The sequence below is a fragment of the Hibiscus syriacus genome, unplaced genomic scaffold, assembly GCF_006381635.1.
Source record: "Hibiscus syriacus cultivar Baekdansim isolate YM2019G1 unplaced genomic scaffold, ASM638163v2 tig00110332_pilon, whole genome shotgun sequence".
In the NCBI taxonomy this organism is placed as follows: Eukaryota; Viridiplantae; Streptophyta; class Magnoliopsida; order Malvales; family Malvaceae; genus Hibiscus; species Hibiscus syriacus.
The window spans coordinates 5,163,990-5,407,782 of NW_024062688.1; the positions used below are offsets into that span (position 1 = coordinate 5,163,990).

Consider the following 243,793-nt stretch of genomic DNA (forward strand, 5'->3'; position numbering starts at 1 on the left):
CAACAATTCTTCTTCAAGTGACCCTTCTTTCCACAGTGGTAGCACTTTAAATTCTTCTTGCTCCTCGACTTCGATCTACCATGTTTATGACTGCTGCTTTGGCCACATTCTGTTGATCTCCCTCTCATCGTTGTCAACGCTTCTGCTTGTTGCAGATTTACTTGTCTGTCTTCCTTGTTCTTGCGCCGATTTTCTTCTTGTAGAACAACATCTGCAACGTCATCGAAGACTAGACTGGTGACATTACTGTTTTTCAAGTTGATGATGAGTTGATCGTACGAATCCGGTAGACTTTGAAGTAGAAGTTCAACACGTTCTTGTTCTCCTATTTTACAGCTTAAGGATGTAAGCTGAGAAAATAAGGTGTTCAGTGTATTTAAGTGTACCGTCACTGAAGTAGATTCTGGCATACGGAGAGTGTACAATTTCCTCTTAAGGAAAATTTTATTGTGCAACGATGTGGCCTCGTACAATTTGATGAGATGATCCCATATCTCCTTAGCTGTCTTCTTCTCCTCGATGCTTGACAATACTTCATCTGCTAATGCTAGATGAAAGTTTGCCATAACATTCCCGTCCATCTCGTTCCATTTGATGTCATCTGCGAAATCCACCGGCCTTTCATTGATAGCCGCTAGACACCCGTCTTTCCTTAGGATGGCCTTCATCTTCAATTTTCACAATGAGAAATTTCTCCCATTGGATTTTTCAATATCAAATTTCGTTGCCATAGCTTCTTCTACGGATAGCTCCCACTATTTCACTATCGTGAATAGTTCTCTGGAACCTTTAAATAATGGGTAATAACTTCTTATTTTCTTATGTTGGAGGATCTACCTTTTGGTGGCAACCACAAAGACAATAAGCATATATTACACACTCTAATCTAGCTCGGATACCAATTGTTGCGGAAGACGGCTATCGGATAAAGCAAAATCGTAATTAATAATTTGAGAAAATAAAAATGAAGATAAAAAGAGACACAAAATTTACGTGGAAAACCCCTAAATAAAATAGGGTAAAAACCACGGGCAACGGTAGAAGAATTTCACTATGAGAAAATAGTAATTACAACCTCTCTCGATCTACCAAGGAGAAAACAATAATAATTCTCTCTCGATAAAAAGGAGAAAACAACTCTCAAGAAACTCTCTAAATTCTCTGTAGTATTGGAAGAAAACTATAATGCTTTGGGATGGTTTTGAAGCTAAATGAACTAGGGTATTTATAGTTTAAGCTTAAGGACTAATTTGTAAATATCTTAAATTACAATGACTAAAATTAAGATTTTACCATTGTTGATTTTCAACAAATAGCCAACCCTTTTTAACAAAATTGGTGACTGCCACCGAAAGTGGCTTGGCCACTTGTTTATTTTTCAACATTTCCTACCCGATTCCTTATATCTTTTCTCTATTCATTTTCATCCCTACATGTTTTCCTTTTTTAACCTTAAATATTTTCTATTTTTTAGAACTTAATCCAAAGTCATCAGCAGCCAATGAAAATTTCTTTTCATAAAATTTAGTACGTCAAGCCCTTTTTCTTATTTATTTGTTACTTTCGCATTTTCTTCCATTAAATTTCAAATTTTTGCAAACCCCCATGGCTTGTTAATTATCAGTACGCACAAAGGCAGCCTTATTGAAAGGTAATGAAGCTAGAAGAACACGAATAAAAGCAATGCCTAAGCCTGACAATCACTGTTATTCAAACTATCACTATCACTTCAAATACATATATAATCAACCATACATATAATGTAATAGCAATGCAAAATATTTCTCCATCTCGAAATATTCCCCTCCCTTCTCCGATGCGACGGATATAATAGTAGAAGAAGAAACACGGCTGAAGTTGGGGACATCCAAAGTATCTGTGTAAGCCGTTTCGGATAAAAGGTCGGTGATCCAATGAGAAAAAGCGTATCACCTAAGAGGCTCCATATCCATCACGATGCGCCTTTTGCCATCTCCATGCGGTCTTCAAACTCTCCTTGAGATCAGTATGTTGAGCCGTCCAGTTCAGCTCACGGTAGATCTTAGTTGGGTTGCTGAATACTTCTGCGTAATCTCCAGGTCGGCGGGAAAGATAGTCGACTTTTATCTCTACCCCTGTTGCTTTCTTACAGGCCTCCACAAACTCCTTCACCGATCTATCTCTCCCGGTGCCAACGTTGTAGATTCCTACGTTTTGGGGTTTTGCCTTTTGAAGAGCTTTAACATGAGCATCGACCAAGTCGGTAACATCGATATAATCTCGTATGCAGGTGCCATCATGTGTGTTATAGTCTGTTCCCTTGACCTACATGAAACCCGAAAAGGTGATGATGTGAACATGTGGATCAACAGGTGTGATGACAGTTTATAATGGTTACAAACATGGAACAGCTCATACAGATCTGCCTCAAAAGCACAGTTTTGACAAAAAGTTGACAGTGCAAATGAAAATTACCCAAAGCCGGAGAGGAAAACAAAGTAATTAACCCAAAGCACCCATGAAAACAAGAAATGAAAATTACCCATCAACGGAATTCGATCGTTCTCAAAAAGAGCAAGGGAATTCAAAGTCATCATAAACGATAAATTAAAAAAACAGCTTTAATGGAAGAATAAAAAAGAAAAAGAAAATAAATTTACCTGAAAATAGAAACCAAAGAACATAAACATGGGTTGAAGGTGGCCAAAAAAACCAAATGAAGAAATTGAGAAATGATCTAATATCATATAGTATACAATATTAAATACATGCAAATGTACAATGCAAGAAAATTTGTAATTAAAATAAAATAAAAGTAAACGCAGAACAAATTAAACTAAAAGGAACCCACCAACGATGATTGAAGACGTGAGAGCGTAACAGAGGAGTCATACGCGTACGTTTGAATATTAAGAGAAGAAGAGTTCCAAAAACTGAAAAGAAAAAATTCTAAAAATTAAAAAGCAAAATTGTAGTAACGTGGTAAGAATAGGCTGAATTTTCTCCCTGTCCAGTGGTGATGAGAGGTGCCAACAGGGTGAAGCGATGAAGTCTTTGTGAGTAGTGTCTATGTATGTAGGTGTACTTTTATACGTTAAAAAATATTGGTCAAATTCTTCAGAAGGTCCATCTGTTACGTATTTTTGCCATACGTAACATTGTTATTGTAATTTGCTCCTTTCTAAATTCTAATATTTTGTTTCTCAAAATATGTACGGTACTAAGATTTTTTTTTATAAAATTCGATCTAAATATGTATATTAGTACCATCTCTAAGGTTCTTACATAGAGAAAATAATTTGATTTTGAACCAGAAAGCTTTTGATCGGCTTTATCTCATAGAATCAGATTCTTTTAAGTCTAAAGTCGAGTTAAATTGAATTTTTTGAAAGATGAGATCAAGTTCAAATTTATAATAATAAATATTAGACCCAACATAAAATAAAAATGTACTTTTTTATATATTTATGAATAATTATTATAATATATTTTCTTTATTTTTTTAATCAAGTTATTATTTCACCGGAAAAAAATGAGATTTTTATATTCAAATTGTGTGGGGTATATGTTTTTACCTTATATTTTAGGTTGATTTCAAATGTGATATATTTTTCTAAATTCGATTCGAATCAAATGTTGAATGAATAATATAATATTCAAATCTGATTCAAATTGATTCAAATGGGTTCAGATATGTGCCGAATATAGATATATATCGAACATATTAATATATATTAAGATAATATCTTTAATTTTATGTATCGAATAATTCAAGAAAAATGGAGAGCTTATACAACATATCTTTTTCCATCCAAACTTAAAAGGTTGTTGACTTTCACACGGCAACACAAAAGGGGGGAAACTCGGGTGTCCATTGTTAGTGTTAGTGTTTACTTGTGCAAACTGCAATTTGTTGATCCACTAAAACTACTATATTTTATACCCTTTTTCTGATGTATCTAAATGCCCTCTTTTGCACATAATGAAGTTGGAACTAGAATTGAATACAGGTTGATCTTCAGCTTTTAAGAAATAGTTTAATGATCTTCGGCTCTCAAGAAATGGATCCATCCATTTGGTTGTTTCTGCTATGTTTTTTAGTTCAAATGTGTGTCACAGCGGCTACTACTGATAGTGGTGATTGTAAGTTTCTTAATTTACTGCATATATTATTTGCACTTGAAGACTGCTTATATGTATGTGATCAAGGGAAACTGTTGTCCAATTCTCCTGCAGCTGCTGCTCTAAGATCACTAGCTGATGAGTGGAAAAATTTGCCTCCCGGACGGCTACGAGGCGACCCTTGTCGCGATGAATGGGTCGGAATCGAGTGCAGTGGTTCTCGAGTGACCTCGATGTAAGTTGTTGGTTCCTTGTACCGCTTGAAGCATTGTTTGATTCTGTTGTCACAGGTAACAGTTTTTTCTGGTTCAGTACATTGCCAAACATGAACTTGGAGGGAGAGTTGTCGGGAGACCTTTCGATCTTATCGGAATTGCAGCAATTGTAAATCCTTTATATCCACTGTCTGCCTCCATTCTTCATACTTGGATGCAGTAGTTTCCATGGTTTGAGATTTTGCTTCATTTTTTCAGGGATTTATCGTATAACCGCTACCTTACCGGACCTCTTCCATCGACAATAGGGAACTTAAAGAAGCTAACGAACTTGTAAGGAGAATATTAATTGTTCTTTTGAAGTTCTTAATTGGCCTCTCTTATCATATAAATTTTGCAGAATCCTGGTTAGCTGTGGTTTCACTGGTCAAATTCCTGATACAATAGGATCTTTGCCGCTACTGAAATTCCTGTAAGAATTTGACCTTAACCGAAGGGCGTTATGTGACTACATGAATGTGTGATGTTTAATGACCTATATTTCCTGCAGATCACTGAATTCTAATGCCTTCACCGGCACTATTCCACCAACTATCGGTAATCTATCTACTCTTTATTGGTTAGACCTAGCCGATCACCAGCTTGAAGGACCGATTCCGGTTTCAGATGGATCTACGCCGGGGCTGGACATGTTGGCTCATACCAAACACTTGTATGCTTAATTTCTTTGTACATTCTTTTTCTTGCCATGGTGGTTCTATTTCCCTTACAGTTATGCTGTTCTCTGCAATCTACAGCCATTTCGGGAAGAATAAACTCTCCGGACAAATTCCGTCTAAACTTTTCAGTTCAAATATGAGTCTGATACATGTGTTAGTTCCATACAGTTTTCTATCAAGTAGGATTTGCAACGTATAACATTCTGTTTATGGTGTATCGTTTCGTTTTCGTCTCTCTTTGCAGGCTATTCGAAAACAACAGGCTGACTGGAATTCTTCCTCCTACTCTAGGGCTCGTGCAAATGCTGGAGGTGGTGTGAGTATCCCGACCGAGTACTCGGGTAAGTTCATATTGGTGTTTTCGATTCTTTTTTAAATAATGAAGACAATTTTGTGTTGTCTGCAGACGCTTTGATAACAATTCACTAAATGGGAAGCTTCCATCTAATCTCAACAATCTTACAAATGTTCATGAACTTGTAAGCTATGGAGATACAAAGGCTCATAGTCTTCTACACTTGTTTATCTTCGACGAAATGGAGCTATTACCCTCTCTTCATTAACTGCATTCGATGTCGATTTTCAGGTTTTTGTCGAACAATAGGCTGATTGGCCCTCTGCCTAACCTTACTGGCATGAGCACTTTGAATACCTTGTAAGTAACAAATGCTATAGTAACTTTAGCCATAATATATTTGCCATCACTAATATTTTCTTCTTCCTTTTCTATTTCATGATTTTGCAGATACTCGAGCAATAATACTTTCGAGTCATCAGATTTTCCTTCGTGGTTTCAATCCCTGTTGTCCTGTCTTTTATTTCCCCTCTCCCTCAGCTGTTTTAATTGTACAAACAAGATCAACCATTCGACTTAGTATAGTACCATGCATTCTCTTGTTAACTACGAACAGTCTGCGATTCTCAACATGGACATCTCTGCATAAGTACTGTCTGTACATCTTTATCACGTGTTTTTTATGTAGTAGGGGAGAATAATCTATTCATTTTCATGGCAGAATGATGGAAGATATCAAACTTCAAGGTCAAGTTCCTGCCACATTCTTTGAGCTTCCACATTTGCACTGTGTGAGTATGCCTGATCATATATGGCACCAATTGTGTTACATAGTTTCCGGAATATCGAAATAAACAGTTGGTTTTCCCCCTTTTTCTGTTATATTGTCGACAGGGTACTAAAAAGGAACCGACTTAATGGTACATTGATCATTAATCCAAGCTCTAGCAACCAACTGCAAATCATAGATTTTCAGAACAATGAGATTTCCGATGTCAACTATGCCGGAACATGCAACTTTGAAATAGTGTAAGCCATTGCCTGTTGATATATATTCTTGATGTTAAAGATTATTAATGCCTTTTAAAATCACTAAATTTCTTTCTACTGATCTCCACAGGCTTGTAGGTAACCCAGTGTGTGAGGAGACAGGAAAAACCGACATTTATAGCAAACCACCCCCGTCGACTTCCTTGTATTCGACCCCTCAAAAGAACCGTCAGCCGATTTCATGTCAGTCGGGCCAAATCTTGAGCCCCACATGCAGATGTGCACATCCATATACCGGAACACTAGAGTTCCGAAGCTTTAAATTCCTTGACATGGGAAACTCAGTTCCATATGAAACTCTTGAGCAAGATTTGAATAAGTTCTTTCAGTCCCATCAAGTTCCGGTGGAAACCATTTCACTAAGCGATCCGAGGATGGATTCATCTCAATATCTTCTCTTGAACCTTGGTGTATTTCCATATGGCCAAGAGAGTTTCAAAGAAATGCAATATCTATGCTTGCATATGTATTTATCAACCAGACTTACAAGCCTCCTCCAAAGTACTTTGGACCGTATGTTTTCCATGGTGACAAATACAAACAGTTTTCGGGTAATTCTCGTACTATAGAACTAAACTAATGGTTTTCTAAAATGCTTCAGATTCATTGTTTTCCTTGTATCTGTTTATCATATAGATGATCCTGGAAAATCGAAGAATGCAAGTCTTGCCGTCAAAATAGGAGCTGCAGTTGGTGCTTCGGTGTAGTTTATGCTATTAATGCTTGCCGGGGTTTATGTTTATCGACAGAAGAAGAAAGCACATAGAGCAACCAAGCGGAGTAATCCGTTCAGTAAGATAAATATTTCATTTGTTCAGCTTTTTCCAGTTGATTTTAGGTAATATCTTTGGTTTATGACTTATTTTTTTTTCTGTAAAAACATAGCACACTGGGATTCTAAGAAGAGCAGTGGTAGCATTCCTCAGTTAAAATACACAAACAATTTTTCAGAAGTCTGCGATATCGGATCAGGGGGTTATGGAAAGGTTAATTTCGACTCTCGTTCTCTCGCTATGTCGAATATGTTTTTCATGTATGCTTACCCGAAACATGCTAATACATGCATCCTTATAGCACCTTGGCTCCATCAAGGTGATCTCATGCTAATACATGTATCCTTATAGCACCTCGGTTCCATCGAGGTGGTCTCGTGCTCCATGTTGTATCAGTGATTTGGCGTGTTGTATCGCTGCAAGACATCGAAATTCATAACTTGTTGCTGTTTCGTGGTGGTCAAGGCAGCAGACGTTGTGTTTTCTTTCTCTATAGAAAGGTCATGGTGATAGTTACAATGATTTCCTTTTTCCAGATAATTCTGAATTTCTTTTGTTACAGGTTTACAGAGGAACTTTACCAACCAGGGAACTTATTGCCATCAAACGTGCTCAGCAAGTGTCTATGCAGGGTGGCCTCGAATTCAAAACCGAAATCGAGATTCTATCTAGAGTTCATCATAAAAATGTCATCAGTCTATTTTCTTTCGACCGTGACGAACAAATACTAATATATGAGTATGTCACCAATGGTTCTCTTGCTGATAGTCTGAAGGTACCCTTTCTCTGTTTCCCCCGCTTTTTCTTCCGAAATTGAGTTACATCATCGACAATAAAACGGAGTTTTATCGTGCAGACAGGCTTGCGTTCTTTACTACTTGAACACATACTTAAAAAGGCATCTTATGCTGTATCAACAGCTCTTTCTTCACCCATTTTGTCCTTATTCGGAACATACTAAAATGCAGGGAAGTCTGGAATCAAATTGGACTGGCCTAGACGGCTAAAAGTAGCCGTCGGTTCAGCTAGAGGTCTTGCATATCTTCATGAGCTTGCAAATACTCCGATTATTCACAGGGACATCAAGTCGAGTAACATCATACTAGATGAGCGGTTAAAATGCTAATGTCTCCGATTTCGGTCTGTCCAAACCTATGGGCGACAGTGAAAAGGGTCATGTTACTACTCAAGTCAAGGGTACAATGGTGAGTTGCAGAGTTCTTCCAATTTTGTATAATGCTGCAGTATTTACCATCGTTACCCTCATAGGGTTATTTGGATCCCGAATATTACACGACCCAACAATTGACCGAGAAAAGCAACGGTGTATAGCTTCGGAGTGGTGATGTTAGAAATAATAACTTCGAGAAAACCGACAGAGCACGGGAAATATATCGTACGAGAGGTGTCAACGTTGATGGACAAAACGAAAAGTTTATATAATCTCCGAGAGATTCCTGATCCAACCGTAGGTTGGGATTCTATTACTCTCAATGGCTTGAAAAAGTTTGTGGACGTAGCATTGAGTTGTGTTGAAGAAACAAGAGTTGATAGGCCTGCAAGAATCCGAATGCAGAATCGGCTTCGAGTTCATCGACTTATGAAGGTTCAAGTAAGGGACTTTCTCATCCATACTGTGATAAGACCTAACGGTGTACACGGTCTGAGCCGGATCAGATTTAGGTCGGGTTTAAGTGTGGCATCAATACTGTACACACTGAATTTTCTCAGCATGGTGAGGGAGAGCAGATTAAGGCCTTATGGTCATCGACTTTGAATGCCTTATCTCATTCAACTGGAGTCTCTTTTTTTTCATTCAAAATTCATAAACATGGCTATCTATCTGTTCGACGTAAAATTAATTATACAACAATCATGCATTTACATACATTTCGAATGTCGTCCGAATAATATCAGATGTAATAATACATCTGCACGTTGATAAACAGTCGAAGACACCGATGAAGTAGGAACCATATGTTCATCTATTAAAACCCAAACATCGAAGCGATACGGTAAACATAAGACAATAGTAGAAAACAATTTCTCTGATGAAGATTCCTATGAACTCGAATCAGTCAAGCATGCAGGCAGACAGGGCAGAGATATTTTCTCTCCTAAATTCAAAGCCCTATGAACTCAAACCATGGACCAGAAAGCAAAAAAGGAATTTTAAGTGATAAAAATGTATCTTACCAATATGATCAGCTTTATCTTCTGAACTTTGAAGTTCTCGAAACCTTCTGTCACCATCGATACAAGAAACTCTTTCTGCTTGATATGAATGTCGTCAAAAGAGAATGACGTCGTAAAGGCTTCACCATAGAAGCTAATGAATTCTCAAAACGTAGCAAAAATATATTTGCGAAAGAAGAAATTTGAAAAGCTGTTTTCTATGGAAGCCAAAAACTTCTTTATTGTCTTCTTTGTAGTAAAACAACTGTTATACAGAAGGTGCAAAGCCCTCTCACTATTTAACTTGACTCAATTGTCTGTTTCGAACTAGAAACGCTATCACTCAAGTCCCGACCCATAGTCTCTACCGGGAACAGAAGTACGCATATCCCTGCCGCAAAAATTATAACCTCAAACAACAAAATGGCAGCGGTTTGATGACATCCATGCACTAGACCCACCGCAACGAGCGGACATACCATCCCGCCAATTCTACTCATCGAGCTTGCAATTCCAACACCGGTTGATCTAAGGGATGTTGGGTATATCTACGGGATAAAAACAAATGAATCATTACTTCACACAAAATGTTAATGAACGTGTTAAAATATCAAAATATCAGAACTATCTTCTTATACATAATCCCAATGCAATCCAATGCTATACTAATGATTTGTCAATAAATTTTAATGCTCGATTTATTTTTCCAAACTTTTTAAAGGGATAAAAAGGAACTTGCATTACCTCCGGTGCATATATATACATAACCGTGAAGCTTGCCGTAACGCATATTCGAGCACCGAAGAGGAGGCCTGTTGTCAGTCTCCGAGGCTGATGGACTACCAGTGGGAGCAGGAAAATGCAAGACAGGAAGAACATAACTGCCATTGAAAACTTACGCCCGTATCTATCGACAGTGAAAGCAGAAATGAGGAGGCCGGGGAACTCTAGAAAATACATCAAAGCTAGATGTCAGTGAGGTGCCTTCCGGGATTGTCAAAATTAAACTTTTACGATCGGATGAAATAATTAATGGGACAAGCAGAGAAAATTACCGGCAAAAGTAGTAATGAAAACATCTTTGTAGCTGACGCCATTGAGCTTTTCTGATTGCAGTGCTTCTGGACGACAAGTATTACGTCCATTGTGCAACTCCGTTGTCAGTAATACGAGTCCATAGTATGAAAATGCATTTCCAAAGAAAACCATCCATAAGAGTGTGGTTGACCGAACTAATTCTGGTGAAAGAAGGTGCAACAGCGATGAGATGCCTCCTGCTTTAGGATTAATTTGCATAGGAGTTTCGTATCCGTTCTCTTCTGCTTGAAGCAACTGTGTATCTTCTGTTGGAGCACTCTTGTCAGCTAACTCGATTTCATTCTCAGAAACAAGAATTCCAGAAGGCAATTTCGCTCCATTCATTCTAGCTATTTTCTCCAAAACAACAAGTGCTTCCTCTTTTCTACCTTCCAGACATAGATACCGGGGGTGATTCGGGTGCAAACACATAGAATACAAGGAGAACAGATGAAGGGATAGCCGACAGAACAAGTAGCCATCTCCAACCCAATCTAGGCATGACAAACTGAAAGAAAAAACAATATTGTAGGTCAAAATCAATATGATTGAGCTCTGAATATGACCTAGAAAATCGAAGATGATGCAGCCTTAATGGTACGACACCAATGGACACCATTTCCATCACAATCAAATTTGAATTGAAAAGAATGCGAAAAGGAAGAAGAAGCAAATGAAAGATGACAAAAACATTAAATACATACCCATGCAAGTGAGGCCTCAGAAATGGTCCCAAAAGTCCAGAACGCTTGGAAAATAACCATCCAAGTGCCTCTGCTTGGGGCAGGAATAAATTCTAGAAACCAGGAGCAAAGAACGGGGCCACCACCCAGACCAAGACCAACCAAACAACGAAAAATAATCAATGAAATGTAATTTGGAGACAAGGCGCTCAAAAAGCCAGCTCCAGAAGTAACTACTGCGGTGATGAGGAACCCTTTCCTGAACGACAGAAGTAAACCGATAAAAACAAAATATTATAAGGCATAAGAATAAGCAACACGGAACTGCATCAAATTCATTTCTGCTTTCATTATGGTAGTTCTAAAACTCGCTTCAATTCTTCTAAGTTTTACTTCTCAAGTAAAGCTATAAATTCTATGTTCAAATGACTAACAATAATATTTCCCAAAGCAGGAAGATCAATGAAAAATCCAACTCTATAGAGCTTCAATCGGTCATATTTTATTGAATGGACTCGAAATCATTATTCCACAGCTCAAAGGTAATTTCAATTAGAAAGACTCAAGACTTTTCGACTAAAAGCGTGCAGAAAGACCAAAAAAGGAAGACAAGAAGCTTAACCAAATTGCAGGATTCCAAAGACAGACGAGTCAAGCAATAATTCGACATGATAATCACACCAAAATAAAACACTAACTTGTCATTTTTTTTCTGGAACGAAAAAGAAAGCACTAGATGCCACACACTTATGAGTGCGTTAAATTGGAGGTAAAATTAGATACTACTAATATCAAGCATACTCATCTAAAGAAAATACGGGTCATTAAAGCAGGGATTGAGTACAACGGGAAAAAACCATGAATATGAAAAATGTTCCCACCTTCTTCCATATTTATCTGAGACAACACCCCATGAATACGCTCCAACAAGCATCCCGACGAAAACCACACTGGTTATTAGGCCCTCTTGATGGGAAGTGAGACCCCATAAAGCTTGAACTGCCGGACCAATAAAAGAGAGAAGCATCATTTCCATAGCTTCTGAAACCCAACCCATTCCGGCATAAACAAGCACGAGAATTTGGAATTTTCCAAACCCCATGTGCAAAAGGGCATCATCCACAGTAAAGGTGGAGGCTCCATCCTCTCCCATTAATCACTATTGAAAGAGAAACAAATAAGCAAATTCGGGTTAAAATATTGCATAAATCATATGATTCTATGTTCAATAGCTTTATAAGAATATCTAAACATAAACTTCAACATTTCTTTGCTTCAGCTACTCAATAATATTAGCAAACCTACAATCACATTAATATAAAATTTTCGATTCGCGATAAAATATAGGATAAACAAACTCAAAATTTCAATCCTACTTGCAGAATTTGAAAGTAATGTTGATAAAAAAAACAACAAACTACATTCAACAAATATTTGTAACACTTTTTTCCATTACTATTTATCAGAATCATACCAGGAAGAAAGTTATATCCGGATCAGATCATCTAAAATCTAGGGAGTAAACAAAAACAGGTGAACATTGTGATCTTTGAATGCTCATTCATTAATAAAGAAAAGTTCTTTTTTCTTTTTTTTTACTTAGACAATACGTATTCAATTTTTGATATGTCGGCAATATGAATTCCATCCATTTAAGAACTCCACATACACACACAAAATCAATGAAAACAAAACATATATGAATCAATTAATTAACAGTGACAAGAATGCAATAATCAATCACACAACAAGCCTTGATTAGATTTCAGGATGAGAACAAAAAAAAACCCACAATGGAAAAAAAAGATCTTTACAATCTTTCAAAGACCATGAATTCGAAAAAGAAAAAAAGAACCTGATTGAAGCTTGACAAAAAAATTTGGGTATGGTGAATCTTCTTCCCCTCCACACAACAATTTTTTCTTTTTGATTGTTGACTGATTCAACAGCCGCTCGAGTTTGGAAATCTTTTGTTTGAAATCAAAAGGAAAAAGGAATGTTTTTTGTTCTAGGAGCTTTGTTTTCTTTGATTGAACTTCTGGTTTTCTTTTTGTTTTCCCAGAAAACTTGGATTGGAACGTACTGTGATTAGATTAGATTAGATATACCAATTAGGTGGGTTAAAGATGACGTTTTGATAGATCTTTAGATCTATTTGACTTTGGGCTTTAGTTGAAATTCAATAAAAAGAAAAGGTAGCGAAAGGAAAGCGTCGGCCATTGCCTTCTTTCCAACTAGGCACGTAAATAAACTGAACGTTCAGCGAATCGTTCATAAATCGTACGGTGGAAAGTTCGTTTATGTACGTTTATTTATTAAATGAACGAACATGAACAAGATTTTGTGTTCATTTAATTAAATAAATGAACATGAACATAGGTCTCGTTCGTTCATTTACGTTCGTGAACGTTCGGTTATGTTCGTTTATGTTCGTTCGGTTATGTTCGTTTATGTTCATTCATTTATGTTTAACACAATCTTCTTAAATCAATTTTGGTGACCAATTTGTAAGTATCTTAAAAATATTAATTAATATGATATTCTGATGATCAAGTCCATAATTAACCCAATTTTATTTGGAGATTAAATCTAATATGTTAACCCGTGAGGCACCTCACACCTATATTCATTTCTCCCTTTTTTTTTTCCCTAAACCCTAGTGTTCACTAGAGAGTAGAGACGATCGCTGAAAGCTTCAAAACAAGTTATATTATAGTGCAATCTGAAGTTTGACAGGTTTGTTTTCATCTCTTTCTCTGTTTTATTTGGCTTAATAGTTAATAAGTAAAGTTATTGCGGGTATCTTCATATCTAAAACTCAAGAAAACATTATACTTCTTTCTAGAAATATATGGGAAGATAAAGGTAACAACCAAACGTATATGAGCATCAGTAAAGAGAAAAATATATAGAATTTGCCAGAAAACAAAACAAAGGTTTCTATGCAATTTCTGAAAAAGAGTATAATAGCAGAAGTAATGGGTTTTTCAGGAAGAACCCATTAATAAGTAGAAAATACACTTTGACAATGAACTTTTGTTTTCATAGTTCTTGACCTTTAGTTGTAGAGTAGACTTTAGGTACGTTAAAATTTTGAATGGTGGTTTAGCAATAATATCAGTTACGATATGTAGCATTGAAGGGATTTCAGATCTATGTTATTGCCTTGTAGTCCAATTTGTACCATTCGAAATCTTCATGCTGTTAAAATTTATACTCTGCCAACGGAAATGACCATTATTAACAAACCTCACTAAAGTCTGACATTGATGTCACAAAACTTTTAGCCGGCGAATTTATTAGAATAACGTAGTGGAAAATGATTGTTCATATGTAATCATGTACCACTAAGATAAATGTTATAGCGTTAAATTAAAGTCGTGTGAATAATTTAATATCTTTAAAAGATCGATCGAAATATTTGATATCTTCAAACATTTCATCACTGTTAATAAGTTCTTACGCTATTTATCATGTAGATTTGGTTGATTTGCGTTGTCGACTATTTTTCATGAAAGAACAATGGAAGGTAGAGTCTCCAACGTTTATGTTCGTGTTCGTTTATGTTCGTTTATTTATTAAATGAACGAACATGAACAAGTTATATTCCTTAATAAACGAACATGAACAAAAAAAATTTGTTCGTTTATGTTCGTGTTCGTTTAAGTTCGTTTATTTATTAAATGAACGAACATGAACATACCTCCGTTCATGTGCGTTCGGTTCATTTACAAGCCTATTTCCAACTCAATATTTTCACTCGCATTTCGTTTTCAGCGTGAGGCTTTAATATTGGAGTTGGAACATTTTTTTTAGAGACTATTTTTTTATTAATCTAAAGGGATAATTTACAAATTTGGTAACTAAATTTTATTCAATCTCATATTTCATTCATTGTATTTTAATTTTTTAATTTTTGAACTTAATAAATTGGATTTTTTTGTCACGTAGTCGTTTTCTCACTAACTGTGTTATAAATGGACTTTTATATAGATGTAAAATGATGTTTTGATGAAAATTTTATTTTTTAAAACAGCGTTGGTTTAATATCATTAACTATTCAACGACAGAGTAATCAAAAAAGCCCAATGTATTAAGTTCAGTGAGGAAATTGAAAACTTTTAAAGTTCAGTGAGCAAAATAGGATAGAGTAAAGTTTAGTGATGAAATTTGTAATTCACCCTAATCTAATGTGATTATAAGTGGTAGTATATATTCTAGAGACTCTTAACCATTTAACAATGAATGTTCATATACAATGCAATTATTGGTGCTCGAGTTCAGGACCTCTATAAATAATAATCATTCCTTTAATCACTTAGGTAGCTTTAGCTCGTGCTTTTAAAGATTATTTATATTTTATAAGATAAAGTACACAAATGACCCCTACTATAAAGTTCTACTTTGTTGAATACTTAAACTATTAAAAGTTACAAAATAATAACTCGATTGTTCATATGTTATAAAAAAATTAATATAAAGATTAAGTATATATCAAACGAACAATTGACATCAATGGTTATGGAAAGTATTTTTCTAGAAGAGTATGAATTTCGATCAATTGCATTTGTAGGGTATGCATACGTTGTTAATAGTTAAAAAAATATTTTAAATAAATATTAATTTTTAAATGCATTAGATTATTAAAAGAAAGTTTGCGCCAAAGGTTTCCACCTATATCATGCTATTGGCTAAAGAGTTGTTTTGTTATAAAAGGAATTGGTTGTGTATGCCAAAATATGGGTAACTGTCCAACAACAATGAAACAAGAAAAAATTAAATTTAACGTTACATCATTGTGTCATTATAATTTAAAGGGTTGAATGAAAAAAAAATTACATTGGAAGAATAAAAAGTTTCATGGTGAAGTTGATAATATCATTTAGAAAGATACATACGTTAATTTTTAATAGTCGTAAAATTTAATAAAATAATATTTTATAATCAAAAAATTATTCGTATATTTTACTCAACACGTAAAATCTTCTATTGAAATAACAAAATTATTGAAGAGTCAAATGACTACCGAATTATAAATGAGTGGATTTGCAGCAAGTACTGAAATACAAACTACACTGTTCCTTTTCTTTCCCTCCTCTCAAGTCATCTTTGAGTTTGTCCTTTTAAAGCATTACAAGCCGTGTTTTGAAATCGGATCGACCGACCGGTTCAACCGGTTTAATCAGAAATTGCTGTTTAGTTCGGTTCAAATTACACCGGTTGAACCGTTATTAGTGAACCGGTTAAAATTGTTAAACCGTTCGAATTGAATCGGCTGAAACCCAAAAAAACCGCCAATTTTATTTTTTTTTTAAAATTAAACCAAACGACGTCGTTTGTTAAACGAGCCAAGTCGAACTCGAGTATTGCTGAGCTCGACCAAATTTTAAAAGTAAGCTCAACTCACTCAAACTCACGAACTAAAAATTAGCAAGTTAAACTCGAACTCGAAATATAATATTGAAACTTAAACTCGAAAAGGCTTGAACTCAAAAAAATTAGAAGCTTAATTGAAGCCTAAAATTCGAGCTTGATTGAAGTGAAAGAATAGTTCACTCTATGCTCACCAAAAGGCTCCATGATTTTGAATACTAAATTACCTCTATTATTTATAGAAGTTAGTAGGGATGCTCTTCTATGTTTCTTAGCCATGTGAGATTGTTTTGTTCTCATATTTTTACTCTTTAGACTTTTGGATGTTCTTCTATGTTTCTTAGTCATGTGGGATTGTTTAAAAAAAATAAACCAAACAATATCATTTTGTTATGATTTTTTTAGCCCCAAATTTATTTTTTTAATTATAGTTATATAATTATATTTAATATTTAATATGTTTTACCTTAAATATTATGTTGTAGTTAATTTGAATTATTTTGTTTCACTTATTTTATGGTTTTTAACTTATATATGTTATGACTTGTTTTGAATATGACTTGTGATATACAAAATTATTTTTTATTAATATTTTTTATGTTTTTATTTAATTTTTAATAATTATGACGTCGTCCGATTCTTCTGACGATCAGACCGATTCGACCGATTAAACCAATAAACCGATAACATAACCGATTCACTAACCGGTCCGATTCTGAAAACCATGACTACAAGAATTAATGCCATTGAGGTTTTATTATCAGCATTACCTAATAAAATGGCGCATACTTAAATCTTTTAAATGCGTCACGTCAACTTTTTTTCATTAAAAATTAACAAATAATTTGATTGAACGCCAACCCTTTAATTAAAAATTAATAAATAATTTAATTGAACCATTTAAATAATTAAATAATCTGATTAATAGAATTTTAAAATTGATAATCAATAAAAAGAGACAATAATTAAATGATCATATAAATAATTTATCAATTTTTAATAACATTTTCAAAAAACTATAAACATATTTTGTGACATTTTGAGTGGTGGTCGAATTTTCTTAACAATCGTAACAAAATTAACCTTATAGTAAGTTAAACACATACTTTGATATATATATATATATATAACTTTAAACATCTAAAAGTAAACAAGAGATAATTTAAACTCAATCAAACTTAAATCCTATGATGAAATTTATTATTACACAAGGTAATACTTAAATCATTTAAACTTAGACGAACTACTCATGACCATGTTCCATTTTCATAGACCACACAATATCATTGAAATGATACTCCTTAATCGAGATATGATTTCATAACTACAAATCTTATATACAAGGCACATAGCCATCATATCAACCATCAGCTTACTATCTTGAGACACATTGGTTCTTAATATATCAAAACATACATCGTTCTGTATTTACCCGGGGCTAAATAAATATATTCTAAATGTCACAAATGAATTTAATCTATAAATAAATAACGATTTTACTTGGTATTAAGTTTGATCTCTTCGAAAAAAAATTATCCCAAGAATAATATCACGAGACTGTAAAAATATTTGAATTTTTTTTGAAAGATCCTAAAACGTGAGAAAGTGATGTTGACAAAATATACTAGAAGGTAAATGATATGACGTGGATGTCATTGTAAATGACAAAGAAAGAATAACTAATAAATCAAAATATGTACTAAAACATGCAGTGCTTTCACCTTCACTTTGCTTTCTGCTTACTAACGTAACATTAATATTCAGTGTATCTTTCCAACTGCATTCATTTTTTTTGGTTGAACCACACAACATCAAGAAAGATCATACTACACAACTCATCAATCAACAATCAAGTGGTCTCAATGGTTAAGGAGAGTTATTCTCCTTATAGGTCCTGGATTCAAGCAGTTGAGTCTACAAGTGTGTGCATTGTCAACGGCTAAAAAAAATTCTGAATAAATATTACCTTATTATCACCCTAAGACTATTAAAATAAAATACAGTACTACAAAACACATCCTCAGTTGAAACATATATAATATATATATACACACACACATACATAATAATTTCATAGTATTTATTAAGAATGAATGGATGCAATTTCATCTCTATTTCTACTTATTGTTCCATTTTTTAATTAAATGACCATACTACAAAAAGGGGAGGGAGGGTCAATGTTCTAAAGGGGGAAAACATAGAAAGAGAACAAAAAGAATCGAGGGAAAACTTAAAAGATTTTGAACTAACCTCCCACATTCCTCTGTAAGAAAGCAATTTTGACAGATTAAATAGATTATAGTACACTCCCACCAAAGGCAGAACACATCGGTATTCGAAGTCATCCAAACGGAAGAGTTGACAGCAGTTGCAGGTAGATATTGAAACCACATTAACCTTCTTCATAGGGGATTCAGTCATGGTTTACGAATGAAAGTATTGTTCCCTTATCATTCCGTTTTTATTAATGTATGCACAACCCCTTCTGACACTCTAGATTGGCGATTTCTTTTCGTCACTGTCTAGTTCCAAGCAGTGGACAACTTTATCCATGTCGCTATATAACGGAGCATTTTTCATCAAAGCACCAAAATGTATGTTAAAACACTTTAGTTTTACCCAGAATTATCAGCAACCTCTGCAGCTCTCTGTCTCATCATCTCCATCACAGCAGCCCTGCGCCGAGAATCAGATTGTTGTTGAAGCCTCCTTAAATGTTCCTTTAGGTCCCTGTATTAGCAAGTTCAAATCTATTAGCTTTAACTTGAACACGAGCACAAACAGAGAATGGCAGTTTAGCAGGGATAATGTACCTGCAACGTGGTACGTGGCATTGAGATTCTTTACATGCTCTAGCATGAAGTTGCAGCAAATACCACATTTTTTTGCATAGTACACAGCCACCAGAAGCACGGATTCTGCATTGAATTCCATGGCGGAAGAGACCCTTCACTTTCCGACAATTTGGGTATTGGCAATGTGATGAACGACATTGTGATGCATGCACCAAAAGGTCAAGCATTTTCCTCAGCTGAAAATTTCAAGAATCAATCCAGTCAGAGGAACACATCAAGAATCTCATGTTTGTAGTCATAAACTCATTTTTCCCACAATCTACTTGCCAAATAAGAAGGAAACTAACTATTCCGGGAATATAAGCATTTTACACTTTAGGATATTTCAATTTTCAATTGCAAAGTGCTAATAGCATCTTAGAAACATCTAACTATAAAGTTCCTTAGACATTTTCAATGTTGTCAAGCCCATTACTCATAACCCCATCCCCTCCCCCGATAAAAAAGCATAAGTCCATAGAAAAGCCACCCTCAGATGTTCATCAGCTAGGGGATGAAATTCTGTGTCCTTTTTGTAAGGAACAAGTGGAATCAGTGCAACATTTATTTATTTCGTGTGTTGTAGTTTGGGAACTATGGTATAAGATAGTAAGCTTTTGGGATATAGCTTTGGTACTTCCAAAGGACCCACCTTCTTTGATCAGCTCTTGGGGTGAACTGAGGGGGGAAATCGTTGATTTGGAAATTTATTCCGGGAGTAGTATTTTGGTCGATTTGGAAAGCTAGGAACGCAATGGTGTTCGAAGGTGCTCCCCTTGATAGGATGTCTCTGTTTTTTATTGCTAGATTCAGGTTATCTAAATGGTTTCTAGCCAAGTACCCTAAGTTTCCTATTCAGGAGGATGTGCTGATTGGTGATCCATCTCTTGCAGATGGTATTAAGGCTCTTAATCCTAAGAATGTTCAGGTGATTCGCTGGTTCCCACCCCCTGTTGATTTTTTGAAGATGAATGTTGATGGAGCTGTTAGACTTGATGGCACAAATGGAGGTATAGGAGGTATTTTGAGAGACTGGAACAGCAACTTTCTTCTGACTTTTTCAGAAAATATAGGTCAAGGTCCCCCCCAGGTTGCGGAGTTAAAGGCTATTAAGAGAGGAATTGAAATCTATTTGTCTTCTTGTTGGGTTACTGTTGGAAGGTTGATTGTGGAAAGTGACTGCAAGTCGGCTGTGGAATGGATATTGACCCCAACTTTGGCCCCTGTTTTTATCTTACCTTTAGTTAAGGAGATTTCATCACTCTTCTCGGATAGGGTGCACTCAGTTAGATGGATTCCAAGGGCGTGTAATGGGGAGGCTGATAGTTTAGCAAAGATGGGAATTGGTTGATTGTTAGGCATTATCAGTGGGTTTTATTGTTTGAGCTTTAGGTTTTTGGTTGCTACTTGAGTGGTTAAATTAAGGAGCTGATTATCAGACTCCGTTAATCAAGGAGGAGGTTTGTGATGAGGCCTGTTATTCCTATCAAAAAAAATGTACTCTTCTCCTCCTTTCAATGGCTGTCGTGAGGTACATTCATCCCTAGTAAGGTACATTCAGTGAGGTGAATTCCAAGAGCGTGCAATGGGGAGGCAGACAATCTAGCTAAGAGTGGGATAGGTTGATTGTTAGGAGTCAACTATGGTTTTCTCTTCTACTGTGAAGGTTTTTATGGCAGGGGGTGTTTTTAAGTTTTATGTACTGTAAAGGCTTTTATGCCAGGGGATGTTTTTAAGTTTTATGTACTGTTATTGGTGTAATGGTTGTATCTTATGTAATTTTTCCATTAGTAATAAAATTAAAGGCACTCTTTTCCTCCTTCTGCTGATTAAGGAGCTTATTATCAAGCTCCTTAATCAAGAAGGGGGTTTTAAACGAGGCCTTTCATTCCTATCAAAAAAAAATACTTTACTTAATTATAGGGCCTACAGTAGGTAGCTTGATTTAGGATCTGGCTAGATTTAATTTGATTACGTTCCGTGTATATCATTAACTGTACTAAAGATAATGAATAAAAAGAAACCTTTCTTCTTTTTAAACATATATGACTTGACAAGATTTAGCCAAAACAGTTATTTATTAGAAAAATACCTGAAGAACCCGTAGTTGCCTAGCCTCTTTATTTTGTGCATCACGCTCCGCAATGGATGGATGGTTTGTTAACTTATGAGGATGATCAATGCCCCCATCCTTTTGGTAACAGGCATTGCACACATCATAATCAGGGCAAACTTCGCAGCGCCAACCTTGGCCGGTTTCAATGTCCAGATGACATACATTACATGTAGTGACAAATGCAGGAGCAGTTGGATTGTGAAGATGGTAGAGTACCATCATAGAGGAATGTTTAGCCCTTCTTAGGGTATCATATTGATAATGGTTCCCTTGACACAGACTCAAAAAGGCCTGCCTAGTATCAAAGAATTCACTCTCGAGAATTTCATCTTTATCCTTCGTATCAGTAGGTACATCGGTTATTTCAATCTGCATGATGACAATTTGTCCACAAAATTCAATTAGAAAAGAAAAGAAAAATCTGCCTACAGAAGCAGCAATAGACACATGCTAGAAATAAATTATTGTAATACTATGACAAACTTACGGGATAAAGAACATGTTTTTCCCTCAGATGTGTGGGATGTCTCTCTCTTTCTTCACGTTTCATTTCTGCTTCGTGGCACCTGCGAAGATACAAAGATGCAACTATAAGATCCATTTATCTACCGACAAAATCCTCACGTACTAGAGTACCATCACCCATCCAACACCAAGCCACCCCACTCCCCAACCAAAAAAATAAAAAAAAGAAAGAAAAGCACAAACACACACAGAGCTCAACTATACAAGATGTTGATGATACAAAGCTAAACAGAGGAAAGCTTACTTATCACAAATCTGAAATTTCTTGCACTGGTTGCAGACCCAGCGGTTTCCAGATACCATTAGGATACAACAATGAGTGCAACAGTGCTGCAAGTGGACCATGATAAAATCCTCCTTCATTGGGGAAATGGTCTCACCTAACTGCAGTGAAGAAGAAAGGAGGGAAACAAGTAATCAGTAAAATCCCCTGGTTCGTGATATTAAAAATGCCAAAACTAAGATAGCAAGATTGTAATTTCCACATCTACTGGCTTTACACAGAACAACATCATACAGAAAAATATGCTGAAAGATTAGGAAGAAAAGAAACTACCTTATGCATCAGCAGGAGATCCTTAGTTTCATTAGCAGAGAGATCAGACTGACCCGATGCTGCTTTTAAAGCCCTTTTTGATATAATCTTTTTGAATGTTGTTTTTTTGTTCAGCTTTCTGCCATCTTCTTCCTGACGAAGCTGGTTAATTAGATCTTCGGCAGCCCCAGGCCAGTAATCACCATCAAAATATGGCAGCCTAGCAGCCGTCACTTTCGTCTTACATTCACCAGTAGTTGTAAAGAAGTGATCGTATAAATTAGTAAGATCAACTACAATGTTTTCCTTGGAAGCCTTCCTTAACATTGCTAAGTACCTGAAACAGCATGCATTCATATAAGGGCAATTCGTAATAATGGATAAATAAAAACATAACATGAGATGCAAAGTAAAGAATTAAAGTAAAAAAGATATGCTTGACAACTATTTGCCTCACCATTCTCGCAGTTTATCTGATTTAGGTGTTTTCTGAATTTCCGGATGGCAATATAAGATATAATCTTCCCCCTTAAGAGGAGGGCAAGCCCATATATAGCAACTTGTAAAGCCACGCATCTTGCAATATTCAAGGTATCCAATCTGAAAATTTAAGATTTAAAGTCCAATATGTTAGACAATGATCACAACTTAGTAGAAGTCTAGAAGTATACTATATGTGAAACTAAAATCATAACATAATTGTCCCTTAGCAGAATTCAATAAGAGCTTGGACTTACAAGAATTTCATGGTAAACAAATGTACGGAGAGCCTCTCCAGTAACTGCTTTAACCTCAGGCCGGAAATACTTGACTGAATCTAGGTATGACAGATAAACACGGCGCTGATTTGGAAATGCACATTCTGCTCCAAATTCTTGAACATACATACCAAATAAGCATACTTCTACCCCTTCTATCTTCTGAAACAATAAAATAACCTAAAAGAGAAAAGTATGTAGCCATAAGTATTTCAAAACTACAATCAAATTACACCCCATAAGTATTTCATCATATAAGTATGTATTACACTTAATCTATCAAACATATATACATATATCGAGAGAGGGAGGGAGGGAGAGAACACAAGTTACACTTAATCTATATCCTCCACACCTTTGATTTATAGGGAAATTCATGTGGATAATTCTGTTCCTGGAAGATTTCAAGAAACCTCTGCTTCACTTCCAGCTTTTTGTCAACTGATGAAACAACTCTAATTACAAGTGCCTCAGCCCCCGGCACCTGGAAATATCAAGGAAAAGGGAATCAAATATATTTTTCCTTTTGTGTCTCTATACATGTGAATTGGTTTTGAACATCTTTAAGCAATATCAAAGTAGCAAAACAATGCCATGAACAATATAGAATTAACCGTCATTGGGGGAATATTGATCACCTCGTCATAACTTTTTCCTTGAACCCTTGCTCTTTCTTGTCTTTCCTGTTTCAGTCTCCTGAATAATCGCTGCTCTATTTGGTCACTAAGAATTGTTCTTGGCAAATCTTTGGCCCCAAGGACAGCACTTTGAGGTAGGGGCTTCCGCTCACCTCTTTCAACCTCAGCAATATAGCAATTGGGGCATGTATATTCAGCTTGTCCACCATCATTCCTTCTACCATTGAATAAAGCACAAATTTGATGTTGCCAGGCCTCACACATGTCACATTGAACCCACTGGAAGATTTTATTGAAGAAAAAAAAAACATGTAAGAGCAACTTTAGGGATGACCATAATACAAAAAATATAAGTATTGCACATACCCATTCTTCAATCTCCTCATCGTTCTTCTTCTTCTCAAGCCTTGCCTTAGGAATGGCAGTTCCGTCAACAACAATGCTATCTCCACGAGCCTCATTATGGCAATGAATACAAAAGTAGTGGCGCGTATCACCAGCTCCCATTGTGTAGTACAATGCATTTCGCTTAATGCGAGCACCACAAGGACTGCAGTATATAGGTGGTGGTTCAAAAGTAAGTTTCTCAACTGCACATAACTGACAGGAGTTCTCACTCATTGAGTGCTCCATTGCTTGATTCCTTTCAGCCTTTGCTTTACTCTGTAAAGGAAAGAAAAAATAACTATCATAAGTATACCTAGTTCTGTCTCAAATTCCAGTTTTTCAGTACCTCGAGTAGTAAGCAAGCACATATATATCGACCTAAGACAACTTGTGAATGATCTACTACATACAATCACAAAGAACAGTGTCTGAAACAAATCGCAACACTACAATAAAGATACCTGGCCAACCCATCGTCTGAGACCTGTAATATGCTCCCGTACTTGCTCAGGGGGTGAACAGTTCAGTCAGTGATACCCCCTTTATTGTTGGTTTCCCAGACTTAGTTCCAGCTGTAGTTTCGGAAGACTGTGCCACATTTTCTTGTTTAATGGATTCAGGCTCCCTTTCGATCTTAGCATTTCCTTGCTTAGGAAGACCACCAAAATCATCAATTGTAACACCCTCATCATCAGTCTTCTGTTTGCTAATGTCATCTACAGAATTCTTCAACTCAATAATAACTGGAATATCTTTAGTACAACTCGTGGGGACTTCAGTCTTGACTTCCATAAGCTGAGGTTTAACTGGCATACAGTGGCTAACTTGTTTATAATCTTGGTGCTGGATATCCTGAGATATAGTCTTCACTTCCATAGGCTGAGGTTTAATTGGCATACGCTGGTTAACATGTTGGTAATCTTGGTGCTGGATATCCTGAGATATGTGAGGTTCAGCAATAGAACCTGATAACACAGAACCTTCACTTTCAGCAATAACAAACTGAGAAGACTGCTCTATCTTCATGCGTTTTTGTAAAGGTTGTATGCCTACGGAAGTATCATTTGACACAGTTGTAGAAGTCATTCTAACTGAAATGTCTCCAGCATCATTTGTTTTAGCAGATCCACAATCAGACAATGGCAAAACAGAAGCAGAGTTTTGACAGGCTCGTGCCATCTGAGCCTGTAGATAATTTTTTACAGGAACACAAACAGGGCATGTTGAATTCGCACAAGTCTTGTAGTGACGAATCAATATCTTAGAGGGGTAGCATCGTGGATGTGAGCATTTAGATGATTCACATTTATCCATATGACTCAACAACTTTCGCGCCGTGAAACAATAAGCATTACACCTACCCTCAGAGGCTTTACAACTACGAGCATGGCGTAGAAACAAAAGCCACTTCACTTGATTTCTAAACTGCTGACCATGGCTCCCATTTTCAGATTTGGAGATGCTGCCCCTAGAATTTAAAGGGTCTGATGAGCTTCTAGCAACAACCATTGGACTGATGGTGGATCCATCTGCAGATAAATTGTGACACTGAGCTTCATCCTGCCCAGATGTCCTCTGGCAGAAATCTTCTTGGAAAGGCTGCTCATGTGATAGGTTCCCTGGAATTTGAGCCCAATCTTGCGAGTGAGGGTGCCACTGGCTATGCACGGATGATTCCAACTGTGCACCAACTGAAAGTTTATAATCATTTCGAGGCTCTGGAATCAATTGGTCTTCCTGCAACATCTGTTGCATTTGTTGGGAATTTTGTGCCAGTGATGAGAACATACCCTGCTGCCTAGGGAGCTCTGCACCATTGTTCTGCAGAAACTGATTCTGAAACTCATGGCGCTGAAATTGTTCAGGGGCTTGTTGACATAGTACCTCACCATAGTGTTGTAGTCCAGGTTCACACTTTACTTGATTACCTATATCAGAGGCCAATGGAGACTGACTATAACCACTATTTCCCAGCAGATTTTGGTGCTGCTGATTTTGCTGCTTCTGTTGGCGTTGCTGTTGTTGGAACTGAAGAGACTGGTGCTGGTATCGTTGCTGTTGATTAACTTGAAGAATATCATCTCTTGAAGTTAAAGCAGGTTGCAAATTCATCTTTTCAAACTGATCCACGGACTGGAGCTTCATAAGGCCAGCAGATTGCACGGCATGTAAATTTGATTGACTACTTGTTAAAGAAGAGTTCGTTCTGGATATAGACTGTAAATTAACAGGACTCAAATTCTGAGTGTGTGTCACTGATCCAACAGATGTTGCAGCACCGTACAAGTTTCCAGACCCAAAAGAATCAGCATTGGTCAGCCAATATCTATCAGCTGATACAGAGAATTGCTTTCTTGAGACAACTCATACATCTCAATAATAATTATTAAGATTCACTATTACTAAATCAAATAGAAATAGAGAAAGACAAATGAAACCAGGATGTTACCTTGCATTACGGGAAGCTGATGCTGATCAATTTTTTGTTGCAAAGGTGCGGTAGTCTGATATCCCACAGATGCCCCAGGTTCACTAACAATATTCATATTATTGCTCACCATACCCAATGCACCATCTAGGGACCCATTAAGTAATCCAAAAGCTTTCTGATGCAAGCCTGACCTGATGTCACTACCCATTTGGCTTCCAAGGGTGTGCAAAATACGACTGTTTTGACCACCATGTGGCTTTTGGTGCTGTGGTTGCGATACCATTGTTGATTCAACTGTTGAAAGTCCAACATTATTGGAAGAGTGATTATTACTGCTACTGCTATTGTTAAAACTATTAAATCCAGGAGTGGGAATCATTTGGCTCGTCATTCTTTGCACACCAATTGATGACATTCCACCAGAAGCAAGAGGAAAATTGGCAGGTGACTGTTGATGCCTATTAGATATATTTCCTATAGAAGTACCATTTTGTTACTTTTGGTATAAAATGCAATTTAAATTATATTAAAAAAAGATTGTGAAGCTCAAATTTACCTTCAGATCCAGTGAAGGAAGCACTAAGCATGCCACTAGTAGGCAACAAGCCCCCTGTATTGATATTTGTAGGAGCTATGCTTGCATTGGTAGCACTCGTAGATTTATCTATAGAAGATGAAACCACAATGCTAGGATCGCCACTGTGTGATATACCGGGGGTAGGAATCATAGTACTAGCTGGTGCTGATGCCGAATTAACAAGCTGTGGATGTCTTTGGTTGTGCATATTTCGGCTCCCCCTTAATAGAATATGTAAACGGTGCTCTAGAGTACTCAAATTTGTATAGTCCTCCTAGAAAACGAATTTCAAGGATTAAATACCAAGGGAAATAAATGAAAGTTCTAGCACAAAGAATTAAAAGTGATAAGAAGAAAGCAAAAGAAATGTGCTTCTACAGTACATAGGGAAAAAGGTGAAAAATATACAAATAAATGCACAGAAACATCAGCCAATAAATAGATTTGCGAACATAGTAATTTAACAAAATAACTAACCTTTGTATGAGCAATCTTAAATAGACCTTCTTCCAATCGTCTTGCAAAATCCCGATACTTTATCATTGATGCCTCAGTCATAGGATGCTGGTTCCGCAATTTTAAGACATCAATGCTGAGAAGAGATTAAAAGCTGCATTAGTTTTTTTTTAATGTACACTAGGTTTCATTATATTATGAAAAGAAGTTCTAAGATGGAAATGCCTAATCTCGTTGATGTCTCATCAAAGCTATATAGAAATAATGATTATATGAAATTAATGACAGGAAAATAAATTTCCACGGCACATGATTTAAATATACATCTCCATAACAAATTATTACAAGGATCATCACATACATCTCCAACATACATCTCCCACATACATGGATTCTTAAAAGAATCCACAAATTTAAATGGCCAGTGTCTAATGTAATAAGGAATGCACAAACTTGAGCTTGAATGGAATATAGACATCTAAGTCCTACAGTGATTTTGCGGCCAAGTCACTTTTATATGCTAAACCCTATGCACATATCTGTAGAAGTAGAGAAACAAAAACAAATATCATACAAACAGACAGCTGTGATTATCAGTGGTAAAAAAAATTATAAATCCTAGTTGTATTTCAACTTGAACCAAAAGCCTTCCTAATTGCACTAGACATAGGCCACATAAGTTTGTTGAAACAATCTTTCAATGATGCATACGTCAATGTAAATCTCATGAAGAGTTAACATTATCTGCAGGCTCGTAAAATCCTGCACAAACAGACACATAAGTATTTATATGCAAATATCTTTTTCATTGTTTCCTTTGCACTAAAATCCTAGCAATTACACTTAATATAACATAGATCACTGACTTCAAGTGAAATATAGACACTTCAATCCAACAATAATTTTACAAGTTTTCGATGCCAACTTCTATGCACATTTTGTGCAAGTAGAGGAACATATAAATATTATCTCAACCGAAGGGGGTAATTTATAGATGTTTAAAACCAAAAAAAAAAATCTATAACAAAAGAATGTTACTAGCATACAATTGAGCATCCAGAAGCACATGCATTAACGAACATGCTTCACACTTGGACCAAAAAAAACAATAAAACAAAAATAATAACAAGCTTCTATCAAATAGCATTCAGACAGAAAAAACTCAAAGTTAAATGCAGCTTTTATTTCAAATTTCTCCCTAATTTAAGCTAAAATCAATCATAGATACAAACATTTCATACATTCAGCAACACCTAAACATGCATCTTTAAACAATGCTACTTTTAATATAAGATCTTACATCTTTCCTCGCATATATTCGCGTGTCCTGAGTAGGTCAGGGTCCATATTTAACATATTATGCGGAGGACCTCCAGCACCGACAACTCCAGCAGCAGTCACACCTCCAGCAACACCTGAATTCTGCATCTGGGCAGGCTGAAGAAGGTTCCCATTTTGTTGAGGTAATCCCCCTTGGTTAGCTACCTGTCTTGATATATGTCCACTCATATGCGCCTGAACATTCATTTCTATCCTTATTCCTACTTCCCTTTTGTCTCGTCTCAGTAACTATCACAACCAGCACAAGCAGCATAACTTATTCAACACTCCGGCTTTACAATCACAAAATCGACTACTCTCATGCTTCCTTCCTTTTTCCCTCCTTTAGTTGTCACTTCAAATGCACTGCTTTCATTGCATTTCTGCATTTCATGCACTACGCTTATAGATATTTGGGAAATTGAATAAATTAACTCAAATTTCAGTACTTCAATCTCAAATTCAAAATTTTCACGTTGTTAAGCAATATTTGAAACTGAAATTTTCCAAAATGGATTAAATTATTGGGGGAATTTCGGTCGATGAAAGAAGAAAACCTCCAATTTGGGATCCCAATATAAACACGGTCCAATTAGTGAAATTAAACACTAAACAATAACAAACCCTAGTTTAACAATAAAAAAACATTATTTTCCTTAAACGATCAAGAAGAAAATAAAAACCCTAAAAAAGAACCTGGGGAAAATGCGAATTCGAAAGCAGAAGACACTGGAGATCGGAGCTTCGAGAAATCCAATGGTAAGAAAGACAAATCCCGACGGCGAAATGATCGGAAAACGAAACCGGCGAAACAGAAATGGGTCGGCGAAACACAGCCTGAATCGCACGTGCGAAGGGGGAATCGACACGAGCCAACACGATGGCAACAGAAAAAGAGAAGGAGATGAGAAAAAGGAGGTAGAAGATCGACGAAGAGAAAAGCGAAATAGTAGAATTAATTTTTATTACAAATAGATAAATAAATAATTCAAGGGTACACAACTCCAATGGTCATTAATGATTGGATAAGTTTACATTATCACTACTGATGTTTTAAAAGTCATAAATCAGCCAATAATATTATTGTTCGTTATAAATTGGTCACTCGCCATTAACAGACGTGACTGAAAAACATACGTGGACTGTTAAAAGCCATTAACAGGCTTAGTTGGATGATATAATTACATAAATAGTCCATGTAATTCATATTTTTTTTCAATTTGATCCTGAAAGTAATTGGTTATAAACATGTCATGACAGATATTATTATTTAATTAGAATACTAAATTTATTTTAATTTATTTTTAATTTAATATATTTATTTTTACCAATAAGAGGGTAACTGGTTGGAAGAAAATAAAGCAATAAAAAAGCAAGTGGAAGGATTTAAACATAGGACCCTTGAATGAAATAATGCAAACCAAATCATTAAGCCAAGGCAACCATTTAATATAATTAGGACAACAAATGATATATATATTTATCTTAGTATGTAAATGATTTACTCAAAATTAATAATATGTTGTATATCTTAAATTTTAAAATTATTTCTTTATTTTTGTTTTAACTTATTAAATATTTTTTTTTTTTTTCTTAATTTATTAAATATATTTTATTTTTATTTTTATATAAAAATATATATTATCTTTATCATCACTTAAAAATATAATTTTTAAATATCTTAACTTGAAATATATTTAAATATTTTACTATTAATTTAATATAAAATATATTTTTTATTTTTATTTTTTATTTAAAAAATATATAATTTTTTAATATATTTTTAAAAGTTAAGATAATAATAAATTATATTTTTAATTTAAAATAAGAATTCAATTATTTTTAAGTAAAGATAAGAATAAAATATTATATATTTTTAATTTAAAATAAGAGTAAAATATATATTTTTATATTAAATTAATAATAAAATATTTAAATATATTTCAAGTTAAGATATTTAAATATATATATATATATATATATATTTAAGTAATTATAAAGATAAAATATATAATTTTACATTAAAATAAAAACAAAATATATTTAATAAATTAAGACAAAAATAAAAATATTTAATAAGTTAAAACAAAAATAAAGAGATAATTTTAAATCTTAAGATATATAACATATTATTAATTTTGAATAAAACATTTACGTACTAAAATACAATATATATAGCATTTGTTGTCCAAAATTTATCAAATGATTGATTTGGCTCAATGATCTGGCTTGCATTACTTCACTTAACGGCCCTATGTTTGAATCCCTCACTTGCTTCTTTGTTGCTTTATTTTCTTCCAACCAGAGGATGACACATGTCACCCTTTGATTGTCACTCTCTGATTGGTAGAAATAAATATATTAAATTAAAAATGAATTAAAATAAATTTAGTCTTCCAATCAAATGATAACATGTGTCATGACAGATGTGTAACCAATGACACATAACACATCTTGATTCGTAGGTAAATTTATTTTAATTTATTAAAATTAGGATCAAATTGAAAGAATATATAAATAACATATACTATTTGTGTAATTTTACCATCCAGGTAAGCCTGCTAACCGTTTTAACAATCCACGTGTGTTTTCTGTCACGCCTGTTAACGGCGAGTGACCAATTTGTAACAAACGATAACGTTAGTGATCGATTTGTGAATTTTGAAACAGCAGTGGGGAAAACTAAAATTACCCAAACATTAGTGACCATTGGAGTAATTTACTCATAATTCAATTGCTATTTTATTTTATTTGAAATTAGGAAACAAAGTCGATATTTTGTGTTTTTTAATGTTTTAGTAAAAAAATATTATGATTAAGTTTTACTTCCTATTATATTATTGTAGGATTTGAGATATTGTGACAGTGATTTTGAACGGTGTAATTTTTTTTATTTTAAGGGTTTTTTTAATTTAAATCTTAATGAGAGTTGTTGAAGTGTAAAAATTTTCTAATCTTAATTTTTGAATTTATTATAATTTAATGGTGAATAATAGTCTATTTAATTTTAAAAGGTATACTTGATTTTTAAATTAATCCAATCAAATTATTTTAATTATTTATTTGATTTCAAATTTTAAACTCAATATTTTAAGTTATTTTTTAAAATTTTTATATACTTTAAAGTGTTTAATATTTTATCATTAGATTTTAAAAATCATAATTATGATTTAATTATTTAAAATAAGATAGTGTATACTAAATTTTATTACATATTTTGGACGAATGAATATATTTTTTATAAAAAAATTCAACAAACAATTATAGGTTGATTGATAAATAGTTTGTATCTAGATTCATTAATTATTTTAATTAAATATCGTATAATTGTTTTAGGTATAATCATCGGTATCCAATCTATCGGTCGACTAATTTAGATTATATAAAATTATTTTAATTAAATATTGTATAAAATTATGAAAAGATAAAAAAATCTTTATTACATATCTATATATATAAAGATTTAAATGGATATAAATCTCGATGAGTTATTTTGTCTATTATTTTTAATTAAAAAATATTTTTTCTCTAAACTGTAAAAAAATTTAGCCACTTATTTTTCTTTATTTCTTTGGTTGGTATGTATTGCGACCGCATTAATGTTGATGTTCATCGTCGGCATTTTTGTTTTTCCTTTATTTTTATATATCACAACTTTACTTGGTTTAAGTTTTCAATAACTCAGTTTTTATGATACACTTTTTCATGCCTTTTGTCGTTAATCTTAATCTCTCTTTTTGGTTAATTTTCTCTATGATTAAATTTAATATCACATCAACTGATAAGATAACATTTATTTATTAAAATAAACTTCAAAAACTTATTACAATACTTGAAAACCTCAAAAAGAGGTGGAAAGTAAATTTTTTAAAATAAATTTGAGGATTTTAATGAATGTTTTTATTTTTAGGGTTTATCATTTTTTTTAGTTTAATATTAATATTATTTATGTCTATAAACCTTAGAAATACAAAAAAAAAAACCATGAAAAAGTTTAAAATTGATGCATAGACTTCACTTAATGTTGTTTAACATCATAAAACATGCGATATATTCATTGTAAATCATAGAAAATAGAACATGGAGAAAAAATCAAATATTAATCCCTCAATTTTACATATTTGTAGCTCAAACAATTAATAAAATTATGAATAGGAAACAGAAAAATAGGAAAAGAAATTAATGTTAAGAATTTCCTTGTCATTGGAAAACAAGAGCAGTAAGTTAATATGAACATATGATCCTAATTTGGCTGACCACATGGAGTTCTGTTCCAAGACAAGTAGGATGGATCACCAAGAGGTCTGCCAATTATTCAACACACAAATTATTTATTTATTTAGAATGCATATATGTATGTATGTATGTATGTATGTATGTATGTATGCATGTAAGAAAAAGAAACTTGCCTTGGCTTGATAACATAAAGAAGTATGAAGAAGACTGCCAAAAACAAGCATATCCCTCCTAAAATGATACATGTATGCATGCATGCGTGTATGTATGTAAAAAACTTGCTTTGGTTTGATAACATAAAGAAGTATGAATAAGACTGTCAAAAACAAGCATAGACTTACTACAATGATATATGTATGCACGTATGTAAAGAAAAAGAAACTTGCCTTGGCTTGATAACATAAAGAAGTATGAAGAAGACAGCCAAAAACAAGCATAGCCCTCCTACAATGATATATGCAATTCCCAGAAAATCATTTTTCCCACCTATCCAGCTTGTGGTTGAAAGTACCAACATCTTCTTCCCCCCAAAACTGTAGGTGTTGTAATTGTTTTGAATTTCGACCTGTATTTTCTTGTTCGCCGGTAGGTCCTCCTCTATCTTCCCGTACAGTTTCCTGAAAGCCGGCAGAGCCGCTGTCCGCATCCATACCATCAGATCCTCTTGTTTACTTAACTGCATCCACAAAACACACATTCTATCTCTTCTCCCTCCGAACCAAACATGAACACAACAAGCATTCGCTTTATATACTTACAGGTAAGGAGGAGTTCAGTTTTGCACCTCCGATCAACCCTCCGGTCTGGAAATTTTTAGGATATACATCCTTTCCAAATTTATGATCTTTGTCGCTCTTCCACGCTATGTCGTGTTTGTTTACTTGTATCGCCTTATTATCCAGTGAAAACCAATATGTATCGTTGAACAAACTCCATGCAACCAGGCCACAAGGAATGATTGGACCGTCCTTCGTTTTGTCTTCAGGGGTACAATCACTCACGTCATTGGCAGCTGACTTTCTCCTCAATTGTTTATCACTCCTACTGTTTACGTAACTGCAACCATTTTTTTCAAATTTATAAATAATTTGAAAGATGAAAACTAAAAGTATTGAAAGGTTATCTACATCAAGCACCATAGAAGGAAATGCATAAGAAATACTACTAAATCTTTCATGAAACAGTTAAATAATTCATGTAAACTTAAACACGGTATTCGAATATGATTTCACACACCGGCGATGGTTTTGGTAGTAGTTATCAAGCTGATAATAGATATAAATAGGCTTTTTCATCAGCTTAGGAACCTGGAAAAAGGAGGAAGAAAAGAAGAAAAAGTATAGCTTAATGCTCGTTAGCGGAACCGACATGTTAATATGATAAAATGTTGAGGAATACGTAAAATAGACATGAGACAGAAATTCCTTGAAAAAACCATAAATAAAAAGAGTAGAATACAGAGAAAGCATTGGACTAACTGGCAAAATCCTAACGCAAGACTTGTCAGTATCAGCGCTTTGGATAAACTTAAGCTTATTATTGGAATAATCAGAAGGAACACAACTGTCATCATAGCGATCCACAATTTCGACCACCTATATGAACATCAGGAACAACAAAGATTTCAAAGTCCAGTATGAATCAAATAGCAACAAACGAACACATTTAGAGGCGATAAAGAGAGAAGAATTCACTACATGCTCCGATGCGGCCAATGATACAAGTCCCAATGGGATGAAGACGATTCCGATGATGGTAAATGTTGCAATGACCTGAAAATCGCCCCCCCCAAAAAAATGGAAGCTTGCGTTAAAATAAACGTGAAAGAAAAATCATAGCTTTCTCCTTCCTAAGAATCTAAGGCATAACCTAATACACGTATTCAGGTACTTCATGTAACAAAAATTCCATGCATGCATACCCCACACACACATACACATAAATAAATGCATACATACATTTATCCAGAAAGAAGAAGAGAATTTTTGACATACCAATCCAGGTGTAATAGAATCTCAGGCATAACCTAATATATGCGTTCACAGTGATGGACCGAGGGGGCAGGTGTTGCCCCCGGAAAATTTAAGGTTATCCTATATTTTAGAATTTTTCTATGTATTTTCTAATGAAAATCTGTTTTCGCCCAATAAATTTTTACAAGTTCAAGTCCGTCCCACCCTAGAATTTTACCACAACATACAATCCTGCGTCCTGTGTGTTTAGGTACTTCATGTAATGAAAGTTCCACACATGGATGCATGCAATACACACACACATATACATGCATGCATACATGTATCCAGAAAGAAAAAGAAAGAGAATTGGAGACATACCAATCCAGGCGTAAGAACAGGTTTGCAAGCAGGAAGCTCTTGCTGGGTGAATTTAGAATCTGCAGCCCCAACAAAACAAAAGACGATAATTAACCATAACCCCAATTCTTGATTCGCAAAACTACACTAAAATCTTCAACAAATTATCAATATATCAGCACATCAAAACTATATAATCAACAATTACAACCAAAACCCAGAGTTTATTTTCTCTTGTTGTTCTTCTCGTTGGGTATTATAAGCCTCATTGCATCCAATTTCAACATAGTGATAAAAAAAAGGGAATTAAATTAAACAAAAAGAAAGAAAGAAAACCCCAATCCAGGAAAGAAAGGGAACATACATTTGGGTTTTCTTGAATGTTTTTGGTGGAAGATTTTGAATTCGAACCACCGGCAGCGGCGGAGTTCGTGGCGTCTCCGTTAGTATCCATCTCGTGTAATTTGTCGGGAAAATCCCAATTTTTTTCTTTCGCCGGAATCCCTATACGAACCCCTCTACAACCTTTTCATTTTAGTATGTTGGTATCAAAGAGGAAAAAAATAAACAAATGATAATCAAGAAAGTACGAAAATAAAAAATATTGGAAAAGAGAGAGAACCGGACAGTGTGTGTACTTACAATAACCCACCCAGCCTATAAATACATGTTCGGACCGTTTGGATAAAAGGAAAATTATTTCATTTTATGGTTTATGTTCTGAATTATTATAAATATTTTTGGGATGTTAATGATTTATTTAAAACTAAGAGCTCTGGGGACGAACAAAAATCATGACACTTTAAACATAAATTCAGTGTGTCGAATAGTGAAAAATTCTAACTTTATGCATAAAAAATAATGTAAAACTTCCAGATTCAAATATACGAACACAAACTGAAAACACTTTGAAGTTGAAACTAAAATTAAAAATATATATATTCACAAGAAGCTGATGCTTAAACAGATTCCCAATTAGTTTCTTTTTCTCCCTTCTTTTGCATTGTTGTACTATTTGAAAACATCTACTTATATAGCTCATAGAATAATAGAATAGAACATATTTTCATATACATATATGTGTGTGTGTATATATCCGATTCATCTTTCATTTGGAATTTGTTGAATACAATCTTCCAGAAATGGCAGCTGCAAGTGCCATAGTGAAATTGGGGTCTTTTGTTAAAGAAGATGCCATATGTTCCACCAAATATTGCTTGATTTCGGGTGATTCTATTTTCGGTTTCGAGTGATTCCTAGCTTCATCATCGCCGGACTTTGATTTCGTGAGGTCTAGAGTAATGGTTGATCCCGCCGACTTGACCAAGGCCGAACTGGCAGGGACCGAACTGAGGCTCACGCAACGGCTGGAACCCGATGTTGCTTCCATTTGAGATGGGAGAAGGTGATTATGCTCGCCTTCATATGTTGCAACTACAACACACTGGTCATCGACGCTTCTTTGTACCTGAAGAAACGTCAAACATATATAAAAATGCTCAAAACTCGGATTATCCAAATTACTTCTTAAGTTCATACGTATGTTATAGATAGATGGATAAACCAACCTTCTTTTTAACGGGGCAGCTAGGTGCGAAGGAGCACTTGAAGTAGGCTCTTGGGGAAGGATTATCCCTGGTGACCTTTTGGCCATATTTCCTCCATTGATATCCATCTTTTACGACCTGAATTACGAATCGAAATCGGATAAATAATGAAAACCCTTTCGTAACAGTATGTATAACATACTATTATACGATATATGCGTATATGTATGTATTTGTGCATGCATGTAAAGGAAGATTTTATAGACTTACAAGACTGGTATCAGAAGCATCAGTTCTCACATAAGCTCTTGAAACTTTGGCCTTGATGATTTCTTCTCTAGGTTTCTTACATGATTCTTCATCGGTTGAGCTGCTCTCAGAGTTTCCGACGATGTTCTTCTTGTTGTCGTCGTCGCCGTTGCTCTCGGATTTCCGTTTCTTCGTCGGAATAAGCTCAAATTTTTCCGGCTTGTTCTTGCTCCTTAAATCCACCAACTGGCTTTGTAATGCATTGTAACTCTCACACATTGCTGTTAGCATCTGCGTCAGCTTCTTGTTCTCTTCGTTCACACGGTTCAATTCATCCACTAAAGCATCCGTCTGCATAATTCACATACAATGAGACTCGAATTCGAAAACTCGAAAATCCGGAATTAACATAAAATAACCATTAACAACAACTCAGTTACTCACCTCTTCTTTCACTGAAAGTTTTCTTCCAAATACAACTAAGTTGCTGCCATTCGTGTCCTTCTGCAACACAAAAGCTTCTCAGCTCATCAAATCGGTTCCGATACCGGCCATATACATGCCGGTACCATAACAAAAACAATAAACCGATCGATAGGTACGATACAGATAGAAAATACTGACTTACCGGAGTAGTAGTTTCCAGTTGAAGGGACCTAGCTGAAGCATTAAGATCCAAGGCATCCACAGATGAAGAAGAATTCATATCTATTTTCTTTTAATCTTCAAGCAAAAACCCAGATCAAATATTTTCACCAATTAAGAAGAAGAAGAAGAAGTTCCAAAAACCAGTTGTTCCAATTGAATCAAATGAACTCAATGATGGAGCATAAATAGAAAGCAAAAGGCTATGGAAACTTGGTGGAAGAAGGGCAATAAATGGGTCAGAGGAGGCTGGTTTTAGTCCTTGTTTGTTTATATAGGAGGGTAAGTATGTAGAATGTGCTCCATATATAATATAAACAAAAAGAAAACGCCTAATTCTGGTTTTAGTCCTTTTACTATGTTGAAATTTAGAATTTAATCACTCTACTTTGATTTTGGGTGTACAAATTGATTTGAGTTGTACTCATACGAAATATTGAGTGTAATTCTATTTTTTTCAATTATTGGTTGAACATAATTGATTGAAATTACATGACCTTAACTACGTGATCGAATTATAGTAAAGAAATCAACATTATTAATTTATTGACATTACTTAACTGATTATTAATTTGACTTACTAATAACATTGTAAAAGTAGATGAATCATATTATGTTTAATTAAAGTAGATGGATTAAACTCTAAAAAATAGCAAAACAAAGGGACTGGGATCAAATTAGACCCAATAGTAAATGGGATGAGATGGTGGAATTCTGTCGGGTTGGTTTGGTTTGAAAATCTTAATAATTTATTGTGGTTTTGTCAAAGTCATGAAACGCACCATAAAAGTAACGAAAACCTTGGGTGGGTGCTGTTTGGTTTTTATGTTTCTAGTTAGAGAAGTTTGTTGACCAATCTTTGTCATAAAAAAATATTAAACATAAACATTAATATATATTTGTCTTTGACTTTCAAATATTTTATTTTAAGAAAAACTATATATCCCGCTAAAATTTATTGATGACTCGTTTATATAATTAAACTTGTAATTTTATCAATTATAACATTGAACGTTTAATTTATATTCAATTATGATACCTTGTCGTTAAGTCACTAACGAAACAATAACATGGTTAACGGTTGCTGGCGTTGTATGTCACACCAAAAAAATATTGTTTGGTATTGTTGTTATGATACCTAAAACGACGTTCTGTTAGACATTTTAACTTTAGGAGTGTATCGATTTTGTCACTTAAATTTAAACAATATACTTTTTTGACACTGCATTTTCTGGCCGCCGTTAATAATCAATCACCGCCCGTCAATAATTGTCTTTCACAGTAAAATCAGTATTAAAATGTTCACATTTCACTCTTCATTCTTATCATGTAATTAATTTTTCATAAACTCACTTAAAATCGTTTTTTTTAATTTATTAAATATTTGATAATAAACTCTTTAATTTTTTATCAAATATAGTATAAAGACATAATTAAGAATTTATACATAATATAAATATTAATAACACTAAAAATGGTATGCATGAGTTTGAAATTTATTTTTCTTATTGACCCTTTGTGTAAAATCCAGAATTTAGGTTTAGGCATTGCTTATTGCTTATATATCAACCAATGTGGACTTTATTGTACACATTATTCCTTTCACACTTTATTAATTTTTTAATAAATTTTGTAATTTTATTAAATAAAAGTAATATATTTATTAAAAAATATTAATTTTATTAAATAAAATAATATATTTATTAAAAAAATTATTTTTATTTAATAAAAATAGGGATTTAATTGAAAGAAAATAATATATAAAGGGGTATTATAGAAATTATCCATAAATATATAAGATAAAATTATATTTTTTTGGTCGGGTATTTGTCATCCTAAACTCAAACCTGACTTGAACCCATTTTCTTTAAAAATCTGACCCGATCGGGTTGGGTTGGGTCTAGTCGAAACCCGTCAGGTTCAGGTCCCATGCCCACCCTTGTCAAGTATCGTGAAGAAATTACCTCTGAATACAAATCGCATATCCAAAGGGTTCAAAACAATAATGATCAATATGATTACAAGTAAACGCTATCTTAATAAGTTGAAACCACGTCAAATTTAATTCTAAGAAAGTTGAATAAAAAACAACAAAATTGGCCAAATGAAGAAAAATAACCTAGATTTACATTTTCTATTACATTTTCTAAAAGGCATAATACTAAAATTAACTCCAACGTTTATCCAAATAATCATTTTGACATCTATTCTTTTTTTTAAAGCATTTTTGCCGCAACAGTTCATTCTGGGCAACAAAAAGTTAATATAAATAAATAAATAAATATATATATATATATATGTGTGTGTGTGTGTGTGAAAATTATTAGTTAACAAATGTTTAACGCTCTAAAATATGAGTTTTTTACACTAAAATAAAACATTAAGGGTCAAAATACTCAAAAAAAAAATGAGAATCAAAATGTCTATTCCGTCAAATGTTAGGGACTTTCTGGCCTAAAAAAATTAGGTCCAAAATATTAAAAGAAAGACTAGAGGGTGAAATGATCATTTCATTAAACATTGGGGGTAATTTTGGTATTATGGCTTTCCAAAAATATGTATGTATTCTTGGTGTTTGGTCAATTCATTGAACCTGTAAAAGTAATGTGAAAACATTGGTTTGATGGTTCAAGTTGTGTGATAGGGTTGGAGAAATGTCCGGGTCCAATTCATTAGATGACCAAATGTGAATAGCGAAGACCCACTTAATTTGGATTGGGATATTTTATGTCCCCCTTCTTTTAATTCATTTGACAACATTAAGGGTTGCCACGACCAATTGACCACATCACATGTACAATAAGTCGGTCAATCATCTATTAGTAAATAAAATATAGGTATTATATTAGCCTTCAATGAAATTGGCATAATATTAAAAAATCTTTCTTTATTTTTTTTATTAAACAGAATATATACGAAGACAGATTAAAATAAATTTGAAAAGAACTTATGTATAATATAATTTTAAATTAAAAACAAAAACAAAAAAACCTGCATATTATCGACATGAAATGGTAACAAAGTAAGAATACTCGTAGATCTAGACCATAACTTTTACCGAAGACTTGCGAACATTTATACATATAACGTTCAGGTTTCATAATAAATCCAAAAAGAAATAAGAAAAAAGATAGACAAGATTTGAGACAATAATCCTTAAAGTGACGAAAATTTAAGGACCTTTACTCTTGTTTAAGGCTCGATATATATTTAAGTGTCTAAATGATATCTCAAATTGATTTTTAATGCATAAAAATAGTTCGTTAAAAATAAGTATTAAATATTTTATTTGTTATATTTTTAGTGTTTATTGTTATTTTTAATAATAAAAATATTATTTAAAAAATTTAAAAAAAACCATACCCTCTCGCATCGGTCCCTTTTCTTCCCATCCCCCCACCGACGACGACGATGATGGGTCACCACCAACTGAGTTTTGTTCGGAGCAGGGCGAAGAACTCAATAGTGACGGTTGTGTAATGTATGACCAGCTATAGCCGTCGAAATTGTTGAAAAATAACGAAGAAAAACTTAGAAAATCGATGACTCTTTGCAACGCTTTTCACGATGATCGACGCAGTTCACGGTTGGTGGGGGATTGAGTTTTGATCGCGGCGACGAAAATATTCTGATGGTGTTAACAGTGACGATCACAAACCAACGATGACCGATCAATAATGAAATTTCGGGGTTTGTTTTTTAAATTATAAAATTAAATCTTGTTTTAAATAAAAAAAATGTATATGTGTGGCATGTGTCAGATAACAACCAAATTTAATAACTGTTACGATCCATACACCTAAAATGTAACATAGAAAATGTTAGACACATATTTTTAGCAAAAAAATTAGGCACTAAAAATCTATTTGAAGTATAATTAGGCACATAAAAATGTATTATTATTTTTTAATTAAGGACCTTTCTATTATTAGACTTTATAGAAAATATTAATTATTGATTTAAAGATATGAGATGTTAGGTTTTTAAAGTAAGAATAAGAGTATGAATTTTAATGTCATGAATCAAAAAATGAGCCGGAAAGTTCGTCCTCATAATGACAATGTAAATATTTTTTTATAATAGCCATTCATTTTATTAAAAATAAAAAAGGATAAACTACATGATTGATCACTTTCATTTAAGTTTTGTAATTTCTTATCCACAAAATTCAAAAATATAATATTTGATTAATTCTATTTTTATTTAATTAAGATGTGGTCAATGATGTTTAGTTATTGTTAGACCTTTAACAGATTATTGATTTACACAATGAATTTATATAATTAAAAAGGGTAAAAATGTACAAATGGTCATTAATATTTGAGTAAATTTTTGTGTTTCCCATTAAAGTTTCAAAAATAACAAACTGGTCACTAAAACATCAAATAGGTTCTTGAACAATGGTTTTACATCTAATTTATTCCAAAAGCTTTATACTTTTTTTGTTTATCATTAAATATCCGATTGTTTAATGTCTAAAAAAGTTAATTTCTAAGTTTTTTTAAAATTAAAAAGTATATAGATATAAATTGGAAAATTTGGAGAAAAATAGAAAGCTTTTGAAGTAAATTAGATATAAAATAATTGTTCAATGACCTATTTGCAATTTTAGTGACCAATTTATTACTTTTAAAACTTTTGTGGGAAAAAGAAAACTTACTCAAGTATTAGTGATTATTTGTGTAGTTTATCCTTTTTAAATTTATATATGCATTGTGTCATGTCAGCAATTCGTTAAACGAAAGTTAACACTTAGTGACTGCATCTTAACTAAATAAAAACGAAAGTTATAAAATCTTATATTTTTAAATTATGTGGAAAAATATACAAAATTTAAACGAAAATGATCAATCATGTAGTTTACACAAATAGAAAATATTCAATATTACAATTAATGTTTACAATCATAAACGTAAATTAAACACATAATTAGGATATTCTTCTATAATCATTAACGCAAAAGATTAACCACTTGAGATCATACACAGGGCCGACCCTGGGCATAGGCCAGGGGCCGACCGCCTAGGACTCTAAGTTTGGAGGGGCCCTAAGTTTAGAGGAGCCCATTTTTAAAATTATTTTTAAGTTTAATAATTAAAAATTATTTTTAAACATGTTTTTTTATTTCAAATATTCAAAAATATGGTAATTTAGTGGGTCCCAATAATTAAAAAATATTTTTAAACATCATTTTTTATTTAAAAAACTCGAAAATATGGTTATTTAGTGGGCCCCATTTTAATGATGGGAGAAATCTAGGTATGAGCCCCCACCTGTCTTCTAATCATCACCTTCTGGCCTAGGGCCCTTAAAATGTCAGGACCGGGCCTCATCATACAATGACCATATAAGAAAAATATTAAAAACTCAACCGAAAACTAGAACAAAAGGTAGACACAAATAAATTTGATTGAATTGACAAAGCAGCGAAAATCAATAGGATAACAAATAAGTGTCATATTGATCAGTTGAGGCAATGCAAAATCTATACTTAAAAAAAAGATAAACAAAAAAAATAATCGATAAAGAAGACCCAAAGCATGTTAAGGAAAACGTGAAGTAAAGACAGAGGAAATCGTTTCGAAAATGTGGAGTTATAAAAAATTTAAAAACAAAGGAGAATAAAAAATACAATAAAAAAAGAAAATAAAAATTATTAACGTTCGACGATAACATAAAGACTGATGTCACCATTTGCTAAATCAAAAAGGAAAAAAACGAAAGAGCAATTGACTGTGGGAAAAAAACTAGGCAAAACCCTAAATTTTACTCTATAATTCTATATAAATTAAGTAATAAATCAAATATTGATATTTCTAAAAAATTTATAAAAGAAGTATGGGTGATAATGAATCAACATGGAACATAATTATAGAGTTATTATTTGATACATAGTGTAAAATTTATCTTTTATATAATTGTTTATTTTAATTTTAAATATTAAAATCTAAAACCCTAAATTTTAATAGTAAAATTCTAAAATCTAAATTATAAATCTTATAACATAGACTGTTAAATCTTAAATAAAATACATATTATTAAAATAAACATATTTATAAAAATTAAAATCTATATATTAAATATTTTTTATAAATATAAATATTATATATGTATAATAGAAAAAATTACACCGGTCATTGGATGAGAAGAAATCAAATGTTAAAACTAACAACAAAAAATGAGAAGATATTCACTAAAAAATAAGAAATTTGTAACACCCTCAGATCGATACGAGTGACCCGATCCGATCCGAGGTGTCACATTAGGGCCACCGGAGCGACCCACAGTTAAAATCCAGGAGAAATTATTATTTTTTTGTTAAAACTTATAAATTCATAAAATAATTTACAATTAAAATACAAGTTCAAAAAACCATTCATATATTACAAACATAATTAAAATCATACAAATTCCAGACTCAGTATAAAAAAATCAAATATGACCTATATGCCCCATAATTATACTTGTATCGTACTCTGCAAACAAAGTTGAAGGAACTCCCATTACTGATGTCGATAAATGCTCTGAATTTATTCTTTTAACCTGAAATGGTGAGTAAAAGAGTGAGCTTTGAGAAGCCCAATAATGCAGAACTACAAAAAGATGCTGAAAGACATATAGATAAATAGCAAGCATTTAAAATTTTCTTATTGGTTTAGACATCTACAGGTTTTCGTGATAAGATGAGGTTCCGCTGATATTTTTTCGGATAACAGACATGTAACTTATAGCTCAGAAGAAACGTTCAGAAGACCAGGTTCATGATATTGAAACAATATTTAGTGTGTTCCTTCAAAACCATAATAAAATGTAATCATAGTTTAAAAACAGTAGTAGTTATTTCAGTAAAATAAGTTTTTAAAATCAATGTAGTACCCTCCATCCGAATACTTCATGTGAAATTCCCCAGGACATCATCCATGAGGACCTACCCTAGACCTTTAGGATCTAGGAGTCCAATATGAATTATCAGAACATAAAGGATTTACCAATTATTTGAACCTCGGAGACTTTAGAATCCTACCCAATCAATACCCCAATAAAACAGATTCAAATAGAACCAGTAATATCAGAAAACAGAAATCAGAAGTTGGGTTTTTATTTAAAATAAAGAGTTTCCCTCTAATCGTACACCAATTAAAAGGGTCCAGAGCGATTCCATTATTTAGGCCATCAAGGGTATTTCGGACACTCTGATTTTTAGTGGATTCTTAGCAACTTAATCCAATAAGGGTGAAATGATGATTTATGGTATTCAAGATTTATGTTGATTTATCATGATGTCGGGTCAACTCATACTAAACAAATCCTAACACTGCGATACCTATCAACCACTCAAATCGATACACTTCAAGAATATTCACACTTTAATACTAACATCACTAGTCGAAGTGACCATCTTCAAAACCATCGTTGAATGGATATTGAGGAACTGTACGTATTCCGATGGTATTTGTTTTATTTATGCATTGGAGCAGTCTCCAAGATGATCGACGTGCTTGTGTTGTCTCCATAACTTTCAGGGGTCGTTAAATTATTTAACGCTTCACTCGTACTTTCAAAACTTGTCTACAAACATTTCCTTAAACCTAATCATTAAGGTATTAGGTCATTTCAGTACTCAGGTTATTATACTCATTCTCTTTCAATTCAGTCTTATTATATAATTCAGCCATTTAGACGTAATTGATACCTTGATTGGTGTAGTCTTCAGGCGTTTGCTTAGGAACATAACTCTAAGTATGCTTTCCAGGGTTATTTTTCCACTTTGGGCACAATTCTCGCATTTTTACACCATGAGTGTATTTTTGTAATTCTACCTAGCATGAGTATTTCATAATTTCTTTTCCGAGTATTTTTGGCATTTAACCTTTTTATAGAATAAATCAAAGTTTACAGATTCTTAGGTTACTTGAATTATCAATTAACCACTGAACTTGAATTTATTTCTCATTAATATTCTAGTCCCTTATACGAGTCCATCGAGTCTTATTCAATTTACCGTCTTATACCGTATTCAATATTAGTTTCAAAAATCCTTAATACGCATGTGACCGATCATTTTCATTCATGGAATTATCAATTATCAACGAGTAGTATAAAGCATTCAAAAGGTAGTAAAATATTACCTCAATTTTCGAGTCATGCTAATTGACCAATTAAACTCCATTTGGTCTTCATTGAACTTAAATTCAACGTCCCAAAAAGTCTCGGATACATAACAAAATAGATTACGTCAGAAATGAAAAACAACTTACCGAGTTCAAATTTGAAAAAATGGACTACGGATTCGGGCTAAGGACGTCGAAAAACGTAAAACAATAGTTTTTAGAAAATTTAACTTTTTAAGTTAAAATCAACGGGTTGACTCGGTCAACTAGGTCAGAATTGACTTAGTTTGCACAAACTCTGCGAGAAACAACGCCCACGTGTAACGGTGGCGCATGTGAAAGGCGACGGGGACAGTGACATAGGTCGAACACTCTGAGGGCAATCAAATATAACAAACAACTAATGGAATAATTTCAATTTAGGTCCCCGAGTTTCCTATAATTATAAAAATAGACCTCAAATTTTCAAAGTTTTTTACGATTTAGTACTCATAATTAATTAAAATTCAATTTAAATCAAAACTAATGAAAATTAGAGTGTAAAAAATTAATCTCAACCTTTAATTTATATTTATTCAACTATGTTAAAAAAACGTAAAACTAAAAGTTTTATATAATAGATCTTGCAATATCTCTCTCTAATAACGATGAAAGTCTTGCAATCGTGCAATTTGAAAGTGATACATCAATGATCAAATTCATCCTAGAAGTATATAAATACTTTATAAGGCCAAAAGTTTGACACGTTTTCTCCCTCGTCGTGGATAGGGTCTCCTCCTCCTCTATCAATTACTTTAAATATTTAATATTTTTATTCTTTTTCATTACAATCAACCTGCTAGACGAGGTTTAATGCTCGGAGTGTTCTCTATTTGTTATTTATCCTTAAAATTAATTATTAAATAAATATTATTTTAACTTTTTATGATATAATATTATTTAATTTAACAATAATATATAAAACTATGTATCATAATAGTATCAAATATAAATTATGTTAAATCAATGATTAATTATGATGAACAAAATTCTTTAGAGAACGTGATGAAAAGATTTGATTCATTTAGGATGTTGAAAAATCAATTTGTTAAAATAGAATGATTGTTAAAATGTTAATAGGAAGAGCACAGTTTAACTAATGTATTTGGGAAGACACCTAAAACATTCTATATTTTTTAGATCACCACCCCAAATGAACCTCAACATATTATTTTAATTTTTTTTTGCCGATTACGAAACATGTATACAGTATAGACACGTGTTGACTTGGACTTAAAAGAGTGGGACAGAGGGTAGTCAGTGGAAGAAACTCTAAGTACGAAATTTTTAATATATGATTAAGAAATACGTTATCAGTTTTATTTTATTTTATATTTTTGATAAAAATTATCTAAAAATATTATTTTTATCGATTTTGTTATTATTAAACACTTTACTGTAAATGTTAAAAAATATTAATATTTTAATTAAAAATAATAATATTTTAAATAATTTTTATAAAAATATTAAATAAATAATAACAAAATCAATAATATATTTTTTAACTGTATATTAAACTATCACACGTTATTTCCCTAACCGGTGTGTCCTAAATTTCAACTAGAAAACTCGTGGGTCGTGAAATTTGACTCTAATTCAAACCCACAGCACAATCAATAATGGTCTATGCTTCCAAGTGGCTGCCCTAATTTCTACAACTACTTATTTTGAGAATAAATAGTTAAAGCCCCACTCGAGTGATATGACGTGACGTGGGACTTTTGGTCATTGTTCTTTGCACGTGTTTTGGAATTGGAATATTGGGCGAGTCCAAGAGTTTTCAAATTTGGATTTTTATGTTAAGTGTTATCCACGTAGAATTTATTATATTTAATTATAATATCATCCAATTTATTAAGTGATTTTAGTAATAAAAAATCATTATTCTTTATAAAATATATCGAGTGATTTTTGTGATCAAAATAATGTATTTTTCTTAAATATTTAAATTCGAGCATTTGTATTTAAAAAGTGAGTATACGATATCAATTGATCTAAGTAGTTATGAACAAATACTATATTTTTATCATAGTTTGAATAAAAAACATATAAAAAGAATAACATTTTTCTTTTACGTTATGAATTCTCCTATTTCTAGTGTATCAATCTTAGTATTAAACTGAGGTTGCATTCGCTTTGTGGTAATTTCCTTTGTTACTGTAAGAACATAATAAAAAGAATAAAAAACGCTAGTCAACGTAACACAATTTTTTATGGCTGTCCCTTTTTTCTATATGTATGTGGTAAGGGGAGGTAAGATAGTAGGTTACTACCCAACACCAATTGAGAGCAACTTCTAAAAAATCTTCGAATTATGAAATGCCCTCCGTGAAACTCGATCCCACGACCTCAAGGTTAAGAATCTTGTGCTCTACCAACTGAGCTGGATGGTCATTTCTCAACATAACACAACGTTAAACGTAAATAAGGAAATTAAATTTCGAGTACTTAAGATTTAGAATGAAAATGGTAAAGTAAATTTGAATTATCTCCAACCCAATCTCAACCAAACCAACTTCAAATAGAAGTCTTCTTATTGACCTACATGACATGATGGTATACTCCAATGCACAAACATACATGCATGGCTGCCTAAAATGAAGTTTCAAAAATATGATGACATGCATGATATCATCGCACTTTCATGAAATATATGAATGGATTGAGGGGTGGGGGTAATTATCCTCTTCAACTTTTAAATTTTCTTTATATTTAGATTTTTTTTATATTTTCTATTGATAATTTGTTTTTATCCTCTAAAATATTATAAATTCACTCGCTTACAAAATTTTATAAACTCATATCTTAACATAAAATCGTACGTCTGTTCATGATTATACACTTGATCATATATAATCATAGGAAATAAACTAATAATTTATTATATGTATTTTTGCTCTTCTTTTCTTGTTTCTCAAAGGCCCTACCTATCCCATTTTGTCAAGGTTCTTCCCTTGAAATTCTTTTAGCCTTTAGTATGAAATTGATGTGCTTTATTTTTGTTTTATTTTTTTCAAAGGCCCAAGGCAATGTTGTATTGTATAGAAACGTTATAGCCCAAATTTAAGAATGAAAAGATCCGAGTCGTTTAACGGATTTTGTATAGATTCATTTCGAATAAAATATTTGTTTTAAAAATAAATTTAAATGGAAATGTTTAAAAATTCATTCGAACACAATAACCGTGGTAAATGAATTGTCGCTATTTCTCGAGATTTCGGGTTTGAGGAATGTCAGGTCTTTAAACAGATACTGCATTGTAATTACCCATATTAATAAAAAAAATAGGGCACAACATTATTAAAATTGGGTAAAGTACACAAATAGTCCTCGATTATAAGATGTTATATTTTTTAATCATCTAACTATTAAAATTACGAAATGATACTTTGATTATAGCTAATTACTTTGTTGAGTCCTCAGCTCATGTATTATGAACTCATCATTTTATGTTAAAAAATTGGTGATAATTTGAGCTAGACGTTAACCTGCTGACTGTGATATGATAAAACATAATCCAAAAATCTCAAATGACTATCATATTTCAGTAAACATATTAACGTCCAACTTAGATCGTGATCAATTTTTTTAACAAAAAATGACGAGTTTGAAACATATGAATAGTCGAATGACTATTTTATAACTTTTAATTGTAGGAGACTGAACAAAACAATATCCAATAGTTAAAGAATCATTTTGTAACTTTTAATTATCTAAGAACTTAACAAAATAACGCCCAATTGAAGGATTATTTGTGTACTTTACCCATTAAATTAAAATTTTCACGAATAAATTTCGGATCGATATCAGACTATAAATACAATTGGAGGAAGGTTGATTGAGGATTACGCAATATTACAAATTTGCCGTTGGGATTTCGGGGTTGTCGAGCAGACGATCAATCTATGTCTCCAAGCAACCGCTAAACCCCCGAGGCCCATTTCAGAACGCACCGTTTTGGCCCTTGATATTCTTTTCAATTTTTGTATAATATTTATTTATACATATAAAATTAGAAGAAAACAAACATAAGTAAATTAAAATCCTCAAGAATAAATTTCGAAGGATTTTTTAAAAATTAATCTAAAGAAGAATTTGTTAAGCGATCGATTGGCGATTAACGATGGAGGTGCCGATCTCATGGGATGCACTACGCAAACAGGTTTTGTTGAATTTCTCTCTCCTTTTTTGGCGCTTAATTCTGTTTGACTAAGAATCGGGGTAGAAAATAACCTAGGATTTTATAATTCTATTGGATTTGGATGATTAGGTTTCGATTGCTGAGGAATTTCGTATTCTTTTGGAAGTGCTTGGTTTTGTTATCGGAATTTGTTGAAATGAAATGGAAATATGGGATCTCAATCAATTGAACCTGATTTTTCTCCGTTGAGGGTGATTCTATTGAGGGTGATTTTTCTCTGTTTATTTCCAGCATTGGATCCTTTTAAAGTAATCAGGGCCTTAAAGAAGAATTACAGCTTTGCTAATACTTGTTGCCTTTTCTGCTTGTTCATTATTTTTTTTTGAGATGTCGAGCTTTGGTTTTCCCTAAAGTAATGTGTTCAACACATATTTGGGACATGGTTATGGGGGTATAATCCTCTAAATGTATGGAAATGCTTAGGAAAAATTGAGCATATTTGTGCCTAACAGATATCTGACAAGCTCCAAGTGCGGTTAATGTTCCGTTCTATTTTTTCTCTCCTTAGTCATTGATGAAGATAAATGTTTTATTTATTTGTTATTTGTTAAAGTATTCATTTTATCTTCTGGGTTTGCTGTGTGGTTGATACTGCCAAATAAGACGAAGGGCAATTTAACCTTGTGTCAGTCTACTTGCTAACAACTGGAGTTGGAAGTCACTGAGGTCAATCTTATGATGTATAGGTGTTTTATTAGTTTGTTATCTTACCTGGTATAGATGAGAGTGATGACAGATAAGAGTTAATTGATTACCTTCCTTGAATAAGGTAAATGGAATTGCATCCAAAAAGTAAATAGAAGACTTTTCCAAGCAGGTCTGCATAGCTTATATAACTGGTATAGTCCGACAACTATAGCTTACATAACTGGTTCAACAATTGACAATACTTGAGAGAGGGTTCAATATGCATTTTCGGATAATCTTTATATGTTAAGACTGGAAAGTATGATTTCGGTCACTAATATAAAAATGTTTGGGAAAAAGGTGCTTCATAAATTTCTTTTGGGAACATTTCTCTTCGCCTTTTAATCTTTTTCTTGTTAATGCCCATATTTCATTGAGTTTTTCAAATTGTAGCTTGTAGGGACAATTAATTTGACATCCTTAAATTTGTAGCATTGGGATTCATGCTATTGAATGACCTTCTTTGGCGTTAATAACCTTTTATTTCCCCAGAAGATATTGAATATATCCTGAAATGCAATAATTGAATAATGGATAACTTTTTTTTTCACTATTATTGCAGGCAAGGAAACTCGAATCTCAGTTGGATGAGCAGATGAATTCATATCGCAAGTTGGTCTCCAATAACGTTTTGACGAAAAATGACTCAGAAGAGAATGATATTGAATCTGGTATAGACCGATTACTAAAACAGCTACAGCAAGTAAATATGAAAATGCAAGATTTGGTCTCATCTGGTGGTTCTGAAATGGTTTCTCATACCTTGACTAGGCATCAGGAAATTCTTCAAGATCTCACTCAGGTACTGTGGTTTATAAAAGATTTCTCCTTTCTTCTCTCTTTCAATTTAAAACTAAACAAAAGTGGTTTCATGTCAGTCTGTTTGGGAACCAATAATAAAAAAAAAAGGAGATTAAAGGCCTTTATAATTAATGTAAAATGTCTCATATCTTCTTATCTTGCAGTTATTCCAAGTATGCTTTGTCTCCACAACCATTTTTTTGTACCCTGCTTATTAGTTTAGTTTGACATCTTCATAAGTCCTTTCAGAACTTCCAAATATACATTCTTTTGCTATGAAAACATTAAGAGGAGTTACTATGATTGAACTGCTCAGGAACTAACCTGATATTAGACCCGTTTGAAGTGCAGGAGTTCTATCGTCTTCGCTCTAGCCTTAGAGCTAAACAAGAACATGTTTCCCTACTGGACGATTTTAGGGAATTTGATCGGACTAGATTAGACTTGGAAGAAGGTGTGGGTTCCACAGAACAGGCTCTAATAAAGGAGCGTGCAGCCATCAGCCGAAATACAGGACATGTGTCTAACATTAATAGTAAACAATATCTTGATTAAGAATGATTATATTACTTAATTCCTTCTACAGAAATTCCTTAAATTTCAGTTAATGATGGGAACTTGAGTTTAATAATCAATCAATTAGCAATGAGATCGAGGAGAGACAAATGGAGCAAACAGAACTTTGAATCACATCACGGATATAATGGTGGCTACGCATTTGTGTCATCTTTGCATTTGTTATAGCTTCATTCCTTTTACTTCATTTTTAAGGTTTAAAAGGAATGGTTTACAGCTGGGTAACAGTCTGAAAATGTTATGGTAAGGTTGATCATCATCACTGCTTGCACAAGTTTGTCAGAAAATCTTTAAGAATTTGCTATGTATTTTATATAGATAGATCTATTTTGCAGGTGTCATCTCATTCAACTAATTAGTGGATCTAATCAGTCATCACTTGGGATCTTTACATGACACGTATAAGTTATGACTTATGGAGTATTTGGTCATTCTTGTTCAAGGAAATTTAGAGTTAGAGAAGTATATCTTGACTCTTAAAAAGTCAAACATGTTTTCATATATTGAGAGGTTGAAAAGAAAAACTTAGTTCAAGTCCTTGTCATTTGTAATGAATTGAAGTCTTCTTACCTGTTTGATTTATATCTAGTATTTACATATAATTACCGGGTTCTTAACACATTGTAAAGAAGCACATTAACAGTGGTGGTAGTCTTGCTGTTACTTCTACCTATTTTTAGTACAAGTCTCTTGTGAGTGTATAGTTCTATTAGAAGTATCTTGATGAATTCCATTGCTGTTCATGTTTTTCATCTGTCAAAGAAGAAAAACCCTCATTATTGTTGGGATTTGCGGATGCATAATCTAGACAAAACTTTCAGTTTCCTGGTAACTGATCAAAACTTTGTAACTACTGTCTCCACACACCACTCTTAGTTCATATTAGGTTTCCAACTGAATTCTGGTTTTGTAGATGGATAATGTAATTTCACAAGCTCAAGCAACTCTTGGTGCGCTTGTCCTTCAACGTTCTACTTTTGGGGGGATTAATTCAAAGCTCAGCAATGTTAGCAGCCGTCTACCAACGGTATGAATATTTGCTAATGTTGCTAGTAGTGTTTCAAGTTGCATACATTTATTAAACACTAACAAAACGATGTTTAGGCGTCTTAAATGCAACATGCTCTTTCCCTATTATGATTTCCACAGAGTTTGATATATCTCTGCAAGAAATTATCATAAATGATCAAATATACTACATAGTTTATGCTATGTTTGGGAACATGAATTTGAAATTTGGATTTACATTTCATTTACTATATAATTTGTAAGAGTGAAATGTACTTCAAATTCAAAAATATCTATAGGAATTTCAAATTCACTACTAAATGCACACACACATGTATGTTTTATCGAAATTCGTTGCAAGCCTTTAACTGCTTGTGGAGTCCTAAGAATTCCACTGGAAGTAACCAAATAATTTTCTTTAACATCTCCGTGGACTGGTTTTCAACTGCTTTTTCATGACATCATCATCTTGTACTACCGTGCAGGTAAATCAGATTTTGACTTCAATAAAGAGGAAAAAATCTATGGATACCATCATTCTTTCTCTGGTAGCATCTGTATGCACATTTCTCATCTTCATCTACTGGTTGAGCAAGTGACGATGTATGTTTCCATGCATGCCAACGATTGTGGTGAAACAGGTTCCATCTTCGGTTTGATGCCATGTATCGAGCTAAGAAGGGGTGTTATCTTATGGTGGAAGTTGATATTAATGGACATTCTTTGTGGGCACTGCATGTTGCCTTCACTATGGGATTCCCGATATATAGGTAAAATTCAACTTTCACGTATGCTTAATTTCTTGTGTTTTAGGCATAATCCGTGTAAAGTGAGCAAAAGGGTACAAATAAGAAGATTATTTCATTTCATTGCTTTTGTCCGTGGCGCTACCTTTCTTATTCATGACGTTCAGCCCCCGTTTCAGAGATTTATGTGGCCTAGGATAAATCTAAAAATTAGGCCTTTAATAATGAATATATAAAAAAATAAATTTTAAGAGCGAGTAAAAATATATTAATTTATTTGTAAATTATACAATTTTGTTACACTTAATAAACTATAATAAATCCAACAAATTTTAAACGAAAAATATTTTAAAATTTTATTAAACACCTAAATAACTAGCGTGAAATAACTCTACAAACATTTTTCAATGTAAAATTATTAATAATAGCGTCTCATTAATTTGGTCTAACATAATTTTCTCAATACATCAAATGAATATATCATTCATTCTTTCTTATGACATTGAAGATTTTAAGTAGATTTTAAATAATTTTAACTTTATAAAATTTGTATCAACAAATGCGATTGTTATTGGCAAAGTTAAAAGGATTCAATAAGTAATTGAATTTGATAATAATCCACAATTTAATAAAAGTTTGACAATTTAAATACCGACATTTACTCATTCGATAAAGCAATTTGCAACTGTTTAAATTCTGAAAAAAATAATTTGTATCCATATTAGATAAATTATTATAAAAAATAACCTTAAAGTTTGTGTAATTTTTTAATTCATCATTATATTAAGATTTTAATCTTTTTGAAACAAATAAAAGTCTCAAACTATTATCAAATAATTCTAATTGTTCATGTCTATTTTGTTAAAATATTATCACATCTACTATAAAATTTTAATTAGCTAAATTATAAAATTTTAAGGGTGAACGTTTAGTATCATAACTATCATTTTTGTTTTGTTATGATGACTCAACTATTTTTTTTAAAAAAAAAAATCACATAACGTTACATTTTGGTTTCATTTGGGTCACCCATCATTAAAAAATTAACAAACTATTGATGTGATATTTTTATTTTTTAATGATGACATGATATATATTATGACGAACAACATTACCTTAATTTTTTAGCCGTTGTGACCAAAACGAAACTGAAACTAAATGTTAGACATGGTATTAAAAAATAGTTGTATGACTAAAACGGAAAAAAGTTATAATTGGAGTACTAAACATCTAGTTTACCCATTAATTGGGGCCCTGGGATGATGTGGTTCTATTATGATTTTTGCAGGGTATATTTCATGTCCATTTTAGGGTTTATGTTGTGGGTTCGGTTGTCCCTTTCCACGACCTTGTTGAATTTGAGTTTTCCCATTTGGAATGCAAAGCGCCGTGTTTTACTATTTCTTTGAATGCCGTGTTTTATGATCATCAAAATGCCTAAAACACATTAAATAGCTAGTTTAGCACACAATTCTGAAGCTCCTATGCAGTACAAGTAGTCTTTTGAAGTGTTTTTCTTGCAAGAACTAAAAGAATTAATACCTAGCTCAAAAACTTCCAACTTCCCCCCCCCCCCCGGTAATTATGTGATTTGAAGTTATACGATTTGGCAATCCAAAGTTGCATTGAACATATTTCGGAAGATATATACGTGTGTCTGGCTCTGAGTAAGTATGTCCAATTTAATGTAAAATGATGTTGCATGCTTTTACGTAAAGAATATCGTTAGGCCATGGGCCATGCATTGATTCAGATGTAGCTTTTGTGTTGAAAACAGAACACACACAATTTCACGTGTGATGTGGTGGGAGTTTTCAAATATTTCTTTCACGGTAAGCCATTGAGAAAAGCAAACAAAATAACAAGTGCGGATTTCATGTAAAAGACAAGAAATGAGAAGCTCACTTCCATCCCATTGTTACAAGGAAATGTCTTCATCCAACGTGTTGTGGGTTCTTCAAAAGGAAGAAGGTGTAATTATGTTACAAGTTTTCATATTTTTAAAATTTTGTTATCTAGACTTTAATTTTGTAACATTGAAGATTATGGTAAATTGATAATGTCACAAATCAATTGTAAATTTACTCTAAGCTTGTGTTCCTCTCGATAAATTTGGTTTGCATAAGATTGATTTAGTTCACACGGGCTAAGATTTTAAAAATAAATGATTTTTAGATTTATTTGTAAAATATATAAATTGAATATAAAAATAATTTTATTTTATTATTTTTTAAAAAATGCAATGGGTTATTTATGTAAGTTTCAATTAAATGTGAATAGATTCGAATAATGCATTCCAAACTTTTTTTCTCTGAAAATTGTGATGGGTGTAATATATTTATGGACAATTTTACTAGTCACCAATATAGTACGGTAAGGTGGTTGAAGCTCTTTGTAACGCCCTAGATCTAGGGTTAGAAGTTTTGGGCTAACCTGATATAGGCCCTGATTAAATCTCTAGCTTGTAGAAAGCCTTGGCCCAAGAATAAGTGGAATTTGGCTTCGATTGAACCCAATTGTGGATAAAAGGGTATTTTTTATCTTACAACTAAAATCAGAAGGACCAAGGAAGTAAATACACCATTATTCAAAGTAAAGGCTGAAAACCAATTAAGATTGGTGATCTCACGTCTAATTTCAGCTTCTTTTTCTTCACTTCCCTTGTCTTTTTCTCCCAAGCTATCTTTTTCTTCTTCATCATTCTCTTGATCAAAGGTGAAAGCTTTGGTTTAGTTTCAGTTTATTTCTTTAAACCAAGGAAATGAGTTAATTCAGTATCTTTAGAGCTTTCTTTTAAATCCCCAACATCACCATCTCACCATGGGAGCTAAGAACGAGTTTTGTGGGGTTTAAGAGTTTTCAAGATTTCAGCCCGTTTTCAATAATCCATAGGTTTTGGAAGTGTTCTTATTACCTTCTTAACCATTTTTTTTCCAGCTAGTAATCTATCCCTTGATGTTTGTCTAGTGAGAGAGATTGGAGAAAACTCCAAAGCTAAAAGGAAGGAGAAACTCACCCTTGGTTGAGCATTGAGTGTTTTCAGAAGTTTAGTATCAAAGGTAACTCACTCTTAACTCAACTATACCATATGTAAGTCATTTAGATGAAATGTAGTAGGTTGCATAAGCTTGAAGCACTCCCATGTTAGATTTCATGTTTTAGAGTTATGTTTAAGAAAGCTTTGGTTTAGTTTCAGTTTATTTCTTTAAACCAAGGAAATGAGTTAATTCAGTATCTTTAGAGCTTTCTTTTAAATCCCCAACTTCACCATCTCACCATGGGAGCTAAGAACGAGTTTTGTGGGGTTTAAGAGTTTTCAAGATTTCAGCCCGTTTTCAATAATCCATAGGTTTTGGAAGTGTTCTTATTACCTTCTTAACCATTTTTTTCAGCTAGTAATCTATCCCTTGATGTTTGTCTAGTGAGAGAGATTGGAGAAAACTCCAAAGCTAAAGGGAAGGAGAAACTCACCCTTGGTTGAGCATTGAGTGTTTTCAGCAGTTTAGTATCAAAGGTAACTCACTCTTAACTCAACTATACCATATGTAAGTCATTTAGATGAAATGTAGTAGGTTGCATAAGCTTGAAGCACTCCCATGTTAGATTTCATGTTTTAGAGTTATGTTTAAAGCCCTATTTATGCAGCATCTTCATAAAACATTACTAATGTTTGGAGATCTCACTAAGATCTTTGGGATAGTAGAATAGGAGTTTTTGCACCTATTTTATTCTCTCTACAGGTTGAGTTCCGATATTAGAGGGATAATATCAAAACTTGTTCTTCTTCTTGGGCAAAATCGTGAGTTTATGGGCAAGAGTATCGATACTTTGGGTCATAGTTTCGAAACTCCCAGAAAGTATCAAGACTAGGCATAACAAACTGCTTTAAAGTATCGATACTTACATAAAGTATCGAAACTTTTGTAGGAGTATCAATACTCTTGGGCTAGTATCGATACTTTCAGTTTGTTTTAGACAAAAAGGCCACAATAATTGATATCATAACAGTAGAAACACAAATAGCTAGGTTTACATAAAACTAGCCTTGTTTGACGCTCGGGAAACAATCAGGACACTAGAGTACCTTTTAGTAGAAATATGACAGTCAATGGATCCAAGTAAGTGCCACAACACTACAACAGTCGAATGGGCCTCAGATGCCCCAAGACTCGATGTAGTAAGTCGGTGGGTTTACGTTTCGATGCAGAATTCCGGATCTCACCCAGAAGTACTCGATGGTGCTTCGGTAGTGCTAGAGGGGTGCGTGAGCTCCGAGATACAAAATCCCTCAGCCCACCATGATGCCATCCACACATTATTAGTACAACATTTAACATGTTCAGACCTGTGCCACTTGTCACTTTATCTAGTAAATGCATATAGTATTGTACAATTTTTGGTGAGGCACTAAGCTCGTAAGCTCAACGTTCAAAATGTGTTTTTGTGTGTAGGTTCTTAGGGAGCATATCGTGGGGAGCTATTGTCATCAGATATTCCAGTGCAACCGATTCAGATTTCCAGATATCTTTCAGAGTACGTCTTGAGTCATCTTTAGAGGGCATGTACTGTTATGGACCTTGTTATGTATTCAGTCGTAACTCTTTTGAAACTCAATATTTTGTATTATTTTGGATATGTATTTTGGGAGCTCCCCATTATTTGTAAACCTAGTTTATTGTTATGTTTTTATATTACATTATGAATGTCTAAATTTTAGAGATTTACAAGAAGTTTTAAAAGAAAGTTTTGGGTCACTATTTCGGTAGTCCCGTGTAATATTGTTATCCAAGGATCTCCGGGTCTAACTGGATTAAGGTGTACACTCTTTGTTGGCACTGCATTGATCCATGTTTAAGCTCTATCAAGAACATTTCATCCCTTACAAATTGTATATGTAATGTAGAAAAATAGTTAAAATTTGTTATCGACCTATTTTTTTATGAAAATTGTATTTATACTGCAAACAAATAGTTAAAAGATTGGAATTTAGAAGACATAGACATTTGGATATCAAGGATGACGATGGTAACATGGTCGATGAGAGGGATGATGATCAAACATGGAGGGGGTTTTTGGACCAAATTGCTAGAATTAAATGTAGAGTGTTAAATTTATTAAATTATAGAAAATCAGGATCATATTAATCCGATTCAACCAAGATCTAAGTTTCATAAAAAAAGAATCAATCCTATCAAATCATATCAGGTTGAAATATGTCAGGCACACATTTTTCTATCGTCTCCATTTATTACTAATTTATAAGAAAAAAAAGACAATATGAGATCAATATGAAATTGATCATATACAAGACAAGACCTAATGCGACTCAACAACGGATGAGGGAAACAATGAATATAAATATATAAAATGTCATGTTTTTCATAGCCCAATTTGTATATCTCAAACCTTAATACATCTATAAACTCTTTCAATATCCTACAAAACTAATCTCTACTACATAAACCTCAATAGCCACAAAGATCACAAAAAGAATTGTCTTTTTTAAATAACTATTTTTGATAATTTAAAGGTAATAAATTTAGTCACAAAAAATTCTTACCTAATAAACATCATCACCAAGTATTCTTCAAAGGATGCAAATATATATATATATATGAAAACCCGTTATATCCTAGAAACTATTCCAATATCCTTATAAAACTATCTTTGAAACATATACCTCAATAGTTACAAAGATCACATAAAAGATTATATATTTTCAAAATAATTATCTCTTATAGTTCTAAAGGTTAAGATCAATTCTATGTATTATATTTATAGAGAAAACAAACTTAGTTACTAATAACAATAGATCCAATTTTGTTTTAGGGTGAGCACATATATATTAGTAATATAAATTTTTTTGTGTATGAGTTGAAATAAATAAGATCTCAAGGTGTGCTCAATTAATGAAATATATAACTAATAATAAAAAAAATTAGATTTCGAGGTGGCCACTTCTCCGCCCTAAACGCTTCTTGCATTCGTCACTAATGGCCAAGAATCTTCATTCCATAAAAATTCTTACACAAATAAATTTTATTATAAAATGATATTTGATCATCAAAATTATAACAAAATACATCTTTTTTTAATAGTTTAGGGCAATCATAAGGTAGTATTAGTTCATAATATTTTTAAACCATTGACAATGCACGCACACTCATAGACACGACTGTTTGAATCCAAAACCTTTAGAAAGAATAATACTTCCTTTAACCATTAAGACTATTTGATGAGTTCACAATAAAATATATATTAATAATTAAAATTTAAGTGAATATATAATACTAATTTAACTTAGCTTAATAAAAAAATAATAATACTAATTTAACTAAAGGGTTTGGCTAAGAGAGAGAGCTCAACCATCAGATGGAGTAATTAAGTATGAGAAAATCGCCTCAGTGACCAAAAATGCCTTATAATATACGATTTTAACCAACTTTTTTTGGATTTGCCAAAATGACCAACAAAATCGCAACGCGAAATAAAAATCGCAACGCGATCCCCAGAATCGCAAATCAGTTTCCAAAATCGCAACGCGATTCTGAAAATCGCAATGCGATAGTACAAATTCGCATTGCGATTTTCAAGAATCGCAACGCGAATATGAAAATCGCAACGCGAACACATAAATCGCAACGCGTATCTGTAAATCGCAACGTGTATCCGTAAATCGCAACGCGTATCCGTAAATCGCAATGCGTATCCGTATATCGCAACGCGTATCCGTAAATCGCAACGACAATACGTAAAATCGCAACGCGTATCCGTAAATCGCAACGCGTATTTTATTTTCAAATTACAAAAACGAATATTAAGACAAAATCCCGTAATCGCAACTCATAACCTAAAACCTAAAATCACAACTCAGTCCCATCTCCATCTCTCACTCTCTACGGCGAAATCCGTCCCCATCTCCGAAGATTTCCGTCCCCATCTCCGGCGAAATCCCTCACACCATTCACGGTCAGAAATCCCTCACAATATTCAGAAATAGAAAATCAACCTCCGAGGGTTTAGTTTTTTAATTATTTTTATTTTGAAATTTTTGCATTATTGTAGGTTTTTCATATTGAAACTGATGATAAGTTTACTGGTCATTTCATAATAGATTAACCATTTCACTTAGATTTCATTTCGCGTTACGATTCTCGTTGCGATTTTCATTTCGCGTTGCTATTCTCTCGTTGCGATTTCAAGTTAGTATTTGTCTTTGTCTTTGTTCTGTCTTTTGGTTGAAGTAATGCAATCCATTCAAGTTTCAATTTGCAGAAGAGTCGCAACGAGATAAATGAAAATCGCAACGTGAAAATGACTATCTGCAACGAGAAAAATGAAAATCGCAACGAGAGAATCGCAACGCGAAACCAAAATCGCATTGCGATTTTCATTTCGCGTTGCGATTCTCTCGTTGCGATTTTCATTTCACGTTGCGATCTCTCGTTGCGATTTTCATTTCTCTCGTTGCGACAGTCATTCTCTCGTTGCGATTTTCATTTCAACCAAAAGACAAAACAGTGTTGCAAATTTTAGTTTCAAGAATAAACTACTACTTTTTATGTTTATTGTTTTTGGTATATCTTCACAGTGTAGTTTTTGGTATATCTAACTTGGTATGTTTATTGTTTTTGTAGAAATTTTTTTTCGGCTTCATTGACATTAAGGAATAAAGTTAGCCTAGCCACTACAATTGCTTCGAAGCTTTCACCTGCACAAGACAATTGTTTGAGGAACCTGCTTCGGGCCATGGCTGAGAGTACAGCATCCGGGATGCTAATTTGACCCATTTGTGGCTTCAGACCATGACATCAAATCTACCCGTATACAACGTGTGAGGAAGAGATGGTTTCATTTTCCACCAGCGTATACTTGTTTTGGGGGAAGGAGTTCTGCTTAATCACTGGTCTACGATTCGGACACGATGATGTAGGCCGTACACTCGTCATATCACCCGCCCATCATGGTTATCCCGGGTTTTTCCGGATGAGTCAATGGAGAAGCCGAACCTACACGTCGACGACCTGAAGAAATTGTTTAATAAGAAAGCTGGTTTCCCTCGGATGGATGACGTCGATGTTGTCGAGTATGCCTTCTACTACTTGTGTATGCCGACTTTTTAGGCAGAGAGGCCAGACAACCTATTCCTCGGGAGCTAATAATATTGGTAGAGGACCTGAATGCATGGAATCTGTTTCCGTGGGGTTCGTATATATGGAAAGCTACCTGGACTAAGTGTGTACGCCTTTGATGACCGCAAAAGTTTGCGTGGCGATGGGTCGAATACACTTTGTCAGGCTTTGTTTGGGCTTTAAGGTAAGAATTTCTATAATGTTTCTAAAATTAAATTAATTATTTAACAATTACTAATTTTGTTATTATTGTTTGTAGATTTGGATATTCGAGGCTTTCCCCATCATGCGTACATATGCAATAAAAACGTCAAATGATATTCCAGGGCTATTTTCTGGAAGAGGAAAATCTGTTGGATTGGGAAGACTTAACCATATGCGACAACCAATAATGTAAGTTAACACAATACTTTCATATAATATAAAAAGTTATTAATAGTAGACGTTTAACTTTGTTTGAGTTTTTATATTGTTAGGAGGCCAACATTCCTTACAAACTGACACCACGGAGGAAGAGCTTGCCACTGATTGGTGGCAAGCTAGTCAGAGTTTTTTTTGATGGCACGGATGTGAGCAGCATCCACTTCCTCCAATTCGAGAGCCATCACCTCACCCAGAGCCATCACCCGATCGACCCGACTATACACCTCTAGAACGAGAGCCATCACCTATCCCGTCACATCATCGAGCCTCTTCTCCACCATCACCTCATGATAGGCGACCGGTAAAGAGGCCACGACATTTATCTCCTTGTTCTCCACCTCCACGGATGAGTTACGTGATGAGGTCAATACCTTGCGTGAGGAGATCGGTACTCTACGCGATAACGATGGGTGCATGGCGTGTGGAGGTGTCAACTTTACGTGGTGAGGTTGCCGCTCTACGTGAGACGATAGTATCGTTGCAGAATGAGTTCATACTCTCGCAACGAGGTAAGTTTAAGATTTTCCATATTTACTTAATGATAATTTACTCGTAATTTCACTTAGATTAGCCATTTCACTAGATTGCTTAGTAAATTTATTCGTTGCTGCCAATTCTGCTAAACTGTGTATTCTTTAACACTGTGAAATAGTATTTGTCTTTGTTTTGTCTTTTGGTTGAAAGTAAATTTGTTCGGTTGCTGCCAATTCTGCTAAACTGTGTATTCTTTAACACTGTGAAATAGTATTTGTCTTTGTTTTGTCTTTTGGTTGAAAGTAATTTGTTCGGTTGCTGCCAATTCTGCTAACTAATACCCTGAAGTCAGTATTTGTCTTTGTTTTGTCTATTGGTTGAAGTAATGCAATCCATTCAAGTTTCAATTTGCAGAAGAAGAAATAGTTTACTTTCGCAACACGAAACTTAAAATCGCAACGAGAAATCGCAACGCGAAATGAAAATCGCAACGACAGAATCGCAACGCGAAACCAAAATCGCAACGACAAAATCGCAACGCGAAACCAAAATCCATTGCGATTTTTCATTTCGCGTTGCGATCTCTCGTTGCGATTTTCATTTCGCATTGTGATTCTGTCGTTGCGATTTTCATTTCACGTTGCGATTTGGGTTTCGCGTTGCGATTTTGGTTTCCTCGTTGCGATTCTCATTTCGCGTTGCGATTTTAAGTTTCGTTTTGCGAAAGTAAACTATTTCTTCTTCTGCAAATTAAAACTTGAATGGATTGCATTACTTCAACCAATAGACAAAATAAAGACAAATACTAACTTCAGGGTATTGGTTTGAAACATATTTTTCTTTGTTATCTGATGCATTTTGTGAACTATGATAGAAATAATGACTTGGGTGAATACAATGCAAGTTTGAAACATATTTGTCTTTGTTTTCACTGTTTAAATATCATGTCTTTTTTACTGATTTTTGTATTTAATTATTTAGCGGCCCGATAGAGTGGATGCTTTACGTCGGGTTATGCTTGCACGACGGAGTTCACGCATCAGACAGCGTGCACGTGCTATTAAGTCTCCGTACACCCCAATAGTGCGAAGACCCGCAAGAAGAAGCCCGACTCTGTCATCCCTCAAGAGTCCACTCCTATCGTTGAAGAGGCCCCCCTATCATTCCTCGAGAGTCCCTCCCACCGTTCAAGAGGCCACTGTCATCATTGAAGAGGTCCCTCCCCCATTCAAGAGCCCATTCACATGGCGTCATATGTAGGCTTCTTGAGAAACCCTCTGACGTGCCGGACATGATGGATTCAAGTTGGCTCTCGTATGAGTTACCGGCCAGTACCATACCGGTATCTGAAGAGGAGAGGAAACAAACTACCGGACACAATTTGGATAACACCCTTTGGGCTAAGACCGCAGTTGATTTTTATCTACATGAGCGGAGCCAGGGGTGTTTCACTGACATATGCAAACTCACCGATGATATCTATTTGTTGCTTGATCGGTCTTGGTGGGGCTATTATTAGGGGTCGAAGACAATGGCTATTTCGATGGGGGGGGTAAGTCTTATATTTTTCTTATATTTCAATTTGATTAAATTTTTTTTTAAATTTATGTAAGTCACAATATAGTCTTTTTTTGTAAAACAGCATATCGATGCGTGGGTGACATGTCTTCTAATAATAAGAAAACTTAAGAAAAATAAAAATATACGATATACAATTATGACGACGTCTTTTAACGCCGTTCACTTGAAGAATGCACGAGATGAATCATTTGATTTGGGCAATGGACAAGCTAAACTTTATCCTGAATTATTACTTATGATTGCAGGTGTTTATCCCTGTTTTGGAACGTAACATTGGATTCTCGTCGAGCTTCAGCTCCCATCCCTTAAGACAATAGTGTATGACAGCATGATAATTACATATCATTGGCTGATTTAAGAGATATTATTAAGGGATGGAGCTCTCATTTGGCTAAATTCTTGGATGCGATCAATATTGGACTTGTTCTGGAACAAGAAGCCAAAGAAGCTCATATTCAGTTATTAGAGACGAGACCGCCCACAAACGGAGGAGCCAGAGGAGATTGTGGTCTTTCGTATGCTTGGCGTTGGAGCGTTGACGACGGGAAGCACCAAGTATCTACCTCCCACCGAGATAGAGCTGCAGTAGGCTTGTGGTTCGGCATTATATGGCTAAATCGATATATACGAGACGCTGCTACCTGCATCCGCGTTATAAAAATGTCCATAAACAATTTGTAAGTTTATAGACTTTTGGTTTGAAAATGTTTGGTTAAGTACCTAGAATAGAATAATTGCTGTTTGTAGGTTTTAGATGTGTAGAAAGTGTTGTTTGAGCAAATTTGGTTTTGCAGGTTAATCTCAGAAGTGAACTGCGTGAAAATGATGTATGGCTGCAAAAGTTGATTCAATAGTTAATTGATTATTTTTGATTGTTTAATTGATTTGTAAAGTTGATTCAATAGTAGATGATTGGAAATAGAATTATTGCTTATTTTTTGATTGTTTAATTGTTTGTAAAGATGATTTGTAAAAGTTGATTTGTGTAATTGATGCGAACATAATTCTTATTTGTGCTTGTTAATTGATTGAAATGTAATGGTTGATTTTGTTGATTTCATCTGCATTATGTTGAAATGAAATCGCAATGCGAAATGAAAATCGCAACGAGAATCGCAATGCGAAATGAAAATCGCAATGCGGAAATGAAATCGCAACGAGAGAATCGCAATGCGATTTTCATTTCGCATTGCGATTTTCATTTCCGCATTGCGATTCTCTCGTTGCGATTTTCATTTCGCATTGCGATTTCATTTCGCATTGCGATTCTCTCGTTGCGATTTTCATTTCGCATTGCGATTTTCATTTCCGCATTGCGATTCTCTCGTTGCGATTTTCATTTCGCATTGCGATTTTCATTTCGCATTGCGATTTTCATTTCGCATTGCGATTTCTTGTTGGGATTTTCATTTCGCATTGCGATTCTCTCGTTGCGATTGTAATTTCCGTGTTGCGATAGTCAAATGCATGCCTAATAGTGATAACAACTGATACAAGAGGTTAAGTCAAATGGTTGGCCTGAGTCATTAATTCAACTGAAATGTTAAAAGTTCACACATAAAATCCACATAAACAACGTTTTCATTTAAAAATCACCTAAGTTAACAGTCCCAAAAGTGAAGTCAATTGTGATTGGGATTTTAAAGATGATTGCCTTTTGCTTGACACCATATGAGCTTTGGATTTGATGAGGATCCATATTAGAGGAAAAGATGATTTTGATGGCATTGGTGATCCACATGTCAACCTTGTATGACCACTTTCCTTGCACCGACTACATGTCGATCTCTTCTTCTCTTCACCTTTAACGGTATACGATCGTGACTTTTTGGTCGGCCAGGTAGCCTTCTGTCCATGGCTGGTGGCAAAACTGTTTGTAAGTCATCTGGTATGTCCCACTCAGAAGGATGTGGAATAGGGTAGACAATCTCGGCATAAGTCTGTCGATAAACTTCTGTAGTGTAGCAATCCATAGCGTATGCGCTTGAATCATCTTGGTTAAATGAAGAGCAACTTTTTAACATGGCCACACGGATAACCAGATGTTTGCCATTTCATACAACTACACGTCTTTGCATTAGATCGACTAGCCCATTTAAGTATTATCCAGTACTTGAAACAAAGTGTTTGAACATGGTTCACTCTCATGACGTTGACTTCACAACACATTTCGTTATCTTTTTTTCAGTCCATGTGTAACACGATGTTCCAATGTTCCTGTAAATTTAAATAAACAATACTTAGTAAAATATAAATATGATAAGTTACGAATTCAAAGAAATAATACCTGCAGGTTTTTTTCTTGTAGTACCACTGTTGATAGAGCTCGAAAAAACTCCATTAACATAGTAATGGGTAATTTCCGAGAATGACGACTTAGAGCGTTGATTGATCTGCACTATTAGACGTCATGAAACCATATCTTGCTCCAAGTTGATGTACTCTTGACCATCTTTCAACCCGACATCTTCTAGTGTTTGAGCACACTGAGGCAAAACACGTCTTAAACAATTTATGCTTATTGAAATCCACTTCCCGATAAGCTTTACAGCCTTCCAGTCCATTTGTGCTTTTTTATACGAGCAGACCTTGATTTTAGATTCTATACAAATGAACCCACAAAGTCCATGAAAAGCATCTGGGAAACACTTCTAACAGCGTGTCAATTGAGTTGCCCTATCGGATATGATTGTCAGATTGCTAATAGACTATGCAATCCCTAAGATGCCCCATAAACCATGTCATGAATCAGAGGTTTCAGATTTGCCAACCCGTAAGCTATTGGCAATATCCCATTGTTAGCATCCATGGCTACTGCTAATAAGTTTACTCCAAGGTATCGACTTTCAATGTGCTCCGTCAACTATAATAACTGGGCGCATGCAAGTAATAAACGAACGAATCTACAAAATAATATACACAAGAAATATAATCATTTAAATGTGAAATGCATGTAACTAACAAAAATGAGTCAAAAAATTATATGATTTACTAACCGTAGCACCAATGGCGATAAACAGCAACTCAAAGTGTCCATCTCTATATGTTTTGATATGATTACCGACCCAGATTTTTCAGCTTTAATTGTGACAATAAGCCGGCAGTTGGGCAAACGATGCTTCTGGCGACCCCCTCAACAATTCCAAGGCATAAAATTTGGCTCTCCAAGCTTGAGAATATGATATACTAATCTTGAACCGAGCATTCATGTCAGTCATAATTTCATGTCCCGATATACCCTGCCATTCAAAAACATTAACTCAGCCAGAAAACCACCAACACCTTTTGTTTGCCTGTCTATGGTGAGGAAAAACATGGGTTCTTGAACATGTATGTTTATCAATAAAAGTCCTAACTTGAAACATTTCGCAATCTTTTATTCTCTTTGCAATCATACGCCACGTACAGTTTTTGTCAATCATACACCTTGTTTCGAAACGATCTTTGCTTGATTTGTTAACTTTTAGTTGATAGCCATCTTCCACACATTTCGTATACAAAGCTATCTTCAAGTCTTCTTTTGTATCAAGAAATCATCTTTCTTGATACGAATAACTTTGTGTAACAATCAACTGCTTTCTTTACCAACTCTTCTTCCGGTATCTGAAGTAATTCTGGCATATTCCAGTTATACGCCCGTGGCATTTTCTTTTCTTCGGGGACTTTTTCTTCTTCAGGATTATATGAATTACAGAATGGATGTTCAACATGTTCATTCACAGTCGTAACTTCCTCCTCATTATCATCAACAATATATTCTTCGACAACGGCTGTTTCATCATCAAAATTCGGGTATTGACCAATATCAAAATCATTACACGCAGGGTCTGTTTCTTCTTCTGAACATCATCAAAATCCGTGTATGACCAATATCAAAGTCCGGATATTGACCAAGACAAATTTCGAATACTGACTAGTACTCACAATTTTTTCTGTTGGCTCATCATCGTCTAACTGGTCAATACAAAAACCGGAATTTGGTGCTGAAAGTTGATTGGGATTTGGATTAGAGAAAGGTTGTGGGTTTTGAGAAAAACTTAGTTGATTACTACCCGCTACTGACCCAACAATACTACTTCTAGGTTCAACAACATACAATGTAACATCATCTTGTGAAACACTTATGTAAGCAATGAATCGTTCAACATCTTCATTGTCGGTTAACGAATAAACTTTACCATTTCTCTGATAAGATAGCCTAAATCCACTTAGGGGCTCTAAATTCAATTTATTTGAAACACGTAGCATTAGAGTTTCATAAGTTAACTTTTGTAAAGACAATTTTAGTTGAAGATTCATGGGTAAAGGCATATATTGTAAAACACCATGAACATTATCCCATGACCCTCCAAAACACAAATCTATCCAAACATGATCAACATTAGATGATTTCATGGTTGTAAATTAATTTACTAAACAGACGAGCTGCGAAACTAAAACCTGTTGCCGGATTGGGAAGGATGTCGTTGGATATAGGACGGATGTCGCCGGAGAGAGATAGATGGAGATGGAATGATTGCGATTTAGGGATTTAGTTATGATTTGCTGCTGTTGCGTAGTTATATACCCAAAATTTCAGTGTTGTGATTTACAGATTCTCGTTGCGATTTACGGATTATCGTTGCGATTTATAGATTCTCGTTGCGATTTACGGATTATCGTTGCGATTTACGGATACGCGTTGCGATTTACGGATACGCGTTGCTATTTACGGATACGCGTTGCTATTTACGGATACACGTTGCGGTTTACGGATACGCGTTGCGATTTATGTGTTCGCGTTGCGATTTTCATATTCGCGTTGCGATTCTTGAAAATCGCAATGCGAATTTGTACTATCGCATTGCGATTTTCAAGAATCGCGTTGCGATTTTGGAAACTGATTTGCGATTCTGGGGATCGCGTTGTGATTTTTATTTCGCGTTGCGATTTTGTTGGTCATTTTGGCAAATCCAAAAAAAGTTGGTTAAAATCGTATATTATAAGGCATTTTTGGTCACTGAGGCGATTTTCTCTTAAGTTATTGGGAGCAAAAAATTAAAGGGAGAAATAAATGCAGGAGAAGCGTTATCCTCATGCAAGAGAAGTAAATATGGGAAATGAGGCCAATAAAGCGGGCGTAGTGTCCGGTGTTTGGGGTACCCGAGCAAGTTGTGTCACGTTTCCACCAGCCATTTAATTGGCCCTCTTGTTTTGTGGGTCTTTTCTACCTGACTTGTACTATATAGCTCGGATTTTGTAAGTGAAGCAATCAACCATGGCCCATCCCTTCATCAATATCATGTACCCAACATCATCTTCCATCCATCTTTTCATCTTGTTTCTTTCATGCCATTGTCTTGGGACCATTATCCCTCAACCGCCAACCCATCATTTTTAATTCATTTCATTATTTTTATTTAGGGTTTATGGTTAAATGAATGCTTTACACGAATCAAATGATCTCACCAGTTAAGTGATGATTGTTATTTTTAGAGAATCTTAGGTTCGAGCATGACATCTTTAGGGTATTTGAACATTCGTTGTTAAATGATTGAGAATCTTTTGAACATATATTATTTTGTAATCACTATAAATTAATAAAATAATAATTTATGATTGATTTTTAAAAAAATTCCGATTGATCACTTAAAACACAATCTGGGACTTCATTGAATACTATTATAGAAATTTGAAGCTCCACTCATCGAACTATTTTGAGATGGATTTAAAGATCGCTCACATGGTTTGCATAGCTTGAGCTTATTTGGTATACACTTTTTTTTACAATTAAATAAAAAAATTCAAGGTTTGAGTTTTAAGTTTATATATATTATTAGAGTTTTATGGCCTAATTTTTTTTTTATCACATATGAGATACTTAATAAAAAATTATTTAAGATAAAGATCAAGGTAGGAATATATGATGGTTATGAATAGTCTAAACGGTATAATACTCTATTTTCTTCTTTTTTACGTTTTTTTGGTACAGTAATTTTAGGGTTTAATCAATAAGTTTATATAATTACACTCTTCCCAAAAAAATATGTCAAGTAGGACGTACAACACCATCATTTATAAACTTTAGGATCTTCTTTTTCTTTTTTGATGTGGGATTAATGTTCCATACCACTTCAGGGCACGGCATTCTCTCTTATTCAATCTTGTGATGTTATCGTCAAGGGTTATTGTCACAGTTGTTCACCTTGCCTACCCCCACTTATTAAGTCAAAAAGTCGTTTTGTTGTTATTTTTTATCGGTTTAGTATACCATTCCCGAAATAAATATTTGGTAGGATATGCCAAGGCACTACTTAAAAACTTAAGATATCTCTTTTTTCTCCGATGTTAGATTAATGTTCTCTACCTCTCCAAGACATAACGTTAAATTAAGATTAAAACAATAAAAACAAAAAAATCGATTAAACTTAAAAATTTTGCGAGTACAAATATCTCGTCTACATGTCATTATTAGATGAAACAATAAACAAAACTTACAATAACTCCGATCCCCCGGTGAAGATCAAATTGCAGAACCTGAATAAGTAGTCGTTATGTCCTTTGGATCAAATATTTGGGGCATGATGGATAGTGGTAGGTTGATGATTAATATTTGCTGGTCCGATGATTTCAATTCTCTCCATTGTTTGATGTTTACAAGATACCCTTCCGGCAAAAAAGTGGGGGGTTTGGCTTTATACTGATAAATAATGTAACATGAACATCATACATAATATGCTTTTATTGCAATTGCATCTAAAACAACCGAAAAGAAAGCAACTTAATAGCTCCCCGACCTAATATTCTGAACACCGTATGTTGGCATTAGTTGAGTTTTTTTAATAATTTATTCAAAACGTTTTTATTTTATTGATAAAGTACATACACTCTGCAAACGTCACTACTTGAATCGAGAATTTTTAAGGAGATCAACATTTTCCTTATCACTGAGATCACTCAATAAGTTCGGGTATTAGTTGAGTTAGTATCCATGTTGTCGTACACACATTTATAGGTTATGCTTTCTCCTCTTGATATTTATATTCTTTAAATTTTATTTGAAAAATAAACATGTGTAATATATATCAAAGACATATAATTACACAAAAATAAGTTAAAGAGCAGAAGTAGTAACATACGTTTATAGATTTTATCTTTAATTTTTCAATGTGTAAATGTTTAAAAAACTATATTTAAACATTTGAAAAAGCTTATATTTACGCAGTATGAGATTTGAAAATTTCATGATCAAAACATAAGATTTAAAATATTTGAGATTAAAGTATAAAAAATTATCTTTAACTGTCATACTGATATATATATATATAATTTTAAACATACACTCATTAAATGATTGAAGATAAGACTTATACACGTATGCCATTGTTATTGTTCGACACATACTCGTGCAATTACATGTCTTTGACATTTAGTTTACATGAATATATATATTTTTTTTGATAAAATTCATACTTTTTTACTTTTTAACATATTATTTTCACTTCTTTCAGTTTGATCATGAATACTGCCAACATTAAAAGTTGTACTCTGAAACGTTGCCACGTCAGTAAATAAACGTCATATAAGACACTTTAAAAAAAACATAGTTTACATGACACGCCTCGACTAAAAGGATACTACTTCCTTGAAAGATATTTTTAGAGATATTTACGGTAAAAAAAATTTATGGTATTTTTCTAATAAAATTGATTTTATTTCGACCATCGAACAAAATTATCGTCAATTAGATCACTAATATTTATTTTGACGTCAATTAAATTAAATTTTTAATAAAAATTAGAGGTCTCATTAAAATCCCTTTCATATCAAATAACATATAAGGATGTACGTCATTGCATAACGGAAGAAGAAAAAAATACCTCATAATATTAATTAAAAGACCAAAGTCCAATCAACGAGAGTTGATTCAAGTGGTAAGCAACTTGATTCCGCTTGAGTATGTCTCGAGTTTGAATCATTGTGAATGCATAAAATCCCCGTTGGAAGACTCACCAACCAAAATTAGGTGTGCGACCCGGTTCGGTTCAGATTAATTAAGACGAAGCCTTGGAAACTAGAAATACAAAAAAAAAAAAAAAAATCCAATACAACCAACACAGAAGAAACTAACAATAACAAATCAGTGCTAAACAACTAAAGCTCAAGCAATGAATCAACCTATCCCTTGTTTAGCCAACCCATAAGATAGAGTTTCCACTTCTATGGATAAAGCGCATAATAACAGCCCTTTCCTGTACCAATGACATACAAGAGCGGAGAAGACCGGCGGAAAGGAAGAAGGAATTGCAATCCAATCGACAACAGATTTACAACCGTTCTCCAAAATCAAGTGAAGTTTACCGCACCTAACTAAGGATTTGAATAGAATTAATACGAACTTCATTACCAATAGATTCGGAAAAAGAAGCCACATTTTTAATATCAGAATTTCTAAGAATTCCAACAATATCAGATTTTTAACATCGTACCATGATTGATTGATGTCAATCAAATTATTTGTTATTGAAAACTTAACTAAAATAGTAATATATTTGATATAATGACAATTTTAATCTTAAAATTCATACGTTCTTGTATCAATTTAATGATTAAATATGTAGTTTAGCCATAATTTCATCAAAACCTTTTCTCATCGTAGTTTTAGTTCGAACATTCAACTACATGTCATCAAAACCATGTTGGTTTTCATAGAATTTATGTCTGTGAGTTATTTATCCTACCGGAAAGTATATTATAACATTAATTATCATTGCCTTTCCTATTTCTCATTGTCTTTCGGTCAATAGATTTTTCTTTTCTTTTAGTTTAATAGATTAAGTGCTTTTCAAAATTATATTTTTTTAGTGGAGTTGAATAAATAATAAAGTAAACGTGTCAACTCTAGAACGACAATAAATTTAACTATGTTTATTTTTATTATCATTTTTAGCAAAAATTATGAATTATAGAACAATAATAAATTTGATAAACGGGAAACTACTTAAATTATCATTGTCTATTGTTTTTTTGGTTAATAGAATTAGGTATTATTTTTAATAAATTGTGGCAGCTATCTAGGCTTGAAGGTGTAGGATGAATTTATTAATTAAAAAGAAATGTTTATTTATTTCTTCATTTAAGTTTGATTACAGACTTGTAAAGTCGCATTTCCTGAAAAAAAGAAAAATCAGAGTTATAACTCAAGTTGTGATGTCAACTTCAGGCATTTTTATCAAAGTTTACAATTTTGTCTCACTTCACTTAATTTGGAAATATACATGCATATTTACATACCGATGGATCTAAATTAAGTTTAAAACTGAACATGTTTTATTATGAAATTTAATACTAATGGATCTAGGTTAAGTTTAAAGCTGAACACGTTTTATTATGAAATTTAAAAGTTTTATTATTTATTTATCTTATTAATTGTTCTTTCTGAAGTTATTTATATTTATTCCATACAAAAATATGTTATTAATATATACATGCATGCATGCACACGTATATTCATATATTATGGACCATTAACTAAAAATTCACCAGACTTTCTTTGTTCATTCATAGACACAGAAAGAAAAAGACATACTTAATGGGGTGTGTAGTAAATATACCAAAATGCTTGATAAAACAACACATATCTTCATTTCCCTCTTCTTCCGTCTCTCTCTTTCTCTCTTACAATATTAAGACCTTGTACCTGTATGTACAATAGACATCAATATTTCACCTGTCTCTATTTTGTTTTAAACCCCTCCTTCTCCACTAGGGACTTATATTCTCACAAAAACAAAAACATTCATATTGATAAACCTCCCATGGAGCCTCCTAGATCTTCAGGACCATCTCTCTCGGAAACTTCCACCGTTAACTCGATCTCGAACGGCCTCGGCGCCAAGCAACATGAAGATGACAACTATGATCTTGTATTGGATCTGAGTCTTTCCGGCAAAGACGACTCGAACACAGTTCAAGACTCGAAACAAACCGCACTCAATCTCATCGACTGTTTCAAGATCGTCGATCCGTGTGACGATCGGGATTCGCCGGAGACTCTGAATCAACAAGGTAACGCAACTGATCAGCCTAGAGTGTTTTCGTGTAACTATTGCCAAAGGAAGTTTTTTAGCTCACAGGCCTTGGGTGGGCACCAAAATGCTCATAAACGAGAAAGGACACTAGCCAAACGAGGGCATCAAAGAATCAGTGCCGGTGCGGCGGCATCCTTCGTGGCGTTTGGTAGATATTTGACCATGGACTCTGAATCAACAAGGTAACGCAACTGATCAGCCTAGAGTGTTTTCGTGTAACTATTGCCAAAGGAAGTTTTTTAGCTCACAGGCCTTGGGTGGGCACCAAAATGCTCATAAACGAGAAAGGACACTAGCCAAACGAGGGCATCAAAGAATCAGTGCCGGTGCGGCGGCATCCTTCGTGGCGTTTGGTAGATATTTGACCATGGCCTCGCTTCCTTTGCATGACTCATTCAATAAGTCACTTGGGATTCAACTCCACTCTATGATACACAAGCCAACTTTTCTACCATCACCACATGTTTATGGGCACCGCAAATGGTCTCGACAGCCAATTCATCAAACACTGCCGATCGGACATCTTTCGATGGAGACTTTTGCCGCTGCCGGATCATCGGTGAGTAACAGTACGGCTTCTAGGTTAGAAAGTAGTGTTCGGAAGTTCGGTCCGTCGACAGAGGGGAGGAGTAGGTATTGGTGGGATAGTAGTGTTAACCCTTTCAACACTAATCAAGATGAGTTGAAACTCGACTTGTCTTTGAAGCTCTAAGTAGCCTTAGTTTTAATCATCTAATGACATAATCTTCTAGTTAACTTGCTTTTCTAATCTCACTAGAGTTTCCTTTTGCCTTATTTTCCTTTTGAGTTGTAGTTTGATCTTCTGTAATTGCATCTTGGTTAGACAAGACTTATAGAGATGCTTCCAAATTCATTTCGTTAAGTTCTATTTGATCCACTATTATTCTTTTTTAACATGGATGATTCTTCCTTGATACATGTTATTTACGAATTTAAATGATAAAAGACTGATTATATACATATAGATAGGATTCACCTACATTTAGTGTAAAACTTTTGGTTTTATATATTTTTAAGTTCATAACATGTGAGAAATAAATGACTTCGATTATATTTTTTCTCCTCTGAATATATTCTCATATCTTATTGTTAACCTTAACTATATATTTTCAGTTTTCACTTATTAAACGATCTTAAAATTGTGTAAAACTAGAAAGTTTTATACGATGTATATATAAGGTTGGGATCCACTTACACCTAGTATTAAACATTTAGTTTTATAATTTTCTAGGATCGTTGGATAAATAGAAATAGATGACTTATATTATTTTCTTATTTTTTTCTATAAATATCTTTTTATTTCGTACGGTTAATTTCAGTCGTCTATTTTCACTCATCTAATGATCCTAAAAAGATATAAAATTAAAATAAAATATAGTGTAAGTGGATTCTAACTAACTATATATATTAATGTCAAAAAGTGACTTTAGCAGTTGAAGATTGCTTTTGTTCACACTTTGCATGACCTAAGTTTTCAGTTTCTATGGTGCATGAAGAATGAAGATGCAAATTTGTACGCACAAGTATATAATTATGGTAGCCTAGCAATATTTTCAAGGATTCCATTTTTAAATGTATTGTAAATTTGTATGTACAAATTTACACGTAGAACTTGACAGTAAGTATAAAATTATGGTATTTGTAGTGCATAAAGAATGAAGATGAAAATTTGTATTTACAAGTATATATAATATGCGTGGGATTATTTCAAATTGTTTCGTATGTAACACATACGGTCCACTACGGGTATACAAATTGGATGGTTGTGAACTTGTGATTGTCTAAGATGACAACATTTTTACCCACTTATAGTTTAAAAATAAAATAAAATTTAGCCGTGTAATCGCATCATTTAGAATATTATATTGTATAATAAAATCTTATATGTCTTAATCTCTTACCTAAGTGAAATGGGTCCAATCAAAAGTGGGTCTAGATCGTTTCAATGGGTACAATTTAGATCATGCAAATCATTATTCTATAAAACATGATTTCTATATTATGACGGGGAATCATTTCCATATTTGATATATTAAAATTTGAAATTTCACATTTCCCAAAGCTGCATGGTGAAAATCAGATGGACTGTCAGTTCCCTGTTAGTTTGTAATTAATATTATTATTTTTGAAAGAAAAAAAATACAACCTTTGATTTTGCCTCTCAATTAAGAAACACTTTAAAATTTTGAAAGCGATGTATGAAAACTATGAGGCTATTAATTTACAGGATGAGAATTAGGTGAAAAATTCAAGCAAGCAAGCAACTAGTCTTCCTTCTCAAGGTCATGCAATAATAACCAAAGATGTGTATTTTTTTACCATTTTAAACTTATTTATATTATTGAATCGAATGATAATCTAATGTTTTTAATATACCGTCTTAAAAAAAATATATAAATATTGAATAACAACATTACCAGATAGCATAATATACAGTTTTTACAAGTTAAAAATTCATTTAATATAATTTTTGAAAAATTTTATATTTTGGCAAGTTCATTTTACTATTCGTAGATTTCTGATGTAAAGGCTTTGCCTCCTCTTCACTAAAAAAAAGTGTATAACAAAATATTTTAGAATTATTATTGGTATATGTAATCACTATTTTCCGTTATTTATTATTATTATTATTATTATAAATAAGACAAATAAAAAGAAATTTTAATTAAATGTCCAAGCCCAACTACATGCAAAATAGATAAGTTACCCAAGTCCAAAGAAAAAGGCCACGTGTGCAGTAATTAGGGTTTCTAACTTTGTCTTCAGTCGCCGCACGCCTGTAGCTGTCAGATCTGGACCTCATCCAACGATCCAGATCTACTCTCGATTAAGGTTTCACCCTTTAACCCTAATGAAGGTCCGCGCCGCACGATATCCACTATCAAATCTAAACCCTATCTAATGGTCCAGATCTAATGGTGATTAGGGTTTCACCCTAAACTATCATCAGCACTGTCGCCTCCACGTGTTGGGTCATCACCATGTGCCCGATCAACGCCCACCCGTGACTCCTTATCGGTTCCCCATGCACAATCTGGTGATGTCGTCGTCGTCGAGATTTCCACCAACCACTGCAGAGAAGAATAAACAGGCTTCGGGGTAAATTTTTTTACCCCGTACATTTTTCGAGGTCACCGCCGCTTGTGAAGTTTGTCTCCCGTCGGATTCCCCTCCTCAGACAGAGCACCCAAAAGCCAAAAAGGGAAAAAACAAACAAAAAGAGATCATAAATCTCTTTTCTCCTATTTACATGCAAAACAGAGAATAAAAAAAGGGGAAGGAGTCTTGTTTTATAAAAGGGAGTTCCATCAACAATCAAAAGGGGGAGGAAGATAGAACATATAGGGAAAAAAAGGGAAAAAAAAAGAGAAAAATCCTTACCATTTGAATTCCTCGACTGTCCTCACCGGAGTAGGAAACAGCTGATGTTGAAGGTAACTCTTTGCATGTCACAGATCTAGAAAGATAGAGACCTCGGGTTCACGAAAAGAGATATTTAGGGTTATATTTTAGGATTTCGGGATGGTTAGGGGTTATTTTAGGTTAAAATGGCTTGATTTTTTAGCTTTAAGGGTTAGGGGAATGTTTTAAGATCGCCATCGTCGCCGTCACTCGCGATGGCCAATGAGGCGTTCGACTTATCTCCACAACGGAGACAGGACGAAGGAGAGGAGAGTTTGAGAGAAACTCTCTCACTTTCTGTTTTTAGGCAAAAAATGGGAGTGTTTGAAATGAAATGGTATAATCATTTTAGGCCATTTTTAGGCTTTTATACCATGGATTAAACGATGCCATTTTGGGGAGGGAAAACAAGTGTTTTGGGGTCATGGGTTAATACCTTCCGAACCATTCCTAGATTGTAAACATTAAAATTTAGTCACTAAGTGTAGGTTTTCATCATTTTATTTCAAGCCCTAAATTTTATTTCATTTACATGTTAGCCACTATGCATGCTTTGTTATGTTTTGATCAAATATTTGAGTTGATCCCCTAAATTTTAGTTTTACTACACTTTAGTCCTTAATTTGTCACGCTTTAAGAAATAGAATATTTATACTTTAGATCCTCCTAGTTTATTAAATGATCATCATTGTCACTAATTACATGTTTATTACATAAAACATAAAATGGTTTATTACCAATAGATCATGTGGTTTTTCCCTAGTTCTGAGTTAGCCCTTTTAATTTTATTTACTTCGTATCTAAGTTAATGTTAGTGTTCATTTGTTTATTTTAGAACCTTAATAATATTAATTTGTTAAATATTTTATTATAAAAAACGTTAGAATACCCCTGAAATTCGATAATGTCTATTATTAGACTTATTTAATACTCACATTAATTTTCAAGAACGAATTTCATAGAATGGGCGTGAAAAGTGCGACCTATCAAAGTAGTACAATTCAATACGAAATTCGAATGAAAACGAACCTGAATATAAGCGAGTACGCCTTAATAAAAAATGAATAAATAATTATTTTAATAATAACCTTGTATTTTTCTATTTTTGATAAATTTCTTCAATTTTTAAATTTTATTGTATTTATGCTTTATATGAGATGCTAAATAAATAACAAGGGAATATTCTCGTATAGGAAATAGGTGGATGGGAAAGCATTCCCGTTAGAGGGCGTACAAATCATATGACCTCTTCTCAAAATAGGACATATTTCTTTGGGTTCGAAACGAATTAATTTGTAACCCCCTCAGACCGATGCGGATAGCCCGATCCGATCTGGAGTGTCACATTAGGGTCACCGAAGCGACCCACCGTAAAAATAGTGGAAAATTAAAAACTTTTGTCAAAACATGTAACTCATAAAATGATTTATTATTATTCAAAAATAAAACAAGTTTTTCATACTTAGATATAAAACGAAATACAATCTACATGCCCCTAATCACATATATCATTCTCTGAAAGCAACGCCGAAAGAACTCTCTTATTGATATCAATAGCTACACTGGTACAATTCTTTTATCCTGTAATTGTGAGTAATAGAGTGAGCTTCGGAAAGCTCAGTAATACAGAACTACCAGATGATGCTACATGACATGTAGATAAATGGAAAGCTATATAATTTCCTTATTGAATCAGACGTATATCCATTGCGGAATAATCTGAGGTTCCATCAGTAGTTCATCAAGTTGAAGCCATGAAGATCGCAGTTCATAAGAAGCATTCAAAGTATGACATTTTCAGGAGATCGAATATGATGTCTAGTGCGTTCCAATCAAAACCAGTGAAAAGATATAAATCTTTTAAAATCATAGTTGAACCCCCAACCAAACTCAATTATGCAGTTCCAGTGAACTGCATCCATAGGGCTTGCCCTCAGCACACAACAAAAGGAGAGCCAACCTAAGGATATACCTTGGGGCCTATGGGCCTACTCAAGGATATCCTTATATCCGTAAGGTTACCTTAAGCACACAACAAAAGGGAACCAACCTAAGGATATACCTTGGCTTACCCAAGGACATCCTTAGATCCGTAGGGTTGCCTTATGCACACAACAAAGGGAACCAACCTAAGGATATGCCTTGGCCTACCCAAGGATATCATTAGATCCGTAGGGTTACCTTATGCACACAACAAAGGAAACCAACCTAAGGATATGCCTTGGGCCTACCCAAGATATCCTTAGGTCCTTAAGGACTTACAGCCAAATCAGGGTTGTGCCTCCATACTCCAGATTCCTATCCATATAAAAATCCAGTATAAATCAATTTTATCTGTAAATCGTAATACCTGGATTGTGATCCAATAATATGTAATATCTGTGATCATGAAATAAATCTTATATCAAATTTCCACATGTACACCATAAGTAGTCAAATGATTAACCCAAGGGAGTACCTTAGGCCTGAAAACCTACCCAAAGATCCCCTTAGGTCCGTTAGAAATTTCCATCTTGATCAGAGTTGTACCTCCAATATACCCATATAAAATCCTAGTAAAACAGTTCGAGTATAACCAGTGAAACATAAAACCATAATTCATAACCCAGTAGTTTCCATGATTCCATAAATCAGAAACAATTTATATTTTCGATAAAACCATCATCGTAAATCACTTACCATATTGCCATGGTTCATAAACTAGTAAATCAATACTTGTATTAAACTCATTTCAAAACATATAAAACCGTCATGTAGTTCATATGAAAAATACTAGAGTATCCACGTATATTTTTTAGAGGCATTTATAGTTATCAATAAGGACAACATGAAACTTGAGCAATTTGATAGGATTCCAGGAACAAGGTCCTATTGAGGATAATCGATTACTAATATATCTAGCCAGACATTTAAGGTTGATACTTTAGAATCCCACTATATTTTTCGTGTGCATCAGGAAAGTGTTCCAGAATGCCCAGAGTGATTTGATCTAATAAAGGAGAAACGAAGCTTTAAGACATTTACAATCCATGTTGATCGATCGGTTTATCGAATAATTCGAACTGAACAACTCTCAGAACTAATGCATGTCGACCCATCAATTTATTGTCTTTCCAAGGTATTCACTCTTAAATTCTAGCAATTCTTGTCCATAAATCATCTTCGTAATCATCGTGGAATAGATCTTCCAACGGTCTTTATTTCATTTCCACGTTTCAATGATATCAAGAAATATAGACGTACATGATTCATGGTTCATTACCCATAAAGACGATTCATCATGTAAGTTCAACAATGTTTCCAGACTCATCCCATCACTTATTTAATCCTCAGTCATTGAGGTTGCTTAGTTCATCTAACATTCAAGTTTATCCAAATTACTTCAGAGTTTTCCAGAATAATTCGGACGTTTTCTGAATTTCGGTACATATTGTACTTTTGTTCAGTTTAGTTTGGTATTCGTGGTTGATTTGTCTAACGAATATCCATTTCTTATTACCGAATGTGATTTAGAGTTGAGTTGAGCTGAGTACTTACAAAATTATCATCGAGCCAAACTTGAGAAGACGAACACACATTCAAGTAATATCTATGCCATTCAGGTGCTGACATATCATTACGGTTGATCGGCTCACTTAAGTTGTATTCCTTAACTTTTAAAGGTAGTCCAACACCTATGCTTATTTGGATTCCTTAATTAATCCAAGACATTTACTTAGTATAGGCCATAAGGGTATTTTGGTCATTTTGGTGTTCAGTTTTATTCCATTCATTACAGAGCTCGAAGATATCCCATCATCCCAGAGCTTAGTACTATTCTTGGGTCATTTTCAGTCCACAGGATATTCTGGTCATTTTACAGATCCAGTGTATTACAATCATTTTCTTCCGTCCAATCTCATTATCAAATTCAAACTTATCATTATTTCAGTCATTTTGAACAATTTTGTCAAAAGAGCATAATCGATAAATTATTCTTGTATTTATTCATAACCCATAGATTTACAGATTATCAGAAATTTTCTGTATAAACGTATAACTTAACGATGAAACTAGTAATTCATCGATTTAAGCATGACTTCTTGAGTACTTTTCTATTCGGGTCAATTTGGCTACTTTTCCCTCTCAAGGGTAATTTCGTAATTTCTTATCCAACTTCCAGGGTCAATTATTATCCTTTTACAACATAAGGGTATTTTCGTAATTTTACCAAACTGGAGTATCCTCATAATTTCTCACGTTTGTACCTTTAATCATTTAACCTTTGATGGTATAAATTATAAGTTGCAGATCCAGGCTGATTCATTTATCACTAAACATTGAGCTTGATTTTTAATTACAATAATCCCTCAATTTCTTATAAAAGTCACCTGAACCATAATCAATTACCGAATTTTTACCGTATTCGGATCGAGTGCAGAAATTAATTAACTACACAAATTATGTCAACATTATCTTATTTATGCATTTACCAATATCAACATGTTCTATAAAACATAAAGAGGTAGTAAAGTATTACCTCGATTTCCATGCCATACTAATCGACCATAAAAATTCCATTCGAACGTCCTCGATCTTTAATTTAACTTCCAATAATTCCTCAAATACATAACAATAAACATTTAATAAAAATCGGGGCTTAATTCCAAAAAACGGATCGAATCGGGTGATCAATTAGTGAAAACCAACTTACCGGGTTTGAATTTGGCAAAACGGACCCTAAAAACAGATTCAAGACATCAAAAATTGTCAAAATAGGTAAACCCGGTCAAAGCTCTGGTCAACGCAGGTTAACGGTCAACAGTCGATGTTTTACACAAATATCACCCTAACCGAAATTAATTACAAAATCAGCATCTTCTACAAATATTTACAAAACTAACACCCGTGTTTTTACATAAATAGCACCCAAACAGAAATTAATTACAAAATTAACACCCTGCGGCCAAACGAGGCCCACTCTTGGGGGGTGGCACGTGAATAGTGATACAGTGTCGAAAAATTCTCGAAAAAATTCCTAAAAATAATTTTAAGGCACTTACAAAGCTCGATTGACAATTTTGAACGGTGGAGAGCTCGATTTCAACAAATCCAAAACTTTGACTGCTTCACCTCGTCACGCACCACAGCTGACGGAGACAAGGAGGATACCGACAGACTCGGAACGACACAAGGAACATGGTGCGGGAGGTGTCGAAAACGGATGGCCGGATCGTCGTGAATTGACGAAAAACCAACGAAAATTGAGTTAAAACCGACGATACTTCCGACCGAAATTAACGACGAACGACGCCGATTCACAACGAGAGGTTTGAGGGGTTTTGTTCATCGGTCGACAATGAACACGATGGTGGTTTCAGTTCGTCGATCGGAGGTCAGACGGCGAGTAGATCGGAGTTGAAAGATGGGTTGATGGAGGAGGAAAACTGGGAAAATTTCTGCTGAACATGCACACAAGGAGTTTATAATTCATCATATAAAAATGGTTAAATCATGAGTTTAGTCACTGAAGTTCTTGCACTTCTTAAAATGATATGCCAACTTTGAAATTTTACAATTTAATCCACCATTTCTTTCAATATACCAATTAAATCCAATACTTTATAATTTCTAAAATTTAGCCCCTAAATTGGGGTGTTACATAATTAATGAGAAATAAAATAAGCCGTGAAATAATGTTTGATTTTAGTATTTTTAATTCCACCACCACGATGATGTATAAGCAATTATGTAGCAATTTTGGGCACTGTAGGGGTGCTTATCCTTTCCCGCGCGTAACCGACTTCTGATCCCTTCAAAATAAATTCCTGGTAAACACAATCAATTTTTGTAAAATGATTTTTATATTTTTTTAAATTATTTTAAAGACGCTTTATGTACTCGACCTACCTAACTCAAATGTCGATGACAACTTCGATTTTCTAAATATAAGAAATTTTTAATTTAAAAATAAAAATAGTTTTCGTTTTGAAAAATAAACATTAGGACAATATAGTTGGAAAAATTATAAAGCATGAATAAATGACTATCTTGTATTTTAATATAAGTTTTTTAAATAATCAAAACAAACCTTTAGGGTGAGTTCATCCCTAAATTATTACATCATGCAACGACGAAGCTAGATGACGATTCATATAACAACTCGAATATTTATAAAATAATATTTAATTAAAATTGGAGGTTAATTATGAAAATTGGTAAATTGTTGGTGACTAAATCAAAATTTATGAGAGTTTATAGGCCATTTTAGAAGTAAAGGAAATCCAGGGATAAAACCTTGAATTTACCCTAAAACTGTCAGCAGCTTTGGGTGATTATAAGCGTGCATTTGGTTCTGATTTTCAGAACCAAAATGCTCCCAATTTTCCTTTCCAATACGCCGTTTCCAACTCCGATTCTGACGCCGTCCAAATTCTAATCGTCGTTTTAAAACCACCGTTGTGTTCATCATCGAGCGTGGAACAAATCCTTCAATTTAATTGAAGCGAAACGCTGCCAAACGTCGGGAATTTACAATCAAAGTCTCGACGTTTTTGTTAGCTCTATCGCCGGGAAAATCTTAAATTCACCGCCGATCGTTGCTCCATTTACGACACCTCCTGCACCATCGTATTCCTTGTGTCGTTTCGAGTCCGCCGGTGTCAACCTTGTTCGCCGTCGACGGCGGCGCGTGAGGAGGTGGAGCAGTCAAAGATTCGGCCGAGTTGAAATCGAGCTCTCCGCCGTTCAAAAATTTGAACCGATCTTTGTAAGTATCTTGAAATCGCTTAAAATAATTTTTAGAAATTTTTCCGGAATTTTTAGACCCCCAGAGGAGGCCTCACGCGCCACATGCGCCGCCGTAGGGAGAGTGGAGGGCTGGAAACCGGTTTGACCGGTTTTCAACCGGTTCTGACCGATTTCTACCGGTTCAAACCGGTTTGACCGGTCTGACCCGACCCGACTGACCCGACCTGACCCGACTGACCCGACCCGACCGTTGACCGTGACCGTTGACTTCCTTTGACCAAAACTTAAAATGGCTTTGACCGACCCTTAAACGACCGTAAATCTTTTCCGAGTATACCTATTCTGATAGTTTTCGACGTCCCGAATCCGTTTCCGAAGTTCGTTTCATCAAATTCGAACCTGAAGGCCTCCAAATTGATGGTCAAAGTGGTTGACTTTGACTTTGACCATGAATCTGAATTTTCGAAAATTCATACTTTATGTTTTTCGACGTCCTGATTCTGATTCCGCAATCCGTTTGGCCAAATTCAAACTCAAAATACCCCAAAATGATAGTCAAACCCGAAAAATGCTTATATACTTAAGAATTTTAGCTTTGAACAATTAAGTAAGATTTGGGGCTTATTAATTATTATTGTTTGAAGGTACAAGAGACTCTCCGGATCGTTCGACAGCTCGACCCAGCTCTTCTAGATCAGTTAAACCACGTATACCAGTATTTACCCGTTCGAAAACTGTAGCAGAGCGTGGTGAAACCAGCAATCAGTAGATCTACTATCTGAACCCATTATCGAGGTGTGTTCCTGTTTACTACATAATGGTTTTATATGTTTTGAAATATGGTACATTGAAATCTATGGATTATTATTGTCGGTACACCGATTTATTGTTGATGATTTATGGACTTTGATGACTGTATATGGATATTGATTTTGGGATGGATTGAATTACAATTGTATAGCTCTGATCAAGCTAATAAACGGGCCTAATGTGACTCTTGAGGTCCCCAAGATGTTTCATTAGGTCGGCTTTCCTTTGCTGTGTGCTTAGGGTAAGCTATATGGACTTATTGACTTGGGCTTAAGGATACAAGCTTCATAGCCTATCCTTAAGTCGGCTTTCTTTTTGCTATGTGCATAAAGTAAGCTATATGGAAAATAATTTTGGAAACTACTAATGGTGTACCAGAAAATGGTTTAAACTATGATTTTCAAAAGTTAAACTCTTTTACGAATTTGTGAGATTTACTGGACTATGATTTGTTTAATGTACTTATTGTGATTTTATGGTAATGATGGGACACACTGAGCCTAGCTCACCTTTCGAAAAAAAATTTCCCCTTTCAGATACTGTTGGTTAGATACCTCGGTTCGAACACTTGGAGGATCAATATATCTCTTGAAGTATATCTGATTGTAATATTTTAAACTTGCAAGTTGACTTTATTCTGGTGACATGGACCTATTTTAAAGTATTGTATTTTATAATGATGATACTTTTGTTATTACTATTCAGTTTATCGTGGTTTTTTATTTTTAAGATATATTTTAAATTAATTTATTACTGATTGGTTTTATATTTAAGAGTTGAATTTTAATAGTATAATTTATTATAATTTCATGTCATGAATAATGTGGTTTTACATTGATTGGATAACTGTTTTGGAAAATGTCTTTGTGATCCACTAGACTTAGTCGAAATGCATAGGTCGGGTCTAGGGGGTTACATTTATTGGTATCAGATCCTTTGGTTTTTAACCCTCGGACCGTGTATGAGTCCATATTGAAAATACGGTTTTGAAATATTTTACAAAACAAGTTACAAAGGCCATGTCACAAAATTATTAAGATTTTTAAATTGTGTTCGAGACTCCAAGTGCTTATCTAACCCTAAGTTTTATCTTCTGTAGTAAACTTGAGATCTATCAAAATGAGTGCTAGACGTAGTCGTCGAACTAGCCGTGGACGAGGTCGAGTGGCTAGATTTTCAGATCCGATTGATGAGATACGGGTAGATCCCCTACCACCGATAGGTGATCCTGCTCCTACGACCCCAACGGATCTGCCTTATGCCGCTGGTTTTGGCATGACTACACCGATCATAGGAGCGACCAATATTGAGTCAGAGTCTACCAGAGTTGCTTTGGATGAGAATTTTGGTAGACAATTTCTGCAGTTGATATAGGGAGCAGTCAGAGCTACTGGTGTTGTATCAGAGGTTCCTATTTCGTAGACTTTGATTGTCAATGGAGTTAGAACTTTTGGGGAACAGATTGGTGTAGCTCCTACTGAAGCTGAGGATTGGCTCCAGGATACAGAGAGACGCATGGATCAGTTGGGTTTAGACTCAACTAAGAGATATCAGGGTGCTGTGGCGATGTTAGATGGCAATGCCTACACTTGGTGGGAGTCAGTGACCAGTAGTGTTCCTACCGATGGTTTGACCTGGAATTTCTTTAAGGATCGCTTTCGGAGTCGTTTTTTGGGAGAGCGCTACTTAGCTCAGAGACGTCAGTAGTTTCAAGACCTGGTTCAAGGAGACATGACTATTTCTGAGTATGAGATCGAGTTCTTGAAGTTGCTGAAGTATGGATTCAGTATGGTACCTACTGAGAGAGATCGATGTCGTAAATTTGCCCTTAGACTCATATACGAGCTGCGTAGGCAAGTTGTAACCCATCAGGATGAGATATTTGATGTGCTGGTGGGAAGAGCCAAAGATGCTGAAGAGGTGGAGGTTTTAGCTTCTGGTAGAGAGCGTGTTGAACAGGAACGATCTAAGAAATTTTCAGGCCCGATGGAGTCATCAGCACAGTCCGGGAAAAGGACTCGTACTTCAGTCCCTCAGAGAAGCAATACACGTTTCAGGCCTACAACATCCTCACCGTTAGTTGGCAGTTGAGGTGGTTCCTCATCGTATTATCATGGGTTCCCCTGTGAGTTTTGTGGTAAACAACACACAGGAGAGTGTCGTAAGAAGATGAGTCTTTGCTATCTGGATCTAGTGGTCATTTTCGGAGGGATTGTCCTCAGCTAGCTTCTTTTGAGCAGACCGCTACTCAGACTCCTGTGCGTTCTCAGACTATAGTACAGACTCTAATTAGAGATCGTAGCCAAGTAAAGGCTCGTGGTTCAGCGTCCAGGACTGACAGTAGAGCCCGACCTCAGTAAAATAGAGGGCCAACAGTTTCTGAGGCTAGACAACCAGCTTTGGTTTATGCCACTAGACGTCGGGATGACAGAGATGAGCCTGAGGTTATTGCAGGTACATTTACTATTTATTATATCCCATACTTTACATTACTGGACAATGGCTCCACTCACTCCTATGTATCGAGCTCGGTATCTCGAAACCTTCAGATTCTAATCGAGAACACTGAAAATACTGTTACAATTACGAGTCCAGTAGGACAAGCGGTATTAGTGAATAAAGTATTTCGGCGTTGTCCTCTCGAGGTTCAGGGAGAAATTTTTCTCGCTGATCTTATGGAGCTTCCTTTAGAGGAGTTCGATCTAATTCTTGGGATGGATTGGTTGAATAAACACAAGGTAAATCTGGATTGTGAATACAAGCGGGCTACTCTAAAGACTTCAGATAGTCGGACCGTTGTGTTAATTGGTGAACGGCGTGGCTATCTCTCCAATATAGTTTCAGCGATGGAAATTGATCGTATGATCCGGAAGGGGTATGAGACTTTCATTGCTTGTATTTTGAACACTAAAGGTTCATTGTCCACGATCAAAGAGATCCGTACAGTTAGTGAGTTTCCTGATGTCTTTCCAGAGGAGTTGCCTGGTTTACCTCCTGATAGAGAGGTAGAGTTTGAGATAGAGACTTATCCGGGATCTGCACCTATTTCTATGGCACCTTATCGCATGGATCCAAAAGAACTTAAGGAGTTGAAGGTCCAATTGCAAGAATTATTCGATCGAGGATTTATTCGGCATAGTACTTCACCTTGGGAGCTCCAATTCTGTTCGTGAAAAAGAAGGATAGGTCGCTAAGATTATGTATTGACTATCGGAAGTTGAATCAGATGACGCTCAATAATAAATATCCACTACCCAGGATTGATGACTTATTTGATCAGTTGCGAGGAGCTACTGTATTCTCTAAGATTGATCTTCGTTCGGGTTATTATCAATTGAAAGTTAAAGGATCTGATGTTGCCAAGACAGCCATTCGCACTAGATATGGTCATTATGAATTCTTAGTGATGCCTTTTGGTTTGATGAATGCTCCTGCAGCTTTCATGGATTTGATGAATCGGGTGTTCCGATCATATTTGGATCAATTTGTGGTGGTCTTTATTGATGATATTCTGATCTATTCTCGTACTGAGGCAGAGCATGACGAGCATTTGAAAATCGTTCTACGGACTTTGAGAGAGCATCGTCTATATGCCAAACTAAGCAAGTGTGAATTTTGGCTTCAAGAAGTGTCGTTTCTGGGGCATATTATTTCTGCGCGAGGTATTCAGGTTGATCCAAGCAAGATCGAGGCTATTGTGAATTGGAAACGACCCAAGAATATCTATGAAATCCGCAGTTTCTTGGGCTTGGCTGGTTATTATCGACGTTTTGTTGAGGGCTTCTCGATCATTGCTTCTCCTTTGACAAAGTTGTTAAGGAAGAATGTGCCGTTTGACTGGGGTGAGGCACAACATGAGAGCTTTTAGAAATTAAAGGCAGTATTGACTCAAGCACCAGTGTTGATTCAACCAGAGTCCGGGAAGGATTTTACAGTGTATAGTGATGCGTCACATTCAGGACTCGGCTGTGTTCTAATGCAGGAAGGTAAGGTAATGGCTTATGCATCCCGTCAGCTGCGACCGTATGAGTGTAATTATCCTACTCATGATTTGGAGTTGGCAGCAGTGATTTTTGCCTTGAAGATTTGGAGACACTATCTTTATGGAGAGAAGTGTTATATTTTCACGGATCATAAGAGTTTAAAGTATCTTCTGACCCAAAAGGAGCTTAATTTGAGACAGCGACGCTGGCTAGAGCTTCTAAAGGATTATGATTGCGTGATTGATTATCACCCTGGTAAAGCTAATATTGTAGCGGATGCTTTGAGTCGAAAGACGGTAACAGAGTTGAGATCTTTAATGGTCAGGATGAATTTATACGACGATGGTACTCTGTTAGTAGAATTACAAGTTAAGCCGACCTTGGTTGATGAGATCAAAGCTAAGCAGACCCTTGATAGCTCCTTGCTTTCCATCTTTGAGCAAGTAGAGCAAGGGACAAGCTCAGATTACGCCCTTGATCAGGATGAAGTTTTATGCTTCAAAGGTTGGTATTGTATGCCGGATGATGCTAAGTTGAGGCAGACTATCCTCACGGAGGCTCATAGTAGTCCATATGCTATCCACCCCGGTGGAGATAAGATGTATCAGAATTTGAGAGAGAGGTATCATTGGGTCGGCATGAAAAAGGACATCTCGAATTTTGTGGCGAGGTGTTTGACTTGTCAGTAAGTTAAGGCGGAACATCAACATCCATCAGGTTTGTTACAACCTATCAAGATTCCTGAATGGAAATGGGAGCGTATTACTATGGATTTTGTTATTGGTTTACCTATGACTCCTTCGAAAAAGGACTCAATTTGGGTGATTTTTGACAGACTTACAAAGTCAGCTCACTTCATTCCTGTACGAGTAAATTATACGTTGGACAAGTTAGCGAGGTTGTATATTTCAGAGATTGTTAGATTGCATGGTGTTTCGTTATCTATCATTTCAGATCGAGATCCGAGATTTACTTCGAGATTTTGGAAGGCGCTACATACGACTTTGGGTACGAGATTGGATTATAGTACCTCCTTCCACCCACAAACTGATGGTCAATCTGAGAGAGTAATTCAGATTCTGGAGGATATGTTACGGGGTTGTGTAATTGATTTTCATGGTAGCTGGGAGAACTTTTTGCCTTTGGCTGAATTCGCTTATAATAACAGTTACCAGACCAACATTCGTATGGCACCCTATAAAGCACTCTATGGGCGTAGGTGTCGCACCCCGATTTGTTGGACTGAGTTGCGTGATAGGAAGACTTTGGGACCTGAGTTAGTGTAGGAGACAGAGGACACAGTCAGATTGATCCATGACCGTCTGAAAGAGGCATTTGATAGAAGAAATCTTTTGCAGATCAGAGAAGGAAAGATATACAGTTTGAGGTTGGAGATAATGTCTTTTTAAAAGTTTCACCCTGGAAGAAAGTATTGAGATTTGGACGTAAGGGTAAATTGAGTCCGTGAATTATTGGGCCGTATCGTATTCTGAAGAAAGTTGGACCTATTGCTTATCAGCTCGAGTTGCCTTCCCATCTTAGTCGTATTCATGATGTTTTTCATGTGTCTATGTTAAGGCGATACCGTCCAGATCCAAGTCACATCATTCAGGTTGAGGAAGTAGAGCTGAGACCTGATTTATCATATGAGGAGGAGCCCATTCAAATCTTAGAAAGAGATGAGCGAGTTCTTCGGAATAGGCGTATTCCAATGGTTAAAGTTCAATGGAGTAACCGAGGCCTCTCAGAAGCTACTTGGGAGACATTGGAGTCAATGGAGGCTCAGTTTCCTCAACTGTTCTCATAAGGTAAATTTCGTGGACGAAGTTTCTTGTAGAAGGGGAGAATTGTAACAACCCGAATATTTACAAAATAATATTTAATTGAAATTGGAGGTTAATTGTGAAAATTGGTAAATTGTTGGTGACTAAATCAAAATTTATGAGAGTTTATAGGCCATTTTAGAAGTAAAGGAAATCCAGGGACCAAGCCTTGAATTTACCCTAAAACTGTCGGCAACTTTGGGTGATTATAAGCGTGCATTTGGTTCTGATTTTCAGAACCAAAATGCTCCCAATTTTCCTTTCCCATACATCGTTTCCAACTCCGATTCCGACGCCGTCCAAATTCCGATCGTCGTTTTAAAACCACCGTTGTGTTCATCATCGAGCGTGGAACAAATCCTTCAATTTAATTGAAGCGAAACGCTGCCAAACGTCGGGAATTTACAGTCAAAGTCTCGACGTTTTTGTTAGCTCTATTGCCGGGAAAATCTTAAATTCACCGCCGATCGTTGCTCCGTTTACGACACCTCCTGCACCATCGTGTTCCTTGTGTCGTTTCGAGTCCGCCGGTGTCAACCTTGTTGGCCGTCGACGACGGCGCGTGAGGAGGTGGAGCAGTCAAAGATTCGGCCGAGTTGAAATCGAGCTCTCCGCCATTCAAAAGTTTGAACCGATCTTTGTAAGTATCTCGAAATCGCTTAAAATAATTTTTAGAAATTTTTCCGGAATTTTTAGACCCCCGGAGGAGGCCTCACGCGCCACACGTGCCGCCGTAGGGAGAGTGGAGGGCTGGAAACCGGTTTGACCGGTTTCGACCGGTCTGAACCGATTTGAACGGTCTGACCCGACCCGACCCGACCGTTGACCGTTGACCGTGACCGTTGACTTCCTTTGACCAAAACTTAAAATGGCTTTGACCGACCCTTAAACGACCGTAAATCATTTCCGAGTATACCTATTCTGATAGTTTTCGACGTCCCAAATCCGTTTCCGAAGTCTGTTTCATCAAATTCGAACCCGAAGGCCTCCAAATTGACAGTCAATGTGGTTGACTTTGACCAAGAATCTGAATTTTCGAAAATTCATACTTTATGATTTTCGACGTCATGATTCCGATTCCGCAATCCGTTTTGCCAAATTCAGACTCGAAATACCCCAAAATGATAGTCAAACCCAAAAAATGCTTATATACTTAAGAATTTTAGCTTTGAACAATTAAGTAAGATTTGGGGCTGATTAATTATTATTGTTTGAAGGTACAAGAGACTCTCCGGATCGTTCGACATCTCGACCCAACTCTTCTAGATCAGTTAAACCACGTATACCAGTATTCACCCGTTCAAAAACTGTAGCAGAGCATGGTGAAACCAGCAATCAGTAGATCTACTATCTGAACCCATTATCGAGGTGTGTTCCTGTTTACTACATAATGGTTTTATATGTTTTGAAATATGGTACATTGAAATTTATGGATTATTATTGTTGGTACACCGGTTTATTGTTGATGATTTATGGACTTTGATGACTGTATATGGATATTGATTTTGGGATGTATTGAATTACAATTGTATAGCTCTGATCAAGCTAATAAACGGGCCTAATGTGACTCTTGAGGGCCCCAAGATGTTTCATTAGGTCGGCTTTCCTTTGCTGTGTGCTTAGGGTAAGCTATATGGACTTATTGACTTGGGCTTAAGGATACAAGCTTCATAGCCTATCCTTAAGTCGGCTTTCTTTTTGCTATGTGCATAAAGTAAGCTATATGGAAAATAATTTTGGGAACTACTAATGGTGTACCAGGAAAGGGTTTAAACTATGATTTTCAAAAGTTAAACTCTTTTACGAATTTGTGAGATTTATTGGACTATGATTTGTTTAATGTACCTATTGTGATTTTATGGTAATGTTGGGACACACTTAGCCTAGCTCACTTTTCGAAAATGTTTTTCCCCTTTCAGATACTGTTGGTTAGATACCTCGGTTTGAGCACTTGGAGGATCAACATATCTCTTGAAGTATATCTGATTGTAATATTTTAAACTTGCAAGTTGACTTTATTCTGGTGACATGGATCTATTTTAAAGTATTGAATTTTATAATGATGATACTTTTGCTATTACTATTCAGTTTATCATGGTTTTGATTTTTAAGATATGTTTTAAATTAATTTATTACTGATTGGTTTTATATTTAAGAGTTGAGTTTTAATAGTATAATTTATTATAATTTCATGTCATGAATAATGTGGTTTTACATTGATTGGATAACGGTTTTGGAAAATGTCTTTGTAATCTACTAGACTTAGTCGAAACGCATAGGCCGGATCTAGGGGTTACAGTTCATTCAGTATTCGGTTAAAATCAAATTAAGACACCGACGATTCTTTCTTTAAAAGCAATTCATCAAGTAACTTCACAGCATTAAAAAATGATTATTTTTTAATATCCTAAATTCGAATAATTATATTTATAGAATATATACGTGCGGTTTTTTAGTTTTATTAAAATAGACAAAATTTGTCAAAGACTAAAAGATTGCGAATCGGTGCTTTCAATGAAGCATGAACACAAAATCCAAGTACCGAATTACACGAAAACGAAGATAAATACTACAACTAAACTACTATGAACACACGATCTTAGTACAGTGACCTAAAACAACATCGCTAACGACAAACCGACAAACAAATCAATCCATTTCAACTATAACCAATCAACAACCCGACAAAAATATCAATAAAATACCATAAACGCATGACCATTACATATTGACCTACAAATAACATCGTTGCTACTTGTGAAACCGACACCATTGTAAGATTATATTGATGGGCTTCCTCAGTTACAATAACCATGAATCTTTATTTCTAACTCTTTAATTAATCAATCCAAATCTCCCCTTGCCTCATCACGCTACGCAACTATTGATCTTTTTGAACTTGACATACACAGTTCAATTTGTTCCCTTAAGTCGATCTCCATGTACTTGCCTCATCGTATCTTTAAAATAACCAAATAAATATGGTGTGTTTTCACTATAGCAGAACTTGTCTATAATAGTATTTTTTTATCCTATAGTGGCGTTTAAAAGCGATAAAAATACTACCGGCACAAAAAAACGCCGCAATTGTTAGTGGCATTTCCTACTAATAAACGTCGCTAAAAGTCAGGTTATATAGCGAATTTGTATATTAAAACATTGCTAAAGGTCAGGTTATATAGTGGCATTTTATTATACAAACGCCGCAAAAGGTTCGCCATATAGCGGCGTTTTTAGGCACAAACACTGCAATATGTTTGATATTTATAGGTATTTTCCCGCAACATGTTTGCTATTTCGCAACAGATTTGATATTTAGCAGCGTTTCAGGCTCAAACGCCGCAATAGGTTGGTCATTTAGCGACGTTTCCCTCCTAAAAACACCACCAAATATGCACTCCATTAGTGGTGTTGCCCCCTAAAACGCTGCTAATTAAAACTGATTTTCAACATATCTTCTTCCTATTTTGTATTACCCAAATTTAACATATAACCTGTAACAATATTCAATAATCATCTTAAATTTAATTACGATTCGAATTAAGTAATAATGCATAAAAACATAAATAAATCAAAGTTTACAAACATCCAAGTTAAATATAATGTAGTTCAACATTATTCAATAACATAAACAAAGCATTAACCTAAGAAAACGCTAGGATGATGAATTCTTCATTTGATTCTGTTGCATCATCTTTTTCATAGCTTCAATTTAATTTTGAAGTTCTTCATATTTTTTCCGAAATGCTACTTTTCTCTCTGTTTCTCTCGCTGCTCTCTCTGCTTCTCTCGCTTCAGCTTCGGCTTTCATTTGAGCAATTTTGTCATCAACTTGACTCAGCTGTTGTTTTAATCGATTAACTTCTTGTTGAGAAGACTGGCTATGTGATGGCATTTACTAAGACGAGCTGGATCCAAAATATTTGGTTGGAGTAACGAATGATCCCTGACAGCGAACTCGACCATATCTTTCAGAACCAAAAACTTCAACAATAATTTGATATTTAATCTCATCCGCACTAATAGAAGCATGAGATGAAGTCGTAGCTTCATACTCTACCCTTTTATCACTCATTTTTTGATAATCAGTTAAGAATTTAAAATAAATTCAACATTATTTAAAATAAAAATGTTTTACTATAAATATAACATAGTGCAAATTTTATGTCTAGTAAATATACCATAATTTCTGCAGCTTCAGGAGCTATAGAAGAGCCATCTTTTTTTTGTATGTGTCATTTCGAAGAGTTTTATTCGTCCAACTTTATTGTCGGACGTGATTTCCTACAATACAGAATATAAATTAATACTTACAAAAAGAGTAACAAATAATAGAAAAAAATTAATTACTATATGCTAACAACTTAAAATGACTATATGAATAATTATAATTAAAAAAAGAATACATGTTCATGAGCTACACGAGCAAAGCTCTTCGATCCAGCAGTATGAGTAAAATTTTGTTGTTGTTTGCTAGCAATACCAACGTGCTCTCGGTCCTACAATTTGAACTCCGCATGACTTATAAAGTCAATAATATAGTGACATAATATTATTTATAAAGTGCGCCATACCTCTTCTTTCTTTGAACTCCAGAACCTGACTGTATCTTCCCATAATATAGTGACATAATATTATTCAAGGTGGGACATTGTGCAACTTTCCTTCAAGGCTGAGATTGCTCTTAAAATAGTTATTTTTTGAGAAACTCTTGTGATCTCTCCATATCTTTCCTAACACTTGCTTCAAATAATCATTAGAGACCTCTAAAGAAAATTTCTCCTATAAATCCCACAAGTGTTGAAAGTAAACATATATTACTATTGAACTACAATGAATTATTTATTACAATGAAATTATTACCTTAAAGCAATCTACAACCTGGTTTTTGCTACTATTCTGCATCTCACGCCATGACTCATAATGGATCAGTAGAAGACTTGCATTGCATACAATAATGCCTAGGTAACCTGATAGAATACATGCTTCTGTCCCAATAGGTTGATCGACATCGTTACTTGAAAATCTCATGCGGTCCCCAAGAGAAATTTGGTACAATTCCTTCATTATCGTACAACCTCTACTCTTGCGCCTCTGACCATTTTCAGCTACAAAAGAAATAATTTAGTGTAGGTTTTCAAAATCAAGTCAATAAGAAAATCAATCGCCATTTAAATAAAGAGTCGAATATTACCTTCAATTTCTACAGTTTCTTCAACTGTATTCGGAACGTCTGTAGATCCAACACCAATCGACTCTTCATTATTTGTTTCTTCCTCCTCTTGAGGAGCTCCAATAATCCACAGATCACTTAATTTTCTCCTAGGCATAATATCTGCAATAAACAAACAACAATATTAGTAACTACCGATGTCTATCAAGTCTCTAGGGGTGTTATGAAGTACAACATACCATGCAATTAAAGTGTACTTTTTCTCTTAATTAAAGTTTTAATTAGATTTTCTTGATAAAACTTCTAATGAGACAATATGTTATGTGTATTAAAGATGTGTGCACTCTTTACTTCACCAAGACTTTTAAAGAGGCAAAAGGGAAAACGAACATAACATGCAATTAAAGTTCTCCTTCATGATTACGTAAGTTATACAACAAAAAAGCACGAACTACCAGGAAAATGAGTTCGCAAACCCCTGATGTGAAGATGGCCACCTGCAAAATGAAAGAACACTTTATAGACAAAAGATATGAGTTACGATAACACCGAATACAATCAATCGACATCGATATTCAATAGTCAAACCATGCTGAAGTTTTCGTACTTGAACTAAGTTCAAGATGACAAGATTCAGTACAAGCAAATCATGATTAAAGATGAGTAATTGAACATCCAAACTACCAGAACCAAGGCAACTATACAAGTCATTTTGCTACCATACGCAATGTCATGTTTCTATATTGAATTTGAATACGAAATTCTTATCAGAACCAAAGTCCATTTATCGAACCGACTGAAACCATTCACAAGATCTGTTCTGTTTCATAATCATGATAACCTTAACCAGTCGCAATACATTTAATCATTCCATATTCATCTCGTTACTCCGTTGTTATAACGATCACACTCCTAAAGTTAATCATACCATGTTGAACATACAAGACATTGTAAAAGCTTCCTTACCATAGTCTTATTAGATAAAAACATTATCCCGCATGGTAAAAAAAACTAATGTGACTCCTTCAAAACTTATTATTCACTAACTATGTTTTAAAAGGCGCGAGGCGCTCCAAGGCGATTAGCTGTCCGAGAGCCTCAATTTTTGAGGCGCTTTGAGGCGAGGGATTCACGTACGCGAGGCGCTTCTTTTGAGTTCCACATAACCTTTCCCCCTCTCTTGAATTCCAGAAATAATTGTATTGACACCATGATCCCCGTCACCCCTACTCGGCCCTACAGACTGCCACTGGATCAAAACATCATCCGTTTCAGTTTGCAACTCACCATTCTGCCCCCCAATAGACTTCTCATTCCCAACCCACTTAACAGGCCCAGTATGGTTGGATTTCCTAGTTGAAGTAGGTGCAACACCATAGTCAACCGAGCGTGCAGAATCATCCGAGAAGTTTGTATTTCTCGATTCCAGACCCACGTGCTTCCCACTTATTTTTGTCCTATTATCACTTCCAACTGGCAGCCCACTAACTTCTAACATACTTGTTTTAACATTGAGCCCATCTTCTTGATCAGCCTTATCTTGGCCCAAGGTGACAACCCCCATGCTTAAACTCCTTTCTCACCCATCAATACAAACCCCCGACACAATCTGTTGCCCTGGAACTCCACCTAATACTGTCTCCTCAGAACATAAATGGGTAATTGTACGTGAATCGCTAAAAGCATCGCCTCGTCGCCTCTCGCCGCCTCCGACGACTGAATCGCCACCTCATGTACTCGCCTCCGCCTTGGTGGTCGGAGGCTTTCTTCTAAACGCCTCTCCTCGCCTAGCACCTCAAAGCGCGCTTTTTAAAACACTATTCACTAATAATTAAAAGCTAACAAAGAAACATATGTTTTACCTAAGCTACATCAAAAATCGACCTCCATAACAATAATCCGAAATAGCATCGAAACTAATAAGATGTGCATCCATTGAGATTGAAAACACTATACTGCTAGAAAAAGATATTTTCTAAGAGAAAGCAACCTTTCCAAACTTTCCACCAAATGAGAACAGAGGGAAACACCTGCTATAAAAACAAGAATCTAGCTGCTGCCACTTCTACAAACACAACCGTTGGAAGCTGAACTTAAGAGCTGCAAGCATTGCCTATGAGCAGAAAAATGACAACGATGCCCAAATCCAAGCAAGAAAACCAACTCCCACCCTAAGTTAATCGGCAGTAATTAAATATATCCTTATTTATAGAAACCCCATATTTCGCTAGCTTGTTTGTCTCAATATTACAACTTCTAGAGGATAAACCAATAAACCAACAATTCATTTTAAAAATTTGAGAAATTATAAGAATTCTTTTAACATAAATTATCGGGGCTTTAGAAGTGTTGACTATCATACTAATTGCAACTTCACTATCGCTCTCAACAATAAGTCTAAAACTCGCATTCCATTGAGACGATAGGGATAAAGAAACGGCATACTCAATAGCCTAGATTTCGGCTTGAATATGCAAACCATGACCAATTGACAAGGAGAAAACAAAGAAAGTAGAACCATTTTCATCTTTTAACACACCAGCAATTCCATCTGCACTTCCATTGTTTCTCATAGCCTCATCAACATTAAATTTTAGAAAACCAGATGGGGGAGTCATCAATTCGAAATAATCAGCCTCTTTACCTTATGGTTAGATATCCTTCGAGCATACAAGGGGTACCAAACCAAATCCTAAAAGGATGGAGGGGCCAGAGGAAACTTTGCCTTTGAACCACTAGGCCAACCTAGTCTTCGTCCAAAAAACCATTAAAAGTTAAAATTCATTAATGGAGACAATCAATTGATGTTTTTACTAACGAAAGGGCTCAAATGTGTGTAAAATTATATAAACATATATCACTACACAACTTTGAATACACTACACATTCCCCTAAGAATTGCCTTCATTGTACATGTCTTTTTTAATTTCCCACCATTACCCAACAAACCATAGAAGAAATCCTAAATGCCATTTAATCTCGTGAACTCTTCAATAACTTCACGTTCATCCCTAACACGCTAATCACCATATAATCCCATGTTTTAAGCAAGTTCTCTACACGTTAATCTCATGAATTCTTGTTGCTACAAGATCCCATAAAGATCATCATATGGAATTTCAACAGGATCCCAGAAAGAACAAGAAAAACCCAAAAACAACAGTTTTGACCTCGACGGCGATGGAGAAGAGAGACATACCTGTTGTTGACTGGAAACAGGCGACGACGGCGTGATGCTGCGCTTGTGATGATGGTTGCCCGAGGTGACTTCGTTCTGATAGCTACCGTTGGTTAGGAAATTTAAGAATTTTGAATGAAACAATTAGGGATTTGTAACATGATGGTTTAATGAAGGAAGTTATACGGCGTGACCGTTTTGTTATTATTTAAATAATAAAATTGGTAAAATATTATCTAAAATTTATTATTTTTACATAAAACATTATTTTTTAACATTTTTGATCATTTTTAACGTCAAATAATATTTTCGGTCATTTTTTAACGCATAATAATGTTGTCGGTTATTTTTTAGTGCCTAATAATGTTTTTGGTTATTTTTTAGCGCCTAATAATGTTTTCGGTTATTTGTTTAGCACCTAATTATGTTTCCAGTTATTTTTTACATGTTTTTTTATTTAAATAATAACAAAACCGGTAGCGCCTTTTTTAGCCGTATATTAAGATTGTCGCATGCGAGCATTCTCTGGTTTAATGGATTGCACAATTGTGGCGTTTATAATAAAAATGCCACTAAAGTACATGACTATTGCGGCGTTTGAACAAAAAACGCCACTAAAGTAAAAGTCTATAGCGGTGTTTATTCACAAATGCCACGAAAGTTTGAGTCTTTCACGGCGTTTGATTAAAAAAACGCCGCTATACAATTTTATTGCGTTGTTTGTTGAAAAAACGTCACTAAAGTACTACTCTGTTGCGGCGTTTGTTGTAAAAAAACCACTATATATGAACCCCATTGCGGCATTTTTATACAAACACCGCTAAAGTACTCTTTGTTGTGGCATTTGTTGAAACAATGCCACTATATATGAACCTTATTGCGGCGTTTTGAATTGAAACGCCGCTATATGTTTAAAGTTAGTAGCGTTTACTCTCAAAACGCCGTTGTAGAACATTTTCATTAAAATGAATTTGAGGTGTTTAGGTTAAATGGTATCTTTCTTTTTACAGGTTTTAGTTGCGATACTTTGATCCTTTCCTTGTTTTGGATAAATTCTCTAAGTTAATTCTCTTGTTTTATTCTCCCCTTCTTTCTTTGTTCTTTTAGTTTTGCTTTTGTTTAATAATTAAAAAGTGAATTTAACAATATATTATTTCAGTGTTTAAAAGAATGATAGTTATTCTTAAAAGTTTTGGGTTTAAGCACCAGAGACGACATGATATTTGAGTGTTCATTGTCAAATGGTTGAGAGTTTTTAAAACATATATTACCACTTGTAAGCATCCTAGATTGTTAAAAAAATAATTATTGTGACACTTAAGAATGAGTAACATTTTTTAGACGGTAAATAATATATATATTCCATTTTTTGTCAACTATATATTGTATCGATTGGGTTTTAGTTCAATTGATATTTCTTAGAGTTAGAGATTATAGATTTAAATACATTTTAGTGTATATACTTATATTTCTAGCCTCATCAAAAATCAAAAAATTTAATTGAACTTCGATCAATTTTATAACATTTTATTTTTATCTCGACCTGAACAAAATCCAATGTGACTACTAAAAATATGAACTTCGACAACAATATAAAAAAGGCAATATATGGTCAAATATTGCAGCTGATAGTCATGGCCATTAAAGAGAAAGGAAGATGGTGAGGGTGGCTTGGGGATGGGAATGGGGCTTGACAGTAACATGAAAGTGGGTTTCTCTGTTTTTGCCTTACAAAATGGCATTGGGTAGGTTTCCCTATGCATAGTAAATGTGATGCGAGCCACGTTTCACAGACAACCCCTCTTAAATAAATTATTGAACATACTTACAAAGTATAGATTTTTAGATTTTTTTTATCTTTTAATATTTATATACATTCCACATATGCTATTTGAATCCATATATTTGAAAGAGATTAACATTATTTTTTATCGTTGAGGTGTCTACAAATACAATTCTCAAACCTAAAATATTAAGTGAGGATAATATTTCTTTTTACTACTAAGGTCACTAATTTACAATTATTTAATGATTTTAAATCAATATAAAACAAAAGAGTTTTATGCAATTTAAATATATTCTATTTTATAATATAATATTTATATTTAATACATTTTAGTGTGTAAATTTTCTACATAAAATTTATATTTTTTTATAATTACTTTGTGGGCCCTATTATTCATTTTTATGATGGTCATTGATCATCCCAATCCTCCATTCACCAAGGTTCACAATGCTGCAAAGCAAAAGACATATATATATGAGCCTCCTCCATTTAAGCCTTGACTATCTCCCACTTTCTCTGCTCTTTTGATCATATTTTTTTGGTGTGCTCTTTCTCTCTCAGGCATATTCACAAACACATTTCCTCCTCAAAACTTTTCCCTGTAAACAACTACCATGGGAAGACCTCGACAGCGATACCGCGGCGTCCGTCAAAGACATTGGGGATCTTGGGTCTCCGAAATTCGACATCCCGTCTTGTAATTTCCCGTTTCGTATCAAGAAAACGTGTCCAATATGATTGTTATTATTATATATTTCAATGATTGAAACATTCGTTTATTTTTGCAGGAAGACTAGGATATGGCTAGGCACATTCGAAACAGCAGAGGATGCCGCAACGGCATACGACGAGGCTGCAAGGCTAATGTGCGGTCCGAAAGCTCGAACCAATTTCCCATACAATCCCAATGATCCTCAATCTTCTTTGTCGAAGCTTCTCTCGGCTACCTTAGTAGCCAAGTTACATAAATGTCACATTGCAGCACTTCAGTTGGCTAAAGCAAATGCAGCAAAAGAGCCTTATGCATCACAATGTCACCCTTTAACTCCCTGCCGTGGCATTACCGTAAACAATGCGGAAACGGATGACCGACGGCAGCCGGAGAACAAATGGGATGCGGTAGAAAGTCCGGTGGGGAGTGAACAACAATTTATTCCACTAGAAGATGATGATATAGACCAGATGATAGAGGAGTTGCTTGATTATGGGTCTATTGAACTTTGCTCTGGTAGTTCTAGTTAAAGGTCTAGTATCTGTATGCATTTCTCCAAATGTTAATGCAGCTTCCTTTTCCTTCAATTTCTCTAGTTCATGTTGTATTATTATTAGGTAGTAGGATTGGGTTCAGATGCTGCATTTTTGCAATATTAAGTAGCATAAAAATATATAGGGATGAATGTAAACGGATAACTGAGATTATGGGGTCGAAATTGATAATATTTTTTTGGGTTTAATTATGATTTAAAAATGAAACAGCGTAGAATTTGGAAAGTGAAAAAAAACTGAATAGGAATCGAAGGTTCAATTCTTCTTTTAAGATGGAGCTTTTGTTCCATTTCTTTACCTTTCTGTTCTTTGGGGGCAATGAATAAAGTACAGTACTTTGCTTGATTATGCCTCTCCGGTGTGAATGCAAGGATGTTATGCTTTCAACAAAAGATATTGAAAAAATAATTTTAGATTTATCTGATCAAATATCCTCAAATTCATAAACTTTAAAGTAATATGATTATGCCTTCAAAATATCAATATTGTGGTTTTTCTCTCTCTAAATGTTTTTTTATACGTTAAACACAAAGCATATTTAAAACACGTGAACGAAATTTTGAATATAAATGAACTTGTTACACGAACAATTTGGATTAGACATGTTTTTTTTTTAAAAATAACCCTTCTAAATTTTAACGGTGTAATCCATGTTTTTAACACGTCACACATCAAAATTATCCATGCGTCAAATATAGACAAATTTAAAATTTGATTCATGTATTTTAAATATATTTTATATCACATTCAAATTGACATTAGTGAGGACTTAATTGATTTGAGAGTGATTCTTTAGAGACTTAATTAAAACATTTTGAAAGTTGAGGAAAAATTCAACTCTAAATCATTTTTTTGTCTATGCAATTAACCCTTTAACTTTCATTTTGAATAAAATCTACACAGTGCAAGACAAACAACTAATGTTTTTGAACAGTGTTTTGTCTTTTCTTGTCTGAAAAAACAAGAAATGTGATGGGCGGGCCAATGTGAAAGAGGTTTGAGATGCATCGTCTCCCTCACTCAACATTCCCTGTATTTTCCCACTGCTTTTCTCTCTCTCTCTCTGGTTTAAAAAAAAAAAATTCTAATTGAAATCTGAAAGTTTTCTTTTTCATATCCATCCATGGCAGATCCTTTGATTTCTTTAAAAGAAACAAATTTGGACTCTTTGTAAAAAAATTATTTTGAGTTCAAATAAAATTACAAAATTTCATGATTGAGACCAATTGTTTTATATTAAAACTATTCCACTAAATTATTAATTTTTAAGGGTGTGATCGTACTCTAAATATTTTTTGGATTCATCTCTAAATTAGAGTCTCATATATTGAAACCTATTTAATTACTTGTACCCTACAAAATATTTGGAGATTGGGCTTTAGCTAGCAGCCATCATATTGAGAAATCATTGTTGATTTCATTTTACTCAACCTTAGGGAATTCATTGTATATTAATTAAAACCAAACTGTTCACACTTGGGACACATATGGCCTAACAAAATTCAAGTATAATTCCTAAAGAAGTAAAGCATTGTTCTTTTTGGGAAAAAGATCTCTTATCATTGTATAAATTTATATATTAATAATGGATTATGTGATATTATATGTTAAGAACAAATTATTCGCAATTTTAAATATTATAGCGTAGGTGTTCTCTCTAATAGGTTAAGATGTGTGCACGTTGTCAATCACTAAGAAATACCATGAATATATATTACCTTATAATTACCTCAACTATTCAAATATGATAAAAATAAACAATCAAGGTTAAAGATTGCAATAAAAATTCAGGGATTAAAATGACTATGTCAATCAAGTTAAAAGGCTAAAATGATCATTCTACCAATATGAAAATATTGAAAGAATAGATTGAAGAAGTAAACCAAAAAACTTTTTTTCATTCATCGTTCATAATACACTACATTGTATTTATATAGTAACAGAATTAGCATTAGCAGCTCAACTGAGTTTGTTAAATTTGTTAAGTCTAGTAACTAATCTTGCTGAGCTGGATAACCAATTTTGTTGAGTTGGCAGCTTCCAGAATATGCTCAACATCCTCCCTGCTGCTTCAATTCTTCAACATCCTACCTGCTGTTCCAAGCTTTCAAATGACAAAACTCCCAGCCTTTGTCGAAACTCAATAAACCTGTCTTTTGCCAGAGCCTTGGTTAGTCCATCAGCTACCTGGTGCTCAGTGGGCACATAATTGACCTTCAACTTCCCAGCTGCAACCTTTTCCCTAACGAAATGAACATCAAGTTCAACGTGTTTGGTTTTTGAATGATACACAGGATTTTCACTCATTGCAATTGCACTTGAGTTATCGCACCAAATAACAGACGAGGCTTGTACTCGAATACCTATATCTGTTAACAACGCATCCAACCAAGTTACATCCGATGTAACGTCAGCTAAGCTTCGATACTCTGCTTCAGTGGTGGATCTTGATACAGTTTTTTGTTTTCTTGAACTCCACATAATAAGATTCCCACCTAAATACACACAGCACCCGGATATTGAGCGTTGGTCATCTATACTACCTCCCCAATCAACATCTGAAAAAGCTATAAGCAGAACCAGCTCTTTACTCGGAGAGAACACCATACCATAATCAAGAGTTCCTCGGAGATATCGTAGAACCCGTTTCGCTGCTGCAAAGTGTTGTTCCCGGGGTGCATGCATGAATTGAGCCAACTTGTTTACACTAAATTCAATAATCGGCCTTGTATGACACGCATACAAGAGTGATCCCACCAGGCTTCGATACTCTTTTGCATCACTCAACTCATCACCTGAATCTTTGAAAAACTTCAGTGAAGAAATCATAGGTGTAGGAGTTGAAGTAGCTGTATCCATTTGCATCTTGGTTAGCAACTCCATGATGTATTTCTTTTGGCTAAGGAAGATAACATCACCTGTATGCTTAACTTCAATGCCAAGAAAGTAGTTCAACTGACCAAGGTCTTTGAGGAAAAACTTATTGCTTAGCAAGACAACTACCTTCTCAATCTCATCCTTCGAGCAGCCAGTGATGATTATATCATCAACATACACCAGAATGTATATCACTCGCCCTTCTTCTTGCTTAATAAAAAGTGAGTTGTCAGCTTGCGAGCTCTTAAAACCGATGCTGACCACATAATTCCTCAATTTTGCAAACCAGGTACGCGGGGCTTGGCGAAGACCATACAAAGCTTTATGTAGCTTGCAGACCAACTGTGAACCATCTGGAGCAACCTTCTCAAAGCCTTGAGGCTGCTGCATAAACACATCCTCGTGAAGCTCACCATTCAAAAACATTATTCACATCAACTTGCCTTAGCTCCCATTTGTTTGGACTGCAAGTGCTAACATGACATTAATGGTAGAGGCTTTAACCACCGGGCTGAAAGTTTCCTGAAAATCCTGTCCAGGAACTTGTGTTAATCCTTTGGCTACAAGTCTGGCCTTGTATCTCTGCACCGATCCATCAGCATTCTTCTTTACGCGAAAAATCCACTTGCACCCCACTATAGATCGCCCTTCAGGCAAATTAACAAGAGACCACGTGTTGTTCCTCTCTAGTGCTTAATACTCCTCATTAACTGCTGCCTTCCACTGAGGGGACTGTAACGCCTCATAGATTGAGCTTGTGTAACATCCTCCATGCCGGGTTAGTGATTAATTTGCAAAGTTTCAACATTTGGTGATTTAAGTAAAATGATGGAAGAGTGTAATGATCTAATTGAGTTATTTGGTGTAGGATTGAATTATAAAGAAGGGGAATTAAGAGGGTAAAAGAGTAATTGAGTAAATGAAATAATTAAATATTCCTTGGGGATTATATTAGAACCCACGTGGGCATTAGGTTTCCAGAATCCTCTCATTTCTTCTTCCTTCTTTCTTATCTTCTTCTCTTCCTTCTCCAAACGTGGAGCTTGCAAGTAAAGGTAAGAAGCTGAACCTTGGTAGTTTCTTTGATTTTTAAGATTTGAAATGAAAGTTTGGATGTTATATAAGCTAAAGGAAAGCTTATATGACATTAAAACAACAAGATAAGTGTTTTAGAGATAGATTTGGAAAATGAGTTTTTAGATGAAATTTTGATATGGATGAGTTTTTGATGTTTGAATAAGATTTTTGACTTGTCAATAAGCTAATTAAGAAGTATGAAGTAATAGAATTGAAATTAGAACAAGTTGGAATTGGAGTAAGATTCTTCAATTCTATATGGATGAGTAGTTTTCTTAGTTTTAGCGGTATTGAATGGATAATAATTAGTTTAAATAAGTGTATGAGAGCTAAGAGTATTAAAGGGAGTGAAATATGTATATTTGAGCTGAAAGGAAAGAATTTTTGAGCTCAAAATAGGATTTTCGGGCTAGGGGAATCGGTACCCATTCAAGGGGAACCGATACCCCCTCAACGAATATGAATTTCCAGAATGCTAAAGGGGAATCGATACCCCCAGGGGGGGAACCGATTCCCCCGTGAGAAAAAAAAAAGAGAAGAAAAGAAAGAAAGACTAAGCTATTAATTTCTTAAATTAGTAAGCTATTAAAGCTTAATTTCAAGACATAGACATCTGATGATCATCTTGAAAATTATGTTTATGTAGATACCGAGCCTACACGAGTTCGGGAACAATCTACAAGTAGGATCGATCGAGGAAAAGGCAAAGAAGTATAGGTGAGTGCATATGCATAGCATGATTATAGAAATATACTCCATTCTAGACTTGTGATAAGTCTAGATTTTATATCTTGGTACATGAGCATATTCGGTATTATGAGACATGACATGAGTTCATATAAAATGCATTATATAACATGAATATGTGGGAAAAGTTATGAGCTATGTGAAAAGGTAAGGAATTACATGTCTACGCGATATAGACTACGTGAAATGTAAAAGCCCATGTTATGTAGATGAGAACTATAGGTATAGTTGGCATGCCAAGGGTAGAGGGTCTATGCGGTTCTTTGGGACATATGTATATTCTTTGGAACATGTGTGAAGTCTTGAAAGACACATACTTGATCCCTAGTATATGTATATGATTCTTAAGGAATTCTATGTGGTCCTTATGGACATCATTATATGGCACTACGGTGCAATTCTACGCGGTTCTTTAGGACATATGTATATCCTTTGGAACATGTGTGAAGTCTTGAAAGACACATACTTGATCCATAGTATATGTATATGATTCTTAAGGAATTCTATGTGGTCCTTATGGACATCATTATATGGCACTACGGTGCAATTCTACGGGGCACTTCGGTTATACGAGCTGTGGTGACAGCATAGTGCACAACCTCACATTACTCCGATACCTTAGGTTCTCAATATGCTATCATGGGCCAATAAACTTATTAATACAGATTCATGAATGTTACAGTCATACGCTTACAGGTATGGATATTGATGAAGTATACTACATTGATTAAGTACATGTTTGCATCTCATCTCATATGATCCTGACATTTTCAATACATTACATTGCCTTGTTATTATTATTGCCTCACTAAGTCGATGACTTAGCGTGTGAGTGTTTCACACGTAGGATCCGAGGAATTAGACGAGACATGTGAAGCAGCTTGACAGTATTACTCCTGCAACCATCAGATCAGAAGCAACTTAATCAGTAGGTCATTTTGTTATGTAAATAGCAGTTGGCATGTAATTAAAGGGTTAAGTTGTGTATGCTCTGAATATTTTGGTAAACTTATATTACAGTATGTATATTATTGTATTTTCTTAATATAAGTTCAAATATTTTACTATTATTTATTAAGAGTTGTGTTTTAAAGTCAATGTAGTATCTCTGACTCATATCCGGGTCGGGTATGGGTTGGGGGTGTTACATTTAATGGTATCAGAGCTATGGTTTAGCCGATTCTAGGCATAAACCAGAGTCTATAGAGTCTTTAAATGGAATACATGCCAACAAATAGCGAGAACTTCTAATCTGGTATAGTATGAGTATACTGTTTTGCTAATAGAACAATGTGTTTATTCTTATTAGATGTCCGGACATAATAGCTCCCGAAGTGAAGCGGGAGAAGATAGGCATGCTGAAAGCAGTAATTCACCTGCCCTGGCCAGGCAGGGTGAAGAACAAGCATCTCAAGGAGTGCCTGTGCAAGATCAAGATACGTTCTTCAGAACGTTAGACGCTATTCTGACGCGTCTTCAACCTCCTGCTCCACTAACTCAAAGAATTAATGTAGCAAAAGAGTTGAGAAGTTTAGGAGCTCCCGAATTTAAGGGAGAAGCTGAGGAAGGTCCAGTGTCAGCGGATCTTTGGTTGAATGATTTGAAAATCATGTTAGATGGTCTCCACTGTTCCGAAGTGGAGAAATTAGATGGAGCTGTGTCTTTATTGAGGGGTCAGGCGAGGATATGGTGGACGAACGTCACCATGAGGATGTCAACCGATCAGTTGACTTGGTCTTTGTTTTTAGAAGAATTTAAAAACAAGTATATTGGAGACCAGTTTATCCGACAAATGAAGCAGGAGTTTATGAATTTGAAGCAGATGAGCCGCTCTGTATATGAGTACGAATGTGAGTTTAATAAGCTGAGCAGGTTTGCAGCTGAGCTTGTGCCTACTGAAAAAGATGCTTGCGAATGGTTCGTGGAGGGCTTGCGCCCTAGACTTAAAGAAATGTTGATAGTATTAAACCTGTCCTCGTTCCAGGAGGTGGTCAATCGTGCAAAAGCTCTTGAAAGGGCTCAGAATGAACGATTTGGGGACTCAAGAGTTTAGACATCAAAGAGGACGACTACTTCTTCTAGCTCAGTACCAACAAAAAGGGGAAGAGACTCAGGATTTCGATCACAAACTAGATCAGAATCAGTTGCATCGTCTGCTAGGGGAGCAAGTCAGGCAAGACCTAGACAGACGCAGTTAGTGGAATCTGGTGCTGGGAGATCTACTCCGGGTCAAGGGAGACAGTGTCAGCATTGTGGGAAAAACCATTATGGAGCTTGTCGTATGGCTGCTGGGACTTGTTTTCGATGCGGAGATGCCGGACATTTTGTCCGGATTGTCCATTGATTGTTGGTGAGCCGGCACCATCTGGAAGAGCTGGTTCTTTCTCCCAAAGAGGACGAGGAAGAGGCAGAGGAAGAAACCCGTCTGAATTCTCTGCTCAACCTGAAGTTCGATCCACTGCTCGAGTATACAACCTAAAGACAAGTGAAGACCGTGATGACCCTGATATTATAACAGGTACTTTTCAGTTGTATGATAAATTAGTATTGGTGCTGATTGATCCGGGTTCTAATTATTCTTATATTACAAGTAAGTTAGTAAAGGAGTTGGGGATTCCCTTAGAAGCTACGAGTAATGAGATTATAGTAACAACTCCGTTAGGCCATAGTGCCCGGGTGAATAAAGTCTGTAAGGGGTGTCCCATAAAGGTTCAGGGAATTGAATTCCCTGCTAATCTGATGGAATTACCCTTTGACGAGTTTGAAGTGATTCTGGGAATGGATTGGTTGTTCCGTTATTATGGAGATGTTAGTTGCAGATTGAAAAAGGTAACTCTGAAAAGTCCAGAAGGAACAGAGATAAGTGTGAGCAGTGAAAAGTTTAATCCTTTAGCAAATGTAATATCAGTGATGTCTGCCAAGAAATTATTGCTACAAGGATGTCAGGGTTTTCTTGCAAATGTGATTGATTCAAGAGCTCAAGAGAAAAGGTTAGAGGAGATTTCAATAGTTCGAGAATTCCCTGAAGTTTTCCCGGCTGAGTTGCCAGGATTACCTCCGGATAGAGAGGTAGAATTCCAAATTGAAATAATACCGGGAACAGCTCCGATTGCAATGGCACCTTATCGGATGGCTCCAAAGGAATTGCAAGATTTAAAGAATCAATTACAAGATTTGTTAGAAAAAGGATTTATTCGACCAAGTGTGTCACCTTGGGGAGCTCCGATGTTATTTGTTAAAAAGAAGGATGGATCAATGCGTCTCTGTATTGATTATCGACAGCTTAATAAGGTGACCATCAAGAACAAGTATCCCCTTCCGCGCATTGATGACTTGTTTGACCAACTAAAAGGAGCTTCGGTATTTTCGAAGATCGATCTATGTTCGGGTTATCATCAATTGAAGATCCAGGAGAAAGATAATCCGAAAACAGCTTTCAGAACGAGATATGGTCATTATGAATTCATCGTAATGCCATTCGGAGTAACGAATGCACCTGCTGCTTTCATGGATCTTATGAACAGGATTTTTCAGCCATATCTGGACCAGTTTGTTGTTGTCTTTATTGATGACATACTGGTTTACTCGAAGTCTATTGAAGAGCACAACACACATTTGAGGCTAGTTTTGCAAATTCTCAGGGATAAAAATCTCTATGTGAAATTGTCTAAATGTGAATTTTGGCTAGACGAAGTAATTTTCTTAGGGCATGTGATCTCGGCAGTTGGGATTAGAGTAGACCCTCAGAAGGTTAAAGCTATAATGGATTGGGAAGTTCCTAAGAATGTGTCTGAAGTTCGGAGTTTTCTGGGACTTGCCGGTTACTACCGAAGATTCGTTAAGAATTTTTCGATGATTGTGCTGCCTCTAACAAAGCTAATGAGAAAGAACGTACCATTTGTTTGGACTTCTGAATGTCAAGAAAGCTTCGAAGCTTTAAAGAGAATTCTGACGGAAACTCCGATATTGGTTCAACCGGAATCTGGCAAGAATTTTGTAGTATACAGTGACGCATCCCATAACGGGTTGGGGTGTGTATTAATGCAAGAAGGAAAAGTGGTAGCGTACGCATCGAGACAGTTGAAACCACATGAAAGGAATTACCCCACTCATGATTTAGAAATGGCTGCTGTAGTATTCGCTCTCAGGATTTGGCGTCATTATCTTTATGGGGAGCGTTGTTATACGGATCATAAGAGCCTGAAGTACCTGATGACTCAAAAGAATTGAATTTGAGACAACGTAGATGGGTAGAGTTCTTAAAGGATTATGATGTGATAATTGACTATCATCCTGGAAAGGCTAATGTGGTAGTAGATGCTCTGAGTAGAAAGACGTTTGCAGCTTTACGAGCTATGGATGCAAGATTATCTTTAACGGGAGACGGTGGTCTTTGTGCAGAATTAACCCTTAAACCAGTATGGTTGAAACGAATTGGAGAATTGCAAAGTAAAGATGAAATGTGTTTGAAAAGAATTGAACAAGTAAAGAACAAAGAGATTAAAGATTTTGAGATTAAGTCAGATGGAAATCTATATTGTAAGGGAAGAATTGTAATACCCGACAATGACGACTTGAAGAAAGAAATATTAACAGAGGCTCATTGCAGTCTGTTAACAATGCACCCGGGTGGAACCAAGATGTATATGGATTTGAAGGATCGATTTTGGTGGTCAGGGATGAAGCGAAGCATCACCGAATTTGTGTCTAAGTGTTTGATATGTTAACAAGTCAAAGTCGAGCATCAAGTTCCATCAGGATTATTGCAACCGCTTTTCATTCCTCAATGGAAATGGGAAAATGTTACGATGGATTTTGTTTCGGGGTTACCTTTGACCCCGAACAAAAGAGAATCAATCTGGGTAATTGTTGATCGATTAACTAAGTCAGCGCATTTCCTTCCGGTGAGAACGAATTTCTCTATGGAAAAGTATGCAGAACTGTATATTAGAGAAGTTATTAGATTGCATGGAGTACCTGTTTCCATAGTCTCTGATCGAGACCCTCGATTCACTTCTAGATTCTGGAAATCTTTGCATGGAGCGTTGGAAACTCGTCTAAACTTTAGTACGGCTTTTCATCCTCAGACTGATGGGCAATCAGAGAGAACTATTCAGATATTAGAAGATATGTTGAGAGCATGCGTAATGGAATTTAAAGGATCATGGGAAAAGTATTTACCGCTGGCAGAGTTCGCTTACAACAATAGTTATCAGTCGAGTATAAAGATGGCTCCCTATGAAGCTCTTTATGGAAGGAAATGTCATACGCCTTTGAACTGGTACGAGCTTAAAGATAAAGAAGTGCTTGGTCCTGAGTTGATTCAGGAAGTAGAAGAAAAGGTCCTGATAATTCAGAGTAATCTCAAAGCTGCAGCAGACAGACAGAAATCATATGCAGATCTAAAAAGGAAAGAAATTGAATTTCAAGTTGGAGATAAAGTGTTTTTAAAAGTGTCTCCATGGAAGAAGGTGTTGAGATTTGGTCGAAAAGGAAAATTGAGTCCTCGGTTTATTGGACCATATGAGATTGTAAAGAAAGTAGGACCTGTAGCATATCAGCTAACTTTACCACCTGAGATGGAAAAGATACATGATGTCTTTCACGTTTCAATGCTTCGAAGATATCGATCGGATCCCTCCCATATTGTAAATCCAGAAGAGATCGAGGTACAACCGGATATGACTTATGAGGAAGAACCGATTCAAATTTTAGCACATGAAGTTAAGCAATTGAGGAACAAGACTATTCCTTTGGTCAAAGTGTTGTGGAGAAATCACAAAGTAGAAGAAGCAACGTGGGAGCGTGAAGAGGATATGCGACATCAATACCCTCATTTGTTCGTGCAATGAAAAATTCGAGGACGAATTTTCTTAAGGGGGAGAGATTTGTAACATCCTCCATGCCGGGTTAGTGATTAATTTGCAAAGTTTCAACATTTGGTGATTTAAGTAAAATGATGGAAGAGTGTAATGATCTAATTGAGTTATTTGGTGTAGGATTGAATTATAAAGAAGGGGAATTAAGAGGGTAAAAGAGTAATTGAGTAAATGAAATAATTAAATATTCCTTGGGGATTATATTAGAACCCACGTGGGCATTAGGTTTCCGGAATCCTCTCATTTCTTCTTCCTTCTTTCTTATCTTCTTCTCTTCCTTCTCCAAACGTGGAGCTTGCAAGTAAAGGTAAGAAGCTGAACCTTGGTAGTTTCTTTGATTTTTAAGATTTGAAATGAAAGTTTGGATGTTATATAAGGTAAAGGAAAACTTATATGACATTAAAACAACAAGATAAGTGTTTTAGAGATAGATTTGGAAAATGAGTTTTTAGATGAAATTTTGATATGGATGAGTTTTTGATGTTTGAATAAGATTTTTGACTTGTCAATAAGCTAATTAAGAAGTATAAAGTAATAGAATTGAAATTAAAACAAGTTGGAATTGGAGTAAGACTCTTCAATTCTATATGGATGAGTAGTTTTCTTAGTTTTAGCGGTATTGAATGGATAATAATTAGTTTAAATAAGTGTATGAGAGCTAAGAGTATTAAAGGGAGTGAAATATGTATATTTGAGCTGAAAGGAAAGAATTTTTGAGCTCAAAATAGGATTTTCGGGCTAGGGGAATCGATACCCATTCAAGGGGAACCGATACCCCCTCAACGAATATGAATTTCCAGAATGCTAGAGGGGAACCGATACCCCCAGGGGGGAACCGATTCCCCCATGAGAAAAAAAAAGAAGAAAAGAAAGAAAGACTAAGTAAGCTATTAAAGCTTAATTTCAAGACATAGACATCTGATGATCATCTTGAAAATTATGTTTATGTAGATACCGAGCCTACACGAGTTCGGGAACAATCTTCAAGTAGGATCAATTGAGGAAAAGGCAAAGAAGTATAGGTGAGTGCATATGCATAGCATGATTATAGAAATACTCCATTCTAGACTTGTGATAAGTCTAGATTTTATATCTTGGTACATGAGCATATTCGGTATTATGAGACATGACATGAGTTCATATAAAATGCATTATATAACATGAATATGTGGGAAAAGTTATGAGCTATGTGAAAAGGTAAGGAATTACATGTCTACGCGATATAGACTACGTGAAATATAAAAGCCCATGTTATGTAGATGAGAACTATATGTATAGTTGGCATGCCAAGGGTAGAGGGTCTACGCGGTTCTTTGGGACATATGTATATTCTTTGGAACATGTGTGAAGTCTTGAAAGACACATACTTGATCCCTAGTATATATATATGATTCTTAAGGAATTCTATGTGGTCCTTATGGACATCATTATATGGCACTACGGTGCAATTCTACGCGGTTCTTTAGGACATATGTATATCCTTTGGAACATGTGTGAAGTCTTGAAAGACACATACTTGATCCATAGTTTATGTATATGATTCTTAAGGAATTCTATGTGGTCCTTATGGACATCATTATATGGCACTACGGTGCTACGGGGCACTTCGGTGCATTTATACGAGCTGTGGTGATAGCATAGTGCACAACCTCACATTACTCCGATACCTTAGGTTCTCAATATGCTATCATGGGCCAATAAACTTATTAATACAGATTCATGAATGTTACAGTCATACGCTTACAGGTATGGATATTGATGAAGTATACTACATTGATTAAGTACATGTTTGCATCTCATCTCATATGATCCTGACATTTTCATTACATTACATTGCCTTGTTATTATTATTGCCTTACTAAGTCGATGACTTAGCGTGTGAGTGTTTCACACGTAGGATCCGAGGAATTAGACGAGACAGGTGAAACAGCTTGACAGTATTACTCCTGCAACCATCAGATCAGAAGCAACTTAATCAGTAGGTCATTTTGTTATGTAAATAGCAGTTGGCATGTAATTAAAGGGTTAAGTTGTGTATGCTCTGAATATTTTGGTAAACTTATATTACAGTATGTATATTATTGTATTTTCTTAATATAAGTTCAAATATTTTACTATTATTTATTAAGAGTTGTGTTTTAAAGTCAATGTAGTATCTCTGACTCATATCCGGGTCGGGTATGGGTTGGGGGTGTTACAGCTTGGTTCCTTCTCAGCCTCGACATGTGCTATGGAATATAACTTTGGTTTGAATATCCCACACTTGCTCCTGGTCATCATAGGGTGTCGATCAACAGGAGCAGTTGACTGTGCTTCATCACTCGTGTTCTGCATCATACCTTGCAACTCACCTTGAGTTAGACTAGTGTCATTAGGTAATTGATTGGTAATTTCTTGGTCAGCTTCATTCGAGTGCCCCACATTGTCTAATTGATTGGTAATTTCTTGGTCAGCTTCATTCGAGTGCCCCACATTGTCTGAAGTTGAGTCGATGGTAGGACTAGCACTAGGCGTTTGCTGTCCCATATCTGGGAACATCATGTTAGGTAGCACATGAACAATGGGTGGTTGTCCTTGATTTTCACGTGGCACGCCTACTCTCATGAAAACTCTACCTACTCCATTAACCACAAGCAGCTGTATGGCCAATTTTGTAGAATCGTGATCACTGTGTTGAACATCTTGTTTACCTGCAAAAGGAAAAAACTATTCATAAAAAATGACATGCCTCGAGATGTAAATCCTCCCATCAGCCGCCATGCACTGATATCCTTTATGTTGTGTGCTATATCCAAGGAAGGTGCACGGTTGTGATCTAAAATAGAGTTTATGGCTTTGATACGCTCGAAGATGAGGAAAACACCTACACCCGAATACTCTTAAAAAACTATAATCTGGTAATTTGTTATACAGCTCCTCAAACGGTGACTTTCCTTGCAGAACTCATGTGGGAAGGCGATTGATTAGATGAACTGCAGTGTTGACTGCATATGACCAAAATCTAAACGGTAAGGATACTTGAGCCATCAAGACAAGTGCCAATTCAATGATGTGGTGGTGTTTCCTTTCTACCACTTCGTTCTGTTCTGAAGTATGTGGGCAAGGCAACCGATGGTGAACACCCAGCTTTGTCAATAGTGAAGATATAGGACGATACTCACCTCCCCAGTCCGTTTGCACTTCTTTAATCACAGTACCAAACTGCGTTTTCACCAGTTCATGAAACGATTGATAAGCTTGTAAGGCTTGATTCTTGGTTTTCAACAAGTATACCCAGCAATATCTCGTGTGTGCATCAACAAACGAAACATAATAGTAAAAACTGTTTGAAACAATGTGTGAGGGCCCCCATAGATCCGAGAATACAAGCTGAAAAGGATTTGTGTAAACCGTAGATGATTCATTGAAAAGAATCTTATGGCTTTTTCCCATTTTACACGCAACACACATATCACCATTTACAATATCCGTAGTAGTAGGAAAAACAATTCCAATGTGTTTACAAGCTTTTACAAGTGAGGCATGAGCTGGATGCCCAAGTCTCATGTGCCATAAGACATAAGAACTCTTCACATCACTTGAAGCTTTATTAACTACATTTGCTTCTAAATCATTTGCACCGCTATGCTGATCATTAACTGTGGCAACAAATTGATACAAACCACCACTCTCTTGTCCTTGCAACAGAACAATATCCGTTTCTTCATCTTTAACAAGACACTCATTTGCATGAAACTCAAAGTAGACACCATTGTCTCTAGCAAACTTTGAGACAGAAAGTAAGTTTTTAGTAACTGATGGAACATGCAGTAAGTTATGAAGAAACAAAGCTCGATTCTTAGCATTGAGAACCACAATTCCAGTTTTACTAATGTTTAAGGCTTGACCATTACCCACGACCAGCTTACCTGGACCAGTGTAGTCCGAGCCATCGATTACTTTGGAAGCCTCGGGGGTGACATGATGCATGGCTCCCGGGTCTACAATCCATCTGTCTGATGTTGGAGAGACCACATGAACCTGAGGATGCACATTGTTATTATATGAATTAGTTACCTCACATGAGTTAACATCTATAGCAGTAGATTCGTCTTTTTGAGCTAGCACTCCTAGAAAATTCTGATCAAAACGATGCCAACATCTGTCCACTGAGTGACCTGTCTTGCCACATAGTTGGCATTGAAGCCTAGTACGTCCTCGACCACGAGCGCCTGATCGTGCACCAGATCTGCCACTCGAACTATAAGGTCGGTTGTACTGACCATGACTTTGATTGTTGTTCTGCATACGAGCAACATTTGCACTTATGGAAACTTGAGCTTGAAGCTGGAAACTCTTAAGTTGTGCTTCTGCATCAACTAGCACAGACTTTACTCCATCAAGAGAGAAAGCTTCTTTACTCGTTGTTATAACCGCCATAAACGGCTGATAATCAAACGGTAAGCCATTTAATATAGTGGCTATTTGTTCCAAATCTGAAACTGCACTGCCACACGCAGCTAGTGCATCACAAACCTCTTTGATCTGTGTAAGATACGATCGCATACTCTCATCACCTTTTTTAATCGTCCTTAATTTGCAGTGAAGGCTCATCACCGTCGTTGTGGATCGGTTGGCAAAAAACTTGAGAACCGTTGACCACACATCCGCGGCTGTTTCTGCACCGACAAACTGAGGCAAAATGTGATCACTGATTGTTGACAACAACCATGAGGCTAAGGCACTGTCCTGTGCTACAAAAATATCATACTCTTCATTGACTTTCAGTGTGCCATCATCGGACTGAAATTGCGCCGGCGGAGGTTTAAGTTCTCCAGCGAGTAACCGTTCCAGGCGATGGCTTCTTACTGTTAAAATAACTTGTTGTTTCCACAACAGGTAATTCATTTCATTGAGCACCATGTTGACTTTCTTGTTAGTGAACAATCGACTGTGCCTCGATGACTCTCCAAGATCAAGGCTATGCACACCATCGTCAGCAGCCATGGATGAAACACCAGTGAAGGAAGAAGAAAAAAAAACTTTGCAGCGACTACCAGAGAAGCAACGGAGGGAAGAAGCCTCCAAGACCAATGGTGAAAGATACCATATTGAAAGAATAGATTGAAGAAGTAAACCAAAAAACTTTTTTTCATTCATCGTTCATAATACACTACACTGTATTTATATAGTAACAGAATTAGCATTAACAGCTCAGCTGAGTTTGTTAAATTTGTTAAGTCTAGTAACTAATCTTGCTGAGCTGGATAACCAGAATATGCTCAACATCCTCCCTGCTGCTTCAATTCTTCAACAGAAAATAATGTTAATGATAGGGAAATGCACCCGTTTTCTTCTTCACTTTATCTTACTTTTTGTAAGAGTGATTTATCGGTTGTCTGTATGTGTGTGCATGGGAAGATCACTCATGCATGCTTACAGTTTCCAACAATTTAGGACCCACATGTCATTATGTTGGAACTTGGAGGGCTTTACAAATTACAATGTGAAATTTTCTTCACTTGATTTGCTTGTGTCATAAATGTTTAAGCTTTGGGATTGCAGAATATCAATCTTGTCAAGCAATGATCAGCCAAATAACTTAAAATATATAATTCTGTCGACTCTACATATTTATGTCTTTTAGTACAGATTCTAGTAATGTTTTAGAAAGATATTTTAAAAGGGTAAATTGCAAAAATTTCTCATTAAACTTTGTTTTACTCTTATTTTAGTCACTACAATTTAATTTATTCATTAAACTTTTGATTTACTGTTATTTTGGTTAATTTGTCATTAAATAATTAATGGTGTTATGACCGAATATTTTTTTTAAAATATATAAAATGGTCTCAAAACTATCTTCATTTTTTTTTTGAAAAAAACCTAGTTTTGATTTTCTTTAGATTTCTTGATGATGAAGTCTCTTCTTTCAAATCCAATCGTTAGGTAGGTGGAGAAGGAGGAAACAAGTTGTATATATTGATTCCATGGTGATTAGATGGTGGAGATTATAGATTAGAGTGATTTGAGATTTTACATGTTTTGATTTTAGGATTGAGTTTTATGATTTTTAAAGTGATTTAGGTGGAATCTAAACTAATAGGGGGATAGGAGGCAATGCGACGAATTCATTGATATCTTGAGTCGTTGAAGAAGACACTAGAGAAAGGTAATTGCAGTTTCGACATGACATAAAGATGAAAGTTTACAATTTCATCTTTAGAGGAAGAAGATAAAAAAAATAAAAATGATGTGGATGAAACATAGATTTCATGTCTATAAAAAGCATTCCACATCTTGTGTTTGCATGTCACGCTTCCATTTATGGTCTAACACCCAAGTGACTAACATAGCAGCAAATTGAAAGTTTAATGAGTATTTTTTTTTTTAAATTTAGACCGAAATAAGAATGAGAAGAAATTTGAGTGATTGAAATTTGTAATTTACCCATTTGAAAATGTTGGAGGCTCTAGACCCTAATCTACCCCATGCCGCCATGATTAATCATGTTAGTCATGGTTACTTATTCCGTCTCCCACACTAATGTTTTTGAGTATAAAAACATTAGTGTTTGTCATTTCCTTTTACCTTAGCTAGCATGCAGTTCCAACATCTCATGATGTAATGTAAATACCTCACTTGATGAAAATATTATTGATTTATTAAAACATGATTGCATTTTTGCAATTCCATCATTTTCTCAATTTTAATCATACGACAAGTAAATGTCATAAATACACGAATACTTGTGAACACATGCATATGTGTTGATCGATACAAAATTCCAATTACAAAACAGAAACATGATAAAAAATTTAAGAATAAATATAAATTATAATAATTAAAAAAAAAACTAAGCGTGCAACACTTAATATATATGCATAATTTTATTAAAGTCGAATTTGATCTTTAAACAATCTTTTATTTATTTCAATAAAAATGAAAGATATTGATATCAAATATTGAATGGTGGAAGTTGAATTTCAATTATGATTATGACATGACAAAATCATGAGAGATCACTAGAAGGTAAGGTTAGCCATTTGCTTTTTTTTTCCACTAAAAATCCTAAAGGGAACATAAAAGTAGTCAAGAATTCACCATAGCACATGGGGTCTCGTGCACAAATCATGAAGGAGACAATTACGAGGCACTCAACATGAAAACCCCTAATCATATTTATGTCCATCCCCTATGTTTTAACTTTAGATATGCTCATCAATTGATTTAGATACTTTTGAGTCGAGTTAATCATGCAATTTTGTGCACTACCAATTAAAATTATATAATTCCCATTTCTTAAAAGAGTTACATTTATGTTAGTGAGACAATAATTATAGCAGCAAAGATTGTTGTTCGATTTAAATTTATTGAGTGATCATAATGATAAAATAAAATGTTGTTATTCTTTAAAGATTTGTATTCGAATAGTTGCGTCTGTAGAGTGTGTGTTGACAATAAACTAAGAAATTATGAATATATACTACATTATAACTACCTCAAATTGTTAAAAATATTATTATTCCATTCATCCACGGAAAGATAGTAAAATAAGTTAGGAATCAAATTGTCTTCAAAATTTAATGATGTTAGTCTCAAGGACTAAATTTTGTTACATCTTACAATCTTAGGAGTCAATTTGACCCGAAAGAATTCAAGAACCAATCTGATAAAAAAATTCTAGTTCAAGGATTAATTTGTGTATTAAGCCAGAAGAATTCATATAGGCGAAAGGATTCATGTATAAATAGCTTTGTTGGGGAAAAATGTGTGTGTGTGTATATATTTATGTTATTTGTGTTTTAGTTCATTAATTTTTCCCATTCCTTCACGTGCACAAGTTGTTACCCAAAAATTAGCTTCCACGTGGTTTTTAGCTACATCATATGTATATGATAAAGAAAAGACACAACATTGCTCTCTCAATATATATGCAATCATATACCATCAAAACATAAAATCTAATTTATATCTTAATTTCAATATATTCTATCTCACATCCTCTCATATATTATACTAACAATGACTGTAAATTGTCGTAACGTTTTTATTTTTCAAAATGAAAACGATTTTTATTTTTAAAAGTAAAAATTTATATATTTGGAAAATCGAATAAGTTTTAAAATCGGAGTTGCCATCGAACTTTGAGTTAGGTAGGTTGAGTACCTAAAACGTCTTAAAAATAATTTAAATAAACATAAAAATTATGTTTAAAAAAAATTGATCTATGTTTACTAGAAATTCATTTTTAAGAGATCAGAAGTCAGTTACGTGCGGGGAAGGGTAAACACCCCCAACACCCAAAATTACCTTCATACCAAGCCACATAACCTTTATCATCTTTCCAAAGTCAAAGATGAACAAAATAGAAAACGCAAACCACACGGAGCCCACTCGAGTTCGTTTTCTGCCGCCACTGGCCAACCACAGGGAACTACTACTCGGTCGGGAGAAGGAATTTTCAACTATAAGAAACCTCACTTAAGAAGAAGTAGTTGAAGCTGGGATCCGAACTATGAGTTTTTGCTTTTGTTTTATGTTTCTAAGAGCAGTCTATCTGATCAAATAAGGGATCATACCGCTCCTGGTGTACGAACTAGTCATTAATGGTCGGCTTCATTGGTATCCTTTCGGTATGCATTGCGAACACTTTCAGTTTTAACGTCTTATCTTCTTTAGAGAAGTGACAACTTTATCCATGTAACTTTCCAAAAATTTCAATATTGTCATTTTCATCCTACTGTCCAAATTGAATATGGAAACAAATTCTCAAATAAAATGACCCATATTATTTTCCATCATTTTAAAATGTGGAAATGATATTTTTAAACTTAATTTATCATCCCTCAAAATTTCTCAAAATTTCTATTCGATCCTATTTACAGAATCTTATCGAACTTTAACACTTTCTAGCTTTTAACACAAATTCTGGATCAAAAATATGATTCCCACCAAAACGTCATTCTTGGGGGAACTATTCATTAATGGAATATTTTTTTTGGAAAACTACTACTTTGGTCCCTAGACATTTACTAATTTTATACTTTAGCCATTAAACTTTCAAAATTTATGTTTTGGTCACTAACCAAAATTTGGGGTATTACAAACATACATATATAAAATTTCAAGGACTAAATTTAAAAGTTCTAAAATTTAAGGACTATATTAAAAATAAATTAAACTAAAAGTGAACCCTAAAATCTAATGAATTAAAAAAGAAACTTAAAAAATAAAAAAAGTAAATTAAAAGTATAAAAAATAAAATGTAAGTAAGTAAGAAATAATTAACAAGCATAAAAAATAAATATATACTAAAATTAATAAATTATTGAGTATTAAGGTAAGTGATGCAAATTTAAGTAAAGTGCTAGTTGATGAATTACAAATCGTGACAACAAATTTATTAAATTAAATTAATATTAGAGTTAATTACTAAGATAATTAATCTAGGGACTAAATTGAAGTCAACAACATAATACAAGGATTTGATTGAAATTAAGCATACAAATTTCGAATAATGACTAAATTCAATAGTAGCTAAAATTGAACATGAAAATTTATAATTAGAATAATGACTTAAGTGTTAAAACACGACAAATGTACAAGGGTATGAGCATGAATAAACCAAAAATGAACACTAAACATAAATATGGAAAATAGCGCAATGAGGACAAATGAATTTGAAATAAAGCCGAAATAGCCTTGAATTGCTAACCATAATGAAATTTAACAAAGAGAAAGGGTTGCGAAAATGATTAGATCATGCGCTAAAATGCAAAAACTCCACCCAAAACGCCGTCGTTTTGACGCAAGTATAAAAGCCTAAAATCAGGCCAAAAATGGTAATTTTCTCTCATTTGCTCATTTTTTTAACCAAAGAGGGAATTCTCTATGCCCTCTTTATTCTCCCTCCCTCGTCGGGGGAGGCCGACAACCTCCAGCCACCTCTCCCCGGAGCACTCTGTCACCGTACACGGTGGTCAAAGTTTGAGAAAATCACCCCAAAACAACCCTCTCTCTTCTCTAAACCATAAACCAAACACCTCTCATTCTAAAACTACCCATATCGTCCTAGATCTAAACAAAACGAAGGGGTACCTTAATAAAACGACGATCGTGGAAGCTTTCTGGAGAACGACGATGAATCGTTGGTTGCCCCTTTCTCTTTCTTCATTTCTTGTTCCTTTTTTAATTTTCTTTCAAAAACTCTCTCTTTTTCGTTCGGTTTTTCAAAATGTCTCCAAAGAATCCTTTTTTTCTTCTTTTTTGCTCATGTTTTTAAAACGAAAATGGTTTCTATTTTGGTGTTGCATTTGATTTTTGACTTTTGCTTATTGTGTTTTGTTTTTTTTTTTTGTGTTGACGCTCTGGCCGAGGAAGGGGAAATGGCGAAAGACACGCTTCAGGTTGCAGTGACGTAAAAAGGAATGGGTGAATTGTTTTTAACCGAGGCCTCATTTTGTGTGTTTGCATCTGGTGGCCAGTGAGAGATTCAATGATGGTGACAGAAGCAAACCTCAATCAGTGGAGAATCACAGGCACGTGCATCTTACGCAGGGAGTGTGTGACGGAAGGGGTTAGGGTGAAACCCTAATCATCTTCAGATCTAGGTTGTTGGATATGTTTAGATCCAACGGTTGGGTGTGAGACGGCTAGGTTGCCTTCTCCCAAAAGCCTAGCAGGCTTCAATCTGGTCCGTTAGGTCGTTCCTATATCTGACGGTAAGGGACGTGTGGTGCTAGGTAAAAGGGTGAAAACCCTAACTTCCTTCTCTTTCACACGTGAGCCATTGACATTGGGCTTGCTGATTTTGGCCTTTCCTTCACTTGGGTTGTAATTTAAATTTTGGGCTTGTAAAATTTTTATTTAATAATAATAATAATATTTATAGGTTATTTAATAATAATAATAATAATAATAATAATAATAATAATAATAATAATAATAATTGTGAGCCAAAAATGATGATTAGACTCCCTTATCAAAACGACGTCATTTTGGTATGTATATATAAATGCTTACCCAAGGCCTAAAACAACATATCTTTCTTATTTCTCTTTTGCTCTCTTTTTTATTTAAAGGGGCAAACTATATCCTCTACCCTCTCTCCTCTCGTTGGAGGTGGCACGAAGCCTTCAACCATCGCAGTCTGCCACCGCCAGTGGCGATCGGAAGACCCAAAGTAAGCCAAAATGCTCACCATTTCCCCCTAAAGTCAAATCATAGGTTAGTTTCCCCTAAAACTACCCCTATTGCCTAGATCTAAAAGAGTTTACCTTCGAAAATGGGTATTTTTTGGCGATATTTGGAGGCTTCGATAGAAGGCCAAGGTATCTCTTTTCTTCATTTCTCTCTCCCTTTTTATGTTCTTGTGTTGTGGTTGTTATCTCTCTCTTCTTCTCTTTCGAAAAATTGAAAAAAGGCTCCCTTTCTCTTCGCATGTGGTTGGTTTTTTATACCAAAGACTTTCTCTTTCTCTTTTTTGGTTGCATGTTATGAAAAAATGGTCTATGATCTTGCTTTTTCTTTCTTTTTTCTTCTTTTTGCTTTCGTGATCTGATCAAGGTAGAGGGTTCAACGGGGACAAGTCCTGGTATAGGCAACCGTGATGTGGGCAACAGGACGGTGTAAAACACTTTTATCCCAAAGCTTCGTGTCCGTTTTTATGGTGATCAGTGATGAATCCAGTGATGATGGAAGCGGCATATTGTATAGGAAACCGACGGGGAGTCACGGGTAGGCATAGGAGACCGGCGGTGCATCTGACGTGTTGGGGGTCTCGGGCGTGTGGAGGCGCACGTTGATCTGGTTGATACATTAGGGTGAAACCCTAATTTGGGCAAATCTTAATCGTTGGATCAATCACAGATCCAACGGCTGATGATTGGCGACACGAATGGCTTGTAAGGGCTAAGGGTTAAAGCCCTAATTGTACACGGGCCTTAGAATTGGACCACCGTTGGTCTTTGATTTGCTTGGGCTGTGTTTGTTTCTTTTGTATATATTTGGGTTTGTAAATTTTTATTTAATAATATTAATAATATAATAGTGACACGAGAAATGGTTATTACATAAATCTAAAACGTAAATAATTAAATATACTTTGACATAATTTTATTATTTATTTATATAAATACTCTAATGGATCCCTTATGTTTCAAAAGCATACACATTAGAAGGCCAAACACAGTTGCGATATTCAGCTAGAGCCCACAGTGGGAAAACGTTCCTATACAATGCATAGTGCAACATACAGTTCCTCATGAATACTCCAGCCAATCCCTGTCATTTTCCGATCGATCCAAAAATCACAATATTAATACATACTGTTTCTTTCTCTTTTCCATTTCTTGAATTTTTGTTATGGTTTATAGATAGAGAGTTACCTGCTGGGGGAAGTCACCGTTTGACAACTGAGAATTTATCAATAATTTTGCAGCTCGATGTAGAGGTGTAGGATCCCTCTCAGCCTATTCAGTACCATATGTATAGTGATTAAGAAAATTATTCAACAAAGCAACTCATTTTATATTATATATTCAATATTTTTGGTTATATTAGAATTGCAAAATCGTTGTTGCTTGCACGTAAAGCATACCTGGCCAGCAATAATCAAACCCATCAAAGCCTCTGCAGTATTTACCAAATTTGATTCTTTTCCTTCTATGGGTGTATATACCTTTTATCACCGAGGGAAACGAAATTATTATAATTACATATATAGTTTCTAAATACAAATAAAATAGGGTTAAGTACACAGATGGTCCCCTGATAATAAGGTATTATTTTATCAAGTCCTTCGACTATTAAAAGTTACAAAATGGTCATTTGACTATGGAGTATTGCTTTGTTGAGTCCCTCGACTATTAAAAGTTATAAAATGGTCACCCAACTATTTGTTATGTTCCAAACTCGTCATTTTCTGTTAAAAACTTGACGATATTCTCATCTAAACGTTAACCGCAAATTTTTAATAAAAAATGACGAGTTTGAAACATACGAATAGTCGGATGACCATTTTTTAACTTTTAATAGTCGAGAGACTCAATAAAACAATATTCTATAGTCGAAAGACTATTTCGTAACTTTTAATAATCGACAGACTTAATAAAACAATACCTTATTGTCAAGGGACCATTTATGTAATTTGCCTTGATGGATCTTTCATATAAGAAATAAATCTCAAATTTTGTACATAAACTTTGATCTATGTAAATTTTTTATTTTAGTTCAATTATAAGAAAGAGATTTTAATTTTTCGTATTTTAAAACAAATAAATTTAGTTATTTTAATGTTGGGAGAATATTCTATGCTATAAATAGATGTGAAAATTACCTTTCTTGGACAAGAAAGATAGCTCTCTCCCCAACCACCATCTTCTCTTTGTGTTTTAAGAAAGAAATCAACTCCTTTGCGAATTGCCAAACAATTTTGAAGGTCTTTCCAGCAGCCTTCAGACCTAATAGTGCAAACCATGTGCCATAAAAGAAGCAAATTCCCCAGTTTCCATACCTGTATATATACATATAAATGAATTATATACATATAATGAATTATGTATACATATAACGTTTTTGAAGAAATCAATAGATTTATTAGAATCTATTGAGTGGCCTCAGTAGTAAAGGGAAATGCTGTTCTCCTTAAAAGTCTCATATTCAAATAGCTGCGTTTGTAGGATGTATGTATTTTAAATAACTAATTTTTTAAACAGATATTACTCTATATTTACATATTAAAAAAAGTTAATTAATTAATTACCAGGAACCATCAGGATATTGTATATCTTCAATGAATTTGGTAGCTCTTTTGATGCTATTTTCAATCTCTTTTGCTCTATGCCTTGGATATAATTTATTGAAAAGAAGTAGTGCCTGGATTGAGGATGAAGTGCACTCTACATACCTGGATTTTTACAAATTTTTACCCCTTCCATTGGATTAAAAAGTATAGTTCGATTTCTAATTACATTGAATAATTAGTGAAATAAATTCAAGATAGAAGATTAGAATCTTACTCGTATTCTTTGACTAGGTCCTCAAGAAACTCGACTGGATTAAGCCACTAAAATGAAAATGATTCCATTTAATTGATAAAAGAATGTATTAATATAATGATTGAAACAGTTATTACCTCCCACCAAAATCCACCTCCTACTGGTTCCCAAGCTGAAAAACCACCATTTTTACTCTGCAATAATGCACCATAATATAAGTCAATGGATTAATATTTACTATCATATATGTTTCGACTCAAAATCTGTTTTGATTTTACTCAAAAGAACTCACAGTGTAATTTACTTTGGTGAAAAAATAAATTAGGGGAAGAAGAGATATCCATTGAGCCAGACCGAGGGTGCAAAGGCAGAGTCCACGTAGTACAAACCTTTATCCGTATAAAATAATACCTTTTCTGTTAGCTTTAATTTATATTAATTTTTTTTAATATTAGCTTTCTTTGACATTGATTTATTAATCTTATAAATAGATAAAATGAATTAGGGTTACAGTAAGATGAAATCTTAGAATCCGTATGAGATATTGTAACTGCAAACCCTTGTTAATGCGGAGATTGTAAGAGTTCATAATCTAAATTTCGTTTGATTTATGTCTAAAATTTTACGATCGATCCACTTGGTGGAAAAGGAGGAGATCTATGGTGGATTGGGTCGAAGCCTAACACAGATCTAAACCGAAGATGCTGAGACGGAGCTTCTGATGCAGCACGAACTTTGCTGGACATACAAGACTATACATCCTCTATTAGCATTGGTTATAAATAGGAATTAGATATTAAAGAAGACTCCTTGTACTATTAAATTGTCTTATCATCATGTAATTAATCTTAAAATAGATAGGGTAAAGTAGTCTCCTAACTATAGGATTCTATTTTATTGAGTTCTTTGACTATTAAAAACTATACAATAGTCACTCGATTATTCTTTAGGTTCTAAATTCGTCTTTTTTTGTTAAAAATTTGATTACAGTTTGAGTTGTACGTTAACTTGTTGGCTAAGATATGGTAAAATATGATTTCATAATCACAAACAACTATCATATCTCAATCAACATGTTAACGTCCAGCTCAGATGGCGGTTAATTTTTAATAGAAAATGATGAGTTTGAAACATAATGAATAGTCAAATGATCACTTTATAACTTATAATAATCAAGGGACTCAACAAAGCAACTCCCTATAATAGAGGGGCTATTTTATAATTTTTAATAATAAAAAAATTCAATAAAATAATATCTTATAATCGGGGAGAATCTATTTACTATATCTGAATAGATAATAAGATTAGGATTACAGTAAGACGAAACCTTAAAATTCGTATGAGACCTTGTAACCAAAAACCCTTGTAAGTTTGATATTATAATAGGAGTAAATTTCTTTCCTCTAACAATGGACTTCTCTCTTCTTAAAAGTTTTCACATAAATCATTATGTTCTTACTTTCGATAATTTTATTTTTTTCGTAGTAACACACATGATTTAATTTGTAGATATTACCTGCAAGGATAGAAGAATATTGACAGCAGCATACATTTGTTCTGTTTCCATTTTCTCCCCAACCATTTCTGGTGCCATCCTTGCGAAATACAGACAGCACTGCAAAACAATTTAACACATTTTCAGTCAATTACACCTACTGCAAATTTTGTTTCAAAATCGAAGTGCAAAAACAAAATTACCTTCAAACTTTCTGCAGTACAATCAGAGACTTGCCATCCATGATCTCTATCAGAGAATGTCCATGATCCTTTAGAAATGTGCCTAAACATTCTTTTGAAGTCCCCTGGAGGATTTTCCCTGACCTTAAAGTTTCAATCAATATTTAAACCATCAATGTCCAGCAGACCATTGGAGAGCGATAAGTGAGGTTTAGGGGGTTGAATTTAGTAAACCTGTGAGTTCTTTAGGAAGTTGTGCCCCTTCATTAGAATAGGTCCGATTTCATTGGATAAATTGCTAGCAAGCAAACCTTGGAGAACGATACTAGCATCCCAAACTTGACTTCCGAAGCTCTGCATGGTGAATGTGTTGAATTCGTCAAGTTTCCAACCAAGGGTGTCCAAAATAATTTTAACGTTTTATAATTAACAAACCTGCATTTTTATCCCATCTTCTCCAACCCACACATAGTCATCAATCCTAGCAAGATGCTTCTTAAAATAGTCTCCATCGGGATCTTCAACCCAACAAGCAAGCATGCATAAAGGCTGCCAAATGAATAAATCAGATATAATTAGCAATTATTACATAATATTACTCAAATTTAGTTCTAATCTAACTGTGTTACCTTTTCCACACATCCAATGGTAATATAACAACTGCTTTCATCTTCGTAATGGATTTGATCCATTGTTACTTTAAGAGCTTTTTCTCTCATCTTATTAAAAGGCCAACGATTAAGGAGAGGCTCTGAAAATAGATATAGACTATCCCATAGCAATATTTGAGGTAATGTATGAGGATAGTGGAGATCTTCCTGCATGCAATATTATTAACATCTGTCATTTACACTTCCTCTGGTTAACAATATATATATTTTATGATTAGCAATTTACCTTTGCACATAAATGTCGTTTTTTACTCCAATCGATTTCATTATATGGTTCGATGTGGAGTTCTTGTCTTAACTGTGAAATGAGAGATGTGATTGGACCAACGAATTTTCTTCCGTACAAATACGACATTGGCATGTAAGTTAATCGACAGTAGCAGAACATTTTTCCTGCATTGTTTATATCATCGATTATCATCAACAATTATATAAACATTTGACTCAAAGATTATAGACATAATGAAAATATTAGTCCTAACATTTTTTTAAAATAGTAACTTTGTTCTTTTTTTTTTGGAACATTTTAGTTTTTAATATTTTAATTTTTGGTTAAAATAGATGTTGTTGGATGGATATCATTAATTGACTAATAGTCAACGCATGTTGTTGTCGTGTCATTTTCACCTGTGTTTAATTGTATGCGTGTCACATCGTTGATTTGGATAACATGAAACATATTATGTCATCACCTTATGTGACATGACACATATCATGTCATCACTTGGGTGATATATCATATACCATGTCATCTCTTTAATGATGTGACATGTGTCACATAAGCAATTAAACAGTATAGAAATGACACGTCGCCAACATTTGTTGACAGTTAGTTAACTAATAGATTTCATCCAACAATGACTATTTTGATCATAAATTAAAACGTTGAGGACTAAAATGCTAAAAGAAAATTCAGGACGAAAGTGATATTTTAACATACGTCGAGATCAGTTTAATTTGTCATTAAGCGAGTATTATAAATATTTGCAGACCTGGATGGACGGGAAAATAAGAAGGAAAGAGCCAAAACTCCGGGGGCATAGGATTACAGCCAGACCATTCATAAACACCCAAAATCTGCAACAATAGTAAAACGAAATGTTCAAAGATTGAACTTAAATGTTCAATGGAAGATAATTAAAGAGGAAGAAGACGAACAGAAAGCCAAGTTTTTCCCCAGGAAGAAATGGAAGTGACACCCCCGCGATCAAGAATCCATTTTCGAGCTCTCTCGCAAGCATTATTAAGGCCACCATCAGGCCCTACTCCCAGCAAACGCATAGAAACGTAATTAAGAGCAGTGCAGAACATTGTACTGTGACCCCCTATGTATAATCCCCAACCTCCATCCTCGTTTTGATGACAATAACTGTACCGGAGAATCTCTTTGCGATGCGCTTCGGAGAAAATGATGTTAAGGTGGCCTGTGATATAGAGACATGACCAGAGGAGGAAAATAGAACAAAGGGCCAGCATTTTCAGCAGGCCAGTGGCCGTGTTTGGATTGTAGAGCTGAAAATAAGTGCACACTTCTTTTCACAGCTGCTGTCGTTGCTTCGTATGTTACTTCTTCACCATCTTCTATCTTTGCTTGGGGAATAGTTTGCTTCATCTTCTTCTCTCTTAGAAACTGCTTTCATCAAACAAAAATATTAATGAAGAAAAAAGTTTACTAGGTCACTCAACTTTCTAATTATTTTTGTGTTGGTCACTTCCCAACTAAATACTTAAGATATTATGATTGATCATCTGACTTTTTAAATTATGAAATCATGCCAAAATACCTAAATAAGACATCACCGTAACACATGCATGAAACTATAAAAACCATGGTTATCAAAATCGGATCGGACCGGCCGGTTCAACCGGTTGAACCGTAATCCGGTGGCCTGTCCGGTCCGGTTACCTCACAAAACCGGTATGACAATGAACCGGCTGAAAACCGGGGTGAACCGGCTGAAAACCGGCAAAACCGATTTGAACCGCTGGTTCACTTTTTTTTCTTTTAAAAAAAATTAAGCCAAACGACGTCGTTTATTCAACAAGCCAAGTCAAATTCGAGTATCGTTGAGCTCGACTCGAACTCGAAAACTTTAAAAGTAAGCTCAACTCGACTCAAAAACTCACAAGCTAAAAATTATCAAGTTCAACTCGAACTCGAAATATAATATATTAAAACTTGAACTCGAAAAGGCTCGAACTCAAAAAAAATTTAGAAGTTCGATTGAAGCCTAAAATTTAAGCTCAATTGAAGCGAAAGAATAGTTCGCTTTGTGCTCACCAAAAGGCTCTATGATTTTGAATGTCAATTTACCTCTATTATTTATAGAAGTAAGTTGAGATACTTTTCTATGTTTCTTAGCCATGTGAGATTGTTTTGTTCTCATATTTTTACTCTTTAAACTTTTGGGATGCTCTTCTATGTTTCTTAGCCATGTGGGATTGTTTTTTTTTTAAAAAATTAAACCAAATGACATCATTTATTATGATTTTTTTAAGCCCCAATATTTTTTTATTATAATTATATAATTATATTTATTATTTAATATGTTTTACCTTAAATATTATGTTGTAGTTGATTTGAATCATTTTGTTTCACATGATTTTATGGTTTTTAATTTATATATGTTATAACTTGTGATATTTTTTTACCTTTTAATATTGTAAACTTAAAAAAAGTGTTACATATATATTAATATTTCTTTGAATATTATGTAAAATTAAAAAAAAATATTATTTTATATAAAATCCAGTTCAACCGCGATTGAACCCAATTAAACCAGTGAACCAATACCTTCACTGGTTCAATATCCGATCCGATTTTAAAAACATTGATAAAAACTTTATTTTTTGAGAAAGAATATAAAATAATAGAAAAACATGAGGTGGACTATACATGATGACCATGTCAGCAAAAAACAGTCCGTGTTAGTAAAAAGTAAGTCACATCACCTCGTTGTATCTAATTTAACGCTCAAATGATAAAGAAGAACAATTCAAAAATCCAATGATCAAATTAAAAATATTTAAAACTTAATGACCAACGTAAATATGATACATTTAATCTCGATTATATTCTATGCATCATATGAGAATTTAGATATGATATTCAGTCGCATCTCATTCAATTGACTAGGTTTGATGTTAATGGTAGGGGAAAAATTATATATGCTACCCGGGTAAATTACAAGTTTAGTAACTCAACTATCACTTTTGTTTTGTTTTGATCATGTAATTTTTTTTTTCAAAATCATACTTAACGTTATATTTTAGTTTCATTTTAATCACCCGTTAAAAAAAATTAACAAAATCGCTGATGTGATTTTTTTAAAAAAATTTCAAAGATGGTGTGATATTATCTTATAGTGATAAGTTAGCATTATTGTTATTTTTTTCATGGTGGGTGATCAAAATGTAACGTTAGGTATGAATTTGAAACAAAAAAATAGTTTAGTGATCAAAACATAACAAAAGTGATAGTTAGGGTACTAAATGTGTAGTTTACTTTATTGTATTTATTGAAATCATATCATATAGAACTCATCGGAACAACTTCACTGGTAAAAGAGAGTATTGTTCTCCTTATAGTACCTTTTAGGATCGTTGAAGTGAGAATAGATGATTGAAATTATCACCTTTTTTGTTAATTTCTTCTCATTTCTTAATTTTAATATCATCCGTCTCTTTTCATTCATCTAATAATCCAAGAAAGTTGTAAAACTAAAAAGAAATATACACAATATGAATGCAATAACGGATCATGCCTCGTATGTACATATATACTGGATCAAACTTTTAAATTGCACCATCTTGATAATACCTGCATTTGCCAGAGGAGGTCAGAACTGGGCTGAACATTGTAGCGATTGTTGTAGAAGTTAATGCGAGCTTCTTCAACCTCTGCTCGTTCTTCAGGAGTGCCTGCATTCGGATCAAACTCCCATGTTTGTCTTCCATAGTAGTTGTTGGTACTGAAAATGTAGGGATTATTGCCTCCTTCCCCTATCTTAAGCCTCCACATTTTTCTTCTTTAAATTTAGTGCTTCACAGCCGAAGAAGAAATACCGTATGATGAACAAAAGCTCCCACTTATATACACTTTTAGGACACCAACTGCTTCCCACGGTGGATTTAAACATTTCTTAAATATATAGTGCCACGATGGATATTGCATGGTAAATTATAGAGGGTCCATTCGCATCAATAAGTATTGTTGATAAGGTGGCCTTAACTAAAATATTTGACAAATGTTTAATACCATACTATGATTAACTTTCACGTGAAAAGATAACATGAAATTATATTGAATATTTAGTGTTGCACAAAATGAATTAAAGACTTTGATGCACTAGAACTAGAAAACACATCACTAGTTTCAAAGTTGGTTGTGGTGGCTGCATGTGCGCCATACCTTTTGTTGAAACTTGAAATCATGCATTTCACGGTTCACCAATAAGTATTGTTGATAAGGTAGCCTTAACCAAAGTATTTGACAAATGTTTAGTACCATATATACTATGATTAACTTTCACGGTTCACCAATGTTTTGTTTGAAAAGATAACATGAAATTATATTGAATATTTAGTGTTGCACAAAATGAATTAAAGACTTCGATGCATTAGAACTAGAAAAACACATCACTAGCTTCAAAGTTGGTTGTGGTGGCTGTTGGAAGAAAAGTCAAGCAGTGGGGGAGGGGAGCACGAGAACCTCTGATTTTTAATAAAGGGGGGCACCGAATTCGGTGCCCCAATTGTTTATTAAAATTAAAATAGGGTTAATTACCTTTTTTTAGCCATTGCACACTTTAGGGTATTTACAAGATTAGTCCTAAGCTTCAACTATAAATACCCTAGCTCATTTAGCTTCAAAATCATCCCAAAACATTTCTTTCTTCCTATACTAGAGAGCTTTCTTGTGAGTAGTGAGTGTTTTGTAAACACCTGTAAATTTTCTCTCTTAGTAAAAGATCTGTAGTAGCCCGGAGACGTAAGCACAATTGGCTGAACTCCGTTATCAATTTTCGGGTATTATTTTTCCGCTTTTATTTCGCATTCTCACTAATCTGGTTATAGGGAAATTACTTGTACTCGGTTTATTTTCCTAACAACTGGTATCAGAGCTTTTGGTTGTGAATTTTGTCAAATTTTCTGCGAGGTTACTATTCATTACTATTCACGTGAATAGTGAATTTCGTGAATAGTGAAATTCGGTCGGCGATACGAGTTTGTCAACGGTGGTGTTCTAATACACAGTGATTCGCAAGAATTGTAAGAAACGATCCAAACGAAGCCATATTCGAGTGGGAGCGATGGCTGCAGACGAAGGGAAGGTGAAAATTGAAAAGTTTGATGGTGCGGACTTTGGCTTTTGGAAGATGCAGATTGAAGATTTTTTGTACCAGAAAAATCTATATCAACCTCTCTCAGGAAAGCAACCAGAGGGCATGAAGGATGAAGATTGGGCTCTTCTCGACAGACAAGCCCTCGGAGTTATCCGACTGACGTTATCCCGCAATGTTGCTTTTAACATAGCAAAGGAAAAGACCACGGCGGGTCTTATGGCGGCTCTCTCCAGTATGTACGAGAAGCCATCGGCCTCAAACAAAGTTCATTTGATGAGGCGATTATTCAATTTGCGGATGGCGGAAGGGGCATCGGTGGCACAACACCTAAATGAACTCAGCACAATCACAACACAGTTGAGTTCAGTGGAAATTGAGTTCGATGATGAAGTTCGAGCTTTAATTCTCTTATCATCTCTACCAGACAGTTGGAATGCTACTGTTACAGCAGTCAGCAGTTCGTCGGGAAACAGCAAATTAAAATTCGACGATGTTCGGGATCTGGTATTGAGTGAAGAAATTCGACGAAGAGAATCGGGTGAAGCATCAACCTCCTCAGCCTTGCACACGGAGTCTAGAGGGAGAACTTCAGAAAGAAATTCAAATCGTGGCAGATCAAAATCCAGAAGGGGCAAATCAAGAACAGGAAATAAAGATTTTACCTGTTATAATTGCGGCAAGAAGGGTCACTTCAAAAGAGATTGTCGAGCACCGAAGAAAAATACCGGCGCACAGGAATCTGCCAACATGACGGAGGAGACAGGTGATGCCATGATTTTAAGCGTCAACAGTCCGATTGAATCATGGATCTTGGATTCAGGGGCATCTTTTCACTCCACCCCATGCCGAGAAATCATGGAGAACTATGTCAGTGGTGATTTTGGGAAGGTTCATCTAGTTGATGATGAAACCTTGAAGATCGTCGGAAAAGGAGACATCCGACTAAAGCTGCCAAACCAGACCACCTAGAAGCTGACAGGAGTGAGACATATTCCTGGCCTCAAAAGAAATCTGATTTCTGTTGGACAGCTTGATGGAGAAGGATATAGTACAACTTTTTCAGGCTGTGAATGGAAGATTACCAAAGGAGCACTCGTCATTGCTCGTGGTAAGAAGACCGGTACTCTCTATGTAACCTCCAATTTAGAGAATATCATTGCAGTAGCAGATGCTGAAGGAAAATCAAACCTATGGCACCAAAGGCTTGGCCATATGAGCGAGAAAGGGATGAAGACCCTTTTGTCAAAAGGGAAGCTGCCGGATCTAAAGAATGTAGATGTCGGACTATGCGAGGATTGCATCTTTGGTAAACAAAAGAAAGTCAGCTTTACAAAGATTGGCAAGACTCCCAAGGCAGAAAGGTTAGAATTGGTTCATACTGATGTATGGGGACCATCCCCAGTTCCATCTCTTGCAGGCTCACTATTTTATGTCACCTTCATCGATGATTCAACAAGGAAGGTGTGGGTTTATTTTCTGAAGAATAAATCAGAAGTCTTTGATACCTTCAGAAAATGGAAGGCCATGGTGGAAAATGAGACTGGTTTGAAAGTCAAGCGGTTGAGGTCTGACAATGGAGGAGAGTACAGAGACAGTAGATTCAGAGATTTCTGCGCAAACAATGGGATCAAGATGGAGACAACAGTTCCCATAACACCGCAGCAGAATGGCGTAGCAGAGCGCATGAACAGAACTCTGAATGAACGTGCCAAAAGCATGAGGATACATGCCGGATTGCCCAAATTTCTATGGGCTGAAGCTATCAACACTGCAGCTTACCTGATCAACCGTGGGCCCTCAGTTCCTTTGGATGGCGGAATACCAGAGGAAGCTTGGAGCAAAAAAGAAATAAATCTTTCACACTTAAGAGTGTTTGGTTGTATTTCTTATGTATACATAAACTCTGCTGAAAGAAGTAAACTTGATGCTAAGTCCAACAAATGCGTCTTTGTTGGTTACGGTGGTGATGAGTTCGGTTACCGGTTTTGGGACTACGAAAATCGAAAGATCATCAGAAGCAGAGACGTCATTTTCAATGAAAATGTGATGTACAAAGACAGGTCAACCGCAGAATCAAGTAATACCGAAGCTGAAACAAAGGAATTTGCTGAGTTCGAGGAGATTTCTGGAAATGATGTTCAGATCAGTCCTGAAGCAGTTCAAGTGGAAGAACCAGGCACACCAGAACTGAGACGCTCATCCAGAATTCCTAAACCAACCCAACGGTATTCGCCTTCTTTGCACTACTTGTTGCTGACTGACAATGGTGAACCAGAGTGCTATGATGAAGCGATGCAGGTGGATGATTCAGTCAAGTGGGAGTCTTCCATGAAAGATGAGATGGACTCGCTTATGTCAAATCAGACGTGGGAATTAGCTGAATTACCACCAGGCAAGAAAGCGCTCCATAACAAGTGGATTTACAGGATCAAAGAAGAGCACGATGGGAGAAAACGCTACAAAGCAAGATTGGTTGTCAAAGGCTTTCAGCAAAAAGAAGGTATTGACTACAATGAAATTTTCTCTCCAGTCGTAAAACTGTCTACAATCAGACTGGTGTTGAAAATTGTAGCTGCAGAGAATTTACATCTTGAGCAGTTAGATGTAAAGACAGCTTTCCTTCATGGTGATTTGGAGGAAGAAATCTATATGAGGCAGCCAGAAGGCTTCATAGAGGCAGACAAGAAAAACCTGGTATGCAGGTTGAAGAAGAGCTTGTATGGTTTAAAACAAGCTCCTAGACAGTGGTACAAGAAGTTCGATAGTTTCATGGGTAGCAGTGGTTTTACCAGATGCCAAGCAGATCATTGTTGCTACATCAAGAGATTCGACAATAGCTTCATTATTTTATTGTTGTACGTTGATGACATGCTCGTTGCAGGCTCAAACATGCAAGAGATTATACACTTGAAGCAAAAATTGTCGAAGCAGTTTGCTATGAAGGATCTAGGCGCTGCAAAGCAGATTCTTGGGATGAGGATCAAGAGAGACACAAAGTCGGGGACTTTGATGTTATCACAGGCTGAGTACATCAACAAAGTACTCTCCAGGTTCAACATGCAAGATGCTAAACCAGTAAGTACACCTTTAGGTGTTCATTTCAGACTCTCCAAAGACCAATCACCAAAGACGGAGGAAGAACGTGCACACATGGTGAAGGTGCCGTATGCCTCAGCAATTGGAAGTCTGATGTATGCCATGGTTTGTACCAGACCAGATATTGCTCATGCAGTGGGAGCTGTTAGCAGGTACATGAATAATCCGGGCAAGATACACTGGGAAGCGGTCAAATGGATCCTTAGATATCTACGAGGTACCACAAACAAAGCACTTTGTTTCAAAGGTGGAGATACGATACTGACAGGCTATGTAGATGCTGACTTAGCCGGAAATGTCGACATCAGAAGAAGCACTACAGGGTATGTCTATACTCTAGGAGGAACTGCAGTGAGTTGGGTTTCTCAACTACAGAAGATAGTTGCTCTCTCCACGACTGAAGCAGAATATGTCGCTGTTACGGAAGCCAGCAAGAAGATGGTCTGGCTCCAAAGTTTCTTGGAAGAGTTAGGCAAGAAACAAGAAAACAATGTCTTGTATTGCGACAGTCAAAGTGCAATCCATCTAGCGAAGAATCCGTCTTTTCATTCCAGAACAAAGCACATACAATTGCGTTATCATTTTATTCGGTCTCTTCTGGAAGATAGGATTTTGAAACTTGAAAAGATTAGTGGAGCTCAAAATCCGGCAGACATGTTGACAAAGACGGTGACCACGGAAAAACTAAAGTTGTGTTCAACTTCAGTTGGCATGCTAGAATAACGAGACCAGAAATGCTGCTGCATCGATCGAGGTGTGAAGACAGATTAAAATCAGTCTTCAAGTGGGAGATTGTTGGAAGAAAAGTCAAGCAGTGGGGGAGGGGAGCACGAGAACCTCTGATTTTTCAATAAAGGGGGGCACCGACCCCAATTGTTTATTAAAATTAAAATAGGGTTAATTACCTTTTTTAGCCATTGCACACTTTAGGGTATTTACAAGATTAGTCCTAAGCTTCAACTATAAATACCCTAGCTCATTTAGCTTCAAAATCATCCCAAAACATTTCTTTCTTCCTATACTAGAGAGCTTTCTTGTGAGTAGTGAGTGTTTTGTAAACACCTGTAAATTTTCTCTCTTAGTAAAAGATCTGCAGTAGCCCGGAGACGTAAGCACAATTGGCTAAACTCCGTTATCAATTTTCGGGTATTATTTTTCCGCTTTTATTTCGCATTCTCACTAATCTGGTTATAGGGAAATTACTTGTACTCGGTTTATTTTCCTAACAGTGGCTGCATGTGCGTCATACCTTTTGTTGAAACTTGAAATCATGCATAAATTCAGTAGACGAGAGTAGTTTAAAGCAGTCACGAACCCAATTGAATCTATGTTGATAAGAAGCATTAGACTTGGTTGATGCTTCGAGAACATGGCTGTAGAACTTAAATAATCTTTGTTGAAGCCAAGACAACTCCTTGCTCACGGTGTTGGGAAGTTAAAGACAATACAATCACATTGCATCGATTTCATTGAGCATGAAACAAAGCATCATAATTTTTTTCTATGTTCAGTTTGCATAAATAAATTCTAATTTATTCTTTGTCAAGAGAACGATTCGCGTAAAACTACTCTGGATTTTGTAATTCTCTATTTCAACCAACTGATGGAATACAATGAGCGTTGAACCTACATATTATGAGTTATGATATTCTATTTAGTTTATAAAATTTTCTCGACCTAATAGAGCTAGCCTTTTATGTAAACTGAGTAGATCATTCAGATTCCTCGTGTAAATTCAAATTTTATTATGATTTAAATCTCATAATATGTGAGACGAATCTAAATATATTATATTTGTTAGGCTGATTATGCTATGTAATAATTAATTATATTTTTTGTTTGTTTGAATATATATTTATAATTATGATTATACTTTATATTTTAGTTGTAACTTGTAACTTAAAAAATTAAAATTTTATTACTTGAGTTATCTAGAAAATATTATTTATAATTTTCATTAGTATTTAATTTAAAATTTTTAAAACTTACAAATAAGTGTGAAAACCAAACAAACAACATACCAACATAATTTTCTTTGAATGGAATATATTAATGTAAGATGGACATGAAAAAGACCTTACAAATAAATCAATAAAACTGTAATAGATAAATTAAATTGTAGAAAAATTATATTAAAAGATGATTATGATGATAATGATTATGAAAGCCCGACCAAACGTTAAAAGAATCCGATCAATCACTTATGAGGTATTAAATACATTAATAACCTCAATTGTCGACTCATCATTTTGTATGATAAGTCCCAAATCGACTAATACATATGTATTTATTAGGGTTGGTATTACAGTTGTGCGTGCGTTGGTTGGATATTTCTAGCATTGCATTTACATAATGATGCATAGTTATATCAGCATGTTTTCGACTCAACTAATCAAAGATCAGGAACTATTAATAATTAGATAGTTTAGTAAAATTAGATATTAAATTTTAATTTTAATATTATAAATAAAATAATTTAAGTTGAAAAAAATAGAACCTCTATAGTATTAAAATAGATTAATTAATTAATAAATCAAATACCAACAATTTTATATTATATATATATATATATATATAATAACATAAACAGTTTCCACATGGAACTCATCAACAACCAAATTCAAGGCTGCTTTCGTTAACAAATGTGCGACCATGTTTCCATTTCGATCTTCTAACTTCAATGACAGGTCCATAGATAAAAGCAAACTCACAATTAATCGATTAGCAATCATAGATGAACTGAGGGAGTCAATAAAAATAGAAATCTCTTAAAAAAATTTATTTTATAATTTAAACATTTTTTTAATTTTTTTCATTAATAATTTTATAAGTTTTATAAATTTATCATTTATAATTTTATAAATTCAATTCCTTAATATTCTTTATAAAGCAATTTACTGGACATATGTGACACTGTTATGGATTTTTTTTTAAAAGAGGATACTTTGTATTGAGAAATATTACAAAGTACACCACCTCCCGTACCTCCTTAAAAAACCTCCATTAACCTAATAGGAAGAAAGAGAGTGTACCATGGGGGTGGTGAGAAACATATGTACAAATAATCCTTACAATAAACTATCAACCCCACCCTACCACAAACCTCAATCCAACATAAGAGGCAATTATCTAGACTAACTAGGGAAACACGACATTAAACACCATTACAAGAAGCAAACGCATACACCACAACCAAAGGAAAATATAATAACGAGAACTAACTAGTAGTAGATTCCTGCACTTAAGCACTGCCAAGCACAGAGAACGGGAAACTTAAGTGCTGAAGCTGAGAAGAAGCTCAAGGAACGGAATTATGTGCAGCAACCTAAGAAACAACTCCTTAATGCAGACGAATCCACTGTGTTTGATGTAGAAAGTCAAAAAAATAATAATAAATGGGTGCACCGAAAGATGCATAATTTTTTATTTTTTATATGGTCAAATTACAAACTCTAGTCACTAAACTTTAAGGTATTTACAAGATTAAGTCCTTAAGATTTAGTTATAAATACCATATCCCATTTAGCTTCAAAATCATCCCAAAGCATTCTAGCTTTCTTCCAATACTAGAGAGAATTTAGAGAGTTTCTTGAGAGTTGTTTTCTCCTTTTTATCAAGAGAGAATTATCATTGTTTTCTCCTTGATAGATCGAGAGAAGTTGTAATTCCTATTTTCTCATAGTGAAATTCTTCTACTGTTGCCCGTGGTTTTTACCCTATATTATTTAGGGGTTTTCTACGTAAATTTTGTGTCTCTTTTATCTTCATTTTTATTTTCTCAAATTATTAGTTGTGATTTTGCTCTATCCGATAGCCGTCTTCTGCAACAATTGGTATCAGATCCAGATTTGAGTGTGTAATATATGCTTATTGTCTTTGTGGTTGCCACCAAAAGGTGGATCCTCCAACATAAGAAAGTAATAAGGTATTACCCATATTTGAAGGTTCCAGAGAACTATTCACGATAGTGAAATAGTGGGAGCTATCCGTAAAAGAAGTTATGACAACGAAATTTGATATTGAAAAATTCAATGGGAGAAATTTCTCATTGTGGAAATTGAAGATGAAGGCTATCCTGAGGAAAGACGGTTGTCTAGCAGCTATTAGTAAAAGGCCGGTGGATTTTATAGATGACAACAAATGGAACGAGATGGACGGGAATGCTATGGCAAACTTTCATCTAGCATTAGCAGATGAAGTATTGTCAAGCATCGAGGAGAAGAAGACACCTAAGAAGATATGGAATCATCTCACCAAATTGTACGAGGCCACATTGTTGCATAATAAAATTTTCCTTAAGAGGAAATTGTATACTCTCTGGATGTCAGAATCTACTTCAGTGACGGAGCACTTAAACACACTGAACACGTTATTTTCTTAGCTTATATCCTTAAGATGTACAATAGGAGAACAAGAACGTGCTGAACTTCTACTTCAAAGTCTACCGGATTCGTATGATCAACTCATCATCAACTTGACAAATAGTAATGTCACCAGTCTAGTCTTCGATGACGTTGCAGCTGTTGTTCTACAAGAAGAAAATCGGCGTAAGAACAAGGAAAACAGACAAGTAAATCTACAACAAGCAGAAGCGTTGACAACGATGAGAGGGAGATCAACGGAACGTGGCCAAAGCAGCAGTCACAAACATGGTAGATCAAAGTCGAGAAGCAAGAAGAATTTAAAATGCTACAACTGTGGAAAGAAGGGTCACTTGAAGAAGGATTGTTGGAGTCTAAATAAAAACTCATATCCATAAGGCAATACTGCAAACACTTCAGATGATGGAGATGCTCTATGTTGTGAAGCGTCAACCACCGTGGAAGGTAGAAAGAGATATCCAGACATATGGCTCATTGATTCGGGAGCAACATATCACATGACCTCAAGAAGAGAATGGTTCCATCATTATGAACATGTCTTAGGAGGATCTGTGTATAGTTGCAATGATCATGCCTTAGAGATCATTGGCGTGGGAACCATCAAATTGAAGATGTATGATAGAACAATTAAAGTTGTTCGAGATGTGCGGCACGTGAAAGGCCTGAAGAAAAATTTATTATCCTACGGATTGTTGGATAATAATGCAAGCAAGATTGAAACACGTAAAGGAATCATGAAGATGTTCCGTGGAGCACTTGTGGTGCTGAAAGGCGAAAAGATAGACTTTGCTAGAAGCGAAAAGATGACATCAGAAACTTGGACACATGTCAGAACAAGGAATGAAAGTCCTTGTGGAGCAAAAGCTACTTCCAGGCTTAACAAAGGTATCACTTCCTTTGTGTGAGCATTGCATAATAAGTAAGCAACACCAGTTGAAATTCAACACATCAAATTCTAGAGGCAAAAGTGTTATAGAATTGGTTCACTCTGACGTATGGCAAGCACCAGTTACATCCCTAGGCGGAGCAAAATATTTTGTCTTATTTATTGATGACTATTCCAGGAGATGTTGGGTGTACCCTATTAAAAAGAAGTAGGACGTTTTTTCAACTTTCAAAAAACTTCAAAGCGCGGGTGGAACTTGATTCTGGAAATAAGATCAAGTGTTTCAGAACAGATAATGGAGGAGAATACACAAGCGAAGAATTTGATGACTTTTGAAGGAAAGAATGCATCAAAAGACAATTCACAGTGGCGAACACTCTTGAACAAAATGGAGTGGCAGAGCGGATGAACAGAACTTTGTTAGAAAGAACAAGACCAATATTGAGGGATGCAGGCCTAGAAAAATCATTCTGGCCAGAATCAGTCAATACCGCCTGTTATTTGGTGAATCGAGCTCCATCAACTGCAATAGAGCTCCATCAACTGCAATAGAGCTAAAGACACCAATGAAGATGTGGACTGGTAAACCAACTGATTATTCAAACCTCCATGTATTTAGAAGTATTGTGTACATGATGTACAATGCCCAAGAAATTTCAAAGTTGGATCCAAAATCCAGAAAATGCAAATTCTTGGGGTATGCTAATGGAGTAAATGTGTATCGCTTGTGGGATCCCACTGCCCGCAAAGTGATCATTAGCAGGAATGTTATCTTTGTAGAAGATAAGCTACAAAGAAAAGAAGACGATGATAGTGCTGAAAAGTCAGAGACTACACAGATACGTGTGGAAAATGAGATTGAACAAAGAGATTCTTCTGAAGCAGAACTAGCACATGATGAACAAGAACCAGAGAGTTCTGAAGCTCCAACAAATTGTCAATCAGATCGTGTGAGAAGACGTCCCAATTGGCACTCAGATTATGTTATAGAAGGTAATATTGCATATTGCCTTTTAACAGAGGACGGTGAGCCATCAACATACCATGAGGCAATAAACAGCTCAGATGATTCACTATGGATGATGGCAATGCAAGAAGAAATTGAAGCCCTTCATAAAAATAATAGACATTATTCCACTACCACAAGGAAGGAAGCCAATTGGTAACAAATGGGTCTTTAAAATCAAGCGAAATGGTGACGATCAAGTAGAGAGGTATCGTGCAAGACTAGTGGTCAAAGGATATGCTCAAAAAGAAGGTATTGATTTCAATGAAATATTTTCTCTTGTGGTTCGACTAACAACAGTTCGAGTAGTTTTGGCAATGTGTGCTACATTGAACTTACATCTAGAGCAGCTAGATGTTAAAACAGCTTTTCTTCATGGAAATCTTGAAGAAGAGATTTACATACTCCAGCCTGAAGGTTTTGAAGAAAACGAAAAGAAGAACTTGGTTTGCAGGTTGAACAAATCTCTGTACGGTCTAAGGCAGGCGCCGAGGTGTTGGTATAAGAGATTTGATTCATTCATTATGTGCCTTGGATACAACATACTTAATGCAGACCCTTGTGCTTATTTCAAGAGGTCTGGTGATAACGATTTTGTTATATTACTGTTGTATATGGATGACATGTTGGTTGCAAGACCCAACAAAGATCATATTAAAGAATTGAAGGCACAACTGGCTAGGGAATTTGAAATGAAGGACTTGGGATCAGCAAACAAGATTCTAGGGATGCAAATTCACCGAGACAAAAGTAATAGGAAGATTTGGCTTTCACAAAAGAATTACTTGAAGAAGATCTTGTCAAGATTCAGCATGCAAGATTGTAAGCTAATTTATACCCCTCTTCCTATTAACTTCAAATTATCCTCCAGTATGAGTCCTAGCAGTGAAGAAGAGAGGATGGAGATGTCTCGAGTACCGTATGCATCAGCAGTGGGAAGTTTAATGTTCGCTATGATATACACAAGACCAGACATTGCACAAGCAGTGAGAGTAGTTAGTCGGTACATGGCGAATCCAGGCAAAGAGCATTGGAATACAGTAAAGAGGATCCTGAGATACATCAAAGAGACCTCAAATATTACATTATGTTACGGAGGATCAAACTTACTAATCAATGGGTATGTAGATTCTGACTATGCAGGGGATTTAGATAAAAGCAAATCTACTACAGGTTTCAAAATATTAATAGTTTTTTGTATATTTTTTGGTAACTAATTAACATACTCCGATTGGAATGTATCAAAATATTGCTCTATCTTTTGGTAACTTATTAACATATTTTGATTGCGATTATTTTAACTTATGATGTTTATTAGCATGATTTTTATAATTTATTGAAATGAATAATCAATCAAAAAAATGAAATTTTAATATTTTTTAATTTTTTATAATATATTACTACATGTAAGTTGTAAAACAAACTAAAATAAAGAAAAAAATAAGAAGGGCAATTCTGTCATTTTATATTACTGAAATCAAATTCATCTGATATGTCTGCGAACCAAACAGAATATGGAATTGGATTCCAATTCCATTTCCTGCCAACCAAACAAAATATGGAATTGAATTCCAATTCCTGACAGATTCTAATTCCTTCACATATTCCAATTCCCTCATAAACATTCAAACGAACCAAACGCCACCTAAAATCAACTTAACACCATACTCAATGTCCCTAATTTCGGACGAAATGGAAATACCAGACCCCATGTTTAACTGAGACCTCAAATAAAACATTACCACTATCGTCTCCAATAATACCTCCCAAGCCTCCGACACTGTCAGCCCCGTTGACATTAAACTTCAAGAACCTCTTAGGAGGAGGCTACCACAAACAACTACCATAATCAAAATGGTTAATTCAACTCGACTCGTCTAATAAGATAAAATTCACATTTGATCCGACCTGGCACACACATATATATTAATAAACTAATGATAAATATGTCATGTCACAAAAAAATATTAGTAAAATAAATTAAAATTATTAAAATATGAGCAATTTGAAAGTTAAGTAGTTAAATTGAAATTTTTTAAATTTTAGTGATCAAAATATGAGTGAGAAGATAATTGAGTGATGAATGATGTAATTTATCTATAGAAATGACATGTAAAATAGTTAATTTTTTAACGGCGGGTACTAAAATGAAACATAAACTAAACATTAGGTATGATTTTGAAAAAAAATAAAATTCAAGTATCAAAATTGAACAAAAATAATAATTTAGGTACTAAAGATAAAATGTACCTTTTTTTTAAAAAAATGTATCCTGTTATTTATTGTCGAGAAGAGAGGTGATCATCGTGAGGTGATATCCGTGGTTTTAAATCGGATTTTGGGTTAAGCTTAAGGCCCATTACATATATTACATCAAACTAGGTCAAATTTTAAACACCCAACAATCAAACCTTTACATTACAAAATCCGATTATCCAATAATCATCCGTATTTGTATATATTTATTTATTTATTTCCATAACTATTAATATTTATTTTATTGATCGATTAGAAGGGTTGGTTCAAGTGATAAACAGTTTGATATCGCTTAAGTAAAGTTTCGAGTTCAAGTCTTTGTGTCTGCAGAAAATCCCTATTGGAAGAATCACACACCAAAAATAGATGTACGACACGAATCGATCTAAAATTAATCAAGGTCAAGCCTTATAATTGGAATAGAAAAAAAAAAACAGATTGAACAAAAATAGAATGTTTGAAGACCTAGGAAATAAATGAAAAGGGGCGGCATAGGGGATTGGGAAGTGATTCATTTTAGTCCATGTCCATCACAAATTAAAAGAAAAATAACCGTAAACCCAAAATACAGTTAACTATACATATTATCTGCATAATTTTATTATATATAATTATACGATCGATCTTTTTCTTTTTATTCAAAATATATTTATTTTGAAGGCCAAACATGATTACGATACTCAGCAAGAGCCCACGGTGGGAAAATATTCCTGTATGATGAATAGTGTAACATACAGTTCCTCATGAATACTCCTCCTAGTCCCTGTCATTTTTCATTCATCCAAAAATAACACTATTAATATATATATCCTTTTCTCTTAATATATAGATAGATAGATAGAAATTTACCTGTTGGGGAAAACCACAGTTTGGAAACTGAGAATTTATTAACAATTTTGCAGCTCGATGCAGGGGTGTAGGATCCCTCTCGGCCTATTCAATAGCAAGTGGGTATAAGTATTGCCATTAATAAAATGGTATAATATCAAAAATCAAATGTTTGATTGAATAGTTATTTTGACTCTTATTATTTTCTTTTAGAAAATTTTGGCCCAATGTTTTATTTTGGATAAGAAGACCCCCTCTGTGGATGAAAACTATTAGTTAATATACGGTCAACGCACTAAATAGAGGTCTGCTTGTCTTAAAATGAAAAATTGGGGTCAAATGCTCCAAAAGAAAAGAATAAAGGTGAAATTGACTATTTAGTCAAATGTTAGGGACCTTTTTATCTTAAAATAAAACATTGGAAGCTAAAATGTTAAACAAAAAAATAAGAGTCAAAATGAGTATTTAATCAAACTATGAATCTACATAGCATACCTGGCCACCAATAATTAAACCCATTAAAGCTTGTGCAGTATTTACCAAATTCGATTCTTTTGCTTCAATGGGTATATATACCTTTTTATGAACAAAGAAAAATGGCTCGTTAAATTTAAAGAAGAAAAGAATGCATAAACTTCTCATTAATCATCTAATGTAATTTTATGTATCATCAATGAATTAGATGACAATATATCGTTATATATTTTTAAAGTTAAATTAATTTAAATTTATTGTATGACACAATATTAGACTATTAGCGTATCGAATATAAATTACCTTTGTTGGACAAGAAAGATAGCTCTCCCCCCAACCACCATCCTCTCTTTGGGTTTTTAAGCAAAAAAGCAACTCCTTTGCGAATAGCCAAGCAATTTTCGAAGGTCTTCCCAGCAGCCTTAAGACCTAATAGTGCTATCCATGTGCCGTACAAGAAGCAAATCCCCCAATTTCCATACCTATATATATAAGTATTATATATCAGATCCAAAAATATATAAGTATTAAAGATAGACACATATTAAAACATAAAATGAGTGAATACAAATAAAATTTCAAGATAATCACAATTTATCAAATAGATAATTAATGGAATTTTAAGATTATGGTGAAATCCATTGAATTTAATGTCTTGAAGAAATAGAAAGGGCTTATTAACTGATTACCAGGAGCCATCAGGGCATTTGCATCTTCAATGAACTCTGTAGCTTTTTTTATGGAATTCTCAATCTGTTTTCTTCTATGTTTTGGGTATAATTTGTTGAAAAGAACCAATGCTTGTAGTGCAGATGAAGTGCATTCAACATACCTACAGTTTACATTTTTTTTTTCTCTTCATCAGTATAAAATTTATAAGTCTGTTTCCATTTACATATAACAATTGATGTAATTAATCAAAGAAAAAAAGTAAGAAAATCTTACGCGTATTCTTTGACTACATCCTCAAGAAACTCGATTGGATTGAACCACTAAAAAATAAATGCAAAGAAAAAAGTGTAGTGAGTGCACTAAAGATTAATATATTAACAACCCCACTATTAGATTTAACAAAACCAAGTATTTTAAACTTATAAGTAAATTAGATTATATATTAATCTTGACATGAATTCAAGAAATTATCTTAAATAAATTAATTATCATTGTCTACAAGGTTTAAATGGAAAAAATATAAAAGTAGGGAAATTATGAAAAATAAAAACAAATTCATCTCAAAGTTATATACTTGGATTAAAAATCAAGTTTAAAATATTTATCATGTATTTTATAAAAAAGGCATAATAACAAAGTTACCCAATGTTTGCGCAAACGATTACTATACTCTCTATTTTTTTCGTCAAAACATACTTTATTGAATGAAAGTTGTTAGTTGACTAGCAGTTAACACATTGCAAATATGACATTTTTACATATGTTCAATTGTTGAATTGACATGTGCCACATCACCTAAAGTGAAGACATAGCATGTTTCATATCAGCAATTGAACACATGTGAAAATGCTACATCATTAACATGTGTTGATCGTTAATCAACTAACGGTTTCTATCCAACTAGATCTGTTTTGACCAAAAATTGAAGTATTAAAGACTAAAATGCTTCGAAAAATATATGAACAAAATGATTATTTATGCAAACGTTGGAGCTAATTTTACCATTTTATATCATAAAAGAAGTAAAAGACAATAAAAGTAAAAGAAAGGACAAAAATAAAATATAATTATCAGTCACAGATTTTGTTAAAAATAAAGTTATATATATTTACATTATATTTGACATAAGTTTATAATCGAATATAATGTCATTTAATATTTAAAATTAATGTAATTATAATAATTTTACAACTAATTTAATTTTTTATTTTTAAAGTGAAAATCATTGAACTGAAAAATAAATATTAGAAAAATATATAGAATAATAAATAGTCAGTCAATTACCTCCCACCAGAATCCACCTCTTACTGGTTCCCAAGGTGAAAAACCACCACTTTTACCCTGCAATAATTTGCACAGTAGAAAATACTACAACAAACATACAAATTGATTTTAGTTTTTTATGCACATTTAATAACTGAGGGAAGAGGGTAAATTGTAAGAGATTGAATCCAAGTTTTTATTCCATATAGCTCAACGAATGTATAATTTTTTATTAGTCTGAAATGATTATAAGATAATATTTGATCAGAATTCTTTGTGTCAATTAACAATGAATGTATACACACCCTGTATCTACTTGAATCCAAAAGAATAACACTCATTTAAATTACTAAGATCATTTGACGAATTCTATGTATAATTCTTCATCTACTAGCAAAATAGCATTGACATCCATGATCTATGAGTTTGACACTTTTTACCTGTAAATATAGAAAAGATTGACAGCATCATAGAACTGTTCTGTTTCTATTTTCTCACCAACCATCTCTGGTTTCATCATTGAAAAATATAGGCAACACTGCAAAAATAACAAACAAGTTTTCATGCAATAATTGGTACTGCAAAATCAAAATGCTTTTGCTTAATTGAATGAAACAAAACTACCTTCACTACAGCAATATTGACCTATTGCGGCGTTTTTTAGTCCTATAGCGGCGTTTTTAAACGCCGCTAAAAGCACTCACGGCAATAGTAAAAACGCCGCAAGAAGCGCCGGCGAAACTAGCGCCGCTAAAGTTAGCGGCGTTTGTGAACAAAAAACACCGCAATAGGTCGAGATCTATAGCGGCGTTTTTGGAACAAACGCCACAAAAGGTTAGATCTATAGCGGCGTTTTTTGATACAAACGCCGCTAATGACCGTTCTTTAGGTAATATTAATTGATTTTGCATATTCCATTTTTGCTATACATCACCTAAATTTAATATCATGTAATCTAATTAACAACAACCATAAATTTTAATTAAGATACAAATTATGCCGAAAAATACTTAACAACAAAATAAATTAAAATTTATAAACACTAAAATTAAATGTAATGTAGTTTGACATTGTTCTCTAGAATTTAATCTAGGTTCTTTCACTTTAAATTAAAAAAAAACAATTTTCCTTATTTGATGAAGCATCGTTAGGTTTTTCCTCCCTGTAAACTGTATATGGAGAACATCTTCATCCATTTCACCAAATAAATCCCCTAGCTCCGGTTCACCAAGAAGACTCCTTGCACGCTTAAATGCTTCACTTGAAACAGATAACGACCTTCCACCTACAGTATGTAACTTGATTGGAGGTGGCTTGGGAATTGAATCAAACAGTAAACAAAAAAATCAAAGTAAAAAAGAGAAGCGTTTACTTGGAGTAACAGTAGAGGCACCGTCTTCTTCATCAAGGATAGATAATGCTTTTGCAATTGAAGATTTTTTCAACGCCATAGATTTCCCCAATCCGGTTCTAAACATCGGGTATTTATCCACTTCTCTATCATCGTTCTCAATAATCTTCGAACATCCTGCGTACGATCTATGAAATTTGAGAGTAAAAAATAAAAATATAAGCGGAAAAATTCAGAGATTATTACCTTGAAGTAGGAGATCGACCATGGAAGGGTATGGAGCAATAGGAGTTCCTTTCGGGTTATCATAGGGTTTCGACGGCAAGAACAAACCGGAATCCTCCCAACAATAATTTGATCAGGCGTCAGAGCAAATACGCCACGTGGACATTCTGACGATTTTGCTTAGGGATTGTGGATTAAATTTTCTAAAGTTTTATCCACAATCAATTTCTCTTACTCTGTCCATACATATGGGTGATCGAGTTTATAAATATTCTCTTATATACCTCATTGTTTCAATTAAAGAGCAGCACAAAAAACGCGCATTTCAAATGAAGTAAACAAAGGAAATAAAGTAACTCAGAGGTTATATATCCTTAGTTAAGGATACTTTAACTAATCACTTAAAGTAACAAGTAATATTGATAGTATAAAAAACAAAATTGATGTTAAGAAACATAAATAGACTAATGATCTCACTTAGACTCCAAGTCTTAACATTGCGGAAAACCAACAAGATGGAGAGATGCAAATAAAATATCCTGTTTTCAATGAATAATAATTCTGTTTGACAGGAAAAGTGAGTGCAGCGTACCTTGGTGCCTGCTAATTGTTCTTTAAAACTGTATGTGAATTGAAGGACCACTTTGCAGGCTGAAATATAAAGAATGCAAAATACAAAATAAAGCAAGAGTTGTTGATAAATAACAAGGAAGCATAAATAATCAAGAGCACTGCAACTACAAAATTATCAACAAAATTAAATCATGATTCAGTTTAGTTTCTTCGGGTTATTGCTTTCAAATGGATTTCTTATTGTGAAAATTTCGGCTGGACGTGAAAAGAAATGGCTTCTTTCAGTTGTCGATGGAAATTGGCCTGTTTCATGGTTTAGCTGATGTCTTGACTTCTCGTAAAGGGTGTAAGGGCCACTTAATACGGTCCATTTTAGAGTGAAATATAACTAAAATGTGATATGATTTCTATGATAATTGCGGCCACGTAGTGGTATGGTATGAATATGGTCCAATACATGCCGTTGTCGAGACTCAGATTATCTGTCTAAACCACAAGTTGAAACGTATGCCAACCCACAAACAAGGACTAAACATTTTCAATACATGAGGATTTATCCATACAGATCACATTGCAATTATTTGCTCGAATGTAAGCCAATATTATCCATTTGTCGGATAACTAAGCCACTTGTTTTAATAATAAAGGATATCATACAGTAGATCCACACATTACAGGTAACTAACCATTTTTTCATGTAAGCCATAACACCATAACAGAAGCTGGGGAAAGAAAAAAAATTGTACCTGGAAGCTGGTGATGCTCTCTTTCAACTCCACATACTTGACAGCATCACGGAAGTGTTCAGCCACGGTCAAACCAGTAAGGCCAACACGGGCAAGAGCACCAGGTGGCTCATTCGTTTGACCATAAACAAGAGCACACTTGCTTTCAGCCTGGAATTATACAAAAGAGAAAATCCACAAAGATAGGTGAGGATGGCTGGAATTATACAAGAAGCTCTGTAAACCAGATTGAAGAAAAAAATAGATTGAACGACCAAAAACCAAATTAAAACAGAAAGCAAAAACCAGAAATCGTAGATATTGACGATGCTGAAGGTGAGGATGGCTGGCCTGACTCAGAACATTGAGGAGATCTTGATGTGCGTGACGGTGAAGGTCATGACGGCGTGAACGGTGACAGCAGCTTCGAGACTACTTTACGGCAAGAATACGGCAACGTCGAGAAGATTGACGCAAGAATAATAGTTAGTGACGGAGAAGATGTTGTACCAGAGAAGAGGGAAGATAGGGAAGAAGAGGGAAAATGAATTAGGGATCGGGCAGGAGAAAGGGGGAGATATAATTGTCCTTTCGCAGCATTTACACGAAAAATGCCACTAATGTACGTGATTTTGCGGCGTTTTAATTTAAAACGCCAATATTGCACATGTTTATAGCGGCATTTTTACAAAAACGCCACTATATATCTGGGATATTGCGGCGTTTTATACATAAACGCCACTAAAGTACATGTTTTTAGCGGCGTTTTCACAAAAAACGCTGCTATATATTCGGATATTGCGGCATTTTTTACATAAATGCCACTAAAGTACGCATTTTTAGCGGCGTTTGCACAAAAACGCCATTATATATTTGGATATCGCGGCGTTTGTCCAAAAACACCACTAAAGTATGTAATTTTAGCGGCATTTTTGTGAAAACGTCGCTATATATTCGGATATTGCGGCATTTTTTACATAAATGCCACTAAAGTACACATTTTTAGCGGCGTTTTCACAAAAACGCCACTATATATTTGGATATTGCGGCCTACATATAAAAAATCACTGACGTTTTCTGTAAAAACGCCGCTAAATCTGCCGCTAAAAACCATTTTTGTTGTAGTGCTTCAAACCTTCTGCAGTACAATGGGAGACTTGCCATCCATTATCTCTATCAGAGAATGTCCATGATCCTTTAGAAATGTGCCTAAACATTCTTTTAAAGTCCCCCGGAGGATCATCTCTAACCTTAAAATTTCAATCAAACCGAAGAAATTAATCGCCACATTCGCATTGTCTGGTGAAAACTAAAGTCATCACGAAATCATATGCTTAAGATTCAAGATTTAAAGTTTAGAGTTTAAACACTATAAGTAAGGGTATAAATGAGTTGAGTTAAGCTTGAGTATTGCTAAGCTCGACTCGATTCGAAAAGCTCAAAGCTGAGCTTGATGTTGTAAAAAATTTGTGATAAATTGAAAATTTTGAGACATATTTTCTAAGGGTAAATATGAAGATTCGAATAATGAATTTTCTGATTCATATTCCACTTCATGAGATCTTTACAACGGTATCTCATATGCTCAAAACGGTTGAGTGATGAATGAAAATTTGATACTTAAAGTAGGGTACATGTGAATTGTGTTGTGTAAGGAAAATAAAAAAATTATATCCCACATTGATGAGATAACAAGCATGTGAATGGTTTATATACAATAGTTTACATGGCTCTTGTTGAGTGATAAGTAAATATTTTTATTTGGGTTTTTATTCTAAATTATATTTTTTATTTATTAATAAAATTTGATTTTTTTTTCTTTTCATCTCAGATTGTTATATTTCTAGCACTCGACTCGAACTCGAAATAAAAAATTGAAGCTCAACTTGAGTTCTGAAAAACTTGAACTTAAAACATTCTTAGACTTAACTCGATTGAAGCTCAAATCGAATATTAACCGAGTCGAACTCGAATAACTTACCATCTTTTTAGTCTCATTTATAGCTCTACCTGTGAGTTCTTCAGAAAATTGTGTCCCTTCATAAGAGTAGGTCCGATTTCATCGGCTAAATTGCTGGCAAGCAAAGCTTGGAGAAACAAAATAGCATCCCAAGCCTGACTTCCAAAGCTCTGCATTGGGGAAATATTGAGTAATTAGATGAGTTGATAGTGAACAAATTGAAGTCTTAACCAACAAACCTGAGACTTTATTCCATCTTCTCCAACCCACACAAACTCATCAAATCTAGCAAGATGCTTCTTGAAATAGATTCCATTTGGATCTTCAACCCAACAAGCAAGCATACTTAAAGCCTGCCCAATGTATTATCCAATTGACAAACAATAAAGCAATAATCAAATCTTGATTTAATTAAAGAAGGGTAAACTAGGTTTTAGATCACGTAATTTTCCTTTGCTTCTTCTTTCGTCACTCCACATTCGAATTTCACTCTTTTTGACCACTTGGCCACAAGTCTTTAACACTAATCAAACAATGGAGATTACAAATCGAACAAAAAAATCAAAGTTTTAATTTTAGTCTGATCAATTTCAATGAAATTTGGAGGAAAATCAAACTGTGAGGAAGAAAAAGGGAAAAAAATTAAACGTTTTTGTACATTTATATTACAAACAACGACCGACCACGCAAATGATGATAAAGAAATATTTCAATCAGGGGAAACAAAAAGATTAAATGTTAGTTTAATTTCATAAATAAAAATGCCCCAAACTTAATGTATTGGTACAGTCCTTACACAACTAATGATTGAATGACCCAAAAATAATTCCAAAAGTCAAATGATTTTTTTTAAATTGGATAACCAAAACAAAACAAAAAGTAAGTAAACGTGTAGTTTACCTATTAAATAATTAGCAAGCATTATTATATATACTTACAATAGTATAAAACTAAATGAATTTTACGCACCTGTCATAAAATTTTCTATAGTTGGAATTTTAAGAATTTAACTGTTAAATTTATTAATATTGTTATATTTAATATGCATGTAAATTTACTTTCATTACACATCCAAAGGTAATATAACGAGTGATTTCATCTTCATAATGAATGAGATCCATTGTTACTTTAAGAGCCTTTTCTCTCAACTTATTAAAGGGCCATCGGTTAAGCCTTTGTTAAGCAAAGGCTCCGAAAATGTGTAGAGACCATCCCAAAGAAATATTTGAAGCAATGTAGGAGGATAATGGAGATCTTCCTGCATGCAATATTGAAACATCTTTCCTTCAAATTTTCTAAATATAAAGAAATATTATATCAAGAGGCAGGATTCCTTCGTATCATATAAGCTTTTTTTAGTTTATACTTTTTTAGGGTCTTTGGATAAGTGAAACAAATAACATAGATTAACAATAGAAAATGAAAAACTATTCACTGAAAAATAAGGAAATAATCTCACCCGTCTATTTCTGCTCATACAATAGTCTTGAAAAATATAAAACTTAAAATTTTACATGAGGTGTAAATAGATCATAATCTTTATATCAAACACATATAAATATAGATTATGATTATGAATTTTACCTTTGCACATAAATGTCGCTTTTTACTCCAATCGATTTCGTCGTACGGTTCAATGTGGAGTTCTTGCCTTAATTGTAAAATGAGAGGTGTGATTGGTGTTGCGGAAGACGGCTATCGGATAGAGCAAAATCGCAACTGATAATTTGAGAAAATAAAGATGAAGATAAAAAGAGACACAAAATTTACGTGGAAAACTCCTAAATAAAATAGGGTAAAAACCATGGGCAACGGTAGAAGAATTTTACTATGAGAAAATAGGAATTACAACTTCTCTTGATCTACCAAGGAGAAAACAATGATAATTCTCTCTTGATAAAAAAAGGAGAAAACAACTCTCAAGAAACTCTCTAAATTCTCTCTAGTATTGGAAGAAAGCTAGAATGCTTTGGGATGGTTTTAAAGCAAAATGAGCTAAGGTATTTATAGTTGAAGCTTTAAGGACTAATTTGTAAATATTTTAAATTACAATGACTAAAATTGAGGTTCTACCATTTTCAAAATTCAGCAATAGTTGCTGCCCCTTTTTTTTTCAAGCAGCACCGAAAGTTGCATTTATTATGCATACTTTCGATGCATAGTCAACAATTGGACCGACGAATTTTCTTCCGTACAAGTACGACATTGGCATGTAAGTTACTCGGCAAAGACTGAGCATATTTGCTGTATTATAATACCATAGTAATCCCACCTAAAATCAACTCGGTTCATTTGATTAACATGTATGTAATGTATAGAGAATATGTATTATAATGTATTGAAGACATTAGAGGTCTTAAATCTAACTAGGAAGATCTTAGTGTTTTCTCCGCTAAGGTTGAACCATGGAGTAACTCTTGTTATATTACAAACATGGCAATTTGGGTGGAAATTTATGGCATACCCTTACAAGCTTGGGACGAAGACACTTTCATCAGGTTGACGAATGTTAGAATTTGTGACTAAATTTTATTTTAATCCAACTCAAAAATCTCAGAATACCGTTTACTTGGTGAAATATATATATATATATATATATATACCTAAGATTTTTAAGTGTATATAAAGATTTATATATATTATGGTGTGATCAGATTTTATTGTGATCTCTCTTGTATTTTATCGTCAACATAATTAATTTTATTTCTTTTGTTATTGATTTTTTAAAAAACATTATCACATAAAACATGTGTTTAAGGTTTTTATTGTGCTGTGATTTCTATTGTATTTTATCGTCAACGTAGTTAAATTTATTTCTTTTATCTAAATCTTTTTTTCCGAAAGTGTTTCAAAAAAAACATGTGTTTGTTTCTTTTCATTCTATTGGTTTGCGATCAATTATTTCGGTAAAAAAAATTGAAACCAAAGCTTTTAGGTTTAGCGATTCGATCATGTTAGTGTAATGTTGTAGTATGATATTTTTTTATTAGATCGTGATATTTTAATTTTCATTGTGACAAGTGAAGATATAGATAATTTTTATACATATGCTTTGGATGATATTTGATTAGGGATTAATCAAATGTCGTCACACTCAAGAAAAAATAACGTAAGAATCAAAAAAGAAAAGAAAAGCTTGACGACAGATTCACATGCATCTGTCAAACCAAATTTTATAGGATAAGGAAAAAAACCGGTTATTTTGTGGTTAAGGTTAAAGAAATTGAGGAGGAAAACTCTAATTGGAAAATTATATCTGAAGTAGCAACTTTATTTCATCGATTAGCATAAAGTTGATTAACTATTTTTAAGTATACACAAGAAGATTTAAAATTAATTGTGTTTTGTTGGTTATCACTTTCTTATTCGAATTTTAATAATATTATTTAATATAATTTGAAATTTCTCACTAGTAGTCAAGTGTATGATGTTTTATCCTTGTATGAAAAGAAAAAAACATCTCAAAATTGGATTAAGTTGCAAACCTGGATGAATTGGAAAATAAGGTGGAAAGAGCCAAAACTCCGGAGGCATTGGATTGCAGCCAGACCATTCATAAACACCCAGTAACTACAACAAAATCAGACAAGAAAAATTAAATTCATGTTCAAATTTTTCGGTGGTTGTCGATGGGAATAAATGAATTCTCCGTCTAAATGAGAAGGAATAAAACGTTTATAGCTTATGATATGATGTAAAGTTTCTGCCACTATTAGTTGCAATAGAATAATCCGAGATTAAGAAAAATAATACGTTTTTTTTTTTTTTTTTTTGTAAGTTTTAAATTCTTATATAGTGTGGGTAAATCTTTATATTTTTCTATTGAGGATCTAATTTTGTATTTTCTAATATTTTCGATCTGAATTTCTAATATAATTTTTTAAAAGTTCATACCGTTAATCTTATGTAACTTGTTACAATTTTATGATAATTTATTCATGAACAAAATATATATTAAGATCTACATTCTTGTTTCAGCACGTAGAACTGGATGGATTTACAACTGTGGATGCAATGCTGATATTATCACACGAAATTGTTGGAAGAACTTCCATGTCTAACAATAACGCTTTCACCCATGTAGCATCAACCAAATTTTTGTATTGGGCTTCGACGGTTAATCTTAAAATGACTTTAACGTCAATCATCAATGTCCCTTGTCCAATCAGTATAGGTCGACTCAGTATGTTGAAAAGCTTAACAGTTTGAAGTTGCAAATGATATACTTTTGGTTTATATACGCATGCTTTACTTACTCCATTGGGTCAACTCGTGAATCAGTATTATAATGGCAGGCATTAGCTTGTGAATCAGAGGAAGAGTGTTTTCGAAACTTTCTCCAACACCCTTCGATCAAATGACCAAGTTTTTCATCTCCCTTTGAACCTGTAAGGTAAGCACAACCACTGCAAACATAACATCCCTCTATCATCTCATGTCCCCCTAAAATGCTCATCCATGTATCGTGCGTCATTGATATCTACAATAACGACGGACTAAACAAATAGCAAATGAATCATGGGGTAATTATTCATAAAGTTAATGGTACTATTCATGAACTCCACAAATTAAACTACACTCAATTGAACCATCAACCTATTGGACAAAAATATTTGAACCATCAACCTCTTTAAATTTCATAAAAGCAGGTTGCAGTGCGATTTCATGTAATCTGGCTCCGAAAGTTCTCCACACTACATCGGCTTACCGGTTCAAGTTCTCGGAATCCCCAGTATCCCTGAGACCGAGCTTCGAGAGAACTAAACAGTAGGAATCCCAGTCGGTTCTTCTGAGATACTTCAACAACTTCTTCCTCTTCTGCACCATTGCTTGAAAACCTTCCCTTGAGTGCTTATCCTATACAAGAATGATTAATTATATTGACATTCTCATGATACAGTTTATCTTTTACTTCAACAAAAGCAAAGGTTCCGACGAATTATGAAAACATTAGGTGAAGTAACGACGGTTTTTAGAGTTTAGGGTTTTGGATGGTGACTACGAGAGTAACGACGGTTTTTAGAGTTTAGGTTTTAGTGTGAGCCGGTTCTTTTGTTACCATCAAATCAATGTTAACAAAATTAGTTCAATCATATCCAACAGTTGTTAGGTAAAAGAACTTGTTGATAATCAAATTTAGAATTTAATTTTTTTGGGGGTAAGTGGTCACCAAACTTTTAGAATACTTTCATTTTGGTCATCCAAATTTTAAAACTTACAATACAGTCGTCTAACTTTTAGTTCATTTTCAGTAAGGTCTATGATGTTATCTCATGTTAGTTTTAACTAACTTGACATGTTACAGTTTGTATTTTAGCTTAATAGAATCTCCCTCTAACTATTCAGCTTAACAAAAATCTCTCACCCAAAATTGACTAAAACCCTAAAAATTAAATTTCTCTCTCTCTTATTCTCTTATTCTTTGTGTTTGATCAACAATCAAAGCTAGCAATGGAGATACCGACTCCAATCCCAATAATCGAAGCTACTTTACATATTGTTATCGTTGGTTTGCTAAGGAAGATGAGAGTCATGGAGAAGAGAAGAAAGTTTGAGCGAGTGATATGGGTGGTTTGTTACTTTTTTATGTTGAGTTAATAAATGAGTAATTTATGATTTAAGGCTTTTATTTTTTTGCTTATGTTTGTTGTTTCAAGTTCATTTTGGTAAGTTGAAATTTGAACATGGATTTGAAATTTGAGATTCAGCATGTAAATTGAAGTGTAACACATGAATCAATTAAGGAATAAATTTTTCCAATACTTCAAAAATAACAACTTATCGTTCGTCACACTTAAACAAACCTTTGAGCGAGTCCTTCTCTCGCTCATTTTCATCCACAGTAGTCGATAATCTAGAAAAAAAGCCTAAACTATAAACTCAATTAAACCTAATTTATCTAAGTTATTTGATCAACTAAAGAGTTTTAAACCCTTTTAACTTTTTCCAAATTTTATACGATGTCATTTGAGAATCTTTTTTAAATTTCTATTATGCTGAAAATAACAATAACGCACAATGTCAGATAAAAATAATGGGAGGTAACGTTAAGGACATTACTGAAAACAAACTAAAAGTTCATTGATTGTATTATGAGTTTTAAAAGTTGGATAACCAAAATATTCGTTCCCTAAAACTTCGGTGGCTATTTATGTAGTTTACCTTTTTTGTCATAGCAGTACACTAAATCGTTTAAGCACTTGCAACTGTTTCTTGCAACACCAATTCTGCAACTTCAACTGGAGGGTGAAGAAGAAGGATCTGTCTCACTGTCCTTCCACGAGCCATCAATGCTAGAAAATTTCGAACTTTACTCTTCTTGCGATATAATGCAGAAAAATTTTCCATTTACGCCCCAGTAAAGTTAGTATGAATTCCACTAGTGAAGAGGCATGATGGAGCTGAGTTTTTTCAATTAGGATTCTTAATGCTTCACGATTGTCCGTTTCAATTCCGACATTCCTAAATCGCAACCTCCAAGCATGATTTAAAGCTTCATGGATTGCCCTCAGATTCTAGTATCGAAGTCCCCAAATTTTTGGAGAAGCCAAAGTGTCGGAACCGTCTTTTCGTTGGACCCAAAATTGGGCTTCGACTGGAATTGATTGGGTTAGAGTCATCACCGATCACTTTAAAAAACATTTAGGTGGACCGGACACCATCTTACCTGATCTGCGTTTACCAGAAATGTGTACGGTCAAGGAAGGATTAGCACCCTTGAACCGCCCTTTCGGTACCAATTAATTTGTCGGTTGTCTTAATCGCAAAAATCAAAATTTAAATTGAAATTTAAAAATTCGGCTCGAATTGCTTATTTTTGATCGATTGGAATTTATCTAAAAAAAGGGTCAAAAAATGTTAGAGAAAAAAACTAGTAAATAAATATTAAGTAATTCCAAGAACAAAACAAAAGAGAAATAATAATAATAATAATAAGTAAATAAATATATCACCAAAATAATAAATCAAAGAAATAATAAATAAATGAATAAAAAAGTCAAAAAGGGAAAAAGAATTTTGGATAAATAAAAAAATTAAAGAGAGGGAAAGAAAAAGAAAATAAGGAAAATGAAAATGAAAGGAATAAAAAGAATGAATAAAAAAGTTAAATATTAAAGAATAAAAGAAAAAATGTTATGAAAATAACAAAAAGGAAAAAAAGAAAAATAATAATAAACAAAAAAGGACCAAAATGAAGAAATAATAAATCTGAGATCCAAATTAAAACATTGAATTCAATGGTCAAAATATACGAGATGTAGCTTACAGGGACCGCATGTGTAGTTTACCCACGTGAGAAATCACGCAAATGCCTCCTTTTGAAACTACGTTGTTTCACTAATGGTATAAAAAGCCCACATGAGAGGCATATATCACTCAACTCTCTCATTTTACTCTTCCCCCCTCTCTCTCTACAAAAAAATACTCTCACTTCTCTCTATAGCCATCCTCACCGATGGGAAGCCGCCCGCCCGCCGTAAACCCCTCAAAAATATTCCTCTCCACTCCGTAAACTCGAAGCCCAATCACCCAAAAAATCACTTCCCCGCCGTAGATCTAACTAGAAAGGCGCGACCTTTACCGTTCTTTGGTGAGACTTTTCGGTTCTCCGGTGGCTTTCCTTGTAGTTATGTTACTTTTGGTCATCGTTTTTTTGTGTTTGTTAGTTCGATACTCTGGTTGTCTTTGTTTTTGTTTGGCTTTTGTTTCGTCGGTTTCGTGTTGGCTTGTTTGATATTCTGTCTCTTTCTCGTTGTGGGTATTTTGGCTCGAGGTTGGTTTCAATCTCGCTCTCGGTTTTACTCTTTTGGTTCTATTGGTCGATGATGGTACTGTCTTTGATGGTTTCGTGTTCGATGTTTGTTGACTGCGGGTATTGTCGTGATCTTCATGGTCCCCTCGGCAGTGGCTTGGTGGGGGTATTTATACCCACCACCTGCCGTTCGTCTGTTCTGAAATATGGGCTCGTGGTTGATGTTGTGTCCGGTCATCCCGGGATAGGTCAGTCCCGGGATTTCAGGCCGGCCGTTTTGCCCCTTGACCGTTCGTGGTACTGATGATTCTGTGGTTCTGATTTCCTAACTTGCGACACTTGACTGAGATGAAAGGGAACTCTAGTTTCCCTGATGGGTTGGTTCAGACCCTGTTCTGGATTGAACTGTGACTGTATTTGACCCAAAACAGATCTTTGACTTGGAACCTGCAAAAAGCATAAATAATAAGAAATAAAATAAATAATATAATAATAATAATACTATATATATATATAAATATTTTCAAAAATATGTAATATATAATTTCAAAATGTTTTTAAAAACTATATTATACATATTTTCAAAATCGTTTTAAAAACTATATAATATATATTTTTTTCAAAATGTTTTAAAATCTATATATTATATATTTTTCAAAATGTTTTAAAAACTATATAATATATAAATGTTTTCAGAAATGTTTTCAAATCTATATATATATAAGTTTTCAAAATGATTTTAAAAACTATATATTATATATTTTTCTAAAATGTTTTAAAAATTATATACTATATATATAGCTTTCAAAAATATTTTAAAATTATATATTATATACATTTTCAAAATGTTTTAAAAATTATATATCACATGTTTTTTTCAAAAACCGTTTGCAGACTATATATATACAGGGCCGGTTTGGGCCTGTGCGGGCTGCCCAACCGCACAGGGCCCAATGTTTTAAGGGCCTCCAAAATTTTTTAAGTCTTTGTATATATATATATATATATATATATATATATATGTATGTATTTAAGATGTTTGACCCAAGAATTTTCAAGTCCAAGGCCCACATTATTACATGAAGATATTTTTTACCACTATTTAACGTTTTCTTATAGTTATAATAAATTTTAAAATATTAGTGAACTTCTTTATATATCTAATATTTTAGTTTTAAAAGACTTATTTTACTATTACTATTATGGCATAGGGCCACCAAAATTTACAAGACGGCTCTGAATATATATATAGATATATATGTATAAAATAAAATAAAATAAAAAAAGAAAATGAGTGTCTACACATAGATCATCCACCTTCCCTGATTATCTCAAAAAACGCCGACCACAATAGTTGTTTCGTCAGATACCCACATTACATCGTTCGTGTTTGCTTTTACCCAATTTCTTTGTGATCTCTCCCAACAATTCACAACACCAAAGATATGCATGGTTTGAATCACGCTCAGGTTGTGATTCATTTTCATGGTGTATTTCGTCATGGAATCACCTACTTGTTTATGATAACACATTCTCTTTCTATGTAATTTTCGTCAAAAATAGGAGCGTTTCTCTTCTTTCATAAATTCCAACATATGATGACAAAAAGTGAGTTCCAATTGTAATTCGTAATGATATACGTACATCGTTTACTCGTGTTTCTATTGAACCAAATCTTTGGTTCCATTTATCCGATTTTGTTAGTTGTTTCCAAACAACCGCACTTCTCGCAAAACATGATTAGTGTCTTCACAGAAGAAACAAAGGCAACCATGCGTCATATGTCTCCAAAACCTTTCCATGTTGGTTAATAATTTAGCATTTCTACCCAACCAAACCAAACCAAAGTTCTAGCTAATACGTTTGTGACACTTTAAATTTTTAATATCCATATTTCACGTTTAGTTAGTTTAATTAACAATACAATTAATTTTATCCGTAATTTAGCATTAACAATGCAATAATTAAATTCAAATTATTGTTATTATATATATATTTCATCCACCAAAAGTTTACTCTAGGCATAATAGATTTGAAACAACATAATAATTTCAAAATATAACTTCTAAAAATTTAAAAAATTATATATTATTTTCAACAATTTTTTATGTTGTTACTACAAAATTTCAAAAATAATATCTTATCTTCCATTGTTTTTAAATTACAAATACTAGAGGTGATTTATAATATTAACTTTTAACTATATTTATAAATAAATAAAATTCATGTCCTCTTTTCTTCTTCTTTTTATAAAAAAATATAATAAGTATAATTTATTATGTTCAATAATTACAATTTTAATCTATTGTCTAATTTGTCTATTTACTTTTTTATATTTTTGTAATCATATAAATGAAACATAAAAATACTAAAAAAATATTGTAGAGAAATACTTTATGCTTTGACTTTTAAGCCTACTGACCTTTCAAGACCTAACTCCTAACCAATCCAAACATCACGTGACCTCCAGCCTACACAGCTTTCTCACGTGTCATACTAACCATCCAATAAATATAGATAATTAAAATTAAAAAATTCCAATCAATCCTTATTTTAATAAATTTTGCAATTTAATCATGTACTTAAAAAGCTAGGCTAAATGACATTAATGGCCATTAAAATTTTATAGTATTTCATTTTGGTCACCAAACTTTTAAAATACATGGATCCAACTATTGACAGTTGTGGATTTTAAAGTTTAAGATTTTAGTTTCGTTATAATTTGAAGAGAATAAAGACGTTTGGATAAGTTTGAAGAAATAGAGCAAGTTAAATGATCTTTTCAGCAGGACAGGCCATTTAACGATGATAAAAAGATGATAACATTGAGGATTGCTAACTACCAATTTGAACAAAGAGGTTTAGGTGGCGTTTGGTTGACATGAATCCCTTGGAATTGAAATCTAATTCTATCACTTTCCTATGTTTGGTTCAAGTTTTCCAAGGGAATTGGAATCCCTCATGGCTTCAACTTTCCATCAAATGAGGGAAAGTGAATTACATCCAAGAATAGATGAAATTCAATTCCCTTGTTGGAGGGAATTGAAATTTGACCATACTACTACCCTCATAAATCTTTTGGTAACTTATTCATATATTGAATAAAAATATTTTTTTATTATTTCGGGTCGGGTTTCTAATTCATATATTCGAGTCAGGTTGGGTGAAATTTTATTTTGTTCGGGTCGGGTTTTTTAAGTGTGATATTCGGGTCGGGTCGAGTTCGGGTTTAGGGTGAAAAATACCCGACCCAAAAATATATATAATTTTATCTTATATATTTAGGAATAATTACAATAATACCCCTCTATATATAATTTTTTTCAATTAAATCACTATTTTTATTGAATAAATTCTTTTTTTATTATTTCGGGTCGGGTCGGGCCGGATTTCTAATTCATATATTCGGGTCGGGTTGGGTGAAACTTTATTTTGTTCGGGTCGGGTTTTTTAAGTGTGTTATTCGGGTCAGGTTCGGGTTTAGGGTGAAAAAACCGGACCCGACCCGAAAAATATATATAATTTTACCTTATATATTTAGGAATAATTACAATAATACCCCTTTATATATAATTTTTTTTTCAATTAAGTCAATGTTTTTATTGAATAAAAATATTTTTTTTATTATTTCGTGTTGTGTCGGGTCGGGTTTCTAATTCATATATTGAATAAAAAATAGTTGTTGGTATATTTTTTGGTAACTAATTAACATACTCCGATTGGAATGTATCGAAATATTGCTTTATCTTTTGGTAACTTATTAACATATTTTGATTGCGATGATTTTAACTTATGATGTTTATTAGCATGATTTTTATAATTTATTAAAATGAATAATCAATCAATAAAATGAAAATTTAATATTTTTTAATTTTTTATAATATATTATTACATGTAAGTTGTAAAACAAACTAAAATAAAGCAAAAAAAAAGGGCAATTATATCATTTTACATTATTGAAATCAAATTCATCTGACATGTCTATGAACCAAACAAAATATGAACTTGGATTCCAATTCTCTCATAAACATTCCAACGAACCAAATGCCACCTTAGGGTTTTTAGGGGGTGTTTCAATGGGGGAATGTGAGATTCCCATGGGAATGTAATCCACATTCCCCCGTTTGGTTAGCCCGGGAATCTCATTCCCGGTAATGTAAGATTACCAATAGTAGATTTTTTTGGGTATATTATCGGAAATGTCATTACCTCACTTTCCTTAGGTATTGTTGGATTACTGGGGTTTTGGACTAAAATGCCCTTAATATTTTTTCTTTCAAAAATATCATTCTTCTATCATTGAATAATAAAAATTCTACGAATGTTAAATTACAAATTTATCCTTAAACTATTTTAGATTTACAAAAAAAAGTCTATAATTAAAATTTTTATATGAAGTTTAGGGGTTAAAATAAAATTTTACCCTTTCATTAAACCTTTTTTATATTTTCAATTTTGTAAAAAAAATTATATAAATTTTATGAATTTAAATTTTTTAAAGAAAATATATAAATATTTTCCAACTTGTTAAAAAAACAAATATATAATAAGGGCAATTTGGTCAAATATACATTCTAATAATCTTTTATTCCTTTAACCAAACACGATAATCTTACATTCCTGCTAAGTCAACCAAACACAAAAAGACAACATTCTCAGTAATCTTATTCCCTGGTAATCTTATTACAATCCCATTGGTAATCTTATATTCCGTGAACCAAACACACCCTTAGAATTTTTTAGTATGCCATATTAGTTTTTGTCAACAACATCTAATAATAGTTTAATAATTATAATATAAATTTTAAACGTTCAATGACCATCCATATAATTTACCTAAAAGTTAAAAAAATAAATTCACATGATCTCCCGATTTATATATTCTGATCCAAAACTCATTGAGTGATAAAATAGAATGTTATTCCCCATAGAAAATTTAAGTTTGAGTTGTTATGTTTAAGGGTATGTATGAGTTGTAAGTAAACTAAGAAAATTATGAGCATCTACTACCTTATAAATATTACAAACTATTTAAAAAAAAAATAAATCTTAATCTAAAATGATATTTTCTATCAAAATTTGGTCAATTTACCATTTTTGTTATTTTGTCATGACTAACAATAAAATTAAAATTTTAAATAGTATAGGGACTTAAATTACTAAATTATAGTATAGGGATTAAACGGACAATTCAAAATATAGAACAAATATTGATTTAAGAAATTAACCTCAAATTTTTTAACTTGTTAAATACAAGGATTATAAGTAAACATTACCAAAGCACAGGGACCGATAGAATATTTTGAGCCTAACAGAAAACCAATCCGCATGACTTTAAAACCAAGCATCTGTTCTATTCTTCTTTCGGTATAAATACATGTTTTCTATTCCTCGTTACCATTTTCTTTCTTTTTATTCCTTGCTTTAATCTTCCATTTTTTCGTCGGAAAACTAACGAAGTTGGAGTATGAGTGAAGATGAATGGATCAATCAAGCTTTGACCGATTCCACGTTGGCGGCAAAGGTCTTACTCAGCCTCTTCCAACCGTTGCGGTCAGGCAACGCCACGTCCCAAGCTTTACAACTCGAGTGGAGAGTCCGTCAACGCCGGTCCAAGCAATCTCTTAAGAAGAAAGCCGAGCCGACTCGTGCCAGCCCCAACACGCCACTTTCTTGGAGCGGTGGCGTGTCTGTTAGTGGAAGCGGTAGTGGTGACGGCTACGAGGAGTCTAGCCGTCCTCCTTTGAAGCCAGTTGAAAACTCTAGATCTAAGGTTCGCGTCTTTTCTTTTCTTTTCTTTTTTTGTTTGGACTCAGTGAGTCGTGTTGTTGACTCTGGTTTCAGTTCGGTACTTTCTCCTGTTGTCGCCGTGTAGTATTTTTTCAGCGAGTCTATATTTAGGGTTTTAGCGTAATTTGACCTCAGATCAGCATCGTTTCAGGTGACCGGATAGATTTTTTCCCTGCGTTGACCGAAATGCCCTTTTTCTTTTATTCTTCGATGATGAATTTCGGTGACTTCCATTTAACGCATAGATTCACTTTTTTGTCTTTTCAAGTTTTCATCGTTCTCGCAATGCTACTCGTTCATCCACTTGTCGAAAAAGTCTAAAAAACCCTTTTATCCGTATTTTTCGACATTCAATTACATTTTGAATCGAATTGAATCAAACCTTTTTATATTTATAAAATTTAAATTCTCTTTTTAATCGAATTGATTATCCGATATTGATACATTAAAATGACGAAATCGCCCTGAACAATAGTCAAACCAATTGGAATTTCCGAGGGGCTACATGGTCAAAAGAAAGATATGATCCGCCTGAATTATCGGGTGGCGAATCGTCGTGGCAAAATAGGTTGTTTGAGTGTGGTTTAGGGTTGGTTAGTGTTGGTGGCTTTCAGCCTTGTATATGTGTACTTAAAAAACTGTGTTCTGTTTGGGTGAGGGTTATTATCCAATGTGGTCGCGACCACAGGATTTTCTATTTGATCTGACGTGATTAGAGTATATATATATCATGCCGTTTTTTATGCCCTTTTTGAAGGGGCAGCGATTTGTGAGCATGACAGGCTGTAGTGGGAGAAAAAAAGTACGCCCCCTTGGTGGTGGTTGTGGCAAATGGCATACAAAAATGGAGACAATGTATATAAATTTGGTGGAAACTGTGGGTTCACTATGTGGGGACCACTTTTGCCACCAAATTCAAGGCATAAGCCTGACATTTTGTTTGCTGGTTGGTTATTAGTTGGCTCTACCAAATCCTAAGATTATCTCTCCATCTCCTGTTAAATTTATACAACAATTATTATAAAATTTTATTAATTAAATAATCATTTTGATACAATAAAATTCAATGATTATTTTATATATTTTTTTATAAATTTAATGACTAAAATGATCTTTTAAATATATTTCAATGGCCTTTAATTATTTTAATTTAATCATATTGTTATTTAGGTTAGGATTGAATTTTTAAAATTAAAAGAATACAAAAAGTAAAATTTATAATTGACATATAGTTTGGGGGCTTTTGAGCTAAATATTATGTTGGCAAGGAATATGATTATTGACCTAATTATATTCCCTTTACGCGTGTTTTTGATTCAGGTTGCGACGACAAACGAGATAACTCCTCCCAAGCGGTCCAGAAGGAAAAAGGTGACCACTTTCAACAATTTTGACCTAATACTCTGTTTAATTTTTTTTTTAAATTTGGTCTAAGGTTTCGAGATTTACATTTGGTCTTGATCATTGAAAGGAATTTTATATTAAAATAAAAGTAATATATTTTGAGAGAATCAAAATGTAATTTTCACGACTCGACCAAGATATTACAAAGGATTAAGTTAAATTTTTTATTTTTTTAAAGGGTTAACCATGGATCAAAACTCCTACCTACTCCCTCTTACTTTGCATATTTTTCTGTCTCTGAACTTTCTTTTATTCATATTAGTCCATAGATTTAGATTTTCACCCATTTTAATCCTTTTGTTGACACAGCATACTCTAAGTGCACTGCTTGACATAATCTTGGAGTACCAGGTCATCAAAAGGACTAAAAAGGAAAATTTTACCAAGTTCGAGAACTAATGTTTACAAAAATGTTTAAGAACCAAGTTGAGAGAAGTTGCCAAATTTAGAGACTAAGCATATTCTCTTGGATTTGGGATTTTTTTTTTTTTTTGCAGACACTAGCTGAACTTAAAGAGGACATAAGTTCACACTTAAAGGAAAACAAGAGTTTGAAGAATGTACGTTCTTTAACTTCTTATGCAAGTTTTCTCTGTCCCCTTTATATATCTCAATACTTGTGTTTGAAACATCTCTTTCTTGTTTTTGAAATGTTTTCCATTGAGCAGGAATTGGAAAAGTTGAAGCTCAAATTCGAGAATATCAGAACCGAAAACGAAACGTTGAGCAGAAAGCTCAAATTCAAGAAAGCGAGAGCCTCAAATGAAAGCTCCAAGAGAATGAAGGTGAAAGAGTTTTCTCCTACTTTTGGGACATATATCAGTGTGCTGTTTGCTGTTAAGCCTCCTTATGTTACATGATATGAACCAAAGCTCTCTGCATGTGACTTCCAAGTATTGATTCTCATTCTCGTTTCTCTCTACTCGACAGTTCGATTATCACTCGCATCTGCATCTGAACGATGCAACATCAGAGGTACCCCAACAAAGAGAAGTAACATGTCACGCAAGCATAGCACACAACAAAGACGAACCACCTACGCCTAATCGATGTTCCGAAGGACGGGATATGGGAATCGCAAGCCGCAACGAAACGTCCTTTGAGCTGCCGGATCTCAATCTTCCTGATGATTCGGGTTTTTGAAGTTTGTGGATGGAAAATAAGTGAGAACATCGTTGCCTGATCAACAATTCTTTTTGCCCCCCAAAGTTAAGTGGTAGCTAAAGCATTAACATAAAATAGTCCTAATGGTTGTAAGTAATGGAAGTCAACTTTTATCTGAAATTCTTTTGGGGTTAACCCTTGAGGAATTGTTTTTAACTGATAATTAGTTAGTTATTAATTGCAATTATTGTTTAGATTATTGCATCTATACGTTTTTATAACAATTATTTATACGATTGAATTATCATGAATAATTTTCAAGAGTTGAGACTACAAGGCCAGAAACATTCAGTACCTTGCCACGCACCGGCTTCCTATGTACATCAGTTCCTTTAGAATCGTGATCATCATGAAGGATTTAACTTGTAGTTATGATCGTGTTCTCGGTTGTATCGCGTTTATTGCGATTACGACAATAGCATGTGCTACCAGTCATTACAGATATCACGGTTCTGCAATAACAATTTTAGACGTTAGTTTTATCGCTATATATTAACAGTTGCTATTCCGGCGGATGGTTATATAAATCCCTGATCATGACTAATAGTAGGTCTAATTCAACTCTCACCAATAATCTTTACATGAACATGAGCCAAGCCAGAAATGATGGAACCGAGTTCAGTCTCGAACAATCACTTCTCTATCGTACAACTTCGACACTAGTTTCGCCACGACGTGACAATCTACACACAATCTAAGGTTCTTCACAATCCTTAAGGGTTCCGAGCTAACAAGCCCGAAGGCTGCTAGCTTTTCGCTGTGCCTGTACAATGTGCTCTCCTTATCCTCCCCTATGTCAAGGAACACCTTGGAAGTGTCTGGAGAATACCCTGCAACTTTTAAGTCCCCTGTCATGCTATCTAACTTCAAGAATATTTCTTTCGACTGAGGATGTGAACGGTCGCCGGCGACAAATTCGTGAACAATTCTATTCATCTCAATCAAACTGCAGCCTGGGGTCTTCTTGATTCCTCTTTGCATTATTGGCTCCCTTAGTTCATGCAGACAATCCCATCTTTTGCAAGATGCATATATATTGCACAAAAGAACATAAATGGCCCCGTTTCGGGGTTCTAATTCGATAATCTGTTTAGCCGTCATTTACGCAATTCCAACGTCTTTATGAACTCTACAAGCACCAAGAAGAGCTCCCCAAACAATTGTATTTGGTTCCATTGGCATATTCTTTATAACCTCGCAATCTTCTCGTAAATGTCCCGCTCGACCTAGAAGATCAACCATACACCCGTAGTGCATTACATTGGGTTAACCCATTTTCGGTAGTCATGCTAGCAAAGAACTTCCGTCCTTCACGTACCATGCCGGCATGACTACCGGCACAAAAAACACCAATGTAAGTTATCTCATCTGGGTTTATTGAAGCTTTTAGCATTTCATAGAACATACCAAGAGCTTCTTCAGCATGGCCATTAATAGCAAGACCAACGATCATGGCTGTCCATGTAAAATTTTCCTTCCGTGGCATGTCAGAGAATACTCTTCGCGCTTTTACAATACTTCCGCATTTGGAATACATGTCAATCAAAGCATTTCCCACATCATTCTTGACCTTGTTTCTGACAATATAGATCTTGATCCATTCTCCTATCTGTAACGCCCCTAGATGAGCACAAGCTGTGAGAATACTCACCATAGTGTACTCATCCGGTCGTATATTCGATTCTTGCATCTGTCGGAACAATACCAAAGCCTCTTTAAAACAATTCACTCTAATGTACCCGTCGATCATTGCAGTCCATGAAACATACTCTTTCGGGCATTTGATCGAAATAACTTCTTGCCAAATCAATGTCTCCCTTGTTTATAAACCCTGAAACCATTGTAGTCCATGAAATCACATCCCCTGTTTTCATCCTATCGAAAATCGCAACCGCTACACCCATTTCTCCACAAGTTGCATACATATCAATCAAAGCATTATCCAAAATCAACTTAGGCTCTATCTCGCATCTTTCGATATAGTTGTGAATCTGCTTGCAGGCCTCCAAATCTCTCGATTTAGAACAAGCCGACAGCAAAGAAACCAAAAGTAACCGAAGAAGGAACCACTCCATTCTTCTCCATCTCCTCGAAAAGCTTACATGTTTCGTCGTATCACTTCATTTGATTATATCCGGTTATAATCACATTCCAAGTAATCAAGTCGGTTTTACCAGTAATATGGAAAGCCCGACGTGCTATCTCCATTTGTCCACACAATGAGTACATATGGATCAAAGCATTTTGCACAAAGACATTAGAACATAGCCCGAAATTCACCACATGATAATGCAACTGTTTCCCGCATGAAAACCCAACATTCCTGTGGAAACCCTTGAGAAGGAAAGGGAAAGTGTAGTTATCGGGCTTAACATTCTGTCTTAGCATGTTTAGATACATTGAAATCCCATGTTTTGGAGAATCAATCCTAGAGTAGCCTTTGATCATTGTGTTCCAAAGGTAGACGCTTTTCGGTTCAGGAATCTGGTCGAACAATTTGAGTGCATGGTCCATGTCACCGGATTTGTTGAAACAGAAAAATGAAATAGCTTTGTTGTGGAAGACAGGTGCTTTTGCTACGCCTAATGTTATGGTTCGGCATTGGATTTGTTTGAGTTGGTCCATGGATTTGCAGGTTTCAACAAGAGAGAAGGGTGGGTGAAGATGATGGGAAAAGCGGGTAGAAGCCATTGAAGATTGATTGCTTGGGAAATGGAGTGGTTTGGCAAAATGGGAGATATTGAAATTGGCATTACAATTGCATTGATTTGCTTTGCATGAAAGATGAAAGCCAAAAGGAAAAGAAAGAAAAAAAAAGCTCTGAAGCGACGTTAAGTCGTCTGAATATCAGACGGTTGAAAAGAATCCATATCTTCACAAGAGCGCATTCATCGTCATCGATTCTTTGATGCACCAACCGGGAATCAAACCCGGGTCTATATCATGACAGGGTACTATTCTACCACTAGCCCACTAGTGCTTCGTTGATGCAATTTGTTTAGGTGAATCTTCATTTTCTTTAAATTTGAAACGAAGAGGATACTCAATTATAAATTCAAACCAAATCCGATTTCAAGTTTATAATTTCTCTATTAATCAGGGGTAAATACATGTTAATATATGTTCAAATATTCTCAATCATTTGACAACGAATACTCGTACCTCTTACATACGTGGTGCTAGAGTCTAAGATCTCAATGAATAACAACAATCTTTCACCACTAAAGTCAATTTATTCGTACAAAACTTACAATTTAAATTAACAACATAAAATGATTAATACGATATGATGCAAGCTCTACTTGTAGGTGAAGTTGATACATTTGTGTTCTTAATCGTATTAAGGTGACCCGAAGAAAAGAGACTTCGAATTAAAATTTTATTTGAAATGATGCATAAATAGTGATCTAAGGGGTGAAATGTTGGATAAAGGATAGTTGATAGATTTGATAGGGATAAAAATTTGAGGATGAATCGTGACTCACTACTTATATGGAGATAGAAACAAATGATATACTAAGATGGATGAACGCCACACTTTGAGAGTGATAAATTCGATAGAGATTTAGTAGAATCCACAAATAAAGTTTAATAAGTCAAAGATAAAAAAAATTCAACTTGTATTTTACAAAGAAAAATGTAAGTTCAACTTTTACAAAATAAAATTTGATTATCTATTTATAGTTTTTACATAAAATAAGTGAAAGGGTGAATAAATTAAAATAAATACATGAATAAATTTAATTAATTTTGGTGCATTTCCAAGGGTTAGACGTACAATGCATAAATGATTAAGTGAGTGATTCCTTTTAGTGTTTCAATGAACTTGACTGATGAATCAATTAAATTACATGCGTATTGTCTCTTCATGTATTTGGGACTTCAATGGATGTTTTTAGGCTCCAAATCTTTTTTGATCGCACGTATAAGTAGGGGGATGAATAGTTGTTCTAGCCATGCATTTAGAGAGGTGAATATGTGAATGTATGAGTCGTTTAAGAGACTCCAAGCTTATATGTGTACATAACAAATTAAATTCTTTAAACCCCTTGCTACAGGTTTCCTTATGACATACATCGTCCTCAAGCGAGTAGGCTTTTTGTAGAACCAATATTTTGATATAACAAATAAGGACAAAAATGTTTTTGGATCAAATTGAATTTATTCAAACATTGCAAAAATAATTCAAAGTTTTTAAGTTTTTAAAAAGTGAAACAGATAATTTTGGGCTTGGTTTCGAAACCACTTCAAGAGGTTTCGAAACCCCTATTCAAACGGTCAATATTTTAAGTGAGGTTTTGAAACCCCTATGCAAAATTGCATATTTTTCAGCTCCCAACGGCTCCAAATCACCCCAACAGCTAGTAATTCATTCCAACATATAAAAATAAATTGAGAACACTTGAAGAAGCACACCATCACCTATCCAAGCAGTCAAACACAAGAAAAAAGCTTTTTATTCTTTATTTTTCTTTCTCTTGTAAATATTTGTGTTTTTGTAAACTTAAACTTTATAAAGACCTTCTTTTTTAGAGGTTTTCTTGTTTACAATTATTTTCCTTTGTAAAAAGGTCTTGGTTCTAGCTAAGCCTTTGAACCTCTCTGTCAAGGCTTGCTTGTCATCATTATTGGCTAAACTTTTAATGTGCTTTGCATGATTGGGTTATCTTTAAAACACAGAAGGCCTCCAAAAACTTGATTATATTTGCTTAAAACATTCAATTTTTAAAAACATTCGTTTCCTCTTTTAATATATATATTCTGATTCTCAATTATGATTCAATAAACTAAAAGCATTCTTATTATATAATATGGAATATGAAACTGACAAGTGTTTTCTTTTAACAAACTGAGATGAGGTTCTAAACCAAAGCACCATCATTCTTTATAAGTATACCAACAAAAGCCCAGTTTGAAACTTACAAAGCTTAAACCATTTCCTCGTTAGAAGATATCCGGGTTGAAACGCCCCGGGATCGAGCTGCTTGAGTGTGCTTGTTTCAAATGCATCATCAATGCATAGTTATTTACCTGTAATGTAATGCAAAAAAAATATGAACACTAGTTTGATAAAAACAATAGAATATTGACTTGTTTCATAAATATGCCTGTGTTTTTTTCGGACAACATAGCATAATACCATGCCATGTTGATGTTATTCTTTCCTTATATGTTATAGGCGATGTTTTATTCACTAAATGCAGAGCTTTGAGAGATTTTGATACTGACCTCTAAAGTTCGCAGCTGCTCCTGATACTGTGAAACCAATTGCTTCAAATGTTGCAACTCTTGGTTTTTATCCTGATACTCCTTTTGTCGTTCGTGTTGGACAGCCACAGCACGTTTGAGGACCGTATTTTCTTGGATTAATGCTTCAATTTGTTCTTTTAACAAGAAATTTTCCTGATAATAGAAAACACAATCAAGTCTTCAGTGTCTGATACTAGTTTGTGCCTGAAAGTAGAAAGCTATAGGTAGATATGCCAAGATGGTTAAGAGATAACACCTTGTGAAAACTTTGTGCTGTCTCTTCAGCAGCCAGTTTACTAATGGAATTCTCCAAAATCGCCAGCAATCTAGAGGCACGGGATTTGGCATCATCCATACTTGTAGCACTCATCATCTCCCTCACAAACAAGTCCACCCAAGCAGCACCATCAACAGGCAAATTTTCAGAGACTGATAGATTCTGAACGGTCACAGGAGCAGAGGCTTCTCCATCATTTGTCAATACACCTGCAATTTTTGATGAAGATGTGACATTCCTTAAAAAGTGTGAACTGTCCAGCTTAAAGTAGACAGCATATTGTACACAGTGCACCAATTCAACAGAGAATAATTAATGTTCAGACGGCAGGCTTCAAAGTAGTAAAATTTATATATTTTTTTTCTACGGGTTAGATGATCCAACATAAGGTGTCAAAAAAGAAGATTCTTCAATTCATTCTAGTTAATGTAGCAATTCTGATAAGAGTTGAAAGAAGAACTGCAACTAGTAGAAAAAGGATTATTTTAAAGCACTTGCATAATCTAAGGGTTTACCGACCCCAGGGAAGCCTATATGTTTTATTCCCTTCTCCTTCTGCATATAAATTTAACCATTATGGGTATAGAATATTCTAAAAACTACCACAGTCTAAAACTGAAGCTAGATAGCAATAGCATCAACCAATTCGAGGGTTGGAACTGAAACATTTCCGGTTCATCATAGAAACAATTTTGCAACATCGACCACCAATCAACAATTAAACTATAATTAAAAGATTCCGGGAGAATTAAGAAAAAGAAGATATAGCAGATTGATCAGAAAGTCTGCTGGCAATGCGAAATTTAAATGAATCACAATTTCAAGAATTAGGTACATACCCTGCTCGGCAGTTGTGCCCAATACCTCAACAGAACATGTCTTGTGTCCTCTAGCCTGTGGAGCTCCTAAGCAAAGTTCCTGCAGCCTCTTGACCGCTGAGTCTATATCATTGCCACATTCTAATAGAGCTTTCTCCAGAAGCTGAAAGAAATAATTGCTAATTACTAACAGAAGAGACAGATGTATCACCATTTCAACAGCCAACCATAATAAATCTCTATCATCAATAAAGCAGTAAAAGCAGACATTTTAAAAGCTATGCAACAGAAAAGAAGACGAGAAGGTAAATCTTTTAACCAAACTAAAAGAAGTAATCTCATATACAAAATAAAGAAAAATGAACGGCCACACAACTGACAAAGGAAACACTAACAAAGCATTGATCAAAGATCATCATATAAGTAACCAACTAAAAAAGGAATTCCCAAACGCAGTGTCAACACCAGAGATTTTCCAATTACCAGTCCCTTTCATGGCTCAAATTCACACAACCGCATTCTAATTGTTCAGAATTTACAACTGCAATTTTCAGAATTATACCTTATTCATAAATCTTTTGAAATTCGATTTATTGATAGGATAACAAATAAAACCTACACTTTGCATCAAATTGACGAAATACTGAAGAATTAAATACAAATTAAAAAAGGGGAGATATACCTCGAGGTCCATATGAGGGAAGAGAGCTTGGAGGTGATTGAGAGCAGATAGTGGACGAACAGAAGAAGGAGATGACGGCGAGCAACGCCGGATCTTCTTAGAGGAAGAAGCCGATGGCGGTGACGGAATATCCTCGAAGAAAGATCTTTTGCTGCCGCACACTGCCGCAGACATCCTTTGCTAAATCAAATTAAAAAAATAAACTCTTTTTGGCTCACTATCAATCTCAATCACTCTCTCTTCTCTTCCTTTCCCTCTTAAATTAAGAAAAAGAAGAAAAATTCGAGCTTTCTGGACTGAAATTTTCTATTTGGTTGTCGAGAAAATGAAGAAATCTAATATTCGGGCTTGGGTTTTTTGATCCGTGTTTTAGACCTATATAGCGGTGGTAGACTGGTCGAAATGAAAGCGAAATGCTTTAAAACGGTGCCGTTTCCATTTTTCGTTTTTGGTATATTTTTTAAAATGAGTTGATTAGCGCATGAGGTAGATTCTACAAGATTTTATTAACGTTAACATTAAAATAATAGGACTAATTATGACTTTAGTCCCTTTATTATATTTAAATCAAATATTCGTCTATTATTTGGAAAATCTTAATTTTTTATTAATATTGATTTATTTTTATTATAACTATTATCTAACAATTATAATAATAATTTATTGAGTGATCTTAGTATTAAAATAGTGTTATTCTCTTTAAATGATCGAGATTCGAGTAGTTATGATGTAAGGTGTATGTTGTCAATTGCTTAAAAAATTATAACATATATTATATTGTAATCATTCTAAACATATATAACTACTAAAATTCAGAATATAAGATGATTACAATGTAGTTTTTGTTTAAAATCTTTCTTAATTGTTGATAATACACACTCTCAACAAATACAACTGGAGCACCAGAAAACTCTTCCGCAGGGTAGGCGAGAAGGCTTCCTGATGAGGATTATAATGTTGTATGGTAAGGCTGGAAAGGTAAAGCATGCTATCAATACTTTCCATGATATGCATTTGTATGGATGTAAGAGAACTGTTAAATCTTTCAATGCCGCGCTTAAGGTTTTGATTCAAACTCGTGATTTGGGAGCTATAGAGGCGATTCTCGCTGATGTTCCGTCGAAATTCCTTGTCGAACTGGATACATATACGGCTAATATAGTTATCAAGGCATTTTGTGAAATGGATTTTCTTGATAGGGCTTATTTTTCATGGTTGAGATGGAAAAGTTGGGGATAAAACCAGATGTTATTACGTACACGACACTTATAACAACATCCTATCAAAAGAACCGGTGCAAGATCGGCAGCGGGTTGTGGAATCTTATGGTGTATAAGGGGTGCAGACCTAATCTTACAACTTTTAATGTTAGGGTTCAGTACTTGATTAATAGGAGACTAGCATAGCAAGCTAATGAGGCGATGCGTTTAATGCAGAAAATCGGGATAGAGCCTGATGAGGTTACTTACAATTTGGTAATCAAAGGTTTTTGCCAAGCCGGTTATCTCGAAATGGCTAAAAGGGTCTATTCGTCTCTAGAAGGTCGTAGTAAGCATAGGCCGAATGTTAAGATTTACCAGACGATTATCCATTATTTGTGCAAAGGAGGGGAGTACAATTTGGCCTATGCAAGGTGTATAGATTGCATGAGAAAGAGTTCGTTCCCGAATGTGGATACGATTCATTCACTGCTTCAAGGCCTTATGAGAAACGGGCAACTGTGCAAGGCTAATATGATAATGAAATTGGTTAGGAGTCGGAAACCGCCTTTTTCCTCGACTCAATTAGATTCGTTGCAATCAATTTTGTCGAGGAAGTGATGGATTGAAACCCAACCAGCTTGGTTAATGTTAAACACAGCTCAAAAGAAGCTGATCATTCTTTCACTTGATGCAGTTGTAGTTTTACAAAACTAATTGGAGATTACGGTTCAGAATAACATCAAAGCAACAGCAGATCCCATTTTTTGTTGAATTAATTTGGTGTTACGCTTCAGTTAGTCCGATATTAACTAGAATTCGAATGGAGAGCATAATTCAAATTCTTGTAAGTCATCATCAGGGTTTTAAATAGCGGTCCGCAACCGCAATAGCGCCCACGAAATAACAGTAGCGCTGCCTTCCGATATACCCGCAATAGCTCCCGTTATGACTGCAATCGCGATAAACGAGACATGACCGAAAATGCGACCGCAACCTCGATTTCAATCCCTGGTCATCATGAAACTACGATCTATCCTGATTTTGTCGTTTATTCGACATGAAGCACCTTTTCTTTGCGACTTATTTTCCATGTTTTGCTATTGCAATTCCATTTTTCTCTAAGTGAAACATGCATTCCAATAGGCATGAATTCAATCTCCATGCATGTTTCAGATATATGTTGGTATGAGGATTCTAAGCCGTAATGAAGAATAGAATGACCATATTTTTCGTCGTTTCTGGTTAATCATCACTTATGCTTGCTTAACATATCAGTATCACTCTTCAGTTTTCACTAGAGAACAATGGAAGATGTAGTAGCTAACATTCAACTATATTTCTCTTTGAAGTTTATTGTGATACCAGTAGAAGCCTTGAGGTTCATTTTTCATACGAATCGGGAGCTGCACTGGATGAACATTCGAAATGATTAAATGAATTTGAGTTTCATACGAATCAGGAGGTGCACTGGATGAACATTCGTAATGATTAGAAGAATTCGAGGTCGGTTTCTTCCATGGAAGTGCATTGTCTCTTCTTACATTGGCCCTTCTCCGGAACTGGTATAGGTCTGAAATAATGTCATATGTGTGAAGATTTAGTGTTATCACTGGTTCAAGCTGTCTTTCCTTTTGTTTGTGAAGTGACACTGCTTCTGCTATGGTTCTTTTACCAATGGGGAAAATAGTCGTTTAGTGGAGTTGATTTTACAAATGAATTATTAGATTATTTTAAATTTTTTTTCATACAAGGGTATATATTTCACCTGGTTAATCTTGGAGTGTAAATAAACCGAACTCAAAAAAATAGAGTTATGTTCGTGTTTGATTATAATTTTAAAAATGTTTATATTCAATTTGTGTTCATTTATTTATTTTTGAAGGTATTTGTGTTTGTTTATTTAAGATTTATGAACATATTCTTTTAACATTCACGAACATTTTAGGTTAACATTCGCCATCAACACTCTTTTTATCATTTTATTTGCAAACTAAAGTAACTAATGAAATTAGTTCTTAAATTTATTAGGTTTCATAGTTTAAACTCCAATGTTCATCTTATATTCAATTTAGTACCTATCTTGACAAGTTTATTCGTGAATATAAACTAATTGAATCTACCTTTGTTTTCACCCTCTTTTAGATCTGTTTCTGCATGAAATATACAATGAAATAAGTCCCAAATTACCATTTAAGAATAGCAATATAAAAAATTATTTGAATAAAAAATTGAACAAACACATTGATTTGACTCGATACATTACTTGACACGTTATATGCAGTGTCGACGGATTCTGAGCAACCGGTTTGGATCAAGATGCCATACACATCAAACTAGATGCTTCGGGCTGTCAAGGAAGCATTTTTCAGCTTGTGAGATCATCTGGACGAAACCCTCTTTGCAGATAAGATCATTCCAAGAACAGAACTGTTCGAAATTCGGACCTGCCTCTTGCTGAGGGGTTTCCGAAGCTCGGTTCACGGTAGCTCATCTTCTACACACAATTCGCTCCAAGATGCATAAGAAATGAAGGCTCAAGAGCTAGTCTGCTAGGCTAGAGATTTGTGTTTAAACCCTCTCATTCGAGTCGAAACCATTGGAAGACAATATTCTTCCAATTCTTTTAATTGAAAGTATATCCATAGCAATATACATAAACAATATCTCCATTCCAATCATTTTCATAATAGTAATATGCTAAATATTTCTTTTGCAAAGTGACGGAAAGTTCTCCACCAGTTTATCGAAGCATAACTTTCGTAAACAATATCAAAATCTCGAAACGATATACACATAATCTGTGGCAATATACATATATATACACAAAACAGCCCTAGTTTTGCAGCATAGTCGTCATATATTACTTGAAAGGGAGAAAGAGTATGACAAGGTACCCGTATAATTCTCGAATAATTTGGCAGCAGAAGTTTCGGGTAAGCTTGTTTTTCTATTAAGCCCATTGTGGAACCCTACAGCAATGTCCTACTGCTTCTGTCATAGCTGACTCCAACATGATCGAAAGGAAGTATTACGATCATCTCAAAAGGAATCAACGGCCAGGCCGGAAAGAACTTTCTGCTTAATGAAGCCGCCAGTGCATGTTAGGCACGGAGAGGGCTACACTAACCCAAACTCGATCCATAAGTTTCCCAACAGAAAGACTTGGTGACACCCCATTGTCCCAGTCGAGTCGAATATCTTCCAAATATAATCCTTCACACGGCAGGCTATCACTGCAGACAAATCTTATTGCTTCCTCGGTAGCTCAAGTTCCCTTAATGTGTACATAGGATATGTTTTCCACTTTAACAGCCAATATCTGCACTCCATCAAATTAATAGTCGACACAATTACCATTGCATTAATCTACGACATTAAACTCCGAGAACGATAGAAAGTGAGCTATCTTCTATAGTTGCGAAAACACGACTAAAGAGAGAAGGAAAATGTACCTCTCATAAAGTTCGATTTCTAGGCATAAAAAATATGAAATTGTTTGCAGGGTTGCATTATAAAGAACCGATACCTGTTTAGCACATGGCAGGTCGAATCACAGTAATATTGGTCAATGATGATCGGATATGCTGTTGAAAAATAAAGCATGGGCGGCTGAAATAATGGGAAGCAATTTGGAAGCATTTTTGGACGGCAAATTTGGTCAAATTTGGCCACCAAATTGTTGAATTTATGTAATGAGTAAATGATAAATTTAGTCATTGTAATTTAGGGTATTTACAAGATTGGTCCTTAAGCTTCAACTATAAATACTCTAACTCATTTAGCTTCAAAACCATCTCAAAGCATTCTAGCTTTCTCCCAATACTAGAGAATTTATAGAGTTTTCTTGAGAGTTGTTTTCTCCTTTTTATCAAGAGATAATTATCATTGTTTTCTCCTTGGTAGATCGAGAGAGGTTGTAATTCCTATTTTCTCATAGTGAAATTCTTCTACCGTTGCCTGTGGTTTTTACCATATATTATTTAGGGATTTTCCAAGTAAATTTTGTGTCTCTTTTATCTTCAATTGGTATCAGAGCCAGATTTGAGTGTGCAATATCTGCTTATTGTTTTTGTGGTTGCCACCAAAAGGTGGATCCTCAAACATAAGAAAGTAAGAATGTATTACCCATTTTTTGAAGGTTCCAGAGAACTATTCACGATAGTGAAATAGTGGGAGCTATCCGTAATAGAAGTTATGGCAACGAAATTTGATATTAAAAAATTCAATGGGAGAAATTTCTCATTGTAGAAATTGAAGATGAAGGCTATCATGAGGAAAGACGGTTGCCTGGTAGCTATTAGTGAAAGACCGGTAAATTTCAAAAATGACAACAAATGGATTGAGATGGACGGGAATGCTATGGTAAACTTTCATCTAGCATTAGCAGATGAAGTATTGTCAAGCATCGAGAAGAAGAAGACAGCTAAGGAGATATGAGATCATCTCACCAAATTGTACGAGGTCATATCATTGCACAATAAAATTTTCCTTAAGAGGAAATTGTACACTCTCCGTATGCCAAAATCTACTTCAGTAGCAGAGCACTTAAACACATTGAACACTTTATTTTCTCAGCTTACATCCTTAAGATATACAATAGGAGAACAATAACGTGTTGAACTTCTACTTCAAAGTCTACCTGATTCGTATGATCAACTCATCATCAACTTGACAAACAGTAATGTCACCAGTCTAGTCATCGATGACGTTGCAGCTGTTGTTCTACAAGAAGAAAACCGGTGCAAGAACAAGGAAGACAGACAAGTAAATCTGCAACAAGCAAAAGTGTTGAAAACGATGAGAGGGAAATCAACAGAACGTGGCCAAAGTAGCAGTCACAAACATTGTAGATCAAAGTCGAGAAACAAGAAGAATTTAAAGTGTTATAATTGTGAAAAAAATGGTCACTTGAAAAAGGATTGTTAGAGTCTAAATAAAAACTCCAATCCACAAGGCAATACCGCAAACACTTCAGATGATGGAGATGTTCTATGTTGTGGAGCGTTAATCACCGTGGAAGATAGAAAGAGATTTGCAGATATATGGCTCATTGATTCGGGAGCAACATATCACATGACCTCAAGAAGAGAATGGTTCTATCATTACGAATATGTCTCATGAGGATCTGTGTATAGTTGCAATGATCATGCCTTAGAGATCGTTGGTGTTGGAACCATCAAATTGAAGATGTATGATGGAACAATTAAAGTTGTTCGAGATGTACGGCACGTGAAAGGCCTGAAGAAAAATTTATTATTCTACGGATTGTTGGATAATAATGCAAGCAAGATTGAAACACAGAATGGAATCATGAAAGTGTTCTGTGGAGCGCTTGTGGTGCTGAAAGGCGAAAAGATAGCAGCAAACTTGTACATGCTGAAGGGGGAGACTTTGCTAGAAGCAGAAGCCTCTGTTGCCTCATGTAGTTCAGATTCTGCAATGCTATGGCATCAGAAACTTGGACACATGTCAGAACAAGGAATGAAAATCATTGTAGAGCAAAAGCTACTTTCAGGCTTAACAAAGGTATTACTTCCTTTGTGTGAGCATTGCATAACAAGTAAGAAGCACCAGTTGAAATTCAACATATAAAATTCTAGAGGCAAAGGTGTTCTAGATTTGGTTCACTCTGACGTATGGCAAGCACCAGTTACATCCCTAGGCGGAGCAAAATACTTTGTCTCATTTATTAATGATTACTCCAGGAGATGTTGGGTGTACCCTATTAAGAACAAGTCAGATGTGTTTTCAACTTTCAAAAACTTCAAAGCGCGGGTGGAACTTGATTCTGGAAATAAGATCAAGTGTTTCAAAACAAATAATGGAGGAGAATACACAAGTGAAGAATTTGATGACTTTTACAGAAAATAAGGCATCAAAAGACAGTGCACAATGGTGAATACTCCTCAACAAAATGGAGTGGAAGAGTGAATGGACAGAACCTTGTTATAGAGAATAAGAGCAATGTTAAGAGCTGCAGGCCTAGAAAAATCATTTTGGGCAGAAGCAGTCAATACCATATGTTATTTGGTGAATCGAGCTCCATCAACTGCAATAGATCTGAAGACACCAATGGAGATGTGGACTGGTAAACTAGCTGATTATTCAAACCTCCATGTATTTAGAAGTATTGTGTACGTGATGTGCAACTTCCAAGAAATTTCAAAGTTAGATCCAAAATCCAGGAAATGCAAATTCTTGGGGTATGCTGATGGTGTAAAGGGGTATCGCTTGTGGATTCCACTACCCGCAAAGTGATCATTAGCAGGGATGTTATCTTTGTAGAAGATAAACTACAAAGAAAAGAAGACGATGATAGCACTAAAAAGTCAGAGACTACACAGATACATGTGGAAAAGAAGGTTGAAGAAGGAGATTTTCTGAAGCAGAACCAGTACATGATGAACAAGAACCATAGAGTTATGAAGCTCCAACAACTCGTCAATCAGATCGTGTGAGAAGATGTCCCAACTGGCACTCAGATTATGTTATAGAAGGAAATGTTGCATACTGCGTTTTAACAGAGGACGGTGAGCTATCAACATACCATGAGGCAATAAACAGCTCAGATGTTTCATTATGGATGATGGCGATGCAAGAAGAAATTGAAGCCCTTCATAAAAATAATACATGGGACCTTGTGCCACTATCACAAGGAATGAAGCCAATGGTAACAAATTGGTCTTCAAAATCAAGCGAAATGGTGACGATCAAGTGGAGAGGTATCGTGCAAGACTGGTGGTAAAAGGATATGCTCAAAAAGAATGTATTGATTTCAATGAAATCTTTTCTCCTTTGGTTCTACTAACAACAGTTCGAGTAGTCTTGGCAATGTGGGCTACATTGAACTTACATCTAGAGCAGCTCTAGATGTTAAAACAACTTTTCTTCATGGAAATCTTGAAGAAGAGATTTATATGCTCCAGTCTGAAGGTTTTGAAGAAGACGAAAAGAACAACTTGGTTTACAAGTTGAACAAATCTTTGTACGGTCTAAAGCAGGTGCCGAGGTGTTGGTATAAGAGATTTGATTCCTTCATTATATGCCTTGGATACAACAGACTTAACGCAGACCCTTGTGCCTATTTTAAGAGGTCGGGTGATAACGATTTTGTTATATTGCTGTTGTATATGGATGACGTGTTGGTTGCAGGACCCAACAAAGATCATATTGAAGAATTAAGGCACAACCGGTTATGGAATTTGAAATAAGGACTTGAGATCAGCAAACAAGATTCTAAGGATGCAAATTCACCGAGACAGAAGTAATAGGAAGATTTGGCTTTCACAAAAGAATTACTTGAAGAAGATCTTGTCAAGATTCAACATGCAAGATTGTAAGCCAAATTCTACCCCTCTTCCTATTAACTTCAAATTATCATCCAGTATGAGTCCTAGTAGTGAAGAATAGAGGATAGAGATGTCTCGAGTATCGTATGCATCAACAGTGGGAAGTTTAATGTTCGCTATGATATGCACAAGACCAGACATTGCACAAGCAGTGTGAGTGGTTAGTCGGTGCATGGCGAATCCAGGCGAAGAGCATTGGAATACAGTAAAGATAATCCTAAGATACATCAAAGGAACCTCAAATGTTGCATTATGTTAAGGAGGATCAAACTTACTAATCAATGGGTATGTAGATTCTGACTATGTAGGGGATTTTGATAAAAGAAAATCTACTACAAGATATGTGTTCAAAGTTGTTGGTGGAGCTGTAAGTTGGGTTTCAAAATTGTAGTCAGTTGTGGCTACGTCCATAACAGAGGCAGAATATGTAGCAGCTACACAAGCCAGTAAAGAAGCAATTTGGTTGAAGATGTTATTGGAAGAGCTTGGGCACAATCAAGAGTATGACTCTCTGTTTTTTTACAGTCAAAGCGCCTTGCATTTAGCAAGAAATCCATCATTTCATTCAAGGAAAAAACACATACGAGTTCAGTAACATTCTATTAGTGAAAAGGTGGAAGAAGGGACGGTAGATATAAAGAAGATCCATACCAAAGACAATATAGTATATTTCATGATGAAGGCGATCAATGCCGATAAATTTACTTGGTGTCGATCCTCTTGTGGCCTGTCAGAAACATAAGCAACATGAAGGTACATGGTAGAAATAATGGTGTGAAGATATGATTGTTCCAATCAAATCTTCAAGTGGGATATTGTTGGAAAAAAAAAGCATGGGCGGCTGAAATAATGGGGCAGCAATTTGAAAGCATTATTGGACGGCAAATTTGGTCAAATTTGGCCAACAAATTATTGAATTTATGTAATGGGTAAATGACAAATTTAGTCATTGTAATTTAGGGTATTTACAAGATTAGTCCTTAAATACCCTAACTCATTTAGCTTCAAAACCATCCCAAAGCATTCTAGCTTTATCTCAATACTAGAGAATTTAGAGAGTTTTCTTGAGAGTTGTTTTCTCCTTTTTATCAAGAGAGCATTATCATTGTTTTCTCTTTAGTAGATCGAGAGATGTTATAATTCTTATTTTCGCATAGTAAAATTCTTCTACCGTTACCTATGGTTTTTACTCTATATTATTTAGGGTTTTTCCACGTAAATTTTGTGTCTCTTTTATCTTCATTTTTATTTTATCAAATTATCAGTTGTAATTTTTCTCTATCCGATAGCCGTCTTCCGCAACATATGCTACATTCTCCATCAATATATTCGTGAAATTCGTATCCGAAGCATAACCGTTACCTCCCTGGGAAAGATATATGAAAAAACAGGATTACCAAGTATGAATGACCTAGTTTTTAATATCATTTTATACACACATGAACACGATAAAAAGACATTTATGAGAACTTGACTATATCTACCATGTTTTTATCCGCACCCCATTCTCGGTGTTGGAAATCAAGGCTCTGTCGACAAGTATATTATGAACATTTGTCGAAGAGTTCGACTTTCCCAAGCTTCCGATGCTAATCATAGCATGCCAAAGCAGGGATTCAAATTGCGGTCGCGTTTTCGGTCGCGAACATAACGGATGCTATCACGGTTACTGCGGGTATCGCGGATGTGAATTTTTTTGAAATTCACACTTATTATAAAATATAGTAATTATAATTATAGAAAATCACTTTTAATGATTTTTAGAGTATTTTCTAACACTTATAGACTTTTATTAATACATAAAAACAATTTATTTAATTTTATGTGGTAAATTCATAAGGCCATAACAATAACCCAAATACTCCATTATATTTAAATTTATATGGTTCTTTTGGGTCCAAACTTCAAACCCAAAAAACCTAAATATTAAAAGTAAAATAATAATAATAATAATAATAATAATAATAATAATAATAATAAATATATAAATAAAACATAAAAAAATCTTTAAATCCCTAGCCTAAGGAACGGGTAAAGATAAAACATAAAAAAATATCATCCTTCTTCTAACGTGAAAATGGAGGACTGGAGGCAGAACGCAGAACGCAGAAGCAGCAAAGATTTCTTCTTTTCTTTTTTTCAAATGCATCCTTTTTCTTTTCTTTGTTATTTTTCTTAAATTTTTCTTATTTTTTCTACAAAAAATATTCACAAAACTACAAAATTGATAGATTTGTGAAGATTTTCTGTCAAAATTTTTTCATATCAATGTTGGTTGATGCATGTTACAAGAAGCAAGAAGGAAGAACTTAGAACAATCAAGTATTTTACTTATTTGAAATTGTGAGATTCTCTTTAAAGTGAAAGCTTTTTTCTTCTGATTTTTCTTTGAATTTGAGCTTGGGAAGTGAAATTTGAGAGGATTTTTAAGTTGCAAGCAAAAAAAAATAGATTTCAATTTGGGGTTGTTTTTTCTGTTGCTTTTTGTTTTTATCTTTTGTATCGATTCTAAAATTGTGAATTTGTGATTACTTTTTTTTCAATTTTTATATAAAGTAAAATGATTTTTACAGGTTTTACAGAGAATATATTATTTCATTTTTACTTTTTTTTACTTTTGTTGGAAAATACATTTATTTTTATATATGAATTGCTATTTTTTTTGAAGTAATTGTGTTGTTGATGATGTTTGATATTGTAACGGGGATTAACGGGGAAAACGGTCTGTTATAGTCACGATCGACCGTTACCTGTTAAATTACGGCCGTTATCGGTTGTTATAGGTGTAATTTCGTTTCACACCGTGATTTCAGCTGATATTAATAACGGAGGCCGCCAATACCACGATATAAAGGCCGTTATACAGTTACACGCCGTTTTTTGAATCCTTGTGTCAAAGTTATTAAGCCTACTCATGCTGACCCTAATTTTAGCCGGTCGGAAAAAATGATCTTACATTCTTACCCTATACCATGGCCAGGTCCACAAACAAAGTTTCTGATTTGGACACGAGAAGTATTGCCGACTATCGAAACACAATCATCTCCTAAAAGAATATCAAGCAAGAATCAACATAAGAAACTCCAGTACATGTAATCATGAAAAGAAGATGTAAACTACAAAGATATTATATTTTTAAACATTTCGACCGAATTTTCCAACTATTATTTCGAAATCCATATAAACAAAAGCTGTAGAAAAGAAAAAAACGAAAAGATGGAAACAAAACCAACCTGTTCTTACAATGCTATTCTTCACTTCAACACAGCGGCATGAACTGATGTGAGTTCCATCAGTGTTCGGGCTAGTAGCGGGTGCTATCACCTTAAGATTGGATATTGTAACCCGTAGACAATTAGTAAAGGCAACGTGCATCTGTTGACTGTTTACCATCATAAGATCATGGACTTTCAGATCCTTGCACTTGTGGAATGTCAAAGCCTGCATTTCATTTGTGAAAACAATAAGACTGCGTTTGGTTCGCGGAGTCTTACATTACCAAGGAAATGTTTTTTTCTAAAATTATATTCTCACGTTTGGTTCACGGAATCTTACATTACCGGGAATACTCTTTTCCCAGTAGTAACATTTTTTGGTTAAAATGGTAGGAATATCATTACCTCCAAATTCTTAGATAATCTTACATTCCCATCACTTTGGACAAGAATACCCTTAGACTAATGAATTCTTTTTATAATGATCCTTCTAAATTCTTATTTTTTATACTTTACTAAAAATATTAATAATATTGAGAATTTAAATATTTTATATTTTTTAATATTTTACTATTTATAATTTTATGGAATGAAAAAAAATAGTATTATTGTAAAAATGTAATTATTTAAAATGATATTTTACTACCATAATATTATTTTTATATTATATTATATTTTATATAAATAAATATAATACTTATGAACATTATTTAAAAATATAAATATAATATATTAATTATATTAATTATATATTAAATGTAATTTCTCCTCAAAAGTTAGATAATATAACGATTAAAATATTTTTATGAATTTCCATTCAAATATTTATAAATTAATATTAAAGTTTAACTTTAAAAAAATATCAAAGGATAATTTGGTAAAATATGCATCCCAGTAATCTTATATTCCTCTAACCAAACACTGTAATATTACATTCCTGCTAAACAAACCAAACAAGATAATATTAATATTCTCATAATAATGTTATATTCCAGTAATGTTATTCCTAAAGATAATATTACATTTAGTGAACCAAACGCTCCTAAGGAGAACATAACATTCCTGGAGGCCAGCTAGTAAAGAAGAAAATACATGGAACTAAGTATCATTTCCGAAATAAGATCGCAGGACCTACTGTTGGAGCATGCCGACATGGCTGCAACAAAAAAGGAAACCAAAGCCACGTTAAGAATAGCTCAAAGAAAAATCTCAGAGAAAATACATAGATACAAAAATTTGGAGCATCAGTACATTCGATTTCTTTCTTTTGCACGACCAAGCCCACCATTGCTATCCCAGCCCATTGATCATGCCTCCTCCAGCGACACGGAGAATTTTCACCTCATGAAAGTAGAACCACTTGCTACGATTCAGACCATCCCATACATGGGGGGTTTTCGGAGCAACAATCGTACCCAAAATCTATTTAAAGACAACTCCAAGCAGCACCCAGAATCGACGTTAAGTACAAATATAAACAAAATAGAGATACATCAATTGATTACAAAATTCGAATTATCAACTTCTGGTCACTTACCATCAAAGTGATCTTCGATCTGCAAGGCCCGCCAAGCTGAACAGGATGAATCAGATAAGTATATCCAGCTGGTATTTCAATCCTTATTCGACCTCGGAAAGAGCATGCTACATTCCAGGCCTTCTCAAAAGCCTAAAAGCAGTAATACATTGCAATATCAGCAAACAATTTATGTCCAAACAAATTGGTTACATTTAACATCAAAATACACACTTTACATGAAAACCAGATGACTTCTTTTTCTGAACTAAAATTTTGGGTAAATAAAACCATTGGCCCTATAATACCATAAATTCTCATAATCAAATTTCAAAATGTTAATAACTAAATTCAACTACACTATGAACCAATGAATGAACAATATTCAAAAGAAAAGAAAAAACTTGGAAGGTATTGAATTCAATCCATCTTCACCGCTGAAACATTATCAAATTATTCCAGAAAAAAATTGTTACCTTAGAGTCATTATGGTAACCATTTCCTTTAGCCCCAAAATCAATGATAGATAGAACCTTTTTAGCTATGGGTAAGATTGTTGGTGACCCAGATTGAGGGAGCAGTAAAAGTGAGTCAGTCAAGTTCAAAGCTTTCTGAATGTACTGCAACACAGGATCGCATTGACATAAAAAAGCAAATGAAAACGATGATGTTGCATGTTGAACGTGAAGAACTAAAGATAAATCCTGGGTTTTTCATTGTGTGAAACCAAAGTAAAGAAGAAGAAGAAAGAAGAGATGCTAACAGAGATTTGCTAAAAATGGTGTGGGGTTTCAAGAAGAATGCAGTAAGCTTCAAAACATAGGATGTTTCTGGTTCTTTAATGTGAATAAAGATTATCTCTCCTTTTTTTTTTCCTTTTTCTTTTTAATGAGAAAATTACACCTGTTCAAATGTCGGTATCATAAATCCGAATCCGACTTGTTTGGTTTTTTTTAGATAAAGCATCTAGTAATTCAGATTAACTAGGTCCTAATTACTGTTTAATAATTTAAAATAAATTAATATAAATTTAACTATACAAATTTTAATATATATATATATATATATATATATATATATAGTTTTAGTAACAAGCAAATAGTTTATTGAAAATTATGAATGAAAGCATACTAATAAGAAAAGTCCCTAGCTTTTGTAATTTTTTCAATTGTATTTTTAAATTTTTTATTGATAATTTAAATTTTAAAATTTTATTTTTTAAATAAGTTGTTTTATGGTCAATTGACTATCAATTAATTAATAATATTTTTGATGACATGGTAGGACAATATTAAAAGTATAATTGAAAAAAAAAACACAAACATTGAGGCTTTTTTACTGTTAAAATTTTTCACTCTTAATTTATAATTTATTTAAATATGTGCATTCATTTTATAGTATTATTTATTTCTAAAATATTTTTATTTGAATTATTATAAAATATAAAAATATAAACCAAAAATAAATTAAAAGAAGTATGAGATTATAAATAAAAAAATATAAATCATAATATAGTAAAATATATTTTTTATTTTCAATCATTATATTATTAAAGTTATAATTTATTAGCATGTATTCTTTTAAACACAAGTCTAAAACTAATAAGTACACAAGTTTTTGCATTCACGATACAGATGAAAATGTATTTTATATTTACACAAAAATATATTTATAAATTTATTAAATGAATAACCAAGTAGAATGATAAAGAATTTGTATATAAATTTATTAATTTTATGCTCCACCACTAAATAGTGTTTTTAGTTTATTTTATTTAAAGACATGATGAAATTATAAATTAATAATGAAAAATACATAATAACAAGAAAAAGTCTCAGTGTTCGATTGTTTCTTCAATTGCACTACTATATTGTTATGCCACGGTAGAAAATTATTGACCGTCAATTGATCATCTATGTAACATCCAAATTTTGAGTAAACGGATTTTAAATGATCAATCAATATAATTGGATAATTAGATTTGTTGGGGTAAATTTGAGCATGCTTGGGGTGAATTAGGGATAATTTGAGCTCCAATATCGTATGCGGGTTAATTATTTAGTTTAATACGGAACAAAACAAATTAATTAAGGATTTATGACATTTATTACAATGACTTAAAATTCGTCACGTAAAGAGTTTTAATAAAATTATTTTTTTATTCAAACTTTTTATTTTGATGTGATAAAATTTAATAAAAAATATATTTTATTTGAACTTATCAATTCAACGTGACGAGTTTGAATAAAAAATATTATTTGAGCAAACTCATCACCTTAACGTGATGAGTTCTTTCAACATTGTAACAAATGTCATAGGTCCCAAAATAAATTTTTATATGCCATGTTAAACTAATTAATAAAAATGTTTGCCCTGTTGAAAAAACCCTACGAGAATTAGGCTCAACTAGACCTATGAGATAAATTTGTAATTTTATTTAAGTATTATATAAAATTATAAAAAGAAAATAATCTAATCTTATAAGAATATTATTTTAAATTTGTAATTTTATATAGAGAGAAAAGGGGAATGGTGTCCTAATGAAATTTAATAATTATTTATTTTATCAATTTTTTATATGAAGCTTGTTATTTATCTCATGAAATAATTTTGTAAATTGCTTAGTTTATCTCTGTTTTTTTTAAATTTCTGATATCAAAGGAAAAAGCGAGAAGAACAGAAGAGATTCATCTTCTTTTAAGAAAAGGCAAAGTACCATTACAAAAATATAATAAATAAACTCTCTAAAAAGAACAATAAAACCATAAAAATTAGAAAAGCATAATCATCACCAAAAAAGTACTACAAAATGCTAAGGGACAATTCCCATTTGTCACACCTCAAGTCTCTCTTAAATTGCCTTCGAACACCTGCAATTTCAAGTCAAATAAATAATATTAATTAGAATTTTAATAAATAATAACATGGTCAAATACACAAATGATCATTAAACAACGTTGAAATAATTTTTCCGATCACTAAATTTTAGAAGTTATAAAATGATTAACTTATCAATTTGTTATAAAATTATCATTACACATTGTATTAAGGTTCATTTTGTAATAAACGATAAGTTTAAAGACCATTTTGTAACCGTTTAAGAAGTTAGTGATCATTTTATAGCTTCTAAAGTTTTAATAGCAAAAAAGTCATTTTAGTATAATTTAGTGATCATTTATATATTTTACAATAATAGTAAGTAATTGAAGAATATGGAAAACGAAATGTACCCAAAAATGGATGGTACGTTTAGCATGTGTTTTAGTATGAAGATCTATTGCTGAAGTCCCTTGGGGCACTGCATCTGAAACATTCCATTCGGCTAGCGAAATTATGTTCGTTGCAACCCGACCTTGTACACAACCAGTCGCCGGATTTCCAACCGGATCGATTTCCTCCGAATCCTCTCGACCGAGTCATATCAAAGTCGTAACCTCCGACGGCCGACTCATCCTTGAACGTGCCACAATTGAAGCAAGTCGAGCGGCTGGCGAAATTGTGAGTGCCGCAGTTTCCCGCGGTGCAGTACCAATCACCGGGTCGAACATCCGAGCCAGTGGCCGCCGCGGTAAACCCGAACGTCGACGCACTACGAGCACCAAATCCACCAGACCGGGATTCCCCACAACGTTGGCAGTTGTCCCTCCTTTGGAAGTTCAAGTGCTGGCATGACCTGCAGTTCCAATCTCCTGGTCTGCTCATGTTTTCTTACGAAAACACAAACACGAACACACTATCTCAGGGAAAAAAACGAAATATTAAAGATTAAAAGTTATAAGATTACAAAGAAAGCAAACCTTCGTTTGGGGTAAAATCAAAATGATATAATCAAAGGGGTGAAGTTGAAGGAAAATGACCGAATGAGGGGCTGTTTATATACAACACTTTGAGCAGAGGAAAAAGGAATACATGGAGGACTGTATACGTACTTTCTCGTGTTCTTCACATCTTGCCTTGATAAATGAAATATTCATATATAAAAAAAAACCTTAAAGAGATAAAGGCAAATTCCGGCTATGATTCCAAAGACCACAAATTTGAATTTTTGAACAAATGATTCTCTTCTCGACCTTTTCTTTTTATCTATGTATCACCATTTTCTAACTATCACCTGTTATAAATTGTCTATCGAAATCACATGTTTCTAGCAGCACATGAACGAAGGTGTGTCACAGCACTCATATTAAGTATATCTTTACAATAATATTTTTAAATATTCGGAAAAAAAACTAATATCTAATAATAAGAGATTTGCGACCGTATCACAACCTTTTTTTTACAAAATTTGTATAATTTTTCCGTTTTCTTCCTTATTTATCCTTTTTCTCATTTTAGTTATTGACAATGTTCTCATTTTAGTTATTGATAATGTAGGTAACGTGTTTAAAACTTATCGTTAATCATCTCTTCATGATCATGATCATCTCTAATTTTAATTTTATTCAAAAAATTTCTAACCCGACTCGATTCGATTTCAAATATTATGATATTTTGGCAGCCCGGCAAATGACGCAGCAGAAAAGCAAAAGGGAGATCCTGTTACCCGATAAACACAACAAAGCTGATATAAAAGAAAATATGTTTACTCAAGTGCTGAAACCATCAACATTACACTAAAATCTCTTTGACCATTTGCCTTTGGGGCCCTCCTCCTTACGAGCCGGCATTTTTGCAAATAATTACATGAATGAAAATAGACGATTAAGATTAACCGTGAGAAATAAAAAAAAAATATTCTTTAAAAAAAATAAGGAGATAATCTCAGCAGTCTATTTTTACTCGTATAATGATCATACAAAAATGTAAAACTAAAAATCTTACACCAAGTGTAAATGAATCCCAACTCATTATGAGACATACTATATATATTTTGCATTCAAACCATGTTACGTGATTAAATTATAAATATGTAACATAATTCAAATGAATGATACAAATGTGACTAATCAAGTGACATTAGTGATAAAAGAAAATATTGATCTTCCTTATAGAGGTCATCGAGCAGCGATGTTGGCATAGTATGTATGCATTATCAATAGATTAAAAAAATCTTAAATATATACTATCTTATAATCACATCAAACTATTAGAAAAAAATCTTTTAACTAGTGAGTTAAACCAATCAATGTGGTACATTTCATTAGATTTTTGGTACTGATTACTATCTCTTTCAAAGCAACAACAAAGACAGTCAAACACATATATGAGAAACATTGCCATTGCTTTTACATGTTTGAATATTCTCCTTTTTTTTGTACTTAAAAGACCCAATTTGGTAAAGCAACTCTCCATTAAATTTACATAAAACCCAAACCATTCTTATTTTTGTAGTGTATAGCAATAAAGGGTGTTCCTTTATTCATTTGTAGCATGCTCACTTTTTGTAACTGAGTTTTGGTCTAGAATTTATAAAATTAGGTGGGTTGATTTTATTAGTAAGAGATTACTTAATAGTTAAGTTTATTGATATACTATACATTTATAATAAATAATAAATCTTATTATTGTAACGAGATATTTATTACTATCGTGGAAATAGGTCAAAGTGATTTAACTATATGAAATATTCTTTCCCGTAAATATGACTAGTTATTTGTTAGTAATTTATCTTCCAATAATTTTATAGATTTAAGTTCGTCCTATGAATATAAAAATATTGAGTTCGTCCCTCATTATATCAAAATATATATGTATGATAGTATAAGTTAAGCAAGTAATTATGAATTGATGCATGGAGGAGGGAAGAAAAGGGAAACAAAACAAAGTGGGAGAAAAGGGGAGAGCAAAATGGAGAGTTTCAATAAAGATAAGTTTAGGTTTTATCATTTTGACCATCTTTTCCTTTTCCCCCCCTGCGGCTACCTGCTTTAACTCTCTACTCTATCAATGAACGCCCTTTTTCTCATTAACCAATATTTACTAGTATTAAACATACAATCCACCGACTTTATAATATAATAATAAAATATTTTCCTTAAAATGAAAATTCCAATTGATGTAGATGTAGATGTAGATGTTAGATTTAATCCTCTATTTTTCTTTTTCACGAAATTAAATTAAATTCAGAATAGCCTACTTAATTAACTAAGAAAGGAAAATAAACAGTAAGAGACGTACGGAGGGTGAATAAATAAGAAGAAATCTCGAAGAAGGGTAAAGTGCAAACTGTAAAGAGAGGGGACTGATTTTATTCGCCTTGGGAATCGTTTCCATGCATTGATTACGACCAACTTATTATTCCTTTGTTTATATTCATTTAAATTAGAATTTATGAAATAATTTTACTCACAAAGGGATGCTTTTCTTAAATAGATTTAAGTTCGATAAAATACACATAGATTGTTATAATTTAATTTTTTTAAATAAATATTATCGATTTAATTATAATTTGATAAATTTAATCCTTAAGTTTATCAATTTTTATATTAAAATTAAATTAATAAAAATTTTAAATACAAAGGGATAGATTTACTTATTTGTTCTAAATTACGAACAAATCTATGAATTTAGCCACCAAATCACACCTCATAGTTGTAATTTGGTTTAATGTTAAACTATTGCAAACGCTTCTCCACAAGAACATTTTATTATGATATGTCATTATTTATTTTAGGGTAAAGTACATAAACTATATGATATTGTTTTATTAAGTCTCTCGATAATTAAAAGTTACAAAGTGGTTTTTTAACTATGGAGTGTTGTTTTATTGGGTCCTTTGACTATTAAAAGTTATAAAATGATCACCTAACTATTCATTATGTTTCAAACTTGTTCTTTTCCGTTAAAAAATGACGTTATTCTGAAATAAACATTAACCTGCTGACTGTGATATGATAAAATGTGATTCTAGAATCTCAGATGACTATCATATCCCATTTTATAACTTTTAATAGTCGAATGTCTTAACAAAATAATATCTTATAGTCAGGGGATCATTTGTTTACTTTACCCTTTACTTTATTAGTGTAATTTTGTTATTAAACCAAGGTTATTACAAAATAATATCTATTCTAAATACTTTGAACCATTTTTGACAATGAACATTCAATCATCATGCTTCAGCCGTTGGTGCTCGAACCCATGACCTCTAGGAACAACAACGATTTCTTTACGATTGAAGTAAGTTAGTTTGTTCCACTTTAAGATAAATTCTAATTGTATATGGTATTTGATTAGCTTAAAATTTATATTTACTTTCCTATAAAAGATAACAATAGAGATTATCGAATAAAAAATTACGATTAATATCTTCATATTTACTATTATTAATCTCAATGGTTTATTTTTAATTATCAAACTATATAAAACTTAGAATTTTTATACTATGTATTCGATTCTAACTCTGTATATATTAGTAATCTTTTTGAGTGAAAAATATGTCTTCATCTCATTCAAACATCATTCGAACCAGTGTCAAAGACGATCAACAAAAGGAGGAGGATTATGCTGGCATCTCAGCTATTGGCGCATCGACACAGCCGATTTCTTTGCAGCATGCCAGCATTGCTGCCTTGTAGCCATCATCAGCTTGCAGCGTCAAGCAAGATGGCGGCGAGTTAGTCCAAGGCATCCGGAAAGTTATGCAAGGCATTGGGGAAGTGGTGAGCAAGTTTGTTCAACATACAAGTTGACCTAACATTAGCCTTTGTGTTATTTTGTAGTACTATATTATAAGTTTTAAATCTTCGGCTTAGCATAATGCACCGGGATTCGACTGTCGTGCTGACAATGGTCAAATCCCGGTGCATAGGACAACACATGAAGATGTCTCGACTCTTGAAACTCGAGTCCATATGAAAGCTGATGATAAAAAACAAGATAGAAACATATGCTACTAATTTCTTATATGTCATTAACTAATAATAAGATGCTCAGAAAATACAACGAACTAAGTTATTACAATCTTCAAGGCAGTTATAAGTGTTAAAGTTAAGAAGGCTAATTTCAACTATACCATATACCCAACATGCCATTTTTTTCACTATCTGCTTGTTCGTATCCGCCATTGTTGTTTCTCGAACTACGAACCGATGCTTTTGCTATGTTCAACGGGATCCCTCGAGCCCGAGTCTCGCCGTAAGCCAATTGCAGACCTCATCCATCTCTTTAGGGACTGTGTAATGGCCAATCCTGCAAAACAAATCAACCAAAAGAACTCAATATTTTTCAGGGTTTCACAATGAGATCTTAAAGGCCTAAACGATTACCCTTCATAGTTTTTGAAAGTGAGGTTCCAGAATCCTGCTATGTTCAATGAATGAGCAGATTTTTCACCGAATTTGTAGGGGACAACATCATCACCTGCAATAAGATTATAAGTCGATTTCGAATATAAATCTACCAGTTCGTAGTTATGTCTGAATTGAACTCTAAAGCTACATGACAGAGCAGGGCTTTCCATGTTATTCTATATTCATGTCCGACACTCTGTTTGAGACGATCTCATGTTGGAACATATCAATGTATGACACTTCATCCCGAGTCCAAGTAACATAGCTCAGATTAAATAACTAGAGCCAAAAAGGACAGATTGGACCATTTCTGGATTCAGTTTCTTATGCTAATCTAGGAAATTTTCTGAAAAGAGACAAAGATGATTACAGGTTCCATGGCTAAGCAAAATCGGCAAAGATGCTGCACGCCTTGCAGCTTCATGTGATGCTTGTATTTTGTTCCTTAAGCCCCTGCAAAGCCAACAGCTTTTGATGAGTATTTTCTTCAAACTCAAGATTCAAATCACTATATCATGAATTCATGATGATTTCCGAAAAAAAATAATCTCTATGAATCATGGAAGGGTATGCTCTGACACATTCGAAAATAGGCACCCTAACGGTAACAAATTGAGCATACCGATGCAAGAAACATATTCGTATCCAACACTGACACTTGAGTCCGAGTAACATAAGATGCCGTACCTTGAGCCGGGAAGCCATCCACTTAGCCCAACAACAGCCCTAAGGTTGATAGGGTATGGGTTGCCATTTCCATATCTTCCTAGAGCACAAGCAGTTGCAGAGTAGAGGGCCAATGCAGCACCCATACTAAAGCCTCCAATACCAACCTTGACTATCAAAAGGAAACAGACACCAGTTCAAAACCAATATATATATATACACAAATAGAGAATGGCATAGTTATTTTAGAATACCATCAGGTGGCTCAGTTGACAAAAAGTTTGCAATATGTGCTGTTGATGCATCTAAACCTTCCCAATCATCTGGACCGTCTTCCGATAGCTCACCGGCATCAAACCCTGATGCCAAGCAAATTCAAATGATTACATCTTAACAAACCATATGATAGAACCTACGCTGCTCCGACTTTAATTTTTCTCGAAGTATTCGTGTCTAACACATTACACATGTGTCCAACATATGACCATGAAGATATGATCTCCAAGTACATGGAAAAAACATAAAAAAATCGACCATATACTTGTCAGATACGTACTTGTATCCAACAGTCGTGCTCGAGTCGGAATAAGAATAAGATAAGATTAAACCAAAAAATTTCTTACATGCAGTGCAAGGAAACCCCCCAAGTAAAGCCACAGGACGAGTTGGAGCAGTTGGACAAATCCATTTTATCTGAAGCATATAATAGAAATAGAGATTTGAACTATTGGAAGATGAACCAATATAATTAGTTCAAAGTAATGTATGAAGACATCCTTACATTTGGAAGAGGAAGACTTTCCAAGAGCTGTGACCAACTGCAACAAAATACAAATAAATGTGCGAATTTAGATTTCTAGTGTCGAATACGAATATATGTCTTTCAAGTTTTTCGAATATATATTTAGAAAATCATATCCGATATCCACATTCGAATATATATCGATCACTTTAACTTGAATCTAACTTTGTCCTTTCTCAATGAATATCCTTTCTCAAAAGCTAAATAATCTACGTTTTTTCTCAATTTGGCAGGAAAAAAAGCACAATTTAATATGTGGTCCATTATCTTTGAACATGGAATATACTCCTTTTTGACATTTAAGCCTTCCAAATTGAGCTTAATAACATATGAGACAAAAATAATGAATTTATATTTATACATTGTATATTATCTCACAACTTCAACTGCTTTCTCCATATAACTTACTCCAATTCACAGTAAATTCAATAGAAAACACAGCCATCATCTCTGAAAATTTTAATTTCTCGTATAATTTAGATATTTTATTTATTTTTCTATTGATAATATATTTTTCCCCCTCTAAAAAATTATACATTTGTCAATGATTCAAACAGTAAAAAGATCCCAATAATATGATGTTCACCAACAGTAAAACAATTGAGGCAATATAACAAAAACCTAGCATGCAATATAAGAGAAATACCTTGAGCCATTGTCGCCAAGGCCATGAAGCCACACAATAGTAGCCTGGTGTTTCCCTTTTGGTCTAACAACATAAGTCCTTCCAAATTCAAGTGTCCTTCTAGAAGTTCTACTACCTACAAAATCATAAATAAAAAACATTATTAGAAACCTTATGAATGAATGTCAACAATTGAAAATTTTAGAATTTGAAATAAGTTCCGAGTTCGAGCAACTACTTCAGTGTGTGTGCATTGCCAATAGGTTAAGAAAAAATCTGAACAAATACTATTTTATAATCAATTATTATAAAAAAAAAACAACTAGAAAGCAACTAACCAGAACCCATAGTGCAATGTGAATAGCTCATGATTTTGTAAAAGGACTGAGAAGAGGTGGTACAATGAAGTAAACCCAGAGAGGTGTTGCCTATTTATATCAAATAGGATGGTGTGATAATGGAATAAAGAAACAGGTACAACTGGCTAGAAGCCTAGAACATTGAGGCTAAGTTGCCTAGAAAACTCAAAATGGACACAAGGGCATCCTTGAAAATGAAGGGGTTAAAAGACAATTATATATATATATATATATATACATACATCCCTTCATAGAGATTTGCAACAATATAGAGAGAATCTATGCCTTGTAGGCAGTGGCCAAAAAAATTAAAATAAAATAAAACAAATCCTCCTCAAACAGAAAATTACTAAAAACAAGAAAAAGAATAAACTTAATTTGAAAAAAGGAATAATATCTTTTATCCGAATCATTTATTTATGAATTCTTTCATGATTTGATTGATACCCATTATGCAAAAAAGAAGCATAGATGTTTCAACTCATACACCCTTGCACATTTTTGGTATAATGGAAATATACTGAATAGTCCCATTGAAAAAAAAATTCTCCCTTTCTTCGATAAACCTCAACATACATACATTAGATATTTTCTCCATTTCTGATATTTTTTATAAGCTTATAAAGAATATCAACCTGGGTTTTAGAGAAAAGCATGTGGCCTTTTTTTTTCCTCTTTCCTTTTGCCTGATTGCCGCTATGATATTTGGTTGCTCAAATTCTCAGTCCCACCATGATAAAGCTTTGTTAGTATATTTTCATGGGGGACACAAAGTGTTCAAGCACGTAGTAATTTATGTCCTCCATTTCTTCAAGGCTATTATCATTGCTTGAAAGTGTTGAAAAACCTTAAGTTTTAAGTTTTAACTGGATAATAAAAACAACTACTACTACTATTTGATTTTCCGGAGTTGCAGAATTGCACTACAGCTTTTGTTATCATCTTCATGCTGTCATTCATATTTGGCCTACTGGGTTCTAGCTGTATAGTGTTCAAATAGTTAAAATTATTCTTTGAACTCTTAAGTTTATTGAACATCATCCCCAGATTGAGGTGTACACAGTAAAACTGGTTGACTTATGAGAGGAAAAATCTAGCGCTGATGTGGCAGGTCATGATTGGTTGATGTGTTGAACGGTGGCATCTGTTACCTCATACGTCAACTTGTCAGTGCTTTTTTCTATTCTTTATGGGAGGAAAAAATGAAACTTTTTCATTTGTCAACTCCTCCCTTATACCACAACTCTCATTTGGTGTCATAATCTATCTATCTATATAAATGTAGTGATAAGTAATTTGATATCTCTGAAATCGATTTTAAAATTCGAGTTTTATGGAATTAAAAGATAATATCAGAGGAGCTTTATTCTTGTTCAAAATTTAAATTTAAATATAATCAAAATTTATGTGATTGCGGATTAGAATTATATTTAAATGAGTTTAGTTGCTTGATTCTTGAGTAAAAAATATAACTGAATGACAACAGATGCTGCATGCACTATCCATGAGTGTGGCCTAATTTATTAATGATATAATACAATGCATCAGCCAATATAAAACTATATAAAATACTAGTTGATTTGATGTTGAAAAGTTGGAATCTTCAACATAAATTACTAAAAATAAAAGAATAGTTGCAGCTAATTCATCTGCAAAGCTGGCTCCCAAAATGCAGTGAAAGTGAAATCTTATATGGATTCTTAAGAAAAATCCCAAGGGCTTTCACATCGTACGAGATGTCTAAGTAACTATACACTAAATTTTAGGGTATTCTTTGCTTCAATCTATTAATTATCATAACATTAAGGAAATGTTTGGTTTGTGATATCTAAGATCACGAGATATGATATAAGATTATGTCATAAATTATCTGATTTAATTTGTACATTTGGCTGATATCGTAAACTCATAATACCAACAAAGTCAAGGTTTTCAAATTTAAAATGAAATCTCAATATCAATTCTTCCCTAAATTATCATATATTATGTGTGTAATATAAAATTTTCGATTATTTTATTGTGTCTCTCTTGAAACCTGAATATTTTTTTCGATTAGTGACCTATTTTATTGATGGTATCCACTCTGAAATTTTATTTATGCATATCTCGTTCAAAAGTTTTATATTATTAACATATACGTGCACACCCTCAAAAATATTTTAGGATTCACTATTGATTTTATCTTTCAATTTTTAGTTCTAATCAATTTTATTTATTTTTTTCTAACCGACGGTGTATCAAATAATAACTTTGACAGTATTGTTTATATATTTAACGTTAGGATGAAATAATAATTTATTAAATTTGTGATTTGAAATTATTTTTGTAGTTTCAAAGAAAATTTTATTGTAAAAAAATTTAATAAAATATAATTCTAAATAGTTTTATATTCTCGATCATGAATCAATACAAAATTTTATGTCAAGAGATGCGAATTTAGTAATTTATATTAAAAAATTAGGGATATAAAATTATCAAATTTTATAAATGTAAAATTAGACCACCAATAAAAAACAAAAAAAAATCTAAACTATATAGATATATCATTTTGGCCCCTATTTTTTTGTTTTTGGAGTATTTTAATCGCAAACATTGCATTTAAGGTAAAAAGTCTCCTAACATTGACTAAATAGTCACTTTGATTTTTATTTTTTCATCTATAACATTTTGACCCTCTGACATTTCATTTTATGATAGAAAGGCCCATAATTTAGAGTATTAATCGTTTGTTGACTAATGGTTTACATCCACAAATTGATCTTTTTACCCTAAAATAAAACGTTTGAAGATAAAATATTTCAGAAAAAAAAAAGTTAAAAGAATCATTTTAATAAGAATTATAAATTACTTTTTACATATAACATATATAAAATTTACAACGATATAATTGTACCTTAATATCTCTCCTCGAACCATCTCTGTTATGGATAGATGAGTCGTATAATATTATATGCTAGAAACAAACGCATGGTAAGACAGGCGTATCATGCATTGACAAGACGTTTCGTTGAAAACCATGCAGGGAATAGGTATGTAGGGGAATTCCCTTTATCTTGTAATGTTTAGTGAAAAAAGATAAACTAATGAGTGACGTACATTATTTATTTATAAAAACACACAAGTGGAGATGCTCGTCTTGTTACGTTGATTCTGGAAAAATAGCATTGATTCAAAGATTAACTTATTGGAAATAATAAATGAAGGAAATTTTGATTTATTTATTGCTACTAACCTGTCGTTTCTCCTTCTAAATAAAATTATAATCAATTTGAAAGTATTTGTATTCGTTACAGATTTCGTTGGAGTTATGAGATGAAAATTTCATGGAAAGATAAAGTATTTTGGTAGGGTTACTGTGTTTGTATAGTTATATATAAAGTCTTTTAGAGTTTGAGTTTTAATGTTTGATGTACTCTCGTGTGATTATCTTGTGTTTTTTTATAGAAATTTTCATGTAAATTAGAGTGTTTTTGTCTTTCTTTCTTATTGTTTTATGATCGTACTCATCATTGTCTATAAGGGTGAAATCATATAGAGGGGGAGTGATTGCCCTAAGAACGTAAAAAAAATTAATTTACGGTGCCAAAATTTTAAAAAGTTAGTAAAATTTCTTTGAAGGGGTAAACTATTTTTGAAGTGATGTCGATGTTCAATTGAAATAGTATACAAAAATGAAATTAAAACGTAATCTTAGATATGATTTTAAAATAAAAGATGTTGAGTGATAAAAATAGAACAAAAATGATAGTTAGATACTTAAATGTGTACTTTACCAATTTTTAGATTAAGCTTATATAATATTTATGCGTGTGTAAATAGGGTTGAAAAATATGTTGCTTTTGCAAGTAGAGGATAGGTGAGGCATTATAGCTAGGGTTTGGTTTTGTCTTTACTATGAACATCTTTTTATTATCTTACAAATGGAGATATAATTTAATGAGTGAATGTAGGTTAAAGAACAGTGATTGAAGAGACACAACTAACATCTTGTGTTTGAATATTATATCCTTACAGAACATATCACACATTTTCTGATTTTCTTTGAATTTTTTTATGGATGGGCGAAGTTCCCTCCTAAATGCAATAAAAACTTGTCCTTTCAAATGAACTATTGTTTAGAATATTTGTTTTTAAGAGAATTTTCAGCTCCTCCAAGCAGGAAATAAATGCTGTTTTTTAGGGGGGAATGGCAAACATTGAAGAAATGTGTTTGGAAAACGAATATAAAAAAAATAAACAAATTAAAAATAATAAAATGTTGGTTTGATTAAAAATATTTATAATATTAGGTTTGGGACACCATCCACATATTTTGTGAATTAGTCCAAAAATTAGATACCAAATATTGCCTGAAAGCTTTGTGAAAATTGATGGACAATAGCAACTCATGACAAATTAGCTAACCAACCATACTTGAAAATGATATAATAAAAATTATTTGTATGCAAAATGGTTTTGGAATAAATTTTTTTCTAAACCTGAAGTGACCTTCAATTCCAGAGTAATTTTCATTTATATCACAAACCTTTAATTTATCCAAATTACATCATTCAACTTGTTATTAAAAAATTAAATCACTTATACCAACACCATTGAATAGTTCTAAATAAAACCAACCTTAACCTGAAATGACTTAATCGAAGCCAATCCAATTGAATGTCATTAAACCTGTAGGACTTTAAAATTCAGCATGTTTAATGGAATAATGGGGACGGTGGCCATCGATTAGTTAAACCTAACAAGATTCATAGTTCAAAAAGATGACCACCCTGTGTCTAAAAAACCACCTGAAACAAGACCAAGGGCCAATCAGAAAACAAACACGACAGGTTTTCAAATGTTTGAATGTGCAATGCACGGTATACAGGACTTCGATCCATCCTCTCCGAATATTATTCCAATAGGGAAAAAGCTGGAAACTGCGATTAATGATGATGTTCGTCATCACCGTGTCCATCTGGAGGTCCTCCAGGACCCACAACTTCCAGCTGCCAGACAACAACATAAATAATTAGAAAAATCCTACAATGCTTGAGACAACCTAGTGCATTGAGGCTTGGAATGTTCAGACTGCAAGTCTGCAACTTTTGTTTTTATACAGGTCAATGCCATTGTAGTTTCAATTGGTGTCCTTCGGGGACGATGTAGAAAAATTATAAAAAATATCATACAGCTCAAACATTTGCAGCTCAATCTAATAGATGATTGTTAGTGCATTGCTGATCACTGTTACAGGGTTACGGATGAAGTGATTAGATGCAAGTTCAACAATGATCTTAACTAGAGAATACTTTAATACGTGTTAATTGTTCTATAACAGCCCGGATATGATTCAGTCAACCCAGATCCATGTATGGGATAACAGAAATATCTAAACTGGATATGGATCCGGTGTATGCAAAGAAATAGGCGTTTAGACGCGGGTTCAAATATAGCTTAGCTCAAAGTTAGAAAAATAAAGAACGTTTTTCAAATTAAAGATATATACTCACCACAAAATACTGTGAGCAAACAGGGCATTCATGTGGCTTGCCTTTCTCCAGCCAAAACCAGACAACATCATGCTCATCCTCTGCGTTTTTCCAATAGTCAAATGAATTAATATTACCTCAAGCAGAATGACTCAATTTGTATAAATCAAGAAAAAGAACACAAGTACAAAACACAGTCTAGACCTAGGAGAACAGAAAATGAAATTTTATGTAAGAAACATACCGCCTTCACCACCTGGGCATCCAACTATTCTCTTGTTGTAGTAAGACTTGACAACAGCAGGAGCTTCCTACAAGCAGATAAAATAAAAAGCCAAGTAACGGCATCACCATGATTCCATAAAAGGTCAATAGTTCAGGTTTCAAGAAGAAAGAAGAAGGTTTTATTGCCATAAATAGAAGCCCAGACTCAAAATTATAATTTACAGAAAAGATTATTACTTGGCCATGATTAAAAACAAACGGATAGAACATTGCGGTGAATCAATATAGTAGAAAAATATTGCATTAAATTTTTTTAACACATTCAGAAAACAAAACATAGTGTACAAACAATCTTCTTTATCTGCATTGTACGACATCCATAATATTCAAATGTTTCAGAAAGGCGGTAGAACCATGACTGAGGAAGCAAAACTAAATGAAGTCAATTTAATGTCACATAAGAATAAATATTTTAGCTTTAGCATATGGACTATTAACTCTCAATGGAGAATCAATATTCAATATTCAGCATCCCCCTCCCCTCAGGCCTAGTCTGCCAGTGACTAGGATCCCACCAAAGAGAGGACGTACAGAAGAATGAATGGAAAAGAAATATCCCTTACTTGAGGGTAACTAAATCTAAAAACTGATATAAGTTTATATAAAGCTGCTAATATTCATTGCTTGAATCGAAAAATGAATTAATAACCAAAACATAACATAATTGCATACAAATAGCCGGAAAGAATCACTAGGCAATTCCAACTAGCTAATAACATCAAAAAGCAATCTACAGATAAAAATAGTTACAATAAAAAAACATAAGAACAGCAATATAAGGCTACAAATAGTTACAGCCTTACAGGATATATAAGCATCAGTGATCAGTTAAAACATAAAAAAACTTACAATAGAAATGCCCAAAATCCAAGTACTTAAAGCCATGCAGAAATCAGATACAAACAGGAAAAAAGGGGCAAATTTTAAGCAAATATATAAAGTCAGAAACCATCTATCGATGCTTCTATATAAGATACACACACAGTCCAATATGAATTCCTCAATTTCAATAAACTGTGAAAGACATTTGCAACCCATACTAACCTTTGTCCCAAAAGGGCCAACAGGGTTGTTTACATCTTCAAGAATTTTCTTTCCCTAAAGAAAAACAAAAGAAGGAAAACCAGAATGAGAAACACTTGCCATAAACTGAGAGAGCAGAAAATTAAAAATAGCCATAATGCTCAACAATATAGCAGACAACTGAAGTCATTTTAGCCAACCTAACTGGTTGACTTTTGATTCAATTATGCTCAGATATCATTAAAGCTGGTAGGTTAGTCTCTTGCAAAATCGATAACAATGTTATGTCGATTGTAGGTTTTTCAGAACCAAACCGGTAGACCGCTCACCCCTAAATATGACTGACAACGGGAAATTTTCGATCCTAGAAATGTAACATCACAAGAAAGTTATAGCATTTTAAAGATCAAACATAGACAGAAAAAGAGGTAAAAGAAATTCACCTGAAGCTCAGCCTCAATCTCCTCGCGCTCATGACCGGTGGCGATAGGCATTACATCTTCAACCTTCTTCACAACACTTTCCGCTACACAGCCAAAAAATAACCGGAAAAAAATCAAAATCGGATACGCCGAGGAGAACATTCTTTTCTAATTTCAAATAAAAAAATAACTAAATAATCTAAAATATTCAAATAGACTTTCAAAGGAACGCAAAAACTTGAAATCAAAATGATTCGTTTAACGAGGGATTGACGGAAATCAGCGTTACCAGACGCGTCGGAGAAGTGGCGAGTGAGGAGATAAACGGAAGGCGAGGCCGATGAAACGTTGGATTTGGATGAAAACAGCGCCGTTCTAGGAGCCGATCGGCATGGAGCAGTTGCTAGGGTTTTGAGCTGTGAAGTCAACAGCCTTCTCCACATATTTCTGAAAAATCAAACAAAAAAAGAAACAATATTTTTTTCTCTTTTTTCACTGTTTGTTTTTTTTTTTTTTTTTTTGCAATGCAAATGGGAAGGGATTGTAGCCGGCGAGAGATGGGGTTAAACGGGAAATGTATCTTTTGGATGAGTTTCACACGCGCGCAAAAGTTGTTACACGTGCGAACATTGTGGGGAAAGTTTTGTGGTTTTTATGGAGGTTCAATTGGGGAACTTGCCATGTTAGAGGAAATGGTCGGCTCTCACGGGGTGCATGGACTTTGGAATATTTTTTATGTGAACTTATGGTTTTGGTTAGGCATGCTAAACGGATGAGACGATATTCCTTCTTCATTTTTATATTTATTTTATATATTTATACCTAGCACTTTTCCATTATTTCTTACACTCATTATCTAATTTGGTACTTACCACCCATCTTGTACCTACATGTACCTGTTTAATACTCAAAAATTTCCTCAAACTAAAACCCTAGAAATTGAGAAATTTTGACCTAAATTCCTAAACTAAATCAGTGGCATAATTGTAAACATGGAAAACTTTGAGCCATTTTCAAAACCCTATATAATCGGATGGCTTATCGTGTAGTTAGACCATTTTTCCCCCCCACGATTGTACCAACCTGTGCGGCGCCCCTTTTATCAAAAACCGTAGCAGCGTCGCTCTCCCTCTTTTCTCCTCGCCCTCGCCGCCGTTCGCGTCATCCGACCGACCAGGTAAGCTCGCTGGTCGTCCTGAATAACCCCATTATTTTTTTCCATCGCTCGGGGTTATGTTCGCACGAAACGAGCCTTATCTCGCAAAAACCCGTATCGCCGCCGCGGTTCTCTTGCTGATTGCGGCCGTGGAAGGGTCGGGTCCTCTCCAAGGGATACCTCGCCGGCCGAGGGGTGCGATTAGTGACGTCGTTGGCCATGAAAAACCCTTCTGTCAGCTCTGTTTAGGAGCTGCCGTGGCTGCCACCCTGTGTGGGCGAAATCGTCGGCTGTTTTAAGCCTTGCATGGTCGGCCGTCAGCCTCGAACCGTGGGGACTGTTGTCGGTCCACCCCCGACGTCGGCAGTCCCGATTTTCTGATCTGTCAGATCAGTTTGTTCGACCCAAACCGCTGTGGGAATTCTGATTAAGTCGGAAATAATTTCAAATCGTCGTTAAATATCAGTTAGTAATTCCGAATTGGAGATTTATTTGGTCGTTGAATTTTTTCCAGGAAATTCTGACATAAGAACTGAGTTATAGCCTCCGCCTCCGTTACCTACGAATTTCAAACCGAACTGTATAGCTTGTTTCGACCGTGAGTGTTTGTTAACAAAATTTAGTATTTTATTTGCATAATTAATTTTAAAATAATTTATTTATTCAAATTAGTTGCCGTAGATAATGATTTGAATCGATCTATCGCTTGAGGTGACTGTGGTAGAGGTTATTATCCACGTTAGCTTTCGTCGAGGTGTCTCTTTATTTGGTGTTATATTACTTCTGTGTTGTTTGGTTGATTGGAATTCTACGAGTTGATTATGACGAATAAGATGGGAAATCATGTCTAGTTGTGCATGTTTAATTGTTGAATCGAAATATGATTGAACTTATATAATATGTGATTGTGTTGTTTTCTCGGAATATATGCTTTGAAAATATTATGTGATGTATGATGAATGATGAATAGTCAAAATTGAAATTATGTTATATGAATGCATGATTACATCATGAATTGGATTATATACTTTTGAATTAACATGCTTTGGAATATATGCTTATGTTCATCGGATCGGATTGAAAATCGATTTTGTTTGTCATATTAGGACGATTAATTGATAGGGGAAATTCAGTGCATTCACTCGACGGGGTGAATAACGCTTCTTCTAGATTAGATTGGAGTACGGGTGGATGCATGAATATTTGCATAATATTTAAATTGTTATTATCGTTGATGACTTGGCGTATGTATATTATTGTAAATGCTTCGGACTAGGTTTTTACTTGTGATTGATTGCACTTTAGAGATATACTAAGCCTTGTAGCTTACTCCCTTAGTTCCTTCTTTCAGATTCTTGAGCTAGGTGAACCAGTAATTAGAGTTGCGTATTTATTTAGACTTTATTACTTTTTCTCAAGTACGATATTTATTTGAATTTCCTAGTTATTATTTCTATTATTATTTTATTAGATATTATTTAGTATGTTAAATATTTTTTTGATATAGGATATATAAATTTCGTTTTGGACTTTGGAACTTAAAACTTTGAATTTTATAATCGTTTGATTTATATTTTAATTATTATTAATTTGTCTTATTTACTTTAAGTATTAGAATTTAGTAAATGTGAGGGTAAGCTTTAAAGTATTTAAATTAATGTTTGGGTTCGATTTCGGGAAATTTAGTTAATGGGTCTTCTAGATCCAACATGTTCCATCTAGATCGGGTAAAGGGTTTATATTTGATAGTATTAGAGCCAAGTTCAGCCCTCGAGCTGTAGCGCTCAATTGTAAAAAATTTAAACGATTGGTGATATTTTATCTATATAAATATTCTTGATTTAAAAAGGATTTTTTTTAAATAAGTATTTATTTTCATTCATTACTCGCTAATATTTTATAATTCAAAGATTCTAAGTACCAACCTTAATATTAGGTGTTGACTTTTGAAAATATTACTCATGGCACTGCGTAGGAGTTCTCGTTTAACGGGTCGTACTACTCAGGCTTAGACTGACCCTCAATCTCCAGTGAGTCAAACTCGAAATTTGGATCAAGTTGATGAGGCTGAGATAGACGAAAATTCTACAGGCTGGGAATGAAAACCCACCCGTACCCCATACTTAAAGTGAGGGATCATACGGGTCCGATGATAGTGAGATTGTTGAGTTAGATAATGTTGCAATGAAACAAGAGCTAGTTCACTACCTCCGCCATACTGGAAGTGTCAGGAAACTCATATCGACTGAGTTCTTAGCTGTTGGGATGATTGTCTTTGTGGGTAAGACAGGAACTAACCCTGCTGATGTTGAGTATCGATTGAAGAAGCTGGTGCGATTGTTTGAAGAAATGGATTACCCGACCAATCAATTATCCGACTGATCCTAGTTGAGGGCTGCTGTGTCACTATTAAAACAAATAAATAAAATTTCTGTCAAAATTGGTAATTAATTGATTTTGAAATTCCAATCTAAACTGTTCTCATAAAACAAATAAATAAAATTTTCTGTCATCCGTTGATTTGAGAAATACAAATTACTTGGACTTGAATTTTGTATGGTTAACACACAGCTTGGTTTTGGCTAAAACACGAAAATTCCAATGGACTATGGATTTTTCTTTCTTTCTAAATTTTCATATTTGCATTCAAAATACGCTTCAATGAATTTTTATTTTATTTTATCACAAGTCATATAAATTAAAAAATAATTTAAATTTGATCATGACACGAAATATATATAATATTTTTTAATAATTTAGGGTGATTACAAAGTAGTATATGTTCTTAATCTTTCCTAACCATTGACAATACGTATTATACAAATACAAATACTCGAATCCAAGACTTAAAAAAAAAACTCTCTTTTAACTATTGAGGTAACTCAAACTCAAAGAATTCATATATATAACACAAACCCAGTCAATATAACACTTGTTAAAATTTAATATATTTTATTAAAAAATTATCGAATGAGGAGCTCTCCAAACAGTAGCACCCATATTTATTTGGCACTGTCTCCTGTTTCGCCTCGTGTTATTGCTCGATTGCTCTATGCGTCAACATTTGTAATATCCTGCTTCTTTCAAGTATACCAACATTATCTTCCAACGGATTCTCAAAAACAACCGAATTTCGATCATGCTAAGTGTTCCAAAGAATAGCTCCAAAAAGGATATCCTATTCCTTGCTCTCCTTAACAAAATAGTTTGCTTTAGTCGCATTAACTCGGATCCATTTCTTAATCTTTATGTGGCTTATCTTCATGTGGGGATGTTGTTCGTAACCATGAGGGAGAGTGGTTGGTGGGATTTAAGAAATTCCTTGGAGTGTGCTCGGTTTTGGAAGCTAAACTTTGGAGAGTTTATGTTGGTCTTCTCTGTGCTTGGAACACCGGAATGAAAAATGTGATTATTGAGAATGATAACTTAAGGTTTTCAACATGTTGTCTGATCATAGAAGGAAGAACGGTTCGCTGACGATTGTAGATCATATCCAATGCTTACTTTACCGAGATTGGGAGGTCCGTTTCCACCATATTTTGAGATAGGGTAATGGAGTTGCTGATAGTTTAGCGAAGAGTGTGTTGAATATTGACCTTGCACCGAAAGTGCAAGGAACCAAATTAATTAAAAAAAAGAAATGGGGCACCGAAAGTGGGCACAATTAATGGCACATGGCATTTGTTGAATTTTTTGGAAATGGTAAAATCATTTTTAGTCATTGTAATTTAGGGTATTTACAAATTAGTCATTAGGTTTCAACTATAAATACTCTAGCTCATTTAGCTTCAAAATCATCCCAAAGCATTCTAGCTTTCTTCCAATACTAGAGAGAATTTAGAGAGTTTCTTGAGAGTTGTTTTCTCATTTTTATCAAGAGAGAATTATCATTGTTTTCTCCTTGGTAGATCAAGAGAAGTTGTAATTCCTATTTTCTCATAGTGAAATTTTTCTACCGTTGCCCGTGGTTTTTACCCTATATTATTTAGGGGTTTTCCACGTAAATTTTGTGTCTTTTTTATCTTCATTTTTATTTTCTCAAATTACTAGTTGCGATTTTGCTCTATCCGATAGCCGTCTTCCGCAACAATTGGTATCCGAGCCAGATTTGAGTGTGTAATATCTGCTTATTGTCTTTGTGGTTGCCACCAAAAGGTGGATCCTCCGACATAAGAAAGTAAGAAGTTATTACGCATTCTTTGAAGGTTCCAGAGAACTATTCACGATAGTGAAATAGTGGGAGTTATCCGTAAAATAAGCTATGGCAACGAAATTTGATATTGAAAAATTCAATGGGAAAAATTTTTCATTGTGGAAATTGAAGATGAAGGACATCATGAGGAAAGACGAGTGTCTAGCAGCTATCAGTGAAAGACTGGTGGATTTCACAGATGACAACAAATGGATCGAAATGGATGGGAATGCTATGGCAAACTTTCATCTAGCATTAGCAGATGAAGTATTGTCAAGCATCGAGGAGAAGAATACAGCTAAGGAAATATGGGATCATCTCACCAAATTGTACGAGGCCACATCGCTGCACAATAAAATTTTCCTTAAGATGAAATTGTACACTCTCCGTATGTTAGAATCTACTTCAGTGACGGAGCACTTAAACACACTGAACACGTTATTTTCTCAACTTACATCCTTAAGATGTACAATAGGAGAACAAGAATGTGCTGAACTTCTACTTCAAAGTCTACTTGATTCGTATGATCAACTCATCATCAACTTGACAAACTATAATGTCACCAGTCTAGTCTTCGATGACGTTGCAGCTGTTGTTCTCCAAGAAGAAAATCGGCGCAAGAACAAGGAAGACGAACAAGTAAATCTGCAATAAGCAGAAGCGTTGACAACGATGAGAGGGAGATCAACAGAACGAGGCCAAAGCAGCAGTCACAAACATGGTAGATCAAAGTCGAGGAGCAAGAAGAATTTAAAGTGTTACAACTGTGGAAAGAATTGTCACTTGAAGAAGGATTGTTGAAGTCTAAATAAAAACTCCAATCCACAAGGCAATACCGCAAACACTTCAGATGATGGAGATGCTCTATGTTATGAAGCGTCAACCACCGTGGAAGGCAGAAAGAGATATGTAGATATATGGCTCATTGATTCGGGAGCAACATATCACATGACCTCAAGAAGAGAATGGTTCTATCATTATGAACCTGTCTCAAGAGGATCTATGTATAGTTGCAATGATCATGCCTTAGAGATCGTTGGCGTTGAAACCATCAAATTGAAGATGTATGATGGAACAATTAAAGTTGTTCGAGATGTGCGACACGTGAAAGGCCTGAAGAAAAATTTATTATCCTACGGATTGGTGGATAATAATGCAAGCAAGGTTGAAACACGGAATGGAATCATGAAGGTGTTCTGTGGAGGGCTTGTGGTGCTAAAAGGCGAAAAGATAGCAGCAAACTTGTATATGTTGAAGGGAGAGACTTTGCTAGAAGCAGAAGCCTCTGTTGCCTCATGTAGTTCAGATTCTGTAATGTTATGGCATCAGAAACTTGGACACATGTCATAACAAAGAATGAAAGTCCTTGTGGAGCAAAACCTACTTCCAGGCTTAACAAAGGTAACACTTCATTTGTGTGAACATTGCATAATAAGTAAGCAGCACCGATTGAAATTCAACAAATCAAATTATAGAGGCAAAAGTGTTCTAGAATTGGTCCACTCTGACGTATGGCAAGCACCAGTTACATCCCTAGGTGGAGCAAAATACTTTGTCTCATTTATTGATGACTACTCCAGGAGATGTTGGGTGTACCCTATTAAGAAGAAGTCAGATGTGTTTTCAACTTTCAAAAACTTCAAAGCATGGGTGGAACTTGATTCTGGAAATAAGATCAAGTGTTTTAGAATAGATAATGGAGGAGAATACACAAGTGAAGAATATGATGACTTTTGCAGGAAAAAAGGCATTAAAAGATAGTTCACAGTGGCGAACACTCCTCAACAAAATGGAGTGGCAGAGCGGATGAACAGAACCTTGTTAGAAAGAACAAGAGCAATGTTAAGGGATGCAGGCCTAGAAAAATCATTCTGGGCAGAAGCAGTTAATACCGCCTGTTATTTGGTGAATCGAGCTCCACCAACTGCAATAGAGCTGAAGACACCAATGGAGATATGGACTGGTAAACCAGCTGATTATTCAAACCTCCATATATTTGGAAGTATTGTGTACGTGATGTACAACTCCCAAGAAATCTCAAAGCTGGATCCAAAATCCAAGAAATGCAAATTCTTGGGGTATGTTGATGGAGTCAAAGGTATCGTTTGTGGGATCCCACTGCCCACAAAGTAGTCATCAGCAGGGATGTTATCTTTGTAGAAGATAAGCTACAAAGAAAATAAGATGATGATAACGTTGAAAAGTCAGAGACTACACAGATACATGTGGAAAAAGAGGTTGAACAAGGAGATTCTTCTGAAGCAGAACCAGCACATGATGAACAAGAACCAGAGAGTTCTGAAGCTCCAACAACTCGTCAATCAGATCGTGTGAAAAGACGTCCCAATTGGCATTCATATTATGTTATAGAAGGAAATGTTGCATATTGCCTTTTAACAGAAGACGGTGAGCCATCAACATACCAGGAGGCAATAAACAGCTCAGATGCTTCACTGTGGATGATGGCGATGCAAAAAGAAATCGAAGCCCTTCATAAAAATAATACATGGGACCTTGTGCCACTATCACCAGGAAGGAAGCCAATTGGTAACAAATGGGTCTTCAAAATCAAGCGAAATTGTGACGATCAAGTGGAGAGGTATCGTGCAAGACTGGTGATCAAAGGATATGCTCAAAAAGAAGGTATTGATTTCAATGAAATATTTTATCCTGTGGTTCGACTAACAACAGTTCGAGACATTGGACTTACATCTAGAGCAGCTAGATGTTAAAACAGCTTTTCTTAATGAAAATCTTGAAGAAAAAAATTATATACTCCAGTCTGAAGGTTTTGAAGAAAAAGAAAAGAATAACTTGGTTTGCAGGTTGAACAAATCTCTATACGGTCTAAAGCAGGCACCGAGATGTTGGTATATGTGCCTTGGATACAACAGACTTAATGCAGACCCTTGTGCTTATTTCAAGAGGTCTGGTGATAACGATTTTGTTATATTGTTGTTGTATGTGGATGACATGTTGGTTGCAAGACCCAACAAAGATCATATTGAAGAATTAAAGGCACAACTGACTAGGAAATTTGAAATGAAGGACTTGGGATCAGCAAACAAGATTCTAGGGATGCAAATTCACCGAGATAGAAGTAATAGGAAGATTTGGCTTTCACAAAAGAATTACTTGAAGAAGATCTTGTCACGATTCAGCATGCAAGATTGTAAGCCAATTTCTATCCCTCTTCCTATTAACTTCAAATTATCCTCCAGTATGAGTCCTAGCAGTGAAGAAGAGAGGATGGAGATGTCTCGAGTGTCGTACGCATCGGCAGTGGGAAGTTTAATGTTCACTATGATATGCACAAGACCAGACATTGCACAAGCAGTGGGAGTGGTTAGTCGATACATGGCGAATCCAGGCAAAGAGCATTGGAATACAGTAAAGAGAATCCTGAGATACATCAAAGGGACCTCAAATATTGCATTATGTTACGGAGGATCAAATTTACTTATCAATGTGTATGTTGATTCTGACTATGCAGGGGATTTGGATAAAAGCAAATCTACTACAGGATATGTGTTTAAAGTTGCTGGTGGAGCTGTAATCTGGGTTTCAAAATTGCAGTCAGTTGTGGCTACATCCACAACAGAAGCAGAATATGTAGCAGCTACACAAGCCAGTAAAGAAGCAATTTGGTTGAAGATGTTATTGGAGGAGCTTGGGCACAATCAAGAGTATGTCTCTATGTTTTGTGACAGTCAAAGCGCCTTGCATCTAGCAAGGAATCCAACATTTCATTCAAGGACAAAGCACATACGAGTTCAGTACCATTTCATTCATGAAAAGGTGGAAGAAGGGACGGTATATATGCAGAAGATCCATACAAAAGACAACATAACATATTTTATGACGAAAGCGATCAATGCTGATAAATTTACCTGGTGTCGATCCTCTAGTGGCCTGTCAGAGACGTAAGTAACATTAAAGGTACAAGGTAGAAAGAATGATGTGAAGATATGATTGTTCCAATCAAATCTTCAAGTGGGAGATTGTTGAATATTGACCTTGCACCGAAAGTGCAAGGAACCAAATCAATTAAAAAAAGGAATGGGGCACCGAAAGTGGGCACAATTAATGACACATGGCATTTGTTGAATTTTTTGGAAATGGTAAAATCATTTTTAGTCATTGTAATTTAGGGTATTTATAAATTAGTCCTTAAGTTTCAACTATAAATACCATAACTCATTTAGCTTCAAAATCATCCCAAAGCATTCTAGCTTTCTTCCAATACTAGAGATAATTTAAAGAGTTTCTTGAGAGTTGTTTTCTCCTTTTTTATCAAGAGAGAATTATCATTATTTTCTCCTTGGTAGATCGAGAGAAGTTGTAATTCCTATTTTCTCATAGTGAAATTCTTCTACCGTTGCCCGTAGTTTTTACCCTATATTATTTAAGGGTTTTCCACGTAAATTTTGTGTCTCTTTTATCTTTATTTTTATTTTCTCAAATTATTAGTTGCGATTTTGCTTTATGCGATAGACGTCTTCCGCAACAGAGTGTTGGTCCGGAGATTACTAGAACTCGATTCTCTTATTCTCCTCCTAACGAAATCCTTGTCATGTTGTATGCGGATCATATTCGATCCTAGCACTACAACAAATTTTCTTATTAGTGGCATCTAGGTTATTGTCACTAAAACTTCAATTTATGTCACTAGATGTATTTTGTGACGTAAAAGTCAATGTCACGATGATCGTCACCCTAGGTGTGTCACTAAATGTCAAAAGTGACGATGTATGTGTTATCGTCAGGTATTGTTAAATATATAGTGACACTAATGGTCACAGTTTAATTTGCATTCAGTAACAATTACTTTTGTCACTAAATGATGTACATTTTCGTCATTAATAAATCATATCGTCACCAATAACACAATAATTTTATTGTATACGTGACGAAAAAAAAATTGTCACATTGTTAGTAACGTAGTATATCGTCACCTAATAGTAGCATGAATGACATTTATATATAATGTCACTATATAATTAATATTCAATGAGAACTAATTATGTCACTAAATTATGTAAAATTTCATTATTGATGATTTATATCATCACAAATAATGCATTAAAATCAACTTATATGTGATAAAAAGAGATATTGTCACATTTTTAGTGACATAATATATCGTTACCTAATAATATTTTGAATGATGATTATGCATATAACGTCACCATATATAAGGTTATAGTGGCAAAACTAAAAATTGTCACAATTTTAATGACAATATATATTAAAAAATTATTTATACAAATCTAAATAAAAAATAGTTCACTTATTGAAAAATAATAAGATTTAAACAAATATTTCACTAAAAACATAATAATTTCATTTCTATAAATATAAAAATGTTTAAATGTTTACATAAAATAAAAATAATATGATAATAATATGACTTGTGGAATATTTCGTTGTAGCAATCTCAATCCCAATCTTGAGTCGGTTGTGATTCTGTTAATGTTGAATTCGTAGTATCATTTGAAGCTACAAATTAAAATAATCAACATTAATTACTACAATTAATATTATATAATAATTTTTATTTATTTAACCATATTGTTTACCTGAAAATTGAAGTGATGGCACTTGAATTGCAACAGCTAACAAAGCAGATCTCATAGCTTCCATATGAGTTTGAATCAATTCAAAATTTGACTTATAGTTATTAAGTTCATCTTCTTTATTCTTCAAACTCTTTTTTAACTCGATTGTATCTGCACTTGAATTTGCTTTCTTAGGCTTTGGCCCATATCCAAGCCCCGAAATGTATCCTGATCTAGTACCAAGTACCTCATCCATTATATCATCAATATTCTTAGGTTCTGCTCCTTCTTCAGCAGGAGTTGATTGCAACTCCACCATTTTCTCATAAAAAAAGTCATTCATAAATAAAATAATCCTTAGATGAAAATTATAATTTAATACTTAACTTTGTGAGGTCTTACATATTTTGCTTTTTGCTTGTGCCACAGATGTTGTCCATCCTTTGTCATTTGAATAATGAGTTGCCTTGAAGAAATCCATCCTATTTGGTTTTTCATCATCCTTGCGCTCTATGATTTCAAAAATAAAAATTAGACTTTAAAATAAAAATAAACTTTATAATAAATATCAAAAGTGTCAAACTTACCATAGGATTTTTCTTAAACAATAATAGCATTAAAGTTGCCAAGGTATTTACAGAGATGAAAGTGAAAATGTACAATATACATTTCAATTCCCAATATCAATGGAGTTACTAATATTGATATGGTTTATGGAATATTTGTTTCTATCTTATGTAAACGCACAGCACAGTACTCGCCTCTAAAAATGCTCAAACTACATATCTTTATTTGACCTAGGAAATTTATTTACATCGAGATAAAACGTAGAGAAACTTGATTGGAAAATTCCTCAACAGTTTTTTGAACAAAACAACACTCCTCTTCCTTCTCTAATGCTTTTCCTGAATTTCTACACCTATCTTCATGTACTGTTCACAATCAAATATGCACATGCAATCAATCCAAAACTGCCGTCCTTTCTTCTCTTAATTCACTCCTAAATCTTATCTCTTGTATATACTATTCACAAGCTTTATTTCTTCACGTTTCCTAATTTGTTTTTCCCTATAATTGGTCGGCCAAGTCAACCCAAAACTTATATGATCTAGAAGGTACCGAGAAATTACTACAATCTCAAAATCATTCTACCACAACTACAACCTAAAACTCCCTAAGGCAAATTTATCTCAAATTTGTCATACATTAGCCAAATCCCCACCAAAGGGTTTATTATGTTTCAACAACAGCTAAAAAGAACAACGTTTATCCATTCAAAGAGCTATTACATTAGGAAGTGCTCCCTTAAAATTTTCTCTAATGTCATAGTTACGTATCCAAGATTCCTTAAGAATCTCATTTTTGGGTATTTATTTATAGCAAAATTTGGAATGAAAAGTTAGAAACTACCTTTGACATAAAGATGACAGATCGGTTCAACTGAGTCATGCAGATGATCACCACAGATCAGACTCGTTCTAGATTTAAAGATCGATTTCCACACAGTTTATCAATATGCCCACATGCAAGAGATTCAAATAGGTTTACAGCGTTTATGAGTATATAATCAACTTGAGGTGGATGTTTACACCATAAGGGAGGCCTAGGTTCATTTACTTTTCAAGGAGAAAGGAATCTGACCTTGAATGATTCGATTGTTCTTTCAGACCGAACTATGCTAGAAACCCTTTACTATCTAGATCTTCGTTCTTTTTTGGCACAATGAACCTAAAATAAAGAAATGAGCAAGAGATTTGTAAAATTTCGTTGATCAGGTTTAGCGTCAAGGAATAGTTCATGTAATGTACTTGGCATCCAGCAGTTTAGCTAACCGCACTGCATCTTCTTGTCCAGAAACCATAGTAAATTTCGGAAGAAGCTGCTTGATGACTGGGGTGATAACGATGTCGGCACGCTCCTTCTCGAGAAAATCTTTTTTGTATACGCAATGAGGTTCATAATAGAGAGTTAATTGGCCCTGTGGAGAAATGACTAGATACCTGAAACACATAATTCCAAGACCATCGTGGCAAAAACCATACATGTAAGTTCAGTCATAAGAAAATAATATAGCACACCATACGGTACCAATGATTAGTGACGGAGAGTGCAAGCGTTATACTTAAAGTCACATTCGCAAGTTGAAGCTCGGAGAGCCTTACCCATTCTCAGGCCGTTGCCATGGAGGACCGATAATTGGCCCAGGAGTAGCTTGAATTCTGACTTTGGAACCATTGCTTGATTCAACTTCAGACTCCTGACCAGGTTCTAGATATGTGACCTGAAAGATTCTAATGCAACAGTGAACGGAAGTAAAGCCATATGCATGGATACATCGAACAGTAGCAGATTCGGTTGAAAATTAGTTTACAACAGATGCTCTACAACTAAATAGATTAATAAAATGACAAGTTGTCCTGAATTGTTTACATTTAACACTATCATCAATTTATGATGGTGTATTCAATGAACCAAACCACAAAAATGCAGTGGAGCGTGAACCATAAACAATAATAGATGCCTAGTGGAACCCCTGAAAACTAAATTAACGATTTAACTCACATTTCTGAAAAGAGGATCCAGCAAAGGCTTGGCATTTGGAGAGTGGTTTTAAGGTCCTTAAATGGCAGTGATCATCAAGGTTTTGTGTAATCAGTAGGCAATCAAGTTGAGGAAGATCAGAAAGCTGCACAAAGGAAGTTACACCCCAATTACAACAAACACACTTATTAAACAACAAAGCAAATTATATATATATATAACATGGATACAAAAAGAAACCTTGAAATTCTTAATAAATTTCTTGGCAGCATCATAGAGCAATGGAATGCCGAAGTCCAAGTTACCAACCAGAATTGGATCAGCCAAAAGTTTAACCCCACTTACATCCCACAACCAACTATTCCCCTAAAAACCAAAAACTAGACCATGCCAACAAAAAAAAGGTGAAAATTAACTGAAATTACTAAATAAAAAAGAAACCCACCTCTAGGTAAGTGAGGTTGAATACATCAGTCCCAGAAGAGTTGGACCCAACAACACTCTCTTCATAAACAACAGCAGAAACCCCCTTATCCCACCTGTGAAACCAACCCAAAACGAAAACATATACATATAAAGACTAAAACATACAGAAAGAATCGTAGGCTTTGGTTTAAAAGTTAATGAATACATGCAGGTTGAGAGCTTTCATCTATCTAAATGGGTTCGAGGAATTGAGGATAGACGAGCGGGTAAGAGAGCGGATACGGGTGTGGGGCCTCTGTTTCTCAATGGTTTGCAACACAGAGGAGCGGAATTGCAATGGACCGCCATTCGTCATTCCTTGATGAGTAAATTTAACGTTTTAGGGTTTCCAAAGACATTCGTAAATTGTAAAAGTGGTGGAGCGATTGAAAGAGTAGGACTGGGGAAAGCAGAATATGAATAAATAAGACTTGTGTTCTCGTAATTGTAGAGTGACGAATTTAAATGAGTAAATTTAATGATTTATTATTTTACGTTTTACTCTAAAAAAAATTGAACATGAGATAATTTAATATAAAATAATGTCAAAAAAATAAAAAAATCTATAAATTGTATAATTCAATAAGGTTGTTAGATTATCTTATTTTTTAACATTAACTGACGTAATTTCATGACGTCTTTTAAAATCGTCATATAAAAAAGAGAGATAAAAACAAATGACAAATAATTGATTTCGTCGTGCTAAAACTATTTTTTGTGACAATAATAAAATGTCACTTTTAGTGTCTTATAATATAAAATATGACAAATTAAATTGTCACAAATAAAACTTATTAGTGACAAATGTGCAACGCCACTATTTCAAATTCAATCGTCATTATAATAAATCGTCACTAATATATATTTTCATTGGAGACGATTTTATAACGTCATTATTTTATCTAAATGTCATTAAAAGGTTTCCCACAAAAGAATTTAGTGGGAAGATTTTGACGCCAAACATATAGTGACAAAAATTAATGACTATTTTTAAAATTATCATAAAAGATATACCATTAATCAATAAATTTGACGAAAATAAAAAAAATCACATTATAGTATATTTTGTGATGATATAAGTAACGTCATATAAAAATTTTGTCATAAATTGACAAATTTATTGTAGTGTAGGCTTTGTTTTTCTAGTCACTGAGCGGTGAGGCTTTGTGGCGTTGCTTGTTTGGTACTTTTGGTTTCCTTCTTGTATTATTATTACTAGGTACCTTTTTTTTCCATTAGAATTAGAGATGTTTTTAACGAGACACTTGATAATGATTTCTTTTTCATAAAAAATTATCGAATGATGGTTTTTCTCTGTTCATTTTTTTTCAAATTTGGGTTGGATTTTGTACAATGCAAATGGGTGTAAATTGGACTGGGTTGAATTTTGTAAATAAAAATGGAGTTGGGATGGGTTTCATATTATTGGGTTTAGGTTTAAGTATAATAAATGGGTATGAGTTGGGCTTGATTCAATATCGAATTTAGGGTTAGTTTTACAAAGGGCATGTTGATTTATTTGGTTATGAAAATTAAATTCAACAATTGATTGGAAAAGGAAAGAGAAGATAATATTAATGTAATTTTATTTAGATTCATTCAGTGATTATAGTATTACATAAAACTAACAAGTTTTACATAATATAAGTAAATTATATGTCTTTATTTGTATGAGATAAATTTGTTGGTTTTATGCATTTAGATTTGTTAGATTCTCTAATCATACTCATTAACTTCTCCTACTATGTTCAGTAGATAAAACCATTTATTGTGCGATGGTAGAACGATTGTCATAAAAGCTATTGTTCCTTGATTGGAGTAATTGTAAAACTAATATTGTCCTCGCGATCAATAGAGTGTTTCTAGATTTGTACACTCGAATAAGGACGATGTAACTCAAATGAATTGCCCTTTTTGTACGGAGGATATCGACAAAAATCAGAAAGAGGAGAAAATGAGGAAGCGTGATATGTTTTTCGTGGCTAAAACAATGGGTTGAAGGTCATCTTTTATAAGAGAAACGGACGGGGAAAACCTTCCAAGAGAGGAAGCCAATTTCCAAAAGTGTCTCAATCCCTCCAAATTCGCACAATTTTATTGAGGGTAAAGTACTCAAATAATCCCCTGACTATAGAATATTGATTTGTTGAGTACTACGACTATTAAAAGTTACAAAATAGTCACTCGACTATTAATATGTTTCAAACTCGTCATTTTTCGTTAAAAAATCAATGATAATCTGAGTTGGATTGTTAACTTGGTGTTTGTGATATGATGAAATATGATCCCAGAATCTCTCCTAAAAACGATTGAGTTGTATATTCGTTTGAGATTTTAAGATCAAATTTTATCATATCTTAGTCAACATGTTAATGTCCAGCTCAGAATGCCATCAAATTTTAATGAAAATGACGAGTTTGGAACAAATCAATAATCGGATGATCATTTGTATAATTTACCCTTTTATTTGATAAAAAATAAAATAAACTAAGATATCTAATAGAATTATCTATTAAAAACATTATGTTTAAAATTTGATAAAAATAACATCAACAATGTCTGAAAATAAACATATGTGTGTTGCACGTTGACACAAACAAAAACTATATAGTAGCAACGACAGCAACACGCATGTATTAATCGTATCTTCAATTATTGTAATTAATGTTAAATATAACTTCTTTGCATTACCAACAATATTTATCCTATTCCGCCGTGTACTCGTGTCATCAATCACAGCCTCTCACTGAGTTATGTGTTATAGGGCTACCTTTCTCCCTTTCACTTGTTCACAACACTTCCTGTCTCCACCAAAAATCTCTACACTTCCATGTTACTATTACCAAAAGCTATTTTGATTGACTGATTTGAAGTATTCAATGGAAAACACACACTTCCTTGTCTTGTAATAAATTGATGTTTCTTCGGTAGAAGGATGTAAATTCGGTGTTTAATTGAAAACACAAGTCTATGACAAGACATTTTACTACAACAGATGCCACTTTGATTGAAAGGTCTGAAGTATTCCATGGAAAACACACACTTTTGTCTTGTAATGAATTGTTTTTTCTTCTTCATGGAATTCGGTGGTTAAGTGATTGCCTTGGAAGAAAACGAATATGAGAATTGACCCCCCCCCCCAACGTGATTAGCTGATGAATCTAATTGGTTCAGAAGTGGGGATAATGACACCCCGGAAATTATGCTCATTTTGAGAAGAACAAAAATGGTTTTGATTTGAAGTTATTTTATCCAAATATGAGAAGATCTTATTTTTCTTTTAATACATCCTGCAAATTTTAGTTTGATAAATACATACGAATATGAGATAGGGTCTTTCAGTTCTTACACTTTTCTTCATTCGTCAGTCCACTATGACGATATCTCATTATCAACTCATTCCAACGCATCGTCTAAGTTCAATTGTGTAATATATCTTGAATCTTCACCTATCATAATGAAAACCTAATGTTACTATCCAACTTCTTTATTTATTGAGTTGTTATGTTGGATCGATTGCTTAAAACCTTTACTCTCTACCCAAATTGAATGAAAAACATGAGATCAAATTTTCATACAAACCAAACTTACTTGATTTACACGATGACACAATTGAAAGTTCAAAATTTTCTTACCCTATAGATAGTGTATATTTACTATACAAACATAATTATTCGAAATTATATTTTTTTAAAAAGGATAATAATTTCTTTTATTAATAAAATTACTTGATAATTTTTTTAAAGACCTTCCATAATTATATGACTTTGATAGAAAGAGACCTTAGATCATACGTATATTAAACGATGTGATATGGATTGATTTCGAGGTCAGAAAGTTGGATTTTGAATTGATAAATGATGGGTTGTGAATTTTGAAGTAATTGCTTCCCAACATGAGCTTGAAGAAATAAAAAAATTTGGCTGCTAATGAATTTTGAATTTTATGGATTAAATTGTATAAAATATTTTAATAGACTCGAATGATAATAAGGTAATATCTGTTTTTAAAAAAATTAATCATTGATAACACACTTATAAAAATAAGTGTTTAAACTCAGGATCTTTATAAAAATTAATATTTTACAAATATTAACATTCACTTAAACTACTAAAATCATTTCATAGATTCATTATATTATATGGATAAAGTGATAGAATATTCATATTAAATTTTTACCGATATTAGTATGGGTTCAATCTTCAAGAATTAAGACGACTGCTTCAATCTAGAACTCAATTTTTCAGCTCATAGATATACACAAACCTCCTTTTACTAGGACTAATTTGCTAGTTTGGGCATATAACACATGAAAAAGAAAATCTCTGCTTACTAGTGTCATGAAACTTTCTTGGTGCACTCTCAACTATACCATATGGGAAGAAAGGAACCGAAGGCTTTTTAGAGGAACCTACAGATTCGAGGACGAGATTCTGGACTCAATCAAGCATATTGTAGGAACTCAACTTAGTAATAAGAATGTTAATAGATTAGATAGTACTAACTTTTCTATTTGTAATCTCTGGGGTATAGTATGATTTTTGTTGTAATTAGGTTCCCCTTTCTTATGTTCTTTTAATTGTATTGGTTTTGTAACCGTTTTCTGCTATTTTTGGATAATAAAAATCTTAATTATCCAAAAAAAAAAAAAATCTTTCAAGAATTCTTGCTTTAGAGACGAAGCGGAAGACCGGCAACGACTGAGCCCGTGGTCAATTTTTTAGTACATAATTTCATGTTTTAATTTGACACTTGAATTTAATGTTAGTATTCAATTTGGTACCTAAACTGTTTCTGGTCTAATTCATATTAAACTTAGGTTTTTGTTAGATTTAAAATATTTAAACTTGACTTTCTTTATTCAAATATGCTCATGAACTTAATTTATTGGTTCAAATCGGTTAAAAGTTGTTAATACCTATCTGAACCAAGAAACCGAATTTATATATCTAATTGAATTAAAAAAAAGTTCAAATCTCAAATTGTACCTGAAGTTAAGCTCAGATACTCAATTAAACTAAACAAAAAATGAAGTATCAAATTAAATATTAAAATAAAATTGAGATATTAAAAATATATATTGAGTATTTTAAAAGATAATGAAATTTATTTATTTTGCCACGTCCAATGATATTCCCGCTTGCTTAATTCGACTAGCCAACGTGGAATCGCACGTGGTTTGCAGAGGCAATATCGTCTTCAAGTTTTGAATAAACATCTTCGTGAATCGAAATGACTGATACTTATGTCTCTACAATGATACTCTCCTAATTCCAAGAAGAAAATCTTTTAGAAAAGATTGAAATTTTTTACACGTGATCATACTCCAATTTTCTTGTTTTATTTTCTTTTTGATATACAATTATATTTTCTAATTGTTAGATTTTTACTTATTGAAAATTTATAAAAAATTTAGAAATATTTCAAATGTTATATCTTTCGATCAAGTATAATTTTTGACATGATCATTGATACATGAGTCTATGTGATCAGTTGTATTTATTATATGATATTTAAATTTATTTAATTATCAATTTATAAACAATCATTATCACAGTATATTTCTAAATCTTTCATAAAATTATGAATTATTAACTTTTTCCCAAATTAAAAGATTATTAAATATAGTTATAATCTTATTTCTTTCATCAATAATATATATATATATATATATATATATATATTCATATTCAAATAGAATTCTAAAATATTCCTTTCTGATCAATTTGTATGTTTCTATCCTATTATTTAAGCGACTCATTTTATCTTTTGATTTACTTGTCTTATTGTTTGGAGCGGGGGGTCTTCCTTCATATCCGGGTGTAATAGTTGTCGGTTCTAATGTCTCTTTAAATGGAATATTCAAATAAGAAGAGAGAGAGAGAGAGAGGGAGAGGGAATTGCACTCAATCTCTTTCTAACACAAGGACAAAAGATAGAAGAAAAAAAAGACAACCCTTTTGTCTTCATCCTTTTACATGATTTGATGTAAAATTTATCCATTTGGTCCTCTTTCATTGGGAACTAACCCTTATTATTCTTCCCACTTTTATTTACTTATCCAAACATTATCTTCTAAAATCAATTATCACTAGTTTTTGTATTTGATATATACTGAATTTAATTTTTATATATTAATTTTAATATTTTTTTAAATTTAAAATTTCGGCTCTGATTAAAATAATACAAAAATTATATGAATAATAATAAGGAATTAAATGATTAAATAAAATAATAAAAATTAAATATAAAACTTATGTAAAATATAAAGATTAATAATATGGTTTGATTTATTAAATATTGTTTAAATCAAGATTGAGATTTCAAAAGTAATTGGATATAATAATAATAATAATAATAGTAATAAATAATAATAATATGACCTCCAACATATTGGGGTTCTTAAAAGATAATTTTAGATTTAGTACAAGAAACTTTAGATGAGTAGAGATAAAAATATAAATTGAAAATAAGGATGAGTATGGATTAAGTTGAACTGAGTTATTATTCGATTTGATACAATTTCATTTGTCATCTGGTTTGATTCAAATTTAGAGAGACTTCACTTGAATTGAAACCAGATTCAATTTTTTACATAAAAACTTGTACATGGTATAATACGACTTGACATGCACCTATGCACACACAAATGTGAGATAATTATACAATTACCTCATTTGACTTAAACTTATATTTTAAAAAACTAATCTTACAAGTTCATATCAAAATTTATCAGCTCTGACTTAAACCTATTTTTTTTAAAAAAAAAACCTAATCTTACAATATCATATCAAAATTCATCAATTGGAGTCTCATGTTGATTTCTATTGTTGGTCAAATCATAAATTTTATGTTAAATGGTTAAATTTAATTATTAGTTTACCACAATGAGACATAGGCCTTCACCTCCTTTAGTTATTGTTTTTTCTTTATTCTAAAGAAAATATATATCTCATTAAAAACTCTTTCCATAATAGAAATTAAATAAAAATTTAATTCAAGACAAGATAATAGAAGAAAAAGTGTTCTTAAAATATATATTGCAAGGTAAATATGTATATTTACATCAAGCCAATAAAATTGAATAATATTTATAAAAAGAGGAAGAGAACAAAAAGGTGATTAACAACAAAAACAATGGTTGTCTTTAGCCAGCTTTGACGCCATTATTGTGTTCATTTGCATCAACCAATCCATTTGGAGGGACACAAACTCGAACCCACGAGAGTGCTTTGTTGAAATGTTCGGCTTTGGCGTCCAAGTATTCATTCCAAGTAACTGGTCGGTACAGAGGTGGTTGAGCCGGGCCTACTAGTTTCGGATGAGGCGATATTTTGACAGTCGATGGTGGCCCAAATAAATAGGCTATTGATAACCGGTGCTGGGTCCGATTCACCATGGCACGGTGAAGAACGCTTGGAAACGAACCGTTGGACAAGATATGCATGAGGTCCCCAACGTTGATGACGAGTGTGTCCGGGACGGGAGGGACTCTGATCCACCCCACTCCCTCTTTGAGGACTTGTAACCCGCTCGTGTTGTTTTGATAGAGGACGGTGAGGAGGGTCGAGTCCGTATGAGCGGCGAGACCCATGGCTCGGTCCGGGTCGGGACAAGCCGGGTAGTAATTCAACTGTAGAGCTGCTGAAGCCTGATTGAATTCACCTTTTGGGCCAGCCCATTTGATATCTTGCTTGGCTGTTATCCCCAATGAAGCCAACATCAACCACATCAGTCTCCCTGCTAACTTGTTCATTTCTAGCTTGTATTCCTTAATCACAGCACTGAAGAAGAATCAAAGAAAAGCTCTATTAACATTAAATTTTGTTACATATGTATATGTATATATATATCATGTCTGCAATCTATGCTCACCAGTGATGGATGTAATCATGTGGCCAAAGTTGGCGAAAATGCTCGTCGGGTGAACCGACAATGGTGAAGCCCTCAGACCACATAAGCTTAGAGAAAAAAGATGAAATCCTCGCGAAACCGTAGCCGGAGACGCCGTCCGGCGATCGAGCAGCTTTGAGTTTTTGGTTGACGGGTAAAGAGAAAAGGGTTCGGCTAGTGGCCTCAACCATGTCAAAGAGACCAATAGGGACACCATGGTTGATGACTTGGAAAACTCCCCAGGTTTTACATGCATGGCCAATAGCTTGAAGAGCATTAGGGTCATTAAGGTCGATATTCGGCACCGACTCGGCATAGTCGGACGAAGAGGGGTAGTCGTAGTCGGGCTGGTGGTTCCATGCGTATGAATCGGGAAGTTCTTGGAGTGAAGTGAAGTCGGGATGGGGTCTAATGGCATCGGAGAGTCTTGAAGGCATAGTTTTAGAAGGGAGTGTGTACTTTGGTGTGAAGAAAAACAGAGAAAATGAGAGATTTGAAGAGATATGATGGCTTCTAGCGAGTATATATAGAAGAGGTCAAAACAGAGGTTGAGAGAGTGAAATTTTCTTTTAACTTTATAATTTTTTTAATCTTTTAGATAGATGAGACAGATTTTGATTTGACTGGTTTAAAAGTTAAATCTGATTTAAGGTTTGAATTATTAGTCATTCTATTTTTAATTTATGGTTAAACTACATATTTACATAATCTTAGGTTTTGATTATATTTCGATAAACCGTTAGGAAAAAAATAATGATGTCGACGTGATTATTTTTAATTATTTTTTAATATTGATGTGATATTATTTTACAGTAACATATTAATATTACTGTTATTTTTTCTTAATAAAGATTGAATAGAATAGAACCAAAATATAATATTACATAGGATAACGGATTTATAAATTTTTAGGATGGACACACATGTATTACAACATGACAAATTATGTAGGTAGAGAAAAGTAAAATTTTTAGGTGAAAACAATCAATAAAATTGATATTAACATAAAATTTAGATTGCAAAGAAAAAAATAGATTTTAGAGTGGATAATTGCCCACCCTAAAATCGACAATATCTATAAAAGTATGTTTTTTATTTATAAAATAACAATTGAATAATTAAAATATAAATTAAGTAATAATGATTAAATAAATAATTTACTCGTATTTTATTTAGAGATAGAACTAAATAAAAATGAGAATGAAAGTTTTCATTTAATTCTAACTCAATACTTAATTTAATTGATTTGATCTTATAATTTTAACAACAACAATAATAATTTATCCAGTTTTGATCAAAATAATAATAATAATAAATTAAAAGGAATTGTAATTTTCATGTGTATATATATAAGCAACAACTATAGTTGCTTTTTTTTTCCATGTGGAGGCAGTAGCTTCCAATAACATATATTGGCTCAGTGTACATGTTAAGGACAACTCAAGTTACCACAGTTGTGGTTGTACTTGTTTGTAAATTTTACAAAAACCTAACAACAAAATATATATTAAATAGTGGCAATTAAACATTTTCTATTTTAAAATGAGATATGATCCAATCTTAAAGTGGCCATAGGACTTGGATCCAATGAATTCTAATCCAATCGTATCTACTTTTTTTAAAAAAAATTGTGTTTAGTTTAGATCGAGTCAAATTGAATTCAAATTAAGGATGAAAAATTCTCGAAATGATATGAGATAATAATATAATTATTTTTTATATGTTTAGGGATAATTGAAATAGCACTTTATTTTTTTTTTCAATCGTATATTTATTTTAACTATTAAAATTATATATTTAGGGATAATTGAAATAGTATTTTCTCTCTATATTTTTTAACCATATCTTTATTTTAACTAATTAAATTATATATATGTCTAGGTGAGTGTAAATTTTTACATTAAAAATAGGTCAAAATTTGAGTAGGATAAAAACAATTTAAACTCGAATCAAGTAGGATGATGGATGGAAGAGAATAATTCTCAAGACGGGTGACAATTTTTTTTAAAAGATAAAAATATGATTAAAGATCTACAATGAGAGGATACATTAACATGAATCTCATTAAAAAAAACTATCTTTATATTTAAATTGAGAAAAAATAGTGGTTATATTAATGCGATTCAAATTCCATTTGTAAAATATAACTAATTGCAACAATAAACTAAAATACTCCACCCCAAATAGCTAGGCTACACCCGCACATACAGGAATCAATTGCACACCAAAAAACCAAGCTACCACTATACCAAGCAGACAGCACTAACCTAAAAGCAACAACAGGTAGGTTGCACACCAATGTTCTGCCAAAACACACAAGACGAGCCACATAAACTTACCTAACCGAGCCAAAGAAACGCACCATCCAACAAATCGAGACCCTAAAGAAACCAACCACACCAGATAATGAACATGACCCAAGGAACTGACATAGTATCGAAACCAAGAGAAGAGTGGAACCGTCGCCAGGACACTGCATGAGAACAAAAACCCCAAACTAAAGCACTACCAAGCAGACCAGGCTCTAAGGGCAAGGAATCCCACTCTTTGCTAGCGCATCAGCATCTCCATTAACCTCTCTAGGAGCATACTGAATCTTCCACGAGAACTTGCTAATAAACTGGGAACAGAGAAAACAATCTGAGCTAAAACAAGACGAAGCGGATTGAGGAGCGGATATCTAGGAGACCACGAGACTACTATCCGATTCGATAATGAGGCGACGAGATGAAACCAAGCTGAACCCTGGAAACGATGACACACAGCCAGAACAGCTTGAAGCTCCGCACCCCTGGGGTCAAGTAATCCAACAGCCTTAGAGAATTTGTCTAGGATGTTACCTTTATGATCTCGGAGAATGCCCCCGATACCTGTCAAACCAAAGCTGCCCCGAGCAGACCGTCCACATTAAACTTTAAAAGTTCTTTAGGAGAAGGATACCAAGCACTCGCCAAAGGTTTAGAGAGGCACACCTTAGAGACACTGGCCTCCAAGGGACAAAGCATCACATCAAAAATGGATTTGAATGAATCATGCCAACGATTCTTACACCAGCTACTCATTCTCAACAAAGCTAAATCATATAGCTGATTCTGATCCAAAATAGAATTCTTGAAAATCATTTCGTTACGGTACAGTCAGAGAGACCAAGCTAACCCAAAGAACGCAAGCTTCCAAATTTCTTTAGAACCAGCACGAATAAGAATATTCATCCACAATAGGAAAGAAGAACCGAAATCACCGGATATTACAAGAGTGACACCCCACAAGTTTAACCAACGTTGCCAAAATTTCCAAGGGACACGACAATGGCATAAAATATGGCACTACCACCGGGTATAAACGCAAAATTGTCTACGGGTGACAATTAATGTGATTACTTTAGCTGCTGACTTATTAAAATATTTTATAATTATGACATTAATTCATGTTTTAGAAGCAAATATAAGATCATCTTTTAACAAGGAAATTAGCATATCTATTGAAGAAGACTTACTACTTATAACAGAAGTTGCCACAAACCATATAGATAGATTGAATTGTCACCATCCATTGTAATGTAAGATTATAAATTTATTATCTGAATAAGGTTCCACAAATATAAATTGTTCAATTGAATTCTTAATCTCCTCCTTTGCTTTTTGTTTGATTCGAAGTTTGTTATCTACGATTTTTTGAACGATTGTGTTATCAAAATCCATCATTATAGATCAAACCGATTAAATAATTCGATAGAATTATAGGAATAGTTGTGCTGATTATTTATTTATTATTTTTCATTTTAGAACAATATAGTGTAATGTTGATTGGTGTTGGGGAGGTGCCTTGTAGGAGGGGACAAGAAATGATAAGACAGTGGGAGTGTTTAGTATTTCGACAAAATACCGAAAGGATCATCTTGTCCTCTCCATATCCAAAGAGAAAAACAAGTTATAAGGATTGAATCTTGTAGACTGTAATTAGCATGAATCTCGAAGTAAAAATTAATTTCGATGATCAAAGCGAATTGAGTCAAAGTAAAGCTCTAGACTATTTTCCATCATATTAATTTTCAACTTTTTACTTTAATCATTTATTTTTATTTAATTCATATTTGACTAAACCCCTTTTTTACTTTTATTATAGTTTACCTAGATCGGAATCAAAGTAACTCAACATCAGAATTTGTAAGTTATTGCGGATCGATCCTTTCCTTCTCTATACTATTCTTATTTTTATCTATTTTTATTTTGAGAAAAAGAATTTATTTAACAGTTCATGACACTTGTTAGTTCTACTAAAAATTATTTGTATTTTCGTTCTTCATCATGAAATCATGCACCTAGTTATCGTTTGTTTAGTAAATTAGATTACATGCTAATACAAAGTTTGTACTTACTTTTATTTATAACTATTTTCATTTAAACAATAAATTTCATAAAATTTTAAGCCTCAATCCGACTTATCCAAACATAAACATTCATGTCGATATATTTGAACTTGTTGTTCACAATTGATAAGGAGCCATTATTTCTCTCTCCATGTGCCTTTGTCTTGTCTTAAGTAGAAAAAACATCAACATCAATTATCAACATTCCCCCCCCCCCAAACACCCAATCGTCAGCCATAGCTATTATCACCCACTACTTGGTACTACTTCCAACTTCCACTTGTACAATTATGACATAATTGCCCCCAAGCTCCCCCAACTTGCTCTTCAAAGATAGATGGACTTGTCTCCAATCTCATGGAGGAGGGAATCAACATGACAAATACATCTTTTTGGAACTTATACAAGGGCATTTCCGTCCAAAACATAAAGATATGGTTTGGATACACCTATGTATATGTATATTTGGTTACTTCCATGAAAAGTTGTAAAAGTTCCATTTGGTATTAAGGGAGGTTTAGATTCTTGTTCCTTTGTCCTAAACGACCCAAGTGGGTGTCCCAAAACAACAAAAAATAAAACATCACCATTATAAAACCCACACGCACATAATTTTGTCTATTATAATCATAGTATTTTTCATATATTCGTTTTACGATCTATGAAGATTAATCTTTTGAGATGAATAATTGTCTTTTTCAATAAAATCATCTATAAGATTCAAACATAAATTTTATCACGCAAAATAAAGTGTATACCATTGCGGCCGATATTGTTACTATTTTTTTATGTTGTTTCATTGTCTTTTTCTTTCAATGATGGGGTTTAGAATGCTCAAACTTTTCCAATTGGTTTAGTCTCATTCGGCGTTTTCTTGTGGTTACCATGGCATGGGCACCCGCCACACAACATAATAGCAACAAGGCAACAATGTTTTGATGTCATCATGGGGTTTGGGTGTTATTGCCCATATCAATTATCCTATTCTATGATGCCCACATCTTGGGGTCGATAGTGCATCTAAACTAGTATTTTATATAGGAGGAAGTATGAATCATGTTTTAATTATTTGCAAGCGGTTTGCAAGTTTTGATTTTATTTCGATGCTTTTATTCTATGGGTTGGGTATTGGTATAAGGTAGGATCGTTTTATGATGAATCGTTTGTATCATATAGTGGATGTTTTTTAGTTTCATTTTGGTGATGATTAATTAAATTTTTGGGTACTCTTTTTTCCTTCTGTTGTCTTGATTGAGTCTCGATTTGATTGAATTATGATAAAAATTTTAACGGGTTCCATTTACATTTAAAAAAAATCTTTATTTTTCCGAGCTTTAAGAAAATCTCCATATACTCTATGGAAGATGGTATAGAGCAAGTTTGAGGTCTATAGAGGATTTTTGCCCTTGGGATGATATAAGCCTCATCCATGGCATCCTCATGTTTTAATGGTCGTCCCAATCTTATGTTTGATTAGAAATTCCTTTTGATGATTATTGGTTCGTAAAAGACGTGATAGGACCCTTTAGTGTAAAAGATAAGAATATTTCAAAAAAAAAATATATATGACGGAAGTTGAGTAAAGAGCTTTGTTACGTGTTTTGAGTTATAGTACAATTTCAACTTTTAAATGCTTCTGGAACTTCATAAATAAGATCATGATTTGTTTGTTTGTACGATATGTTGAGTATTTTAAGTGTCAAGTATGTTAATTGATGAATGTGTCGTTTAATGTGTAAAAATAGTATTATATGATCTTACACTATTCTTATAAATCTTGATAATTGGGTAAGACCTCAAATTTAACGTTCAGAGGGTATTAAATATGAATTTCGAGTTTGAAATAGATATTTTTAGATTTTGATATCGATATTGTTCTAATGATATGAATACCATATGAAATTAGAGCAAAAATCTGAAGGAAAAAAATCTTAAATTGAGCTTTAATTCTTAAATACTGGATTTTAGTTATTTTATTTAAATAACAAATAAAAATTTTAAAATAAGAAGAGAAAAACTTTTTAAATGTTGTATATTAGCAATTTCACAATTAAATTAGTGTTAATTTGACTCGTATACTAAATATAACTTTAATGATTCAGTTGATGCCATAGATTATCTGATACAAGTTGTTTTGAAAATGATTATTATCTTTCTATTTATAATTGATAATCAATATTGTTATAAGGACATTATGATCCTTTTATTTATATAAATTTTAAATTAAATAATTTTACTATATTCATTCGTTGAATTAATTTTTATAAATATATTATTATATAAATATTTTTCACCGATAAACGTAATAAAATTCAAAATCTAATAATAATTATTTTTCCTTGATATATCTCCTTGCACGAGTAAGATTGCAATTGATATAAAAATTAGATTTTTGGATAGGTATAACCCCATATAAATTCAGTCACATATAGTGGCCAACATCTTCATTCATTTATAACTTTGTAGACTAAACTCTGGCTGACACGTGATTTTCTTCAAAAGAGAGTATGGTCACTTAGCCTATTGGTTAACATCATTATCCTTAGCCAACAATCCCATGTTATAGATCATTAGGCAAATATGGGGAAGGGTTGACAAAAATGTTTATGCTGTCTATATTTTACAAAACATGAGGCATTATGATTTGTCATATCCCATTTGAAATGATTGACACATAACATACCCAATGGTATATACATCAATCAATTTCTTTTATGGATTTCAGCATGTATAAATCCTATTAATTTTTATAATTATTTTTCAAATTTATGAAATTTTAATATATTACTTTTTAAGAAAAATATTTATTTATCTAAACAAACTAACCATGATTTTAAAATGATACATCTTAAACTACTAACATTCTAATATATTAAATTTTAAGCCATTATCTTGTTGCAATCCAAAACGAAAAAAGAAAATATTTGCACAGTTGCTAGATACAATTCAGTCATCTATAATATAATTTGTCAATTTTTATACTAACCTTGTAACATTTTATGTTTTTATATATTTTTGGTAAGTTTTGACGCATTTTGCATTGAATTTGATATGCTTTTATAAATATTCGATGTAATTATTAAGGGTAGCTTACATAAATGGTCCTTGAGTTTTTATAAAATTTTCATTTTGGTCACTAAATTCTTAAAACTTACAATATAATCACTTAACTTTTATTTTGCTTCCATTATAGTCATTTTCGTCAATTGTCGGTGTGCCTTCTTCAAAATTGGTAGTCATCTCTCCTCTTTCTGTCATTGTTTTCGTTATCATTTGGTGGTTTCTCCAATAAAGAATTCATTATTATTCTCTTTCTTTCATTCGGTTCAAACTTTTTGAAAAACATTTTAATCTCTTTCATTCAGTTCATAGACACCATACATAGCCCTTATAATATAATTAATGTTGTTTATTGTTTGTTGCTATTGGTGGCTGAATGAAACTGGTGACGGTGGTTTGGTTTTTGGTTAGTTTGGTCGTGGATGGTGAGGGAGATTCGATTGTATTTTGGACTTGGATGAAATGATGGTGAAGAATGGTTTGACGGTCGTGGCGGATGGAAGCTCTCGAGTATGTTGAATGTTTTGTTTGTTGTTTAGTGATGACGATGATCAAAAGAATGTTGGAAGGTGATGCAGAAGTGATTCAAACAACGATTGTTAATTTGAAAGAAGACTTTAGGAGTTTTTTTAATAAGACTTTAACGTGCTAAATCATCTTTTGTTAACGACAGTTGATGAAAATAACTAATGAACATGAATTAAAAATTTAGTGATTGTATTACGAGTTTTAAACATTCAATACCTAAAATAAAAGTATTCTAAAAGTTTAGGACCATTTATACAATTTACCCTAATTATAGTTTTGATAACTTGTTATATATATATATATATTTGGTAAAACAATTGACAATATTTGAAAACTTGGTATTCAAATTTTGAAAGATGGAATTGAGAGATATGTTTTTTTGTCGTTGTCATTTTTTTATCTATTCATTAAAGACGTGATAAATTTAAGGCTATTATTCTATACATTAATAATATAAAATATATATTAGTATTATAATGATGTATATATTATTATTATTAAATTAATAAAAAATTATATTGCCAATTGAATAACGTGAGTTACTTGAATTCATCTCAATTATAATTAAGCTCAAGCAATTTATTAATCAAGATCGATGTTCCATTATTGTAACTTTATTTCTTATTGAACCATTGTTTTGAGAAATAAATAAGAAAAGCTTGGATTAGTAGTTAAAGTTTATATTATCGAAGAAACACCCTCACCATGTTCTTGCTAGCAAAAGCAAACAACAAAAGTTTGAACATAAATTTTAGAGAGCCTAGATTCTAGAATGTACAATGAGCCATGTGTTGGTGCTTCAATAAAATGACACCAACACTATTTATTGTCTTTGAGAGCTCAAACCCATGTGTCTTCGTCAAGTTGGACCGCCCTACCTAGTAGTCATAATTCTACTCAAATTTTATATCCTAAACTACAATGAAAAAGAAAAACCCTAGCTTTCCAATATGCATTTACCAAAAATATGTAAGAAAAACTTTGAGTTGTCACATCCCAAATGTTGCTTCCATTGAATTCACATCATTCAAGTGGATTAAATTGATGTAGAAATTATTTTTAGTTTTTAAAGTTTGAGATTATGAGATTGATCTTTTATGTTCTTTACAATAATAGAATAGAGATTCGATTTAATCATTTTATAATTAATGTTCATATATTCTTACAGACATCCTATTCAAATTTAGAATCTCAAGAGATGATAACAATCTTTTAACCACTATGGTCGTTTAGTTCGTATCGAATATACTTCCAAAAAGTGACAAGGGAATTTTTTTTATAGGTTATCATCATTATTCCGAAGGTTGTTCCAATGAAATTTCATTATTCCAAAGGTGATTTGACTTGAACTGAATTTTGTTAAAATTTAGTAAATTAAATGAAACTCAGATGACTCGCATAAAGAATTGGAAGACAAATAGGAAATAAATTCAAAGTCCAATGATTAATTAGTAAATCAATTGATTCTAGGATTCATAAATTCTGATTATTTTCTTTAAGGTTAAATGTCGAGAATACTTGGATAAGAAATTACTAAAATACCCTTGTATTGTAAAAAGACCATGATTTCCCCTAAAAATGGAAAATAACCCTAAAAAGTTATACTTGATCCGATAGAACTATCATTTCACTTGTTAAATACTCGATCGATTTAAAGAAACCTTAATTATAAATATTTACCTTCGAGATGGAAAAAACATACTTAGAATTTCTAATTCTTGAGCAAACGTTTGGAGATTAAATCATCGAAAGTGTAATTTACGACTGAACGGTTTAAAATGACTAAATTATATGAAAATACTAAATTGAAAGAGAATGATTGAAATAACATCGAATATTGAAATGACCTAAATACCCTCATAACCTAGAAATAGTGGATTATTGGAAAAAAACTCTAGAATCACCTATAAACCTAAGTGTTGTACTGCCCCTTGAGGTTTGGAGCACGACCCAAGCGAGTAAGCCATTATGGATACGGTTGCAATAAAGAAGTAAATAATATCATTGGAATACATGTTCGTCCCCTTGAGATCTGTGTAACACCCCCAACCCGTACCCGACCCGGATACGAGTCCGATGTGTCACATTGACATTTCAAAACATTTACTTGTACAGGAATGAAATGTACTAACTTGGTCAATCGATCAACTATCACCCAAATCGAATCTCTTTTATTCGGAGTTAAAGGTAACCCCGTCACAAAGTCCATTGTCACATTCTCCCATTTCCACTGAGGAATAGAGATTGGTTGCAACAATCCTGAATTGTTAACACGTCAAACATTTGGACACAAATTTCGTAATGTATCTTTTCATTCCCGGCCACCAATATCGACTCTTGAGATCCATATACATCTTGTTCCCACCTAGATGCATAGTCAATGGACTACAATGGGCTTCCGTTAGCAAATCCTTTTTCAATTCCTCATTCTCAGGGATCACAAGTCTCCCTTTATAATACAAATTTCCATCATGCTTAACCTCAACATATAAAGAATATAATATAAGCCATAAAACATTTTATATAACAAATCATATGCATTACATACTGTGTATTTATACTATTTATTTTATTAACTCGTGTATTAGCCCATATATACTTTTGATATCTTTTGTAGGCCCATGAACATTACTGAGAACTCAAGGTATGTGAGTACTATGAGGTTGTGCACACATATGTTGTCACCATAACTCGTATAAACTATGTCCCGAAGGACCTATCATCCCAAAGGATGTCATCTGTGTCCCGAATGACCTATCATCTCGAAGGATGTAATATGTGTCCCGAAAGACCTATCATATGTCTCGTAGGACATATGTAACCCTCGACTCTTGGCATGCCAACTATACCACTAGCTCTCATATCACATAACATGGGCATTATCATTTATAGTAGTTCAACTCACTTGTATCACATAAACATGTAATCTCATAACTTATTATTATTGCTCTTATGATCACATATTTCTTTTCTTCTGTCACATACCACATGTATGTGTAAACATCTATTTCATATCATATAACATGTATCACATATTGCATATTCACATAGATCATAACACATATAATGACATATACTCATTTTCATGTACTCATACACACATAATAATCACATCGATCACCAATCAAATAATATTTTGGAAGTCACTTCTTACCATAATAACTCCATTACTGCTCATCGCAAGCCAATGTTTGTTCGATAATATAAGTACAAATTAAATTGCACTCACCTTAGCCTTACTTTGATTCGATCCTAATCCTTTGATTATTCCGGAACTTGTTTAGAATCAATATCTGCATAAATATATCATTTCAAAACAACTATCAGAAGCCTAAACTTTAAACTTGATGTTAATAACTTAAACCGGTTTAATGAATCGAATTCCATTTTTTTCATTTAGGGGGGAATCGATACCCCCAGGGGGGAATCTGTTCCCCCTGCACGTTCTGGAAATTTTGCTCAAGCCCAGAATTCACTGTTCATTACACGAAAATTCTATATTTTCACTTCAATTCTTCATATTTCATCCCCTTTTATATTCTTAACTCAAATATACACACTTAAACTAATTTATATCCATTTATTTCATCTTAAATCTCAAAATTCTATTCTCCATATAGAAATCAATAATCATACCAAATTTTCCATGTTATCCAAACTTAATTCCAACACTTCTATCTTCTTATTCTCATAGATGACAAGTCAAATTCAACTTAAAATTCAACTTATCAACTCTATTTCTAGATTTCATTCAAAAACTCAAAATCTTTAATCTCTCCTATACCTTTCATCTTGTTGTTTTAGAACAAATTAAGCTTTCCTTAAGCTTAATTATCATCTAGTGATCATAACCCAACTTTTAAAACAACAAATAACCAAGAAATCAGAAACTTACCTTTAAGCTTGGGAGATACGGGATAAAGAAGATGAAAGAAGAAGATGATAAATGTTTTCATCTTCCACGTTTTATCTCCTATTAAAGGGATAAAAATATATTTAATGTCAATTGACCATTTTGCCCTTTAATTCCTTGAATAATTACTAAAAACTTTCCGAAAATATTCCCAAATAAATCATTGAACTATTCTACTTTAATTACCAAATTTTGAAATTTTACAATTTAGTCACTAACTCATAGTTTGGGATGTTACAATCTGTTTCAATTTTGATTAGATGGTGATCATTTCAATTAGTGCAATCAATATTAAGAAGTGAATATTCTGAAGGATATTCTCCGAATGATTAATGAATACTGCATGATGAGATATGTTTAATTTGTTGACCCAGAATCTTGATAATTCGATATAAATCCAAAATACTGTAAATTATAATTTTACCCTCATTGGTTTAAGTTACTAAGAATTTTTATGGAATCGTAATGACTAAAATGTCCCTGATGGCCTGAGTAATGAAAACACTCTTGTTATATCTGAATCTTGAACAATTCTGATATAAAGGTTCTTAGATATTTTCATGTGATATTTGAATCCTAAATGTTCATAAAGAAGCAACATCTAAAGGAATCCTAAATGTTCAGAAATATAGACCTTATTTCTGAAATATTTGTAGAAGTCATATTTCTTTTCGTAATAATTACCTAGTGCCTCAGAAAAATATTTGTATCCTCTTAAGTGTTCCTTGAGCACATAAATATTTTTTTTTAAAGTATGACTTTGATATCTGAAACAAAAACCCAATCTTTGATATATGTTTTTATATGTAATATATATG

At 33.9% G+C, this 243,793-nt stretch overlaps 13 protein-coding genes, 1 long non-coding RNA gene and 8 pseudogenes across 17 annotated transcripts; 6 read left to right on the forward strand and 16 right to left on the reverse strand.

Moving 5' to 3' along the window:
* Nucleotides 1-1,902: 1,902 nt before the first annotated feature.
* On the reverse strand, nt 1,903-2,573 carry LOC120119994 (UDP-arabinose 4-epimerase 1-like). Its single transcript, XM_039139767.1, has 3 exons — nt 2,522-2,573; nt 2,382-2,401; nt 1,903-2,304 (listed from the first exon to the last, which is right to left on the reverse strand). Exons 1-3 carry the CDS (start codon nt 2,571-2,573, stop codon nt 1,933-1,935), a joined length of 444 nt encoding a protein of 147 aa, XP_038995698.1. The 3' UTR covers nt 1,903-1,932.
* Nucleotides 2,574-4,019: 1,446 nt separating this feature from the next.
* Nucleotides 4,020-9,043, forward strand: LOC120119526 (annotated as a pseudogene).
* Nucleotides 9,044-9,542: 499 nt separating this feature from the next.
* On the reverse strand, nt 9,543-13,107 carry LOC120119525 (organic cation/carnitine transporter 7-like). The gene is given in 7 exon segments (XM_039139340.1): nt 9,543-9,876; nt 10,073-10,275; nt 10,384-10,816; nt 10,818-10,913; nt 11,110-11,347; nt 11,970-12,247; nt 12,944-13,107. Coding segments are annotated over 6 exon segments (1,491 nt in total). The 5' UTR covers nt 12,242-12,247; nt 12,944-13,107; the 3' UTR covers nt 9,543-9,627.
* A 5,358-nt stretch (nt 13,108-18,465) lies between these two features.
* Nucleotides 18,466-29,989, reverse strand: LOC120119527 (histone acetyltransferase HAC1-like). Its single transcript, XM_039139341.1, is given in 18 exon segments — nt 18,466-19,191; nt 19,275-19,492; nt 21,388-21,780; nt 21,899-21,977; nt 22,181-22,320; nt 22,493-22,808; nt 22,929-23,071; nt 23,209-23,409; nt 23,585-23,713; nt 23,868-24,146; nt 24,234-24,530; nt 24,716-24,766; nt 24,768-26,587; nt 26,704-27,159; nt 27,242-27,536; nt 27,740-27,854; nt 29,019-29,421; nt 29,735-29,989. Coding segments are annotated over 17 exon segments (5,274 nt in total). The 5' UTR covers nt 29,246-29,421; nt 29,735-29,989; the 3' UTR covers nt 18,466-19,076.
* Nucleotides 29,990-33,252: 3,263 nt separating this feature from the next.
* Nucleotides 33,253-36,202, reverse strand: LOC120119211 (annotated as a pseudogene).
* A 369-nt stretch (nt 36,203-36,571) lies between these two features.
* LOC120119198 (probable WRKY transcription factor 40) lies at nt 36,572-38,093 on the reverse strand. The gene is made up of 5 exons (XM_039139058.1): nt 38,011-38,093; nt 37,827-37,886; nt 37,404-37,733; nt 37,155-37,271; nt 36,572-37,054 (listed from the first exon to the last, which is right to left on the reverse strand). The coding sequence occupies exons 1-5, from the start codon at nt 38,086-38,088 to the stop codon at nt 36,695-36,697; spliced, it is 945 nt and encodes a 314-aa protein (XP_038994989.1). The 5' UTR covers nt 38,089-38,093; the 3' UTR covers nt 36,572-36,694.
* Nucleotides 38,094-50,300: 12,207 nt separating this feature from the next.
* Nucleotides 50,301-57,145, forward strand: LOC120119850 (Golgi SNAP receptor complex member 1-1-like). Of its 2 annotated transcripts, XM_039139650.1 has the most exons (6): nt 50,301-50,339; nt 51,628-51,867; nt 52,218-52,385; nt 53,356-53,469; nt 53,936-54,053; nt 57,134-57,145. In XM_039139650.1, exons 1-5 carry the CDS (start codon nt 50,301-50,303, stop codon nt 54,047-54,049), a joined length of 675 nt encoding a protein of 224 aa, XP_038995581.1. In that variant the 3' UTR covers nt 54,050-54,053; nt 57,134-57,145. The 2 variants fall into 2 exon arrangements, with proteins under 2 accessions (XP_038995581.1, XP_038995580.1); XM_039139649.1 differs by lacking the exon at nt 57,134-57,145 and having other exon boundaries at nt 53,936-54,319.
* A 17,458-nt stretch (nt 57,146-74,603) lies between these two features.
* LOC120120151 (zinc finger protein 1-like) lies at nt 74,604-75,628 on the forward strand. Its single transcript, XM_039139858.1, has 2 exons — nt 74,604-75,058; nt 75,234-75,628. The coding sequence occupies exons 1-2, from the start codon at nt 74,604-74,606 to the stop codon at nt 75,586-75,588; spliced, it is 810 nt and encodes a 269-aa protein (XP_038995789.1). The 3' UTR covers nt 75,589-75,628.
* Nucleotides 75,629-96,411: 20,783 nt separating this feature from the next.
* LOC120119938 lies at nt 96,412-100,147 on the reverse strand. 2 transcript variants are annotated; one of them, XR_005515872.1, is made up of 4 exons: nt 100,017-100,147; nt 97,273-97,314; nt 96,839-96,979; nt 96,412-96,752 (listed from the first exon to the last, which is right to left on the reverse strand). It is a non-coding gene; the product is annotated as an uncharacterized LOC120119938 (long non-coding RNA). The 2 variants fall into 2 exon arrangements; XR_005515873.1 differs by lacking the exon at nt 100,017-100,147 and adding an exon at nt 99,462-99,542.
* Nucleotides 100,148-102,291: 2,144 nt separating this feature from the next.
* Nucleotides 102,292-103,092, forward strand: LOC120119666 (ethylene-responsive transcription factor ERF003-like). Its single transcript, XM_039139470.1, has 2 exons — nt 102,292-102,478; nt 102,570-103,092. The coding sequence occupies exons 1-2, from the start codon at nt 102,396-102,398 to the stop codon at nt 103,021-103,023; spliced, it is 537 nt and encodes a 178-aa protein (XP_038995401.1). The 5' UTR covers nt 102,292-102,395; the 3' UTR covers nt 103,024-103,092.
* A 22,903-nt stretch (nt 103,093-125,995) lies between these two features.
* Nucleotides 125,996-156,933, reverse strand: LOC120119528 (annotated as a pseudogene).
* LOC120119995 lies at nt 147,552-161,344 on the reverse strand (annotated as a pseudogene).
* A 6,808-nt stretch (nt 161,345-168,152) lies between these two features.
* LOC120119887 lies at nt 168,153-175,481 on the forward strand. Of its 2 annotated transcripts, none has more exons than XM_039139683.1 (6): nt 168,153-168,522; nt 169,860-169,910; nt 170,438-170,503; nt 170,612-170,728; nt 170,874-171,200; nt 175,469-175,481. In XM_039139683.1, exons 1-5 carry the CDS (start codon nt 168,217-168,219, stop codon nt 171,084-171,086), a joined length of 753 nt encoding a protein of 250 aa, XP_038995614.1. In that variant the 5' UTR covers nt 168,153-168,216; the 3' UTR covers nt 171,087-171,200; nt 175,469-175,481. The 2 variants fall into 2 exon arrangements, with proteins under 2 accessions (XP_038995614.1, XP_038995615.1); XM_039139684.1 differs by having other exon boundaries at nt 170,441-170,503.
* LOC120119996 lies at nt 171,672-173,995 on the reverse strand (annotated as a pseudogene).
* Nucleotides 175,482-175,993: 512 nt separating the features above from the next.
* LOC120119860 lies at nt 175,994-178,475 on the reverse strand. Its single transcript, XM_039139660.1, has 5 exons — nt 178,135-178,475; nt 177,474-177,615; nt 176,614-176,843; nt 176,337-176,510; nt 175,994-176,138 (listed from the first exon to the last, which is right to left on the reverse strand). The coding sequence occupies exons 1-5, from the start codon at nt 178,306-178,308 to the stop codon at nt 176,052-176,054; spliced, it is 807 nt and encodes a 268-aa protein (XP_038995591.1). The 5' UTR covers nt 178,309-178,475; the 3' UTR covers nt 175,994-176,051.
* A 140-nt stretch (nt 178,476-178,615) lies between these two features.
* Nucleotides 178,616-179,954, forward strand: LOC120119997 (annotated as a pseudogene).
* Nucleotides 179,955-182,261: 2,307 nt separating this feature from the next.
* Nucleotides 182,262-192,133, reverse strand: LOC120119998 (annotated as a pseudogene).
* Nucleotides 192,134-194,087: 1,954 nt separating this feature from the next.
* Nucleotides 194,088-195,357, reverse strand: LOC120119818 (zinc finger Ran-binding domain-containing protein 2-like). The gene is made up of 3 exons (XM_039139621.1): nt 195,214-195,357; nt 194,647-195,123; nt 194,088-194,286 (listed from the first exon to the last, which is right to left on the reverse strand). The coding sequence occupies exon 2, from the start codon at nt 195,116-195,118 to the stop codon at nt 194,678-194,680; it is 441 nt and encodes a 146-aa protein (XP_038995552.1). The 5' UTR covers nt 195,119-195,123; nt 195,214-195,357; the 3' UTR covers nt 194,088-194,286; nt 194,647-194,677.
* A 3,979-nt stretch (nt 195,358-199,336) lies between these two features.
* LOC120119265 (acyl-protein thioesterase 2-like) lies at nt 199,337-202,153 on the reverse strand. The gene is made up of 9 exons (XM_039139100.1): nt 202,079-202,153; nt 201,762-201,876; nt 201,095-201,131; nt 200,937-201,006; nt 200,568-200,672; nt 200,335-200,485; nt 200,018-200,100; nt 199,624-199,717; nt 199,337-199,546 (listed from the first exon to the last, which is right to left on the reverse strand). The coding sequence occupies exons 1-9, from the start codon at nt 202,107-202,109 to the stop codon at nt 199,462-199,464; spliced, it is 771 nt and encodes a 256-aa protein (XP_038995031.1). The 5' UTR covers nt 202,110-202,153; the 3' UTR covers nt 199,337-199,461.
* Nucleotides 202,154-206,827: 4,674 nt separating this feature from the next.
* LOC120119896 (cytochrome c oxidase subunit 5b-1, mitochondrial-like) lies at nt 206,828-209,797 on the reverse strand. Its single transcript, XM_039139689.1, has 6 exons — nt 209,590-209,797; nt 209,322-209,404; nt 208,900-208,953; nt 207,815-207,881; nt 207,592-207,671; nt 206,828-207,087 (listed from the first exon to the last, which is right to left on the reverse strand). The coding sequence occupies exons 1-6, from the start codon at nt 209,741-209,743 to the stop codon at nt 207,025-207,027; spliced, it is 501 nt and encodes a 166-aa protein (XP_038995620.1). The 5' UTR covers nt 209,744-209,797; the 3' UTR covers nt 206,828-207,024.
* Nucleotides 209,798-220,607: 10,810 nt separating this feature from the next.
* On the reverse strand, nt 220,608-223,611 carry LOC120119362 (annotated as a pseudogene).
* Nucleotides 223,612-230,297: 6,686 nt separating this feature from the next.
* On the reverse strand, nt 230,298-231,585 carry LOC120120148 (gibberellin 3-beta-dioxygenase 1-like). The gene is made up of 2 exons (XM_039139856.1): nt 231,088-231,585; nt 230,298-230,996 (listed from the first exon to the last, which is right to left on the reverse strand). The coding sequence occupies exons 1-2, from the start codon at nt 231,540-231,542 to the stop codon at nt 230,360-230,362; spliced, it is 1,092 nt and encodes a 363-aa protein (XP_038995787.1). The 5' UTR covers nt 231,543-231,585; the 3' UTR covers nt 230,298-230,359.
* Nucleotides 231,586-243,793: the final 12,208 nt, after the last annotated feature.

Bases quoted from the DNA above. Each gene is read 5' to 3' on its own strand.
- LOC120119994 (XM_039139767.1), bottom strand. From the start codon at position 2,573: ATGACTTTGAATTCCCTTGCTCTTTTTGAGAACGATCGAATTCCGTTG. The intron at 2,402-2,521 runs GTAATTTTCATT...CTTTTGAGGCAG, and splicing joins CGATCGAATTCCGTTGATGG to ATCTGTATGAGCTGTTCCAT. The intron at 2,305-2,381 runs GTTTGTAACCAT...GGTTTCATGTAG, and splicing joins ATCTGTATGAGCTGTTCCAT to GTCAAGGGAACAGACTATAA.
- LOC120119198 (XM_039139058.1), bottom strand. From the start codon at position 38,088: ATGAATTCTTCTTCATCTGTGGATGCCTTGGATCTTAATGCTTCAGCT. The intron at 37,734-37,826 runs GTGAGTAACTGA...TGAATTATGCAG, and splicing joins AACTTTCAGTGAAAGAAGAG to ACGGATGCTTTAGTGGATGA. The intron at 37,272-37,403 runs GTAAGTCTATAA...TTCGTAATTCAG, and splicing joins ATGCTTCTGATACCAGTCTT to GTCGTAAAAGATGGATATCA.
- LOC120119850 (XM_039139650.1), top strand. From the start codon at position 50,301: ATGGAGGTGCCGATCTCATGGGATGCACTACGCAAACAG. The intron at 50,340-51,627 runs GTTTTGTTGAAT...CTATTATTGCAG, and splicing joins GGGATGCACTACGCAAACAG to GCAAGGAAACTCGAATCTCA. The intron at 51,868-52,217 runs GTACTGTGGTTT...TTTGAAGTGCAG, and splicing joins TTCTTCAAGATCTCACTCAG to GAGTTCTATCGTCTTCGCTC.
- LOC120120151 (XM_039139858.1), top strand. From the start codon at position 74,604: ATGGAGCCTCCTAGATCTTCAGGACCATCTCTCTCGGAAACTTCCACC. The intron at 75,059-75,233 runs GTAACGCAACTG...GGCGTTTGGTAG, and splicing joins ATGGACTCTGAATCAACAAG to ATATTTGACCATGGCCTCGC.
- LOC120119666 (XM_039139470.1), top strand. From the start codon at position 102,396: ATGGGAAGACCTCGACAGCGATACCGCGGCGTCCGTCAAAGACATTGG. The intron at 102,479-102,569 runs GTAATTTCCCGT...TTATTTTTGCAG, and splicing joins GAAATTCGACATCCCGTCTT to GAAGACTAGGATATGGCTAG.
- LOC120119887 (XM_039139683.1), top strand. From the start codon at position 168,217: ATGAGTGAAGATGAATGGATCAATCAAGCTTTGACCGATTCCACGTTG. The intron at 169,911-170,437 runs GTGACCACTTTC...TTTTTTTTTTTG, and splicing joins AGCGGTCCAGAAGGAAAAAG to CAGACACTAGCTGAACTTAA. The intron at 170,729-170,873 runs GTGAAAGAGTTT...TCTACTCGACAG, and splicing joins AAAGCTCCAAGAGAATGAAG to TTCGATTATCACTCGCATCT.
- LOC120119860 (XM_039139660.1), bottom strand. From the start codon at position 178,308: ATGTCTGCGGCAGTGTGCGGCAGCAAAAGATCTTTCTTCGAGGATATT. The intron at 176,844-177,473 runs GTATGTACCTAA...CAAAAATTGCAG, and splicing joins GGGCACAACTGCCGAGCAGG to GTGTATTGACAAATGATGGA. The intron at 176,511-176,613 runs GTGTTATCTCTT...TTCTATTATCAG, and splicing joins CAGCACAAAGTTTTCACAAG to GAAAATTTCTTGTTAAAAGA.
- LOC120119818 (XM_039139621.1), bottom strand. From the start codon at position 195,118: ATGAGCAGACCAGGAGATTGGAACTGCAGGTCATGCCAGCACTTGAAC.
- LOC120119265 (XM_039139100.1), bottom strand. From the start codon at position 202,109: ATGAGCTATTCACATTGCACTATGGGTTCTG. The intron at 200,486-200,567 runs GTATTCTAAAAT...TCCTTTTGATAG, and splicing joins GTCAACTGAGCCACCTGATG to TCAAGGTTGGTATTGGAGGC. The intron at 199,718-200,017 runs GTAATCATCTTT...ATCTTATTGCAG, and splicing joins TTTGCTTAGCCATGGAACCT to GTGATGATGTTGTCCCCTAC.
- LOC120119896 (XM_039139689.1), bottom strand. From the start codon at position 209,743: ATGTGGAGAAGGCTGTTGACTTCACAGCTCAAAACCCTAGCAACTGCT. The intron at 209,405-209,589 runs GTAACGCTGATT...TTGGCTGTGTAG, and splicing joins CCACTTCTCCGACGCGTCTG to CGGAAAGTGTTGTGAAGAAG. The intron at 207,672-207,814 runs GTATGTTTCTTA...GGAAAAACGCAG, and splicing joins ATGCCCAGGTGGTGAAGGCG to AGGATGAGCATGATGTTGTC.
- LOC120120148 (XM_039139856.1), bottom strand. From the start codon at position 231,542: ATGCCTTCAAGACTCTCCGATGCCATTAGACCCCATCCCGACTTCACT. The intron at 230,997-231,087 runs GTGAGCATAGAT...ATTCTTCTTCAG, and splicing joins CATGATTACATCCATCACTG to TGCTGTGATTAAGGAATACA.